Below are 280,908 nucleotides of genomic sequence, written 5' to 3'. Positions count from 1 at the left end.
TCACCATCTCAGAGGTGCCCACAGTCCCCAAGGCGTCCTTCCCCGGGGACACCGGGCTGAGTGTCCCCCAACCTGCCGGAAGGGACTGCTCTCCTTCCCATCCCTGACCTGCGGTGTCCCCGCGGACCTGCGACCCCACGAGGGGGCGCCACAGCCACACAGGATAGTGTTCCCAGAAGTCACCAAAGCGCACGTCAGACAGACCGATGTTTTTCTCGTGGAAACCTTTGAGTATTTCTCTTCCTAACATCGTCAGAGTTGTTTTCATCGGTAACACATCTCAGAAGCCATTGTTCTTGAAACTCTGAAGAGAAAATGAAATACTGAAAGAGCCAACATCACCTCCTCCAGGAAGCCTCTCTGGCCTGTCCCTCGAGTCCACCTGCCTCTTCATAATCCCCTCACAAACGCGGGTGCACAGATTCTCCTCATCTGGGACCCCATCTCCTTGGGCACAGGAAGCCCACGGGGCTTGTTTTCAGGGGCCTGCGCTTACGGATCGAGTGATTATCACAGGAAATTCCTGACTCCCAGCAACTCAAACCGGCACTCAAAAAAAAGGAAAAAAGGGGCGCTTGGGTGGCTCAGTTAAGCGTCTGACTTTGGCTCAGGTCATGATCTCGCGATTCATGAGTTCGAGACCCGCGTCGGGCTCTGTGCTGACAGCTCAGAGCCTGGCGCCTGTTTCGGATTCTGTGTCTCCCTCTCTCTGACCCTCCCCTGCTCATGCTCTGTCTCTCTCTGTCTCAAAAATAAATAAAAACATTAAAAAAATTTTTTTTGAAAAAAAAAGGGAAAAAAGTATGTTTTTTTTTTTCTCTTGTGGCGAGAATTTTAGCACCTCCTTCCTGCTATGTCCGCGGACGGGAGACACGTCCCGGAGCTGCCCTGGGGGGTATTTCGGACCAGAGAGCTGTCGCCTTGGAAGGCCGCAGAGGCTGGAGGGAGCAGCCAGCCCTCTGCCTGCGGGGTCGGACGACACAGTGTCCCTCCAGCCCCGCCTCACGGTGGGGCACGCGGGCGTGAATTCCTCAGGCCAGAGCAGGAGGGGGGACGATGGCCTCACCGAGACGCCGGCGTGTCCTCCGGTTAGAGAGCAGCCCGAGGTGAGCAGACAGTGAGCAGGCGACACCGTCCTCAAATGTGGCCCTGGTGTCCACACACACAGAAGCTGGAAAAGCTACTTTCTTAAGAGCACAGCGCACGACACTCTCCACAGGCTTGCGGACATCGGTCTTGCAGCCGGGCTCACTTCGGCGCAGGCCAGGCAGCCTTTTGTCCTCAGCGGCCCTCGATCTCTGGGAACCTGGCCGGATGGGCCCTCCGTGCGCTGATGGCCGGGCGGCGAGGGGGGCCCCAGAGCGCGGGGCGCACGGCGGGGAGCAGGGAGGCTCCATCCTCCAGAGAAGCACGTCCCCCGGCCCAGGCTAGAGGGAAGGGGTCAGATGCCACGGGGGCCTCGAGGCTGGCGTCCGTCACAGGGTCCCGGCGTCCCCAGTACGGTGGGAGGAAGGGGTTCCTTCCAGCACGAGCCAGGACGTCCTAAACTCCACCCGACGCCTGAGGAGAGACAGCAGGCGAGACGCGAGGGGCTCCGCGGTGACCGCGTGGGAAGTCCTGGTCCCGGGGCTTTTCCTCCGGTCCCTTGCCCACCCGCGCTCTCGTGGCCGTGCTGCAAGCCAGACCCCCCCCCCCCTCCAGGCTGGACGCCCATCTTGCCCCACCGCTGACCCCACCCACACCCGCGTGGAGCCGGCCCCACGTCCACAGCGCGTCCCCGCCTTCCCTGGCTCAGCATCAGCCACGCCTCAGCCGTGGGCCTCACGTCCAAAGCTACAGACATTTGGTATTGTCACAAAAACGGCTATTTCCTGGTGAAACGTGTCCCTTAAGCCACATCGGCTGCTAGCCCTGACCGCAGAAGCTGCAAGTCAGGAGCCAGGGCGGCGCCGTTCGCAGCCGGAAGGCAAAGGTTTCGGATGAACAAGAGGGTAGAACTGCCGGGCTGGGGACGGCTCGCCTGAGTGGCAGAAACAGGAAGAAGGGATTTGGGGGGATCTGGCATGTGCTCCGTGGGATCTGGGTCCCTTTACAGACCGTCGAGGGCCTGAATGGGCCGCTTCAACATCGGGGTGTGCATCACGCATCATGGAGGGCGCGGGTGGTGAGGGTCCGCCGTACCTCAGGACCCAGCTCTGTCCCGGGACGGGAGTCTCCTTCTGGAGAACCACGGGGTGGGGGGGCGTGGGGGGCAAGGAGCGGACGGGGAGGGACAAACAGGAAGCATCTGGTTATGGCACCGCAGCCGGCCTTTTGGGGGCGGACGGGGCGCTCACAGGGGCACGGGGTGCAGTGACCAGGCAGGATGGGCTCCATTCCCGGCCTAGAAATCTGCCTCAACGGGAGAACTTGGCATTTCATCCCTATCGGTCCCAAACCTCCGGAAGGTTCCGAGAAGGAAGGCAGCCAAGTCTGGCTGAGGTCCTGAAGGGAGCTTCCGCGGCTGTGAGGAGGTTCTGGAGCCAGGACGTGGGCGCACGCGGACCTGAGCTCATTCCAGAATGTGCTGGGAGGTGGGCACACAGAGAAGGTTCAGAGCCTGTGTGCCCCAGCTCCCCTGGGACCGCTGGCCGTTTTCAGAGGCACTTGGGGCCGTCCCGCAGGGGCCGCCTGTCACGTGCATGGTGGGGCCACAGTGCTCGCGAGCTTCCCTCCCCGTGCGGGGACTAGACACGAGGGAGGGCTCGTGCGGCTCCTCCCTCAAGAGCCTGAGACACTGAACACAGACCCCGTCGGGCCCCCGCCCCCTCCCCCACAGATGGGCTCCGTGCGGTAAGAGCCCCTCTGGAGAACACAGAGCTGCCTACAGACGCCACGAGAATCTGCACCTGCCACGAGAACTGATTTCTGTTGGCAGCATTGGAACCCTCTCTCCCCAACCCCAAACGGAAAAACAATTTTCACTGGAAACGCTCTGGACGACGTGGTTGGTGAGAGCTGTCTTTCTTACGGGCTGTGGTTTCACCAAGGGGAGGCCTTCCCCTTGGCCGTGGGCTGTGGCTGCTTTGCGTCTTTTCCAGTCAAACCCGTGCCCTTCCTGCTCCGACTCTGTGCATCCGAGCAGCCGAGGTGCAGGTCAGGTCAGCTCAGGGCGCTGTGTGGCTCGGGATCCCCGCTCACAGAGGCCTCGCCCACCTGTCTGCTGCCCTGGAGCCACTCGGACAGAGCGGCCTCGCTTCGTCTGGACCTGAGCGTCCCTGGGGCCGTCCCAGCTGCAGGTGGCCGGCCCCCACCCCGTGTGCCGAAGCGCTGGGCTGGCGGGGAGTCCGCGAGGGGGGAGCAGGGCTTCCTGAGGCCCGCAGACTGAGACCCCCAACCACACGGGAGGACAGGCACCGGGAAGCCGCACGTTCCCGCGTCTGAGAGGTCGGTCCCTCGCCTCGCCCAGAGCACGCGCCCCACGGCCGTCCCCGACGTCCCTCCTCCTGCTCGCTATCCGGGGTCCCCTTGTGACTTCGCCTGTTCGCGGAAGTGCGCTGCAGCCCCGCATCGGCACTGTCAGGCCGCTGGCGCCCCAGGAAGCGGGGGGGGGCCGCCCTGCCCACGGTCCTGCCGCGGGGACGAGGCCACGCCCCAACTTCCTGCTTCAGCTCCTCCCGCAATCGAAGCTCCTTCTCGCGGTCCACTCGGCGGCGCGGTCTGCGTGGGCGTTTTGGGGCAATTTTGTGCTTGGTGGCGGTTCCTCCGTTAAGATGGCCGCTCTGGGCAGCCTCACGGGGACCGCCCACGAGGCGGAGGTCACGTTCAAGCCAGGGGATCACAAGCTGGAGGAAGCGGGGGCACGACACCTGGATACGTGAATGAAGTGAATGTGTCGTCCTGCACGGGAGCTGCGTGCCCTGCGGTTACATGCGTGTGATTTAGAAACTCAGTGGCCCCCGAGACACACGGTGGCAGAGCCCCTGGCCCCTCTGCACGGCCGCTGGGGCCACATCTCGCTGCGAGGACCAGCCTCCACCCCGGCCGCCGCTTGTGCTGGAGAAACGCGCCTCCTCTGGGCATCGGTTCCCATCGAAGCTGCCGTATTCCCACCAACCCCCAAGGTGACTGACCCAGCCCGGCCAGCGGCCGCTTCTCCCTGGGTCTGTGAACAGCGTCTGGCCCCTGGGCCTCCTGGTCTCTTCTGGGGGCAGGGGGGGCAGGGAGAGCAGGGGACGCGCTGTGGACGCTCACCCAGCTTCACGTTCCCGCTGAGCAGAGGCTCTAAGACACCGAGCCGGAGGTGGGGACCAGCAGGGGCGGAGCCCTGACAGTAGAGGGTCCTGCGGTCGCCCTGGAGACCCCCCTGGAGGGCGGCAGCTGCGTTCCCTTGGCCTCTGCTGGTTCCAGCGACAAAGGCTCTGACATTCCAAGCTGTGGGTCTGGAGTCAACGCTTCCTGTTTTAGATTCCAGCCGGAGGGTGTGCTCGGCGTCCCCCAGAGTCTCCGAGGCACCAGCAAATCCCGCCGTCCCTTCCCAAGGAGGCAAGCGCAGGGGACGCCAACGCTGACGCTGCTCCAGGAGAGAGGAAGGTGCTACTCGCCCCGTCCTACCTGAAGAGAACGCGAACCTGAAAGGTGCCTGTGGAGTCGTGCTGTTCGGAAGCCGGTCTCACAAGAAAAACTCAAAGCAAACGTTGGTTTTCCACTGCAGCACGTTGGCCGTTACAGTGAACAAGAAGGCGGGAAAAGAGCAAATCTCTTGGTGCCTCAGAAATGCCCGGAGAAGGTGCTGGAAACACCTGTGGAGCCGAGGAGCCGGTTGCCGCGGGAACGAGGGGCCGCGAGGCCACACCAGAGGGCGAGGCCACGGCAGAAGGCACGTGTACTTTGTTCCACATGATCAGCTCTGAGCTTGAAAACAGTGACCCGTAAGTCACCTACTCACGTTACAAAAACCATGAATCAAAATTATTTTAATACAGAGAAAACAGTCAAAACTTACACAGAACGTAAGAACTGTGGCCACTTACGCATCTAGGAAGCAAATCCCACTTGTCACCATGTGTCTCCCTCTCTGAGACCCAAGCCAGCCTGCAGAGAGGAGAGTCCAGAAGCCCGAGCGACGTGCACGTAAACGCAGTGGGGTAGGCATTGTTTTGGTCTCCACTCGCCACAGAGAACTTCAGGGACAACCGGGGCCCCCAGCTGCTCCCTGGGAAGACACGTCTTCATCTTCTGCCACGGGAGGGACACCAGTGACGAAGGGGGGGGCTGGTGGAGCGCTCAGGGAAACCGAGGCACGAGGACAGCAGACACCGGAACAGGGCCGGGAGCCCAGGGTCTGCGTCTTCTTGGCTTTGATACATGAAATCACTTTCCTTTCCTTTGATAACCCGTGTTGTTTCCCAAATTATCACAAACCAGGCAGCTTTAAACCAAAGGAACTTGTCCTCTACTGTTCTGGAAGCTGGAGACCCAAAGTCAAGGTATGGGCAGGGCAGGGCCGCATCGCTGATTCCTGGGCTCGTGGCCACCGCGTCCCTGCTTCCTGGGCTGGTGGCCGCTGCGTCCCTGCTTCCTGGGCTCGTGGCCGCCGTGTGCTCTTCCCTGCGTCTCTGCGCGTCCTCTTGTGCCTCTCACAAGGGTGCCGTGGGATTTAGGGCCATCGCCTCACAGCACAATTGCTTCCTGCCCTTACCTTAATTACATCTGCAAAGACCCTTCCTCCAAATAGTCACTAATGAGGCCCGGGCGACTTGGATTTGGGGGACACTATTCGACCCCCCATACCCCCTCCAATAACTCCCTTTGCTCTGATGAGAGCCTCACATCCTTGGTCCAGCGCCCAAGGGTGTGCGTGCTCTGGTGGCCCCCAGCCCCGTCCTGGGCCCATCTCAGGTCAGACACAGGCGCCTGGCGGCCTCTCCTCCAATGTGCCACACGTGTCCCACTGCAGGACCCTCCTCCTGTCCTCACCACCCCGCCGTGTTATTACAGACACTTCCCTCTGATCCACTTACCCGTATTATGACGTTACTGTGGCCGTCTTCCCAGGCCCGTGTGCCCACCTCTGCCCGCAGTGTGTCACCGGGGCCAGGGGGAGCTCCCTGCGCGGTCCACACACAATTCAGGGGCAGACCAGACCTCCGGAAGATCCTGGTCTGCGGCTAACAACCCCTGGTGAGCTGTGCTCCGTCCTCAATAGCACGAACCTGACACGTTCTGTGGGGCGCACCGTTTGCCGCAGGAGATGCCGGGACACCTGCACGAACCCCCTCGCTGCCTCAGCAACGGGGCTCTCCCAGCCCGCGGACCCTCCAGACCTTCATCCCGGGACTGGTGCCCTACAGCGTGTCTCCTTCGCAAACCCCTGAGGCCAGCTTTATTTCATTTCAAGCCCGGGGGGCAGGAACTGAGGTGTCAGGCAGTGGGGGCAGGGCTTGCGTGGGGCCCGAGCCGCACACACACCAGAGAGGAGGCGGCCGCCACAGAAGGAGCTGGACGCCGTCCACAAACGCGCTGTTCCCAGGAAGGTGGAAAGTATGTGATGAGAACAGCAGATGGTTCCAAACTCCCAGCCCCGGGAAGGAGGCCCTGGCACAGCTGGGGACACTCGGGAGTCCACTAGGCGGGGTCCCTTGGTCGGGGGGCAGGGGTCCTGCACAGAAGCCGCCTGGGCTGTCCCAGGCTCCCCGTGCCGGCCAGCGTCCCATCCCCTCCTGTTGACGGGGGAGCAGGACCCGCAGGCAGAGCCCTGGGGGCCGACCCCGGCCCGGCGACCTCAGAGGGGTCACTGAGCCAAACGGACAATGAGGTTAACTCGGTCGCGACCCAAAGTCAGACGTCCCAATGCCTCAGACCCACCACTGGCCTTCCTCCCGCCTGCTGCCCAGCTCAGCGGTCTCCGGGGCTCCCTTCCTACCAGGAGGGCAACGGTGTAAGCCGATGGGCTCACGGCCCCCTTGGGTTTAGGGAACCCCAGAGAATGACACGGTGACGTTGTCACCTACGGAGAGAGCACTGCGCACACAGGCGACCATGTTGGGCACTGAACTAAGCAGGACAGAAACCAGGAGGGGCCGGTGGACTCCCCCAGACCTACTGTCTCTGTGAAGAGGTCACTGATTTCAACATTCAGATCGCTTTCGTGCGCAGAAAGTCCACAGCCTTTCCAATTAGCAGGGTGACTAAGGAAAAAGGGAAACTCCGTTTATAAGCCTGACGGAAGGATTTTATACAAACCCTCCCGCCTGCACACCCTAACCGGGGCACGCTCTTCCTTCCCACACTCTGGGAACCAACCCCACATCCACCTCAGTGCACGGACCGCGTCTTCTGCACCACCTGTGACCACGATCGAGATGCCAACGTCTACCGTTAGGGACAAAAATCACCTCAACCACACAGCAGGGGAACCTTCTCACCCACCTTTATCGGGGTGATTGGACCCTGAAAATCCGAGACGTGACCAGATACCAGTACGTCCGTTTCCTGGAAGCAGGCTGTGAGCGCGAGCCTGGGGCCACGAGGGCGGTGACCACGGAGAGGGTCCACCAGTGTCTGCAGGCAGACATGTCCTCCGTGACTTCTGCTCAGTCCCCAATGGCGTCACACTCGGTAGGACTGGACTCCTATTCACCTGCCTGCGGCGATGTCTGCCCGTGGGGACGCTGGGCTCTGTCCTTGGGGTGTGTGGCCTGGCACAGAGACCTCGCGGGCCAGGGCATATGACCAGGAAAGACCCCAGAGGAGGTGGGGACTGGGGCCGAGGGGCGGGGGTGTTGCAACAGGAGGCTCCCGGCCAGCAGCGGGGGTGGCCGGTGGGGGGAGGGGGGTCAGCGGGGGTGGCCAGTGGGGGCAGTCAGTGGGAGGGCCAGCGGGGGGCGGCCAGTGGGGGGTCAGCAGGGGATGGCCAGTGGGGGGGCGGCCAGTGGGGGAGGTCAGTGGGGGGGGCCAATGGGGGGTCAGTGGGGGGGCGGCCACTGGGGGGGCGGCCAGTGGGAGGGTCAGTGGGGGGCGGCCAGTGGGGGGTCAGCAGGGGATGGCCAGTGGGGGGGGGGTCAGTGGGGGAGGCCAGTGGGGGGTCCGCCAGTGGGGGGTCAGCGAGGGGGCGGCCAGTGGGGGGGTCAGCGGGGGGGGGGGCGGCCAGTGGGGGATCAGCAGGGGATGGCCAGTGGGGGGGTTAGTGGGGGAGTCAGTGGGGGGGCAGCCAGTGGGGGGTCAGCGAGGGGGCGGCCAGTGGGGGGGTCAGCGGGGGGGCGGCCAGTGGGGGGGGGTCAGTGGGGGACCAGCGGGGGGTGGCCAGTGGGGGGGGCAGTGGGGGGGGCGGCCACTGGGGGGTCAGCCACTGGGGGGGGCAGTGCGGGGGGGGGGGCAGTGGGGGGGTCAGCCACTGGGGGGTCAGTGGGGGGTCAGCCAGTGGGGGATCAGTGCGGGGGGGGGGGAACCAGTGGGGGGTCAGTGGGGGGCGGCCAGCAGGCGTGGCAGGATGCACCCAGTCAGCGGGGGGAGCTATCAGTAGGAATGGCCCCATCCCCCTCCCCCGCTGTGTCCCCCCACCAGCCACCTTCCTGCCGAAAGTCGCGGGGGGAAGTCTTGTCAGCCTCAGAGTGCACGAGAGCTGTGGGCCCTGGGACTCGCGCTCGGGATCTCCCGGGGGCCCCGGACCCCATCTGGGTCACCGGGGCGACACCGGGGTGGGCGCTCGGGGGAAGCTACAGGGCCCGTGATGCGGCCTGCAGCCCTGCTGGGGTCAGGCCGTGCCGCGCGGAAGCCGTGCGGGCCAAGTCTCCTCCTGGGGGTGGGGGTGGGGGGCTCCAGAGGAAGACGTGCCTCCAGCCCAGCCCCCGGCAGACGGCTAGACAGCGGGCCGGCCCGGCAGGCGTGCTCACCGGCCAGAGGACCAGATTCATTTGCAAAGCAAACGGTCAACCAAACCGGGATTTTTACTAACGCTCCGGGTCACCGACTGGCCTTCTCGAGGCCACAGATCACGTGGCTGCGAGGACAGCTCAGGACCCGGCAGGCTCGTGGCCCGCTGCCCCACGCAGGCCCGCCTGTGCTGTAAGACCTTGTGAGGAGAAGCCGGACTTCGGGGTTTCTGTGTGGGAGTGCCTAAGCTTTGTGACGGTCCGTGTGCCACGAAAAGCCACGTCACTAGAAGAATCCGGCGACTTCCGCCTTCAGCATCCCCCCCTCCCACCCCGAGATTGGGGAGCTCTGACGCTTACGGGTTATCTTTCCTGCACACGTGACACGGCGTCTCTACACACGAGTTACGAGACCGATCGTTTCCGTGTAACACAGCCGCTGATCTCCAACGTCCACACTCGTCGGTCACACCTGGCAAACACACCTGCTGATGCACTTGGCTAACACAACGGGCGGTGTCTGTGGGCAGGACCCAGGGGGGAAGCCCGTCGGCATGCGGATCAGATCGTTCCTGGATGTGTCACACTGCCCGCAGAGGAAACCAGTTCATCAGCCCGTGGACCACGAACGCACTGACCCCCGGGGACCGTGTCTGCGGGTGACATCACTCGGCTGTTTTCCAGAACCAGCTGCCGTCGGGCATGTCACTGGTGGCCCGGACCCTGCTCCACTGTTCTCAGGAAGAAACTGTTGGCCCCACATGAGGCCCGCAGGTCTGTTAATGGGGGGCCAAGCTTGGTGAGGGGAGAAGCCGGCCAGAAACACAAGCAAGATGCCCACCTCCCCACACACCAGAGCTCCCCCAGCTTTTCTGTGCCACCTCTGCTTGGGGCACGGCCCCCCTGCAGGCCGGGAGCCCCTCCTCATCAGGACACCCCCCCCTCGCACGCTGGGAGCCCCTCCTCGGCTCCAGGACATAGCCCCGCCCTCCTCATGGAAGGACCGCCCCCCCTTACAGAAGCGAGCACGCACACACGTGAATGTCTAGTGTAGTGAACACCTATCTACGAACAGCACGTGATGACCTATCTGCACGAACATACATTCATATGTACGCACGTACCTAAAACATCATGTCAGTACGGGTGCATCGCCTTCCAGCCCAAAGCACAGCAGACAGAAGCCCTCAGCACCTGCGTGCACTTCCTTGGGGAACACGGTTCCGGAACGACAGGGGCCAGCCCCGTGCCCTTACAAGGCAGGAAGGTTTGTGTCAGTGTAACAGCTGAAGAAGACTTCCCGGCCAAGGAGCTCCGAGTGGGTCCGGCTCAACCGGCAAGGCTCTGCAGGCTGGTCCGGGGCTGGTCGGGGCTGTGGAGGCGTCCCGCACGGGGAGTTAAGTGGAGAGGCCCCAGGGCCCCGGGCCGTGGAACAGACGTGCAGCCCAGCTCAGGCCACGGGGAGGGTTCCGGGCCGCAGGAGAGTCCAGGCATAATCTGTCGCCTCTGAAAGTGAGCACGTGGGGGGCAGAGAGGACTGGCCTGGGGCACAAGTGACGGTGGCTGCCCGGCAAGCAGCCATGTCCCACGGGGGTGGCGTGAACGGGAGAGGCGGTGTGGTGTGTGGCCGCAGGCTGGGAGCAGAGGCAGTTAGTCGTGTGGGAGAGGAGGCGTGGACCTGTGGGCGGGAGAGTCCGAGCCCTGCCGTCTGGTTTGCAGCAACGCCCTTTGCACGAGCTGGGACCCCCCCGCCTCCCCACATTCCGTCCAGTGGCCGGCTGGGCGCCCAGCGCCTCGTCCAGCAAGGAGACTCTGCCCGCCCGCCCCAGAGCCACCAGGCGCCAAAGGCAGGAAGCTCGAGGCCACCTCAGGCTCACGGTGCTTTGGCAGGGGCCTGGTTCTCTGCTGTCCAGACCCTGGACCCCTCTCTCTTCCACCCACAGGCTCAGATCTCCTTCTGCTCGGCGTCTTCATGCTAACACACTCTAAGCCTGCTCGAGCGTCTGGGGTTTGGTAAAATCAAAGGGGAAAACCCCCCACAAACTCCTCTGCCTTGAGCCTCATCACTTTCTCCCCTGTGGACACCACAGAACAGAATCCAGCCACAGCCCACGAGGTCGGTGACGAGAACCACTGTTCGATTTTCTCGGCGCTGCTCCAGCATTCAAGGCTGGCATCCCGTCCTGAAAGCCACCCAGGGCCTAGCAACTCTTCCACAAAAGCCACGAGCAAAGTTCAGAGAGGCTGAGCACTGCACCTGTATCACACAGCTGGAGAGAGCCCGGGTCTGTCCTCCCGGGCGGTGACCGCTGTTCTCGACCGTCAGCCCATCCGTCCAGAGGCGGGTTCCGGGAAAGCTGCGTGCTGGGGGCCACGCTGGGGTCCCTGCTCCTCCCCCACCCCCCGCATCCCGATGAGCTGGTGCCCCCAGGTGTCCTCACGACAAGCCCCCACCCCGTCCCCACCCGAGGGGTCACCTTGCTGATTCCAGCACAAGGGACGTGTTAACGAGAAGAACAAGATCTTGAGGAGGACGTGTGTTCCCCCAAAACAGCACCCGTTAGCCGGACTCGCAGGGCCCCGGCCCACCCTGCCGCGGGCTCTCCGCCCGAGCCACCGCCGAGTTTCGGGCCCTTCCAGAAAGCAGACGTGCCGCGCTTCTCCGGACGTTGCATCACGACGCCTCAAACGTGCAGACGAGAACGCGCATCGTCGGCAGGTCTGGGAGACACGCGGCTGTGGGCACAGCTGACAGGTGGTACCTGGTGGCGCAGATGAGGCTGCGGGCTCCAGACGGAGAACCTCGAGGCAGCTGCGGACCCGGCTCCTACCCGTGCCCCTTCCCGTCTGCCTGGGAGCCACCATGCCGGTGGGCGGGCGCCTGTGTTCACACCGCTGGCCCGGTCTCCCTACAGAACCTGCACCTGTCCTTTGCCTTCTGTCAGGTCAGGAGGATGACTTCCAGCCAGACCGGCCAACAGGACGGTGCAACACGCTCCGGTTATTTCCAGACGGCGCTCACGGCAGCCTCCCTTACACCCGGGACCTCGGGAAACAGACGCGTGAGGAAGACGATCCGACAACAGGACCAACGTCCTGAGCGAGTCAAGGGCCCAGGCGTCCCCTCCTGGACTCCCCTCGCGGACCAGGACCGTGCACCAAAGGCAAGGGATTCCCTGGGGCCGCGGGCGACACAGCGGAGGAACAGTGGGTGCCGGGCGAGTGCGTCCAGCCCCGTGCCGTGTCCGGCACTCAGGTCGCTAGACCCAGGCGGGACCCGGACAGACACACACACACCCAGACACGCACATGCGGCCTGAATCCGGGGCCAGCTCCCTCAGGCCTCATCCGGAAACTCTACTCCCGGAGAAAGCGATGGGGTCACTTGAATTCTCACACCATTCAGCCTGAGAGCCTCACACCCGGTGCGGCCGTCTGGGCGGCGGGGGCAGGAAGGAGGGCAGCGTGCCCTTGCTCTGCAGCGGGCGCTCCAGGAAGGCTTCCCGGCAGCAGGGGCCTGACCACGCGTCTCCCTCCAACGGCTGCTTGTGGGGAAAACGAGGAACGGGTCTGGATCCCCCTGGAGGCTCCACTTCAGCCTCCCCCGACACGTGCGGCCTCACGGCTCTGAGCCGTGTCTCCGTGGCCTCAGTGATGACCCACAGGAGGCGCTCTGCCAAGTGCAGAGAACCAGGCGCGCCACCGGAGGGCCACCGATCAAGCGAGCAATCCCGCCGGCTTGTGGCACAGGGCTGACACCACGTGCACCTGTGACGGCCACGAATGAGCCAACTGACTCGCGCCTTCTCCGCCACGAAGTCCCACTCCCTGAATTCTGGACCGAGCGGGGTGGTCGGGTATTCTGTCCCTTCTCCGCGGCCACCCACCACGTGTCCTCACGTCCCCAGCCCCACAGAGCGCGGGCCACGGCCTGGTGCTCGGTAACCAGCTGAACAAGCGGCGGACAGAGGCGGCCAGTTGGGTGGTCGGAACCTGGGGGGCACCTACGGCCCCGTCACCAGCCCGGGTCAGTGTGTGTCCACCGGCGGGCAGCTCCGAGCGGAGCCTGGCTGACCCCACCCGAAGACGAGCCGCAGACCAGAGGATCCGGGACGCAGCTGGCAGAGGTTCCCGGGGACAGTCGGCCCACAGGAAACGCGCTGCGTGGCCGTGGACCCGGGGGGCTCGGACCACGTTCTCCCTGCCAGACAGACGCCCACGACGCGGGCACCGCGGCTCCGCCCGACACGCCGTCCCCGGCAGCGTGCGCATTTCTGTCCTTTTCCGGCGACCTTACCGTAGTCACTTCAAAGCCACGCTCACCGGCGGCATCACTCCCAGCGCAAAGGGGCGGCAGGGTCCCGTGGGAGCAAGCAGCAAGCCACCGGCAGGGCAGCGGCCCACCCTCGCCTCGTGTCTTCACGCGCACTGCCTGCAAAGTGAAGACATTTCGCCCCCATCGCCTGCAGGCTGGGTCCCTCCCCTGAAGAGTCAGGGGGCCGCTGCCCACGAGGAGTGGGACCAGCAGTGACTCCTGAAGTAGAGGAGGGTGCACGGCGCGGAGGACGGGTGTGCGGGGGGAGCTGTGATCTGGCCGGGGACCCAGGGGCCGAGCTGCGGAGAAGATCCACGAGGCTGGCGGTGAGCAGAGCACAAGCCCCGCCCTCCGACACTGTCCCAGGCGCGGCCACGGCCACCACAGAGACAGGTGGTGCGGGGACACGAGGAGGAGGAGGAGGAGCAGGCAGACACAGAGGCCGCGGGAAGGAGGCTGGCGACGTGGAGGCCCCTCTGGGTGCAGGAGCTCGGTCTGTGCACTGACACTGGGCACGGCCGCTGGCCTCCAATGAAGCCATTCCAGGTCACGGCGGGAGAGGCTTCTCTACAAAACTTTGCTCTCTGTGGGTGCGGGCGGCAGACGAACCGAGGCCGGAGTTGTGCGTCCCCCCCCTTTCCAGGGCGCAGCAACGGGGCCGGACGGCTCCAGGAACCAGGCGGTGCCACCCCGGCCCGAGTCTGTGCCGGGCCGGCGACACCCGGGGCTCGTGCGGCGGGTGTGGAAGGGAGTCTGGCACGGGTCGCGGTCACAGAGGCGACGGATTCCAGTCCACGCTGCAGGTCAGCACCATGGAGGAAGGACTGAGCCCTGAGCCACCCGTCAGTCAGGGGCTCGGGCAGAGCAAAGGCTTCACGAGATGTCGGCGGCCGCCCGCTCGGGGTCGAGGAAAGCAGGCGGCACCGGCCTCCGTGTCAGAAGTGGGTCCGGCAGGTGCGGACCCCTGGGGGCGCCGAGCCCAGCCCGGCGGTCCACGCGCACCGGCCCGCGCCTCCTCACCGAGCCCCCTCGCTCCAAGTCGTGACGGGAAACGTGGATGGCGTCACCTCCCGGCGCGGTAGTTTTTAGGGAACAGACACGCGTGTTCTCAGCGAGTCGGCCGGCAAGGGCTCCGTCTGTCTGTCCGGACTTGCTCTGCTTTCTGGAGACAGAATAAGAGGATCAGTCTGTGTGCGGGAAGGACGAGGACGGTCGGGAAGGCGCGTGGAGCTTCTGTTGTCATGTTGTCACCGCACAGCTCCGGGCTTCTCGGCGAGGGTCGCCAACCACTCGAGCGGGATTCGGTCGCGGCAAACACTTGGCAAACGACCGTTTCCACGATGCTTCAGGCGATGATCAACGTCGGAAAGAGCAGAAAGCACAGTGAAAGCCAGACTCCTGTCTTCATGCCCCAAAGCTCTGAGAGAGAAAAGCCAGTCGGCAGCGGGCATGCACCTGAGCCCTCCCTGCAAGTGACACGGGGCGTGGGTGTGTCCCTCCCAGCTCAGTCACAAGACCGCGGAGGAAGCTGTTCCTGGCAGAACCGTAGGCGGCCAGCTGTCAGGAATCAAAGCGGGAAAATGGGACTTTGAGATTACCGTGCGAAGTCAGGGAGACGTTCAGGACACTGGCTAAGGCTGCTGGAGGCCTTCGGGAGCAGCTCCCCTTCCTCGGACGCCGGTCTCTGCACAAGGAAACCAGACAGACGCCCAAACAGCAGACAGAGACTGAGTTACTTTCAACAAATCCCACCAACATAGAAATGGGCACCACTGGAGTTTCTGGAACCTTCTAGATCCAAATGTGCTATCTCCCGCCAACGCGTCACAGTTTGGACTGTGACAATACTCATTACCCTGAACACAGATGGCTGAGAACCCACATCTGGAAGATTTCAAGCTTACTGCGTGCACTCAACAGCTGAAGAGCAGGGACGCCATCTGGTCAGGGCCTTGGTTACTCTCACTGGGACCCCAGAGGGAGCCTGGGAGGGACGAGCAGGAACCAGGGGGAAGGTGCAGAGCTGGGCCCTCTGCTCGTGGCTCCGAGGGCTGGCGGGGTCTGGACTCCCCCACCTGCTTTCCACCTGCAGGAGGCCCCAAGCACTGTCACCTGGCACGCCGTCACCCCAAACACAGTCACCCGACGTGCACGGTCACCACACGCACCGTCGCCCAGTGCCCTGTCACCCCCCACCCTGTCACCCGGCACCATCACCCCACGCACTGTCACCCCGCACAGTCACCTGGTGCAGTCACCGCGGGGGCCACCTGCCCTCTCTGCACCACAGGGTGACCCGACTCCCACCCAGGCACGCCATATGCTCTCTTGTCTCACGGCTTCAGCTGGGAAGTGATGATGTGGTAAAGCCACAGAAGGTGACAGAAGATCCCATCTGTGCAAATCAGATGATTTCCTGAAACTTTGTCCAAATGGCAAATACGTCTTTTGTAAATATCAAATACGTTTAAAATGTGTTTGTCGAGTTCCTGGAACACATCTGAGAATCTTTTTGGTGAATCACTTGGCAAATCAAACACAACTACTTAGGTCATTTGGCGTGCAAGTCTGTACACAGGAAACAGGTGTCAGGGGCTTTCTGAAAGGCAAGACTCTATACGTTCTCCACGGTTTTTAAAGCAAGCTCTAAATGACCCACTTTTGCCACTTTCACATTCTCCATTTCACTTAAAATAGGTAAACAGCACTCACTCCCTGCCCCCCCCAACCATGTTCCACACCGACTGGGAAAGTGTCCCCTGGCCTCCTGTTGGCCGGGCCGCGGGTGGTCCCGGTGAACCAAACACCTGTGTACCTTGGCCCCTGAGGGCTGCGCCCCCCCCACCCCAGACCCTCCCTCCGGGACTGCCATCCCAGGGGTGGCCGGCACACGGAACAGGTGTCGGTCTTGGGGGAGGGGGAGCAAGACGAGAGGCCCAGGGCCTGGTCTGCACCCCACCTCATCCAGCGCTTTTCCCCACCTTTGGCGACACGACACGCCCCCTGCGTCCTCGGCCTGGGCACGCGCTCCCCAAGCTCCGGCTCACGGCCACCTCGCGACGCTGGAGTTTAACGGAACGGGATTCTGTTCACGTCACACAAATACGTAGCATTACACACGTCTAAGGAGAGACGAGAATTCTTGCGTGGCTGGCGAAGAGCGGTTGCAAGCTCCCCACGACCCCGAGCGGGCGCGCCATCGAGGACGGAGAACGCGTCGCTAAAGCATCCGGGAACTGAGGGCCTCAGCTCCCCAGACTTGGGTGTCGCACAGCCACTCGCGTGTGTGGCTGGGAAGCAACTCGGCAGTTTGAGAAACGCGTGCGATCTTCCCTGCTGTTCACTCCCTGTTCTCCTTTCGATAACAGCGTAAAGAACCGACTCTTCCAGAGACGGGAAGGTGCCCCACCCCCTCCAGTGCCCCTCGGAGCAGCGTCCTCTCCTCTCGCACCCAGAGCCCGGACCAGGGCGGGTCCCCGGAGGAACAGCCCGCGTCTGTCACCTCCGTCTCTGGGACCCCTGCAGAGTCCGCGTGTCGGCCGGGGCCACACGGCGTCTCTGGCAGACACGTCTTGGTCCAGGTCCAGACCGCGACACGTCACGCTCCCGAGATCGAAACGGCAAAGCGCCTCGGCCCGTGACAGCGTCCTAGCTATTTGAGAGCAGAGTCCGTTTGTTTGTTTGTTTGTTTTGAGAGGGAGGAGGGGCAGAGAGAGAGAGAGAGAGAGAGAGAATCCCAAGTAGGCTGTGTGCTGTCAGCACAGAGCCCGAAACGGAGCTCGATCCCACAACTGCGGGATCATGGCCTGAGCTGAAATCGTGTTCGACGCTAAACTGACAGAGCCCCCACGGGCCCCAAAGCATCTGTTCTAACTCCGCTTCCGTTTCTCTGCTTTCTCTCACATTTTCGTGGGACACCGTGCACGGGCAGAGCAGCTTGGGCTCTCTCCAGGAGCTGCCTCGGGTCCCGACCTTGCTGTCGGCCTCCCAAGGGCCCCCAAGGTGCCGCCCCGACGACGGGCTGAGGGAAAAAAGAACGCCACTCTCCGTTTGAAAACGTGGCCCATTTATTTGAACTGAAGGCATCGTTACATAGTGCAAACGTTTCTTTGGTATGAACTGGTTACAATGAACGTAAAAAGGCACTTGTCTGTTGGCAACAGTCAGAAAGTAAATAAATATGTACACTCGCCTCACGTCACCGTGGCTGCCGAGAGGGCCCCGGGACCCCGCCCGCAGCTCGGACGCTGCGGAGATTAATCCGGTGGCCCCGCCACATTCCACGTTCCCGCTGTGGTTCCAGACAGGCACCGCGAGTCACAGGCAGCCGCGCCTCCGGGTAGAGGACACAGTCCCAGTCACCCGTTCTAGCCCACGTGCATGTGCCTCCAAGCAAAACCACAATCCGCCACCAAGGCGCCTGGAGACGCCGGCTGCTCGCGGAGGGTGGGGTCCGCTGCCGTTCTACACCTGAGCAACCTCCACAACTGTCACGCTGTGCACAGTCCTCCGCTCTCTACTCGACAGAAATCGGTTCTAGGGTTTGGGTGTTAAAAGTGACTTGATCCCTCAGGGGCAGTCCCACGCCCCACGGAACACCAGCTTGTATTTACCACTCAACGTGACGAGGATGAGAAGTCAAGTTGGCTGTGTTTAGAGCCGCTGTGAACACGCTCATGGCGGGGATGTGCACTCCCTCCCACGGTTGGGGCCGGCTGGTCACAGAGCCGGGGTCTCCTGCTTCCGGAAGGAAGGCCGTGCCGGGCCCAGGTCGGGCTTCGAAACTGCTCACGACGTGCCCGACGGCCTCCTGGCCACCCCAGGGATGGGTTGTGACCCCCCAGCCCGGGACGCGCCCCCCACATACGAAACCATCTGTGAACTCGGGGCACTTCCCACGGCGCCCGCACGTTCAGGGACACGTTTCTGAGAACACAGATCACTTCATATTGAAAACAAAGAAGAAGGTTTCTGGTCAATTGAAAAGAGAGACCACGAGGTATGATGGTTGCTCTTCACTGAATTCGGAGACGACTTTCGCACAGTGGAAGGCATTTCTCTGCCACCCGAACACCGCAAACATGGGCGCAATCTCGTCAAACATCCTGCACTTTGAAAATACACATGAGGTATAGGGACTGATTGTTTCCTTAAGGCACTTACACAACCTGAAGTCACAAAGTCGCCAACACCGACTCCTCCGTCGGGAGAGGCCTCCGTGCGGGCACCACACCCGGGGTTGAGCAGGAATGGGGGGGGAGGGGGTTCCACACTCGGTCCACCCCAGGCGGCGCCACGCAAGCCGTGGTTTCTGCACGTGGCTGATGTCCTCACGGGAGACGTGCTGGAGGTCGCCGGCGAGCGGGGGCTGAGCCGCGGGGCCGTGTGCTCCCTGCTGGTGTCGGGTCGGGCCCGGGGAGCCCGCACCCGCCGCCCGGACGTCAGCCGGCTCTCCCACCAGCCTGCCCGTCGGCCAAGTGCTGATCCCGCTCTCCCTGCGGTGCGCTTCCTTCTGGCGGCTCCGTGACGCGCCCTCACGGCGGGCGGCTGCCGAGCTCCAGGCGTCGGAGCCCAAGAGACGGACGTTTGGTTGGGGAGACGAGTAGCGTCCAGGGACACGAATCCAGCAGCCTAAATAACTGGACCGTGCAACTTACTAGTAGCACCAATTTGTCGTTAAGAAAACTTAAATAAAAACCTGAGAATCTAACGTGAAGTCAGGACGTGTGTCCGTGGTTTCTCCTCCGCCAACGCTCTGCTCTAAACACCTGTGCTCCTCCGGAGACAGAAGGGGTCCCGGGTGGCGATGGTCCCTCTCGTCCACACGCCCCGCGCGGGCGGCCGAAGGCTTCACGGAGCCTACGGCCTCTTCCCCGAGCCGTCTCTCGGGCAGGCCGGACAGCAGGCCCCGGGGGCTCTCACGGGCGCTGGGCAACCGGCAGGCCGGCAGGCTTCCACAAAGCACGTGACCTGCCCGTCCTGGAGGAGAGAGGCGCCAGCACCGGTCAGCTCCTGGGGTGCGCGTCCTGGGCGCCGCCCGCCCTCCCCCACCCGTCTGCGCCCGAGTTCTCTGGTGCACTCTGTAACACGGGGGCCGTTCTCCGGGTGATTCACGGCTTCGGACACTCTGTACTTCTTCCGCGAGGTCCCCGCCCTCGGCTCCCCACCCTGAGGACAGCCCGGGACCTGGGGCTCAGCACACCCTCCCGGCCCCACCCCTGAGACCCCGCGTCCGGGGATGTCAGCCAGAGGAGGACAAAGTCAGGAGGCGCGGTCCCTGCCCTGCCCAAACGCGACAACCGCCAGGGATCCCGGGGCGCCTGCCTGGCCCACTGCCCTGTGCTGTGCCCCCAGCCTCTGCCCCCAGCCTCTGGCCCGGGCACCACGGCGGCCCGTCCCCTTCCTCTGGAGGCCCAGGCCACCCGGCGGGACCAGCCTCCTCGCTGGTATAGGCACCTCAGCGGCTGCTCGGGCAGCCCCGTAACGGCGGCTCTCGGGGAAGAGCCACCCCCTCCCCAGACAAGCACTGGGGCCTCTGGCGGACCCTGCGGCCGCCCGCCCCGGAGCCCACGTGCCGGGGCCCCGCACTCACACGGCACTCGCAGGTGGTACACGCGTCTTGCTTCCACGTGGCGCCGTTGGCGTGAGGCTCCCCGTCTGCGTCCGTGCAGTCCGTGGCGCTGAGCCGGGCCTCCAGCCTCTTTATCTGCCGCAAAGCAAAGCGAGACGTGTGCGGGTCACAGGCGACCAAGAGCTTCTCTCTGCAAGGGCGGCTGTGCCGTCGCCGAGAGCGGCGCCTCCCAGAGCCGGCCCGTCACCGGGCAGGCGACAGCCGCGCCGGCCTACGCCGCACCCGGGCCTACGCTGCAAGGCACGGGAGGCGCAGCTGCGGGGGAGCAGGAGGAGCCCGGAGAATCGGAGGGCGGCTTCCCACAGGCCGGCGAGCGCCGGACCCAGCCGGACGGGAACACCCTGAGCTTGGACCCCGGCGGCCGACGGTCGTGACCGGGCTCCGCGGGCGTCCCTCCCTCCGACCCCGCGGCTGGGCCGGCACGTCCAGACTGTCCTCGCGTGGGGTTTCCGTCACAGGCAGCCGCATCTCCAGACCCCCCAGAACGGGCACAATTGGGCACAACTGCCTGACATGGCGCCCGCAGCTCTGACGGAGGGCGGGAGTGGGCCAAACAGTGAACTCGCAGACCCCCTACGAGCCCCCGTCAGTGAAACGCGTGACGTGCACGCGGTGTGACAGCACGTGGAAAACAGCACGGCCTCCCCGCTGTGTGAGGCCAGACCGCCGCCCAGAGCAGCGAAGTCACCTGCCCCGGGCACTCAGCACCCAGCTCACCCACGGCCTGGTGACCTGACATTTACGGGCCGACGGGCACTCGAGCCGGCAGGTCACAGGCAGGCTACGAGCGGAAGCCGGCCCTTGTCAGCACAACCGATCTCGACAGCCACCGGACCTTCCAAGAAGGGAGGGAAAGGAAGGTCCCTGAGGTGCAGCAGCGGGGGCCACGGGCCGGGCAGGGCTGCTGGGGATGGCGGGGGCTCCCTCGGTGGCTGCTGACCCCGTTTCAGCGTAAAGCCAGAGGCAGCAAGGCCAGGACTGGAGCCGCGTCCGCCTCGGGGAGACCGTGAGCACGTCTGCGGGACGCAGCGCGGCCGCACGGAGCAGGACAGGTGCCCCCACTCCCTCCTGGGCTGCAGTCACAGCAGACGTCCCCCCGCAAGGCACGAGCCCTGGCGCCCCTGACCAGCACCTGCCCTGAAACGCAGAGCTGCGCAGAGCAAAGGAGATAGGGGACGGCACAGTCACTCCATCCTGCAGGTGCGAGAAGTCACGGACCCACAGACGCTCGCCTCACGCTGCCTCGTCCTGCCTCCTGCCTCTGCTCACACTACCCCACCTGCAGAGCGTGACCCCCCCGCCCCCCACCCACCTGTGACGCTCCACGGGTCTCCGAGAGACTGTCTTCAGGCCTCCCAGCGCCCACCTGTGTCGGGCTGGGCCCCCAGGACACCCGGTGCTTGTCACAGCCTGGTTGTCTCTTCGGCTCCAAGTGACTTTTGGGGGCTGCTCTCCTGGTGCCTTAAACCCTGAACTCTGCACGGTGCCCGCTATCCCCTCCTAGCCTGTCTCCATTTGCCGTGTGACAGCAAATAAAGGCCGTCAAGTGAGATCACCTCACACTGCACGTGCACGTCAAGACAGGAGGGCAGACGCGGTCAGAGCCGGGACACCTCTCCGAGAGGCTGGGACAGAAGACCCCAGGGTCCCATCCCTGAGGACTGGGGGCCCCGTAAGTAGGAGTGGGGTCGTGCTCCAAGACCACCAGTCACAGGCACGTCTCCAGAAGTTTCCACAACATCAGGAATCCCTGCCAAAAGGACCGTCCGAGGTCTGCACGCTTATTACTAAGGCCTCAGTCTCCACTCGTGATACATAAAAGCCCACCACGGAGGCCCGGACACAGAGACGGGAGAGGAGGAAGCAAGTCCCCTGAGCCGGGGAGGACAGATGGTTTTCTGCAAACCCTACGGATGCCCAGAGAAGAGCCCAGTGTATAGACGGTGCCCTGCCCCCACCAGGGGGTCCTGACCACAAACCAGCTCCTGATCCGGCCCTGGGAACAAGGATCACATCGTCATGGCCTCAGGACGGGACCTGAAGTGTGGCTTCTCCCTCGTGGCCCTAATCCTGAGCCCCCTCCTGACCTACGGACTCTGGCCGCTCCGGGGACCCCCTCCCGCAAGGGCACCTGCGGGCAGCTCAAAGCATGAGCCCCCCAGCCGTGGGAATCCTGAGGGCAGCCCAAAGTGGCTGGGCCGGGGACAGGCCACAAAGCGGCCCCAGAAGGAAGTGGTGTCCCTGGAGGCTCCAAGTGAGGGCAGACCAGTGGCACACCCACGCAGTCACGGTGGCCACAGTGCCATCTGCAGCGTGGGACAGGACGTGCCAGGCAGTTACCTGCTCTCTGAGGTCCGTGATGGTCTTCTGCATTTCCACAACGAAGTCCTTGAAGTCGTTCGTCCCCGGAACCTGTGGACGCTCACGGGACGCGGCCGTGGCATTGCCGGGGCGCTTTCTGTGCTGCCCCACGCTGCGCGGGGGAGAAGGGGACGCTGTGACTCGAGCTGGAGGCCACCGGTGGCTGCACGTGCCCCCGCCCAGCACCGGGACCTCACCCCGGAGACGGCCGTACCTTGGTGTCCCCCCGGGGCCCGCTCCCCCGGCGGGGCCGTCCTCCTGGTAGCTGAACCCCAGGGACCGCCTGCCTCGGAGATGATACGAGAACGCGTTGAACTGTCCCCGGGTCCGGCAGTCTGAAACGCAAGCAGAAGGGGTGTGTCGGGTGGCGTTGGGTCCAATTCGGAAGACACAGGCTCATCCTGGGAGACGTCAGCTGGCCTTCCGGCACGTGTACAACTCGAGCCACCGCCTGGCGGCCGCAGCGGCCAAGGACCCAACTGTGCTTCCCTTCTCCCGCCACAGGCAAGATGGCCTCTGACTGTGTCCCCCCCCCCCCCCCCCCAGTTCCCGGGAGCCCCCAGCCTGCTCCGGCCTCCTGCAGGCACGAAGCATTGCGGCTGTCCTCTCAAACCCACGCCGGCCTCCCCCACCACAGGGACGGGGGCACGCGGTCCCAGCCTCACATCTGTCTGCTCGCGCCAGGACGTCAGCTTCCCCTGCGGTGGGGGGGGGGGGGGGGGGGCGCAATGTGGAGCACATTGCACACGCCGGTGCCCCGTCCGGCGGCCCGGCCCCAGACAGCAGGACGTGGAGCGTAAGCTGGGGCCAGAGCCAGGCTGCTCCGCCTGCCGGCCGCTGGGAAGGGAAGGCAGGGCCTGGAGCCCCTCTGCCCGCAGACCGCGCCTCCCGGAGGCCTCCACGCGCCTCCGATCGTCAGCAGCCACCACTCGGCTTCCCACCCGCTCCCGGACCCATGTCACGCCACTCCGCCCCGATGCAGGGTCACAGCGTAGGCCCGTGGGACCCGGAGGCCTGGGGCAACGCCGTGGGAGCAGAGGACGCGCAGCCCGTGGCGCTAAAGCACACACCCTCCCCAGCGGTGCTCACACCGTGCGGCCAGGTGCCCCTCGGGGCGGCAGCAGGAGCCCACGGCGACACTCCCGCTGCGCAAACACAGACACCACGATCCAGCCAGTAATCCTCGTGAAGGTCCCGCGCGGGGGGACAGGCCGGCATCACGCGCCTCCTGCGGCCGCACCGAGAGAACGCAGCCCCGCCCGCGGAGCGCCAGCGCCCCGAACGCAGAGCCGGCTCTGATCTGAACCCAGGGAGAGGCTGCGGCGGGCCCGGAGGAGGACAGAGGGGACCCGGGGGCGCGAGATTAAATCCCTGTCATGGGACGTGCATGTGTATCCACGCTAACTTCCCAATCTTGCCCACACACACACGTGAGTGAGTTATTCAGGAGCACAGGGGCACGCTCAGACTTCCTCCTCTAGTTCAGGAAAACGTGCCCTATTTCCCTACAAACACACACACACACCAGTACACACACGTATGTATACATACGTGCGTACCTATGCACACACATACACAAGTGTACAAACACGCAATGTGTGCATATGCATGCATTCGTACGCACACACGCACCCATGTGTGCATGTGTGCACACGTATGCACATACACACACGTGTGGACACACGCCCGTCTGTGCTTGCGTGCACGTACACACATACACAGTACACACGTGTGTGCACACGCACACAGATGCACATACACATGCGTGAGCGTACACACGCATGTGCGTACATACACGTGTGCGTGTATACACATATGCATACACACTCACATGCGTACTTAGGCACACGTGTACTCATACAGACACACGGGAGAGAGAACAGTGACTGATCCGTAACAAACGACCGATGCATCTATTCAGGTCCCGGAATCATCCGCGGTATTTTATAACCCACGCGATTACTTCAAGATACACCAACATGTGCAAGAGTGTGTGCGTGTGCCTATGTGCTCTTCCTTGCCCACAGAGGGGCAATTTGAAACTCCCCTCTGAAACCACCCGCCCAGGAACCCTCCCGTCCGGCCCCTCTGTGCACACGATGCGCGGCTGTGGCTCCGGAGGGAGCTCAGAGGGCTGCTTTCAGCGAGTATTTAAAAGCTGAACGGAAAGTAAACAGCGACCAACGTTTGGTCTGTCGAAACTTTTTCTTCCTACTGTATTTTAAACACGACTTTGGAGCTACGATAAAAGACAAAGCTCATAAAGCATCCTTTCGGGGCACCTGGGTGGCTCTGTCGGGTTGAGCATCCGACTTCGGCTCAGGTCACGATCTCGCGGTCCGTGAGTTCGAGCCCCACATCGGGCTCTGTGCTGACAGCTCGGAGCCTGGAGCCGGCTTCGGATTCTGGGTCTCCCTCTCTCTCTGCCCCTCCCCCACTCTCACTTTGTCTCAATCTCTCAAAAATAAATAAATGTAAAAAAAATTAAAAAAAAATACAAAGCATCCTTTAACTTGGTCAGCTCTGGACCGGGCCTGCTATTTCCGGAGGAAAAGCGTCGGGGACAAAGGATGTCAGAAATGCCTTTGGCAGCTGCGCGGACAGGAGAGCCGGCCCCAGCAGCTCCAGGAAAGGCCCGCCTGGCAAGACCCCGTCTCTCCCGGGACTCTGGGTTTTCAGAGCGGAACAGGAACCCCGGCTCAGCCCCTTCCTATGCAGCAAGGGGCCCCTGGTAAAGCTATTAGGAAGCCAGTTATCCGAGAACCGGCTTTTCCCAGGGGTCAGGACAGCTTCCTGCATCCTCTGCCAGATTTGCAGGAAAGCACGCGGAGTTGGACAAACAAGGACGATGTTTCTCAAAAAAACTAAAAACAAGAACATGGTTCCTTCGAGGTAATAGTGAGAATACAAATGTTTTGGAAGATGGGGCGTGCAGCAAACTCAGTCCTCATCTTCACGCGAACTCTCTTGTGAACCGCGTGTGCCACGCATCCCTGTTTAGCACCTATGTGTACGCACACCGTACATTCACACGCAGAGAACCAAGGGGGCAGACGCACAACCGGATCAGCGCAGGCACCCACACGCGCACGGACTCAAAGGGAGACACCGCAAACAGCTCTAGGCCACGGACCCAGGTTCCGATACCTCCTCATGCAAACAGCAGCCTCCTGAGAGTAATCACCAGTGAGGACAAGAGCCTGACCGAACTATTTCTTCCGGAAAGGAGAGGGAACAACTCTAGTCCGTGCCTCCTGTCCACCGGCATGCCGGGTGGAAGGGGCTGTGTCCGCGGGCGTGTGGGTCACGCAGGGCAGCTCCAAACGCACCCGGCTTCCACATTCCAGTCTCCGAATGCAGTTTCAATGAAGCCAAAATCACGTTCAAATGAAAAAGTCAAATTCGTGGTTCGCCACAGTGGGAGTGCAAGGGCTCTGCGGCAGGAGGACAGCGGCCCCGCGGCAGGGACCGGGCGCGGCCAGAGACCCGCCACCCCTCCCCACCCCTCCCCACCACTCCACAGGCCTCGGCCCTCCTCCTGATCTTACACAACGCGCCCCTCCGGGTACGGTGTTCTCACAGGGGTCTGGACGCACAGCACACACTTCTCTACTGAGCACACATCCTGGGGGCGTCCACGTGGCAGGGGCACCCGCGCGTGCGCATACACGACACTCAGGACAACACGCGAGTGCCCCCGTTTAGACACACGTTGGGTTTCAGAGACAGCACAGAAGCCTGTCTCCTCATGCACACTCTCGTCTCCTGTCTCCTCCGCTGGGCACGTCACTTACAGGAAACGCCACCACGTCACTAGCAGTCTTTCGTGACCGCGGCCTCTCAGACTGTGCAGCGACCCTGCATGGCTGCCCGCAGGGGCGGTACCTGGTTCTGTCCCCACTGCGGCCAAGCGTCCAGAGAGCACCACGCCAGACGCCCCGGGAGCACCTCGGCAGGAGCCCCAGGAGCACCACGGCAGGAGCCCCGGGAGCACCAAAGCAGGAGCCCCAGGAGCACCACGCCAGACGCCCCAAGAGCACCACGGCAGGAACCCCGGGAGCACCAACCCAGACGCCCCAGGAGCACCACACCAGACACCCCGGGAGTACCATGGCAGGAGCCCTGGGAGCACCACGCCAGACGCCCTGGGAGCACCACCGTAGGAGCCCCGGGAGCAGCGCGCCAGACGCCCTGGGAGCACCACGGCAGGAGCCCCCGGAGCACCACGCCGGACGCCCCGGGAGCACCACACCAGACACCCCGGGAGTACCATGGCAGGAGCCCCGGGAGCACTACCGCAGGAACCCCGGGAGCACCGCCCCAGACGCCCCGGGAGCACCACAGCAGGCGGTGAGCGCGGCAGGAGCGGGCAGGCAGTGGGGAAGACAAACCACAGAGGCGGGGGAGGGGCCGGGCGTCGGGGACGCGCACCTTCGCAGCAGTCCTGCCACACGCGCAGGTCCACGCGGGGGACGTCGTCGCAGCTGCTGTAGCCGTGGGGGAACTCGGCCACCCGGAACACGTCCCGCTGCACACGCGTGATGTTGTCTGCGTTGTCGCACAGAATCCTGGCCAGCGACGTCTGCTTGATCTGTGTCAGCTGCGCCGGGGAGAACACCCCCGGGTTCTCGTACCACAGCCTGTTTCCAGAGTGAGAGCAAGGTCAGACGCCCGGAGGCCCCGCGGAGGCGCGGGGAAACCGCCAGGAAGCTCTGCCGCCGGCACGGACGCCGCGGGGCTCAGTCCGCTGTCACTTGAGAGGGGCTCAAGCACGGATCACGCCTCCTACTCAAGACGCAACACACGGGGCCTGTACTGGACGCAGCAGAGAAGCTGGCGCAGGAGGGGGTGAGACCCCTGGCGTGGCGCGGCCCCTGCTGCACTGCCCCGCGGTAAACCCCACTCGTGACATCGTGTCAGTCTTGCCAGAAGCTCAAATCCCTCCGAACCGCCACGGCGGTTGGATCGTGTGCACCGTTCTTGGGAACAGAGATGCCCTCGGTACGTGGAAGGGCGCAAAAGCACCTGTGACCTGGGTCACGTGATCCTGGGGCCGCAGTCGGGGGCAGGTCCCCACACTAGGGAGCTAATCTCGGACGCGGCGAGGCGCGAAGACGCGCATCCACTTTCACCTGGACACATCTCCGCCACCTGCCCCGCGCATCCCCGAGTCCCCGGAAAGGCGCATTTCAGAGCAGAGGCTCTCCCCGGCCTCACCTGCCTTCACCTGTTGTCCCTACGGCACCTGCCTTTACCTGTCCCCATCTCTCAGGCGCTTGAACTGTGTACTCAGCAGGCACATCAGGGTCGGTCCCAGTCGGCTGCCAGGGACCAAATCCTCTACCATGAGGGCAGGAAATAAGTCGATGTTGAGTGGGGACCCGTATAACCTACAAAGGAAAACAACCCAGTGAAACCTCAAATTTGCTTAGGCGTGCGGCAGCTAGTACATAAAACCAACGTGAGAAAGTCCCCATCTTTACTACCATTTAGCATCATTCGGACCTGCTTTCCACAAAGAACATTCATCATTACTCAAACCGTCTACCCGTTACGTTTCAAAACTTTTCCCTACTTTCTGTGCATATACGTACACACATGTATAAAGCATACCGCACGTTTATTGTAAGTTTAGAAAAACCAAGAAATACAGGAAGAGTTCAAATCACACCTTTTCTGTTCAGAGATCATCACACTTGACAGGATAACGTACAACCTTCCAGGTTTTTTTCATAAATATAAATAAACAAACTTCACATAACTGAGGACAGAGTTTCCAAGGGGTAATTGTGACGCTGGAATTCTACCGTTTGTTGAAAATAGGTTTGCGGTAACTAAGCCATTTGCTCAGCAGAACAGCGCAGGAGGCCAAGACAGCGGGGTTGAAACGTTCAAGAGCAAACACTTTCATCGAGCTCTTCCAGCTCCCGCGAAGCACAAGCACGCGGGCAGAGAGCTGGCGGCAGGCTCTCCCCTGAGACACGCACGCGGCTCTCCCAGACGCGGGTGCTCGGTCTCAGTTGGGACTCAGAGCTCAGCTGGGTTTTCTATACGCACACTATCCGGCTCAGAGGCGCGGCCGGCTCCGTCGGCGGGGCTGTGGCCACAGACGAAAGAGGGGGTGCTGCTCAGGCACCCTCGAGAAGGGTGGCTGGGCGCTCCCGCCAAGCCCCACGCCATCGGCACTGACCTCGGCTGCAAACAGAGGAGCCTCGTGCCGTGGTTTCCCCGGGGAGCGGGGCTGAGGGCAGGCGGGGAAGTCGGGAGCCCCAGCCTGCACGGCTCCCGTGACCTCGCCGCCGCCGCGGCCTCCGCTTGAAGGAGCCGCTCCCCACGAGGGGACAGCGCCCACACCCGCTCGCTCGGGGGCCACAGCCAGCAGGGAGCACCCCACTCGGGCCAGGCCCCCCACCCCTCCCGCGGGGCTCGGGGGCTGACGGCTGAGGAACTCGCTGTTGTGGTGAAGACGGTGGAGTTTCTTTTCCAGGGTCTGCGGCGCACGAGGCGGGCGCCCCTCCCCCGGCCTGTGGCGCTGGGACGCTAGGGTCTCCCCACTGTCGTGAACGGAGTTTGGCAAAGCAGAGAAATGCGGGAGAGCGACCCGTGTTCATCCGGACGGGACCGGCACGTAAGAAACACAGATCCCGCAAATCCTGACCGAGCGGTTCTGTGCCCGGTGACGTCCCAGTGCCGCAGGATTCACACAAACCGGCAGCCTGATACCGTTACTTAAAGGACGCTGGAACGCGCCGGACTCAGGAGGGCTAGGTTCGTTCACGTCGTCGCACCTCGCGATAAGTTACGAGTAAAAAGTGATCGTCCCGGAGAAGCCACGGTCAGATCCTAACTGGGGAACGCCTCACCTTCGGTGGAAAGTGAGTAACTCAGAATAAGCGAACCGGGCGAACCGGAGAGTCCAGAAAGCACGCAGTGTGGCCTCAGACAGCTTTCCTTTTTCAAACAATTCTTTCCGACGTGAATGAACGCAACTTAAATACACGATGACTGGTAGACGTGCTTGACAAGTCCGAGGACGAGGAGGGATCGTTATGGAAAAACTCTAAAGAGGTACTATTTGCATTAAAGAAACGACAAGTCACACAGTAGGTAGTCAGCAAGCCAAGGGCAGCCGTGCCCGTGAGAAGGGCGGACGGCTGAGTGAGTGCAGAAATGCAGGTCTAACGCACCGCCCAGCCAGGGACCAAGGCCGCTAACCTCCCTGCTGCCCCTGTGGTCTTGGGGTGCCCAGAGCACCCTCACGGTTCCAGCGCCACAGGCCCCGGGCACCTGCTGCCCGGAGCCCGCACGATTGCCTGAGGCTGTGGGCAGTGGTCCCCGGACACAGAGGTGTCCCTGTCGTGCTGGCTGAGCTCTGGTGCTCTCTGCCTGCTGCGAGCAAGGGAGCTGCCCACAGAGCCCCACGCACGCACGCTGGGGCCCGAGGTTCCCCGCAGGTCCTTCCCCTCCCGTCGGGCTCCCCTGCACAAGCAGGCCGGGCACCCACGTGGCTGTGGCCACCGCTCCCTGCACCTGCACGGCCTCCGAAGGCGACCCCTCCACAGGCTCTGCCCTCCCGGCTGCACAAACACACACTAGAATCCCGAGAACAGCCATGCACACGTGGGGCCACCTTTCTCGGCACGCCTGACCCTGACAACGTTGAGAAACCCAAGACGCCACACGGTGGCTCCTCCTTCAACTCACCGTCTCAGCTTCTCCCGGATCTCGGGGTTCTTGATCTCATTTTTCAGGTCCTCAAAGGTGTGGGCGGACGACAGGTTGCAGTACACTCGGTATTCGTGGTAGGGCGGGATGCCGTGGTCCCGGCCCCGCTGGATGTTGATGGCAGCCAGGTCCAGGGCCACTGCGTGCGCCATGGAGAAGAGCCGCTCGGTGAGCTCCGTGTTCAGCAGCTGCGAGGGGACACGCATCTTCCCGGCCACGCCGAACAGGCCCCTGAGCAGCGGGTCGATGCCGCCCTCGTTCACTATGCGGAAGGGAGAGAAGAAGGCTTTGTGCAGGGGGATGTGTCCCTGCACGATGGGCTCGAAGTTCTCGTCCAGCCGGTAGAGCACGGGGTTGACCAGCGTGTGGCCGAACCTGAAGGCGGCCGTGGCGAAGGCGTTGAAGATGCCGGCGTTGACGCCCGGGTCGTAGCCGCGGTAGTCGCCCAGCGCCTTCATGCCCACCTCGCCCAGCACCTTGGGCAGCCAGTGCTGGTAGGTGATGTGCTGCACCTGCGCGCCCACGATCTTCCTCGCCTCATGGTAGATGGTGTCCCCGTCCCAGTGCGGGTTCAGGGAGAGCAGCTCGGCGGCCACGCGGTTGTGCTCCCGGAACCAGAGCGTGTGCATGCTGGTCAGGCCCAGCTGCTCGTTGGCGCGGTGGTCCCCGGCCAGGAAGCAGGGGATGGGGCTCTCGTTCTCGTCCCGCATGCACTCCGTGGGCGGCCCGGTGGCAAAGGGCAGCAGCGGCTTCCCCGACCGCTGCACGATGCCCTGCCGCAGGAGCCCCCGGTGGCTGGCCAGGTCCCGGATGGCGCGCGCCTCGTGCTCCGTGCTCCCGTACACGTTGGAGGCGTCGATGTAGGAGGTGAGCTGGTTGATCTGCTCCCGCGGGTACACGGAGTTCATGAGGAGGGACGTCATCCCGCTGCCGCACACGGGGCTGGAACGCACGAAGAACATGCAACGAGCCCCGTTCCTGACGCGGGGGTCGTTGGGGGGCACGGCAACCGAGAAGCAGGGCGGGTCGTTGCTGCACACAGAGCTGCAGTGCTGTCCGTCGGAGAAGCGAGCCTGGCTCAGGGCCACCACCGTGGAGTCCAGGTCGTGGTCCAGAAACTGGCCCCACTGCATGAGCATGTGCGTGAACTGCTCGTCGGGCGTGACGGTCTCGGTCCCGATCAGGGACGTGGACACCAAGCGAGGCACGGGCAGCGCGTGGCCGTGGTACAGCCGGCCGGGGTCGATGCCCCGCGGGGTGTTGAACCCGTTCTCGTACACGGCCTTCAGCAGGCGCTCGAAGGCGGTCAGCGAGGCGCCCCACATGGGGTGCTGCAGATTGTTGCAGGTGCCGTCGTGCGTGCGGTACTTCTGGTGGAAGCACATGTCCGAGCAGTTGTTCACGCGCCGGTGGGCCGTGCAGCCGGACAGGTTGGCGATGAGGCTCAGGTACTGGGGGGACACGAGGTCGTTGTAGTGGTAACCTGCGGCAGAGGGGGACGCGGCTCACCCTCCGGACGGCGGGCAGCACACGGGCACGCGGCCCTGGCCCCCACAGTCCTCCCCCACCCAGTCCTGCCTGCCGGGCCGGGAGCCAGGGGAGGGGACCTTCGTGGGATGGGCGCGCGCGGTGGGGGAGCGGGGGACAGCCCAGGGTCCACACAGTGCCGGGGAAGGGGTCCCGGCAGGAACAGCCAGGAAAGACCAGACGTGCGCCAGGGGCCTGTTCTGGGACTGCTGGAAGAGCTTCGCGCTCAGGGGGGCGTGCATGTGTGCACAGGGGCACCCTCACGCCCACGTGCACAGTACAGGCACACACGGGGGCACACGTGCACACACACAGGCACGCACACGCAGACGTACACGTGCAGAGGGGCGCACACACCCAGGGGCACACGTGCACACGCAGAGGCACGCGCACACAAGCAAGAGCACGCACACAAGGGCACATATGCACGTGTAGAGGTACACGTTCACACGCAGGGCACACAAGCACATGCACACGCAGGGGCACACGTGCACACACACAGGCACACACACGGGAGCACACAGGAGCACATGCAGACATACACGTGCACACAGATGGGCACACACACCCAGGGGCACACGTGCACACGCAGAGGCACTCACACACAAGCAAGAGCATGCACACAAGGGCACATATGCACGTGTAGGAGTACACGTTCACATGCAGGGCACACAAGCACATGCACACGCAGGGGCACACGTGCACACACACAGGAGCACATGCAGAGGTACACGTGCAGAGGGGCACACACACCCAGGGGCACACGTGCACACGCAGAGGCACGCGCACACAAGCAAGAGCACGCACGCAAGGGCACATATGCACGTGTAGGAATACACGTTCACACGCAGGGGCACACGTGTACACACGGCACATAGGCAGAGGGGCACACGCGCACACAGAAGGGCATGCATGCACGGGCACACAGGCTCACATGTCCGCCCACACTGCTAGACTCCTGGTCAGCACCATCTTGCACGGTACCTGCTTGAAGCCGGTCAAGATGGACTCTGCCTACATTTAAAGGAGCCGAGCCAGTCCCACCCATGGAGGGAATAGAGAGCTGGAGGTGGGAGGGGGCAGGCGTGCCGCATGAGAGGACAGGCACGCTGGGCTGCGAGCTGGCCCGACGCTCGGCTCCCTCAGACCTGAACACTCCGTCCGCGGGCACCTCGCAGACACGGCAAAGCAGGATTGGGGTGTCTACCTCGGGAAGCCCCAGAACCCCCAGGGGTCGGGGCTGGCGTCCCCCTGCACTGCCCCTCTCTCCTCTGGCCTGCTTTCCAGTCGGAGGGACGAGCACGGCCCGGGCAAGCATGGGTACCGGCCAGCAGGCAAGGCTGGACACAGACGGGCCACCTTTGTGAACCCAGACACGTGTGCTGTGCTTTGAACGCCCGAGTCTCCCCCAGCGCCCTGATAAACTGCCGCCAGGCCAAGCCTTCCTACTAACCCGGTGGGCTGACTACCGGCTGCATCAGCAAGTTCCGGGTAGTGAGCTGGTCGCCGGGGACTCTGCACACTGCCCTGACCATCCGCAGCCATGCTTGCTCCCTCTGCTTTGCTTTAGATATAAAAACCATCCCCGAAGGCAGACAAGCAACTACCAGGGAAAACACTGAAATTCGAGGAAAAGAAGGCACCTGAGGCTAATGGAACAGACTGGACTGTGTTGGGCACAGGTGCGGAAGGCTCCGAAGGCGAGTTAGGACACCGGGGTTTGCAGCTCGAGGACACAGGTACCCCTGGTGACCAGCGTCCCCTGAGCATGCCTGCGAGCTGCTGGAGGTGAGACAGTCCCTCCCACCACTAACCTGGCCTCCAGGTTCCCCACTTCACCCAGAGTCACCTCTGGGCTTCCTGCCCCTGGGCAGAGACCCAGTCACCTGACTGTCACCTCTGCCTTCAGCACAGCTGGAAGCCACCCCACTCGCTGGCCACCCTACTGCAATGCTTCACCTCCCCACGCAGCCACTCCACGGACACCCGTGACCTGGAACCCGCCCGGGTCACTCCACAGGTGCCCCTGGGTCGCTCCACGGACACCTGCCACCCAGGACCCCTTGGGCCACCCCACGGACGCCTGCCCCGCGTCCCACGCTGCCCCTCCCCCTTCACATCAAGGCCACCCAACGACCTGATCCACGTGATCAGGTCACTTTTCTACAAGAAGCCCCACGGCCCCCACATCACGGAGACCATGACAAAACCCTCCTCTCGCCTCAGGGGCCCTTTCCGGTTGGGCACCCGAGAGTTCCCTCATCCTGTCCCCTCCCCGGTCTCTCCACCTGCTCCAGCCCAGCCTGCCCAGCCTCAGACACCCCGACTGGGGCGGGCTGTGCACCCGTGCCGGGGTGCTGACTGATTCCTGTCTGTCCGGGTCTCCGTGTTCCTGTAAACAGCACGTGCTGATGGGAGACGACCCCGCGGTCCTGCACAAGGACCAACAGCAGACGGGCTCTGCCTCGTACAGAGGCCGCACAGTGTTTAGGACCCGCCTGCAGAAGCCGCCACGGCCACATTTAGCTCCTGAACGATGAGCCACACAAAGAAAGGGAGGAAGAAAACCAGGCAACCCCACGGGCCCCCACAGGGGGCAGAGCACGGTCCCTATCTCAGACGGCTGGGGACACCGTGAGGCACCACGATGACAAGGCCACGAGCCCCAGGCATCCCTGTCCATGGGGACAAGGCCACAGACCCCATGCGTCCCTGTCCACGGGGACAAGGCCACGAGCCCCACGCATCCCTGTCCACGGGGACAAAGCCACAGACCCCACATGTCCCTGTCCACAGGACAATGCTCTGAGCCTCACACATCCCAGTCCCCATCCTGGGCCCGAAGAGTGGAGAAGTGCCCAACACAGGTTCCCCAGGGAGCACCTCCAAGGTGAGGCTGGCCGTCCATGGAAGAGAGAAAACGTCCGGAGATGGCCCCCGACACTCAACCGAGGCCAGCGCCCTCCAGGACGAGGAAACAGGCCTATAGTCTGCACACCCGCGCCAGGAAGCTCAGCCCCAAACCAGTGCAAGGCAGAGGTCAGGCTTGAAGGACGCGTTCCACTCCCAAGGACAGGGGCCCATTCCCACATCTTCGAGCCACATGCACGTATCTAAGAATGTCAAATTCTCCAACATTTCTGTCCTGATGGAAAAGATCGGCTGGCTCACTGAAGACCAATCAAAAAACCCTGAAAACCCGGAGCCTGCCTCCCGGAGAGAGGGGACTGTGCGTGCTCCCGGAAAGCTGTGAAAGAATACGCGTGGTGGGAAGGCTGCTTTTCCAGAATAAAAGCCACGGCCACCCGGCACTTCTCACGGCGCTGCTCTGCTCCCAGCACGGCGGGGGCCGGAGAGAGGGCATCAGTCACCCACCGTGCACATGACACCCGGGAGGCCTCAGCAGCCGCTCTGCAAACAGCCGAGCGCCGCAGATGCCGTCCCGACGGCCCGCAGCGCTTCGTCCAGTGTGCACGGCCTCACGTGGCAGCCGCTGCCCTGCCACCTCTTCCCTCCATGCCATTTGTCACGGGGAACCATTTGTCTCGGCCGGGGGCCAGCAGCGTGTGGGCGTCCAAGATACCCGAGGCCGTCGCTGCAGGACCCGGCGTGGCCCGCACCCGGGCAGCCGAGCCTGCACTCAGACGGGGATGCGGGCATGGCCCCCAAGGAGGCCACACAGGTGGGGTGGACGCCTGGCACTCGGGAGAGAAAGACCCCAGGACTAACTTGTTCCGTTCAGGTCGACCATCAGCCCGTGCCGCACGTGCTCCTGAATCAGCTGCAACGTCCGCTCAAATATCTCTCCCGCGCGTGCCTGCTCCACGGTGTAGGGGTCCCTCGGGTACCGGAACAAGGCCAGCAGGTCATTGGGAGAACGGGGACGGCTAACGGGTTAGGAGCGGAGGGAAGAACAGAAAAAACCCTTGAGAACGAACATCACACCCCAAGGTACGATCACTGCCGCTGAGTGTTGGTGAAGCCGCTTCTCCAGACGTGGCAGACTGTGCCTTATTCATCCCGAATGGAAAGCGTCAAAACCAAAGACGCTAAAGGCAAATCATTAAATCAACAGAGAAAACACACAGTTCTGAGGCAGGAAAAAACACTTTGGAACTGCCAACACAAGCAAATACAACGCACCCGACAAATAATTTGTTTTTGCCCAATCATTCGGTCGTAAGCCAAGTGAGTAAGTGGAGGTTTTCTGAAAACGTCTTGTGAGTCACAGCTCAGCTGCCACTCAGAAACGGTGACTTTCGTCATCTGAACCCCACAAAACCCGGTGCCAATGGAGACTGTGACTTTTAAATTGAAAGGTTTTTCTTCAGACGTCATAGGTCACAGCTTCGTGTCCTGAACCGCATGCGCTTCACCCCGGAGCCTGACCAAACAGTGGTCTGAACCCATTTCCGCCCCCAGTACCTGTCAAACAGGTGCGTGCGGGTTGAGTTTATGGCTCTGTCCACGGTCGCAATTGCTTCAACAATCGATTTGGCCACAAACGGGTCCCCGTTTCGGCTGACGTCAGGAACTGGAAAACACAAGGTCGTTCATTACCCAAACACTGCCCCACAGGTTAGGAGATCACATGTGGACACGACATCATTTAGAATAAGGCACACCTCCCTCCAGTACTATTTTTCACACCAAAGTTAAATCACGCTAGAAGCTATTTTCAAGCCATATGTAAATTATAGACCTGAATTTCTGAAACCACGTGACCCTGGAGGAGGATGGGAAAAGTAGCTCGGACGTGAAGCAGCCAATTCTCCTAGCGAAGCCCGGCCGCGAGTGGAGGCTTGGCTCCGGCCAATTTTAATTCCTGGTGGATTCCGTCCTTCCGTCAGCGGCCAAACCCTCCACAGGTGCCTGGATCTCCAGCCATTCGCCCCTACAAAGACTCTGCCCCCTCCATTTTCCTGTCCACCATGGGCTGATCACGTCACCGCCACGAGCGCACCATTACCACACGCGCACACACGCGTGCATACACAGGTCCACACGGCTTAACCTGCAGGCCTCTGGGCCTTTCCACTTCCCTCTTCTCGTCTCTTCCCACTTAATACCAGAGTTTGCTAAATAAAATAACCCCGAACCAACCGATCTTCTACCCCTATCCACTGACGCGGCTGGAGCAAAGGTCACCGGGCACGAAGTGGTACTTTTTTCCCTAAACGTACTCAGCCTTTCCAGAGTCTGACACAAATTTAAACGATCTTATTGAAATGCTTCTTTCACTTGGCCGTGGGACACACTTCCTCCTTCCTGGGACACGCTTGCTCCCTCCTGGGACACAGTCCCTCCCGCTGCGACACACTTCCTCCTTCTTCCTGAGACACACTTCCTCCTTCCTAGGACACACTTCCTCCCTCCAGGGACACACTTCCTCCTTCCTGAGACACACTTCCTTTTTCCTCATTCCGGGAACACACTTCCTCCCTCCGGGGTCACACTTTCTCCTTCCTGGGACACACTTCCTCCTTCCTCCCTCCGGGGACACACTCCCTCCTTCCTCCTTTCTGACACACTTCCTCCTTCCTGGGACACACTTCCTCCTTCCTGGGACACACTTGCTCCCTCCTGGGACAGTTCCTCCTGCTGGGACACACTTGCTCCTTCTTCCTGGGACACGCTTCCTCCTTCCTCCTTCCGCGGACACACTCCCTTCCCGCTGGGACACACTCCCTCCTTCCTCCTTTCTGAGACACACTTCCTCCTTCCTGGGACACACTTCCTCCCTCTAGGGACACACTTCCTCCCTCTGGGGACACACTCCCTCCTGCTGGGACACACTCCCTCCTGATTCTTCACACCTCCCAAGGACCTACAGGAGCCAGGTCTACCTGACCCCCACTCCTGCCTCCTGATGCCTACCCCCACCTCTGTCCCTTCTGCAGCGGTGTGGCCGCTTCCTCCTTCCCACCAGACATCTCCCCGCTGCGCCGGGCCAGCCTCAGGCCCTCCCTGGGGGTCACAGGGGGCAGTGGTCTAAATACTCACAAATCCGCACCAGCCCATCTCTCCCCCTGAAGCTTACTCGTGCTTTTCACGCGTGGACACAGAACCTTCCGTGCGCCTCATCCCAGCCTCCACCCCGCTCTGTGACATCTCAGCGAACGGCGCTCGCCCGCCGGGCTCTGCGTGGGTCCACGGCCGGCAGGCCCATCACGCCTGCGCTGCGGCAGCACGCCGACTGGGACACTGGCAGACACCGTCCTCGCTCCCCCCCCACACTTCACCGTCCTTACTGCCTCGGAACTGCTCGGACCCTTCCGGTGGCTTCCCACACCCGTGCAATAAAAGCCAGACTACAGCCCGGCTGACGAGGCCCCGACCCCGCCTGGCCTCTGGCATTCGGCCCGTCCCAACCTCAGGCCTCACGCCCGCCACTCGCGCCAGGCCACGCGGCCCCGCTCCTCAGAATGTGCGTGCCCAGGGCGGGTCCTCCCCGACCACCTGCCCCGAGCCCCAGCCTCCCGGTCGGATCACGACCGGAGCCTGCTGTTCGCTCTGTTACTCGTCCGCGTCCGCTGCCTGCACGTGAGCCGCAGCCCCTCGGGCCCCCGACACCCCTGCGCCCGCCCTCAGCCGTGTACAGAGTGGCTGCCCGGGACGCTCTCCTCCCCGCCGACACGGGCACACAGCGGGCGAGCCACGGTGCGTGGGACACGTTTACCCGCTCTCGACCCACGTGGCCCAACAGCATTTCCCAGGCAGACCCCCCGCGCAGTGGGTCTCGCATAGAGCCAAACTTACTAACTTTTGGAACCGAATGTTTTTATGCCAAGTGCTAGACGAGAGGGTCCGATAATTGTATAGAATGTTATGACTCCAATGTTTCATTATTATGAATCACTTCAATTTGTTTTCCTCTGTAAACGACAATCACGAAAACTAACACGAAAACATTTACCTACCTTTTGAAAAAATAAAGGAAATTCACCAAAACGTTAATAGTGCTTATTTCTTAGAAGTGGGATTGTGGGGAGATTATTTTTAAATCTCATATATAACCAATTCACATTTAAGTAACATTACTTCAGGTATAAAAAACTGTAATTAAAAAAACAGTCATAAAATTCACCAATCTAATTTTACATCCATTTCACATACCATGTATGATGGGAAAATAATATTTTTCCCTAAAAAAACCCTCCAAAATCAGGCTTCCAGTTATTCCTTTATGGTTCACGTTTATTTTTTTTTTCATTTTTTTTTTAAAAGGCTGCCCTTTTAAAATATTTTTGTATTTATTTTGAGAGAGAGACTCAGAGAGCACAAGTTGGGGAGAGGCAGAGCAGGGGGAGGGCAGAGAGAATCCCAAGCAGACTCCACACTGTCAGCGCAGAGCCCGACTCGGGGCTCGATCACACAACTCTGGAGTCAACCTGAGCTGAAATCAAGAGTCAGACACCTCACCGACTGAGCCACCCGGGAGCCCCCGTGGTTCCTATTTAAGAAGTGGCTTTAGGCTTAAGGCGTGGGGGGTGGCGGGTGTACAAACCAACCCAACCCCATTGCTTCCTGTGGACACTCACAAGCCTGTGGAGAAGGCAGGAAGGCAAAAACACAGACCCAAGCGAAGGTGGTGGCCGCTCGGGATGGCGGAGGGGAAGCTTGACGGGACGTACAGGAGATGCAGGTTTGGGTCCAACCTAACATTGTGGGTTTGTCCTGGAGCCACAGGGCACAGGGCAGCGACAGCGACAGCGACACGTTGGGGATCTGAGCCTTCAGGAAGATGGCGGCAGCATACGGACAGAACAGGTGAAGGAGACAGGCAAGGGGCAGATGCAGAGGTGGGCTCAGTGTGGCTCAGGGTCCGGGGTGGGACCGGTCAGTGATGACAGACACTCATCCCGGGAGGACACGTGGCCCCTTCCAGAACCGGCGCGAGGACAGTGAAGGGGCACCAGCCGCGTCCGCTCCTGCCAGATGGGGACTGCAAATTACATGCTCCCAGACCCGAATGGGTTTGGATGACAACTCCACCAACCACCAAACCCCTCATCAAGAAAAGCCGCACAGGGCACGTGACCACAGCGGCCTGAGGTCTCGGGGTGGCCGCCAGAGCGTGTGAGTCTGGGCAGGCAGCTCTCCTCTCAGGATCCCGGCAACGCCCCTGCAAACTGGGGGTGCCCTGCCTTCCCGTAACCCTGAAAACCCTCACGTCAGTCTGCAAGTGCGCTGGGCCAGGTGCCCTCCTGCTATGTGAGTCCACGCGGGAGAATGTCTGCCAACCTCAGGACACACGCGCCGAGGGGACTCACCGCTCACGCTGAGCACCATGCTGACGGAGGCCTGCCCGATGGTGTTCCTGGCCACACACTCGTAGCGGCCTGCGTCCGCGGTCCCGACGTCGTGGATGGTCAAGAACCCCTCGGGGCTGATATGAAACTTCCCACTTTCCGTCACCTGAACCCCATCCTGGAACAAAGCAGAACAGAAATGATACTAAGAATAAGATCAAGAAGCAGGCGTTGTCTTTCTGGGGTGGGGACACCGCCTGTCAGGACCTCATGAGTGGACGGGTCACACGGACTGTGGTCACATCTACCCAAAACTAGAAAGAGAACATTTAATCCAATTCGGTGAGAGTTTTCTTAAACTCCTGCAAAAGATCCAGAGAAGACACAGATAAGTTCCTTGGAGTCTCCAGGATTGGGGATCGGGGGCTCATGAAAGGACACCCCTATGCGGTGTGCACAACGGTAGGGAAGGTACAGAGCTTGGGCAAGGGCCAGCGGGATGGCCCCGTGTGGTCATGGCAGGCGAAGTCTGGCAGACAGTGGGGGGAACTCAAGCCTCCCTCCGAGGGACCCCTGCCCATGGCCACCCCATCCTCCGGGGACACGTCCCATCAAACTCTTGTTTACAATGGCTAAACGTGGAAATGCACTTTTGCATTGGGCTTCAGAAAAACAACACGGAAGAATGAAATAACACCAAAAACCTCCCGTATGGATTATGGGCCCACGGATCTAGCCAGAAGGTTTTCTTGGCTTTTGTCATGGGGAAGGTCACGAAGAGCATGATGCTGTGTTGTGCATTTGCCTCGTTTTGGTTTTGTCAGTAAGGGGCCCGCAGCATCTGCTGACTCCGAGAGGAAGCGCGCGGCCGGCAGCCACCCCCCTCTCCCCCGCCCGTGGCAGGTGCTACCTTGTTCCACGTGATGACGGGCTCAGGCTCCCCCTGGGCACTGCAGGGGAGCTGCACGTTGGTGCCCACCTCCACCGTCCTGTCGCTCGGAATGCTGGCAAACACCGGGGTGACTGCAAAGAAGGGGCAGCCAGCTGACCACGGTGGAAATCCCAAAACATTTGTGATTTACACCATAAGGCTTCAAAAGAGCACAGCCCCTTGCCCGCAGCCAGGCCAGACCCAGGGCACTCTTGCCAGTCTCAGCCTGTCACTCTGCCTCCTAGCCTTGTCTGCAGAGAGCCGAAGGGCCGGAGGAAAGGGGAGATGGTCTGCCCGCGGCCCACGATGGACCTGAGGAGCACGTCTGAAGAGCAGACGCAGCCCTAACCAGCTCCTGTCTACGTGGGGCGGGGGGACTGGGACGTCACGGGCCCCGGAGAGAGCCTGATGGTTAGGACAGGAAACGCACACTTAGGAAAAGAGCTTTCCTCACCAGGAAAGTGAGGATCCTGGCCCACGCCCACGTGGGAAGTCCTGGTGCCCTTTAGGGACCACCCACAGGATCTCATGCAACAGGCCATCCCACATGCTGCCCGTCGGGAATGGGAAGGTCAGCCCCAGCCGAGAGCAGTCCAGCCCGCCTGAGTAACAGGAAGACAGCCCAGGCCCCAAACCATCAGGGAAGGACCCCCCAGGGGCTGGGGACCCTGCAGCACCAGCCACACTCTGGCTTGGGCGCCTCTCGCGGAGAGAATGGTCAGACCACACACCCACAAAGGACAAAAGGAAGACGTGTGTGAAGGCTCATGGGACAATGGGGCAAGAGACAGAATCCCTGGGACATTCTCAGGATTCGTCCACGGGTCAGGAGCTATCAGACCCCTGGCCACAGTGACCATCCTGGAAAGGATATGAGAGCCGTTCTGTGAAGCGGGAAGAATCGGCCCCAGAGCACGGACAGGCCGGCCTCGTCGGGTTCCCCACGAGGAGCTCCACGCGCGGGACGCACACCTTGTACCTCGAGCAGGTACGAGGGACGGGTGTTCAGAAGAAGAGGACACGCTCTGTCGCGAGCAGTGACGGGAACCTTGGCCGCAGAAGGCCCGCGTCTCCGGACGGTGCCTCCGCACAGAGCGGCGGGTCCGCCAGGAGGGAGCCGCACGTACCTCTGGGCTGCACGGTCAGGTGGGCCACAGCCCTCTGGGAGCCGATGATGTTGACAGCCTGGCACTCGTACTGGCCCTGGTCGTGGAGCGCCACACCCGAGATCCTGAGCGTTCCCGAGGAGAGGACGAGGTGTCGCCGGTCCACGGACAGCTGGCTCCCTGAAAGGCACGGGGGCGCCGGTCAGTGGGACACGCAGTGAGTGGTGGGTTAGAGGCAGGACTCGGGTACGTCGGTCAGCAGAACGTTCTCGGAGCAAATGAGAAGCAGGGCCCCTGGGTCACCACCTCCTGAGCGACGGTCCAGCCTACGGGGCGTGCGGCAGGTCAGGGACAAGAGACACGCTCCCGCCTCTGAGAAACTGCCCAGAAGCAGGGAGGAGCGGGTGGCAGGGACGCAGGCTAAACAAGCAGGAGGCAGGACACAGGGGGCGTGTGTGACGTCGGCCCGAGGACGGGCCACGGGGCAGGGGTCAGGGCGGGAGCTACTCAGAAGCGAAGGACACCCCAGGTGAGGGGGCAAGTGCCCTGGCGGAGCCCCTCCTGCCCAGAATAGAGGTGCAGGTGTTAACTCCTGCCCGGGTGCTCCTCTGGTTTAAGGGCCCCTTCGGGGAGCTGCCCTCCGGTTCAAGGCAGGTTCTCAAGGTCACTCCCAGAGCGGAGCCCGGAGGCCACCTCTCCTCCCCCCACCTTCCCAGCCGGGCTGCCAACGTCCCGGGAGAAGTCTGTGTCTTTGCGTCATCTGCCCTGTGGTTCACCAGCTGCAGCAGGAGAGGTGGCCCCGGGGAATCAGCGTGATCGACAGGTGGAGATCAACAGTGTGACCTCACCGCAGGTGGAGACACAGCACGACGGGCCCAGGAAATGAGCTTCCAACAGACATGTGCTACAATCGGTTTCCAGAAACTTCTATCCCACATGCTGCTAAATCCCATCGAGATGCTAATTCAGTGTAGATCAGAAGCAAAACACAGACTACATGGGAGGAGCAAGAAAGCAGAAGGCCACCCCAGCGCCCTCGTGGACAGTCTCCTCCCCGTGTCCTTTTCGGCAGCAGTGGGCGAAGGCGAGGCTGGGACACACACACGCCGACGGTCCCCACGGCCGGGACACGCCTTGGCTCGGCCACCACTCGGGCCTGGGCAGGGGCTCCGGGGCTGCCTGGAAAGGGCAGACAGACTTCCCGAGGCGGCTCTTACCTCCTTTGGTCCACGCTATGACCGGCTGTGGGTAGCCCTTGGCCTCACACTGGAAATCGACCGTCTGGCCCTCGATAACAGCTCTGTCCGCAGGGGTCACGGTGAACTGGGGAAGAGCTTCCGGAAGGAAAAACATGGGAAAGATCATTTCAGAGGTGGATCTGGGTAAAACCGCTGGAAGGAGCATCAGGGTCCTCCCTCCGGGCAGGCGCCACGGCCCCGAGCGGCCAGCTGTGCCACAGGGGGACGCCAGAGAGGGAATAGCATGACGGCAGAAGGGCATCGGACGCTGGGAGACGGTCAGAGACCTCTGCTGACTCAGCAGACGGCTGCTGACGGCGGTGAGGCTAACGAGGGGGTCCCGCTCCTCTCGCCGTGCAACGTCCGCTCGTCCTTGTGTGGCTAAGTGTCACCTGGCCCAGCTGTACGTGGGGACAGGAGCTGGTTTGCTGCTGGGGGTGTGAATCACACAGCCCTAAGCCCAGAACAGATCCGTGCGTGCAACAGTAACGACCAGACGACAGCACCACGCGGTTACGTGCCCAAAGAGGCAGCAGGACAGACTCACAGCAGACGGCAAGGGAGGGGGCTTCCATGGAGGAGGGAGGCTAGGGAAGACAGACAAATCGAGAGAGGGCTGATCTCTCGGGATTTGGCACTCTCCTGGCTCAGAGCTTCTCCTCAAATGCCTCACTGTGTAATCTATTAACAAGGCAACAAACTCACCAAGAGTCAGTCGGACGTTAGGAAACACACAGCTGAGCTCTTAACACTACAGGTACTGTCTGTCTGCAGCTGGAGCCAAAGCTACTCCTGGGAAGTTCCGAGCTGAATGCAAGGCTTACTGATGGGTTCAACACGCCCGTGCACACCGCCCACACTCGTGTGTTCGCCTTACACACGCCAGGTGCCCTACGTGCCACAGATAACACGGCCAGAGATAAAGCCCCAGGAGAAATCAACTGTCCTAAAGTCTCCATTCGGAAACCAAACGAATCCCCAAGTCGCGGAAGTCGGATGTGGGAAGTGCGCTGGGGGCGGGGAGAGGGTCTGCACGCGAGCGACGAGGGGCGCCCCGACCCACCCTGGACGATGATCAGAGCCGCAGCGTGGATGCTGTCCAGGCTGTTGGATGCGAAGCACGTGTACTCCCCACTGTCCTCCTGCTGGACGTTCTGAATGTACAGGCCGCCAGAGGGGGTGATGCTCACGCGAGGGTCCTCAGGCAGGGGCGTGCGGTCCCCTTTGGTCCAGGTGATCCGCGGCACAGGGTGGCCTGTGGCGCTGCACTCCAGGGTGACACTCTCGCCGACCAGCACCTCCGTGTTCTGTGGCTGGATTACAAAAGCGGGTCGAGCTGTCACAAGGAAACACAAGTTCTGGATTAGTTTCCTCTGGCCAAGCAACAGGGCTCTGCGCGGGATTCTCTCCAGGCCACTCGTTCCATCTATTGGCCTTAAAATAAAGCAAACAGTTTAATCAACACTCTCTCGTCTTCTTTCTCTTTTAAAGAACGTGCAGCCGGCAGGGATGTGCTGCCTCGGATGAGGGCCGTCAGTGCCCGACAGATGGCCGGGTGGCTCCCTCTTTCAGCGTGGACAGAGCAGCCCCAGGCAGGATCCTAACTTCTGTTCGTTCTAAGTACACTGGGCCAGTCCAGTCAAACCTTGCCAGAGCCTCTAACTAGCACGAAACACTATTTTTAAACTGTATTTAGAACAAATAAAAATAACCCATTTCCTATGCAAAAAGAAAGCACAAGCTAGCTGAGCTAGTATGTTCCAGCTCTGAATCCAGAAGAAAGTCTGTGCCGCCCCGAGCGACACGTTTTGTGAGGGCGTCCACGAAGCACGGAGCTCATACACCAGCGGCATAAACCGCCACGGCCCACCTGCGGTGACGTGGCCACACACGTCAGAACTGAGAAGTCATACACCCCGTTACCCAGAGATCACTCTCCTAGGAGTTTACGAGCATGTAAAACAACGTTTGTACCCCAAAAGGGTGCTTTTTAAATTCCTGTGATGTATATTCAGGCCGACACCCTTCTCCCCAATTCTGAAATCCAAAAACGCTCCAAACACAAAACATCTTTCATAATTTATTTGTAAAACTTAATCTGACGAGAAGCGTCTGGAGTCTTAACTTACTCCTCGCCACGTGACTGCACACAGCTCGCTGTGGGACGCGGATACGGTGGCTACAGGGCGGTGCCCGGGACCCTGCGAGCCACTTAAACAGATTACGTACCAGGTGGCCCTGCTGAAATTCCCCCAATTTCTGATTTCCAAATGATATCAGACCCAAGAGGTTTTGGAAAAAGGGATGATGTGGACTGATAATGGCAAAAGGTTTGAGGAAAAACCTCAGAAACTCCAAAGAACCAGTTAAATAGATCACATTGCCACAGATCATGAATTCCACGCAGCTGTGGAAAGGAAAGAGTAAGAGAACCAGTCACGTTCTGAGATGAAAAACAAGCAAGGCGGGGGCGAAGAAGGCAGCCCTAGCCATAATCTGGGAGAGTGGGGTTGGAGGCGTCAATTTAGGGGATGAAGAAAGACACACAGAAGAACATTTCTGCGCCTTTCGTATTCGGTTAATGTTTAAACTGTACTAAACACGTATCTAAAGAACAGATAAATAGAAGGTGCAGAAATGATCCTAATATTAGCATTTCTGGAGGATGGCAAGCTAGAGACCACAAAGCCATCTGCAGGGGCAAGAACCCCAAAGTCAAAGCCCACCCGGAGGGCACTTGCAACTGTGGCTTGAGAAGTGGCTGTTCAGAGCCCATGGAGAAACAGAGGCAAAGGCGAGGACAGCTCTGGGTGCAACTGCGCACCCAATGTGGACAGAGAGTTGGCATCAGTCGAATGTGGAAATAAATCTCCTTCAAGTTTTATTAACCAAAAGCTGGTCCTCATGAGGGGCTGCCGCCTGACTCCAGCTCCAAGTGAGAAAGAAAGGGCGAGATTCAGAAGTGCTAACTATGCTATGACCACACAACACACGAAGCACAAAATGTTTCATACACCGAAAAATCAGAACACAGCCTACTTTGGAGACAACAGTAGGCGGTGATTATCGACTCTGGTAACTTAAGGTCACGTTTAAATTATCCTAGGGAATCACTGACATCAAGGAACCACGCTGTGGCTTCCAAAGTGAAAGCAGGAAACAGAAGATGGGCAATTATTCCAAAATTAGGCACAGAATACAAAAAAGACTGGATAAATAGTCCCAGGATGCAAAACTTATAAATCTAAATATGTTGCTCATGACAATAAACACAAATGGACTCATTTTAAGAAAACATCAGTCTGAATTTCTTCTTAAAAAACAGAGCAAAGGTCGAGGATTACCTAGGACCACGTGCTCCAGCATCTCCGGGTGAAGGAATTTCGCTGCAGACTAGCGCACCCGCGCTTTGCCCACTTCCGGCCAGCATCCTGCCCACTTCCGGTCCCGCGCCCTGCCCACTTCCTGCCCACTTCTGGTCCCGCGCCCTGCCCACACCCTGCCCTGGCCCTCCCCATGCCCAGCCCGTGCCCTGCCCACTTTCTGCTCTCATCCTGCCCCCATCCTACCCATGCCCTGCCCATGCCCGCCCTCACCCTACCCATGCCCTGCCCACTTCCTGCTCTCATCCTGCCCACTTCCTGCCCATATCCTGCCCATGCCCTGCCCACTTCCTGCTCTCATCCTGCCCACTTCCTGCTCTCATCCTGCCCACTTCCTGCTCTCATCCTACCCACTTCCTGCCCGTGCCCTGCCCACTTCCTGCTCTCATCCTGCCCACTTCCTGCCCATATCCTGCCCGTGCCCTGCCCATTTTCTGCCCTCATCCTGCCCCCATCCTACCCATGCCCTGCCCACTTCCTGCTCTCATCCTGCCCACTTCCTGCCCGTGCCCTGCCCACTTCCTGCTCTCATCCTACCCACTTCCTGCCCGTGCCCTGCCCACTTCCTGCTCTCATCCTACCCACTTCCTGCCCATGCCCACCCTCACCCTACCCACTTCCTGCTCTCATCATACCCACTTCCTGCCTATTTCCTGCTCTCATCCTGCCCACTTCCTTCCCATGCCCTGCCCACGTCCTACCCGTGCCCTGCCCAGCTGGGTGCAGGGAGGGAGCCTGTGCGCCACGAGCAAGGGCAGCTCTGGAAGGAACCCTCATGTGGCGTCCTCTCCACGTACCTGGAGACCCAAAGTACCTGAGGGTGACTTCTTGTGTTTTCACCTGCCCGGCGGCATTTTTCGCCATGCACTGGTAAATCCCCTGGTCTGTCTCCTGTGTGTTTTGGATCATCAGGGTTCCGTCGTCCAGCAAGTTGAGGCGGGAATCTGTGTTCATGCTCAGCTCGTTGCTGCAAAGACACAAACCCGGCACGCTCAGACTCGGAAAGCTCCAGGAGGCCCAGTCCACACCGGAAGACACCTGAGCACGTGGGGAGGCAGAGACGCCATGCCTGGGCTTTCCAGGACACTTTCCCACCCCCAACAGTGTCCCACATCATTACCATGTCTGGGACAGGGGCCGGCCTAGTGCATCACTAATTCCTGGTTACTTTTACTATTCAGTTTCAGTTTACAAAGATTTTAAAGTTTGAGCAACTGGGTGGCGTGGTTGTACAGGGGTCCCACTCTGTCCCGATTTTGGTTCAGGTCATGATCTCAGTCCGTGGGACTGAGCCTCTAGTCAGGCTCTGTGCTGACAGCATGGAGCCTGCCTGGGATTCTCTCTCCTTCTCTCTGCTCCTCCCCAACACTCCCTCCCTGTCTCTCTCTCTCTCTCTCTCAAATAAAAATAAATAAAATAAAACAAAAAATATTTTTAAGTTTCAAAGCGGTCCTCTTTCCAAAGGAAAATAATGAAAATAGTGGGAAAAATTCAAAAGAAACATTTTCCTTGGTTTCTGGCAAACTGACTCAAGAAAATGGGACAGAAACATTTGCTATTATTAAAGCAAATGATTACATACACTGACCGACAAAACCATCATTGTTGTGAGCATTTCCCTATGGACGCCACTCAGAAACCTACAGGCTCTCGGCTGAAGACCCGGCCAGGTGTGAGAACCCCCTTCCCCTCCCGGCTCACACACCTCTCTACCTGCACCAACCCACCGAAAGTGACATCCGTCCTCATCCACGGGGTTTTCTGGATGGAAGCAACAGTCTCCCCAGGTTCCAAACGTAAGAGACTCACTGATCTGGCCCAGCTCCCTTCCATAAACACGGTGAGCCAGCAAGTCGGGAAGGCAGGCCCACCGGCGAGGTGGACTAACAGGGGAGGCAGGTCAGCAGGGGAGGCGGACCCACAGGAGAGGCTGGCGGGTGGAGGCAGAGCCCAGCACCAGATGACAGGCCTGGGGTTAATGGAAAAGGCTCAGCCGAATTCATGCCTTTCTACTTTTCAAATACACGCGTACTCCTCCTGTATTAACTCAGGATTTTAAATCTTGACGACTCCAGAGACATCCAAGAGAACATCCTCTCTGAGGACCAGGCTGGCACTGCTCACATCCTGCACGGCGCTGGGCCCGGGTCATAAGGACAAACCCAGGTGTAGACGAGGCTCCCAAACTTCACAGGCAGTAAAGTGCTGCCCTTCCTGCACCTGACGGCTCTCTGATGCCAAGCTCCCCAGCTTCCTACGCATCTTCTCTGTGAACACGGCCCAGCACTGGGAGGGATGACGGCTGGGTGGGCGTCTGGGCTCGGTCACCAGAGGGTCCTCTGTGCCCTGTTACGACCGAACGGCCAGCGAGCTCAGCTCAGAGTATAAATGCCCACAGCCAAGATCCGCAGAAAAGCCTGTCCGTGTCCTCGTGAGAATGAACACAGAAGCAATGACAGGGGGTCTCACGCTAACAATCCGTTTTCAAGGAGTCGGTTCAGAACGCACGCTGGAAAGCGTTCCGTGTTAACACGAGGCCCCGGGAGCCACGTCCTCCGACACCTGTGCCCCCACACACCCCGAAATGCTTGTGGACGGAAGGGAGGACGCTCGTTTCCTGAGGCCGATCAGACGTGCAAGGAACTAACTACAAAAGTGCCCACTTGATGGGCGTCCCTGAAGACGCTGTCCCAGCAGGAAGGAGCCCTCCTCACCCAGGAGGACGGTTCCAGCTTCGAAGCCCCAGTGACCACCCTCCCCCCAGATCTGGCGGAGAACCAAGCCTCCCTCACGCCCCTCACCCCAGGCAGGGGGAGTAACGGACGGCCCCTTACAGCAGAAACGATGCAGAAACGTTCTCCTTTAGACCCTTCCCTCCACCGGAGAGGCCAAGAGTGTCGAGAGGCCCACAGGGTGGCGGCGTGGGCACATGCCCAGTGGTGCAGACGGGCCATCTGGGCGGACAGTGAGAATCACTTACTTGTTTCGCAGCCAGATGATCTCAGGTTTGGGGTTGCCTTCTGCTCTGCATGTGAAAAACACAGTGTTCCCCGAGGTGACATCTGCGTCCTGGGGCTCTGATGTGATCCGGGGCCTTTCTGTGCCAAGAAGGAAACGCATTTCTTCTTGGTTTTAAACACTCCCGTTAGAGTCAGCAAGAACCCAAACCAGATCTCAGGTTTAAGAGAAAATCCCAAGTGTTCAAACATCCATCCCAACCACAATGTTCCCACGAAGATGACAGACGGGCATCTCCTGGGAGACAGGCTGAGTTTTACCCAGCGTTTCTGACCCTCAGATAAACCCGGCGAGACCCCTGTGCACACAGCAAACTCCAGGAACAGCTGCTTTGGGTGAATAAAGCAATAGAAAACAAAGCCTTTTAGCTAACGCACTCCTGAGAGCAGAAAGCTCTACTGTGCAAGGCAGGACAGTAGCGCGTCCTCGTCCTCTGTCCTCCCATGTGCGCATCCCACTCCTATGGCCCTGGGACCAACGAGCTGCCTCCTCCAATCTGCTAAGGGGGGGGCTGCCCCATGTCCTCCTTCTCCACGAATACGGTGGCAGGAGGCAGACAAAACCCATGGCCCTCGAGCCGGGGTCCTGTTGGTTAAGTCAGAGGCGGCTGGGGAGCAGGGCCACCCAGGGCAGCTCTGGGACATCAACCGTGTGGTGCATGGTGGTCACACACACACACACACACACACACACACACGCGTGTAGATGTCAGGGGTCAGCCTGGCACTCTCAGCTGCGGCCTCTGGCCTCTGTCCCAGGAAAGAGCCTCGTCTGTGAGGCACACACAGCCCAGCAGTGCTGCCTGCGTGTGGCATGGCTCCTGCCGGAGGACAGTCGCACAGGACGCACACATGTGAACAGGGCCTCTGACGCCGCACACTATTGAGGCCGGGCAGGTGCTCAGACGGGTGCACACGTGTAAGGACAGTTAACAAATGAGTGCAGACGCTGGCTGGTTACTCACAAAAGCTGCTGATTTCTAGTTTCGTTACATGTATTTTCAACACTAAAAAAACGATGATGCTTTAGAGAAATGGACTTCAGCACCCCAAAACAGTGCTGCAATTAAAAGGCTCAGCCGCACCAGTCCTTGGGCACTGCAGGACTCTGCCCCGCCGTCGGAGTTTGGCCCTTCTGGCGGTCTGTGTCTCGGGGCCGTGGCCGGAGGCCCAGCCCAGTGCGCAGAGGCAGCCGGCAGCTGCAGCCTGTGTGCACGGGGGCGGGAGGGACGGGGAGGCAGGGACAGTGTGACCCAGTTTGCTGATTTTGCAGGGGAACCTGAAAACAAAAGCCAAGAAACCCCACAGGCACCGAGAGATGCTGTGTGCAGACCAGGGCTTTGCCAAGGAGCGTCCCTGTCAGTCCTACAAGGATCTGATGCAGGGACGCCGTCCCTGCAGGTGGGCAGGGCCGTGCGTACCACACCCCCTGGGTGCCAGCACGGGGCTCTGGGTCTCCCTCGGCCCCAGGCCGCACTCACCACAGTCCAGCTCTTCAGGGGTGATCGTGGCCACCGAGCGCCCCTGGATACGTCGCGGGTATTCACAGGTGGCGGCCGCCTGTGCGTTGCCAGACTTGGCGTAGGTTTTCAGCAAATCCGCCAGCCACAGGATTTCACAGTCGCAGTGCAGCGCGTTGGAGTCCAGTCTCCTGGGACAGGGAAGACGGTGAGACGTGGGGACGAGCCCACCCCGGACGACCTGGACGCGTGAGCCTGTGCGGGGCCTGCCGGACACAGGCCGGCGAGGAGCGTCCAGGCCGCTGGCCAGGTCCCCACTCCGGGGACCCCGCCTGCCTGCCCGGCCCTAAGCTTGCTCTTCTGGAGACCTCCCTGCTCCCTCAACACCAAGTGCCCCTCCACCTTCGCCAGAACGCCGTCTGACTTTGGCTCGTTTCTTTGTCCAGAAGGAATCCTAACTAGCGAGGGAGGCTGTCTTATTTCACCTTATTTCGCTCTGGACCTGGGCTCATTAGCATGATCTTCCCCTTTTCCTGATGTCTAGCTCCTTACGCTCAGTGGCTCCTTACGCTCGGTGACGGCCAACCGCAGAGCGGCGGCCCTCCTGACCGCGGAGGAAAACAGAAGGGCGTCAAGCAACGTTCTCGGCCAGCACTAACATCCCTTCCTTCTATTAAAATACACCACCCGGTACAAGAAGTGCGTTTAGAGGCCTTAGAAACCGGGGGACCAGTTTACTTAATGCCCAGCTCTGTGAACACCCAAGGGCTGGGGACAGGACACAGAGTCCTACACGGACGTGGCTCCACCACCAAAATCTGCAACATGGAATTAAAAATTAATCTGAAGAATGTGAAACTGATTTTAAAACATGTCTTGCTTGCCTCTGAAGGGGTCAACCTGCTGGCACATCCCCGGAGTCCCGGGGGCTCTCGGCTGTGCCCTCCGGGTGTCCCTGTGCTTTTCTGCATGTGACATACCCCGCAGCCCCTGCCACAGGACCCAGCTCAGGACCGGGCCAATGGCAGGGAATCGGCTTCTGTAAAGACACACTTACAGTCTCTTCATAGATTCCAAGTGACTGAATGTTCCTGGAACCAAATGTGTGATTCGGTTGTTATGTAAAAATCTGTTGAAAGAGAGAAAACCACAACCAACTTTTAAAAACGCTTCTTACACGTGTAGAAAAGAGTACAAGCAGTCAAGTAAGTGAGTTGTAAACAATACCTCAGCGACTGCGTTTATGTGATGCAAATGAACTTGAGAACAATATTTAGTTCAGAAAATAATTCGATTTTTTTTCTATTTTATCACCATCTCCAAATAAAGAGAAAATTGTAAGTCCCGCTTCTGAACTGTTAGACAAGGAACAGAGATTTGCTCAGGTGTCTGGACAGGCAGTGTTCCCTTTTCCATCACAGAACCTGACGGCACGCCGGCCCCCGGGGACCAATGGGAAGACGGGAGGGCAAGACGAAATCAACTTACAGCCTTTCCAGCTTCGGCAAATGTTGGAATGACTCTGGGTCCAAAGTTTCTATCTGATTAAAGTGCAGGTATCTAGACAAGTTTTTAAACAAAAGGAAAAAGAGAAAGGAAACATTTTAAACAATTTTACTTTTGCTGATCTAGATTTTCTGCTCAAAAAAATGGTTCCTAAGTCATTTCAAATTCGTATGTCAATAGGTAACTCTCTAGATTTCCTACATTGTGCAGAAAACACATGAAGTAATCACATAGTAAGATTAAATACAATTAAAAACTGGGCACAGACTGTAAGAAGGACAGCAGGGACTCTGACCAAGTCCCCTTCAGGCCTGGGGCCTGGCTGCTTAGCCCGGGGACCTGCTTGCAAAGCACACGGACCTTCGCAGGAAAAAAGCCAAAATATTCTCAATTGCAGCACATATGTAAGTAGGTGCACGCCGTCATTCAAACCTTCTAGTCTATATGTGAATTTAGAGGAGGACACGCGTATACGTTAATGTGGGGGGTGAGCATACCGTCAGCTCTGGAAAGAACTACAGGAAAAATAACACAGCCCCAGGCTTAGTAAGATAATGTGCTAATTACACAGAATATCCAGCATTTATATTTCATTCACTATGTCCCCTTAACTTTCCATAATTTACACATTTTTTACCACAACTAATTTCTCCCCATTTTCCTGAATTACTGCTTTTCTCACTTTGGAAATTGGTGGTTTTCCCCTTAAGAAAAACACCAGAAGAGGTCTTAGGACAGGGTGCTCCTGCCGCAAGCCCCCCACCCACACGAGGAGGAGGGGGGTCCCCGCCTTCACACAGGCTGACTCTGGGAGGGGACGCTGGGCCCAGCAGCTACAGGCTTCACCCCAAACCCAAACGCCAGAAAGCACTCTAGAAACGCACCCAGATCACTCGGAGACCTCCACTAACTCTGAAATTACCGTAACTTGGGTCACCAGAGTTCAGTTGTCCTCCCTTGCCCTCTGTTCCTGTCCTTGGCTCCCTGGGAGGGTGCACGGTGTCCCCCACCCCCCACCAAGTCTCAGGTCATTGCCAGATCCACCTCCCGTGCCTCCGTGACACCCGCGGACAGGTCCCTGCCCATCGCCCCGCACACCAGGGTGGGAAGCCCACAAGCAGGGAACAGAGGGGACACAGGGAGAAAATCCACAGTCAGCGGCCATCACAGGAGGCTCCTGGAGGGGACCCCCATCGGCAGGGAGGGGGAGTCCTGGGGGAGGTGCCCAGGGAGGAGGTGGAGGAGGCAGGAGAGACTCCCCGGGGCTCTGGGCGGCCTGGGGCCACCCCCCTCCCACGGCCCCAAGACGGCCGTGAGCCCCAACTCCATCTACGCTCTCTGTGTCTGGCCACACACGTTCACCACACACGATGCGGGCCTCCCAGAAACCCGCTGGGCAGAAGCTCGGCAGACTCCAGCGGCCCCGGGCTTATCCCAGGGGTGTGGAGGGGCTCCTGGCATGGGGACGGGACCCCAGACCGCAGCCCGGGCACACCCACCAGAACAGCCCCGTCTCCTCGCACAGAGTCCTCCCCGTGGCGGGGGGCCTGGTCCCACGTGTCTCTGGGTCTGTCACACTCTCGCCGACCTTCAGGGCATGAAGTCCCGGTGGCAGGGACTCTAACTCCCTAACTGGGGGTTTCGAAGGCATCCGGACCCAGGATCCGCTGTCTCCAGCCGGTTGGTTAGAGACCCTGCTTGGGGCTCCTGGTCCAGTAAGCCTCACTTTCCCCAGACTTTGCCCCTTTCTTCCTGGAAAGTAGCTGGCCTCCCCGCCTCCTCCCCCCCCCCCCCCCCCCCCCCCCCCGTCAGGGTGAGCTCCACGTGCTTTAACTTTCCAGCACGTTTAAATCAGACGCGATTTTCTAGGTGTCGGCTACGATGATCTCACTGCCCCGTCCCGGGGGGAAGTGTGTCCCTTCGTAAACTCTCCTCCACCTGGACGTTTTCCAGACACTTCCGTGTGTTTCTGCACAGCTCTGAACTTTTTGTCCCTTTCTCTCTGAAGCGAAGATTACACAAACACTTCCGTACGACCCCTTCCCTCCCTGACATCACAAGCCACACGCAGTGAGCTGAGGAATGCAGGTCCCTCCCGAATCAAAAGGGCCTCGACACACGAGCACTGTGTGTGCCCTGAGGCACTGTTTTCGGGGTGCCCACACCCCAGTCCTGCCGGGGGTCCCCGCGCAGGCTCTGCGCCCGGCCGGCCGAGGAAACACGCACACGCGCGGGCGGCCGTGGGCAAACCCCCCGTTACAGCAACCGGCCCCGTCCGGCTGTGCGACTAAACTGCGGGCAGTTCTGGAACCCTCCAAGTTGTTCCAGCTCCACAGCTGAAAAGTCAAACAAACAAACCAGAAAGAGACTCCCGTTGCCGGGAATTCTACTTAGAAATGAACGTGCTGACTTCACAGCAACGGAGGACTTCTCGTGCGGCCACGGAAACGACATCCACACACGCTAACTAGAACCACGTGAAAAAGTTTATTTTCTCCGAAATCATGACGTCATAAACGAAGGAAGCTGCACGTGCGCAGAGTCACAAAAGGAACCGGCGGGCGATAAAAACCACCTGCTGGCCCCGCGGCGCCCCGGGTGCCTCTCCCCGAAGGCCCTTCACTTGTGTGCGAGCCTGTCCCTTAACTCGGGAGCACCATGAAGACAGGGGCCACTGGCTCTCACTGATCTCTGTATCACGGGGGCTCAGCACCGGGCTGCTCTTGGGCAGAAACCAGTGCCGTCCGGGACCGGGTGGGTGGGGGTCAGACAGACAGAGGAGTAACGAGTCAACCACTGCTTTTCCGATCGGCATGCACACACGCCCTACGCCCCGTTAGTACAGACATGCATCGTGCAGACAGCAAACTTAGTTCATCTTCCCTACGAGAGGCAAGAGGGCAGGTGACATCCAAGGCAGTCAGGCGCAGGAGAGGGACACTTACAGTTGTTCTAGAGAGGCAAGTCCCTTAAACGCTTGCCTGTCAATTGACTGGATCTCATTCTTGTACAAATAGCTGAAACAAGAAACGAGGGGAGGATTAGCACACACACGAGACACCGTAACTCCGGGTGGAAAGAAGACTTACGTTGACACAGGGAGAGGGTTTTAAAATTAACGACTGTATTAGAATACGGACAACACATTTACACGGCAGCGTGGTTACCCTCCTGGAGGGCCCCCTGCCCGTCCCCAGAGGAAAGTGTCCACACACGGGACGCCGTTGACCACTGCTCTGTCTTCAGACCAGTCCCTGGTTCTGGGAGCATGGCTTGCGACTCGTTCCCAGTACACTCGCTTCAAAGCTCGAAGGGAATAAAACCATTTCCCCACAAACATGTAGTATGCGTTGATCATAAGACGCTGTAACTGCGCCATTTTGAGAGACCCGGAAACGATTTGGGGAGCGGACAGTTCGCACCCTGCATGTGCCCTGCAGACCTCCCCCACCAGGGTCCCCTGCTGGCATGTCAGAAGAGTCACAGAATTGGCTCACTGCCTGTTTTGAGATGGTCTGCAAGCTAAGAATGGGTTTTACATTTTTAACTGATTGAAAATTTCAGAAGAACATTAACACCTCACGACACAGGAAAAGTATATAAAGTGTGAATTTCAGAGTCCGTAAGGACACGGGACACACCCCGGTTTTGTTAGCCTACGGCTGGTGGGGGGCCACACGGCAGAGGCGGGGAGCCACCACAGACGCGGGATGGCCCTTCGCAGAGTCCGCCACATCCTGAACGGACCTGCCAGGGGTGAGGACCGTCCCCAAAGGGCCCCGGTTCTGAGGACATGACTGGCCCCCGGTACCGTCCTCATGAGCCCTGAAGCGCCATGGCGAATACGAGGTGATCTCAGCATCAGACGAAGAGGCTGGCGCCCTGGGTGCCTCTGCCTGCTGTGGACGCCCAGCGACCGGTCAGCACACACAGGCGCCAGCCTGGGACCGCGGTAAGGCCCTCCCTGCACATTGGTTACCTGGGGGCTAGGCTTTCGCCCTTTCGTCCCCCCAAGAACATGTTTGTCCTAACGCCTGTGACACTGTGTACTTCATCTGCAAAGGACCGTGCGTCTTACTGCACTGGGTTTCGTGGTTTTTGGTGCAGGGCTACCTCGAACCATCCAGCTAAGCGGCTCCCACTTCTCCGTCTGGGCAAATGTGCCGAGGCGACCCCAGAGACCAGGCAGAGCTCGCCCACCCGTGCAGAGCCCAGCGCCCGCCACAGAGGCCTGGCCAGCGGCCACTCTGTCAACCTCCACTCACTAGCTGTGTGGTCATGAACGAGCTGGTAACCTTCCTCCCCCTCAGTTTCTTCCGATGTAAATGGACACCACAGCACTTCAGGATCACTGGGAGTGAACAGATACACGGGAAGCCGACAGAAGACGGCCTCACCCGCGGCCACTACGGTCCTGGCAGGCGCTACTCCCCCTTCTACTTCCGGACGGGGGTTTCTGGGCTCATTTCTTCAAAAGAAGGCGAAAACAAGCCCCCGGTGCTGGGTCACTTTGCAAGGACTGAACCGAACTACTGTGGACGAGTGTGCGTCTGTGAGGACACGTGGGCTCCACGGGAGTAAGTGGGTGCTGGTCGCCTCCAGTAACGGGCCGCATACAGATGAGCCCACACAGAGTCAGAGTCGCCTGGAGCAGGAGTTCTTGCCCAGCTTCATCCGGAAATACCAGTGAGGGGAGGTTTAGGCCTTACACAGGCAACTAATACTCAACGTCTGAAACCACTGCCTACGTGTAAAGGCGGAAATAACCAGTTAACTTCAGAACAGCTCCCGGGTACTGAAATTGCACAGTGTCCTCAGCGGTGCCTGTGGGAGCGCACTCTCCTGCCCAGGAGGGGATCAGATGGGCAGGTGGGGTCCCTCCTCACCAGGGACCCTGCCCCTAGCCCTCCCCAGTGACTGGGGCGCCTTCCGCCAGGCCAGCCACAGAGGGGGGCGAGGCTGGAGAGCAGGTGCCTTGATGGGGAGTGAGCCAGCAGACGGGGCTCCTGAAGTGTTACTTTAAAATATCCTTGTAAGTGAGAACCAAAGTGTCCCCCAAACTGTAACACTAAATACGTCTGCAGAGTGAATGATAACTTGCTCCTAATTAATTCAATCCCAAAGCACAATATTACAAAATAAAAAATAAAAGTAACACATACGCACACACACACTACGGATGCTGGCCATCAGCTAACTGAACCTACTTTTGTCAGAAACCAAAACCTTCCTTCTGGAACTTGCATAGCACTTAAAATAAATAAATACATAACAGAAGGCCTTTCCCTCATTTTTAAAATGAGCGACAAGGCTTAATAATGTTCATACATTATTCTAGTCTATTCTGTCCTGTCCTGTTCTAAAAAGCAACACACTATGCCAACTGTGATGGAAAATATTTATACCTAACACTTTCGTTTACCTTCACTGAGGAATATGTAGTTCTGTAAGCAGAGTTAATGTGATCGCTGCAGTGACGTTATCCAAAATCAAACAGGCTTCCAAATACACATCAACACCAATAATGTGACTTTGTTTTAAAAAATCAACATAACTTCTAGATGTTTAGGTTCAGTTATGATATAAATTTCCAAAAAAAGTCAGTGATACAAATCCCTCATTAAAATAGTTCTACCTTGGGGCTCCTGGGGGGCTCAGTTGGTTAAACGTCTGACTTTGGCTCAGGTCATAATATGGCAGACAGGGAGTTTGAGCCCTGCGTCGGGCTCTGTGCTGACAGCTCAGAGCCTGGAGCCTGCTTTGGATTCTGTGTCTCCCTCGCTCTCTGCCCCTCCCCCACTCACTCACTGTCTCTCAAAAGTGAATAAACATTGAAAAAAAGAAAAAAAAAACAAAGACAGAAAGAGGGACGCCTGGGTGGCTCAGTCAGTTGAGCGTCCGACTTCAGCTCAGGTCACGATCTCGAGGTCCGTGGGTTCAAGCCCTGCGTCGGGCTCTGTGCTGACAGCTCGGAGCCTGGAGCCTGCTTCGGATTCTGTGTCCCCCTCTCTCTCTCTGCTCCTCCCTCCCTTGCACTCTGTCTCTGTCTCTCAAAAATGAATAAACGTTAAAAAACATTTTTTTAATGCTTCTATCTGGAAATGCCATCTAAGTCTTAAAAGTAAGAATAACACGTACACGACACGTACTTTTCTCTACAACCAGGAATTCGACTGGAATGTGTCTTTAATGCCTTCCGGTCTTAAATTGAGTGCCTGCAACGTAGCAGGCCTGCACCTGACAGTGAGGCCACTTTCTAACCTGCAAAACTGGCTTCAACAGGCAAATGTTTTAAATTCTAATAAATAAGTTACCGAAAGTCAACTCTGAAAAGTAAACTACAATTTTACTGCAGAAAACTAAGAGGTGCAATCACTTGAAGGAAGCTGGGGAAAATTAGCCAAAAGTAGTGACATTCCAGTGGGATTTGTCATCTGCTTCCCACACTTGCCCACAGCTGGACAGGCAGCTTGAGACTGCCCTCCAAGCTTCTCTCTCACAGACCACCTGTCAGCCATTCACGCTGGCGAGGGACCATGAGTCACGGACAAGCAGAGTTACTGTTCCCACGGACTCTGCAGGGCTGTGACTTTTAACCTCACTCGCGGACTTTACTCACCGAGCCTCATGCAACACAGCACTTCATACTGACAAGAACTCATTTTAAAAATCCCAGCCGAAAATTCACTACCTTCTGAAAATACAGCCTAAGAGATGGGTGTATCTGCAATAATTCGCAAGCAGCATAACATTTCGCTCAAGATTAGTCTGTATACCGACAACGTAAGCTTTCCGAAGGGTAAAGAACGGATGGTGAACTTACAGATATTTTAAATTCTCCAAGTCTTCAAATGATCCGCTGGGTATGCTCTTGATCTGATTGTTGTTGAGAAGCCTATGAAACCAAAGTTCAGGAAGAAGTAAAACACCACCACTGCACTGTGCTGTGGGAAACGTTCCTTCCGCTTGCAAAGGGTCATAGCAGGACTCCGCTGCGGAGCTCAGCGCCTACACTGGCTTGACTGCTTGTGTCCATGACAAACAGCATTTCAGTTTTGCCCTCTGATCACGAGTTTCCTCAGTGCATGGGCGTCCCTGTCACGGCACGCCATTCCCGCCCCCCGGGCACACAGACCAAGTTCCCCTCTGATGGAAAGGGTATCTGTCTGTCCTACTGACTGTCACATTGTCCACCTCAGCCGACTGGAAGGCCAGTGTGGACGTGCAGGGTGGTCCCACCAGAGGGAGGGGTTGGCCGCCCCCCCAGGCTCCCATCCTGGGCCCAGCTAGCTCAGGAGAAGCACCTTCCCCTCCACCTTTGAGGGGGGCATGTGAATAGGGCAGGTGAAGGGGTCTGGCCCAGCCAGGGGCTGAGTCATTCATAGGAAGAGAAGGTGCCCGTGGCCGAGGGCTGGGTCACACCCATTTATGAGGGACCCACACAGGTCACGGATGTCAGACAAGACGGCATGGCCGCCGAGCACGGACCCACAGGCCTGGCGTCTCAATGCACATGTTCTCCTCTGGGGCCCCGTGTCCACTCTCCCGATCCACACCCCCGACCACGGATCATTGGGGCTGACCGCTGTGGTTGAGCTCCACCCGCAGGTGAAAGCTGAGATGATTTCTACACTTTTTCCCATGGGGTCCCAACAGAGCGTTTGGACTTACAACGTATTCAAGTTTCTCAGCCTCCTGAATGCCCCGGGCTGGATCTCCCGGATTCTGTTAAAGCGCAGATCCCTGAAAACAAACAAGAGATGTGTTTAGACACAGAAGTGCACAGTCACCGCTAGTGATGAGCCATCATCTCACCCAGACTCAACACCGCGACGAGGCACCTCAGGAATTAAACCTTGCAGCCCAGCTCCTTCCTTGGGCCAAGTGCCTCCTCTCTGAGGCTCAACGAATCAGTGAGTATTTATTTGAACGAGAGTGGCGCTTTCCCAGGACACAAGTTGGTTTAAACAACGATCCTGGAGAGACAAACACTTTTCTAACTAACCAGACGCCCACCTCCTGCCACCCGCTGGAAAACCTAACGTCACCAGGTCCTCCCAAACCAGAGCGGGACTGCCCTGCACGGACTCAACAGGAGTCGCTGGCCATGGGAGGGTCCAGAGCTGCAGCACCGCCTTCCGACAATTTCCGGAGCTGGAGTGCGGTGGTTTATCCGCCAAGCGCCTTCAGTGTTCTCTCGGTGAGAAGTAGAGAGTGAAACTGAGGAGCTCATCGTGAGCTGGGAGATCCATCCACCCTGCGCGTGGATCCGAACTCAGTACGCCCCCTACGTCTTCTCAGCACTCAGACAGTGGATCCGAACTCAGTACTCCCCCTGCATCCTCTCAGCAGACAATGGATCCGAACTCAGTACTCCCCTACGTCTTCTCGGCACTCAGATAGTGGATCCGAACTCAGTACTCCCCTACGTCTTCTCAGCACTCAGACAGTGGATCCGAACTCAGTACTCCCCCTGCATCCTCTCAGCAGACAATGGATCCGAACTCAGTACTCCCCTACGTCTTCTCGGCACTCAGATAGTGGATCCGAACTCAGTACTCCCCTACGTCTTCTCAGCACTCAGACAGTGGATCCGAACTCAGTACTCCCCCTAAGTCTTCTCAACAGTCAGACAGTGGATCCGAACTCAGTACTTCCCTACGTCTTCTCGGCACTCAGATAGTGGATCCGAACTCAGTACTCCCCTACGTCTTCTCAGCACTCAGACAGTGGATCCGAACTCAGTACTCCCCCTACGTCTTCTCAACAGTCAGACAGTGGATCCGAACTCAGTACTCCCCCTACGTCTTCTCAACAGTCAGACAGTGGATCCGAACTCAGTACTCCCCTACGTCTTCTCGGCACTCAGATAGTGGATCCGAACTCAGTACTCCCCTACGTCTTCTCGGCACTCAGATAGTGGATCTGAACTCAGTACTTCCCCTACGTCTTCTCAGCACTCAGACAGTGGATCCGAACTCAGTACTCCCCCTACGTCTTCTCAGCACTCAGACAGTGGATCCGAACTCAGTACTCCCCCTACGTCTTCTCAGCACTCAGACAGTGGATCCGAACTCAGTACTCCCCCTACGTCTTCTCAACAGTCAGACAGTGGATCCGAACTCAGTACTCCCCCTACGTCTTCTCAACAGTCAGACAGTGGATCCGAACTCAGTACTCCCCTACGTCTTCTCAACAGTCAGACAGTGGATCCGAACTCAGTACTCCCCTACGTCTTCTCGGCACTCAGATAGTGGATCCGAACTCAGTACTCCCCTACGTCTTCTCAACAGTCAGACAGTGGATCCGAACTCAGTACTCCCCTACGTCTTCTCGGCACTCAGATAGTGGATCCGAACTCAGTACTCCCCTATGTCTTCTCAGCACTCAGACAGTGGATCAGAACTCAGTAAGCCCCCTACGTCTTCTCGGCACTCAGATAGTGGATCCGAACTCAGTACTCCCCCTATGTCTTCTCAACAGACAGTGGATCCGAACTCAGTACTCCCCTACGTCTTCTCAGCACTCAGACAGTGGATCCGAACTCAGTACTCCCCCTACGTCTTCTCAACACTCAGACAGTGGATCCGAACTCAGTACTCCCCCTACGTCTTCTCAACAGTCAGACAGTGGATCCGAACTCAGTACTCCCCCTACGTCTTCTCAACAGTCAGACAATGGATCCGAACTCAGTACTCCCCTACGTCTTCTCGGCACTCAGATAGTGGATCCGAACTCAGTACTCCCCTATGTCTTCTCAGCACTCAGACAGTGGATCCGAACTCAGTACTCCCCCTGCATCCTCTCAGCAGACAATGGATCCGAACTCAGTACTCCCCTACGTCTTCTCGGCACTCAGACAGTGGATCCGAACTCAGTACTCCCCTACGTCTTCTCGGCACTCAGATAGTGGATCCGAACTCAGTACTCCCCTACGTCTTCTCGGCACTCAGATAGTGGATCCGAACTCAGTACTCCCCCTACGTCTTCTCGGCACTCAGACAGTGGATCCGAACTCAGTACTCCCCTATGTCTTCTCAACAGTCAGACAGTGGATCCGAACTCAGTACGCCCCCTACGTCTTCTCAACAGTCAGACAGTGGATCCGAACTCAGTACGCCCCCTACGTCTTCTCAACAGTCAGACAGTGGATCCGAACTCAGTACGCCCCCTACGTCTTCTCAACAGTTCAGACAGTGGATCCGAGCTAAGTACTCCCCCTACGTCTTCTCGGCTCTCAGATAGTGGATCCGAACTCAGTACTCCCCCTGCATCCTCTCAGCAGACAATGGATCCGAACTCAGTACTCCCCTACATCTTCTCAACAGTCAGTGGATCTGAACTCAGTACTCCCCTTACGTCTTCTCAGCACTCAGACAGTGGATCCGAACTCAGTACTCCCCCTACGTCTTCTCAGCACTCAGACAGTGGATCCGAACTCAGTACTCCCCCTACGTCTTCTCAACAGTCAGACAGTGGATCCGAACTCAGTACTCCCCCTACGTCTTCTCGGCACTCAGATAGTGGATCCGAACTCAGTACTCCCCTACGTCTTCTCAACAGTCAGACAGTGGATCCGAACTCAGTACTCCCCTACGTCTTCTCGGCACTCAGATAGTGGATCCGAACTCAGTACTCCCCTACGTCTTCTCAACAGTCAGACAGTGGATCCGAACTCAGTACTCCCCTACGTCTTCTCGGCACTCAGATAGTGGATCCGAACTCAGTACTCCCCTATGTCTTCTCAGCACTCAGACAGTGGATCAGAACTCAGTAAGCCCCCTACGTCTTCTCGGCACTCAGATAGTGGATCCGAACTCAGTACTCCCCCTACGTCTTCTCAACAGACAGTGGATCCGAACTCAGTACTCCCCTATGTCTTCTCAACAGTCAGACAATGGATCCGAACTCAGTACTCCCCTACGTCTTCTCGGCACTCAGATAGTGGATCCGAACTCAGTACTCCCCCTACGTCTTCTCAGCACTCAGACAGTGGATCCGAACTCAGTACTCCCCTATGTCTTCTCAACAGTCAGACAGTGGATCCGAACTCAGTACGCCCCCTACGTCTTCTCAACAGTCAGACAGTGGATCCGAACTCAGTACGCCCCCTACGTCTTCTCAACAGTCAGACAGTGGATCCGAACTCAGTACGCCCCCTACGTCTTCTCAACAGTTCAGACAGTGGATCCGAGCTAAGTACTCCCCCTACGTCTTCTCGGCTCTCAGATAGTGGATCCGAACTCAGTACTCCCCCTGCATCCTCTCAGCAGACAATGGATCCGAACTCAGTACTCCCCTACATCTTCTCAACAGTCAGTGGATCTGAACTCAGTACTCCCCTTACGTCTTCTCAGCACTCAGACAGTGGATCCGAACTCAGTACTCCCCCTACGTCTTCTCAACACTCAGATGTGTGTTGGGAGAGCAGTTACTGACTTTTCAGGGACAGAGGGATGACCTGGGCAGCCCAGGTGAGACCAGAGGGCAGGACCGTGGCGCCCAGGGCTGGAGCTGCCTGTTGCCGGTGGCCCAGCGGGGGAGGCGCCGGGCAGCTGGTGGCGTGTGTGCTCCGTGGACCCGGGGAGGCGCTCGGCCCGGGGCCATGAGCTCGGGGGCAAAAGGCAAGCGGCCGGGTCCGTTTTTACCTGCTCCCGCCCCAATTAAAACCTATAAATTTAACGTGAATGAAAGGCACTGAGAAGCAAATGCAACACGACTTTCCTCCTCGAAGAGTCAGAAAAACCGAGATTCCTTGGGCACAGGCCCAACCCCTTGTGACTCAGTGCTGCCGGATTGTCACGGGATGAGTCGGGGCCCTGCCATTAGCACCCTGAGGTCTGACTCCAGGGCCGCGGAACCGACCTTATTGGGAAACAGGGTCTTTACAGAGGCGACGAGGGTGGCCCCACTCCAGTATGACTCACGTCCTCAAAGAGGGAAATCTGGACAACGGGGACAGAGCCGCGTGAAGACGGCCGTCATCCCGCCACATGTCAACCATCACCCAGGTCCACCGCGAGCCGGCAGCTGGGACACAGAGCGGACCGCCCTGGAAGGAGCGTGACCCTTGGTCGTGGAAAGGCGCCTCCAGCTGGAAGCGTGTGGATTCCCGTCTGAGCTCCGTCTGTCTGTGCAGGCCGCCCCAGGAAACAGACACGGGGCTCCTGGGCAGCATGTGGTCCAACTCCGGAACGATGCTCCTCTCCTGACGTGTACGGAGTTCTCACGTTCATGGACTTTTCAGGAATCGGATATTTGGGGCCAATTTAATAGTTGTAATGACTTACGGAATGGGTTCTGGTTTATGCTGCGATAAAAAACTTCTCAGGAAGCATGTAAGTGGCTAAAATGAAATCCGAGCAGTTAGCAGTGAACAGTGGGGCACCTGCTTCCTCGCTCTGGGCGGGTTCTCGAGAAGGGTCGACGGCCCCGGGTGCCGGTCGCCACGGCCCTGACCGCCAGCCCGACCACCACCCCGCGTGCTCTCCGGGGAACGCGGCTGGCCCGAGCTGACCTGTTGCTTTGAAATACGGCAAGAATTCATCTACATCCACATTCAGAACACTGCACGTGGTTCCGGCACAAGGACACTGAGGCCAGGCCCTGCGGGGAGGGCAGGGAGGGAACGGGGGCCGGGGGCGTCTCTGGGGCCGACTTCCCTGACTCCCCTCCACATCCCGGTGAAATGTGGGGCCGCGGTTAATGAGGACACCTGGCTGGTTACTGTTCAGTGTAAACACAGGTGATCTGGAAGATCCCTCCTCGCACAGAGCAAAGGCAGGGTTTCACAGGGTTCGGACAGATGACCCTGGACCAACACGGAGAACAGGTTCCCCCCGGAATGGGGACTGCCGTGGGCAAACACTCCGGCAAACTGGTGGGGACGGCCGCAGACCACGAAGCCGGCCCTCAGGTTGGCAGAAGGACAGGGGCCAGAGCCATGCAGCTTTTGAGGCGGGCTCCCCTACGACGGCAGAGCAGGGCGGACAGTCACGAAAATGCCCAGGCACTGGGGGCAAACCGCTCAGGGACCCAGGACTGGACACCCTCACGACACGGTGACGCCCGCCCGCTCAGGTCGGGGGGAGGGAGCCCCACATGACACCCGCCGGCAGGTGAGAGGCCGGTACCAGGAGCCTTGGCCGGATGGACGGACAGAGGGGCCCCCACACAGCGGCCGCCGCGCACCCGGCTCTGAGTGCCTGAGCATGGCCGGTCCTAACAGAGGCCTAGGTCCGGGGAAGACCCGAACCAGATCTAGAGGACTCTGGGGGAAGTGGAGATCAGTGCACACCGATTACGTGTTGAAACATGAACATGTTTGTTATAGTTAATAAACTCAGTAAAATTACCCGGTTTCTAATTTTTTTTTAATTTTTTTCAACATTTCTTTATTTTTGAGAGACAGAGCATGAGCAGGGGAGGGGCAGAGAGGGAGACACAGAATCTGAAGCAGGCTCCAGGCTCCGAGTTGTCAGCACAGAGCCCGACGCGGGGCTTGAACTCACGGACTGTGAGGCCATGGCCTGAGCCAAAGTCGGACGCTCAACCGACTGAGCCCCCCAGGTGCCCGTTTCTCTGTAATTTTTAAGGAAACTGCTAGAACATTTAAGCTTACACATGTGACCACATCTTATTGCACAGCCTATTTTCCGGCAGTCAGGCCAGCCACCCGTGCTCCCAGCAGACAGCTGGAGAAAAACCACATGCCCGTGCAGCCAGGGAGAGGGCACAGAGAGGCCCCCCCAACAGGAGCAGAGGCGTAAAAACAATAAAAGGAACTAAACTGAGATTCTGGAACTGGAAGTCGTAACTGCTAAAATGGGAAGTCCTTGCACAGACTTAATGACATCCTGAATACGGCAGAAAACGGGGCGAGCTTGCGGGCAGGACACCAGAAAGTGCACAGTGTGACGGAGAGAGGACCGTGTCTGTACCCTCGCACATGACGCACAGAGACTCTCGGTCAGCCTCCGAGCGGCACGGCAGGAGGAGCGACGGTCAGAGGCCGTGCAGCCCAGCCCGGAGAGACAGGTGCAGGGAACCAAGATGCCATGGGCTGCAAATACAAACCCCAAATCCAAAGTCATAACTGCAAATCAGAGGCTGTGTTTCACCTGAATCGATTCCCGCTCTGTAGGAAGTCTCAGGAGGGACTTATTAATTAGGAACGGTGAGGATTCTCTTAAGCAATGTTCTCGGGGGGGGAGGGGGGGGTCCCCTGATCAGCAGCATCTCCTGGGAACTTGCCGGAACAGCAAATTCTGGGCCCCACCCCAAATCTACAGAATCAGAAAGTCTGGGGTGGAGCCTGGTAATTCAGAGTTTTTATAATCCCCCCAGGAGACGCACGGTGAAGTTTGAGAACACTGCTCTTTGGTAATGTTGGGGAGGCAGCTGTGTGTGCATGTGTGAGTGTGTGCACGTTTGCGAGTGTGTGCGGACACACAAGCGGCATCTGTACATGCACGCGTCTGTGCACACACATGTGCACACACACGCATACGTACACACATGCACACACGTACACATGCACACATATACATGCACCCCATGCATGTGCATGCGCACATACACGCATGTGCACATGTGTGTATCCACATGCACACACGTGTGCACGCACACATGCACAGTGGGTCTCTGCTCGTCCCCTCTGCTCGTCCTCCACGTCTGATCCTTTAACCCATTTGTGGTTGCTGACATAAAACTTATGTTAAATGTAAGCCAATTAAAAAGTAGTTAGAGCCAAGTGTATACTAAATGCCCCCCCATTTTTTAACTTGAAATAATGTCTACACATGCCCAAGGAGACAAAATGTCTAACCCCACAGAATAGGACCATGGAAGGTCACTCCTGCCCTACACTGCACACTTAGCTATAGCTCAGTTATTTTACAAGTAGAATTTCTATTTTTACAATCATTGTTAAGTACTTCCACAAATAATCCTAACAGGAAGCAAAAGTCCTAAACCTTAAAAATTAAACGCCACTCGGCACACGATCACAGGACGGCAGGAGACCATGTCTGTGGAAAGTGCTCCCGAGACCATAAAGCCCTTTGTAGACGTCCACGGAGACCATCACTCATGGTTCTGACAGATTTCCCAGACTCATCCGCTGAACGCACTAAGTACTCATTAGGCGCCAGTCTCTGAATTAAGCAGTCCCCACGGTAGAGAGTCTCAGGGTGATGCAAGGGAGCCTCTCACGGGCTCCTAGAAACTAGGAGTTCGGGGCAAGATCATGGACAGCACCACGGTCCACGTCCACCGTGTCTGCCACGGACAAGTTAGGGCCTGGGAATGGTGAGTGGTTTTAGGAAGGAGGAGAATTCGCGACAGGTTAGAAGAAATCCCTGCATTTGGCAAACAAAGATTCAGAGGCAGGAAGGTCTGGCAAGGTGCCCCAAGTCGCTCAGTCGCAAGCAGCAGGGCTAGAGGTGAACTCCGAATCCGCTCAGGGTTCCGATCTGTGCCGCCAACGCTCCCGCCCCCCTCTGAGAAGGTGGAGGGGTTCACAGGATGCCCCCGCCCCACGGCACCCGCGTTCAGGAGCTCCTCAAAAGTAATGCAAAGTGCTGCCCCCTCCGGCCTCCTCGGGGAAGTGCAGGGCCGCAGAAGCCCCCTCGGTGGCAGAAGGGCCTGGAACAGCCCTGGAAATCAGTGCAATTTTGTAAGCCAGACCCTCAAAACCAGAAGTCCATTTACACTTTATAGGAAAAAGGCTAACCAAGTCTAAGCTCACAAGTGCCAAGGGCTAGGTGATTTGTTTTAATGTTTCCATTACTGCAAACTACTGATGAAGCAAAGCCCAGCAGAAAAAAACAGAAATCAGAAACTGAGCACCTAGAGGGCACGGCACACGGAGCCTACCCCAGAGCCTACACCCAGCCCACCCCAACCCGCTCAGATGCTCCGTGAACCTACAGTTGAGCAAAACCACCTCACACACAGCACAGAACAGAGTGCTGAACAGCTCCTGTGATCTACTGAGCACCGTCCTGCAAGTGATACACAGGTGGCTGTGTGGGGGCAGGGTTATCCGCTGCGGACCCCTGTCCCGCATCAGAGGGGATCCCACCCAGTACCGCCAGCCTGGGGAAAGGCCAAAATCCAAATCCCAAGTACAGTTAATCCTGAGTGCGTACAGCTTTGGCACGATCATGAGTCGGAAAACTGTGTCGAGCCATCGTGAGTCTAGCTGCACCCCCAATTCTACTCAGAACTCTAAGTGCTGGACTCCCTGAGATGGACAGTGTGGCCCCGGGAAGCCGGCCCCGCTGCTGCAAGGAGCTGTGGGACCCACCCACTGCCGCCTCCTGCGTCCCCAGGGAGGGGAGGGGCCGGCATCTGGATTGAGTGGACCGTGACCCCGACCAACCCGACACAGCTATTGTTTTCGGAATCTAGCACTGCTTTTCTTTTCTTTTAAGTTTATTTATTTAGAGAACGGGAAGACATACAGAGAGAGGGAGCGAGAGCGGGAGAGAGAGAGCAGGCTCCGTGTGTCGGCATACAGCCAGATGCAGGGTTCCATCCCATGAACCACAAGATCATGACCTAGGCCGAGATCAAGAGTCAGGAGCTTAACGGACTGGGCCACCCAGGCGCCCCAGAAATCTAACATCTTACTTTAAAGATATCAGAGCACCTCACAGCCTACTCTGTCTTCCCAAGACTGCTTTAAAAAAGAACGTCTGTAAATGACCTGGTGATAAGACACTTACTTACGGCCCCGCCTTGGTGCGAACGTCCCTGCCTGCGGGCACACGGAATTGTGGGTCTCCCACGCACTCCCCAAGGCACCGTGGACTTCACTTGTCCTCAAGAAAAGCACGTTTTCTTCCCCCACAAATCGCGGTTCCTCTCCAATTCCAGCAGTCTGACTGACACTCCACCCCCTGGACAGGTGAGCCAGAAGCTGACCGCCACATCTCCTTCACTTCCTGCCTCCGATGCACCACCAGGCCGTCGTCTGTCCTTCCTGACGCCTCCGGCCCACGTGCCTGCCCCCATCCCTGCTGCAGAACCCCGGGCACACAGCGCGCCCTCTCCTGCGTGGGCATCCCACTAGCTCAGGAAAGCGGACCTGGCCTCCGGGACCAGACAGCACCCACAGGAGCGCACGCCCCGTTAGTGGCTCCTGCAGCACCGTGAGGACAGGCGTTCTGAGCGTGCAGACGTGCACACAGAGCTGAGAACTTGCCCCGGGCTTTGTGCCGGCAAAGCAAAGACCACCTGCCCAGGGATGCTCGCGCTGCGTAACTACAAAGGGCAGCTCGGAAAGGCACCTTTACTAACGAGGTCCTGAACGACAAATGTGCTGAAACAGCTTTGAAATGCCCACCACGCAGGCACCACACAGCTCGGGGCCAATCAGGGCTGCAGATGAGGATCCACTGTGCCCTTCTGAGAGCACAAGCGTCCTCTGGGCCGTCCTCCTGGAGGACACCACCCTCCCCCAGCCCGCTCCAGCCTCCGGTCCCCGTTGGCCTCCACGAGCCGCACACTCTAGTCCCCAAGGCCGTCCCTCATGATGACAGCTCAGCGTGCCCGGGATGTGCCTGGCTGTCAGGGTCAGGAGCCTGACACCCGCCCCATCAGGCCTACGGGGTCACGCCCACAGGCGCCCCTCCACTGACTGTCCCTGTATTATTGTTGTCTGCTCCGGTGACCAGCTCTCTGGGGTTCCCACAGTGTTTGTGGGATGCATGGACGGCTGCTGTCCGAATCACAGCCGGTCCTTCCTGACACCAAGTTAGGAGGCACGGCCCAGAGTGTCCCATACTGCCCGGGCCCCACTTGGCCAGAATCTCCTCTCCAGGCCACCATGTTTCCCAATATGCTTCATTAGGGTCCCCAGGTCATTAGCGAGTGCACCCTGCTCTCTGACCGGGAGCGAGCTGGCCCTTGGCTAGCGTTTGCCCATCAGAACTGACCGCCTATAAATTCCCCTGGTGATGCCAACACTGGGGCGTTGAGGCCACACTGACAATCACCCTGCCGAGGGAGGCAGGCCTGAGAGGCCGCGAGCTAGGACGCTTGCACCATACACGGTGCACGGGGTCTACGGGACAGGGGCCGCACACGTGGAGCAGCGGGTCAGAGCTCCAGCAAGGCTGGGGAGTCGGGCTCACCCTGGGAGGGCTTGGTCTTGGGAGGGGGTCGGGCACACTCCGTGGTTTGCTGACCGAGAGGGCAGATTCAGGGGGACGTCCGAGCTGGCCCCACGCATGCACGCGGTAAGCGTGCCTTTGCAAGGATCGTCCCGGATTCTTGCAAAGGTGTTTGTGAACCAGACTCCCACAGGCGGTTCTGCTGGGACGTGGGCTAACAGCTGATGTCCCTGCGCACCTGCCAAGGGCTGGTCACTTCCACCACAGCTGCCTGGCGTCATGGCCTAGCCTGTGACCTGCTGAGAGAGAGACCTGGGCACGGACTGTGCTCCCAACGTGACGCCGTGGTGCCTCGGGCCGGGCTCCAGGAGGCCAGGAGTGGAGCTCTGGCTTCTCCTGAAGTGGAGACTAGGGAGGTTTGGAGTGGAGACTAGGGAGGTTTGGAGGCAGGATCACATGGACGTCTGAGAACGTCTGAGAACACCTTGGGCATGGTGTGGAGAGAGGGCTGAACGGCATTAGCCTGGAGACAGAACTGCCGAGGGCAACTGCATGTCCCGAACAGGAGGGGACACCAGGGGACAGGAGGGGACACCAGGGGACAGGAGGGCAAGCAGTTGGCACTGCTTCTGCAGCTGACTTTAAAAAAAAAAAATTAACTCAATTCGGTATTTACAGAGTAGATTTGAAAAAACAGGAGTCATGGCTGGAAGTCACGGAACGTTTACACACAATGACAAATTCGTTTTTGTTTGTTCCCATCCTAATATTCCTTTCTCACAGCATGAAAGTACACAAAACACAAGCCACGAACGTGCCTGAGGTCGCAGGGAAGAGGGGAGAAAGGCAGAGAAAGAGCCAGGCTCAGGAGCAGAGGCCGGAGGTCAGAGGCGGGCTTGGCTCTAAGCACCCCGAAGGCAAGCAAAGCCAAGGTCAGATCTGGCACAGCATTCCCGAGCCCCCAAAAGTTCCTTAGCCAACCGTCCGGGAGAAATGAGACTTTACTGATACGAGACGAAGGCAAAATTTCTCACACAGATCCTCTCACGTGTCAGGCTCCTAAGTGTAAGTGAACAGCATCCCAAAAGGAGGCTCAGGGACAGACTCCGTGTGTCTGTCCCCTCTCCCTCACTGGGAGCCACCGGCAGGATTCTGAAGCATGACTCACAGCCAGAAGTTACACAAACTTCATCCTGTTTATTTTGGCTCGTGCTTCCCGCCTCCAGAGGTCTCTCTGACCCTGGTGTGCGTTCAAGGATTTGCTAAGCCCGTGAGCACGCGCTGTCTGCATGTGTGATAGGCGCCTACTCCCTCCTTCAGCCAAGTTACTGAAGTTAAAAACGGGAAAATCGCGGGTCAGCAAAGAAACACCGGTGCCGGGAGAGGAAAAGCCAAGGAGCCTGGGTCCAAGGCCTGGCCACCCAGCCACGGGCATGGCCCCACGTGGGGACCCAGCATCTCTGCCCGAGGGACAGCTAGGACCGGCACCCGCACCCGACAGGCAGGACCGGCTGCGGCCAGCTGCCACGAGGGGTCCCGGACACGATGCCTCCACCTACACAGGGCTCGTGGACACAGGACAGGGCAGGCTGTGCTGACGCAGGCACATCCTTCCGGAACGCCAGCGTGGCTGGACGCGTTTGCCCACGACAGCCTGGGACACAGCTCTCAGCCGTGTCAGTGTTGACAACCATGTTGCTTTCAAGACAGGAGCCATCACAGGAGACCTGTGAGCCGTGGCTGATGGGCTCTGCTCCTCCACGGCCTGCATGAGGTGGCCCACGGCCAGCCACGCCCAGAGGAGCGTGCTCACGGGCTCAGCCACCCTCGGGAGGGGCCAGCTGGCTGGCTCTGCCCTTTCCTCCCACCCTACCGTGGACTGACGGTTCCGTAAAACAGTAAAAGACGGTCTTGCACGTTGTTACTATGACATTGTGTTAACACTGCTGCTGACCTGTGACACGGCGGCCTGCGGGCTGGCACCCGTCACAGGCGGCACCCAGGGCACCATGTCCTCAGGTGACGCCCCAGGCCACTTCTCGGCCCAGGAGCCTGCAGGTACAACATGAAAGGACCGTGCCCGCACCCCTGCCAGGTGGGCAGTCCCAGAGGGATGGGGATGGGCAGACAGCGAGCTCCTTGCTCACATGACCTGGCTCACCTCTCCCACGAGCCCACAGGAGAAATGGGTGATTTGACAAGGAGCCAACGCCAGGCGGCTCTGTGGCCCCGAGGGCTCTGTTTCCCACGGAGCCGCCTGTGAGCTCGGCGGCCACACATCCAGGATCGCACATTCCCCAGAGAAGGCCGTTCAGACGGCGGAGGCACATGGGCGCTGGGGTGCAATTTGTCAAACGTTCTGTTCTTTGCCGTCTCTGCCTCCTGATATGGCACCAAGCAGCCAGGACCGCCTCTCCTGGCTCACAGGTGCAGGGTAGGCAGGGGCTCTACCCAGCAGGCGGGACAGAGGGACAGACAGCAGGCAGGACAGAGGGGCAGTCGGGACTCTACCCAGCAGGCGGGACAGAGGGACAGACAGCAGGCAGGACAGAGGGGCAGCCACAGGAAGAACTCGCAAGGGCCCTGCCCGGGGTGGGCAGCCTCCAGACTGAGGAACCTTCCTTTTTGCAGGGCTGGGTCCCACTACGGGGAGGTAGAGAACCGGGGTCTCACAAGGCTGCATCCCCTTCCTTGGGGGCCTCGACGTGTCAGCGTCCCGCGGAGCCCAGTGTCGAGGAGGGGCGGCCGGGGCAGGGCCAGAAGGCTGCCCCAACCCCTCAGGACCTCCCGGAGGCAGGACGCCCACCCAGGCCAACTCTTGGGTGACCTTCCGGCCCATTCCTTAAAAGTCTGGTTGGCAAAAATACATAATAACGTATATGATAACAGAGAGGAAAGCAAAATACGTTTTTCTCCAACATACAATTCAAAACAAAAACTGAGTAGTTCAAAGCACAATACAGAAAACTTTAAATGAAAACCGACTTTCTGAAAATGAATCAGGGTATCGACCCATTCCAAAGACAAACATACATACTTTCCAAGCTGGTTTTAGGAGTCAGGAGGTTATTTCATTAGTAACATATACAGGCAGCGATGACGCTTAAATATTAGATTTCTCTGGGATTTAGTGACATTATTTCCTTTGCAGAGAAGGAGGCCCTATGGCTTGGATTTGTACCATGAGATATTGAAATAATCATGACGTTGTAAGCCTCATTTGCCGGGTCTAAGTCTTTACAGGCAAACCGCAGGCAAGGCAGGGAGACACTGTCCAGGATCAGGTCAGAATGTTCCATGAACCCCACTAAACAGCACAACACGAGACCCGGAAGGAGGGACAGTGGGGGGAAGGAAGGGGTCCAGGGCCAGCCCCTCCTTCCCATCACAGGTCCTCAGGCACAAGCCAGGGCGGTGACCCCAGCTGCACCCAGAGCTGCTGCCCCCAGGAAAACAGGCAGATAGGTCGGAAGGAAGGAGTGCTGGCAGGAAAGATTTTCTCTTTTCCTTTCAGGTGCACAGAAACCTGCGGGAAGGGGCACAGGACAGAGCCATGTTCTGGGCACCGACGGCCCATGCTGCCGCTTCCAGTCTTCCAGTCATGTCCTCAGACTGAGACCCTGCGTTCGTGTTAGGCTCAGGAAGGCAGGCGTTGGCTCAGCCTGCCCAGGGGAAAGTGGACACCCGTGTGCTGACCTGTGTGGGTGGCCAGCGAGAGCAAAGGATCCATCACCCTGAAACTGTCATCCATTCTCGACAAGCCCTGGGGATTCTGGACTGAGCTTTGCCAATAGCCCGCAGACAGCGTCCGCGACTTCCCGGCCCCAGCTGTCTGCGGCAAGGACGCCGAGAACCTTCGCACACATGCTTGACAGCCTCGTGCTGCCCCAGCTCCTCATGTACTGTGACCTACACATCCCCTCTGCTGGCCCTCCAGTGAGCCCTGTGCCAGGACCCCCGGGAAGGCCCTGTAGGAACCCCCACCTGGGCCCACAGCCCCCCACGCAGAGCGGGGATACCCTGCCCGGGGCACCGCAGCACGCAGCCACAGACGGTACGGGGGCCCCGGGCATGTCTGCTAGAGATCCCCAGCTCCTGGCACAGGGTTCGGAACCCTGCAACTGTGGCGTCAGAAAACACTCTCGTTCAGATTTTTCTCAACCACTTAAAAGTGTAAAACACTGAGCTCGCGGGCCAGACAGAAGCAGGCAGGGGCTCCTTCCGGCCCTGGGCCCTGGGCCCAGGGTCCACACCCGGTGCGGCGAGGGGAGCCTGGCGCAGCCCCGGCACCCTTTGTTTCCGGCTCTGCCCTAGGTAACTCCTCCCCAGGCTTTGTGGCCGGACTGCTGTTTCGCAGGCCACACGCAGAGGCAGCCGATCCGGCAAAGCCTTCCCTCTGCCCTACAAATGAACGAAACAAATGTACGAGTTCACACACTGTTCCTCTGGGAAAAATCCCAAACTTCTTCCACGGGTGTTTAAAAAATGAAATCAGTGTTTTCCCTACTTTCCAGACCAAAAAAAACCCCAGAATTGTGCACTATGGACTTCTCCCAAGACCGTTTTGTTCTGACCCAGAAAGCCCAGCACTGGGGGGTTAAACCGAGGACGGTTGCGTAACGACAGGGGCAGAGGACCCACACTCACCTCTTGAGCAAACCAGGAGGTCCGCCCCGCGTGGGCGGGCGGGAGGTCTGCCCCGCGTGGGCGGGCGGGAGGTCCGCCGCTGTCCAACTAACCCAGGGTGTCCCTGCAAACACAGCGGGCGGACGTCGTTCTCGTTAGGGGCCGCCAAGGAAACCGCAACTGAACGGGGCATGTTCCCAGCAGGATGATGCCAACTCGATCTCGAGCCCTGGGAAGTGGGAGCCACGCGGCTTCTACTGAAAACTCGCATGCGTGGCCTTCCTGCTGTGAAAACAGGACGCGGTGGTGCGGATAAGCGAGGCTCCTCCAAGGGGAAGAGCGCCTGAGTACATGGCGGGGCGTCCTCTGCGACGTCACAGACCCTGGGGAAAACAGGAGCAGACGACACACCCGACAGGGCGCTGGGACACCTCTGACCTGGGTGTCCCCACAGCAGCCTTCGGTGGTGCTCACAGGGCCCACCCCCTGCCTCTCGGGACTCATCCATGGGAAACAAAAGTAACCAGTGCACGCGTGCGCGCACGTATACACATGTGCACACAGATACACACTCGTGTGTGCACAATATACACACGCGCACATGCATACACCCGTATACACATGTGCACATATAAACACATATTCGCGCGTGCGCACACGCATGCACACACGCATACACATGGACGCATATACACATATACACACGTGCACACACGCTGTCTCCAGGCCACTGCTCTGAGTAGATGTCAGTGTTCTGGTGTGACAGCAAGGAGGTGGACTGCGGCCCAGGGAGCACCAGACACACCTGAGTTCCCATCCCTTCTCTGCATTTTGCTGCTGTGCCATCCTGGACAAATGTCTTAACCTCCCTGATCCTCAGTCTACAACTCTGCAGAATGAAGCAGTAACATTACCGGCTCGTCCTGGGAGGACACGAAATGAGGTAAGCAGAGCAGGAAACCAGCTGGGAAAAGAGGATCAGAGGAGGGGCCCAGGCCACCTTCTGGAAAGGGGGTTGTGTGGGGTCACCCCGCGAAAGAGAGCCCACCTCCGTCCCGCTCCGCACGGCACTTCTCCAGTTTACAGTCAGTGGAAAGGTTCAAAGAGGTGAGCCGACTGGCTTAAAATCACGCGGCCCAGCAGGGGCCTGGGCCCCCGCACGCCGTCCCCGCGCCCGAGACCCTGGTCCTCCCTGGGCACACTCCGAAGAGCCCCGTGACCAGGCGCGATGGGAACAGGCTCAGACAGCCCTCACTCACCCTCTCCCGACCTTAACTTGGGGAGGGCGCACTCTTCCAGGGACACACTGATGTCCCTTTAACATAAATGCTAAAACCGGCCCGAGTCACGTCCAGAAACATGGCCACGTGGGCAGGCCTTCACGCGTCCCGACAGCTGAGGCGCGGACGGGACCGAAGAGGGTGCACGCCGGCCGGGAATTCTCACCCTGCACCCAACGGCGCTTAATCCCCAGCGGCCACGGAAAGTCTGACGGGCGCAGATTCCACAGCAGCCGCCGCTGTTCAAGGCCTCTTTGTTCTCCCCTCGGGCGCCTGTGGACCTGGGCAAACGCTTTCGGCCCCGGGCGATCGCATGCAGGGGCCTCAGCAGCTCTTGCCGACTGGTGACCGGTAACTATTACGGCAACAGTGGAGCCCGTGCGTGAGCACACACACACACACAGGCTCACACACTCACACTCACACCAGGGACAATGGAGCCCGTGCACACACAGACACACACACACACACACACACACAGGCACCAGGGACAATGGAGCGCACACACACACACACACGCTCACACGCTGACACCAGGGACAATGGAGCCCGCGCACACACAGACACACACACACACACACACACACACACACACACAGGTACACCAGGGACAATGGAGCTTGTGCACACACAGACACACACACACGATCACACACTCACACCAGGGACAATGGAGCCCGCGCACACACAGACACACACACACACACACACAGGCACCAGGGACAATGGAGCGCACACACACACACACGCTCACACGCTGACACCAGGGACAATGGAGCCCGCGCACACACAGACATATATACCAGGGACACTGAAGCCCCCCCACCACACACACACCAGGGACAATGGGGCCCAAACACACACCGACAGACACACACACACACACACACACACACACACACACACTCACACCAGGGACAATGGAGCCTACGCACACAGACACACACACACAGATACACCAGGGACAATGGAGCTTGTGCACACACAGACACACACACACGATCACACACTCACACCAGGGACAATGGAGCCCGCGCACACACAGACACACACACACACACACACATATATATATACCAGGGACACTGGAGCATACACACACACACACACACATACACCAGGGACAATGGAGCCCAAACACACACAGACACACACGCTCACACCAGGGACACTGGAGCCCGCGCACACACACACGCACACACACATATATACCAGGGACACTGGAGCCCCCCCCACACACACACCAGGGACAATGGGGCCCAAACACACACCGACAGACACACACACACACACACACACACAGGTACACCAGGGACAATGGAGCCCGCGCACACACAGACACACACACACACACAGGCACCAGGGACAATGGAGCGCACACACACACACGCTCACACGCTGACACCAGGGACAATGGAGCCCGCGCACACACCGACAGACACACACACACACACACACACACACACACACACACACCAGGGACAATGGAGCCTACGCACACAGACACACACACACAGATACACCAGGGACAATGGAGCTTGTGCACACACAGACACACACACACGATCACACACTCACACCAGGGACAATGGAGCCCGCGCACACACAGATACACACACACACAGGCACCAGGGACAATGGAGCCCACACACAGAGACACACACACACACACGCTCACACACTCACACTCACACCAGGGACAATGGAGCCCGCGCACACACAGACATATATACCAGGGACACTGAAGCACCCCCCCACACACACACACACCAGGGACAATGGAGCCCAAACACACACAGACACACACACACACACACACACACACACACACCAGGGACAATGGAGCCTATGCACACAGACACACACACACAGATACACCAGGGACAATGGAGCTTGTGCACACACAGACACACACACACGATCACACACTCACACCGGGACAATGGAGCCCACGCACACACAGACACACACACACACAGGCACCAGGGACAATGGAGCCCACACACACAGAGACACACACACACACACACACACACGCTCACACACTCACACTCACACCAGGGACAATGGAGCCCGCGCACACACAGACACACACACACAGGCACCAGGGACAATGGAGCCCACACACACACAGACACAGACACACACACACACACGCTCACACGCTGACACCAGGGACAATGGAGCCCGCGCACACACAGACATATATACCAGGGACACTGAAGCACCCCACCCCCCACACACACACCAGGGACAATGGAGCCCAAACACACACCGACAGACAGACACATACACTCACATCAGGGACAATGGAGCCTACGCACACAGACACACACACACAGACACACAGATACACCAGGGACAATGGAGCTTGTACACACACACACACACACACGATCACACACTCACACCAGGGACAATGGAGCCCACGCACACACAGACACACACACACACACACACACAGGCACCAGGGACAATGGAGCCCACACACACACACACACACACACACACACACACACACGCTCACACACTCACAACTCACACCAGGGACAATGGAGCCCGCGCACACACAGACACACACACACACACACACACACACAGGCATCAGGGACAATGGAGCCCACACACACACAGACAAACACACACACACAGACACACACACACACATATGCTCACACACACACACTCACACCAGGGACAATGGAGCCCGCGCACACACAGACACACACACACAGGCACCAGGGACAATGGAGCCCACACACACACAAACACACACACACACACAGACACACACACACACACATACACTCACACGCTGACACCAGGGACAATGGAGCCCGCGCACACACAGACATATATACCAGGGACACTGAAGCACCCCCCCACACACACACCAGGGACAATGGAGCCCAAACACACACAGACAGACAGACACACACACACACACACACACACACACACACACACCAGGGACAATGAAGCCCATGTGTGCACACACACACATACACACAGACTGGGGAAGGGGAAACATTGGCAGGATATCAGATGATGTTAAGAAATCTTTGCTAATTTTTAGATGCTTTATTGTGGTTATTTTTGAAGGTGCCTTTATATATGGATGAAATGAAAATAAAACTATGAAACGAAAAACAAGTATTTTGTTAAAAGTACTATATTTCTCCTTTGTGAAAAAAATCCAGGTTACCAGCTCGATATACACTATCAGCACTAAAGGCGAGTGCTGTGTTTGTTCATGTGTCCAGTGTCCATTTATTTTAAATGTGGAGGCTGACATCAGACGACTTTCTCCCGAACTAACCTTCCCCTCCCACCGTCCAGGCCTCTCCTCGGTCAGCTCCTTCCCTGCAGGTTCTAGCAGCACTGCGTCCTCACGGCCTCTCCCACCGAAAACCTTCACTGGGACCCCCCACAGTCAACGGCAACCACCCCCCCAACTTGGCTCCCTGCCAATCTAGACCTACATCTCTCTGCCCCGCCGATCGGAGGCTTCCCACGCACGCTCCCCGGCCTCCGGCCTGCACGTTCTTGGGGGACTGCCCTGCTCCCCAAACACGCTGCAGCGCCGACATCCGCGGAGAGACCTGCTCCCGGGTCCCACAGCTGGCGGAAGTCCTTCCCACACCTGACGCGTCAAAACCCAGTCCTCACTAAGGTTCCAGTTGAAGAACCAGGTCCCCGTCCAGTGAGGGCGTCTCGAACTGCCCGGAACAGAAGGAATTCTGTGATGTCCTCACGCGGCGTCTGGCCTCGGAGGGTCCAGTTACTGGGGAACACATCCGTCATGGCCCCCGTGAGAGGCTGTGCCCTCCAAAGCCACAGCCCACCTGCGGACCCCACCTGTGACACCCACGGTCAGGTCCAGGGTCCTGCTAATGACCAGTGGTCACCCCAATGTGTGCTGAATTAAACAGTGGTAGACACCTATTCTCGGCCCCCAAACAGGCCATGTCCTCGTCCTCAAATAAAACAAAATGTGATTAAAAAAATAATAATAACCTTTAAATACATGGTCAGTTCAGTTGTGTTGCTCTCGTTTCCTGTGGGGAGAGGAGCCCTCAGACACGGTCGGTCCCAGAGCTGCACCTGCAGACACTCCCCTGACCCCCCACCGTGCCTGCGGGGACCGTCCCGGCCGGCGCTCAGGTGACCCGTGAGCCCGAGATCGGGCGAACGTCTCGTCAGTGTCCCGACCAGCAAGGCTCTCAAAACACAACTGACTGATAAGAAAAATAAGACCTTCTGGATGCGGGATCTGGGATGTGTGATTTCTGCGCGCAGGAGAAGCTTCCTAAGACCACAGCCCGTGTCCAGCGCAGGCGCGCGGTAACCAGGACGCCCCTCCCGCTCTGTGGGGTCGGTGACAGCAGCAAACCGCCCGTGAGCACAGGGCTACCCCCGTGTTCTCAGCAGGACCACCACATGGTGGACACACAAACCCACGCGATGAGACACCCAACACTAGAGAAAATCGCTCCACAATACGAGGAAAGACGTGAGAAAAGACCACGATCACCTGAATACAAACGTCAGGTCCCACGAGCTGTCCCCGCCTCTGAGCGACAGAAAGCAGCCCATGACTCTCAGAGCCTGCGTTGGGGACAGAGCCAAAGGGCACCTACGGGGGCCGGTCCGGACTGTGCCGACACCCGCCCGGGGGGTGTACGCGTCAGAACCGACGAAGCCGGTCACCCCCGAGGGCCACACCTCTCAGGCCACTCACGCCTCGGCGCAGCCGCGGAGCCCCGGGCCCAGCACAGCGGCCAGCCTCCGGCGAGAGGCGCAGAGCCCAGCCCTGGCTCATCCGAGCTCCGGAACCCTGGTCCGGTCGACTCATCTACGGTGTCGATCTGTGCTGTTAATCCACCGCACATGGACCGTGCCCCGGACTGGACTGGCGCACCGACCTGGTATCAGTCCACAACAATAACACTGCACTGACCTGCTATCCCAACTGCCCACATAATCGTTACTGACCTACCGTTCTACCACAATAATCAGTTACAATGACCTTCGGTTCTGATCTGCTGTGTTAACTGACTCTAATCTGCTGCGCTGACCCACTGTCCTAACCCACCGTACCCGAGTACGACACCATCGACAAAATTTAACCCACTACACCAATCTCTGTACTAACCTCCCAGGGCCGCCCAGGCCTGCTCCCTCCCTGAGCCCCCATGGCTTTGTCCCTCACTCTGACGGTGGGGAGAGGTGGGGACAGGCAGGACCGTGGAGGGTGGGGCCGGGCAGGCCACCAGAAGGCACCTAAGCGGGGGGAGGAGCCGGTGTGAAAAGGGCAAAGGGGGCTCAGGAGGGGCCCCGCACCCCGGCCCCCGCGGCCCCCAAGTGGCAAGAACCCCACACGAGGGGCCCATTCGGGCATGCTCCGTGCCCGGTCAGAACACACACACCCAAACCAGTCCCTGGCACACAATCTCACCCAGACCCTTCGCAGCTCCGTGGCCGGCCAGGGGCAACCACGCACGGACACGGACGCACACACTCAAGGCACGTATGCGTTGGCGTGACCCTGACCTGCCACCGGAGGGGGCACTGTCCTCCCTGCAACCACAGTGAGCTTCTTTACCTGAAAAGTGGGGCCACCAGCAGGTGCTTTGGGGGCCTGACCACGATCCTGCCACTGAAAATGGCCACCTTGAGGGCGGGCAGGCGAGGTCAACACACGGGGGCTGCAGTCGAGCTCCTCACGGAAAGTAAGTAAACCGGTAACACAAAACACACAGACGTGCCAGAGGGAAAGCGGCCTCCACACCCAGGAGTGTGGGAGCAAGGCCACCAGTGTCTTCTCTGCGTCTTCCTCAATGAGCAGTTTGCTTCCGTGATAATAAGTAACTGAAAGATGGGGCTCTTTCCTTTCTAGAGAAATGTTTTAGAGGCGCCTGGGGGGCTCAGTCAGTTAAGCGTCCGACCTCGGCTCAGGCCACGATCTCATGGTCTGTGGGTTCGAGCCCCGCGTCGGGCTCTGTGCCGACAGCTCCGAGCCTGGAACTGCTTTGGATTCTCTGTCTCTTTCTCTCTCTGCCCCTCCCCCACTCATACTCTGTCTCTCAAAAATAAATAAACATTAAAAAAATGTTAATACAACACTAAAAATAAAAAAATAAAGTAATCAGGTTCCTACTATTTTGAGCTCAAGGGATTAAAAACTCATTTCACAGCTCGGGCTCCTGCACAGGAGCGGACGCTGGGTCCCCTCTCTTCCCTCCCCTCCTCCCCTCCACCCTGTGTGCAGGGGTGTGTGCCCCGGCGCCTGTCTCTGCTTCATCAGGGCTCTGGGCGTGCAAGGGGCTTTCACGGCAGCCCTGCACCCTCTCTACGGCCACAGCCTGCCAGTGTCGGTCCCCACTGCCAGCTGTTTATTTTCTAGCTCCCGTTCCCCAGAGAGCAGTCTGTCCTTGGTCAGGGCAGGGCCGGAACATCAGCAAGTGGCCAGCATACAGACTCACTGTCCTTGGTCAGGTGCCCACCAGACCCACCCAGCTGTGGCCGGGACAACCAGGGTCATGTGACACTCGGCAGGGACAGTGCGTTGGTCAGGCTTGTCTGGAGAAAGAGACCCAACAGGCGTGTGTGTGTGTGTGTGTGTGTACATATATACGAGGGGGAGTTTATTTTAAGGAGGGATTATGGAAGCTCAAGTCCAACATCTGCAGGGTGGGCCAGCAGGCTGGACACCCAGGAAACAGGTGCCGTCTGAGTCCAAAGGCCTTCTGCTGGCAGAATTCCTTTTTGCTCAGGGCACCCCAGCCTTTTTCTCCTAAGCCCTTCAACTGATTGGATGAGGCCCACCCACACCACGGAAGGCAATCCGCTTTACTCAAAGGTTACTAACTCAAGAAAGTCTAGAGTAACGTTCAACCAAACGTATGTCTACTGTGGCCCAGTCTGAAATACACAATTAGCCATCGCAGGCACCCAGGCATGCTGGTGAAGCCAACTTATTGCAACAAATATTATAATTTAAACCGTTGAACGAGTTACTTGAGGTTGTTCCTGCAGAGAGGGAGAGACAGAGCTCGCCCTTTGAGTTCAGCGAAATAACAGATCAACCATGTCATCCTACTGGGCACTCGCCCAACCTTCACCGACTGCTGAGCAGTCACATACTCTCAGCACAAACCAAGCCCAAGAAGCAACCGGTTTCAGGCCTTACCAAACAGATGTGTTTTTGCTTGCTGCTTTTCTAAAAGCCTCAAATCAGGCTGTGTTTCAATTACCTACACGGAGCAAATGGATCATAAAACAGAATAAAAAAATACGGAAATCAAATAGTTACTCTCCACCCAAAAGGCTCTGAGGGCACCTCACCTACGGGGCTCCTTACATACAGAAAGAAGTTCCCGGAAGACAAGAAATGCGACCCGGTTAATTCTGAACAAGAAAACATTCTGGAGAGCTAAGTAAGAGTTTCATCAATGAGGAAATATCAGAGGACAAAAGAGGCGTGGGACAGATAATTAACCCCAAAAGGAACTCACAACAGATGGCTTTGGGGTCAATCACCAGCTTCTGAGGGAAGGACACACAAGGCAGAGAGAATAAAAAGTAACCCTGAGCCAAGGAAGGCCCTCTCCAAAGTCTCCTAGGTGGACCTCTTCACTTCAGTCAAGGCTGTTCCATGTGAACAGCCCGCCCTGCCTCGCCCACGGTGGCGGTGGGACGGTCTTCTTTCTTTGTCCTGATTTTCAGAGTCTGCAGCCCTGGAGTCCTTCCCCAGTGAGAAAACGTAAAGCCCTGATGCAGCACAAACCAGGTCCTCTGCACCTCCAGATGCTGCTAGCTGCATGGGATCCTCGAGGGAACAGAGAAACAACCAATAACAGTAGTTATCACGAAACAGTAGTTAAAGGCTGTTTGACACAGAGCTCTAAGAAAGCTCAAAAGAATAAGAAGGCTTCTCTGTGGCTAAAGAAAATGATAAGGGAGTGGGATTTTAAAGCTGGTGTTTTCTGAGCTCCAAGAGGCCTGGATCTACAGAAACAGTTCTTTCCACAGCCATTTCCTTTTCTGTGTCCCTCCAGCTAAGCTTCTAATCCCATTCCTGACCAATGAGAGGGAAGGAAGGAGCAGGGACTGGGCTGTGTCAGGATAGAGGCACACAGCTATCACTCGTGGCGGGCACTTCCGGATGTAGTGGTTCCGGTCTGCTGGTACAAGGAGGCCCCTGCAACAGGACGTAATGTGTCTCAGCACCAATCCTTGACACTAGCAGGGATGCCAGGAAGGAGAGAGGGAAGGAGGGATGAACAGGAGGGCAGATGGATGGAGGGGTAGGTGATTAGGTGGATGGATAGACGGATGATAATCTGAATGGGTGGGTGGGTGGGTGGATGGATGGATGGAAAGACAGGTAGATGGATGGAAAGACAGGTGGATGGATGGATGGATGGATGGATGGATGGATGGAAAGACAGGTGGATGGATGGATGGATGGATGGATGGATGGATGGATGGATGGATGGAAAGACAAGCGGATGGATGGATGGATGGATGGATGGATGGATGGATGGAAAGACAGGTGGGTGGATGGATGGATGGATGGATGGATGGAAAGACAGGTAGATGGATGGAAAGACAGGCGGATGGATGGATGGATGGAAAGACAGGTGGGTGGATGGATGGATGGATGGATGGACAGACAGGTGGGTGGGTGGATAGATGGATGGATGAATAGATGGATGGATGGATGTACAGGTGGGTGGATGTGTGGATGAGAGATACGTAAGTGGACAGGTGGAGGGCTAGATGGAGGAGTGTGACGATAGAAGAAAGGACGGATGGATGGATGGAGTGACACACACAACGATGTAAGACAGTTACACAACAAACAAATCCACAAGAAAACACAAGCTCAAGACTAATATTAGCCACTGTTGCCATGCCAACGCAAACATCCCACATGTCTGAGTAAATAACAAAGATGACTAACTGTATCCACTTTAATCGCTATTTTTAAAAGTTAAAGTGCTGTGCAGCTGAGTACAGAACATCAGAAATATTGTTCCACTCCAGGAAGTGACGAGCCTAATCTGGGTCCCCTTCCCTAACGGGAGCCATGAAGGGAAGTGAAGCCGTATCCTCTGGTGACACACACTCCCACAGGTCTGGGAAGTCAGGTTTCTTGGCACAACACTTCTGAGTAAAGAAATCTTCCCGCCCAAGAGCAGTAAACGCTTTCTTCTCCCCCCACAAAGAGAGAAAATAACAATTCAAGAGCTCCAATCACTGCAAAGGCAAAATGTAGTAATGTGAGCCTTACATTTGCCAGGAGTAACTCTGAACTTCTTCTGTCCCTGTCCTCAGGCCTTAGCCAATAAGTAACACCAGTTCGCCGCCAGAGTGGCATGTTACAAAAGTTGGGAAGGACGGGAACTGGCCGTCACCGAGCACTTCCTGGATCCTCGCAAGTGCTGTCCGCGTGGGGTGAGTTTCATGTTGGTAGTTTGGTCCGTTAGAGAAAACGGCACCTGAGATGCATGGAAAATGCATTATGCTTAGTGGTAGTTCCTGTCTGAATCACAAGTATGTGATTCAGTCAAAGTCAGGGCACAGAGCGACAGCGCATCGGTGGCCCCGCAGCCACCAGGAAGAACACGAGGCTGTCACAACATCACACCCCTCCCCCCTGGGCCTGGGGGGCCTGCCTGCCTGCCTCTGCTGGCACAGCCCCACAGTTCAATTCAGCACACTCAAACCATAAGACAAGTCTCCACGGCAGAAGCGTCTCCTGGCCAGGCCGTGTCAGCAGATGCACACGTGTGTTCTTCCTCACTCCTCGAAACGCCCCTACAGATGGGGAAACCGAGGCCCCAGGGTGAATGAGCTCCCCTGGCAGGCGCGGGGCCGGGATCTCAGCACAGTATCACCCTGCCCTCAGACCACGGCACCTAACCTGGGGTGCCCCACACACTGGGTTCCTTGGGACGTGTTCAAATAGTAACTAAATGTAATGACTTTGGACGCTAAAGTCGGTCGAAGTCGCTCAAAGTCGTTCAGGGCACTTTGTCCTGTGAGACGCTGGGCAGACCCAGCAGGTGTTTGCAGGGGCCTGCCTTGTTCGTACCTCCCGGAACCCATGGGCTCAGACGCCGAGAAGGTCGCACAGGGGCGCGTGGGGTGTGGTGGCTACACTGGGGGACACCTCCCTTGTCCCTCAGGTCACAGCGTCTCCACCCAGAATACCGACAGCACACTCGATCCTCATGATGCGGGGATTCCATGTCTGCACACTTGACCCTAAAATCAATCCTCACGGAGCTTTTGCCATCACTCGAGGACCGGAAGGAGTGGCAGAGAGCCTGAGGGGCCGGACGCCCGTGTTCCTAGCGCAGAGGACAGCCAGGTGACCCTCTGCCGTCTGGCTCCTGCTCAGGCCGTGACAGGTGTCCTTCTTGCTGCCCACTGAGTGCTAGGCTGCCTGCGTTCCTGTGCTCTCTTCGGGTGACTTCGCAGCTTAAAACTGACCCCGAGCATGGCGCTGGAGTCCTGTCCAGTTCTGAGTTCGAGAGCCCTGACGGGCCTCAGGAGAAAACAGGTGTGTGGGATGAGCTTTACTCCGGCTGGAGCTGCCGCTGTTGGCTGGGACTTCATGGCGGGTCAGTCCAGAGTCTGCATTAAATACAGTGTCTTTAAACAGAAACACACACAAAAGAAGGTCATCCACTGTTGGGTTGATGACAGTGTTGTGACGAGACTCCCGGGAACGGGCCTGCATGTCCCCAGGACGGACGGTTCAGGGTCGCTGACCCGTGTCTGCAGTGACCTTAGGGAACAGGACCACTGCGAACGAGGAGGACCCACCGCAAACACGGCCTTCAGGAGCAGGATGCCAGGGGCCCAGGTGCCGATTGTGGAGCTCCTCCCAGGGCAGGTTCCGGGGTGTCAGTGCGACTGCCGCTCCAAGGCAGACAGCCAACCACGAACACAGACCAAGCCAGCAACATGTGGCCTCCAGCGGAAGCCCTAAGGATCCGAAATAAGACAGACCCAGCCGACACACGGATCAGGTGATTGCCTGGGTTCTCAGGACAAACGCAGATGAAAGTCTCCAGAGAGAAGGCAAATCATAAGGACGAGGGTGTCCTTACCGAGTGAGGAAACAGGTACACACACCACGTTTCCAGGGTCCAGGCATCCGAGGGATGCCCCGTGTGCCGTCCTGCCCGAGAACAACGAGAAACGGCCCCGAAGGGACTAGTTCTGTCAGCGGGAAGGGACCGACGCTCAGGCATCGGAGGAGCCTGTCCCGAGACTCCCCTTGGCCTGACGGGACTAGTTCTGTCACCGGGACGGACGCTCAGCCAACAGAGGACGCCTGTCCTCAGGAAAACACCGACTGTGTCCAGGAAGGAAACAGACCTGGAAAAGCCCAAATGTGTTGACCAGAATTCTCGGTGCAGAACAAGATGTTGCAGATTACAAAAACGTGCCCGGAAGTCCCCAAAATACACACACAATGGCATTGAGAGGGTACTGTTTAAAATAGCAGAAGCGTGGACACAAAGAAATGACCCATAAAAATGGAGTTCAAAAAATTTGGTGATTCTGAGCAAAGAAATGCTACATGGCCATTAGGAAAGATCACACAGACACAGGGCACAATGTGCTGCGATGTGCACTACAGAGAAGGGCACAAATTGTGCCTCAGTTTTTACAGATGATGGAAGGGTGGATGGATGATGGATGGATGGATGGATGGATGGATGGATGGATAGATGAATGGGCAGATGGGTGGGTGGGTGGACACTCAGACAGGCAGACAGACAGGCGGACAGACGGATGGACGGATGATGGGGAAGCAGATGATACAGATAGGTGTGTGGAAGTCTGGCCAAAGATACGAATGGAATACTGCAGGTGCACAGATGACAGAGACAGAGACAGAGAAGAGGATATAGGAAAACAGACGTACCAGCATCTCCGTGCCCGTACGTACACACACGTGAATGGGCACACGTGCATCTGACGGGCAAGCCCAATCCCGTAAGAGTTTCCTCCGACGACAGGAATGCAAGTTATTTGTTTTGTTCGGTCCCTCTGTATTTTCCCATTTTTGTTATGAACACGTACAGCTTGCACGAAATACTTTCAAAACACCGTAAGAAAGATAAACTGGACACTGTGATGCGTGGGTGAGAGGGCAGTTTTGCAGCTTCCTCCCCGAAGGCTCAGCCTTCCTTCAGCAGGAAGGCCCCTGTGCACACGTGCAACTGGCCGAGTGCGGAAGAGAGGTGAGCCCTGACGAGCAGCTGAGGGCCCGAGACAGAAGGCCTCGGGGCAAATGTCCAAGGACCGTACAGACTTGTGCACAACGTCAGAATCTCGGGAAGCAAACAGGAAGAGCCAGTGCCCCGCAGACAGGCGCAGGCCAAGTGTGCCCCACACGCGGGCAGCTGGACAGGCACGGTTTCCATCCCGAACCTCAAAAACAGCAGACTCTGGTTCCAGAAGCTGACGATCCAAGCTGAGCACTGTTTCCTCCTGGTTTTTCTCCCTCTGCCTCCCATCACCTCCACGTTATCTCTGATCACCTAGAAGGGACACCAGCCCAAATCCGTCAGCCCTCCGAGAAGTCTTTGGTTAAGCAACTGGCTTAAGAGAAATGTGGCTTTGATCCAGGAGTTACAATCCCTGAACTATCCTCCACCTACTGAAGATAACCGCACCCAGAGACTCTCTACGGGGGATAAATACACTGCCTTTAACCCCAGACAACAAAATTCTTTTGCTGGAAGGAGAGGGAGCAAGTTGTTAGCCTCCGTTTACCTGTGATGGTATTTTCTAAGCCCACAGCTGGAGCAAAGTGAACAGGGCTGGGGGTGAGGCCCCCGTTAAGTCACACCACACTGAGAAACATGGCCAGCAGCGTCCTGCCATCCAGCTGACCTGTGTCACAAGGGGCCCGGAGCTCAGAGCTGCTCTGTGCCCTGAATGGCAGTGCCTGTGGCGGAGGGGACAGGAAGAGGGGCCTGACTCGGGGCACGGTCATCAGGCACCACAGTGTCCCCCACAACGGTGCAGAAACTCAAGATGCCTGAAATGCATGGCACTCCCTGGGGGCGCACTAAGTGACGTTCCGTGGGCGGGGTGGGAGACAGCACGTGAGCGCAAGCAGTGTGTCACTTGCGGCGGCCCAGGGCATAGAACCTCCCGGGCATTCGCTCACCTTCTCTGTGCCTCCAGGACAGCGTGGAGGGCAGGGTCTAAGGGCAGCAGTGCATGGCCAGAGCCCGGGTCCCCGAGTCGCTCTGACAGCAAACATTTGGTAAAGGGCCAGATTGTAACTATTTTGGCTTCTCACAGCTACGCAACTCTGCCTTTGGAGCTGGAAAGCCACCGTTGATAAAACAGCCGAGGGGGCCCGGCACACACTCGTACAGATCAGTCTACAAGGCGGGCAGCGATCGCGCTGGCCGTGGTCACGGTGTGCCGGCCCCTGGCTCAGAGCAGAACCCCGAGGACGGCTGCCCAACCAGGGCCATCGCCACCGCGCCCCTGTGGGTCAGGTAAAAACTCACGTCGTTTCAATCCACCTAGACTTTGCGACCAAGCTGATACAACAGCATTCCAAAGGCAAAGGGGGAACAGCAGGGTGGCATAGTTTTTAATTCTTTTTCAATCTAGACTTGGGCATGTGAAGCCAGTGGCTGATTGCTTCTTCTAATTGTTACTTTTTTTCTTTAATTTTGTTTTATGTTTACGCATTTTTGAGAGACAGCACGAGCGGCAGAGAGAGGGAGACACAGAATCCGAAGCAGGCTCCAGGCTCCGAGCTGTCAGCACCGAGGCCGACGCGGGGCCCGAACTCACGTTCCGTGAGATCACGACCTGAGCTGAAGTCGGACGCTTCACCAACTGAGCCACCCAGGAACCCCAACTGTTACTTACTTTTTTAATACACTTTGTTGCAGAATAATTTAAATTTTTTTCAAATTAGAAACAAAAGCGAGTGGGGAAATTACACTTTTGAGGGACTGGACTTGCTCTCCTGTCTGAAGCGAACTAAAAGCCCACAAAAGACACAAAGCAAGTATTGTGAGGACCGTACATGTGGGTCAACAAAGGACATGATCCCTGAGACCATACAAGCACCCCAGAGGTCACGCCCTACAGGAGGGGATGATGCTGTGCCTCTGGGGAGACCGAGGCAGCTGACTCAGGGCAGTGTGCGGAGAAGAATGCACCGGGGGAGCAGGAAAACCCCAGGGATCCACTCGGCATCGAGCACTCGGCTGGGTGTGCAAGGGCCAGTGGAATCTGAAGTAGAAGAAAGGAAATTAACAAAACAAAAACCCGAAAAAGGAGAAAACCCAATGAAGCCAAAAGGTAGGTTTTTGCGAAGGTCAGGAAAACGGATGAGTCTCCTGCAGACTAGTCAGGTAACAGCATTTGTCACCAGAAGCCAGAGGAGTGGCATCGCGAATGGCCCCGCAGATGTTAAGGGGCGGAAAGGAACAACTTTAGGAGGGCAAGCGCCTTGGGGACACTGTCTACCCGTGCTCATTCGGGAAGAAAACGCTGCCTTGACGGATCAGGACTCACTGTAAGCTCACCTTCCCGCGAAGAAGGGAAGCTTCCGCAGGAAGTCCTGCCAAACAAACATTTAAGAAAAGACTGTAATATAAGCAGTTCTGCCCACGCTCACCCAAAACGTGGAAAGGGCAGGAATGCTCTGAACTCATCCCGGGGGCAGGGCTGACCCTGAAGTGTCCAAATCAGACCAAGACATTCCAGGAACCGGGACAGAGACCAACATCCCGCGTGCGAACACAGACCCGGTCACCTCAGTGGGGCAGGACGGGGCGAGAGGGGTCTCGCGGGTGAGGAGAGGGAGGGCCCTTACCCTGACCGTGGTGAGGGCTTCACAGGCAGGGACAGATGTCAAACTTACCACCTTCAACATGAGCACCTTTCAAAATGTCAATTGTGTTTCAATAAGGCTTTTTTTTTCTTACGTGAAAATTCGCCCAAAAGTCAAAAAAGGAACATTATCGGTGGTTCAGCAAGTGCTTCAGGCCCTACTATAGAGCAGACCCGGGATGATCCCGGCGAGCTCTGTGGTCTGGGGAGACCCGAGCCCGTTCCCGCCCAGGGGTGGACTCGGAAGCAGCCTTCTCCCCGTGAACCTCGTCCACCGCCCTGGTGGATCGTCGCCGGGTGAAGCTCTGTTCCCCCGGGCGATGTTGAGAAACAGTTTCCAGAACAAAGAAACGAGCCAAGAAATTAGCGAAGTGGGCACCAGGAAAAGGGGACGCCCAGATGAACCCATGAAGCAGCGAACACATTCCTTCCTGACTTTCTTGCCAGGTTCCAGTTACACGGCGTGAGTTATCTTGTTGCTTTATAATGGATCCCGCGTCATCATTTCGTTGCCACGTCTGAGGATTTACCCATGAGGTTCTTGGTGGACATGTGCAACCGGAGAGAAGCCAAGGGACTGGGGAGGAGAAAGCACAACTTCTGCTCTTCAAAATTAACTTCAAGACAATGTGTAAGTCATTGAAACGATCGACTTAGATTTTAAATCTATCGACGAGATTATCCCTCACGCCAACAGAGCACCCACTTACCCGCGGCAGGGACGCCCGGTCTGCACAAATCGTGTATGCAGCACAAAGGGGCCCAGCACACAGGAGCCCATGACCATTCAGGGCCCAGCACACAGAGGCCCAGCATGCAGGAACCCATGAGCACACGGGCCCAGCACGCAGGGGCCCATGACCATTCAGGGCCCAGCACACAGGAGCCCATGACCATTCAGGGCCCAGCACGCAGGAGCCCATGACCATTCAGGGGCCCAGCACACAGGAGCCCATAACCATTCAGGGCCCAGCACGCAGGAGCCCATGACCATTCAGGGACCAGCACACAGAGGCCCAGCACGCAGGAATCCATGAGCACACGGGCCCAGCACACAGGGGCCCATGACCATTCAGGGGCCCAGCACACAAGAGCCCAGCACGCAGGAGCCCATGACCATTCAGGGCCCAGCACGCAGGAGCCCATGAGCACACGCGGGCCCACCTGCTGCAGGAACCACTGCCCCGCACAGGGAGAGGAGCCACCAGCAGTGTCCCAGCGGGCTGCTGAGGCATCAAATTCGGGAAGGTTTAACTGCTTTTAAATTGCATTCACCAAAAAACGCATTTTTAAATCAACTGCATCGTCTCCTACTTTCTCACGTGCCCCTAACACTATGGAAACGGTCACGATTAAAATGCCGAGTGCACTTGGAGGCCGCGCTTCAGGAGACCTTCCTCGCTAGACGCTGGCATTCAGGGAGCACAGGGCTTCTCCAAGTGCACACAGCACGCAGAGACAGGGTGGGGGGACCAGGCCCCTGCCTCCCAGCCCTGGGTTCTGACTGCAGAGCTCAGAGCTCAGCCACAGCCCTGCTGGGATCTACTCCAGTTTCCGCCCTGCTGTGGTGTCTCCAGTCAGAGAGAAAAAACTCCTGAGCCGACGGGCATCAGCCCAGTGAATGCAGGCCAGACTTCTACTGGTTTTCCAACTGATGGGGAGAAAGTTCCGGAGACTGGAACCGTCTCCGTTTCTGCTGACCTTTGCAACGTTGAACCTTTCATCACTGCAGGGGACACCTGTCTGTCTGCCCGGCACTCGCTTCTTCCCTCCAGGCCACGCGCCCTCGCCCGCTTCCAGCCCACGGCTCAGGCAGAACAGACTCCTCTGGGCTCCAGAAGCTGGTCTGGCCAGTGCGGAGCTCCAGAAGAATTCCCAGAGCTCGAACAAGGGGCTGCTCGTGCTGTGCCCAGGCCGTCACGAGGGAAGCCTACAGTCGCCAGTCGCCTCTACAGAGAGAAACCGAGTCACGGGACGGGCAGAGAAGGAAGCCAGGCCGAGTCAGAACCGCCTTCTGGATTCAGAGGTGCAGGGACTGACGAGCTCAAAATACACGGGAGGAAGCTAGTTCTCCAAACTCCTGAAGCCCAGCTAAGCTGCTGTGAGTTTCCAAGAGGGCCACCTGGTCACACGGCCTCCAAACACAAGCTTTCAAGGGTGGAGCTGGGGCTGTGGCCACACACACACAGAGCCCCACTACCCGGTGACAAATGTCTCAGTCACAGCTCTCCCAGGGAAGGTCCCTCCCGGAGCCTGTTCTGAGCGCTGAAGAGCGTCCTCTCCCGACCAGGGCACGCCGGCCGCTCTCCAGGCTGACCGCCAGCAGCCGCCCGTCGGCGCGGACCCGAGGAGCAGCGAGCATGGGAGGACACTGGCCCATCACCCTCGTGGGAAGAAAAATTTCCACTACCTGAATATTTTAGAAATATTCTTGTGGTGCTTTTCAAGTACCTTTGAGCTAAAGACTCTGACTTCATCGTAACTGGGAACTTCAAAGGAAAATCAGAAATTGTAAGTAAGCCAAAGGCTCCAACACCCCCCAGCGTCCTGCAAAGCCCAGCGGAGCCACTTGGCCGCCTCCACCTGGATGGACCCGGTAACCTTTAGGTCAGCCTCCCCAGGAGCCCAGGGTGTCCCCAGAGGGCACGGTCAGGACTGAGGGGCTTCCCGTGAGCCAGAGGGACAGCACAGAAGTGCTGAGAGGAGAGCCCAGCTGGAGGGCGGTGCACTGCCCACCCCCACCTCGGACACGTTTCTACGCAGCCCCCGTGAGCGAGACCCCCTCACTGTGCCAGGGGGACTTGGCGGGAAATATAATCTCCCGACAGCCAGGCCTGGGAAGCCGCAAGGGAGGCTGGTGACCCAGGGGCAGAGACAACGTGAGACATGACAGACCGCCAGTGGGCACCACCATCCCCAGAGGGGCCTGCAGATGGCTGGGGACCCCACCCATGAGGCGGGAACCCCAGGGCCGGTGCAGGGGCACACTGGCTGCACCCCAGGTCCACAGCGCTGCCCGCACTGAGCAGCGCCCCCTCCAGCGCGCCACAGGACCAGGTGTTCCCCGAGGTGGGACTGCACGCGGGCACAGCAGACCGCAAAACACAGTCCGATCGGGAAACAGAGGCGGCAGAACAGCAGCCTGGCGGGCAGAGTCCCTACCTACTCTGGGACCGGGCTGCGTCCCTGGGCTTCCTGTCACATGGACAGCTGTCTGGAGTGGCCTGGGCTGTCTGATGGCCATCAGTTTGGGAGTAGATTCCCATGAGCTCACAATGGAGGCCACAGGGAAAGAAAGAGGTTGGGGGAGGGTGCGGAGGGTGGAGGGCCCGTCTGCCCGAGGCCAGAAGCCCAGTGCGGACAAAGAGGCCGTGTTGAGAGGAGGGCCAGAAGGGCAGAAATGTCACACTGTTTTAGTCCTCGCTTTTTAATTACCGTGGGGACAAGCTTCTCCTGTGGTGAACAGACTAGAACATTCAAAACTGGAGCAGGAACTTCTACAAACACTCCCAGGCTGAACTGCACAACAGCACCAGTAGACCAGTAGAGAGGGGGCTTGTTGAGGCTGCCCGGGAGCACGTCTGGAGAAGCACAGCGACATAGCAGAGCAGGGAAACCGGAGCGGGAAACTGGAACCCCAGACTGGAGCCCCAGACCGGAGCCCCAGACCAGAGCCTCAAACCAGAGCCCCAAGACTGGAGCCTCAAACCAGAGCCCCAGACATGAGCCCCAGACCAGAGCCACAAACCACAGACCGGGGCCCGCAGACCGGAGCTGGAGGCTCCAGACCACAGGGGGCCAGTGCGGCTCACTCTAGAACACACCAGATACTTCCAGTGGGCATGAGCTGGGCTCAACCCAAACCTGAATCACAGGGTGGTCACAGACCGTTATTTTTGAAGCCCTGACCACGAATCTAAACAACCCAATCTCTGCCGGGTTTGAACACACTCCGGGAGCACTTCAGGAGATGTCAGAGTTCGGGGATTCTGAGTCAATCCTTCTTTTTGAGGGGGTGCGGGGAGTCTTAAAAGTAAAGGGCCGATGTGGGGTCACGTGGTCCAACTAACCTTGAAGCCAGGTTCTATCTTTATCTTCATATTTTTAGTACCCAATTTCTACGAAATATTTTTAAAATAGGGGAAAAAAAAATAGTGATGCATGAGAGCAGAGAGCTGGGAGAAAAGCCACAAAGGAAAATTAAATATTTCTGCATGAGCGGAGCTTGTCATGTGATGGCACCTACCAGAGCCCGAGCGAGCCTGGCACCTCAGACCTGGCCTTCCTCCTCCTCCACAGGGTGCACGCCTTCTGGACCGTATCCTGTCTCCCAAAGCCTCCTCCCTCACCATTTGTTGCCCTGCTCCCACGACCTCGGTCCGGGGCCCAGTGACCCACACAGGGTCCCCTGCTGGAATGTGTCACCGCAGGAGTCAGCTCGGCCCTCCTCCCAGCGTCTCCAGCCCAGGCAAGTGCCCTCTTCCCGGGCCTGGGTCTGCAGAGCTGTGAAATGGGTTTGTGTCCATTTCAGCAAAAATCTGTGAAAGTCTGCTTCCTTCTGGAAGGGATTTGGTCAGCAGAGTGTCCGTTCTGCCTGCCTCACAGAATCCAGCAGACCAAGCACGGGCATTTCAAAACATTTTCGAAACTACAAAGAGCCATGAAAATATATGGTAAAGTTTACGCAAAAGAACGCTTTCTGGAAATCTTTCAAGTGTTAACTATTATGTCACATTCCAGGCCTACCATCGGCTATTTGTCAAACACTCTTAAACCTCTGTGGAGAATCTTGCCATGAACAGTAAGCCGGAAGACTGCATTTCTGTTCCACAACGCTCATATTCTAAGATACTGTTCTTTTTGGGGGCGCCTGGGTGGCTCAGTCGGTTGAGCGTCCAACTTCGGCTCAGGTCATGATCTCTCGGTCTGTGAGTTCGAGCCCCGCGTCCGGCTCTGGGCTGACCGCTCCGAGCCTGAAGCCTGCTTCAGATTCTGTGTCTCCCCCCTCTCTGCCCCTCCCCAGCTAGTGCTCTGTCTCTCTCTCTCAAAGTTAAATAAACATTTTCTAAAAAAATGTTTAATGCTGTTCTTTTTAAAAAGCAATTAAGAGTTGGAGACAAAGCACAGTACTGGCCAGATGTGAAAAGTGGTTTTGGGTCCAAGTTTCTTCCAGTGACTCAGTAAAGAAATTATCCGTATCCAGAAAGCCTTCACTGTGCCCGCCATCGAGTCTGTTAGTTTACAGTGTGGTGCCCTCTCGGGCGTCCTCTGGAAGGAAGGCCGATCTCTCTGAGAGGGACAGCTCGCGCAGGGTGACTCCCGCCAAAGACCCCGAGCAAGCTGCGTCGCAGAGTCAGCGGCCGGGAGAGGTGGTCTGCCACGGACTCGGGTTAGAAGTCCCAAGGCTGAGCGCCCACTTCCTAGAGCTCACTTGAGATTTTACAACTTCTGCAGGCCCTTGGGCGGTGCCAAAGGAGTTGGGCTCAGCCAAGAAAAGTGGAAACTATTTTTGGCATCCAGAAGGGCAGCTGTAGGCCGCGGACACAGTCGGCGCCTAAAACGCATGCCTGCCTTTACAGATTTGGAGAGCTTCTAATCCGGGACGCATCCGGAAACCTCGAGGCCCGAGGCCAACTCGGAGCGCGCCAGGCCGGGGCCGCGGGCGCAGGTCGCCTCCGCACGGCCTCCGCGGAGGGGGCACTCCAGGGAGGGCGAGGCCGGCCCGGGGGTCTGCGCGCGCAGAGGCCAAGTGCGGGGCGCCCTGTACCCACTGGAGCGCCGAGCGGCGGCGAGTGTGGCTCCCCCGCGAGCGGCGCGCCCGGGCGGAAATGCGCTCGGCCCCCTCCGTCTACACCCGAGCTGGCCACGGGGCTCGCTGAGCACAGGGAAAGCCAGAGGGAACGGACGCCCCCGCGAGCCGGGGGTACCCGGGCGGGAGGTTCTAGGCGCCCGGCGTATGCGGGGACCAGGAGGCGGTGCTGCGGAACTCTGAGGACCCAAAGAGGGGACGAGGGGACCGCGGTCCTGCAGGAGGGGGAGGCGCGCGGGGGCGCACCGCGCTTGGGCAGGCGGGGTCCGACCTCCGCCACAGAGGAGAAGGGGGCGCGGAGGAGGAACACCGACAGGAGAGGGAACCGGGGAGGGGGCGGCGTGGAAAAGACGACGGGGAGGAGGGCGGGGGGATACGGTGCGCCCGGGCAGGGTGGGGACCGGGAGCGGCGGGAGCTGCGAGAAGGGGGCACCGAGGGGGGACGCGAGCGGGCAGGGAGGGGCCTGCGGGGGCGGCGAGCGGGACTCTCCCGGGGCTGCCCCCACAGCCCGCCACCCCCCCGCCCCCGACCAGCCGGGGATTCCAAGCCGCCGGCTAACAAAGGAGGCTCCGGAGGCCGCGCGCCCCGGCCCAGGCGGACAAAGGCCCGCGCCCGCCCGCGCCCTCGGGCTTCCCGCCGCCCGCCCGCACCCTCGGGCTCCCCGCCGCCCCCCGCCCTCCCGCCCGTCCGCGCCTTCGGGCTCCCCGCCGCCCCCGCGGCACTCACAGGATGGAGGTCTGCGGCGCCACGGCGGGCACGGCCTCCAGCAGCAGATGCATGCAGCGCACGGTGCTGCGGAAGCACAGGCAGCGGCTCGGGCAGCCGGCGCCCGGCTTCGGGGTCCCCGTGGCCAGCGCCCCCCAGCCGCAGCACAGCACGAGCGCCAGCAGGCAGCGGCGCGCGGGGCCCGCGGGGCCCGCGGGGCGCACGGCCATCGCCCTGGGCGCGCGGCGCTCGGGGACGCGAGACGACCGGGAGGGCCCGGCGCGACCCTGCGGGCTCCGGACTGCGCCCGCCCGCGCGGCCCACGTCCCAGCGGTGCGCGGGGGGCGGGGGGGGGGCGCCAGCTGTGCACATGCGCGCGGCTCCTCCCACCGCACCCGCCCCGAGGGCCGGGGCGGGGCCGGGCGTGCGGCCGCGGCGCCCCGCTCTCCGCCCGGGGGCCCCCCGGGGCCAAGTCCGGGTCTGCGCGCGGGAGCTGCGGCCTGGGCCACCGCCCCGAGCCGCGTTTGCCGCTCGTGTTGTGTGAGAGCGGTGTGAGCGTGCTCGCTCTGCTCCGGACCCAGTTCCACGAGGCCTCTTCCTCTCTCTCTCTCTCTCTCTCTCTCTCTCTCTCTCTCTCTCTCTCTTCTCTTTCTGTCTCTCTCTCTTTCTCCCCCTCCCTTTCTATCTCTTCTCCTCCCACCCTCCCAGCCTCTCTCTCTCTCAATCTGCACCCCCTTCTCTAAACACACACACGCTGCAGCAGGATTGGAGCCAGGCAGACGGGCACCTGCCTGTGACCCCGCGGCCCTCTTTCTGCCGCTGCTGCCCCCAGGGCATTGTTCCGAGCACAGAGGACATTCGTGTAGGGGCCTGGGTTCAGTGCTGGGCCAGGATGTCGCTCAGTGCCCTTGCAGGTCCCTCCCTGGTGGACACACCCCCAGGAAACCCTCGGGCCCACCCCAGTGGGACATGGGTGGAACCACCAGGAGACACAGGGGGAGCTGTGGGAAGGAGGAGAGACTGAGTCACACACACACGCATCCGCACTTTTGTTCTAGCACTGCACATGTGATCCACTGATTCTCACAAAAACCCTGCATTTTCCTGCACTTTACAGGTAAGGACCATGCCCAAGTGCCAGTGTCAGAGCGCAGCCCAGGTCTGGGATGTGTCCACTGTGTGACCTGGTGGCAGTCTACCCCAGGTGTGCCTGAGGGCACGTGGGGTGAGGCTGCTTAGTGGCCGGGCACTTTCCTGGTGACGGGTTAGCACACACCTCCCAGGGCCCCCACCTGGTGGCAGCTTGGCTGGGGTCTGGCTCAGGTCCTTCTGGAGGCTTGCACGCCGGTCACTGAGGTCACTGTCGCCACTGCCACGTGAAACAGCCTTCCTGGCTGCCTCGGGACCCAGCACAAGCCACCCCAGGGGCCTGCGCACTAGCCAGGCACAAAGCTTCCCCACTGCGTGCTCCTGGACTCCACACGCTTCTCCACATGCCGTCCGAGTGTCCCCGCTTGAATGCCCCACGAGAATTTCAGCACGATCATGTCAGAAACACGAAACAGTCCTCTCCCTGGAAAACGCACTTTTTCTCCTGAATCACTGGTCTGCTGCTCCAAACCACCTTCTCATAACTTCAACCTGGAGCTGCCCCTACCCTGGTCCTCACCCTGCACGATGGAGTCGTGAACCGCACTGCGCGTCACTGCCAGAGACCCCGTGCTCTCCCCGACCTGGCTTTCCGTGACCACCCCCAGCCCCTGGCTCAGCACGGAGGCCCCCTCCCGGGCACCCTCCTGCTGAGTCTGCCTGGCCTTCTTCCCCGCAGTGGACAGAGAAGAGGTCACAGCTCTGACCCCGCCACTTCCTGTCCAAACATCTGATTTAAGTGGGCAAAGGCCACATTTCACAAGACACCTTTCACCCACTGCCACATCCAGGAGGCGGGGGCATCTCTGAGCAAAACACAGTGTTGCCTCCTCTTCTCAGCTCGACAGCAATGTCTACACCAGCCGCGGGGGCCCTGTCCCGTGTCCATCTGGCCCGGCTACTGGCACACAGAGCTTGGGCCCAGCTCTGACCCAGGTGTTGTGCTGCAGGGGTTTGCAGATGAGACGAGCACGGGTGGATGTGTGCAGTCTGCTGACTTTAGGTAACAATGGCCTCCACAGTGTGGGTGGGCCTCACCCAATCAGTTTACGGTCTTAAGCATAAAAATTGGGGTTTCCCAGAGAATAACTTCTGCCTCAAAACCGCAGCATCAACCCCTGCCTGAGTTTCCAGTCTGTTGGGCTGCCCTGCACACAAAGGGATTGCTGGTCCCCACAGTCACATGGGCCAGTTCCTTAAAACCCATCTATCCATCCCTCCATCCTTCCTCCCTCCTCCCTTCCTTCATTCCTTCCATCATTCTCTTGTGCTGCTTCTCTGGAGACCCCTAACACACGGCCATTTGCAGGATGCTGAACGAGGAGGTGTAGGGGGGAAGCCGGTGCGATTATTTGTCCAGGAAGAATTCACATTTTTGCAATGAAGCTCCTTCTATCCAGCTCAATTCACCTCACTTGTCTGTTGTTCGTGCTTCCCTGCTCCTGCCCTCTAGAGGCCCAGGGAAGCCTCACACCTCCAGGTTCCTGGCCTTCCCCCGGAGGGCTGCAAAGCCGCTGAAGGTCTCCGTTGCTAAGGACCCAGATGAAATACTCCCATTTCCCTTCGACGACCACTTTGCAGATCTTATCATCTGCCCCGAATCCTGTCATCTCTCTGCTAATTGACAATCTTTAGTTGCTTTGATAGCCACACAAAGAAGCAAAGATTAAGGAGTGAAGAAATTCTGTCTTAACCTCAACCCTGTTTTCTGCGGACTAAGTCTTTTTCCGGAGCCTCAGGGTGGCCCCAGGGGGCACAGGATACAAGCCCCACCCACCCCCACCTCCACCCCGCTCCCTGAGGCAGGCCTTGTCAAGCCCCGTAGCCAGTGCCTGGAGAATTTAGGTTACTGGTCGAGGACCACTGCTCAATGGAAAGATGGAGAAAGGAGCACCGTGCTGGTCCAGGTCCACCAGGCTGTGCCAGGCACCGACGCGAGCTGCCCGTCTTGCAATGGACACTGCTGGGGACCCGCTGAGACCTTCGCTGGGCTGCGGTGCCCCACCCCAGCTCCCACCTATTCTCTGGGGCGCTGCTCGGGGCCCGGAAGTTGGGGTAAACTGTGCCCCCACACACACAGCCACAGGCCCAGAGCTCCCTGGGCCGCAGGCCAGCCTCTCCCCTGCTCAGCCGGCTGCCCCCACTCCTGAGAGCCCCGCCTCGTCCACGGGCTCTGGTGAGAGGCCCCACCCTGGGGGTGCACCTCACCCCTCTTGCCCGCAGGGTCCCCCCAAGGTGGGCAGTTTGCACTTCACGCTGCCTCGTCGCCTCCCTGCCCACCTCCCTGCCACGCGGAAACTCTCCACGGATTTACACAGGAAAGAAGACGGGCTTTGGAGCCAGAACCGGGAGGCAGCCTCACGCTCCTGGTGACTTTCTTCCCCTCTCTGGGCTTCAGTTTCCACACCTGTGACCTGAGACCAGGTAGGGGTGAGGACCAAGGGACAAGCCATAGGAGACGCCCACACGCAGGAGTCTTCCACAAACACAGTGGGCCGCCCGCCCGGGAAGCTGCCTGGGGTCTGCGTGGGCCCCGGAGTCTGGAAGGCTAGGAGGCCAGCCGTGGGGCCATTCCCAGACGATGAGTCAGCCCCTCGCAGAACCTGGCTGTGCCCGAGGGGAAGGCCTCCCTCTCCAAGGCTCTCAGCTCCTCCTGCAAATTCCTCTGTGAGCCTGTCTGCTGCAGGTGCCTGTGCGCCCAGCCCCCGTCGGCCCCCCACAGGCAGGGGACTCCACCCAGCAAGCAGTGCTGTGCAGGGTGGGGGGGTGCCGCACCACAGACGGGCGCCCTGAGTCCTGGAGGGCAGACGTCAGCCACCAGGGTGTCAGCAGCTGGGGTCTTCGCCGAGGCTCCCGGACACAATCTGCCCCAGGCCTCTCTCCAGTTTCTGGGCACAGCCGTTGGCCTGGCGCTCCTTGCCATGTAGACACCTCCCTCCGACCTCTGCCATATGGTCCTCACATGGTGCTCCCCAGTGTCTGCTCACTCGTGGTCCTTTCCTCTTCCAAGGCCCAAACTGGCTTGGAGCCCTCCCCACCATCTCCTCCTAATGTGGCCATTTACATCCACAAGGGCCCTTCTTCCAGACAAGGTCACATTCTGAGCTCCCAGGAAAGACGTGGGTTCTGAGGTCACGTCAAAGGGCCCGTGGTCACGTCAAAGGGCCTGTGGTCATGTCAAAGGGCTTGTATTCCTCATGAGCCGTGGGTGAGGGGCTCGGGTGCAAGGACGAGGGGTGGCCTCCACCAGGGAGGCCAGGGGAGGCTCAGGAAGGGGCTTGCTGTCCGGAGTTTAGCCACAGAACTTGGTACAATCTTGTGCGGCCTGGGGAGGACCCCTCTTCTGTGTCTCCCTGGCTCCATCCTTCTGGCATGGCTCCAGGCACCCCAGACCTTGCCAACGTGGGGAAGAAAAGAGAAACCTTAAAAAGCCTTTCTTGGGGGCGTCTGGGTGGCTCAGTCCATTAAGCATCCAAGTCTTGGTTTCGGCTCAGGTCATGATCTCATGGTCATGGGACCAAGCCCTGTGTCGGGCTCTGTGCTGACAACTCGGAGCCTGCTTGGGATTCTCTCTCTCTCTCTCTCTCTCTCTCTCTCTCTCTCTCTGACTGCCCCCCCCCCCCCCCCCGCTCATTCTCTCTCTCTCCCTCTCTCTCAAAGTAAATAAATAAATAGGTTTTTAAAGAGCTTTTCTTTGGTGGTTCATATTCCCATCACTTCTCTACCTGAGGAATGTTTACATACACTCCACACGGCTCTTTGGGTAAGTTGAACGATCATGGGGCCTTTCCTGTGCTGGCGGGAAGGGCTCTGGTGGCAGAGGACGTGCCCCGGAGAGGCGTCCCCGCTGAGTAGTGCTCCTCCTGACCAGGACCATGACCGTGGGCACAAGCAGCGGGCACCCACCCAGCCCGCCTGTGTACACACGGTGTCTGGTGCGTCTGCCTCGGGCTCCCAGGAGGACACATGTGCACACGCGGAGGGCTGAGCCAGGAGAGGGGACCTGAAAAAGCCAGGGGACACGAGGGCCCGCCCCCTGCACATCTCCACCCCTCGCAGGCCTGGGAAGGCAGGGGAGGGATGGGGTGACCCACGGCAGACCTGTCACCCACCCAGCAGGAGCAGGGATCCCCGTGACCCTCGGCTTAGAAGACCAGGCCTACAGAAGAACGGAGGGCACCCGGTTCACGCAGTGAGTGCTGAAGCCCGTGGGCGGGTGCCGTGTGCTGAGAACCCCACAATCTGGGGGAAACATAGACCTGTACTCGAGCACTGGAGGAGGGGGGGCGCTCTGTGGCTTGTCCGCACAACAGGGAGCCGTCAGCAACTCAGAACCACAGTCCTCCTCTCTGGAGACGTCCTGTGTCACCTCCACAGCTGGGACTTTACCCCATCCTCCCTCCTGAGCCCACTGCCCTCTGTGGGGACCCGCCAGTGCCCCTCCGCCACCTGACGCCCGGCTGACCTGCCCGCCAAGCAAGAACAGGCAGTGTCAGTTTGTGGTCTGAGGTTCTAACTCTGCTGGTCTGGCTGCTTCCCGCCCCCCTCCCCCCCAGAGGCGGGGGCCTGGATGGAGGCGTCTTCCCAGATGAGGTGACCCTTCCTCATTTCTTCCCTCACAGGCCTGCAGCCCTCTCCCTCTGGGGCCACCTCACATGCCCGCAGGTCCCCACGCGGCTCTGTGCTCCTTCCTGTCGTGCTGGCTGGGCTTCATGTCCATGCTGGGCAAGTCCCTGCCCCTTGGGCTCTGACCTGTGTGCACACTCAGCACCCGGCACAGGCAGAGGCCGTGCCAGGCACGGAGGGACCCTGAGCGCGTGTCCCCACCGGCAGGACAGACAGGCAGGGGTGGGGTGAGAAGGTGTGGCCGACGCCCCTACTAAGCCCCTGGGAAATATCTCTGCAGCAAATGAATAACCAAGGCACCTCTGGGCGGGGAGGGGGACAAGGATCCTGCCCGGGGTCCTTCAGGCAGGCATCTTCATTCTTGCTTTGTGTTTGGGGGTTTAGTAAACACGTGTTCAGACTCTACCCAAGATACTTAATACTCACCCCTCAACACGGAGAGTTTCTGATGAGGGAGCAGAAGGCAGGCTGCCAGGCCGAACCGCCCCCCCCTCCCCAGGTGGGATGTACGATGTCCCTGGACTCTCCTCGATGCCCAAGAACAGAGGGAAGGGGGAAAACAAAGGGTTAGCTATTGGGATCACGGTCCTGCAGGACCCGAGTCTCCATCTATTTACAGATATCTTAGTAAATCTCAAGAAAAGGCAATCTTATCAACAGCCTCATCTCCAGAGACCCATTGGAGCCCCAACATCACCGTCCGCAGCGGCAGCGACTGGGAACAAAGGCAGAAGGAAGTGGCAGGTGGAACTCAATGTCCGTATACCCTGCAGCCCATTGGCAAACACCGGAGGGGGCAGAGTGAAGGGTTTCTCCACAAATCCCCACCGTCTCAATCCTGATGCTTCACTAGAGGGAAAACCACCTTAGCCTGACAATAGCCAGGCCTCCAGGATCCTGGGAGTCCTCTTCAGCATTTGAAAACCTCACTGGAAACTTCCCTGGGGGAGGGGAGCTCACCTCTCCCAACTCCCAAGTATGTAAACCAGTCTCTCCTCTTGGTGCCCTGGGCGGCTCTTCCTGCCCACGGTCCTGTCCCTGTGCTTTAAGAAAACCACCTTTTTGCACCAAAGACGTCTTCAAGAACTCTTTTCTGGCCATTGGCTCTGGACCGCACAAACCCCACCATCACCCCAAACTCCTCACCATTTTGACGACACAGAAAGTCACTTAGTCTGAAGTTCACAGAGCCCTTCCCTCCATGACTAGGTCGTGAGGTTGCTTGTAGAGGTGACCCTTGACTTGTCAAGGGCAAAGTGGAAAGCTTTGGGAAATTGAGGCCTCGGAAAGCACGGCAGAGTGCAAGTCTCCAGGAGGAGGAGCAGGTTTGGGGTGGCTCTTGCAGCCCTCACGTGGGAGTGACTGAGAGCATCTGGTGGGTGTCCCCCTCCCATTTTGGCAAAAACACTGCCTCCCCGACCAGAAGCGTTCTGTGCAATGCCGAGCTGAGCAAGCAGTTAGCCAACAGAGGTGAAATCATTATTCGGCCTTGCCAGAAATGCCCCGTAATCCTTTAGGATAAATTAATCACTTCGGGAACAATAGTGTGGGCAGGGGCCGGCCGTTGACTAATGCACACAATCACTGCCCACGATCACTGTAAACAGCCTCGTCAGCCTGCTGTGGAGTGAAGGAGGCTATTTTATGAGAAAATTCGAGCGCCCTCCTTTGTAAAATCAACATGACTTCAGAAGAGTCCCTCTGTCCAAGTAGCACAGTTGCTGACTGTGTCTGAACTGTGTCTGAGCTCCCGCCTGGAGTCAGAACGGGGAGGTTCTTGCCTCCTTTCTGCCTGAAGGGCCCCCTTCCTTCCGACCCGCTGGGACCGGGGCTGCCCTGAGGCACAGGCCCAGGGCCAGGTCGAAGTGTCTTCCTATGGGAAGCCCTCCAGCCAGCCAGACAGGCAGGGCGCCTGGTGCCAGACAGACCTGCTTCCGAATCCACCTCTGGAGGCTACCAACTGCCCGACTTTGGACACGCGGGGCCTTCAGAACCCGGAGCCCCATTCGGGGGCAGGAGTTGCGTGCCCAGGAAGAAAGGATCCAGGTCTGAGCGTGTCATGGGGTGGGTGTCCTAACAGGAGGGGTCACCGGGGCCCGTGCTCAGCTCTGCCAGCCTGGACTTTTCTCAGGAGTTACTCCTTCCTTCCCGGCTAAGGGAAGAGACACCTGATGGTTTTGGAGGGGAGTCTAGGTCCCCTGTGTGTGGGCTGAGCTCAACATTCGTGAACTCCCAGTCTATGAGTCACTGGTCCAGACTGGTTGGCCGGGGGCCCCCTAGAGCTCCAGAGGACATGGCCTTCTATGGTCACAGTGGTTATCGTGACACGGAAACTTCGTGATTTCATCCCCAAACCACACTCCACTCCACAAGGCAAGAAAACCACGGTGGGAGAGAAACATAAACACTGTTACAGGCACTTAATACTTAAGTCCCTGTGTCTGGCAGGAGCAGCGAGAGAGCAGGGTGATGCTGTCCATCTGGCCTTACCTCCGTGGCAGGACCCCAGGCTCGCCCCCTGGTCACACAGAGCCGTGGTCACATTTGGGAACCAGAATGGCTGGTCCGCGGGCAGACCCTGCAAACACGGGTTGTGAGCGTAAAGCTCTCTGTGCGTTAACCAGATGGCTCAGCCTCGTCCTGTTTTCCTTCCTGATAATTGTGTCTCTGGAGCTACGTGGATTGGAGCCTGAGCGTATTTTGAGAGTATACCATCTGAACTACTGGGGAACAAAGACATTAATACAAAGAGATTTTTGCCAAGAGTTAGCTTTTCTCCACGGCCTGGCCTCCAAACCTCAGACGTAATGTCCACCTTGTAAGTCAGAGGTTCAAGCTTTTCTGTTGTTTTTTCTTGTCACTCTGATCCGAGAAACAAGATGTCAGAGTGATGGTCAGTGTCATTTCAATTTCCCAGGCAGTTATTGTGGATTTCCACAGTGGCTTATTTAAGAGTGTCTCTGCAGCCAGAGCAGTAAGGACATAACATTGGTGATTTCGGACCCAACAAACGCTGGGGCTACACGTCGCACCTTCAATGAATTCATGGAGTTTCATTGGGCAGGTGCTGTCCTGGGACGGAGACCCTGGCAGGCTGGTGGGGGTTGCACTGTGTCCCCAAGAGAGGCGTGTTCAAGTCCTAGGATGGCTGCCTGAGGATGTGACCTTATTTGGGAATAGAGTCCTGCAGACGCGGTTGGGGTGAGGCTGGAGGCCAGCAGGGCAAAGCCTCCTGCTCTTATAAAAAGAGGAAAGTGTCGGGAACAAAGACACCCAGAAGCGCCCTGCGGCCGGGGAAGGGGGGCCCAGCGCAGCTACTGCCCGCAGGAGCCCAGTGACCTCAGTAACACCTCAGCCGGAAGAGGCAGGAAGGGTCCACCTCTGGACCCTTCAGAGGGAGCGGGACCCTGCCCACACCTTGATCTTGGACTCCTGTCCTCCAGAACGGAGAGAAGATTCATTTCTGTTGTTCGAAGTCACCCAGCAGCCGTGGGAGGTCATCCTTGGCCCAGAGGGCTGTTCCAGGTCTGAGAACAGCCGCGCCCTGGCTGTGCGTGGGGGATGGGCTGGCGTGAGCGGGCTCTTCTGCTGGTCTTCCCTGGACTCTGCCTCCCGCACCTTTACGTGCTGCTGATTTCAGTGTGTCTTTTCTGGGGCGCCTGTCCTTTCCGGGGCGCCTGGGTGGCTCAGTCGGTTGAGTGTCCGACTTTGGCTCAGATCACAATCTCATAGATCATGAGTTCCAGTCCCGCGTCGGGCTCTGTGCTGACAGCTCGGAGCCTGGAGCCTGCTTCGGATTCTGTGTCTCCCTCTCTCTCTCTCTGTTCCTCCCCTGCTCACACGCTGTCTCTCTCTCAAAAATAAATAAACATTAAAAAAATTTTTTTAAATCAGTGTGTCTTTTCCCTGAAGCGAACCTTAGCTGTGTGTGACAGCTTCTCTAAGTTTCGAGTCCTAGGAAATGGCTGACCGCGAGCATGGTCTTGTGGACCCCCACCTGCAGTGCAAGGGTCTGGGACAGCCCTGGGGGAGGCCTGCCCCTCGCTCTGTGTGGCCCAGAGCAAGCACACAAATGGAGACTCGGGTGGGGCCTGGTTTACGTGTCCCCTCCCAGCCCATCATTGAGCCCCAGCACACCGGTCCCACCTGCAACAGCCACCAGGTAGCCTAGGACTGCTTGCTCGGCCCTTCCTTTGGGAGAGGGTCAAGAATTTTTAGAACATGGGGCTGGGCTTAGTCTCCTGCTGGCATGTTCCTTGATCTGTGTGTGGCCCCTTTTTATGGAAGTGCACCCTAGAGAGGGCAGGAGTCTCGGGGGCCCAGGCTGCAGCAATACTGACGGGAGGCATAACTGTTCATAAAATGGTCCACGGGGATAGACCGCATGGGCACACGGCTTCACAAGGGCAAGCCAATACAAGGTCACTGCCACCCCACCAGCGGGCCCGGGTATGTTGGGGCTCAGCCAGAGTCTAGCCTGTTCTTGTTTTGTTTTTGTTTTTTAATGTTTATTTATTTTTGAGAGACAGAGACAGACAGACAGACAAGCATGAACAAGGAAGGGGCAGAGGGAGGAGACACAGAATCCGAAGCAGGGTCCAGGCTCTGAGCTGTCGGCACAGAGCCAGATGCAGGGCTCAAGCCCACGAACCATGAGATCATGACCTGAGCCAAAGTTGATGCTTAACCGACTGAGCCACCCAAGGCAATTCTGGCCCATTCTTTTTTTAAAGGTCAATCTTTATTTAAGCTAGCTCTAGATCCTTCCGATTGTTAGGCATTCCTTCAAAACCACCAGCCAGTTTTTCACTTAATAAACTGTAGGATTGATAAATTTAGGCTCTTCTCCCCAGTCTACAGATTGACCCCATACATATTAGGGATGGGCATTCCTTTTCATCATGTTGAGTCATGTCCCCCCAAAAGAGAGGTTGAAGTCCTAACCCTGGGAGCTGTGAGTCGACCTTGCAGGGAAATAGGATCTTTGCAGATGATCAAGGCAAGACAAGGTCACTGGGGTGGCCCTGACACCCGGAGACTGTACGCCTAATAAGAAGAGACACACAGGACTAAGGGGACCTGGGATGATGAACGTGGAGGGGTGGAAGCGGAGGGGCAGAGATGGGCAGGCGGGTCTGCGAGCACCTGGGGGCCCCAGAAGCAGGGAGAGTCAGGAAGCACCCGCCCTCGGGGTGTGGAGGGCGCACTGCCCTGCCTGCCGTCCTGGGTCTCAGACTTCCCGCCTCCAGAACTGGGAGAGAAGACGCTTTTGCTGTTTTAAGCCCACCAGTTGTGTCACTTTGTCCCGACAGCCTCAGAAAAGTCATAGTACCACCGGTCGTAACTCTGTGCTCTGTTGGAACGATTATTTAGGAACCACAGCCCCGGGCCCTGTTTTATCTCTGGATAAACGTGCTCCCCTTCTTCCAAGGCCCGTCGGCACACCCCCACTGTGGGCAAAACGACACCACTGTGACCACGTGGTGTCATTTTATTGAGAAAACCAGGTCACTCCATGGACAAATGGGTCCAGGGTGGGTTTTTCCAAAGTCAAGGTCACTCCTTTTGACAAAGAGACCCCCCCGCCCCCCGCACCCTGCCCTTACCCCAGCCAAGCTGCCTCCACATTCAGATCAGCACGATGCCATGCTTCACACCAGATCATCCAAAGGCTCTTTTTAATCTGAATTTCGAAAATGAGGCGGATGACGGAATATGCTGGCTTAGACTCAGGTCAGGGCAGCCGGGCGTGTGGCCGAGCGACGCGCTCTGCCGGCGGGTTTCCTGCTTGTCGTCTGAGCGCGTGCGGCTTGGCCGGGCGGCTCCTCACGTGGGCTGCGTGGCACTCGGCCCACGTCCCCGCGGGCTCCTCCGTTCGTGAGGTCCCTGGTCTGGACTCGCTCCGCCGTCCACACCGGGGAGGCCTTGTAGCCCACGGTGACAGCACTTGGCCGCTGCCTGGCGGGCGGTGTGGGGGGCGCCTGGGCCCATGCATTCAGCACCGGGCGTCCTGAGTCGGTCGAGTCTTGGTCGTCTTTAGCTCAAAACAGCCTACAGGCCGAGGTGGCCCGTGTTGGGGTGCTGTGCCCTGCTCCCCTTCATGGGCCCGAAGACAGATCCTTTGGAAGGAACCCAACGTCATTACTCTCTCCCCGCCATCCCCCCCACCCCGCCTCAGGAAGACAGCCTGTCCTCACAGAAGGTGGAGAGAGGCCTGGAGGTCCACGCCCCCCCCCCCCCCCCACAGCCTGCCACAGGGCCACGGATGAGAGAACTGGCTTCCTACATGCACGTGGTGTTTGGAGTCGGCGAGGAGGGAAGTGTCCCCACGGGAGCCTGGAAGGCGATGCTGGTGCCCTGACCCCACTTCCAAGGGTGGCTCTCGGGCCCCCAAGCTGCTGGGTCTGAGGCCTGCGTGGCCCTGACAAGGGTTTTCACCCCGACGTGCAAACAAGGACGAACGCAGGAGTGCCGGGGCAGAGGGAGATGGGAATCAGGCCTCGTGCTTTCACTCGCCCGTGCCCCACACCGGGAGCTGGTGGGCTGGCTGGCGTGGACCTCCTGCGTTTGGGTGGAATGCTCTGCACCCCTCCCTGCCCGGTCACCGGAGGAATGTTCCAGAAGGAATGACAGGAGCCGGAAGCACCGTGGGCTGTGGATGCGGGAGCACCTGGTGGGCGTGGACGCCAGGCCCCACGCGTGGAGAGGTCAGAGCCAGCGTCTCCCTGGGGTCGGCTGCCCGCCTCACTATCTGATGACATCTCAGTGGCTCTGGGCACCAGGGCCACCGTCTGCGACAAGGATCCAGCGGCCCAGCAGAATTTACCCCGCGTCTCCTTAAGTAGTGCTTTCCTGGACTCGCCGTTGGAGTGGCCACTCACCCTGATTGTTCTGGGGTTCGAGCACGTAGCCTGTTTCCGTAATAGGGGAGAAAGAATGACGTTCCCTCAGCCCTTCATGTTCTCGGCTGGGGCCGCGGCAACAAGACAGACCAACAAGAGAAAAACAAGTTACAAGTATACCTTAAACAACAGGAGCCACGCAGGGAATTCTGCACTGATAAGAATCTCTGGTAAATTTGGGGGCGCCTGGGCGGCTCCGTAGGCTGAGTGTCTGACTTCGGCTCAGGTCGTGATCTTTCGGTTGGAGGACTTGAGCCCCGCGTCGGGCTCTGTGCTGACGGCTCGGAGCCTGGAGCCTGCTTCGGAGTCTGTGTCTCCCTCCCTCTCTCTAACCCTCCTCGGCTTGTGCTTTGTCTCTCGTTCAAAAATAAATAAACATTAGACAAAAAAAAAAAAGAATCTCTGATAATTTAGAATCATCCTTCTCACCCAGCATGGAGACGGAGACAAACGGAGATTTCCCCGATCATCGTTAAGTTCGCTGCAAAAGGGAAATGCAGCTCTGTGGGTAGAGCTTCTCCTGGGTCTGATGTTTCTCAAAATATTCGGATCGAAACGATCCTTGTGATGAGGGAGCATAGGGCAGGCTGAGGGCCCAGCACAGGCTAGCAGCCCCCTTGCAGGTGGGATGTGTGTGACATTCCTCAGGCACTCCTGGTGACCAAGGACAAAGCAGAGGATGGAAAACAAGTGGCCAACTGACAGAGATCACAGTCCTGCAGGGCCTGGGTCTCTATCAGTTTACAAATGTCTTGGTAAATTACAAGGAACAGGCAATCTTATCAACAGCCCAATCTCCAGGAACCTATAGACTCGGTTTCCAGGAGCCCCAACATCACCCTCCATGGTGGGAACAAAGGCAGAAGGAAATGGCAGAAGGAACTCAATTTCCTTATACCCTGCAGCCCACCGACAAACACTAAAGGCGACAGAGTAGAAGGTTCCTCCAGAACTCCCTGCTTCTTAAGGCTGATGCTTTGCTAGAGGGAAAACCACCTTAGCATGACAATAGCTACGCCTCCAGGATCCTGGGCGTCTTCTTTAGCATACGAAAATCTCACTGGAAACTTCCCCTGGATTTGACCCTCCCTGACTCCATAGTATATAACCAGTCTCTCCTCAGGGTCTCCTTATGATAAGAGAAGATAAGATAAGATAAAGTAAACAGAGAGGGAAAAGTTAGGACCTGAGGTCCCCGGGTGGAAAAAAACACACACTTTGGAACAATGCTGGGAGTGTCTGACCACAGCAAACCCCCTCAGGCGTAAGGCTTCTCTTAAGAATGTAACAGACCCACCTGCTCCCCTTCTGGTTTCCCTCAGGCATTTGAGGAAAGACCTAGGTGTGGCCACAGACCACCTCTCACAGGATGCAGTCACGCCCATCAGGAATGGACATGCCCTGGAGCTATCAAGCCATAAGGGTAGGACCTGAGAAGGGACACGCGGTGGGGGTGGGGGGATGGCCAGAACCTGGTAAAACAAGGACCCTCCCCTACAGCCGGGCATTCACTTGCAAACGTCCCCTCTCGGTAAAGAGAGCTTCCCTTGATTCTTCTGGTCTGATACTCTAATAAACTTCTCTGCTGCTCCTTGTGTCCCCTCTTCCCTCGGAGCTGCGAGACAATGAACCCCGGGTATTGAGGTAAAGAATCCTGCAAACTCAGTGCAGTTCATGCCCACGGGTCCTGTGCCTGTGCTTTAATAAAATCACTTCTTTTGCACCAAAGACGTCTCAAGAATCGTTTAGTGGCCATTGGCTCCAAACCCCAGCATCACCCCAAAAAAGTCTCATCAGGACTTCAGTACACTTTCCCATCGGTCCTGTTTCCCACATGGTGTCACTTAGGCCAAGTCACCGAACGGGGCCTCCAAACCTGACCTGACTGTAGTTTCAGCCTTGCCTGAAAACACAAGTCTTGATGGGCAGACAGAAATTTTCCGATCAGCACCAATGAGGCCGTCCCTCTGTCCATCACACAGGATGGGTTCTCCATCCCCACCCACCCACCAAGGAAGTCAAGGTCACACGGGCCTTCTCCATCCCCCCTGAAGGAAGACAAGGTCACACGGGCCTTCTCCATCCCCGCCGAAGGAAGACCAGGTAGCCCAGCTAATGGGGCCCCTGCCCTTCCCCCTCAGGGAAGGTGACCTAATAACTTCCTTGCCCACCCTCCTCCCCATAAGACCTTCCATTTTGTGCAAGTGCTCCCAGCCCCCTGGACCCGCCTGACGGGATGAATCCCTTGACCAAGCCAAGCGGATGTGCACATTTGCGAGGCTGAGTTTTGTTTCTTCCCGGTCTGTACCCTTCTGCCCTGAATTTGCACAGGCACCCCCCGACCCACAGAAGCCAGGCTTGCAAGCTCATTCTACAAGCAGCCAGGTCTTGGGAAAGGCTTACTAAGGCCCGTGAACCTAGTTTTGTACCAGGAAGGATGAGGCGCAGGAGGGAGAGGGGGACAGAGGACACCCATCTGGTGGCCAACCGAAGGTTAGAGGCGGTGCAGCCTCAGGTGGGGCTAAGAAATGAAACCATCTCGTTTTCAGCGAAAGACACAGATCAAGGTTCAAATCCAGACTTCAGGACAGCCTTTTCCATCTGGAAAGTGAAGGGGGACTCTCCCTTTATTCTGCAGGAATAAAAGAATTTAAGAATGTGGCCATGGGCTAATCTTCTGTGCTGTGCATCTGAGAAGCCTAAAGCATGTGAGAATATTTTGGAATCCACACTTAACTGGATTATCCTTGGGAAATATTTGTGGCAGCATAGCGACTGACGACATGTAGTTCAGGAGCAATGGCATGTCTGTCCCTGAAGGGATTGTGGGACCTCCAGCTCTGGGGGGGGGGGTGGGCTGTGGGACCTCCAGCTCTTGGAGGAGGGCGGGCTGTGGGATCTCCAGCTCTGGGGTGGGGGGGTGGGCTGTGGGACCTCTAGCACTGTGGGGGGCAGGCTGTGGGACCTCCAGCTCTGTGGGAGGCAGTCTGTGGGACCTCCAGCTCTGGGGTGGGAGGGGCGGGCTGTGGGACCTCTAGCACTGTTGGGGGGGCGGGCTGTGGGACCTCCAGCTCTGTGGGGGGCGGGCTGTGGGACCTCCAGCTCTGTGGGGGGCGGGCTGTGGGACCTCCAGCTCTGGGGTGGGGGGGCGGGCTGTGGGACCTCTAGCCTGTGGGGGGTGGGCTGTGGGACCTCCAGCTCTGGAGTTGGGGGGGCGGGCTATGGGACCTCCAGCTCTGGGGGGTGGGCTGTGGAACCTCCAGCTCTGTGGGGGGCGGGCTGTGGGACCTCCAGCTCTGGGGGGCGGGAGCCATGTTGGAGGCTGGGTCCCGGCCATCGAGGCACATCACATTGGTGCTGGAAAAGGTGGCACCACATGGTCTAGGCTGAGATGCTCGGGGGAGGAGGTCACAGCAGCTGTGGGAGTTGGGCTCCAGACGATTTAGCTCTAAGGGAGCAGGTAACATCAATGAAAACCAGCCTCTTGTTTTCTAGATCCTTCTGTTGCTAATCTAGCACCTTCTTCAGTGTCTTTGGTGTCTCTGTGATCAGGAATATACTTTGGTTTAATGGAAAAAATGTTCAGCCGGTCCATTACTTTTCCCAAATCTCTCTGCCTGCCCCAACTCAAACCAAAAATGAGTTACAAATCGTGTCATCTGAGCCTTTTTGCACAGAGGGACGTTGTGTGCCGTCCATACTCAGATCAAAAAGGAAAATTCCTCATTTTTGCAAAATGCCTGTGGTTATTTTAAGACTGGTCTTCCGAGAACTTGGAGAGCTTTCCTTACGGTCATTCTGTGTGTGGAATCACTACCAACTCATCTTACAGAGAAGAAGGAAGTCCGCAATTTTTGTTCCGACAAGTGTCTGTCGTAGTCAGTTTGGGCCGCAGCTATAGACTTGGGGCTCAAACAACAGAAGTGGATTCCTCACGGTTCTGGTGGCTGGGAGTCTGAGACCAGCGCCTGACTGGTCCAGGGTTGGGGAGAACCCGCTTCCTGGCTGGCAGGTGGCCATCTGGAGGGAGCCTCATGTGTTGGAGGGAAAGGGAGGGAGAGAGAGAAGGAATCACGAGAGGGCTAATCCCATCACAGGGTCTGCATCCTCGTGACCCAACCGCCTCCCCGAGTCCCCCTCCTCCCACCATCACACCGGGAGCTAGATTTTCAGTGTCAGAATTTGGGGCACACCCATTTATTCCATGGTAATCCCCAGCAGACAGTGCGACCCACTAACTCCAGAAAGTGGGAGAATGAAGCGTCTTCTGAAGGCCCCAGCCCGTGCCGGGGAGCAGACTCCCTAGACTCCCCAGCCTCCGTCCACTCTCGCTCTCAAACTTGGGTTTTGATGGTGGCGGCATCGGATAGATCCTTTTATCGATTTGTCCTATGCCTGGAACAAGTTGCTGACCCACCTTAACGTAACCTAATGAATTTGAAGAATATTGTATGGAAACTAGGACAGGAAATGCCAGAGACCTTCACCAGCCTCCAGAGGGGAAGAGACAAAGCGCCGGGGGAGACGGTGTCGTGGCATCAGCACATCTCTGACCAGTAGCAACACCTTCACCACCTCCTTTTCGTGTGTGGTGTTCTAGCCAAGGGTTTAATCTCTGCTCCCGCCCTGGTCCTGCCATGGGCCCCTGTCCCCGTGCCCCTCCAGAGACAAGCGTACCTCCCAAGTGGAGAGGAGAAAGCCCATATCCGCCTTCATCTGACCTTTTTGACCCTTCTGTAATCTTCCCTCCCATTCCCTTGTTTGAAGTTATGTCTAAAAGGGGGACATATATTTACCAGGAATGAATGTTTCCAGAAAAGTAAACTTGCCCACATTAGAATTTAATAGAGGGTAAAATAGAGGCCTGCTTTCTCAAAATTTGGAAATAATAATTTTTAAAAAAATTTTTAAAATCTTTATTTATTTTTGAGAGAAAGAGAGAGAGAGAGAGCATGAGCGGAGGAGGGGCAGAGAGAGAGGGACACACAGAATGTGAAGCAGGTTCCAGGCTCAGAGCTGGCAGCACAGAGCCCGATGCGGGGCTCAAACTCATGAACCATGAGATCATGACCTGAGCCAAAGTCAGAAGCTTAGCTGACTGAACCATCCAGGCGCCCCTCGAAATGGTAACTATGTCTTTAAATACGATCCAAATAAATTGTATAAGCCCATATATTTTTCTCCTCTGTCAGCCAAGTCCTTCCATAGGTATGAATCTCAAATGTCGCACTAAAAATACACATTTGTGGGGGTTCGTCTATTTTTAAGAGACACAAAGCCATGCACTGTCACTAGTAGAGTGATTTATGCTCATTTTCATCGGGGACGGATTTATTCTTTCAGCAGCCAGAGCTCCAGCTATGTGTCCTGTGCTCAAGAACTTTCCTGGTTGACTGAGAAAACCCGGGCACTCTCTGCCCTTTAGACAGTTTAGCAACAAAAGGGAAGAGTCACGGCAACAGCTGACTTTAGACAGACGAAGGCGGAGCGCGTGGGCCTCTGACCCGAACCTGAGCTAGTTACCGCGAGTCACCACAGGAGCCGCTGACCACCCAGGCCCGGGCGGCGAGATGCACCTCCTCGCCGAGTGACCGGGTGACCGTGCTTTGTGGACGACACGTCCTCCCAAGGCCGTTTTCCATCCACCTGCTTCCAGGTCCAACCCTCGAGGCGGCCCCCCCGGCCCGAAGTGTGGGGTGATTGCCGAGACACCCGCCTGGTCCCTCCCGGCCCCGTCTGGTTTGGGTTTAGCCGCAGGGCTGCTGAGCCCCGGTCTCCGGGCACCTGTTGCCAAACCGCTTTCCCTGGCGTCTCCCAGGCGGACGTGAGATACGCCTGTTCATCAACCTCAGCTTCTTTTCCTGTGGCTCCTCTGTCATTTGTTACAGGGCCCCCCAGCCCAGAACCCAGAGGGCAGAGTGACAATTACGTCCCCCTGCCCTGCGTCAGCCGCCCCCTCCTGGTCCGTGTGGTGCCTCCAGGAACCTCCGCGGGAAGCTGTGTTCTCGTCCTCAGACCTTGACCGGCGCTCGTGTCACGAGGGACCTCGCCCGGGAGGGAGCCACACTCCCCTTGGCCCTCCGTTCTTGACCGGCCATGTCTCATCAGCGACCGAGATACGTCCGCCAGAGCTGTAAGGCTTTGGGGCCGCACCTCGTCCGTCCCACCGCTCGGAAAGGGGGGCCGGCCGGGCCAGGGCGGGCCTCCAGGGTGGGGGTCTGGGGGGGGGGCAGGTCCCCCCATGAGGCTCCTCAGGGTGCTTCCCGAGATCTGCTCCCACCTCAGCCAAGCTGGTCCTGGGGTGGATGCTGCCGGGCCTTTGTGGGGACACACGCGAGCGTGGGGGGGGACGCGTGCTAGGTGCCAGTGGCCCTTCCCCCCCTGCTCCCCAAAGGTCTCTGGCATGTTTCTCCTCCACGTGTCAAATGAACGCCTCCTGTTACAAAAAGAAGCTAGTCCCAACCCTGAGAACACGCACGCTGTGACTGCTGGCGGTTTTATTAGATGCTCAGCGTCTTGAGTTCGCTGCCTGTGTTGCAGGAGCGCTGCTGGGCTGGGGGCTTGTGGGGGGTTGGCAGCTGCCTGGGCTCACAGACCTGTTGTCTCTTATTTCAGATCTAGGGGCAGAGGGGTGAGCAGGTGTGAGGCGGGCGAGGGGTTGCTGGCTAGGGCTGACTGCGCCCTTGGAAACAGCCCTGAACCCGGCCCGCTGTTGCAGTGCTGGGACCTAGGACAGTGCAGTGAACACTGTCGTGTCCCAAGCCCTGGGGACAGTTCCTGCACATTTACCAAATCCTAGCTGGTCCCCACCAGCTGACACCAGTTCCCTCTTGACGCCCTAAGGTGTAATTCTTATTTCCTGACTCATCTGTACTCTTCTCTCTTCCCTTTAATGTTAAATTAACCTTCTGTCTTTATCATGCTCCTCCCCACTCCTATGTTTGTGCATAATGATGAGGTCCAGAGCATGCTTTCCCAGAACATGGCACTTGGGCACATTGAGTATTTTTTAAAGTCTTTTTATTAAATTTTTAAATGTGTATTTATTTTTGAGAAAGAGAGAGAGAGAGAGAGAGAGAGAGCGCAGGGGAGGGGCAGAGAGAGAGGGAGACACAGAATCCAAAGCAGGCTCCAGGCTCTGAGCTGTCAGCACAGAGCCCGACGCGGGGCTCGAACCCACGAACCACGAGATCATGACCTGAGCCGAAGTTAGACACTTAACGGACTCAGCCACCCAGGTGTCCCTTTTTAAAGTCTATTTTTATTTGTTTTGAGAGAAAGAGAGCGAATGCATGCAAGTGGGGGAGGGACAGAGAGAGAGAGGGAGAGAGAGAGAGAGAGAGAGAGGGAGAGAGAGAGAGAGAATGAGTGAGGGAAGGGCAGAGAGAGGGAGACACAGAATCCGAAGTGGGTTCCAGGCTCTGAGCTGTCAGCACGGAGCCCCACACGGGGCTTGAACTCACAGTGAGATCATGATCTGAGCCGAAGTTGGACGCTTAACCCACTGAGTCCCCCAGGCGCCCTGGAGTATTGAGTATTTTAAAGTGGAGAAATTTGGGGACAGCCGTCTCAGGAAGGACTCGACCCCCCGCCCCCAGCGGGTCGGCCCCTCGGTGAGGTGCTCACCACGTCCCAGCGAAGACGCACCCTCATCTCCAGGCAGAGGGGCTCAGCGCAGTGCCCCCTGCCGGTGACTCAGCCTGTAACAATACTCTTCTCTGGTCTTCATTTCCTTACTCAGGCTCCCGGGTCTTATCAAACTTCCATTAAATGGATTTGTATGTGTTTCTCTTTTCAATGTCTTTTCTTGCAGAGGCAGCTAACTTAGCCGGGAATTTAGGGGGGTAGGAGGGAAGCTACCCACTCCCCCCCATGTTTAGCTTTGTTTATTTTCTTATGTTGTCTTGTTCAAAAATTATTTTGAGACAACGTAAGGCATGTGCACAATCACACAGGAAGAAAGCGGGTGCAGGTTAAAGAAAGAGTGGAAAGCGGAGGATTCCGAAGGGCACACGGGGCCAGAGACCAGAGAGGACCCTGATGTGCCGGGATGGGGTCCCAGCATGCTCCCCGAGGCCGGCCGGCACAGGCCAGGTCCTCTGGGGCCGCCTCGTCCCGGGCTCGGGCCCTGGATGGGGGACAGGTGTGTGTGTGTGGGGGGGGTGGGGACACGTCTGCTCTGTCCGTTTGCAACGAGGTAGCTCCAGGGTGTGGTGGGCTTTCTGCTTAAGTTCACGTTGTTTTTCCACTTTTGTTCAGAGTCTGTGCAGTGACCCATAACTTTTTGGGGTGTCATGTGATGGAAATATAAAGACAAAGTACAGAAGCTAGAGTTTTCCCTTAACGTGTATTTTATTTTATTTTATTTTTTTTAATTATTATTATTTTTTTAACGTTTATTTATTTTTGAGACAAAGAGAGACAGAGCATGAACGGGGGAGGGTCAGAGAGAGGGAGACACAGAATCTGAAACAGGCTCCAGGCTCTGAGCTGTCAGCACAGAGCCCGACGCGGGGCTCGAACTCACGGACCGCGAGATCATGACCTGAGCCGAAGTCAGCTGCTTAACCGACTGAGCCACCCAGGCGCCCCTTAACGTGTATTTTAAATCTTACCCCTGAGACCCTGGCTCCCCGCCTTGCTCTGCTGTGCTGAATGTCTGTGGCCAGGGACCCTGGAGGTGGGGCGGGGGGTGGGGAGGAGGTAGGTGCGGAGAGCCGGGAAAGCCGGGCATCCTCTCTGCTTTGGGCTGGGGGTTCCTTTTGTCCTGGAGGGTGGGGAATGGACAGTAGGTGTCCAGGAGGGGACTGAGGAGTCTGGGCTCCGTCTGGGGTCTGGGGAGGGGTCCCCAGGGGCCCGGCCCTAGAGCGGCCTCCTCTCCAACCGGCTCTCCTGCTCCTCCCCCTCGGCCTCCTCTCCAACCGGCTCTCCTGCTCCTCCCCCTCTGCCCGTGTTCTGTGTCCTCCTGCTTTTAACACCCTCAGGGCAGCTCAAGACCTTCTAGAAACCTCACTACACTCAGGGTTTTTATTTATTTACTCAAAAAATTTTGAAGTAGGCCAGGTTCAGACAAAGGAGCCAGAGAACAAAGGGTCCCCGACACCTCTGCCCACTCTCTTGCTTTGCCTCCAGGCCCCCAGGCTTTCCCGTCATTCCCCCAACCTCTCCCTCTGCCTCCAGTGTCCCCCTCCTCCCTCTCCATGAGGCCGGCCCCCCCGCTGCCCATGCAGGGGTGCGGCTCACCAGGTCACCTCGACGGACCCCAGCCTCACTGCCACCCAGGTGGTTACACTTCTGTTCCCTGCGCTATTCACTCGTAGCATCACAAGCGTCTCACTCGTGAGCCTTTGTCACCAATGTTTAACGGCTCCGTAGCATCCTAAAAAGTGCACTTACCATGAATTGTTCAATCGTTCCTCCAAAATAGGACTTATAAGTTATTTTCATTTGCCTCGGTGCATGTATAATTGCAATTGTTTTGGTATTTTAGGATAGACCTCTGGAATTATTGGGCCAAAAATGTGAATCTCATAAGGTCTTTGACATGACTGCTAAAGTGCTTCCCAAAGTGTTGACAACAGTCCCAGCCTCGTTGCTCCTCAGGGGGAGTGGCTTTCTGGTGACAAGGTGCCAGACTTAAGGCACGACAGTGGCTCACGGACATGCCACCTCCTGCGTCAACCTCGTTTGGTCCTTGGGCAGGGCCTTTGACCGAGCTGCACCTGCTGTCTGAGGGAGACCATCCCTCCTGTCCTGGTCACTCCACGAAGCTGGCCCAGATGTTACCCGTGAGATCTCAGACAGCGCCAGCCGGCCGGGCGGGTGCTCAGGTGGCCCTGATGCTTGAGGACGTGGAGGACCCCCCACCCCCTCCCCGGGATACAGTTTGGATTTAACAAAGATCACCCGGCCTCTTCCTCAAACGTTGTATTTTGGGGGATTGTGTCTATATAGGAGGGCGTTTCTGGAATTTTAAAGGGTGACTTTTACCAGCATAAGTGAAGGAAAGGGGGTGATGCAGCGACATGTCATGTCTGAAGGGCAACTTGTCTTATGGGTGGTCCCTGCCAGTAGCCTGAAGTTAAGAGTGGGTGACTGAGCAGCAGGGCCGATCATGGGGGGTGACACAGTGCCCCGGGAAGGGAGCTGCAGGGGCGCACGGGGCATCGCTCAGAGCACCTGAGCCGCTGGGCCGCGGCTGTGAGGCTAAGCCAACCTCGGCAGGGTCTGCAAACCCACTGCCCTGGACGCACTGCCCTGCCCTGCCTCCCGGGAGGCAGAGGGCGGCCCAGGACTGCGCAGGAACACGGCCGTCAGGCCCCAGAGCCGGCTGTGTCCCTCAGGGCGTGGGACAAGGGGGAACCGTAAAGGAGGCTGTCGGCTCGGCCGGAGCGCGTGGAAACGGTGCGAGGAGGACGTCGTATCGCGTGTGGTAATCGCGCTGTGGTTGTGCGGGACAACGAGCCTGTCCCGGGGGACACCTGCGTGCAGACATGACGTGTCCTCACAAGAGCGAGGACACGAGCGGAGGCAAACGTGGCCGAGCGGCCTCGCGCGGCAGCAAGGGGCAGGGAGCGTCCTCAGCCGCGCGGACGGCTTCGAGAAACCATCTACGGGGAGCCGTCGCGGAGGGAGGCGCCCCCCTAGACAGGCCGACCCTGAAGCCACCGGCTCTGGGGCCACTCGCTCCTCGTGGGCCCAGACGCCGTTTCCAGACTCAAGTGAAGACGCGGACCCTGGGTAGAGATCCATCGTGCTACAAATGTGGCAACACCGTTTTTATTTAGAGTAAGATGTGTTAACATCCAGCATGACAAAATTTGTACAAAGTTCACAATTTAAAAATGAAGTATCACTGCAACTTGTGATTCCACACATTTATAGCAAAATGAAAGTGTCAACAAACCCATGCCGTGTAGTACAAAAATAAATCAAACTTCAGTTCCACAGAGAGCACAATAAATATTTATACAAAATTCTGTCTTCATAAATGGTTACTTAAATTAACTCAGAAATGAATACGAACAATAAGTTATAATAAATAAACTCTGATGACTCACAATAATTCTGTATGAAAGGTCAGCATTCTAATATGTGACACTTTGTGATCCCTATATAATAGTCACAGATAACTCTTGATTGGATATTATGTACCAACGTTAGATGAGCAGCAGATTTGTGCTTAAAACCCCTTTCCATTGTACATAGGTGATAACGAGAAGAATCCGGAACTGATACTAGCTATTACTCTACTAAAAGCATTACTATATTGGCAAAGAAGCTGCGGACACATCGCGGCAGGGAAACGCATTCGCCCACACGAACGGCAGGGCCCCCCCGGGAGCCCAGGGCCCCGACGGCGTACACGGCATCGGGTGACCGAGAAGCACCTCGCTTCAGCTCTCGAAAAGGCAATTCTGAGCACGGCAGCTGCAACTAATCGCACAACAGAAAGAGGGCGCTCTCCAGGGCGGGCGCTGCAGGGCCCCGGGAGGTCCGTCATCTTTCCCAGCTCGTTATTAACGTCCTCGCGGAAAACTGTGAGCGTTTGTACAGTGGACAGTATAAAGTGCCGCTGGGGGTGTACATATATTTATACACATATATATACCGAGGTTGAGTATTGTATCAGTATTTGCTGTGAGATCCCTGTAATCTCCCTTAGCAACATCGTCGGGTCAGCCGTGAGGGCTCCTGTCATCTTTCCAGGGCCGGCCTCGCGAGGCTGCTGACCCCGGGAATTGCACACCTCCGTACGGATATATAGGACAAGGTAAGTGCAAATAGTCGACTGGCACGTTGTGGGGACAATGACCCTGTAAGTCCTGTTCTGCTAAAAATATTTTTTTTTTATTTTTACAAAACCCATCTTTTTTTTTTTTTTTTCATAACAAAATTTTAAAGTACTTCTGTACTTCCTGCATAACATCAAGACATGGAGGGAAGAGATGCCGTTACATGTAACTCAAGTCAACACCAGAAGACACAACACGCCGTCCTAGGGACTACTCGGAAGGGGAGGGCGCAGCAATGAAAAGTGGTCTTATGCATACATATAGTGCAGTCATTGGAAGAAAACAATCAAATCTCCAAGTATAAGCAAGTCTAGGATGATCTAGTGTAAAGCAAAAAAGTGCTGAAGTATAGGTAATTACTCTTAAAATCTGATTGCATTCGTTCTTAGAATAGGTCGTGACAAATCAAAGAGCAAGGCTCTGCAAAGGCCCTGTGGTCGCCGGGTCTCCAAGGGAAGGTGGAACAGAAAGGCCCGTGTGCGGGCACTCAGCGTCGGGCGTCCCCGCTGAGCTGCGCTCCGCCGCCCAGCAGAAAGCGCCCCGCGGTAGGACTCCCGCCTCATCTGCCTTATTCCCCGAATGTGAAGTCATAGTAACAGCAACAACGACAGTAATAATTTCTAAAGGTGGAAAGAGGGGAAATAAATACTCTGAAATTATCTCTGAACTTAAATTAGAGCACACAGGTTCTGTGAGACAGACGCCATCGCAAGGACAGACGCTTCAGAGGGGCACACAGCTCTTGGGGAGATAAGGGGAGGTTGCTCCAAAGTCTACCGACACTGGAAAGGGAAATCTTCGCGCTGTCCACCTCTCATAAGCCCCTGTCTTAACTGCAGTTCCCAGAGGCACACCATGTAATGCTCAGGAGTTAATTTAAAAGTGCTGTTTAAGCTGCTTTGAATCTTCTGCCAAGTTTCCATGGCTTGATGTTGTCTTACAATAAATTACTTATCTCATTTCTTACAGTTAATCCATATGCCATTTCCTTGGAATGCAAAAAACCTCATTTATTGCCCCCACCATACACCATCCTCCTAAAACAAACAAACAAAAAAATCACATAATATTTCCAAGCATTGTTCAAAAATAAAGCATTTTTTTGCAACCAATTCTTGCTATGAAACAATATGCACACAAAATGTTATTTCTTAAATTCCATAAAATCCTCCAACATGAGGCAAAATGATAATGTCTAAAAAGTGGCTGCGGGGTCACCACATGATCATTCAAAGCTGGGTTTTTGTTTTTTTTTTTTGTTTTTTGTTTTTTGTTTTTTTTTTTGTCCATTTCAGTTCAAAATACTAAAACATTTAATCACTAAAGCATTAAAAAGAATTTACACTCTATTTATTTTGATCCGCTTACCTCTTCAGAAATATATATACCCCCAAATGTGCATACATTAGCAGCTATAAACATTACATGGCATATCACACTATGTCAGCTTATATGAAAACGTACAAAATGTGAATGTATTGAAAACTATTCTGCAGGTACTATCTTTAAAGCAAGACATAAAATCATTATGAAGTCTTGTAAGCGTCACACTGTTTCAAACAGAAATAAATATAGAACACTTTCTGGTGAATCACAGCAGCAAAGAACAACAGGTCTCCTTTTAAACAACATCCCGTCACCTACAGCAGCTGCTCAGACCTGAATTCCTCTTACAGCTTGCTTTATATTTTCCAGTAGGGCTTTATTTTCTGGGCTCTGATAACGATCTTGATTTGTATACATGTCCGTCAAAGTAGTCACGTATGCATCAAAATTTTGTTCATTGATTGGATCCTACGAGATATTAAATAGTAGTTCATACACAACTTTTACTTTCTTAATAGGATATTCACATCAGCATAAAATAGTATCATAGCATAGTGCCGCCGTCTTTACGCTACGTAAAAGGCCTACTCAGAGCGTAAGTACTTAATCTTACGGGGAGCGCAGGATCTGCCCCACCGGTGCTTCTAGCCGCTAGCGCTACGGTTTTGGGGGCGGTGAGCGCAGACATCCAAAGTGTGGAGAACCATGAGCTTAGGCACAGAAGCAGACAGCGACTGCCTGTACGCCCGCCCTCAGTCACTTACCATGTGCGGCAGCTGGATGTTGGCTAGGCTGTGGATCAGGGACTGGCTCAGGTTGGCCAGCTCGTGCAGGAGAGACTCATTCTGCTGCTCGATTACTTTGTTCTCCTCTTCAATGGTCTTCAGGCTGCTCTCCATCGTGGTGATCTAGAAGGCACAAATTTGTGTGCCATGTAACAGGAGGGCGGGCCGTGGGGTGCGTGTGCCCCCACAGCGGCAGGCCTCGGCAGCCCGCCACCCAGAGGCCTGCTTCCCCCAGAAAGGTTTCGACGGTAAGAAGCGGTCGTTTTAAGGGTCCCGTTCTTACGCTTTTGATGCATTACCCTCGAAAATTTGCTAACTCGGCTACCGCTGCTTGTCTTTCCGGGGAGGGGCCGATGGGCTGGGCCGGCTTTTATTCTACGTTTTCACAGCTCTGTCCTCAGGCAGGACTATCACCGAGGACCTCTCCCACGAGGTCGTCTCCAGCGACTACTCTGACCCCAACAACGCTGGGGCCAGCTCGTCCTGTTCAGCCTGAATCTAATTCTGCCCCCGGTTAAGTCCTAAACTGTAAAGTTACTCGTGAGGCAGGTGGCTGTCTGGTCCACAGGTGGCAGTGGGCCCTCGTCCACCTCCACGGGCGATCGCTGCCCCCTCCCCCCGGGTGGTACGCAGTAGGCGTTCTCCGCATCTGCAGGTGGAGACATGACCGCCTTCCTGGACTACCTGAGGCCTACCGGGCTTCTCTTAAATGAGAGGCTCAGGGGCCTTAGCGCCCCCCGGCCCCGCCTCCAGTCCACAGCCAGCGCTCACTGACCCAGCCCGAGCCGCCCCCACCAGCCTGGGCTGCTGGGCGTGCACGCAGCCCGGGCGAGGCAGGCAGGGCGCGCGGGCGACCCAGGGCACAGTTAGGGCCCAGGAAAACGGGCACCTGAACCCGGTTCTTCACGGGGAAGCCGCCTTCGCCCCTGAGTTACTTGCACCGCCCCTCAAACTCTGCCCCCCCCCCCCCCCCCCGTTCCTCACGGAGCCCTTCCCTGCTCCCGTTAGCCTGCCTGCTGCTTCCTCGGAGAGCCAAGACCCGGGGCCTAAGGGGGGCCGCGGGCCGCAGCGGCGCGGGGGTACACGGGAGGGCTCTGGAAAACACCCACCCACGAGGATCTCCTGCAGGGATGCGCACCGTGTTCCCACAAGACCTCGGTTACTCCTGCACCGCTCATCAGCTCGGCCCAAACTAAAGTGACCCGCCCCGGAAACACGTGGAGTTGGCCGCAGGGCAGGCTGCTGAGCAAAAGCAGGGCCAGCCCCGCCCACCTGCCCCAGCCCCGCCCCCTGTCCCAGCCCAACTTCCTGTCCAGCCCCGCCCTCCTGCCCCAGCCCCGCCCTCCTGCCCCAGCCCCAACTTCCGGTTCAGCCCCGCCCCCTGTCCCCGCCCCGGCCACCTGCCCCAGCCCCAACTTACTGCCCCAGCCCCAACTTACTGCCCCCGCCCCACTCTTCTGCCCCAGCCCCGCCCCCTGTCCAGCCCCGCCCCCCTGCCCCAGCCCCGCCCTCCTGCCCCAGCTGTCTGAGGGTGGGGCTCTCCCCTGCTCTGGGAGGAGCTGTGGAAGAGAAGGAGGCGGGAGCGGAGACCTCTCCAGTCCGTCCTGGAGCCAGTAGGGAAGCGGCTGTTGTGGCAAAGCCCAGCGGAAGAAAGGCCAGAGGTAACTCTGGTAGAAGGGGCCTACAAACCAAGAGGCCTGCACTGGTGGGGGTTCCAGGACTGGGGGTTTGGGCAGCCGGCCAGCAGCCTGGTTCTGCTGCCCATGAGCCATGTGGTCTCGGTCCCCTCCCTGTCCTCAGCTTGGGGACAAGGACACAGGTGTCCCTATCTGACAAGCACATCCTCTCTAAATGCTTGGGGAGCATCTAATCACTGTGGCAGAGCTGGGAGGCGCCGGGAAGGCCTGTGTGTGTGCATTCAAAATCTAGACAAGACTTGAGTGAAAAATGAGATTTATAAGCAAAATAGATGTAGCTAAGAATCACTGATTTGAGAATATTAGAAACATATGTAAGTCTTCATACTGTTCTGACCGTTTCAAATGGAGAGACCGCCACTTTCGGTCTCCAGTTCTGGACCTGGGACCCGGGGAGAGGCTGGGGCCAGAGCCGCCACCCAGAAGATGATCGGAAGCAGCAGAATCTCTTTCCACACTGAAGACTTGCACGCAGCCCCAGCGTATGAACAGGCGAGGCAGCACTGGGCCCAGAGCCGCGGGCTCGGTCCCTGTCTCTCCGAGTCACCTGGGCAGGGCCTCAGGCCTGGATTTGCTGGGTCGGGGAGAACAGCAGGGAACGGACCATCTCAGTGGTTCGTCCGCCCAGACTGCTGGGCTGCGTCCCCTGTGGTGTCTCTGTGCGGCCTGGTGGCCCCGGGAATGCTTGCCTTTACCTCTGGTCACTGATAGGGAGTGAGGGTGCCAGGGGTCATGGGAAACCCAGTGGCAGGACTACCAACCTTCTGGCACTTTCCGAGACAAGGTTGGGAGGCTAACTGTGCCCTGGCCAAAGTTTAGAAGGCAAAGGCACTCAGGGGCTGCTGGGTAGCGGGGCTCTTGTGGCCACAGCCTCATTTGTCCCTGAGCGCCGACTGGGGGTGGGAGGCTGCCAGGAATGAGCACGTATGCCTTCCTCCTGAGGGACACCAGGTCCGGGCTGCTCCTGGGCTGCTGAGTGCTGTCTCCGTGGCCGACTGACCGTGTCATCATTCAGCTGACCTGCCCTGCACCCTCCAGCCCCGGAAACTGTGGGCTCATGGACCCTGGCTCAGCGTGCTGCCGTCCCTTGAAGACACCGGGCTTGTATTCCAGAGACGAGGAGCCACCGAGGGACAGCAGCCAGGTCAGTGGGATACATGTCAACCCTTAAATTCATTTTCGACGCTGGAGGCGCATGGACGCCTCCAGGAGCACACGTTCCCATGGGATGTCGGAAAGCGCCAGGTGGGCAGTGGCAATCCACACGGGGACAAAAGGACCAGCGAGGGGTGAGACGAGTGTGTGCACAGGGGCCTGTCTCTGCTCCGGATGTGCGGGGCTGCTGGGAAGCTCGGGTCTGGGGGCGCCCAGCGCCTGGCCCTCGTCCCTGCCCTGGCTCCCGCTGCTGGGCCCCATTTCCAGCGTGTGAGGGCTCGGCCCCGTGAGCAGACACACGGGAAAGCTGCGTTTCCACTGCAGGGCCGGCCGGGCACGGAGGTGGGCAGGAAGGAGGCCTTCCAGTGGGACACGAGTGCGTTTTGTCAGAATGTGGCCCGGCCGGCTGCGGCTCACCGCCCAGGACGGGTGGGGGGTTCTGAGTCCTCAGGATTACGAGCGCGAGCTGGGTCGATCAGTGTTCAGGCTTCCACCCGTGGGAGCAGAATACAAGTCCGGGAAGGTGCTTTCAGTGGACCCAGTGAAACAAGTCACTGCAGGTGTGCGGGCTCACGGGGGCCCCTGTGGCCCTAGAGTCCTCCCGGGGCAGTCACCTGCTGCGGGCCTCTGACCTGGGGCCGGGCACGGCCCTGCATGTGGATTAGTGCTATGGACAATGCCCAACTGGTAACCAGAGTGAGCCCTGGCGAGGCTGCCGTGGGCCAGCAGGCTGGCGTGGAAACGGCTCAACAGAACAGTCGCACCGGAGAGAGGACGCCCCCGCTTTGCGCTCCCTTCCCACTCAGGGGCACCCGTGGGGTCCCTCTGGGCGCTCCGGTGGGGACACAGCCTCCCTGGAGGTGCGATGCCGCCACGGACGGAGCCAGCCCCCTGCACGGCAGAGCTGTGACCCCTACCCGATGTGCCACAGGCCCACTCTGTGGGCGGCCAGGAGGGGTCTGCGGGGGGAGGGTGTGCAGCCCTGGCTTCCTCCAGGATGAACGTGCCTCACTGCAGCTGTGAAGGCAGCACCCACGTGCACTCCCAGAGAGGAGGCAGGGCGCCTGGGGTGCTGCGTGGGTGCTGCGTGGACTCGGGGACGGGGCTCGGAGCTGCCACGGACGGGCCATTGGCCTCGGCTCAGCCAGTCATGTGTAACGGGACAGTGATGACACTTACCCCGTGGACCACTGTGCGTGCAGTGGGACTACACACCACGGCCCCTGCGGCCAGGTATCCAGTAGGTGCTCAATAATGGCTGCTCCTTCCTTCCTTCCTGACACTGGGCACCTGGGCCTAGGACCCCGTGAACGGGCAGTCTCCCTCCCTCCCTCCCTCCCTCCCTCCCTCCCTCCTTGTACTGGGTACCTGGGCCTGGGACCCCACGAACGGGCGGCCTTCCATAAGACCCTGGGGCCAGGCTGCTCCTCTCCGGGAATTATGCTGTCTCCCTAGGTAACACAGTGACCACAGGACATTAGGGCCTGCCGTATCTCAGGAGGAAAGCAGCTCATGTGCAGGAACGGGAGACCCTCCGGGCAGGACTGCTCGCCAAGGGCATTTCACTCAAGTGTGTGTTGGGGCAGGAAGCAGGGGGCTGGCGGTCACTGTGCACCAAGGGTTCAGCCACCAAAACAGCCCACGTCAGCAATCAGGACATGGGATGAAAACGGGGTGGCAGATAGGGGAAGGGGAGCACGTGACCCCGGCCCGAGCACTGGAGCATCCCCGGAGCCCCAAGGCTGAGCGCTGGCCTGTCCCTAGGCCCAAGAGCTGGCATGTCCCCAGGTCCCCGGGTCCCCGGCCCGAGCGCACACGGTGGCTAAAATTGAGGGCTTCAAAAACTGTTACCTGAGTCCTGAGTTTGATCATATCGGCTTCCATCTGGGAGTTGGACTCGTTGAGCTCCTTGATCTCTTCATCCAACTGCTTGATTTCTTCATCGTTCTCTATGCCTGTAAGGACAGAACTGCGTTCAAGCATCGTGCGTGTAGACACAGCCACCGTTTTGAGTTTTCTGTGCTCTTTTTATGTTTGGGACTGGGTTTTCTGGAAGAAGAGACTCTTGGGTTTATAGAATAGCCCAGATTGCATGTTCTTCCAGCCCTACAACCGAGGCACACAGACCCCTCTCCACCGTGAGGGGGCCCCTCGGGGACAACCGCCCAGGGCCCCGCTGCCCCGTCTCTGTCCTGGAAGTGGGCTCACCCCCCTTAGCCCGTTTTCAGTCTCTCCCTTGTCACACCATGGACACATCCGAAAATGAGACCAACAGCGTCCCTGCCCTCGCCAGGCCCCGCAGAGCCGCTGACATGTGACCACACCTGCGGCCCGAGCGCCCGGGGCCCCCTCCCGCCAAGACTCGTGGCGGCTGAGGGGGACTGCGGGGGTCGTCCCCAAAGGGCTCTCTGCACACGGGCCACGTGACTGACACAAACAGGAAAATGCTAGAAAACAAGCATCTGCTGCTGGGACCGCTGCGGCTGTGGGGCGATGGGGAGTATAGGCTGCACCAGCCCCCCGCCCCGCCCTGGGTGCCCTGGGACCGACCGCCAGCTCTGGCCTCATGGGGCGCCGGGGCCAAGTTTCTAGCTCAGTTGGCTGCTTGCTGGCAGTGGAAGGCGCCAGGGCGGAACGATCCAGACCCTTTTTTGTTCTGGCCTGTGGGTCTTTTAAGGCTGAATGTAGTCAAGGGAAGAATGGTAGGAGTCCCACAGAGACCCTCACCCTTGACAGCCCAGGACTCGGGATTGCCATCCGTGGTCACATAGCTCAGCAGCGGAGGCTGACTTAACGCTCGGACAAGGCGCGCAGCCCCGGCCTCGGGGCCAGAACAGACGCCCTTCTCCAGTCTGCAGACAGAAGGGGGGCGGCCACCCTGGGAGGGAAGGCCCGGGACACCTGGGGCCCTGGCCCACCCGGCCTCCCCACCAACGCGTCCGAAAGACAAAGACGGAGCGGTGGGATCCACGGTGTTGGGTCTCAGTTGTTGATTTTGGTGAAATGGAAAAGAAAATGGACATCGGAACAGTAGGCGATCTTCCTGAGGTGAACCACACGCGCACGTCTTGGGGGAGACACGGGCTTTCCTCTGTACAGCAGAGAGAACACGCGTGTTCGGCTTGATTTCTGGGTCCACCACCCTTCCTTTCCAGTCTCCTCCACCGACCCACCCTGGGGGCTAAATTGCAAACAAGCAGATGTTGAACCTGTGGAGCTCCCCCTGCCCCCCCCCCCCCCCCGAGGGACCAGCTGTGGCCCGCTGACCCCAAGGCTGGGTCTCGTGGCCCTGGCTCCACCATAGAGGCCTCAGCATGTGTCCCCAGCCATGTCTTACAGGGTCCGGAACGTCACCAGCAAAGCCTCCCTGCTCGCCATCCCACGTATCTCCCAAAGCTGTTCACGGGTCCAAGAGGAAATCCTTCCAGCGATTTGAGCTGTTACCTTTCCCCCCTTTTTTATCTGTGACCAGACTTCCTTGGCAACTCTCTCAGTCAGGGCTAGGCTGATTGAGTCTCTGCATGTGATCCTGAGCACACAGGAGGGCTCAGCCCAGGGGTGGCTGATGACATTATTGTTTCTGGGGACGTTCGGATGCGCCTGGAGATAAGAACACGGGTGCGTAAGAATCCTGATTTGTAAAGCAGCTAGACTGTGAAGCAGTCTATCCGCTAACACGGATTGGCCACGCCAGCAGCCCAGGCGCACGGAGAACATCTCTCACACAAACGGACCTGGGGACCTGTGTACCGACGGCCCTTCCAGCCTGTGTCTGAGCTGGTGGATTTTCAAAATGAATTTCGGTTAAGGTTTCTAAACAAGTGCTTCATGTGATACCTTCTGCGGTTTTTTAGGTCTGAACAAACTTAAAATTTCGCTTTTTCAGGCTGTATGTCATGTTTCTGTGGATCCAAAAACTGCATCAGCGTGAGTGTGGTCTCGTTTCTAAGAGGCACGGGGAACCTTCCTGTTTTGTGCCGACCCCTGAGGGACCCCTGAGGTCTGTCTCATACAGATTCAGGTGACTTCTGAAAGACACCATTATTCACGGCAAAGCCTTCTCTCTGGTGCTCGCAGGGAAGGGGGCGTCTCCCCGAGTCCCTCTGGTAATAGCCTCTCCGTCCTGTGTGCACCGTGCAAAGGAAGAGCCATCAGTGAACCAAAGAACTGGTTTCTCTTATACGTCAAATGAAAGGTCTAGATTTTTATTTGTGTGTGGTGGCTAAAAGTGTGGAAGGCTAGACCTGACCATGTTTTGCGGTGGAGCCTGTGCGGGAAGGCTGGTGTAGCTCTTCTTGGGGACCCGTCCTGCGTGGACCCTCAGAACTGTTTGGTCACGACGTCTGACTCTGGATCATTCCTGATAAGAAAAGGATGCTCTGTGCACCTGCCTATTCCCAGCGTCAGGGTGGCACGTTTCCACTGATGGTGTCGGAGTGGAATTGTGACCGAAACAACTCATCTGAGGTCAGGCGGGTTGAAGATGACCGCGCTGTCACAACGCCCAGAGGACTGTGGGGAAAATCGCACTGGCTTGTTGGAGGCGATGTCAGCGGTAGCCAAAATAAGCTTAAGTTCGTAAAACCCCCCGACGTGTCAACATCTTTCTCGTGGGGCTGCCTTCTAGCAAACGAAAGCTTGGAACAGTTTTGAGAAAGCTCTGAGAAGAGAATGTGGTCTCTGGAAAACGGGTGACATCTTGGGGGCCCTTTTACTGGTTTGAGTTTTTACGAAAGAGTGTCCAGCAGTTCCTACTTTCTACTTAACTTTCCTGGGACACCAGCTTTCCTGGGACAGCCGCAGAGACCACGCGACCTGAGATATTTTCCGGACACTGGACGCATTTCTGACCCGCCCCGCTGAGGGGTTTGAGAAGCCACGGCTGTAGAGCCTGGATTTTGAAATGTGACAAAGATCCGGGACCTAAATCTGTACCTTCCCACGGAAGAGTTTGGCGATGAGTGATTTTCGTAGTCCTAAACTTCAAACTCCTCCATTGCAAAAATGGTCCCTCTCTGGGGACCAGATAAAGATAAGAGATAAATTAATCTATAAAAGACACGGGAGTCAGACTCGAGCAGCGGGGGCTAAAGGAAGCGGCTGGATAGCAAGTGTTCCTTGAGAAGCCAGTGTGGTCTCCGTGGTCACCTGTCTTCAGTGAAAAGTGACAGAGACTGGTTTTTCCCGCTGACCTTGCTGCAGGCTGACAAATAATTGAAGGGAAAAGGAAGAGTGAAAATACTGTATGTGGCCTAGCACGGTGGGCTTCCAGTTCTGCTGAACTGAAGAATTAAAGACAAAAATTCCTTTTTGTAAGTCTTAACTTGGTCCTCTAAATGTTTTATTGTAAGTTCAGCTTCCAAAGATACGTATTTTCAAAATTGTATGCTGTGGAGCGCTTTAAATAATGTCCATCAGAGCCTTGGACCAAAGAGTTTAGTCCCTACGATTTACGAGCGACTTGCACTGCACGGACCAAGCGGCAACTCAGGCGTCATCACCAGAGCGGCCTGCGGGTCAGATCCACTTTCTGACGGAAGTCGTATCATTGCACGTCCAGTAAAAATACAGCAGGCGGCCCTGTGCTGACCTTCCCATCTCTGAGTTTTCTTCTAGGAGCGCGGGATTCACGGACGGACGACCGTTAGTGCGTCTGTGAAACAGGACAGGGTGCCTGCCGCGTCTGTCCTGTGCGCTTGGGCGGCCCCCCGCGTGCCCGGGCGGTTCCCCCGCAGCCCAGCATCCCGGCCACCCCTACAGCGGACATTCTCCTGTGAGGGTGGCAGGGACAGAGTGGGGGGAAGGTGGACGGGATCTCAGTCCCTTGGGCTCAGGAGAGAGTCCAGAGAATTCCAGCGTCTGGAAACAAATTTCCTCAAGCTCTCCGCATGCGCCTGCCCCTAGGACACCCCCGAGGCCCCAGGTCATGGTGCGGTGCCCGCTTCTGGAGACGGGAGAGAGCGACCGGGGCGCAGCGCGCTTGTCCGTATCTCAGGGCAGTGGCACCTCTGCTGGGTCCTCGCCTGCAGGGAGGCTGAGCTTAAGTGTGTCAGCGCCTGCAGCGGGCAGCGAGCAGCGGGGACAGAGGCCCGCCCGTGGCCTCCGTGTTCGATAGATGTCACAGCCCCTTCCCGCAGCCTGACTTCTGTGACAATCCAGGGAGGAAGAAGGAGGGCTGCCTCATTTCCTTCTGTCCTTGGCAAGACGGGGACAAAGATCCAACAACAACAACAAAAGAGCAAAAACAAAGGCGAGGACAGCTGGGCTGGCGGCGGGGCGGGGTGGGGGGGTGGGGAGCTGCCTGCTGAGGGGGCAGGAGGGGCTCTGCAGAGGGGTCTGAGCAGAGGCCACACCTCCTGCTGCTTTGAGAGCTGTTCTGGGGGATAAAGAAATCTTGGCGACCTTTAAGTTTGAAGAATAAGGAGAAGGGGGGAGGGGGAGGAAGAAGAGGAAGGAAGGAAGGAAGGCGGGGCAGGGTCCCGGATTTCAGCGCCAGAAGGGAGCTTCAAGGACACTTAGAAGAGCTCCTTTTTACTCAGGTGAACACTTGACGGAAGGTGCTGGAATGCCAACACAGGAGTAGCTCAGCCAACTGAACAGTGGTCTCCTTGAGGCCTGCGCACTCACGGAAGAGCCGGGCGTGGAGGGAGGGAAGCTTCTGGCCACGTTACCCGCGAAGGTGTTAGAGCATTGTCAGGCCAGGTTGCACTCAAGATATTCGAGAAAAGAGACAGAGACAGACTGTTTTCCACATCTCAGCGGGGGCAACGCCGCGACCAGATCTCTGCACGTGGCAGGACGGGGGCGATCCTTGTGGAAAACGGCGTGTTCTGGCCCGTCCCCGGGAGCGGCAGCGCGTTTCCCCCGTGCTTGCCCGCGGGTCAGCGGCTCAGGATGATGCCCGACCATCCTCGCCTCACGACACAGCCTCTGGACCGAGAGGAGTGTCCCCAGGGGTCACTAAGAGGTGACTCTGGTCCTGGCACGAAGAATGTCCAGACAGATGAGAAACTCGGGCTCAGGAGGACCCAGGTCGGTCCAGCTCCCACCTCTCATGGCTGCGTGACCCGAGCTGCCTCACCCTGGCGAGAGCGCGACAGAACGCGTCCCTGCACCCGGATCCCGCCTGCCTCCCTCCGCATGGCCCCTCCTCGGGTCTGTTTTCTGTCCTTTCCTTCTCTGCACTGACCCCCAGCCCGCTGCCGCTTCTGTTGCCGAAGAGTGTGGACCGTCACAGGCCCGACCCACCAGCGGGGGGCGGCTGCTTGACCACCAGGGCGTCTGGTGAAAGGTCACGCTGAGTGTTTCTGGAAGGGTGGCGGTGGTGGTTTCTTCCCGGCGGCCGGCACTGCTGCTCACGGCCGAGAGGTGTGACGGCAGCGGGCCTGGCACCTCCCGGCGGCTTCCCCACGCGGCCTCGGGCTTGCGGGTGACGGTGCGTTTCCTGAAGCTCCGGGAGGCGGCGCTCCATGCGCTCGAGCTCCGTGCCTGTGGCCCCGAGTATGTGTCCCACAGAAGCGGGGAGGCCAGAGCCCGAGTCTTCCAGACGCACGCATCGTGACCCTGGCCGTCTTCCCGGCAGTGACGGCCGCGTGTTAAGGACCGTGTGGTGCAGGAGGCCCGAGGACGCCCCGGAGCTGCTGTCGGGACCTGGAATGAGTGGTCGGGTGGCCGTGACCGGTGGAGGCCTCGGGGCCCTGGCCCGGCCGGCCTTCCTGCGGGGGAGGCGGCCTCAGGTAGACCCCAGCAGAGGGGGCCAGGTTCCCGGGGCCGCAGCTCCAGGGACGGGCCCAGGGACTGGGCTAATCTGGGCCCACATCTTGCACTGCTGGCCTCTGCTCCCAGGGGCCCAACCTGATGGCGGTGCCTGCCCGGGACCCCTCCTTTGCCAGCCTCGGGGTCGGCCCTGCCCCGGCGCCCTCCTCGCAGCGTCCTCTGAGGAGGGGCCCTGCCCCTGCTCTCCGAAGTGGCAGTTTGCCGAGTGGTTGCAAATCCCGGGCGCCGTAATCCCTCGAGTCCTGTTCTACCAAGTCCCGCCAACACTGAGTCAGCCGCCCCAGGGCAGGCGCAGGTCGGAGGCTGCGAGCCCTGCTTACGTCCCAGCAACCACCGGGCTGGAGGCTCGTTCTATGCGTGTTTCTGCTGAAAGACACCTGGATGCTCGTTGTTGGTTCGTTAGCGCTGACCTCACGGCCACCGGCTCACGACAGGCGTGGGCGGGGCTCACCTAACACACGCGTCACTCGCCCCCATCGCGCCTTCCCAACAGAACTCCCCCCCCCCCGCAAAGTCTCAACAACCCCGAAAATGCCCCCCTAAAAAGACTGTGAAACGGAGCCCGTTTGCAGGATGAGCGCGGTCTTGTCCCCTCAGCCTGCAGAGCCACACTTCTCCCGCCACGTCCCCAGGGGCCACACACGCACCGCGATTTGCAACTCTGCATGAACTCGTGAATGAAGGAGGAAGCTGTGAATACTGGAGAGGCTGGGCTGCTTCCTCGCCCTCCCTCCCGTGGCACCCCTGTACTCCCGGCTCTGGCACCCACAGGTCCTTGCAGGTGGACGGTGGGCCAGCTGGGAAGCTCAGCGTGGAGGGGGCAGGAGGGCGGCTGTCCCCAACCCGGCCGCTCCAGGAGGGCCTGGGGCAGAGGCACAACGGGGGCAAACCGCTGGGACTGCTGGGGACGCTCCCCCCGACCCCAGACGGATGGACTGGCCTCTTAGATGCGGCCAGAACTATCCCGCACCGGCAGAGACGCTGCGACTGTCTCCGGCTGTGGTTACGCCAGAGGACAGAGCGGGGCCTCAGCTCCTGCCCCCTGGGCAGCCTGTGGGGTGGTTACCGTTGCTGGCCCGCTGTCGGATGGTCAGCATCTGCTCTCCTGACAGCTTCGCCTTCTTCATGGCTGACGTGGCTCGCGGGCATCCCGACAAGCTGGGGACAAGACACGGGTGGCATTAGTCATGGGCCTCCGAGACCCCCAAAGCCCCGCAGAGAGAACAGTCGTGAGCCACGAGCGAGGCGTGTCGCCGAGTCATTTCGTCAGACTGGTTGCCGGCCACAGGCTTTTTGCGAATGGGAAACAAGCCAGAGCAATGGATTCCGCGTGGCCCAGTCCCCGTGCACGAGGGGGGCTGTGTCTGCCTGTGGATTCGGGGACGGTTCTGCACGGGGCCCCGGGCCAGGTCGCCACTTGTCCCCTTCACCGTGTGCCTTCTGGGGCCGCGTGGCTGTCTATGGAGCGACTGGCTTTGGAAAACTTCCTTCTTACAGAAGGTGTCAAACTTACAGGAGGCCTGAATTAAGATCTGATTTTAAACGTACGAAAGTGGAAAGATCCGATAACGAGCTCACCCCCACATTCACCGTTCCGTCTCACGGCACAGCGGGTCCTCCTGCACCCGTCCTGCCTCCAGTAGAGTACTGGGGGCGATCGCAGTTGTGAAAATGGAGCCCCAATATCATGATCTCACTGGAATGTTTAAAACCCCTTTGCCATTGACATCAAATGTGTGGCCTCTTGGCAAACTTCCCATCTGCCCCCTGACGTTGCTAACACTCTGTCCCCTCCGGGTGCATGTGCAGAACCGGGAATCTGTCCCCTGTGTCTGTCTGACGACCGTCTTCCCAGGCGGCTCCCCTCCCTCCTTCTCTTTCTCACTAGGTAAGCGTTGAGGACAATTGCATCCTGACACGTTCTGTGGTCCCGAGCCTGGGCCTCCCCACCCCTGCCCCTCGGGGGCTCACTCTTACCCGCCACCATCCGGAGGGACCGACACTGGGGGCCCCCGCACTCGTGGTTCCCCTGGCACTTTGTGTGTGGATGAAATGAAAACTGTACGTGTGTATACAACTGTACGTCCAACATCACATATATATTGCATCACGTATGTATAATGTATTTCACCCATAATTCAGGGCCAGACGGACCCTGTTCACAGCCTAGCGATGCTGTGAGGGCTTTACCTGTATCCGTGTCCATCCAACACCCGGTGACAGCGTGGCTTACGTGGTTATTAGCAATACCGTGTAATGTCAGTGTTCATGGCGGAGGCTTCCTAAGTGTCTTCACAGACTTCTCTCACACGTTTTCTGATGGGGATTAGCACTGTTTGGGGGAAGACGTATCCTTGTACGTCACGTATTTTCACGGTCCTGCGTGGTTCACGCCGACGTCCAAGCGGTCTTTGGTCCGCTGTCTGTGAGACGTTGGTGTTCGGCGCCGTGCAGAGTATTCGTGAGGAATCACCACACCTGCTGCTCTTCCTGGGACCTTCCCTCCGTGAGCCGTGTTTGCTGATGGTGTTTCCAGATTTTTAGGGCGTGAGCTCCCAGGGAAAATGCCTCTGGGCCCCCGATGGCATGGCGGGTGGGGGACAGGAGGGCACTGGAGGGTCCCCGGGTTTAGTCATCTGGGGGGGGGGGGGCTCCGTGCTCCTGCCGGGGACGAGCCTCACGTGTGTTTGCTCCCCACTGTCTGTCACCACGGTGGCCCGCGACCGTCCCTTCACGGAGCCAGGCCCTCAGCTTGGGTCCTGCCTGTTGAGCTCACTGTGGACGGACCACCGCCCTCCGGCTTCTCCAGAGCAGTGTCCCAGCGGCCGCCTCCACTGTCCTTTCGGGGCTCCGCGTCCGATGTCGGCAAGTGCGGTTCGTCCTGCCCGTGTCCGCGTCTGCCCCGCTGCTAGAAAGCGGGCCCGGCCGGTCACCAGCCCCCGGCTCTCGCATCCCGGTGTCCTCTCCTGTCGCCGCTCAGCGGGGCTGCTCAGAGGCCAGCTTGTTGCCGGCCGAGTCTGGCGGCTCCTGGAAGCTGCTAGCACCAGTGTGGTGCCCGCTGGGTATCTCCCCACCCGAGTCCCCCTGCCCTGACGATAGGGTGGTGGGAACTAAGCCACGTGGCAGTGCGCAGGCGCAAAGCAGCGAAGGGCAAGCGTCAGCAGAGTAGACCCACTGGGCATCTCCGGGGGTGCCTAGGACGCTGCTCCCAGACCCGAACGTGCAGCGGAAGGAACACGTCCAAATTCGGACTCCTCGCCCACACTGCTTTCATGTTCCGAGGCTTCTCCTGGTTTTCAGTGACGCGAAGGGCCAGCCGGGGATGGCAGGCCACTGCCCTCAAGCCGGGAAACTGAACCGGGACTCAGACAGCACCGCAGAGTCATCTGTTTTGCTCAGGCCCACCCACCCGCGCACGGGGACCGCATGACCTCGTGGGTCAAATTTGGAAGTGTCCCGTGGCACTGAGCCGGGTGCGGGGCGGGTCCGTGGATCTGGTGGCAGCTCACGCTGGCCTCACTTTGTGGCGTGTTGACTCCTGGGGGCCCAGATGGCTGAGGATTCAGGGGAATGTCCCACGCCCGCTGCCTGCAGGGAGCGGACCTGGGGGTCTCGGTGTGGCTCCCACGGGGGCCCAGTGGGCCATCATGGGAACGCTTCTAATTACAACTGCATCACTCTGAGTGGGGGTTTGGAAAGTCACAGAGTCTTAGTTCTGGCCGCTGTGGGCATCACTTAATTTGTTGCCCACCCAGCTTGCCGCCTCCCCCCCTCCCCCAGCTCCCCCAGATGTCAGGCACAGGGACAGCACCAGGAAGCCCAGGGTGGGTCCAGGCAAGCGCTTCAGAGGGAGGCGGGACATTCGGTCAGAACATCGGCCCCAAACGGACTTCCTTCAGGAGAATCTTACAGCTGAAAATAGCTAAATTAAGGGAAAGGCTCCGGAAGATACGGCTGAAAAGACATGGGGGCAGTGAGGGTGGTTCGTGGGAGGAGGAGAATAAGAGCCTTGTGGGCAGGTGGGGTGTACTGCCCAGAGGCCCAGAGAGTGGGGGCGGGGGGCCGAGCATTTAGGGACAGAGGACTCTCGGGGACCCGCACGAGGGGGTGTCTGTGGCTCAGAACTCGGCCTGGAGGCACACACCCAGATGCAACTGGCCTCTTTCCAGCCAAGTTTTACCACCTGGACACTTGATTTACTATTTGCTGTTTCACCTTGCTGAACGGCCCCCTTCCTGTGTGACTGTCACCTGAGAGAGAGGAGACACACTCAGTAACGGGGCCTGCAGTGTGGACGGTCAATGGTCACAGCCATCCCCCCCCCCCCCCCCCCCCCCCCCCCCCCCCCGCTTCTGCTGACTCACGAGCAGGAGGCATCGTGTGGGGGGAGGGGCACCAATGTCCCCGCTGAACTGCCTACTGGGCTTCCTGGCTCTCTAGGGTTTCTAGACCACCTGCCCCCAACGTGTAGGGAGGGGGTAGGAGGCTGGTACACTGCCCACGGGAAGACTGGCCGTCCCGGGGCAGGATGGTCACCCTGACAGGAGGGTCAACCTGGCTGGATGGTCACCCCAACAGGACAGTCACCCTGGTAGGAGGGTCACCCCAGCAGGAGGGTCACCCTGACAGGACAGTCACCCCGGCGGGAGGGCCTGGGTCTGGGTGCTGGGTGGCCACAGAGCATCGGGGGCCCCGAGGCGGGTCTCTGGTCCTGGCTCTGCTGCTCTGGGGGACCCTGTGGGGCACGGTGCCCCCTCCACGGCTGCTCTGGTTCCTTCAGGACGCCGTCTGTAAACTCAGCAAGCGCAGATCTGAGCCGAACCCCCTCCGGGCTCGGGGACCTTCCCCTGGGTGTGTGTCCCGCTCTTTCCTCGGTGATTTTCTTTCTCCTCTTTTCTCTCTTTTCCTACCTTCGCAGATCCCTGTGAGCTCCGTAGGAAGCGTCTCGAATTCTTTCTCTGTTTTTTTAAATTATCTTCTTTTTTCATGTTTATAATTTAAGAGAGGTTTCCTCAACTTTATATTCTGACCTTGTAACTGAACTTTTTATTTCACTTGTCTTTGTTTTAAAAAGATCTTTCTTGTTCTCTTAATTTTTCTTGGATTAGGAATATAATAATTTGTTACATTCTGTTTATTCTCCTTTTCTGATGACAAAATTAAAAAAAAATTCTCCTCTTTCCAGAAATGCCTGTTTTCTCTGAGCTTTTCTTTCTCTTTTTGCAGTTTCTCTTGCTTTCTGTTACGTTGCTTAGCGCTTTCCTTAACCAGTTGGTCGTCCTTGGCTGTTCATTCCCATGGCCCCAGTATTGCCAGTTGAGGCCTGTCTTTGGGGCCTGCGGATGTCCGTCTGGAGGTCGCAGGGGTTGCACACGGGCTGACGCGGTGGCCACAGTAGGTTGGGAGCAAGAGGTGGAGGGCCCCACGCCCCCCCTCCATTCCTGCTTCCCATGCACCTGGGACCCCGTCCCTTCTGCTGGGGCGAGGGGCGCACGAGGCCGGGCTCCTGGAGCCCCTCTCCTTACAGAGATTTCCACCTGGTGCGATTTGGGAGCCCGCCCCGAATCCCGCCGCGGGGTCCGTGGGGCCCGCGGGCCGCATGCTCACTTCTGGTTCCCACCTTCCTGGGTCTGTGCACCTGCGTCCGCCGCCCCCACGGCTCCCGCTACTTGGTGCGAGTGAAGCCCTCTTCGCTTTCTGCGTTTCCGCTGTTTTTGTTTCCTGGGTTTGTAAAATGAGAGCAGGTCGTTTCAGCAGAGTTTTGAGATGGTGGAGTGACCGGGATTTTCTCTGGAGGCGGTTGCTGAAATCGAGTGCAGGGAGGACATCTGTCCGTCCGTCTGTACGGAGTGTGCTCTTCTCTTCTCTTCCTTTCTGTGGGTCACAATGGCAGGGAGCCCGGCCACTCTTCCTCCTCAGCGAGGAATCTGGTGTGATGAGACCCCAGGCGAGGCCACGGGTGAGGAGGCCACAGGAGGACACCCGGCCCAGGGGACGGAGGCAAACGCTGAGTGGGTGCCCAAGAGACCGCGGCCCCCAGCCCCTCACGGGACAGAAGGAGCCCCCGAGAGGAGGCTCGGAGTGTCCCGATGGTGCAGCAGCAAGACGGGAGCCGGGATCTGACGGCCACAAGCTGCCACTCGGAGAGACACAGCCCCTGTCCCCTTGTCACCTTGTCACCTTGTCCCCTTGCTGAGCCCATTGGGTTTTGTGCTGCGGAAGCTCATCCGAACAGGCAGTGACGACGCCGTTGTCTTTCTGTCTGTCCTTCTGCCCACTCTCAGGAAGCTCAGAGCGAAATCCAGCAGAGTTATTACCGTGGGTCAGCGGTCACCTCAGAAAGATATGTTGATGTCCCAGCTTCCAGAACCTGTGAGCAGGACCCTATCCGGACCTTCGCCGATGTGATCAGGCTGAGACAACGGTATGCCGGCCAGTGACAGGTGTGCCCTAGAAGAGGGACATGCCCTGTGCCCGTGGTGCTGGAGCGGCCGGGAGGACACCCCGGAGCCTTTGGAGGAAGCCCTGCCTGCATCTTGGTGTTGGACCCCTGGCCTCCAGGGCACGAGAGAACACACGCGTGCGGCCTCGGGAGCGTGTCAGGGCGGCCGTGTGCGCGAGCTTCTTCTGTGTTCCCACCCCTTTCTGTTCCGTGGATGGGAGCTTTCCCGAGTGGGACACTGCAGGGGGCAGGCCGGCGCTCCGGCGACATGGGGACGCACCTCGGGAAGGGCCGGTGGCCTCAGTCCAGGGAGGGGGCTGTGCGCGTCCCACCCCTGCTGAGCCCGCACTGGCTCGGCCTGTGCTCTGCTCGCAGCACCGGAGGAGGGACGGCGGGAAGGTACCGCTGCAGCAACTGTAGACGAGAACCCCAGGCGGCTCCAGGGCGTCCCCACAAGGGGCTGCACGTGGGTCCCCGCATGTAAACTCAAATCGTCCGAACCAGTCACACAACCAACAGAGGCAGGGACCCTGCCGGGAACCGCACTGACGGCTCCCAGCCCCACAGGTCGGTGGCCACAGGCCCGGGTGCCTGTCCCCAGGGTCCTGGAGGGCTGGTCCTCCTCCTGGGCAGCTGCCAGGCGGCTGTGGGGGGGACACAAGGGGTGTCAGTGGCTCCCGGGAGGGAGCAGGACCCCCCCCCCCCCCTGCCGGCTGGGAGCCCCGAGTGCTGGGTGTCCATGGGGCTAGCCCAAGCCGGGCAGGGAGGGCTGAGGCCAGGGGTGGTGGGTCCCAGAGACCCCAGGACACAGGAATTTCAAGGGACACAGAGGACAGATGTCTTTGAGCACTGGTGGCCACTGTCAGGTGGTCCCAGTGCCTCTGCCGAGGACGGAGCGTGCGGGCCGCTGGAGGCAGCTGGTGGGGCGCAGGGGCCACGAGCAAGGACACCTCGCCCCCAGGCGCAAGAAGTGTGCCCTCGGAGAAAGCAGGGGGTGGAGGCAGGACCCCAGGTTACGTGCTTGCCTCGCGGGAAGGAAGCACAGACACGAGCACAGTCCTAGAAGACACACAGGCTTGTAGAACTGTGCAACACAATCACATTCACAAAACTGCTGTATCCCCAAAACCTGCGATTTGCTTACGGGTCGAGGGTCGTGTCGCGCTGGTCAGAAGTGGCTGCACGTCCGCGGGGCCGGCTGAGCGGCGACCTCTGACCTAGAGCTCCCAGGTCTTTGTGCCGTTTGGTTTTGTGCTGTTCTGTGTTGGTGTTTTAATTCAGATTCACTCCCATCCTGGGACTTTAAAGCTTTTAAGAGTTCCGTTTCTTCATCTGTTTATTGGAGATAAAAGCGAGCTCGTTTGCATTATCGGGTTTTGGCTTGCACGTTGGCTTTCCCTACTCAATCCTAACAGGCTGCGTTTCTTGAGGCAGAGACGGTAGAAGAGATTTGTTTCTCTAAAGACCCTGGCACCGTGGCCCCGACGATATGCTGGTGGGGGCCGAGCTCTCAGGGGGACCCTGGAGTCCCTGCCCCCGTGCCTGGGCCCCTGTCGACCCCTCCCTGGGTGAGCGGTGCTTGCAGCAGGTGGCTGCTCCTGTGACCATCAGTCTGGACACGGGGGTGGGGGAGGTGGGGGGGGGGGGGAAGGTGGGGGAGGGGCCTCAGTCCCGGAGCCTCAAGGAACGGGATTCTGCCAAGACCCCAAGTGAGTCCGAGGCGGACAGTGAGCTCCAGGTGGGGGCGCAGACCTCGATACCTTGATTTCAGCTCGGTGAGGGCCCAGCAGGGGCTCCCGCGGCCGGGCAGGTGTCCCGCGGGCAGGAGCAGAGCCGGGAGCTGGCTTTACGGCCCGGGCTGCGGTATCTGTGGAACCGGCTGCTGGTCAGGCCGCCTGGAAGGGAAGTGAGCCTCCAGCAGCCGTCGAGTGCGGACTGGGCCCGGGGGCAGAAAGATGTGGTGCGGGTGTGACGTGGGTCCAGGAGGGAGGGCCGAGCACCCCCCCCCCCAACCCCCAGCAAACACTGCACGTCTCCCATCCTCTTCAGGCCGAGGAGGCCACAGGCGTGACCTCTCCCTTCTGGCTCTTCACGGGGCCTGTGGGGCTCGTGGTTCCGGGTAGGTGCTGGGCCCACGTTTCTCCCTCTCAACCGCTTCCCGTCAGACACAAAATGTGGAGATTAAAATACAGGAGTGAGACGACAGGGTGCTTTCAGGGGACAGGGGTCAGCACGGGGTCGTGCAGAGGGGACCAGTCCCACAGGGTGCGTCCGGACCCAGGCCCTGGCGTCCGACTGCTCAGGGCCCTGAACTCAGATCTCCCGTGCGGTTAGGGGACCGGCCGGGCCACCTGTGCGGGGGGTTCGTCGTGCGCCCCAGTTGGGTCCTGCCCGCTGCTTCGGGGTATGTGCAGGAGGAGGCTGTGTGGGCGGCTCTTGCCAAGGGCACGGGGCCCACGGCCCCGCGTGTGTCTCTGCAGGGGAGAGCTGTTTCCTCAGCGCGGCCTCACGGTACCCCTCTTGCCGGGGAGCGCCGGCCCCGCGAAGGACAGGTGCCCTGCAGGGTGGACGCTGCCTCCCGGCCTCCTCGGCCAACAGAGCAAATCCAAGGCCTCGAGCAGAACAGAGCGTGGAGGCATCTTTCCGCAGATGACGCCACCGGGTGAGACGGCCCCATGGTGGCCAGGGGGGCGTGGGGGCACGGCTGCCTTCCTGGACGCGGGCGGGGGTCCGGCAGATCCCCGTCCCGCCTGGCAGGGCACCTCCTCCTTCCAGAGAGCGGCCACCTCAGCCCCTCCTCCCCTCCTCCCCTGGGACAGAAACCTGCAAGTTAGGGGACCTCTCTTCTCGTGCTGTAAAGAAAAGCCTTCAGTAAGCTTTTGTGACCCCGAAAACCCCGGCCACGGCCTCCCCGTTTCCTCCTGCGGCAGCAGCGGGGGGAGGGAACTCAGACAAGTGTCCTTGTGACAAGGGTGAGGGCCAGGGGGCCGGGCAGAGTCCAGAGGGAGCATTCCAGAAGCGACGGGGCCCCCGGCTTCCTCCACACCTTGGATCACAGTTACTAGACCCGTGAGTTTTCATTCCTCCAAGCGGTGGAAAGCGGTGGAAGTTGGATTTGTCATCGAGGAACCTCCTTGCGGGTCCTCTGTGCACACATGTGGTCTTGGAGGCAGGGGCGAGCTCTCAGCCGTGAGATGACTCACCGCACAGGCTGCCACCTCCGGGTTGGGCACGGGCAGGGCCGTGCCAGCTGCTGACTCCCCCGAGGCGGGAGAGGTCTGCCCCGCTCTGCCTCCCCCGCGCCTCACGAGGAGCAGGTGTCTCGCCTATGAGGCGCAAAGGAAGCTGAGCTGGCCAGGTGGCCGCAGTGCTGTTCCCAACGCCTGCCAGGGTTCCCGCACTACAGGTGTCCCGGGCCTGTCCTGCAGGTATACACGACGGTCCCCCCTGCGTGATGCCCCGGGCAGGACCTTCTCCTTCCCGGCAGCGTGCCCGCCGGAGAGTGCCTTCCCTCCTCGGTGTTGGTTGTCTGACCTCTGAATCCCAGGGTGCTGTGGCTCAGTGATACGTACGTTTGTAAAAAATTTAGGGCTTCTCAATACCCCATGGAAGCCGGATAAGGATAGAGCTTTCCTCCTCTTGGGCTCCTAGACTCCATCCCCCAGCGTCCCTTGGGGAGACTCCATCTCCCAGCGTCCCTTGCATCTAGTGATGCTATGGCCTGGGTCTCCCTATGGGATGGATGTGGGGGAGGAGCTGGGTCCTCCTCCAGATCGTTGCGGGAGGTGGCTGAGTACAAGGTAACTCCGGTAGGAAGCACTCAGCAGGGGGACTGATTTTTAATGCAATTCTCTCGGGAAGTGCCAAGCAAAGTGAAATTCTGAGGAAAGCCAGCTCCCTGTGTGGGATGGACTAGGAGGAAGCTGAAAATAAAATAAATCAGGTTGTCGGATCCAAGTGGGAAAGTTTAAGAGGGTCTAGGGTGTGATCTTTTTGAAAGAAAGTTCATTTTGGTCAAGCCCAGTGAAAGATACGACTTAGTTCCAAGGTTGCGTATTTTGTTTCCAGGGTTTGAATTAGTGACTTTGATTCTGTAGACTCTTCCACTGTTCCTTGAACTGCAGTAAGGTGGAGGGGATACACACAGAGAAGCAGGTTCAACAGCTAGGGACACCCACCTTGCCCCCCACCCCGCCCCCGGCCTCCTGCACCTGTGCCCCAGGATGCACAGTGGCCTCCCCAGGCAGCGGGGCCCCCGGCAGAGCTCTCTCCCTGTGGCCTGCTTTTCCACCTCATGCCCCTCACCCCCAGACCGTGCTGGGACCTCTTGCCTCGGGACCCGTCACACCTGGAAAGCGTTCCTGTCTCAGAGGAGGCCAGGCTGCTCGGTGCACCCAGTGAGCCCCCCGCTGCCTCCTATTTTCAGCAGAGCTCTGACCACCTCAGAAAACGTATTCCGTCGCTCACGGAGGCGGGAGACCGTTTCCTGAATGCTGGTATGCGGGGACAAGTGAGGTGCCCTGGATACGTGGAAGGGGGAAGAAGCCGTTGCAACGGAGCAGGGCAGACCCTGCAGTTACCGGGGAACGGGACACACAGGGCACCCTGCGTGGACAGGGGAGTCCGGCCTGTTTCACCACCTGGATACAGATGCTCAGGGTGAAGGCGAGCCGCACAGCTCCGAGGAGGGGCCCCGGAATGCAGGAGGCAGGCTGCCTGGGTTCGAGTCCTGCCCCGTCACTTAGACACACAAGTACTTAACTCCTGTGGCCTGAGTTCTTGGTCTACAGACCAGGAATGTTTACAAACCGGGCACGTTATGGGGCCTGATTCCATGGGTTCTTATGAAGATGACGAGGGTTAACATCGCAAGGTATTTCGAACTCTGCTTGGCGCACGACGAGCCCGACATCATGTTGAAGGACGAGGAGGCCTTCGTAGGGCAGGTGGGGAAGTGGAGGAAAGAGCGCTGTGGGCAACGGGAAGGCGCTCAGATGCGGAGGGAATGGCACTCAGCAAGGCTGGCAGGGAGGGAGCGAGGTCCCCGGGGGGGAAGCCCAGGTGCCAGGTCGGGGGGACGGCGGGTGCCGGCTGGGAATTGTGTCGCTACCGCTGGGTCAGCCGGCTCCTCCCGGCCTCCCCGCCCTTCCCTGCCCGCCGGCACCCCGCTCCCAGTCACCCCCGGGGCCCATGCCCGGGCTGCGCCAGGCTGCTGCCTGCTTTCCCCTCCCGCACCCTGCTGGCTGCCGGGACAGGGCGTGCCGCCCCTTCGGGGCCCCCCTGGGCCGCCGTCCGCTGCCCACCCACCCCTCCTCCTCCTGCCCCACTTGCCCCGTCGTCGTCCTGGCCGGGCTCCCACCTCCCGCAGCCGGCCTGGGTCCTCAGTGTCTTACTGTCTCCCCCATTTTCCCCTTCTGGTAACACGTGGATTCTCTCTTCCCGAGGCCGTGCCTCGATCCTGGGCCCTCGGGAGATACGTGTCTCCCTCCTGAATGTCTTCTACCAGTGGCCACATCCTCACTCCCCACCCTGACACCTGCCCTCTGCCCTCTTCCCTCTCTCAGGCTGGCTTTGGTCCCAGCTGTCCCCATCCGGGTTTTCTGGAACCCTCTCCACAGCCCCCTGGGAGGTGCGTGTGGCCACTGCCTCAGGTGACAGTGCTCGTTTGGCTCACGGCTGGCCTTTGAAGTGACGACGGGGAGAGCCGTCCGTCCCGGATGCTCCAGAAGCATCTACAGATCACGAGGGCCTGTGCCGCATGGTCAGAAGACAGCGACTTCGGCTTCCCGTACTGCTGGAGGGTTCGCAGTATGTCCCGATAGAAATGTGTCTGATTTACATGGGAAAGTATCTGGGTTTTCATTCTAAACACTGCTGTTTTAGGAAGACTCGGCCAATCCTGAAGAAAATAAGACATTTCCTATGCCCTTTACAAGAGCTCTGCTGGGGACACGGGCTGGAGCCCCCCACCCTCCCTCACAGGGTGGAGAGTTTGCCTCCCAGACTTGAATGAACGAAACGGTTTCGCGGCAAGCGGGGACTGTGACGTGCAGAGCCCCTGGGGCTCTGACCGTCCCTGTCCCGGAGTGTCCGCGGGCTGTGACCTCCCAGAGGAGGAAACTGGGGAGAGCGGCTCGGAGGGCCTGGAGGCCACAGACGCGTGTTCCCGCTCGCCCGGTGCTTATGTCCCGGCACCGTTAGACGTGATCTCTTGTCACCTACAAAGGCTGCCACACTTTGGAGGAGAAGAGGGATAATGGGAACTTTGTGTTTTCCCGGCACAGGGGGTGTATCAGGAACCCCACATCTCAATGCGCCAAGGCCGTCTTTCTGGAGACTCCTCCTCGCTAAGGCCTTAAAGGTTTGGGGTGACGGCTGGCCTGTCACCCCATGAGGCCGGGGCCACAGCCTCCAAAGGCTGAGCCTTCAGACACTCTGCTCAGCTAACGTCCGCACGCTTTTCCAATTCTCACCCGGGAACTGTCCAATTCTCGCACCTTCTGGGAATCGCATTTTGCCTACTCGATAAAATAAATGAGCACTTGTTCAGCAGATAAAAACTGCAGGTCAACAGACAATAGGGTGTGATTCAGCCTTAAAAAGGAAGGACATCATGACAGCTGCTACACACGGTGAATCTTGAGGACGCTGTGCTCAGTGAAATCGGCCAGACCTAGAAGGACAAATACCGGCTGATTCCACTCATCATACGTCCCTGGAGTCGTCTGATCGTGGAGGCGGAGGGTGGACGGTGGGCGCTGGGGCTGGGGGAGGGGGTCAGCGTCGGTGTTACTGGGGACAGAGCTGCGGTTTGGGAACACGAGAAGCTTCTGGAGACGGTGGGACGGTTGCACAAGAACCTGAGTGGCCTTTCTGCCACTGAGCTGTGCACCTGAAGGTAGTTACGATGGTGAGACGTGCGTTTTACCACAACGTACACACAGCAGTTCAGCTCTGCGCTCGGTTCTGTTCGTCCCCTTTACCCGCGTGCCGCCACCCTGTTCCTGCACAGACGCCGAGGGCCTGCAAAGGCATCTTAAGCGCCCGGCACCTGTGGGGGCGGAGCGGCGCCGACAGGCACGCCGACACCCCCTTCCTCCTCGGGGACGACTGAGACGCCAGCTCACGGCGCGAGGATTCGGCCGCTGTGGGAGCGCGAAAGGCAGGGCCCCTGACTCAGCGCCCTGACACGTCCCCCCTCCCAGGTCCTCTGGAGGCAGGGTCATGGTGGCCAGCGCCATAGTCTCAGCCTCGTGCAGCAGGGCTGGTGGCCCTCAGGCTGGGTGGGCGTCATGGGTCACATCCGGGACCCTCTGGCTCCTGCGGGCACCTGGGCAAATGGGCAAAAGGGGGCGCCTTGGGGTCACTGTCTGCCCTGGGTCCCAGCGGACCTCGGCGAAGACCCCGGTCCCAGTAGTGGGAGTGGGGTCTGTCTGTGCACGGAGGCAGAACGGACGCCGTGTGGGCCCCGAGCGTGTGAATGCCTGCGGGCTGCGGGGGCCCCTCCGATCGAGGCCAGCCTCTCCCAGGAGACACCAGGCCGCTGGCCTCGGGCCGTAGGCTGAGAGATTCGGTCAGGGAGAGCCATTCGTGTTTCCTCTCTGTCCCCTGACCCTGTGTGAGTTCCTATCACGGCAGGATTCTCTTTCACAGTGAAAACGTAACCTTCCCTTCAAGGGGCATCGAAAGGCTCCCATCCACACATTCCTGCACATGCCGTGACCCCTTCCTGTTTGCATGGAGGCCTCTGTTCATTCTGGCCTGGACACGGCTTACCGCGTTTCCCCTGGCGTCCTCCAGCCTGCTTTGCAAGAAGCCGGGGACACGTGGCCCGACCGATTCCACCGCCTCTGCGATCTGTCTACACCACCCACCCCGACTCGTCCCCGCAGGGCCCACCGAGTGCCATTCGACTCAACAGAATAGGCCTCTTCTGCTAAGACAACCTAACTGCACATATTTCTTTTAAAATGAAGCGAGTAAAACTTAACGGGCTGATTGGCTGTTCTGGAAATGTCCTGATCCCCTTTTGGCCCGGGCATGCAACATGAGGTCCCTGTGCTAACAACCATCCCCCTTCCCGGAGGGAAGGGCCTGCCTGCAGTCTCTAGGCCAAACGAACAAACCTACAGATGCGCGTGTGTGTGCAGTTACAGCGTGCGTCTTACGGTGGATCCCGATCCAGGACTTTGGTAAACGCCTGTCCTGATACAGAGATGGGAATGAGGCGAACGTCTCAAAACACACTCCAGGGTTTTCCTCTTTCTGCCTCAGGAGATCATGAGTTGGTGGCACCTTTGCACCTTTCCTTTCTAAACGAGCCTCGCATCGTGCCGGCCGTGACCCGGGACAGGCGGCCACTCACCTCCGGTGTGTGAGGAAGCTGCCGCTGACGTGGCCCGACCCGTCACATCCTGGCGTGGGACACGACATGCCCTCCGTCTTGACCGACTTCCAGGAGAACTGGGAGCCATTGAGGTATCCGTCCTTCTGTCTCTTGGCGGCCAAGGGACATCCTGACGCACTGCGGTGGGAGGCGTACTTCCCGGTTATGTGGCCCTGGCCGTCACACCCAGGAACGGGACATCTGGGGAGCAGAAGACACGCACGTGATGGCCTTGCCACCATATGCCTGGTGGCCTCCACAACGAGGTCGGAAGAACCTGGCTTGAGGAAAAACCCATCAGGCTCTGCTCCCGCAAAGGAAAAGGACAGAGAAAAAGGCCCTGAAAGTGCCACCTAGTGGAGAGCCGAGGTAATTCCTCGCGTGGAAACGCCTGGTCAGCCGCTGACCCCAGGAAGGCGGTTTTGGGGAGAATGTCTGCGTTGGGGAGGAATGTTGGATGTCGCAAGTGAGATGCAGGCATCTGTTGAAAAGACCCCCTTTTGGACAGAATCACAGCTCTTTCGGTGGAGGAATGCAAGGCCACCGGTGGAGAAATTGCAGGATTGGTTTTTAAAGGCGATTGTATAAACCCGTGGTTTTTCTCAAGAGCTAGAAAGCGCGTTCTGTTTGGCTGTGTTCTCCCGGGGCCATAAAATAGCCTCCAGCCAGAGAGGGTGTTAAGCAGGAGGCAGAGATTTTAATTAAGTCTCCTGGAACGGTGTCCCTGCAACGGTGTCGGCACGTGGTACCCCGTCAGTACCTTTTGGGGAATAGGGAGGAAAATCATTGGCTGCAGCTGGAGGTCAAGGGCAGGCTAACCCCGCTCCTGAACCTCCCCAGGGCAGTGACGGCCGTGGGGCCGAGGACGCAGGCAGACCACCAGCGGTTACCGCATGGAGGTGCGGCTCAGCGCGCCTCACGGGCCCCAGGCCGGCGGGTTTCGCATGCGTTTTTTTAACGGCAACGTTTACATTCTACAAAATTAGTGTAACCTGATTACTTTGATACGTTTTATGTAATTTTTACGATAATTTTCTTTTTTTTTTTTTTTTAATCAATTTCTTTTTTCTCCAAAGGCCCTGAGATGAACATCGCAGGAAGACAGGGCCAGGTTTATCTTACGCAGTTTGGGACCGGGCTCCGGGCGTCCGTGTGTGGCAAACACCCGGAGCATGTGCTGGAAGCCCGGGGTGCCTGCCCGCCGCTCTCAGGTCCTGCCGGAGGACCGGACAGAGGGCGGCTACGTGGTTTCCAGCGGACATTCGCCGTCGGTGTTACCGCTAACACCTGCCTCTCCCCGCCAGCGCCACCGCGTCTCCCACCGAGGGGCAGAGGGACGTTTCCTGGCTCCGCTTCCCCCAAGCATCAGGTGGCCGGAGATTCCCTATTTACATGGTGCTCCTGACCGGCAGGTGTGCTCTGGGATTGGTGCCCACAGGTGGCCTTGCAGGTGCCTGGCGTCCCCTCCGCCTGCCCCCACCGCCCCCCTGGGCTCCCCCAAGGGCTCGCTGCCCTCTGCCCGCCCTCTGCCCGCCCCACACGCGCACCTGATGGGCTCCTGGTCTTCCTTGTCTTCCTTGCTCTGTGCCACCCTGATGCCACTTTTCTTTGCTCTCGGGCAACCTGAAAGACTAAAGAAGGGACACAGCCTCAGGACGCGTCCGCCCTGGCGTGGGCAGGTCCCTCCCTGCTGTCGCTGCTCAGATTCTGTTTCTCCAGAAGCTGGAGCTGCTCCCCGTGAGCACAAAATTATTCCGGGAGGAGGGACGTTCCGGGAACGGCCCCGCGTGTGCTCTCCAAGTCTTTAGACCCCGTCAGTCCCCTGGCGAGGGGGAGCACTGGGTGGCCGGGAACACCAGAGAGAGGCTGGGTGGCGGGCCCAGAAAAGGGGTAACGCTGAGGAGAAAACACACGCTCCCTCCGTCTCTTCCTCGGCGACCTGTTGTCTGCAGCCCGCTGCCCGGGCCCTGCCATATGGGGACAGTGACACCCGGTGGTCTGATTCCTCTCAAGTACAGACTTACTGTGAGTCTGTAGAAGGTGCAGAGGAAGTTGAACATGATTATTTTATTCAGTCGTCAAAGTTTTGGAAACAGAAGCTCACGCTTATCTAAAGGAAGACTTCCGGCTGGAACAGAAAACTACCCATACATGTCTGATCATGCACGTGGGCCAACGTGTATGAACTGCACACGTGCTAACTTGCATGAGCGTGTACACGGGCTAACGATAGGCTGTGATACGAGATTGTGCACGAGAACGTACAGGATAAATGCGACTCTTGTGCAACGACTGAAACACCAGAAAGTAGGCCATTTACAGAGACGCGGGGACACACGGGTGCAGACTCGTCCAGTGCCGACGTGCGGCCGTGGCCCAGGTGGGTACCCGTCACTCCTCCTCCGTTCCTGAGCTTGTGCCCTGCTTCCCGGTCGGTCCTGGCTGACCACGCTGAGTGTCAGGGTCCCCTCACCCATCGCTGCGCTCTGCCCCCCCCCCAGCATCTTCCCTCCTTTCCTCTCGGAAAGGCAGAGGGCGGGTGCTGGGGTTGGGGCTTCGGGCCCCGGCGCTGCCCCCTCCCGTCTCCGTTGACAGGTGTCCCAACCCCTCTGGAACGTGGCCCGTCTGCTACGTCACCGTCTCCTTTAGTAGGAATGTGGGAAAGACGAGATGTGCCCGGATCCTCTCCCTCCTGCTGCCTCTGGTCCTCCGTTTCAAGGTAAACACTTGGAGAGTGGGTGTGCCGCCCCGTGGCTGTCCCCGCTGCCGTCCAGCTCTGATCTCTTGCCAGGAAGAGCGCTCTTTCCGGTCACCATGATCCGGAGCCGGAGGGCGCCCCCGGCCTCTTGCAGGCGAAGCCCCTCCGAGCCTGTCGGCAGCCTCGGCGTCTGCAGGGCCTGTGTCCCGGGAGGTCGGCGTTGTGTGCTGCCCGCGCTTGAGGCCTGAGCTCACACGTCCCTCGTGCCCCTGAGCCCCCGGCAGGTCCTCTCCCCGCGCGTCCTTCCCTTCCGGCAGAGCTCGCCTGAGTCCCCTGTGCAATCCACGACAAAACTCAAGCCGTGCGTCCTACGACTCCTGGTCACGTCTCTTTGGGCGACGCCCTCCATTCCCGCTGAAGGGGAAAGTCCTCGCCCTCAGTTCCCTCCACGTCTCGTGTGCTCCTCTCCGTGGCTGGGATTGGCGTCTGCTCCCTGGCCCGAGACGGAACTGAGCTCATCCTTGGCCTCACTTGCCCGGGGTCCTGCTGGTTTTACGTCCCCCGTATCTTCGGAACCATCCCCCTTCTGCCTCCACGACGCCGTGTTGGGACGCGCTGGCGTCAGCTCCGAGCTGTCTTAAGCCGCTCCATTTAGGACCTTCCGGTGGCCCACCACCAAACGCCTCGCCGTGGGCACTGTGGGCCGGCCCCGCCCCCACTGACTGCCGGCTCTCCCGCCTGGCACACGCCTGCGCCCTCGCACGCTCTTCCGGCGGCCACTGTCCCCGCCGTCTGCTGGCGGGCGCATCCCTCAAGGTGTGTTCCTGGGTGTGGGTGCCCTTCTGACAACCGGCCCTGGGAGCCCGCGGGGCCCCGTCCCCTGCGGGTGTCACTCGCGCTGTGCTGGAAGCCGTCCGCCCACCCACCACAGGCTGCAGAGCCGCGAGTTCCAGGGGCGCGAGAGCCACGTGCTCGGTCACCCGCGTCCAGTCCCACACCGTGTGTCCAGCCGGGGGCCTGCGTGCGCCCGCGGCCCTTCCTGGCTCGGATCCGGGGCCCTGCGGCCCGCGTTGCTTCCGCCCGCCGGCGGCCATCCCCTCCTGGATGTTCCCGTTACTTGCGAACGCCGCTTTCGGGTCCTCCCTGCGCGGTTTCCTCACGTGCAGTCAGGACACAAATACTAGTCCCGTAGGACAGCGAGACCACACAGGCAACGTGTACAGCCACGCTCGTGGTACATAGTACGTGCTCGACACATGCTACCTTTGCCATCAGAGAACATTCTGGAACCCTAAGCGAGCAGCTGCTCTCTGAGCCTGCGAGGCCGTCCTGGGGAGCCAGAGTCACGTGGTGGCTTGTGACAGCTCGAGGCTTTGGCGCTCTTGCTGCATGTGAGCCATGGCAGGTCACAGGGATCAGGAGCTCCTCGGGACCGTGTGCTGGGACCACGCTGGGTGGGGGTGGGGGGGGCCGCTGCGCTGTCAGGAAACAGCCGGCCTGGGAAGGGCCAGCTCAAGAAACGGATCCTTGTTGTCCTTGTGGACAGGGCCGTGGTCTCTGTGGACCCCTCCAGCCTCACCTGGCAGACGCGGTCCCTCTTGTCACTGAGGACCGAGGGAGGCAGAACATGTGACGGTGGGCTGGGTTGGTTTTTTTTCTTTTTTTAAGTTTATTTATTTTGAGAGAGAGGGAGAGACAGAGAATACCAAGCAGGGGCTCGAACTCGAACTCAAAAACCGCGAGAGCAGAACCTGAGCTCAAATCAAGAGTCAGACGCTTAACCGACCGAGCCTTCCAGGCGTCCGGTTTGTTTTGTTTGTTTTGTTGTTGATGGAACCCTAGAGACCGCCAGCAAATATGGATGGTACTGAATTCAGGGAAGCGTCAGAGCTGGTGCAGAGATGAGAAAATCGCACCATGAAAACGGAAATGGAGCGTGCACAGGCCAGAACCTCTCCCACCCAGAGCCGGGACTGGGCGACCTTCGGGGCCCTTCTGGGCGGGGAGGTGGCCAACTCTGAACCTGTTTCCTCCGTGCGAGAGGACACGACCTCACCTAATACCGGTGTGGCCCTGAGAGCCGTGGAGGACAGCGCACTGTCCCCGGCTCCCGGCTGAGAGGGGCACCTGGCCTCTGTGCCCCAGTCAGGAGGGCAGCTGGCCCGTAGCAACGCCCCAGGCAGGGCCTGACCGCGTGCTTTCCCTGGAGAGGGAGGGGGGCTCGGCGTCCACGGCCCCCGTTCTGGGCCCCTGCTTCCTGGGAGACCCGGGACGGCAGGAGGGCTGCGTGGGCTCACGGCTGCCTGAGTTGTGGCACCGTTTTAAAGACGTTTTCTCTGGTGTTTGCTCATCGGTAACATTCCTTGCGTCCCTGGGAAGCAACAGTGGACGGTTAACCCTGAAAGCAGGTTCTCTACTTGCGTTTGGGCCTCGTGAGCGGCAGGCCTGGGGGCTCCGCGCCAGCCTCTCCTTCCTCAGTAGCCGCCCGAGGGAGCTGCCAGCCGTGTCTGCGCTTCCCCGGGTGGTGGCCTCACCCAGTGGGACAGACGGCCTGGCCCCGTGCGCCTCTTGGACTTTCGGGGCGCTCCTGCGGGGGGCGCTGGCTGTGCTCAGCTTTGCCAGGAACCGGGTCAGATTCACGTGCCCGGGCTTGGCTTTTCAGGAAACCTGGGCTTTATGACATTTTATTCATAGGTCTGTGCTCTATCAATACCCACCTCTCTAACCTAGAAGCTCAGGGAATAAAAATGGGGAAACTGAATTAACACATTATGTGTCACCAAGCCCAAAGAGAAATTAGCAGAACATGCAATTGGACGTGGAGTGACCACCAAATGTCCACTGTCAGCTGTGCAGACACCGTTTCGTGCTGGGAGTCGTGGTCACGTGAGGACGCAGACATTTCTCTTCAAGATAAATTAAAATAAAGGGTAGCGAAGAATGTGCTTGGCGTTTCCCACTTAACTGGAGGGTTTACTTTCACCGAATTCACTCTGGACCGGTGACTTCACACTGGCGGTGTGTCTGCGGGTGTTTTTTCCTGCTCTGCACTCCCCTGACCGCGGCGGGCTCCGAGCTGCCCCCCAGCCTGCTCCCCACCCTGTGGTCCTCGGGGGTGGCTCCGGGAAACATTCGGTGACGTCCAGAGACTTTCTGCAGCCATCACGAGCCACGGCGGCGGTGGTGCTGGCGTCTGGTGGGCAGACGTCCCACCGTGCGCTGGGCAGGGCGCCGTCCGGCCCCCAGTGTCCGCAGGGCCCAGGCGGGTGCCCCTGGCGTAGAGGACGCATGTGAGGAATCCTCCCGTGACCCCACCGTTCAGTTCTGCATTCCTAAGCTGTGCTTTTCACGGATCCGAGCGGCTGAGGAGTGCTCCGGAGTGAGCCCGGGGAGCACGGGGCACGCGGTGGGGTCCCGATGAGGAGGCTGCATCTGCCCTCCTCCAAACCGGGCCGGCAGCCGCTCAGCATCCCCTGCTCTGACCACTGGCATCTGACCCCCCGGGCGGCCACGGGCAGCACACGATCCACCGGCAGGCACCCTCCCTGTGCTGGGTGGCCGGGGGCTAACACTCATTGTCAGGGGCCTCTGCACCCCCGTCCCCCTGTCCCCCTCTCTGCCCCTCTCCCCTCTCTCCCCCTTGTCTCCCCCCTCCCCCTCGCCCTCCCTTTCCCTCTCTCCCCCTCCTCTCCGTCCTGTCTTCTTTATTTCCTCGTGGGAGGTGCATCCGAAGCCCGGATGCTCATCCACTTGGGGACCGCCCACTTCATGCGGGGAAATGCAGACAGTGACCCAGCAGCAGTGTCAGCCTCTGTATTTGCAGCACTGCCTCCCACTGTTGGATGGGCCTTAGCTCCTGATTCCTTGTCCCGACCTTGGCCTTGCCTGTTCTTGCTCACTGAACAGGACAAGAAATTGGCGCGGTGACCCCAGGTCTAGATCCACTTTTGTGGACACAAGGTCTCCAGAGTTTCTTTCAGGTCACTTCCAACGCCTGGCCCGGCACCCAGGAGGGAGACTTCAGGCTGCCCTTTGGACAATCCCTTCCCCTCGGGAGCAGCAGGGCCTGTGACGAGTCGTGTCTTCAGCTCTGCTACTGGGGCTCAGATTTTCATATTTAGGAGGCTGGCTCCCAGCGGTGTTGGAACGCCTGCCTCTCAGTGGCCATCCCGGGGACCTTATTCTATGCCAGCGATGGTCCTTTGCCCTGTCCTCTTCTGCTTTAGAACGGCTGCTGCTGGGTGACCCGAGGAGTCTCTCACAGGCGGACGCAGGTGCAGGACGGGTGGGGCGTCAGGGGGGCGGGCGGTCTGGGGCCGGGAGCGTTTGCCTCCCGTGAAGACCCCACGGGGAAGGCGCCACGTGGTGGTCTGGCGTCTGGTGCATCGGCGGGTGGCACGGAGCGTGCACCAGAGCCCGCTGGAGGCCTGCGCCCGCGCGGCGGGACAAGGAGCGGGGCTGTGCAGGGGGACGGGCTCGTCACGTACCTTCGATGAGAAGCGTAGTTGCCGGTGATGTGCCCAGAGCCGTCGCAGCCGGGGGTCGGGCACCTGCAAACACAAATGCAGATCGGCCAGTTGACTTGAGAGAAATCGACCCCCTCAACACGTCACGTCCTTACTCATCCAGAAAGCAGACTCTCAATGCTTCACCTCCCTACCAGAGAGAGACGAGCAGAGCAGGAAGCCCCGCGGCGGGGAGCGGGCACCTGTGCCCACCTAGCGCACCACCAGATACCAACCTTGGCCACCTTCTTCCTTCCAAGCACAAGGACGCTTTCCGGAGCATCACGCCCTCGGTACCTGCCTCGCTCAGAACACCCCCTCGGGCTTGGGCTCGAGGCTGTTGAGTCCAGAGGCCCTGACCCCTGCAGACACGCCCCGCCTGCTTCCCTCCTGCTCACGTGAGCCTCGGGGGGGAGGGGTCAGTGGGACTCAGCCACAGCAGTCGTCCACGAAGCAAGCTTCGTACACGGCGGGACGTGCGCAGGGCTGCTCTTTGTCTACACTTGAAACACCGGGACTAAATCGGGCTCCCATTAAGGCTGGGCCACCTGGCTGACCCGAGTCCAGTGAGGGCGGCGCCTGGGCTGAGCCGTGGGGACTCCATCAGAGCGTCAGGCCACGTCGAGTTGCCTTAAAGCCCCGCGACCTTAACCGACCCGCACGGAGCCCAGACCTCTTGGTCCAGCAGTCCCCATCAGCCCAGACCCTAGAGTCCTTCTGGGACCTGCACCGGCTCTGTGGCCGCCTGCGCTACGGGACACGGCGTTCTTTAAGAACGGTTTCGCCATCACTGCCCTTCCTGTGACGTCCTAAGTGCACTGTCTCAAGGAAGGTCAGGCGCGCTGCAGACACCTTGCATCTCACGCCATTCTGGTTGCCATGTGGCCACCGGGACTGTGAAAAACGAGGACAAAAATTAAGAAAAAATTCTTCTTTCTTTCCAGATAGCTCGTAACTCTCAAAAACAACAAGGATGAAGGGACTTAGTAAGAACATCACGCCTGGGTCAGCCCTGTGCCCCACCCCCACTCCGTGAACACCCGAGTGCCTGGTAAGGACAAAAATCACAAATTTCAAGTATTTAACCAGTGTCTGCTGCTTCTGAGGGGTTTCTGCTCAGAGTCACCGGGGACACCGGATGCTGAGACGGGGCCAGCAAGTTACTTGTCTGGATCAGGACGTGGTGGCCCCGCTGCCCACCCCCCCTCCCAGCACCGCCGGATGCTGGGCGGAGACGGCGGTGGGTGTCACAAGCCAACACTTGGTGTCTGTCTACATCTCCTTCAGTCCTAAGAGAGGGGTCCGTCCCGGCTCTCACGGTGTGCTGACAGCTATTTGCCGTGTCATATTACAGGTTAAAGTTCCGTTTGCGGCCCCTGCTGTGAGAGCTTAAAAAGGCAAACGGATCACGTTTGCCACGTCGCTGGTGTGGACACTCGGAACCAGGAGTTTTAAAATATGCGCTTGTGGTAGAACAATGAAGTGTGTGCAGACTCTGTGTGTCGAGAACAACCACCGAAATCTGACTGTTGACCTGAGTTTTGTTAGAGCGACAGCTGTTTGTGTGCGATTAAAGTCTGATCGCAAGACTATTCTGCCAATGGGTAAGTATTTATTTTCTAAATAATAACTTAAGTGACCGAGCTGAACTGCCTGGTTCCTCGCATGGATGGTGCTTCGTGTGGACAGGCACCCCGCTCTCCGCACCCACCCACCCCCCGCCCTGCCCCCGCCCACAACATGCCCGGAGGGAGGGGAGTCTGAAGGCAATAAACCTCATTCTGTCTAAGAAAAGCTCATCTTCGTGCAAGTTTCTGTTTTGAAAATGTATCAAGAAACAGAAATGTTTCCTACTAGCCAATAATACACACTTGGCCTTGCTTTTTGCTTAAAAAAAATTCTTCAAACTCTTCCTAATTTAAGCACTCAGTGCAAATTTATTTAAAATTTATTCATTTTAACACGAGTAGAGAATTTTCAATGTGCCTTTTTTTGGTGAGGGCTGGAGGAGGTTGACATATTCTGTTCAAATTTAAAGTGAACCATTATAACCAAAATAATGCAAATGAAAATCAGATTTTACTAATTATAAAAAAAGAGAGAAAGACTTTCAGAGTAGATTTTGTGTGTTTAAGCCATTTACAAAGGCATCATCTGATAAAAAAAGAGGCGTTTAAAATGTCCTTTATCACCATGAAAACAACACACAAAATATTGATTTGGCCTGTTTCCGCTGTGTTGGGAAAGAAAAAACGTTTCCAGAAAGCCTCCTCTCGGCTTTCATCGTCAGCCGGGCAGAGGGGGTGGAGCCCCAGGCCTGCCTCAGGCCCTGTGACCCGAGTCTGCTCCCCGCCGGCCACACCTCTGCGCAGGGGCACCGAGGGCGGCCTCGTGGCCTCCACCTGTCACACGCCGGCTGCGGAGCGAGCCCGAGTGCAGCAGCCCAGGACCTTGGCCAGGCCAGGCGGGGGTGTGGGACGCCTTGCTCGCTGCCTTTCTTTGTTCGCTCCCCGTGACGCAGCCAAGGCTTTTGGGGGGTGGCGATTCAGCCTTTTCACCTTTAGGTGGTGCTTCCGGACCACGTAAGGCAGCCCAGAAAGGTTTCTTTCTTGTACCAGCTCTTCGTGTTCATTTTTCTGTTGCTGCTCAAGACTTTAAGGCTTTTTTAAACTCCTAGATTTACATGCCGATTTCCTAGCTTTAAGAAATCTCAGCACTCAAAAATACAATTTTCTGAAGTCGGTGAATGAGGGAGTGATGATTCACCTAACAAAAGGGGTCTTTGCTTCCCAAGCGAGCCAGCTCCAGGACCCCTGATAATGGGGCGGTGTAAAATCGATTTACCAAAACTCGATTTGCATCTACCCATCTAAGAGCACATCTTTTCCATGAAAGGAGGCCCGTGTGGGATAATCAAAGTCCCCTGTGGATAGAATCAGACAGGAGCATGTGCCGCACAGCTTGGGTTTTGAAATGGCAGGAGAGATTGACTGGGTTTCCATGGAAACTCCCCAGAAGGCAGGCACGGGTTCTCTGCGCTGGAGTAGTCGGCCGCCCTCCCTGCTCCCTGGCAGTTCCCGGGGACAATGGCACCGAGTCTATTTTAGGTTCCTGTACTTGGAGATGCAAAGTTCTGTGACATAAAACACTTGCTTCACACATCGCTTCTCTTTCAGTCCAAGGGACTTTTGGTGGCGATAGTCTGAGCAAGCACGGGTGCGGAGATAATCTTAGAGCTCTCCTTGCCGCCCGGGGTGGAGTGGGGGTGGGGGATGTTCGAGACAAAAACGTTTGTGCCTTATCTGGGATCTTGCATTTGCCTCGGGGTCTCAGTGATACCACGAGAAAATGATTTGGGGTTACTGCATGTTATCATCTGGCTGGAAAAATTGGTCTGAAAAAGACATTTAGAAATGGCAATGGGGTGGGGCCCCCGGGGTGGCTCAGTCGGTTAGGCCCGACTCTTGATTTTGGCTCAGGTCATGATCTCACGGTTTGTGAGTTTGAGCCCCGCGTCTGACAGTGCGGAGCCTGCTTGGGATTCTCTCTCTCCCTCTCTCTCTGCTCCTCCCCCCACTAGTGCTATTTCTCTCTCAAAATAAAGAAATAAACATTAAAAAAAAGAATGGCGATGGGAACATCATGCTAACATGTTTTAAAAGGTGTTTAGGTTTTGCAGAATCCAAGTAAAATCTGGAAAAACATCAGGACCACTCACAAACTCCTGGACTTCTGACTTCATGCATGGACCCACTCCTTCTCAGGTGGGAGCAGTGTGGGTTTCTGTTGCTTTTGCAGATCTAAGACGGCAAAGAGACCTGCGAGCCCGAACCTCCCAGAATGCCCTGTGCTCATGGCTGCACTGAGCTATGTACACCAAAACAAACATTCTGTTTGGATCTACACAGGAACTATCACTGATCACAGCCACAATGGGGGTCATAGGACGTATGCCCCAATGTCAAAGCACAACTTAATGTCTCTCCATTAAAACACATAATCCTGGACACCATAAGACTTTGCACTGGCACACGTCCCGGGAACGTGACAGCCTCGTGTCTGCCCTGATCTGTCCCTCTGCGAGACATGCACCTGTTACAGTGTCGTCTTCCCGCCCGTCTAAAACCCCTGTCCTGAGACCGGGTGGGAGCAATGGAACTCATCAAACCCACGACTGAAGTGTCATCGATTCGTTATTGGTAAGAACATCTTTAAAGTGCCTCCTCCAAGGCGCCATTGTGCCCCTCTCTTTTGAAAATAAATATGAGGATTTGGTAAAGAGTTCTATTAAGAAAGACATCTAAAATAGGGCGTTTTCTTGCAGTTAAACGGATGCCTGCATCAGAGTGCATGTTACTACACGTTGTGATCTGAGACTGGTGAACCGCTGTGGCTTCTGCCCCCCTGGCGACACGTCAGTGAGGTGCAGGGCGGATTCCACGCACACGAGCATTTCTTCCTGGGGACCCCAAGGTGCTGCCCAGGCGCCCTTGCCGGGTAGCGGGTGGCTAAGCCCCTGACCCCACAGGGCCAGCCCTTCGCCGTCTACCTGGGGGTGACGCCGCCCTGAGCGGTAACACACCCTGGGTGCGGCAGCCTCTGTGACCTTGTGCCCAGCGTCCCCCCTCGCTGTGCTGGCAGAAAGACCCAGCTTGTCTCCTGCGAATCAGCTTACAGCAAAAAATATCTGAAGGTGTCTCAGGCTCTCTCATCCTGGTAAAAGTCAATCACTTATTTTTAAAAACCTTCTACATAGAGGCAGAAAGAACCGTGGGTGTCTCCGGGCTGCACCGGGAGAGTCTGTGGTTGACCCGCCTCCGTGAACTGCCCTGCGAGGCCGAGGACAGTAGCTAGAAATCCACAGAAACAGACCCTGAGGATCCAGGGTGATCATACAAAATACAAGGGGTGCACTGGAGTTCTGGGAGGATTTCGTGGAAAGGCCCTCGGCCACGTTTCTTGCTCATTTCTTTCGTGGCAACTCTACCAAGGGAACGTAATTAAGTAAAATGCCAAGTATTAAAAAATATGTAATTTTTTTCTATTGCCCTCAACTTTAAAAGAACTCATAAAAATGTAAGATTAGGCCTCGTCCATAATAGCAAAATATGTTTGTAAATTGGAGCGATTCAGGCCACATGTACAAAAGTCTTTGCTTTATTTATATAAAAAGTTCAATTCAGAAACCGCTTTTTATTTTTTTTTTGCTTAAAGAGATATGGTTCTAAAAATATATTTATTTTGTTTTTTTCTGTCACACAGACGGGAAACAGTCAAGAAATTCCGAGGAATGCAAAATAAAGATACTTTCAATGGAAAAATGACATTCACTGATTCTTACGCTACATGTCTGTGATTTTTCTCCCCAAATGCAAAGAGAACAGGTCACTTAAAAGCAACATACATTACTTCTGCCCAATTTCTTGGATATATTACCTGAAACTCAAGGAAAGACAAAATCTTGCAAACCATTTTTTAACCTGTAAGATATTCATTAATTTTCCCTTTTTTTTTTTGAAATGCAATATTAAGTATGCATACTTGAGCTTTCTGCAGCCCAGACACAGAGGCCCCACGCTGTCGTGTGGCACTCACCCAGCGCCCCCCGGCCCCAGCCACCCGCCAGAAATAGCTCACGACACAGCCGAGCTACAGAGTCCGAGCTGTGGGCTGGAGCCCCGTGGACGCTGCAGGGCTTGGGGAGAGGCGGGTCGGACCCCTCAGCCGTCCCACCTGCGGAGAGGTCGGCTGGGGCGCCGGTCCCGCCTGCCAGAGCCCCTGAGCGCCTGTCCCCTCCGGGAGGCAGTTCTGGGGGAAGTCCCCGATTTGCTTCCCGCTTTGGTCCCCTGACACCTGGTTTCTCCCCGTCCCCCTTCCTCCTTGAGGGTCGGGCGAGGGGCTTTCACGTGGCCGTGTAGGACATTCTAGCTTTATGGAAACCTACGTGTTTCAAAGTGTGAAGCGGCCACACCGATATTAGAAGAATTTAGTTGGAAAACTTGCTTGCTCCCTGATTGTGTGTCACATTTTTGTCCGAGCACTTTTCTTTTTAAATTACACTCAAAAACAAACCAACAAAGGAAAAAGACTGTTAAAGGTACTCTTAGCATGGTTAAAAAAATTCATTTCGGTCATTCAGGTAACCTTTCTGAGTAGGTCAGGCCACAGGTACGAGTGCGGCCGTGCGGGGCGGGAACCCGGGGCCCCGGGTGGACAGAGCGCCCCGGGAGCTGTGCGGTCGGGAGAAGCAGGGGGACGTGGGTGGAGAGTTAGGGCCGCATCAGTTCCGCGGTGCCCAATAGTTGTGCGGGCCACAGCACGCGGTGCGTGCGGTCAGGTCCAGGGGGCTGGTTCTTAGCCTCAACCCATCCACAACCGGGATGCTTCTAGCAATTTTCATCCTGACTCAGAGGCCCACGCGCTGGCCGCCAGGCTCGGGTCCCCTCCACCCTGACGTGTGCTGTGTGAACCCCCGTCCGCCCTCCCCCGACCGGGGCCCCGGGGCACCTCCCTGGCTTTGGCCGGGCCTGCCGGACCACACGGGCCCCCGCGGAGCTGAGGCGGAGTCTGGGCCGTTCCGGGCCCGTTTTTCCGGGGGCCGCGGGAGCCGCTGGGGGGGAGGTGCAGCCTGTTGTTCATGCCGCATGCAACTCTTAGTCCTCTCCACGCATGCAGCCTCCGGGTCTTAAGCTCTAACTCCTCGGTCGGTCATGCTGCCTCCTCGTCCGGGGGGTGGGAGCCTGACTGGGGCCCTCGCCGCCACACCGCACTGCCGCCCGCGGGGTGGTCCCGGCAACGTCCGGGAGTAGGCTCCTGTCCGGTGCGGCCGAACGTACCTAGCACATCCTGGCGTCCCAGTCACTTAACGGGATGTGTCCATGGGGACTGCTGCCAGAGCACATGCACGTCCAGCAGCAGTGAAGCGGCTAAACAAGAGACTGGGGCAGCCGGAGCCACAATTGGAATTGGACTCGGAGGACCCATGCAAGAAAAAACACACAAAAGGTGACTGGTGCGGCTGAGCGAAGGCAACAGAAACCAGCATTCCAACGTCCTGTCCCACGCGGGCGTCCACGTGCACCGCGACCTCGGGATGCGGGCGGGCTCCACCCTGGGCATGCAGGGACCTCGCGCGGGGCCCTCGAGGAGGCACTCACCTGTGGCCGATCGCACTGAGCTCTTAGGCAGTCAGTGTCGTCTAGTGTAGGGAGGGCGGTTGGCAAGGACTGGGGCGCCTGCCGGCCGCGGGGCGGGGCCGAGATGCGCGACGGGGAGCGCCTCTACCCGCGAGGCCCGCACCAAGGTGCCTGGCCTCTGAGAAGGGGAGGGCGCTGGGGACCGTATTCCCCCCCCCCCCCCCACCCCCCGGCCTTGCTGGTGAGCAGCCAGACGTGGCACCACAAGGACCGGCCTGCCGTCGGGGGCCACTGGCTGGGGAGGGGCTCTCTGCAGAGGCTGGCGGCCCGGCCACGCCGCTCCGCCCGCGTCACGAGCCAGGCGGGCCGCGCCCGAGACAGACGGATGACCCGGTGTGACCACGATGGCCCCTCACGGCTACACTACCACTACCACCCGCGGTGGGCACGCGCCAGCCCACGCCCCGGCTCTGAGGACAGACGGGGAGACCCGGGGGCGGCTGCAAACCCGAGGCAGCGCAGACGCGGCGTTTGCACGTCTGGGGACACCGAGGCCCAGAGCGGTCTGCTGGGCCACGCGCAGGCTTCCGTGGCCAGCGGCTCGGGCTGTAAAAGCCACAGTGACTGGGGGACATCGGTTCCGTTTCTCTGTCCAGAGACGGTTTGAAACTGCTTTTGAGTTCAATGAGGAGAGGGGCTTGGGTGGTTTACAAGCAGCTGCGTTTCCTCAAGCTTCCAGGCGTTAGCGGGCACCGGGAGAGTCAGGTCTTCGGGACAGAGGAAAGGAAAGGCCCGGGGGCCACGGAGCCGGGAGCAGCACATGCGCTCCTGGTAGCTGAGGTCGTGTTCCTGTTGCTAGCCTTCTTTCTAGTTTTGTTTCCCCTGTTTCTCCCCTGTTTGTCATGTTTGGGGGTCTTTCATTTTTTGAATCTCTCTTTTGTCTGGAGGAAATGTTTTTGGTCCTAACCGGGAGACGAGAAAACGGCCTGCTGCCTCTGCATCCTGTGTTGGCCTGGGCCTCTCCGTCATCTCTCACACTGCCACGTTGTGTTCCTCTCCTGCCGTCCCCAAACCCTGTCTTCTGCCCAGCTGCTTGTTGCTAGCTACCTGGTTTTAAGTTATTTTTTTAGTTTATTTTCTGCTCTGTCATCCCTCACGTAACAAGATTGAGTTCCAGCCTTTTCTCCCTTCTTCCTGGGGGGTCTGCCTGTTTCGTACCTTGGTTTTTTTGGGTCCCGTTTCTAAGTGATTTCAGAGACTCTTAAGTTAGCATGAGTTTTGAGAACTAGGTTGATCAAATATGCTTATTTTACAGGCAAAGAGACAGATCCAAACAGGTGAAGTATACTGTTTAAATTTGCACAAAGAGCCGCCAGGTCAAGATGAGAACAGACATGTCTTCGGACCCAAAGCTCAGCTAGACTCGCCGTAAATGTCCCCTTGTGATCAGTGGCTCCTACCCTACAAAGCCGCCCCTCACGCCGGGCTCATTTTGTGCTGCAAGACAGAGATCACTTGTTCGTCTGTTTGCGATCCCCAGTGATCGATCTGCAAGGACCCTCGTGTCTCATAAAACAGGGAGAGTGGAGGGGATAGCAGGAAAGTAAAATGAAATTGCTCTAGACCTTTGTACCGAGGATGTAGCCAAAGCGGTTTCTAAGAGTCACACTGTCCGCCGACCGTGTGGTCCCCCTCCGGTCACGAGGGGCCGACCAGAGAGCAGGGGGCTCAGTGCCCACACCCCTGCGACCGGAAGGTCTGACCCCGGTGCTGGTTCTGGAGTCTGCACAGCACGTGCGTTCCACTGAGGACAAGACGGGAACCAGCGAGAGCTGAAGACGGGGACACCAAGTCCAGATGGAGAGACCAGGGCAGGCGCAGAGGAGGGTGGCAGGAAGGGGGCTGAGGGCAGCACAGGCGTCCACAAGACCCTGCAGCCCCTGCACACGGGCCACTGTCCCGGGCGGGTGTGGGGCCGGGAGGCCCGGGCACCCCCGTGGTGCCTCCGAGCTCGGCAGCCCGGCCAGACGCGTCCTGTGGCGGGGACCCGAGAGCGACGGGGCTGCCCTTGCCCCGACCCCTAGCCCCTGGGAGAGAGAACCAGGGACCCGTTCCTCCACAGGCGCCCACGCCTTGTTGGGGAAGCCTCAGCTGAGGATCGGGAGCTTGGGAGAAGCGAGGACCGTGTGCCGTGCGCCAGCCGGTCTGCGGAAGGGACGCGGTGGTGACGCGGCAGAGGGGACACAGAGGCTGCCTGCTCAGCCGTCGCCCAGGCCCCTGGGGGAGTTCGGGGTCTGTCCCACCCGGACCTGCCGACGAGTTAGAAGAGACGGAACAGAGAAAGATGCTGAGGAAACAAGACGAAAAGCCGTGATAAACCGAATGGACGCGAAAGACGCTGCTGGGCAGACGGCCTCCCTGGACACGTGCCCGCTGTGAGCCTGTGCCGTGCCCTGACTCTGCAGGGACAGGAGCTGCCTTCGGCAGGGACCGGCAGGCGACCAGGTCACCTGAGAGAAAAGTCAATACAGCATTCGGAGGCGTTAGCTTGGAGAAGACAAGACGGCAGGAACCGAAGTCACCGTCCTCACAACGGGAAGGGAGGAGGGACACTTGCCCGAATGTGCCTAAGAGCCCGGGGCCACGCTCCTGGGGGGTCCTGCCCCCAACACGCGGTGCTCAACAGCAGGGTGGGGCCCCCTGGGAGCGTGGCAGTCCCTAGGGCGGGATGGACTGGCGCCTGCTGTGACCACCCCAGAGGCCTCCCGGGGCTGAGGGCCCGGGCTCTGTGCACAGCCCGAGGCGTCCTCCCTCTGGGGGACAGGCCGTGCCTTCCTCTCTGCGGCCCCCACGTCTCTGCAGGTGACTGGACGCCTGGGCCTCCCTCCTGGAAAGCTCTGCCTCAGGGCCCCCACGTTGTCACGCGGCCTTCCTGCCCGCGAGGGGCTCCTCCCTCGAGCAGGCCCTCTGGCCTCCGGCTTTTCCTCCTGTGTGTCCAGCCTCCCCGAGCCTCACGTGAGCCGAGCACTGTGCCTGGCTGTGTGCCATCCCCTCTGACCTCCCAGAACCTTCCTCTCCTGCCTGCCCTGCCCAGGAGCTGGGGTGCCTTCCGGGTGGTTTGTCACTCTGAGCACAGGCTCTGGGGAAGGAGGGCGGAGCCCGAGTGCTGACACGGCCAGCCCAGGGCACACCCCACTGGGGCCCAGCGTCTGGTGGTTTCGTCCTCTCTGTCTGGTGTGGTTCTTGTGCCGTTTGGTCTTCCCGTTTGCAAACTAGGTCCTGAGGGTCACAGAGCAGGTGCAGATGCCTCAGAGCTCCGGCCTGTGGCCCTGAGTGTGGCCTGTCTTAAATGTCCTCCTCGTTCTCAGCAGGACGTTGGCAGTTAGGGTCACTGCATCCTAGGTATTGGGCGTGGCCCGCCGTCCCCAAGGTGTTGTCCCCAGCTGCTCTCAGGGGAGGCTGGCCTGAGGATCCCGAGGCCAGCAACCCGTCAGTGGGTTGCCCAGGGGGGACCGTGCTGTCTGGGTGTGGGGGGCCGGGGGGTGTCGAAGGGGACTCTGCCCAGAAGGTGAGTGCGTGCAGCCCCACCCCTGCCGGGAAGTCGACTTGGAGGTGGAGGGGCCTTGCCCATCACAGGCCCCCAAACCTGCCCGCGAGCGCTCGGGTCCCTGGGGGGCGTGAGAGCTGACGCCGGGAACTCGGAGCTCTATGACCCGCCGGGCTACAAAGATCCTCATGTCCTGGGGGCTGCTGACCGTCCGTCCCCCACTTGGTGGAGGACCAGGTGACCGCCCTGCGCCCATCTCAGTTCCCGGGGGCACAGTGTGTGCTCTGTGGCTCTCCAGGGAGGGTCGATGAGGACAGCCTCTCCTACTGACCGGTGATACTCCAGGCGCTCGGGCCCTCGGCAGTCACGCTGTGGGCCCACACTGTGGGGCCCGGAAGGTCGCCGTGGACATTCTGTGTGCCTGCTCTTCACGAACACCCTGTGCTCTGGGTCCTGCCCCATCAGTCCGTGTCACAGACGACACAGGCCCAGAGATGCTCATACTGTGCTCACAGCAGGAAGTGGCAAAGAGGCTTGATTCCCACCCACTGGCGGCCTGCTGTGTGCGTCAGAGACAGGGGCATGCTCGCGGGAACGTGGGGCAGGTGGGGGGTGTGCTCGCGGGAACGTGGGGCAGGTGTGGGAGCAAAGCCAATGCTTGTGGAGTGACTGGGGTCCCCAGAGGGGTGGTGGGAGGGGAGGGGCGGGTTGGGGGGCGACTGGGTCCCCAGAGGGGCGGTGGGAGGGGAGGGGCACAGAAGGAGGTCCTTGGTGATGTTTAGAGAAGAGGGCTCCTTCAGAGCGGGGAGGGAAAGCCGGACGACGTGCAGAGTGAGGGCCCACGACGGGAGGACAGTGCAGACACACGTGGCAGCGGGTGGCGGCGGGTCCGAGGGTACGGGAGGGGAGGGCCTTACAGTGCCGGGTCCCAGCGGGGGCAGAGGAAGGAGCCCTCGCACCCCAGCCGGGTGCCGTCCGAACAGGGAGGGGGCTCTCGTCCGGGCCGGGGGCTCTGGTCGGAAGGGATGGCCTGCAGTGACCCTGGCCGGCCACACACACGCCGCGTGTAAGGGCACCCTGCCTTGGCGATGGTGACGTGGGTGCCACCGTGGACACCGTGTGGTTTCCTCTGTCCCTGGAGCCGGTGTGAGCGGGTCGGGCCTTCCCGACTCCCAGCCACCACGTCCAGACAAGCATCCGGTCCTCGGGCCCATCTGGATCTGCCCGCGGAGAGGAAGCAGCAGGGACGTCGGGCGATGACAGGTGACAGTCGTGGTCCTGGGCGGTGTCGCTGCTGCACGAGGGCGCGGGCGGTCGAGTCTGGAGGTTCCGAGCTCATTGCAGGTGCAGCTATTTCTGCCAGGAACACATCCGCGCAGACCCGCGCCCAGTCAGAGCTACGGGGTCTGCTGCTTGTGGAAGCGGGAGCGTCAACGCCGCCCATCTCCGTGTGAGCGAAAGCAGCCTTGGGTCCAAGTTTGAAGGAAGTAATTTTAAAATATGGTCGTTCCACAGCGAACTTTGACGGAAACTTCAGTTGCCTAACACCAAAAGGGTGTTTCTTAGGAAAAGGTTCACATTTAAAAATGATCTCTGTTACGTAAGCTATAAAAAAGGAATAGGAGGGGCGCCTGGGGGGCTCGGTCGGGTATGCGTCCGGCCTGGGCTCAGGCCATGATCCCACAGTTCGTGGGCTCGAACCCCGCGTCAGGCTCCGTGTTGACAGCTCGGAGCCTGGAACTGCTTCAGATTCTGTGTCTCCCTCTCTCTCTGCCCTTTCCCTGCTCACATGCTGTCTCTCTCTGTCGCAAAAATAAATAAACGTTAAAAAAAACTTAAAAAAAGGACTAGAAAAGATTTTCTGGAAAAGGAAGGGAGGGAAAAGAGAAAGAAAAACAAAGACAACTTTTATAACTGGGAAATCTGCTAGGGGTCAAGGGGCTTTGGTGATTTCCAGTCTTCCTGTGTCAGCAGCCGTTGTGCGGGAAGGTCTCTGGGGGCCGTCCTTTGGCTCAGAAGACAGGGCCAGTGTCAGTGTCCCGCGAGGGGGCTCCTCAGAGGCCCGTGAGGGGTGGGGAGGACATTCCTCACCCCCACCCCCGGCAGACCTGTCATGGGGTGGGGGGGGGGCTGGGTGAGGAGTGAGTTGCCATGGCAACCCACCGTTTCCCCCACCCCCCTCCCGCCCCCCTGCCTTGCTGCAGGTTCTATAATGCGCAGGACATTCTGAGTATCAGGGCACGGAGGGCGGGGGTGGGGAGCAGGGCAGGCCTTTCGGCGGGCACTAAGGGTCTCTCACCCGGATGAAGAGCCCTGTGGATGCACACGCCAGCCTCAGTGCTGGGTGAACCATGGCCCTCGGGGCCTCAGGAGGCTCCCCTGCAGCCAGGATGCCCCCGGGGCCACCAGGGAGACTCGGGTCACGTGCATTCGAGGCTCAGTGGCGTTTCGCTGTCCTAAACCGTAGATCAGGGCCGCATGCTGCCACAGTCCCTGAGCACACGCTCCCAAACACGAGGCAGGAGCCTCGCTCGTTTTGTGTGTGAGCCCGTGTTCCGACTAAAACGTGTGATCCTAGAAGCAGGGTCCAGGGAAGGTGGCGCAGCCTGGTGGCAAGGGCATCGCGCTGGGCGTCACGAGCCCAGTGCGCAAGAGGCCAAACCTGAACGTGAACCAGTCTGTGAAAGCGGGGAGCCTGGGTTTGCCCATCACTGCACAAGGGTTTTCATTTCTTTTGTCAGGAAAGGAGCCATTGGCCTAATCAGCTCTTTACCTTTAAAGTCCGTTAAAAATAAAGAAACGTCATCCGTCGAACGTCCAATTGGCTTCTCGAAGGGTGATGAGCCCTCGCGTCACATTTTCTCAGGCCAAGTGGGGAAACACGGAGGGTTCTCGTTCTGCACGAGTAGGTCAGCCCCTGCGGCGCTCGTGGGGTTACCCAGTAGTGATCCGAGTATGTTCCGCGGGCGTCCGCCGACCGCGCTCCCTGCTCCACCCAATAGCCGCTACTTTGCCGGGAAGGTGTGCGACTCCCGGGGCTCATCAGGCTCTTTGCCCCTTCCCGCCAGGGGGAGGAAGCGTGACAGGGCTCTCGTGCTTGCTGGCGGGCACTGGTCCCTCTCTGGCCGCTCCCTGCTTTCGGGGGGTGTGGAGAGGTCACGACAACCCGCACCCGGAGGTCCGAGATGGCCCTCCCAGGGGCTCCAGGCGCGGGTGCGCGCGGAGACGCTGCGTCCTGCCGAAACCGTGCCTCGGTCTCTGGTCTCTGGTCGTCTCCTCAGTCGTCTCTGGACCAAAGCACACATTTCAGAAGAAGATGAAAGTGTGTTCCTTTCTCCTGGACCAGGGCACCAGCAGAGCTCAAACGCTAGACAAGGTCGGCGGGTCCTATCCACCGTGAGCGCCAAGGTTCTGGGCAGGATCTGGAAGGAGGGTTTTCCCTTATGGCTCAGCACAGTGGATGTGTTGGTCAGTACTGCCTTCTCCTCTAGTTAGAAGACAGGACCGAGTCTTGCCCGCGTGGGAAACAGCTCCGCAGCTGTGGTCCAAGTGCAGAACTCACGTTCAGAGGTCGCAGACGGTCAGGGTGTGGTCCCCGCGTGGGAGCAGAAACCCCCACCCATGGCGGGTTTCAGGCGGTCAGGCTTTCTCCACTGGCCAGCAGTCTCTCCCTGGCTTCAGCCCTTGGCCACTGGAAGGGGCACGTTGCGTATTTTGAAGGCATCACAAAGTCTCCTCTGGCAGACCATGAGAGGGGGTGGACATCAGAGAGGGCCACCGTGGGGGCCACCGCAGACGGGCTCTCCCAGCATCTCGGCCACCTCCAGGCCTGGCTCATTCCCCACAGTGTGTCACTGAACCTCGGCAGAAAGCCAGGATTTGGATGAACTGAGAATCAGCTGACTTCGGGGGAGGAACTGAGTCCTGCTCTGTGTTTACCCTTTAGCCCCTAGTGAGTTGGAAATCTGCAGGTGTCTGCGTGAGGGCGGCCGGGAGGGGCTGAGGCCAGGCCCCGGGCGACTTAGAGTGAAGCTGTGATTCCGGAAAGTCTCTGGGCACCTGATCCTGATTTTTCCAAATAAGAAACATGAAGTTCAGAACTCTGGTTGACTTGCTGGGGGCCACTCAGCGAGGACACGGAGTGGGTCTGAGACGATCCCGTCTGACCCAAGGTGGAGCCCCTCTTCCCGCGCCGCACGGGCCCAGCCACATGGCCGCCCGCCTGAGGGCGCACCTGTCTGTGTCAGGGTCGGGGTCAGGGTCGGAGTCAGGGTCAGGGGGAAGCCTGCTCAGCGGTGCCCGGCGGGACGCGGCTCGGCCAGAGGGAGGCTTTGGGCTCATGCCGAGACCGTCTTTCCCGGCTCTGCCTGGCGCAGAGGTAACTAGCGTGCGGCCAGGAAAGCGGAAATCTAACCTGCGGTGCAGTGGGCTCGGGGTCTGGCCTAGATCTACGAACGCAGGAAAGAGAAGCGTGTTTCTCTAGGTCGTCTGCGCCGCTCTGACCCGTAAGGCTGTGCACTGAAAGACAAACGCCTGCTTCTAAGCGGTTCTCATCTTAAAATGCATGTCATCCAAATAAGGCAAGAGAACTGAAGCAAGAATCCGAGATAGTTTGAAAAGTAAAGAAACGACGGAGAATGGGACGATCAAAATATGCCAGTTGCGAAAACGGTTTTGTGCGGGAGGCGGGAGCCGAGGGGGGGTCGCCGAGGGACCAGGGCTGCTGGGGAGTCTGATAGGCTGACGGACACCTCCAGTTGATGGTTTTAAGCCTGATTTGCAAGTCTGATAAAAGTGTTTAAAACTCTACCAGATCAGACAAGAACGAGAAAAGACATATTAGGAAAATGGGATCCTTTCATCTTTGAAATATTTTGATCTCGGTTGTTGGAGTTTGAAATGTAAGAAGTTTTCTTTCGCTCGCTCGTCGCTGGAATCGGGTCAGACTTCGGGCGTTGATTGCCTGTGTCTTTTTGTTCCAGGGCCCCCTCCCCCGCTCAGTCGGCCTCATTCCTGCCCGAGCCCGTGGCCCGACCCACCTGGCTGCCGCCGGGCTGGCTCCTGCCTCCGTCTTGCCTCAGACCTTGCTCTTTCATTAACAGGTATCATTATGTCGACTTTTCTGGGCACCAGGTGCTTTTGCGAGCACTTGACAAACACAAACTCCTCAGTCCCGGGAACGAACTGCCAGGGGGGTGCCGGAACCGCCCCACTTTGTGGATGGGATCAGAGAGGTGAGCAGCGTCTGCGGAAGGCGGCCCAGTGTGGGGGTGGAGTGCGTCGGGAGCCAGGAGGCCCGGGCGGAGGTCCACACCGCTAAGCCTGCTGGCCGCCCCCGCCCCCGCAGCGCTGGGCCTGACCAACCACCCCCCTCCGGACGTCCAGGACGCACAGCCCCCGATGCTCACGGTCTCCGGCGGCCTGTTCTTCGAGACCCGGGGACATTTCAACGTCTCTAGGCCTTTGAGGAGTCTCTGTGAATGCACTAAAATACCCTGATTTAAAAAATAATTTTCTAAGGAAAACAAATAGATCTAACTACCTGGAGTGAAACATTAACCCCAATTTAATTATTTCTACTTGGCCTAGAAACTCCCTCCAGTTGATATCCCTGGGGCTTAGAAGCCAGAGACGGGCGTTTTCAGTGGCAGAAATTGCTGTCATGACATGAAAAGGAGAAGTGCAGAAATACCTCAGGGAGAAGCCAGGCTTCCCGTCGCCGTGGGATTATTCTGACAGTGAGGGAGGTGTGACTGAGAAAAGCTGAGCGCCCCTTTGAAGAGCCAGAATTAATCACGGCGACTGAAAGGAACGGCTCAGGTGAGTGCACTCAGCGCTCGGTGTGGCGTGGGAGTGGGTGCCGGGCGTGGACAGGGCTGCCCACGTCCACACGCCCGTTCAGCGGGTTTCGAGGGGCCCTAAGTGCACACGTGGGGCCTTGCTGGGCCAGGAAAACTGAGCTGACACATCACACGTTTAACTGAAAACAAGCGAACACAGAAAATCCAACGTGTACATCAATATGCATACTTCCTCGGGAACGAATACACTTTGGAGAGGAGTGTGTACTCAATGTTATGTGGCCTAAAAACGCCCTACTGGAAACTGGGAAACTGTCTCCTACCCTCAATCTAAATCAGCGTCTCGGGCGTGGGAGAGGGTGGCCCGTGGCGGCCCAGGGGCTGGGGCCACAGGATGTGCTCTCGGGACCAGGAGGAGCGACAGGCTGTCAGGTCGGGAAGGAGGAAGCAGAGAGGGCGCTGGGCCACCCGTCAGGAGCCACACACGCGCCCCTCAGAGGCCCCAGCGGAGAGGCCCACGCCCCAGATAACCGGGCCTGTGCCTGTTTCCCTCCACGAACAGCCCAGGGCTTGACAACAGGTAAAATCGGTTTTGTTTGAAGATGAGATCTAAACGTGCGTAAGCGGGTGCACACGGAGACGTTCCATGTACTTGCTGCAATGAGTCCTGGGACCCTCAGCTGGCAAGTGGGGCCAAGAAGGGACGCCTCCTCTCCGTTCTCTGCTCTGTCTCCAGTCGGTCCTGCGTCGGGGGACGAGGCTGCAGCCATATCACCTGCGTGCACCTCCGCGAGGCTGGACAGCGCCGACGACGGACGCCACTCACCGCGACGGTGGCCTCGTCCGTGCTCCCCGCGCGCGAGGGGACGACCTCGCGAAGCTCACACGCCATTCCTGCCTTTCCACCTGGGGTGCAGAGTTTCCAGGCTCACTCTTCCCCGGTCAGCTCGCAAGAGGGCCTCCCTTCACAAGGGGGAGGTTGGAGCTCAGAGCGAGCCGCCTGCTGACCCCATCGACCAGCACTGACCCCACTCAGCAGCCTCCCTTCGGATTCCCGGGCTCCTTACACGGTCTGTTGTACAAGCAAATGATTCTGACTCCTTCACGAACTCATTTACTTGACGGCTTGGCTGCCCAGCAACGTGCAAAACGCCCGTGGATGCTGCGGGGGAGCGGTCACACGTTGGGGGCCCAGGTCACACCCTCCAGGAGCCTCCCTTCCCATGCACGACACAGGTGACCAAATACCCACAGCGTGAGGTAGGGCGTCATCGCCGTAGTAAGAGGCCGGTGCGTCGCCGGGTCCTGGGTGTGGAGCGGTCTGTCCGTGAGTTCAGGGACTCTGGGAAGGGCTGACCTCGTTCCGTGGCTGGGCTTCCGTGGGCACAAGGTCAGGGAAGGTCATTGCAAGGGAATGTGCCTGTGCCACAAGGGTCACGTATTCTTTGTGCCATGGCCTATGCATATGTTTGTAAATGCTTATTTCAAGAAGAAACATGCAGTGAAAGATCTCTTAAGCCTCAAGGTGCAATGGTCTGCAGATCTATGCGAATCTGTGGTGTTTCCTTCCCATCAAGGCGTTTCTCCCAAAGAGGCCCAGCTCCCCAGGGACAGCCGGCCTCACTGCTCTTCTGCCCCTGCCTGGAAGGCTGTGCTGGCGGGGTCTCGGGGAAGCCTGGGGGCAGGTCCCCTGAAGCGCGAGTGGAAGCCCGCTGCCCAGGAACAATCTTCACAGACGTTCATTTTAACTTTCTCGACCGACGCGTCCCCTGCGCCTCAGCGCCACCGGCCCAAGGATTCCCTCCGGCCAGAGGACGCCTGCCCTCACAGCTGTGTCCTGCCTCTTTGATCACGCGCTACGGAAAACTCGTCACTGGAGTCCTGTCTCAATGATCCCCACAAAGTCATACAGTCTTCACTAGTCAGCGGTACAGTTTTGAGTTTTGAAATCTCACCCTGCTAAGCACACGCTCGGTGAGGTCTGCAGGCGGCCACCACTGTCTGTAACCTGGAAACCTCTTATGCTCCCGCGTGCTCAGGGCCGTTTCCTACCGGTGGGACGGAGGGATGCTGTCCTCTGGGGTCAGCCGGACGTTTGGAGGGAGGTTATCTGTGACAGGACTTCCCAGCTTTGTAACCGTTTTCCCTTCCAGGACGCGATCAGCTCATCCGGGCCCCTCCTGCCAATGAGGGAGCAGGTAGCAGCCCAGGAGCCTGGCCGGCTGGGTTTCGGGTGGGTGAGAAGGACGGCCCTGCTCTCTTTGTCCACACTCGCTCCTGGAGCATCACCTAGCCCGCCGTGGAAGCGCCCGACCGTCCCCCCCACAGAGGCCCACGCTTGCTCTGGCCTCGCCCGGAGTCCTGCATGGACGTGCAGCCCTCAGCACGGGCACCCACACGACCTCCGCCTGGCCCCCCCGCGTGTCCCCTGCCCCTCCTGCAGCCACAGCCGCAGGAGAGGGCAGCCTCTGGGCGCCTCTGGGTGCATCTCACGCCTACGTCCTATCCCCCCTGCAAACCTGCCGTTCTGCCCACAAAACGCCCAGAACTGGCTGCTTCTCACCCCTGCTCTGCTCCTGACCACCTCTAGCCAGGACTGTCACCGAGACCTGTGCCCGCCCTCCCTGCGCCTCCTGCCACACTTCACGCTGTCCCCTATGTGGCACCTGGCGTGGCTGTGGGAACACGTCAGATCCTGTCACCAGTGCGCAGGTGGTGGGGGGCGGTGGGCTCATCCTACTCAGAAGGGAACTCAGAGCCCTGCCAGGCCTTATAAGCCCCTGTGGGACTTGACCCCTGCAGCCAAGCTTCACACTCCAGAACATTCCTCCGGCTGCTCCTCTTCTGAGTGTGCAGGCATTGTGCTCCTGCTGTTTCCCCTGCTATCAGGAGGCAGGGAAGGACAGGGACTGGGGTCGCTGGCTACCTGCCGGGGACCGGAGCAGTGGTCTCACGCAGCAGGCGTTTGTAAGCAAATCACCGTGAGCAACGTGAGACTTTGCCTGTTGTCCTTTTCTAGACAAGAATACTTGAGTTGTCATTTCTATGAAATAAACCACACACGTGCAGAATATACCGTCGCACTTTATAAAGCACTTTCACATCTGCAGTCCACCCCCGCTGACCTTGACCGTGTGAGGGGTCTGCCCTAGTCCCCAGAGGAAGAGCGCCCCGTGGGCGGTGCACGCTTCGGGCATCTGGACTCCCGGCGCCGGGGGTTTGCTCTTGCTTTGTGTGTTGGATGGAAGCCACAGAAACACCTCCCCACCCAGAGATTCGATGCGGCTGTTAAATAAGATTACCCAACCAACGTGTTGAGCAAAAAAGCAGGTTTCAGGATCACAGAGAGATTGAGGTTGAAGAAAGCCTCACCAGATGCAGTACAGAGATGAAGGTACAGGGTTTCTTTCCCTCCTTTTTCAATTTCCGGTGGCTTCTGTCTAAAACCTTCCTTGTCTTGTTTTTTTTTTGTTAAATTTTTTAATGTTTTTATTTATTTTTGAGAGAGAGAGAGAGAGAGAGTGAGCGAGCATGAGCGGGGGAGGGGCAGAGAGAGAGGGAGACACAGAATTTGAAGCAGGCTCCAGGCTCTGAGCCATCAGCACAGAGCCCGACGCGGGGCTCGAACCCACGAACCGCGAGATCATGACCTGAGCTGAAGTCGGGCCCTCCACCGACTGAACCCCCCAGGCGCCCCATAAAAGCCTTCCTTGTCTTGTTAAGAGCACATGCCCCCGTCTGACGTAAGAGGAGACCTCTGTCCCGGGAGAGGGTGATCTTACACGCGATGCACATTGTCAGCGGAACAGAATGGACGTACGCGGGAAGCACCGGCAGGACTTGAGCACAGAAGCAGAAAACAAGGAACACGGACCAAGGAGATGAGAAGTAGCCACTCCCACACCTGCCCTGGGAGCCAGAGCAGAAAGGGCACACGTCCGGGGCCCGTGGTCCCACGTCCTCGAGCGCGAGAGCAGAGAAGGAGGGCCCTCTGGGGGCCCTGAAAATGAAGTTTGGCTGAAACAAGTCACTTGTGTGAACCCGGGTTGTGGAAAGGGCATTGTAATGACGCGTTCAGGAAGCAGGTGCTAACGTAATTGGAACAAGGGAAGGACCGACGCTCCCCTCTGTGTGGCAAGCTCTCCAACAGCGGGCTGATGAATGGTCTAAGCAGGCTTGAAAGAGAAATATTTAAGATACTAATGGCAAACAGTCTTCTAACAACCTTAAAGCCCCAAGTGTTCATAATGTATCTGCTAATTATAAGCCAGGTTTATTTAGTCACTGAAGAAGGTGGCCTAAGGATCTCTCTTTGATAACATCTGCTTAATGAAATTTGAATTTCTGTACAAGTTTGAAAGTAATAAAGTGGAATATATTTTTAAATAACATAACAGACTTTCTCCTAACTTCTAATGAATGCTGCTCTCATGGTCCACAACAGTGAGGTCCAGGCAACATGCAGGTGTTCGAGTCTGAAAAGTTACACTGTGAAATTTATATCATATTTAATTCTAATCTGTCTACAAATGGCATTAAATTAAAAAAAGAGGCCAGTATGTAAAAATAAAAAGACCTTCCTCCATTTGTCTATGGCCTAGTACTAAAAAATGTTGAGTACCCAGATGCTAAAAAGAGTCCTAAGCTTTTCAGTTGTAGGAATAAAATATTCCTGAATGTTTATTAGAGTATGGTAAAAAATATCTTTAAAGAACAGTGCAAACCGAGTCTGGGGTTCTCAGTGGCACTGTCCTATATGGACATCCGCTTGATAGCTGTGACTTTTAAATCAGCTTTGACAAAATGGACACCCTGGAAAGTGCATTCCCCTGGCGGCCAGGGCGCGGTGCGGCGCCCAGGAGGCGCGTGTGGCTGCGGCTGCCGTACTGGACGGAGCAGATCTAGAACATTTCCAACTCCCCAAGACTTCTGTTGGACGGCCCTGAAAGACTCATCTCACAAAGCCGAATTACATTTTCGTTTTGGTTATTAGAAACTATTTGCACTGAAAGTTTTTTTCTTAAAAAGAAAATCAGGCGAGACTGGGGTTTCTCACGTCTTTACGCTATTACAATCTTCAAGGACTCTACTGGAAGGCCGACCACATACCGCTATTTCCTAACTGCGGGGAGAGGACACTGTTGAGCACCTGTGGAGCCTGGAGACTTTGGCCATGCGGAGAACCAAATGGCAGTCACCAGGGCCAGGGTTGTAGCTCTCTCTGTAAACATGCAGCGGCAGAACTGCACCCCCCGTAGGAAGGCGGGTGGGATTTCCCCTGAACGGTCACTCCCGGGAGATCACAGGTCGTGTTCTGGGATAAAGACCTGGGCAGGTGGGGTTGTGAGCCGTTCTGCTCCTGGGTCCACCTGCAGACCCTTCAGCCCTTCGGGGTCCGTCTTTCTAATCAAGAAAGAAACCACAGAGAATGGTTCTCTCTCCTGGAATTGTCAGGAAAAAGTGTCCTCCAAAATCCTTGTCAATAATTTCCCAGAAGGAACATCTACTGTGTTTCCAATTTTGTTCATTTTGCTCCAGGGAACTGTAAATTAGTGAAGTGTTTACTGAAATAAAACCTCAAATTTATAATTAAAGGCCGATGAACCCGGTCCTTACTGGCCAGACGTCTTTCCCAAGGAGGCTGGCCTCTCGCCCTACTCGGCGCCAATGTGGGGCTCCCGTGATGTTGAAGGGAGGTCCACGCTGAGAATCACCCCAGCGGGGCCAGGCATGACAGGAATATGAGACCAAACCCCCGGTAATTGCGAGAGGCCAGAGTCAACTAGACGTAGCATATGAAGCAGACCCAACGACAATTTGATGTGCTCTGTGACAGGAAGCGTGCCTACCTCTGAATCCTGGCCTGAAACCGCGGACGACAAAACCTATAGGTTCACACACACACACGTGTGTGAATACATTAATGACATATCTTCTATGTAAACGTGTACGCATATATAGAATACCTGTAAAACTGTAATATTTGAAATCGCAAGGAAAATAATGTTTCCTTTGTCTGGTGCACCAAGTATGCTGCGTATTTATAAAGAGAAGTGATTAATCCAGAAGCGAGGTCTGTCTACAACGTCTGACTGCGAGTTCCTTGAGGGCAGACACTGCGTCTGTCCTCCGACTACCGATTACAGGTGTTTAAATAAATAAGTGAATGAAGCAGTGTGGCTCCTGGCTCGTGGACATGCTGTGGTGTGTGCTCCCATCCAGAAGTCTCTGGAGGGTCCAGACTGCCCCCCTCCGCAGGGCTGCGGGCTGTGAGCCAGAGGCGAGCGCGGGGACAGCCTGGGCATGTGCTTTGAGTGATGCGCGCGTACCTACAGGCTCCAGAGGGGCTCCCCGGACCTCCTGCCCAGTGTCACCAGCAGGGGCTTTCCTGTTTGAATTTGAGGACACGTGATGTCCTCCACACCTAGAGGCTCACTGACTACGGGGTGACTTAAAGTTCTCATGATACAAAGTCATTCAGTAAATGTTCAATTAACTTGTACATTCTCCTCCTTTCAATTCTGGTTAATATTTTCACAAAATCCAAATTTTAAAAAGAGCTATGTGATTTTTGTGCATTGATAATAATGTTTACTGAGCGTCCTCTACGTGCCTGCTCCCAGCACGGTCCCATTTCACAGGGGAGGACACTGAGGCACCAAGTCCGAACGACAGTGAGGCCCACGCAAACACCCGAACTGCATCCCAGATGTTGCCGGAGAGCCCCGGGTGTGCTTCTGGAAAGCACAGGTCACTTCCTAAAGGGAATGGGACACTGAAGTTTGCTTCCGGTTTTGTTTTGGTTGGTGTGTGTGTGGATGACCTCCGGTGAGGTTAACGAGATGTACGCCCACGTCCAAACACCTGGGATGCCCACTGCACAGTCTGGGCGTAACGTTGACCACCAGGAGAAGGAAGTGGGGAGGGGGCTCCCTCGCAGAGACTGAGCCCAGGACGCGGGGCAGCGAGCCCCCTCCCGTGGTGCTGACCGTGGCAGCGTCCGTGCTCCCGGGAGAGTGGAGGCTACTCTGGTTGTCCTCCCCGTAATCGAGAATCTCCATGAGCCGTGAGCTGAGGAGCACACAGCTTTGCTTTACCTGTTATGTGTGTGTGCTCACCTGTGTGCGTTCATCTGTGTGTGTGCTCACCCGTGTGTGTTCACCTGTGTGCATATCAACGTGTACATCTGTGTGTTCATCATGTGTGTGCTCACCTGTGTGTGCTCATCCGTGTGCGTGCTCACCCGTGCAGGCTCAGTTATGTGTGTGCTCACCCGTGTGTGCTCACCCGTGTGTGTGCTCATCCATGTGTGTTCATCGGTGTGCATATCCGTGTGTACATCTGTGTGTTCATCATGTGTGTGTTCACCTGTCTGTGTGTTCATCCGTGCATGCATCGTGTGTACATCCATGTGTGTTCACCGTGTGCTCATCTGTGTCTGCTCATCTGTGTGTACATGCATGTGTACATCTGTGTGTTCATCCATGTATGTCCACCTGTCTGTGTGCTCATCTGTGTTCATCCGTGTGTACATCTGCATATACGTCTGTGTGTTCACCTATGTTCATCCATGTGTACATCTGAGTGTTCGCCCGTGTGTGTTGACCCGTCTATGTGTTCATCTGTGTACATCCGTGTGTACATCCATGTGTGTTTACCCACGTGTGCTCATCCGTGTGTGTTCATCTGTGTGCATATCTGCGTGTACATCTATGTGTTCATCATGTGTGTGTTCACCTGTCTGTGCTTATCTGTGTTCATCCATGTGTACATCCGCTTATACGTCCGTGTGTTCACCTATGTTCATCCATGTGTACACCTGTGTGTTCACTCATGTGTGTTCACCTGTGTGTTCATCTGTGTACATCTGTGTGTACATCCGTGTGTGCTCACCTGTCTGTGTATTCATCTGTGTGTGTGTGCTTGTGTATGCCTGGAGTCATCCTCAAACATTATCATTTTCGGTTTGCTATAATATGCTTACCTATAATTCTTAAATTTAACTTATTTTAAATCAGTCCTACTTAAGATAAAATAAAAAATCTACGTGCAGCCAAGCGTGTGTCTTAGGGTATTTTCAGAACCCTCTGGGGAGCGGACGTTCTAGACCTTGTACAGTTGTCGCACCCTGAGGCCTGAGGTATGTTCTGCAGGGGGAGCGGTGGGCACGTGCCCCAGACAGAACCCGAGCTAGGGGTGTGTGTGCCCGGGACACATCCCCAGCTGTGTGTGCTGCGTGTGTACAGGTCAGCAGTCCTGGCTGGTCTCCAGCGCAGCCCTGGGGGGCTGGGGGGAGTGGCTGCTGTGCGTGTGGGGCTGCCGGTGGGACTGAGCCGTGCACTCCCACTAAATTGCCCCTGATCTGAGGAGGGCCAGCGCCGTGTGCAAAACCCACTCGGTCTGAGCGCTGTCCCTGCCCCCTACAGCCCGTGGGTCCAGGCCTAGCCACCAAAACACCCATCCCTCAGTGTCCACGCCCGGAAAATGGGCCGAACCCCTCCAGCTCTTCTCTCCGGGGGCAGTGTGTGCAGAGGCCCTCTGTGAACTGTCAGGCACCCTGGGCGGGGGACACGCCAACCCATCAGCTGCGCTCTTGTAGGTGCGGTGGGGAGGGGGGGGCTCCCGAGCTCCTCTCAACCCCAGTGGGCAGAGCTCTGCTCTCGCACCAGGGGCCTGGTGGGGCTACAGCCCTGCCCGACCCTGCCGCCACCAAGAAGCTGGACTCACACAGCAGTGGCCGCCCCTCCGTGGGAGAAGCCAGGCCCGCGTGGAGGGCAGCTGTGATTCACCAAGCCCTGTGCATTCCCTTTTGTAAACCGTGAAGACAAACCATTACAGAACCGAGGATTACGTACGGGAACTGGTGCCCAGAGAAAGTGCATGCCGGACAACAGAAGCCTCAGGACGAGCCGCCTGCATCAGACCCCAGTAAATAATCCTCCTGCTGCCTAAAAAAACCAGCCCTAGAACATTCTAGAAACAAGCAGCTTGCAAAGCAAAATAGTATCGTGGCCAAAATTCAAACTTTTAATTCTTTGATTTAAATAAATTGTGGCCTATGTAGGGGTTACAATTCCTGTGTACCTAGGACAGATGCCCAGAGACGCCAGGAAATGCAGGAAAACGCAGGGCCCCCACCCCATGGTGCTGAACCAGAAGCTCCAGCATCAAGAAGGACGGGTGAGCGGCCCCCACAACCCTCTCTCCCACCACGCTCACGAGCGGCAGGGGTGGGGGCTGCTAAGAGAAAGATCCAAATAATGAAGAGGTATCTAAATTTGGCCAACCAAAGTATAAATGGAAGCCAATTTGGGGGCCCGTTTTTAGAGCTAATTGCCTCTGATTGAAATCGGTTTTGATTTGGCTCGAATTGGAGGCTCAGACGGCTACGGCACCTACATGCCGCCCGTGTCTACAGTGATCGCGCATCTGGAAGCGGACGGCTCCCGGCGGGAGGACGCGGCTTCGCAGGAAAGAGGCGGACAGCGATGTGAGGCGGCTTCCAAGCTCTTCCCCGTTGGTCCCTTCGGGTCCTCTTGGCCATGAAATCTTTAGAGAGGGGACTTCCCTTCAGAACGAGAACTCGCGTTAGGCAGAGTCCTCACCAAAAAGTCTCTTTGATTTGAACAATTCTATCTATCCTCCCCCCTGCTTTCAGCCTGGGGTCCCAGTGAGTGTCACGGCCGGTGAGGCAGGTTCGCAGGATGTGTATGTGACACACGGCACATCGGCCCAAAAGTGTGTGCACGTGGCACGCGGGCTTTCCTGGGCTCACCCCTGCTTCCCTCCCGAGCCCCTACACTGTGCTGTCTACACTGCACGGGCCGGGGACCAGGGCGAGCAGCCCTTGAAGAGTGCGAATGGTATTCACGTACAGGTTACATTTTAATACATTTTCAGTTTACATATTGCACATAATTAGACATAAAATTACCCACTTCTTTTAAAGAATATCCCCAATGTGTTGCCCTGGGTAAGAGCGGAGCAAAGTGTTGTCTCAGGAAGTTTAAGACGCTTGAAGATCCAAGACCAAGAGTTTATCTGGCACAACTCATCTTTCCATGATCAGAAACGTCCTGTTAATGGCCAACAACCAAAATTCAGTGTCAAGTGTGACAAGAGGAACATTTCCAGAAAGTTCCACACTAGAGAATCTTTGGGAGGGTACTGGCACCTCCCGTCTAAGGTCTTTATGAAGAAGTAGAATTGTGCGCCTACAATGAACGGTGTGATCTCACTCTGTCACGTAAGCAGCTGCCGCAGCACAGACTGACCAAACCTTTCGAAGATTTGAAGATGTATGTGATCTGTTGAGGGGGGCAGGTGCGTGAGTTGTTCTAGAGAAAGCTGCTGTAGATCTTTAAGGAATCAACCTACGCTCCTATGCAGGGAAAAGCCATCCCCAAGGCCCTCGTGACTCAGACTAAAGGTAACGAGTGGAGGGGTATCATCGAATAAGACGTTACAGGACAACAGATATTGTATTCTATAGTTTCCTCAGGTGGGAAAGACTTATCATCAAGTAAAACTCAGTCGCTGAAATATTGGAGTTTTTATAGCAGACGTTTAATTGGAACCCGTAGTTTTGAAGATCCACCAATAAAAACGGGCCATTTTAGAAAACTGGTCAAGTTTAGATTTCCCAGAAAGGATCGCTCAAAATGGCATTTAGTTGTTGCAAAGACACGCTGACAAACGAGCGTGGCTTTCAGATGAACCACAATTAGGAAAAGGCCATCACTCCCTGAAGATCAGTTCTCATCCAGGAACAGGCAGCATGGAGGGAACGGACCACTCCAACACTGCCCTGGAGGACGAGGAGGGCGGACCGCCTGCCTCTGAAGACGCGGATGGCGAGGACCCTCACCCACCTTCCGAGACGGAAGAGAAGAAGACAGTGCGGACGGAAGCCAGAGAAGTGGCGGCTATGCTCGGAGCTTCGGGGCAGCGTAAACCGAGCCCAAAGTCAAGGGACGAACACCCACAACACCTAGGTCCCTCAGAAAACTACTCTGGCCTCTGGGGGTGTTGAGACGCTAACCACTTAGAAGCAGTCCTAGATACAAGCTGTGCAAGGGCTATTTCTTGTTTACGGCTGGCCTGCTGGAACTGCGTGTACGTATGGCAGACTTTTGCAAAGCATTCCTCATCAAGAAATTCAAAGGAAAGGTGCCATGGTCTGATGTGTTGGCCACGTTCCATGTGCAGTTAGTCACGTTTTGATCATGAGGGAAATAAGGCTTTAAGCTGTGAGAAAGGATGTCTTAACAAAGTGGGTTGAGGTGTTCTTGCACCTGTCCGTTCTGAGGTTCTAAAAGCTATTTGTCCATTAGGCACTGCGTGGACGACACTAGACTTTAAAGCCGTTAAGTAAGAGGATGCCCTCCGGGTGTTTACATGCCATGAAGAAAACGCCAAGAGTCTCGTGACGGAAGGGCTAGTTCAGGAGGTCACTGAACATGAGCAGGTGATCTATGGCGCTAGGGCCTTGGACAGGGATCCTGCAAAAAATGACACGATGTGAAACAGAGCCCTACACTCTGAGACAGGCCTGGTGTAGCACAGTGGGACAGGTGTGGGGTGGGATCCTTGGAGAAGGAATCGTGTCTCCTCCGATCAGAGCGCCGGAGACTTCCACGCACTCTCTATGACTTGTACTGACTCCTTCCAAAACTTGTGTCGGAACTGAATGTGGTTCTGCATTTTCAAAGAAGAGAAACCTTAGTCTGGGGAAATAAATGTAAGCGATCAGATTTATGCTTAAAGTATAGAAAGAGTTACAGGCACAGGGAAGAGGGAGAGCGAGCGGCTGGAGGGGTGTGTGCCTGAGTGCTGGCGAGCTCCTGGCTGGACCCATCGGTGAGGTGACGCTGTCCTAGAGTCTTTGGAACTATGACCACAGCATGCCTAGGGAATTGGCTACTGTCGTGTGAGTCCTTGTCATCAGTGCTATTTAAATGCCCATATTTTAAATGATCGTATTAACTAGCGACTGCTAAAAAACCAGTTTTTCATCTTTTAGGTTATAATCATTTCCTAAAAGCTTGAGTACCTCTGTCAAACTTCCTTTCCGTGTGCGTGTGTATCAGGAGAGAAACTACTTATGCCTGAGAAAATTCAGGACAGAAAGGCTATGGCATGAGAGAGCTAGAGACAAATGAGAAGCAAGAGGCAGAGAGACTGTCCGGAAAGGTGACCGAAATCCCGAGGACCCGGTCGTGTGTGCTGTCCAGGCACTGCGGGCGCAGGTGATTTTCTTAAAGACACTTTCCTTTACATGTGACACACCCATTTCGTTACTACTAGGTGCAGAGATTTTTAAAAGAATGATTTTCGTTAAATCTTACTTGAGTTCTTGTGAGCTGGTAGCCAGCATGCTTCGAATGCTTTTGTCAGCGAGGGGGCAGCCGGACAGACTGTAAGACAGGCCAGAGAGTCAGGTGAGTAGCGGCTCCCGCCAGCTTACGCTCCCGGACAAACACAACATAAAGTTGAAACTAAAAAGTTTAATGCAGAAAAGCGATGGGGCAAGTGCTGTATATTGAATTTTTTTTTTTTTTGGTATAATTAACTTGGCATGTTTACGTCTTCATTGAAGCAAACAGGTCTGTTAATAAACGATTTTTGAAAAAGAATACGAAATGTTTGCGCTCTTTGGTTTAAATGTTTGTAAAGAATTTTCCAAATCGAGGCGGTTTATCCGAATGTAAAAGACACTATACAACACATAAATCAAGCACGATTTTATAGGTCAACATAGAGCACTTAGAGGGTTGACACGTAATTCGACGTTTTTACTTTGACAGCATTGTTGAGGTAAGCTGAAAACAATAAATTGAAAAGACAGAATCCACCATGAGAAAAAATGAAGTCACACCTTCTATGTGAGGCGTAATTACCAGTCACATGACCACTCCCATCACACCTTGGTGTTGGACATCTGCCACCAAACAAAAACAAAAACAGCCAAAATAGTAAGTAGGTTTAAAAAAAAAAAAAAACTTTAAGAAAGTTTCATTGTTTCCAGTTTAGCTGCAATGTCTGTGAGGGGGTTAAGCGCCCTGAGGGAAGCTGCAAAAACGGCACGGACCAAATGGTAGAAGGCGTCTCCATCACACAGAGCGTCCTGGGAACAAGCAAGCCACGCGGCTTCTCGCTCCCCTGAACTGGCAGTTTGAGACATTTATATGCTGCGAACGTCGCATGCTCAAACGGCAAGGCATGTACAGATCGGTTTTTAAAAATAAGCCAAAGAAAGGGACAGTCGAGAAGAGCAGGCATCTCGCCTGGAGTTATGCTTACGTTATTAAGTCCTTTTTGCTCTCCTTGCACTGGGGGTACTTGGGCTTGGGGCTGGGGATGGTCACCTCTCCCGGGTACCTTCTCTCCTCCAGAGCCTCCTGGAATGGGTCCAAGTCTTCCGGCTGCGGGCAAAACACAGCTTCAGGGCCGCACAGACCACAGTGTGACAGACCGACCGCAGACGCGTCCCGCCGGGGCGCCGGCCGCCTCTGCGTTTTCCTCCCCTCCCACCGCTGTCCCTTTAAAGGTATTCCACGCCTTTGTCCGGATGAGGCCCCTGCCGCAAGCGCGGAGCGGGGCTCTGTTCAAAGACTATCGCTTTCGGAGCGGACCGTAGCCGCTCACCTACCGCTCTGAACTTCTAAATTCACGGTCACCTGTCGGGGGGCAGGGCCTCACTCGATATTTCTGTTGGGGTACTAATAAGAGGGACAGACACATGGTTCGGAAACCAGAGACCCTGTTTCTTCGTTGGCCTTTCTCACTCGATGCCCAGCAAGCACCTGTTGCTGTCCGGCACCCGCGTCCGACACTGACCTGCTAAGCTTAAACACTGACCCTACACGTGTTCTAGAACGAGAGTTATTCCGACCATCGGTGAGCATTCTGCGCGTGTGCGTTAAGTCCCAAGGCGAGGGAAGACCAACTGAGATTAAGGTTGTAGTTCTCAGTTACTCTTATGCAACATTTTCTTTTTCAACAGAAAGCGTCTCCTCCTGGGTAAGCGGGTCCCCTTGCGCTAACTAAGAAATGCCTATAGATGGCAGTACTCAGCAAACGTGTCTTGTGAATGCTCGCGAGTACTTTTTCCTTCTGGGACGGTCTGTATGATGAAAACACTTCTGTCGGTTTAGGAGGGCTTAATTTTAATTAAAATAAATTCGGAGACTCAACCATCACGCCTTATTTGGTGGTGATGATTTAACACCGTAGGAGAGAAAAGAATACTTTGGAATTTAGCTTTTGCCACTCAGACTCTATTCTTTGGCAATGCGTGGCTTCAATTTAATCAAATTTAGTCATTTTTGAAGAATAAAGACGATAGGCTTTGAGATGAAATGGCCTTATAGCCGGGTGCCTTTTCTGCCAATTCTTACAAATAGCTAATGTTCCCTTTTTTTCTGCACTTCCTTGTTTCCCTAAGAAGCTATTGCTTTGATGGTGGTCTCCCTCTTGTATTCAAAAAGGATTTTCATTTTCCAGTGGCTAAAGAAGACGCCACAATTTTCAGGACTGAACCCTGGAGAAAAAGCCGGGACAATAAAGAACAACCTCTTCTTCGCTTCTTTTCTCAGCTTCAAGGCTATGTTCACGACTTGGGGAACTTGAGTGTGCACGTTGTGACTACAGGTCTCCCCCACTTGGCGAAAGCGCGCGTCACACCACTTTGCTCTCATGAAAGACCCGCATTAGTACCTGCTTCTGCTAACAGAAAGAAACCAAAGAGGATTCGTGCTTCTAGGAAAAGAGGCGAGAAACGCAATAGCGCTCGGTGTTGGTTTTGCGGAGAGCCGTCGAGCGGCGGCTCGCACCCGGGCACGCTCCCGCCCCCGAGGGCCCACTCAGCAGCGTCTCGGCGCCCGGCTCCAGGGCCCCGACCTGTGCCTGTGCGGTGAGCACCTGGGCTTCGTTTCAGGCCATTTCCCTTTCGCAAAGTGTGTCCTCGGGTTGAGAAAAGCCTGAGAGGTTATTTTTGGGGTCTGGGGATGCTGAAAATACATTCCATATAAATTACTGGTACCTGCTTCTGCACTTTGTGCCATTTGGCTTAGGAAAGTCTCCACAGGAAAGCTACAATTTCCGGTCACCGTACTTCAAAAGTATGTTCCTGACATAGCTGTCTTAGCAATACTGCAGTCAGGGAAGATTCAGGCGATTATACTAAAGCGACTTCTCAGGGCTGGAATATACTCTTCTGAATATTTTAGGTTTCTCTGGGAATAGGCACGAGCCTTCGCGTCAAAGAGCTAGCTAATTAACAGCACACAATTAACCATTTAGGTACTTAACACTCTCCTTAGGATTCTCTATCTGCAGGGAAAACCATGCATCATAGCAACATGTCACCCAGAAAAAGGGACGGGCTGGCTGTTGACGTCTTTTCTTAGAGAAATCGTTTGTAACTAAATGCACTTGTTGGAAAATAAAATTCACGCTCAAGAAGACCCCGGGGTTTGTTTCACCGAATCGGTGTCAGTGACAAATCTCTCCCTGGTCCACGAAGCGCGTGGTCAGCCCTAGTCAGCTGAGGTCATCCCGCGGGTGCCCGCCGACGCCCGACCCCGCGCCCCGAGCCGGCCGGCAGGTGGGGGGGACGTACAGGGGCCTCGCTGGTGTCGCCCCCGTCCGCCCTGCGGGGCTTCATCTTGGTGTAGTCCACGGGCAGCTCCCAGCAGTCGTCCTCGCCCAGCTGGAAACACCGGCCACCCATCACCGCCTGCTGCTGGGGGGACATGGGCTCCAGGGGCGTCAGGACCGGGCAGCAGCTCTCCCGCGGCCGTGGCTTGTTCATGCTGAGGTCCAGAGTCCCGTTCTCATCCACCTCCATGTCGGGGTTCTGCCGGACAGAGAGACATGGTGACCGTGCGGCTCCACTGCCAGCCACAGCCCTGCCTTCGGCCAGTGCAGAATCCAGACGCGGATTCCTCCTGGGGTCTCCCGCGCATGGGCTCCCGAGGTGAGCGAAGCGGTGCCCTGGGGACATGTCTGCTGTCCCGCACTTAGCCGCGACATTGGATGGCAGGTGCGTGCATCTATTCACCTGTTGGTGACCTGCGACCTGTCCATCTAGCTCTTATTTATTTGTCTACCACTCACCGCTTCTCTTTATCTTCTCTTTTCTGCAGTTCCCCTCTGCTTTTAGAAATAAGCCTGGTCGGAAGACAATCATGCCTAATCTCCACTCTATTCCAGCTCAAATACCGTTTAAGAGATCAGGGATAGATGTGTGTTTACGCTTAAAAATTCTCCTTCAGTTTCACTGATGCAAATACTTCAAGACCGGGAGAGGAGGAGACCAGACCAGTCAGGGGCATGGAGGGCGAGGGAGAAGGAGCCAGAATTTACTTTCCAATAAGAAATGCTGCGATGAACAGCCTTTCCACCTTAAGGGAGGGAGGTGTGCAATCACAGCTCAAATGACCTCTAGTCTAGTGATTCCAGTCTGACCTACTCTGCGTTTCAGCAAGCCCGAAATTTAGACAACTGTCTTAAAAAAATAAAGAAGTACAGGGTGAAGGTTTTTTTTTTTTTTTTTTTTTTTTTTTTTTAAATGATGCTTTGAAACAGACGAAGAAGTCTTCAGACCTTGCCTCTCCGGAGGAGGGAGGCAAGGAAGGACACATGAAGGGCAGAGCGAGAAATACCGCCAACCACCCTCCGCTTCTGTTCCCGGAGAGTTACACTCTCTTGAGCAAAATTCGGGTTTCAGGCTGGCGTGAAAGCTGCTGCCTACCCCAGCGTCTGGCAGCTCTTTCCTCTGGACGTCACAGCGGAGGGAAGCTGCCCGGACGTCGGCCCATCCAGGCTGCTACCTTGATAAATTACAGAGCCGGATTCTGTCTGTGCTCTTCCTGTCCGTGAGCACTCCAGCTTTCAAGCTCTCCTACTAATTTAGCCTTCATAATGTTGGAGTTAATTCTCTCAGTCTTAGGTTTAATAAAGTGAAACAAAATCCGAAGGGGTTACTGTCTTTTTTTTTTTTTCCTCCTTGCCAGGGAAGCCCGTCCATGCTAGCCTTGAATTTTAGCAGCCCTGATCACCACAGAAATCGCACGCCCCTGACACTTCTCCATAATCGTGGAATAAAAATATTAAGAGTAAAGAAAGCGGGGCGCCTGGGTGGCTCAGTCGGTTAAGCGTCCGACTTCGGCTCAGGTCATGATCTCACGGTCCGTGAGTTCAAGCCCCGAGTCGGGCTCTGTGCTGACAGCTCAGAGCCTGGAGCCTGTTTCAGATTCTGTGTCTCCCTCTCTCTCTGACCCTCCCCGGTTCATGCTCTGTCTCTCTCTGTCTCAAAAATAAATAAACATTAAAAAAAAAAAGTAAAGAAAGCATTTGCAAAACATGAAGTTACTGGCCTGTCTCCATTCATACGCATCACAAGCACTCGTAAGGAGTCCCCTTAGGTCTGAGTGCTCAGGGTGCATGGCCGGCTGCGCTAGTACAGGAGAAGGGGTGACGGAGTGGCCCCCGCCAGGTGGCACCCTCCGCTCTGCGGCAGCCTGAGGGACTGTCCTGCCCCCACGTCAGCAAGGTGACAAACCCTGCGAACAGACGTCTCCGCACTAATGAAAGCCAGCAGGGATGCGTGGCAGTCCCAGCGGAGACTGGATTTCTACTTTCTTTCTTCCCTGATACTAGTGACCCACTGGGAGCCAAGGGACAGTCCTGTGCTTGATTTGACAGCGGGGCCACCCGACCCTCCTGGTGTTCAGGGTTCCGGGCACGTGGCCGCTTCAGTTTCCTACTGTCCCTGTGGCCACTGAACCGACGTGAGGGCACTGGCTGTCCTGTTTCCAGAAACGCCCCTGGGTCCTAAGGGCAGGGTCCACGCACACGTTACTCTACCAGGCCTGCGCGTGCCCCCCTCCCCGCCCCCCGCGTCAGAGAGCGGGTCGTCCTGGGACGCGTGCGATTGAAGCCGCTCCCAGCAAAGCCACGCTTGGGGCTCCGCTAGGTCGCGCGCTTTGTGGGGGAGGTAGCACCGGGGGCGCGGGCTCCAGGGGGCGCGGCGCCGGGACGCGCGCTTTGTGGCGGGATCTGCTGGGGTAGGAGCGCCGGGGGCGCGGGCTCCAGGGGGCGCGCACGGCCCGGCAGCGGGCACCCGGCGGGGCGGGGGGGAGGGGGTCGCGTACCCGCGCGGCGCACAGGTCCTGCGGCTTGGTGGACAGGTTCTGCGGCATCTCTCGGCAGCGCGTGGACAGGTTGAGGATGGCCGTGGCGGCCATGTGCGCCGCCTCCATGTCGTGCGCGTAGTCGAAGCTGCTCTTGCTGCACGTGCTGCTGGCGCTGCTTCCGCCCCCGCAGCTCAGGTTGCTGCTGCTGCTGGGCGCGTAGCTGCTGGTGGTGCTGCTGCTGGGGCTGGCGTTCTTGCAGTACCGCTTCGCTGGGGAGACACGGGGACAGGGGTGACTCGGGTCCCCGCCGACGGGGCGACGGCAGAGCGGGGCCCCGCGCCCCGCCACCCGCACCGCTGCCCTCCCGCCGGCCCGGGGCACACCCGCGCCAGCGGCGGGGGAGGGGGCTGATCGGTGGAGAAAAGCCCATCTGGCCTTTCCCCCGTGACCCTGGGAAGTTGGCGGGGACAGAGCCGGGTGTGGGGGTTGGGGGGCGGCAGGGGAGACGCAGGCGTCTCTCTGGCAGGCCACACGTGGCTGCGGTGGCCACCACCCAATCCATTTAGAGGCGCACACCTGTTTAGGATTGGGTCCCCTGATGTCAGGGCATGACCAGCGTGCCGGCCTGCTCCAGCCTGGGGGAGGGGTGTCCCGGTCATGACTGCCCATGGGCTCAGGGGGGCCACGGGGACCCCACAGACCTCATGGCTCCAGAGACTGGCCGCTCCTTCCGGCCGGGAGGGGCCTCAGTGGCCACCTGGGGCTCGCTGTCTTGTGTGCAACCACACAGCCTGGTGGGGGCCTGTGTGCTTTGGGGGGTGGCCCAAACACCCCTTTCCTCAGGGGACCAAACACCCCTTTCCTCAGGAAAAGCCTGGTCCTGTGATTCTAATAAAGAGCCACACGGAGGAACCAGCAATGTCAAGGGACAGACGATGGCACAGGCTGTGGGCTGAGCCCAAGGTGAGCAGGGCAGGGCGGCCACGTGCACGCCCCACACCGGCCCTCCTCCTCGTCGCGACGGCCTCCTGTCACCCGCGGGGAGCCTGGCTCCCAGGATGCCCTGGTGAACAACCCGCGCCACCCACGGCTCAGCCACTTGGGAGCAAGTGTTGCTTTTGTTCGTTCGGAATCTCTGGCACGCGGGTGGGAAAACGTTTGTGGGTTATTCGTCCGGGCCCTGTGGCCATTGCCAGGGGCGGCAGGCCACAGGCTGTCTGTCCACCTGCAGGCTGCCAGATCTCCCCTGGGGTCCTGGGCGGTGAGGGGTCACCCAGGGCGAAGCTGGGGGCGCGGGAGATGCCCACGGTCCTCTCCCTCACGGGGTCCCTCGCTCCGTCCTCGAGCGGCTCTTTCCCGACCCACCCGCACGTTTTCGCGTCCTTTCCAAAGCGACTTGCGACTCGGCCGGCTCTCCCGGCGTGTCCAGGGCTGGCAGCAGCGGTCCGTACCTGGAGCCGCTCTCCGCGGAGGACACGCGCAGCGCTTTCCTCCCGGAGGGAGGGGCACACCCGGCGATGTGACCAACGGACCCCCCCTCCCTCACCGACGCGGTCGGTCATCGTGAGCAATGGCACGAGGGTGCCCAGAACACCTCATTCGGATACAAGTGGCAGAATAAAGAAGGCCTCACGGTTGAGAACTTGCAACTTTGGACCGAAGGCCTCTTTCATCTCGGCCCCGGGTCGCACAGCGATGCTGGCAGAGAGCACGCGGGCCCTGGGGTGCGGAGGGCCACCAGGCCCCTCCACGGCCCCCACTGCGAGTCACAGAGCCGCTGCACGGGCAGGTGGCCGTTTGAAGTCCCCTTGCGTGGACCAGAGGGTGACTGCACACACTCGGACCCGGCACGAGAGCGGGCCAGCTCTCTCTCCTCGAGGACTCGTCACACACCCGTTGGCGTGTCTGCGATGTGACCTTCCTTCCTCTTTCTTCTGCGAAGGCAGCTTGTCTAAGCAGAAGATGACACCGTGGGTGCCAGTGGCCTGGGGGGCTGAGGCAGCAATGCAGGGGCAGCCGACAGAGACCCTCCCTGGAGAGACAGCCCCCCGTGCCAGACCTGAGCCTCGGGCACAGGGAACCACGTGACACAGCAGCTTGGGGTGCGCTCTGCCTGGGCTGAAGTCGTGGCTTTACACCATTTACAATTTTGACACAAAAACAGGCCTATCAGGGCGCCTGGGGGCTCGGTCGGTTGAGCAGCCGACTTCGGCTCAGGTCATGATCTCACGGCACCTGAGTCGGAGCCCCGGTCGGGCTTGCTGTTTTCAGGGTGGAGCCTGCTTGGGACTCCCTCTCTCTCTGCCCCTCTGCTCACGCTGTCTCAAAAATAAATAAAAATAAGGATATAAAAATTGTAGGAAAAATGAAATAGTATTTATCAGGGTTCCTGTCCCTAGCGAGGGTTAACCGCTGGCTCAGGAAAGAAATGTGGTGCACGTACGTGAGAGAAAAGGCCACTTCGTGGTGAAAGGAGCAAATTTCAATTTCTAAAAGAAAGTAAGCAGGACACGTGTTCATACGGCAAATGGCAGCAAACTTTTGGGAAAGTGCGTGTACCGCAGCAAACGTTGGAATCTTGAATTCTGGGGTCGGGGCAGAATCCTAGCCGTGACTGACCTGGGGGCCACCTGCCGATGGGCCTGACGCAGGAGAAGTCCTGGGACAGGCATCCACGTCATGTGCGGCCTCCTACTAAGCGTGACCCCTCCTTCCTCCTTTCATTCAAAACGAAAACAAGAGTGTGGACTTCAAGTCTTCCGGGTAACGTGGCTCCTACTCGTAGGATGCTCGCAAAGCCGGCGACACTGACCGCTGACCACGACCAAATGCGCTCCCCTTCCCAGTCAGTCAGCAGACAGAATCTGTCAGTGTCCCTCCGCGTGTCGGCCTGTCACTGGAGGTTATGGGGTGCACACTTTCCCACGAGACTGCCATCACCACGCGCGGCAACCGCGGCAGCCAGCCAGGCCCCACCCCGCGTTGAGACCCCTCTTCAAGGATTCTGCCCTCTCTGGCGGGACAAAGAAAGACTCCGTGGGATTTCTACTGACTAAATGTGACAAGTTGGAAAGTAAAAGCAACCAGCTTCCAACCAGAGCCTTCTGGTGACCCTGTGCTAAGTGCGTGCCTCCTTCCTCCAGGAATGCCCACCTTCTGATGTATTGACGTAAAGGAACAGACCGATGCATCCTTACGAAAACCAGACATAAAGAGCATAGTCCAGACGTTCGCCTCCTGAGGCTTCACCCGCGGCTGAGAGCCGGCAGCCGGCAGCCTGGTTGCGTTCAGGCATCCGCACACCCTGATTCACGGCGCTGACTCTCACAGTGTCGACGTAAGTCAGCATCGTCTTGAGCACATGGAGACAGACGCAGAGGATACGTGGGAAAGGAGCTTTTTGGCGAGAACCCGCTAGAGGAGGTCTGCCCGTCGTTCGCTCACGTTACTTAAAGCATCGGATCCCCGTTGGGACTCTCCATTTTCCCGCTCACCCATGCAGTCAGGTGGTGTTCTCTGCATGGCCCCGGTCTGCCTGGCCGGCCCCGGCACTGTGAGGTTTGAATCGGCACGGGCGCTTCCGGTCCAGTGGGAAGATCAGCTGTTTACCCCGAACTGCCACGTGTGGGGCCCAGAGCTGCATGTGGGCCGAGGACAGTTGTCCGGTTCTGCGCAAGTGACCTCGTGAAGTTAGGAGGAGGGCTGATTAGTGCCGGCCGGGTCGAGTCAGAGCGCTGAGAGCAGGAGAGGCCCTGGGAGCGACTGGCCCTGGGGGAGCCCGCGGCCAGGCGCGGGCAGGACGGGGGCCTTCCGGGGAGAGCTGGCTGGGGGCAGCAGCGAGGAGGCCTGGAGGGTCTGGCTCCTGAGGATTCACCCCAGACGGCCATCCAAGCAGCTCCGCCAGCCGGGGGGCCCAGGCAGGGTGGAAGGCGGGAGGTTGAGCACATTGGGGTGGTACTGAGTCTGAGGAGCAAAGAGAAAGTCCAGTTGATCGCTAAGCGCTTAGCTTGGAGGACTTGGGAGTTGGCAGCAATACAAAGGGAGGCTCGTGGTGGGAGCCCACGGGGGCTCTGGCGACTATGGGTTTGGACAGAGCTTGGGGCCGTGATAAGTTGCCCAGAGACAAGAGTGGAGATGTCTTAGCCTGGGGTTGGCAGCTGTTCCTGTAAAACACCGGACAGTAGTCTAGGTGTCGTGGGCCCCGTGGTCTCCGGCAGAAGCACTCAGCTCTGCCGTTGTGCGAAAGTGGTCACGGGCCAAACAGATGAGGGTGGCCGGGGGGCCGTACAGCTTTACCTATGAACGCCGAAATTTGAATGTCACATGATTTTTAGATGTCACAAATTCTTCCTTTCCCTCCAACAATGTAAACATATTAGAGCCATTCTCAGCTCATGGTAACAAACACTTAAGGGGAGATGCCAGCCTGGTGCCCATGGGAGAGGGCAGGGCCGACACACATGTGCAGGAGCCCCACGTTCTTTCCCACTTTCCCTCCTTGAATGCCCTGCACATAGACTTTCAAGCCTTATGAGAGAGAACCCCAAGCTCCTTGGCACAGTGGGTGATACACAGCCATCTCGTCGCCCTGTCCACAGTTGCCTGTTCCTACTTTCAGGCACCTTGCCAGGCCACTGGCCATTCCTACCAGCCCATGGGGCTTCTGTCTTTGTATAACTTGTACTCAAGCTCATGATCAAGTGTAAGGTTTGCCACTTCAATAAAGCTCATGCTAATTCCTCCAGAATGGATTCCTTCCTTCATTGTCTGCATGAGTGTGTGTTTCACTGCCTTCCATTTGTTCTCAAGCTCTTCCTTGAAACTTGACATCCAGAGGGAAAGAAGAGATAGATAGATGATACATGATAGACAGATGAGTGGATGAATGTGGATGGATGGATGGATGGATAGACGAATGGATGGATGGATGGATGGATGAACAGACGGATGGATGGATGGATGGATGAACAAACGGATGGATGGGTGGATGGGTGGATAGACAGATAGACAGAAAGACAGATAACAACTAGCCAGTGTCTGGAAGAATGCAGGCAACTAAATCAATGTGTGTTGAGTGTTTTTGATCACAGGTGGTGGGACCTAAGTCATGATATCCAAACACTGGAGAGAAAGGTCCTACTCTTTTTTCCTGTTTGGCATTTCCATGGTCCTGCCCCTTCCTCCCACACGTTATGCTTCTCCTCACAATAGGCTCGTTTCATGGTTATTCTTCAAGAGCAATGACTCAATTCTCTGCACCTGCAGCAAGTCCCAGGGAGGACGCTCTTGTAGGGACCACAGACTACAGTTGCTCTGTGGTGCAGAGGTCCAGGGAAGGCTCTTCTCAGCTCTATCCCATCAAGAAAACTGACCTGCCTCATCCTTAATGGGCACTTTCTTTGATGTTTTAAAAGTCTGTCAGATGAATCTAGTGTAAGGAAAACATGGAGTCACCGATGCTTTTCTTGGTAAATTGTGGTGAAAGACTGCCTTTCTTTTGCTTTTTTCTCCCTTCTTAAAGACGTAATATTGAAGTTTTTCTTCTGTATTCTTGCTTCCTTGTGGGCCAGCTGAAGAGCATGGCTCAGCCCTGGTTTCTGACAACAGGTGTTTTCAGGCTCGGTGAGAATGAATGCCAACGATCAAATGTCTGTCCAACTCTCTAGAGCTGTCAGCCAATTCTCACAACAGCTCTGTGAGGTCCCTGGGGTGGGCCACTAACTCACGGACTAACCACTAACTAACACCCAGGAAGATTATCTGCCCCACACCACGCAGCTCCTAAACGGAACAGCCGAGAATACGCCCGAGTAGGTTTGACGTCTGGCGCAGGAAAATGTGCTCTACTGGTCGTGACCTCACCCAAAGTGCAACCGTAACTATGAGGTTAAGGAAATCAGGCCACACATAACAACAGGTGTGGCAGGCAAGCAGGTGCGGGAAGACAGGCTTCCAGAGGAACTCCTTCTCCAGTCACCGTGAGATGTCACTGAATCGGAAATCGTGTAAGCGGAACCCTGATGACATGGGTTCAGTTTTTTTGCTCCTTCCTTTGCAATCACATGGATAAAATTCTCACAAACCAGAAACTGGCAAATCATTAGGATAAAATAAACAGAACAAAAATAACTATTTTCTGTTATACCCTAAGACACTCCCTTTTCTCCACCTACATTTTTCTTCCTCTACGTTGAGAATCGATACGCACAAGGATAATCAATATGCAACACATCTAGGAAATACTAAATTTCATTCACTATGCATATTAATTGTTACTAAGGCAAAGAATGACTACCATAACTTAGACACACGCGCAGCAACTCACACTGAATTGGAAAGAGGTTTTGGAACTCCCCAAGCGTTCAATCGAAATGAACTTTTTTGTGTGCTGTGATTTTAATTAAAGATCTTTTTCAGAGAGGAGTTAAAAGATCTTTAAAGGCCCATCTCCTTGCCTCCGCTACAGAACACCAAGATAAGACTTATAAGTCATCAGAACTCCTATAACCCACATCTTAGTCGGAAACGCTTGCCAACTCGGTCCATATATATCCTAGAATTCCAAGCAGAGTTGCGGTCGGATAAATACATGGTGTCAGAGAAACGCAGTGGTCCCTCTCTGGTTCAACGACTTACCATGTTAGCAGTGGGAACCGAAGGCAACTAGTTCACGCCCCTGGCAGAGGGCCCAGAACCCGCGAGAGGAAGGAAGCTGCCCCCTCCTGAGGAGGTGGCATCTCATCTGTTCTACCTGCTCTTTGTTTCTGGCGGATGCATGGTCGCTAGGTCACAGGGGGCGGCCCTGCCTGGCCCCACTCGCGGTGGAGGAACAGGCCAGGGCCGGTGCCTGCTGGAAAGAGGCTGGGTGACACCGGTAGAAATCGTGTGCCCTTGGATGCACCTTGGAATCACTGGCTACTTAGAAAATGTCACCGCACAGGCAATGCCCCCGGGGATTCCGGTCTAATTGGTCTGGGGTGCATCCCGGACAATAGAAGTCTTAAAATCTCCCTAGATGAATCTAATGTGCATCCAAGGTTGAGATGACTGCAGAGTGCTGGTGCTGGGGGCTACTTCCGGCTCTCCCAGGCTTCTCTGCGTTGGGGCCATCGACTAGAGGAAGTTCATGAACCTAAGGACGCGGCAGCAGCACAGCCGAATGCAGACCGGCCAAAGGCTCGCTCTGTCCGCATCTGAAAGCGGCCAGAATGCATTGCCTTGGAAACCCCGAGGGAAGGGCGGCTTTCTCCCTCCCGCAGGGCTCCCGCTCACCCACACCCGTGAGCACACAGGTGCGCCCAGGTGGGCATGCTTTTCTTTGGTACCCAAGGGACCACATGCTCGACCAGTGTGCAGGGAACGGATAGACACAACAACAACATTATTAACGGCAAGCGTGACTCTCGTGTATAAGAGTGTGCACCTCCTACCATCATATCCTTTGGGGGATATATCCCTGGTTTGCACCTTGGGGGCTATGGCCCGCTTGCCGTAAGTATGGCTGTCGTAACTGTTGTACTCAAACGAGGTCTTGGAATATTTCTCTAGCTCTTTGGCCAGGTTGGAGCGAGGCGTGGTCGTGGGGACGTTGTTTCTGTAGCCGTAGTGAGGGATCTCGAGCTGCTTGACAAAGCACATTGGCCTACGAGCAAACAAGAGATAACCGGTAGTTTACTTTCTCGCGGCTGCAGGGAAGACACGGTTCACATCAAAACGAGGGCACGTTGCTCAAATCCCACCTTCCCGAGCACAGACCACGTGTGCCGGGATTTTATAGCACCACATAAGCCATCCGCCTGACTTTCAACACACCAATAAAGAGAACGAAAGCAAGACCTTTAACTTTTCCCCTTATTTCTTTTTTGGAGTCCTAGCCGGCTTGATGAACATGGGAAAGACCTCACAGCCGGGCCTTCCTTTCCCAGTGGCTTCAGAGACGAAGAGTCACAGCAAAGGAGGTGGGCTAGTAAGACCTTTTCCTCAAAGGAATAAGCGGAAGGGCACCTGGGGGGCTCATTTGGGCATCCGACTTCGGCCAGGTCGTGATCTCACAGCCCGTGAGTTTGAGCCCCACATTGGGCTCGCTGCTGTCAGTGCAGAGCCTGCTTCGGACCCTCTGTCTCCCTCTTTCTCTTCCCCTTCCCCGCTTGTGCTCTCTCTCTCTCTCCTCTCTCCCCCCCCCCCCCACCGCCCCGTCTCTCAAAAATAAAAACAAGCATTTTTAAAAAAGAAGAAATCAGGGAAATATGAGGTGAAAGGGTAGTATTTGCTCAAAGACTAAGCTATTACAAGTTTTTTGATAAGCTTCATCTTTATCTTTTAAAATATTGGGCACAGGGGCACCTGGGTGGCTCAGTCAGTTAAGCGTCCGACTTCGGCTCAGGTCGTGATCTCGCGGTGCATGAGTTCGAGCCCCACATCGGGCTCTGTGCTGACGGCTCGGAGCCTGGAGCCTGCTTCGGATTCTGTGTCTCCCTCGCTCTCTGCCCCTCCCCCGCTCATGCTCTGTCTCTGTCTCTCAAAAAATAAATAAACATTTAAGAAAAAGAATAAGCGGAAATTAGAGACATACCCTTAGGGACACGGGCTGACGCAAAACTGGATATTAAAACAGAACATGTGATGTGTTTTGACGAACACCAGCCTGTGCCTCCCGCACTTGTATTGGGTAGTCGTTCAGCTTTCCAGACTCTCGAATGAAGTATTTAAATGGAGGAGCATTGAGTTCCATACGCTCATTACTATTCTGCCTTGTGCTGTGCGTGCGCGTGCGTGCGTGTGCTCACCTATTTCCTGATCTCATGGGTGGGATTTTAAAACTGTTTTGGGAAATCACTTCAGATTTACAGGCAAGTTGTGCAGAGGACTCCTTGCATTCTTCACTCAGCCCCCCATCATGCTAGTATTTTACCAGATCATCAACACATTTATTTTGGTTTCATTAATTCTGCGTCTTCTCGTCAAATTAACGAAATAATGTGGTCATTCGTTGCACGCCTGTTATTGGAGGCCCTTTTCCAGGTAACACGTGGAGGTGCAGAAGTGAATACAACTCGTGGCCTTGTCTTCCAAGAGCAGGCAGAGTGTGACATTAGTTTATGAGTCGAGGTGTGAGGTCAGCGGTCCAGGTGGATAAGTGGTCCAGAGGCACAAGTGCAGGGGTGAGAGGGGAGAGGCAGGTGCGGCGACAGCATCACTGGGGGCTCTCGGGAGGCGGGTAGCATGGGGCCAGGGGGAGTCTGCTCTGCCTAGGGGGCAAGGCGGGGAAGCGTGGTCCCCAAACCTTCAAAAGTCTAGGCCCAGCTCAGAAGCAGCGGTGCCTGGAGCAGAGGCATTGGAGACAAGGTGGCACTTGGTGATGGACAGAGGCTGTGACGGAGGCCAGCCCCCACGGCCGGGGAGTGGAAAACTGGGACAGAACTGGAAACTCTAAGCCCTCCTGTTGGACACTCTGCTTGAAGACTTTTCAACTCTTAGCTACATAAGTGTAGGTTTAAGCGATCTCTTTCCTCCCTTCCTGTCTCTTCCCTCGCCCACCGAGTGAGCATCCCTGCATGGAGACACCACGGGGAACGCAAAGGTGGCCCACCCGGAGACCAGGTCCCCCAGATCGTGCTCCTAACTGGGACGTCAGTGCCTGTGGTGAGCCGTCGGGAGCTGGGGAGCACGGGGAGCCCCGGAGGCCTGGCCAATTCGCCACCCTGGAGTTAACTCCTCCGGAGAGAGCCCCCAGTCCCCACGGCCCGGGCTGGCTCCCCGGTGCCTCCCGCTATGGTGGCTGAGGGTCCTTCCCTCTGTGGCCCCTCCTCGCCAGGCCCAGCCTGGGCATGTAAAGAAAGCCTACAGGTGCACCATTTGTGGCCCACAGTCGTCTCCTCAGGAGGACGGGGCCCGAGGGGGCAGCCATTCGCCCCCTGTCTGCTTTACCTTCCGGGAAGAGGGGGTCTCAGGCACACGGAGAGGTCTAGAAGGATGCACACCAACATTTATGGAGGGCTTGTCTCTAAATAGTGGGATTATAAATGATTTTTATTTTTCTTATTTTTGCTTATTTCAGTATTTTTCATTTTCCATAAAGACTTTAACTTTTCTATTGAGGGACAAAGTGTGTTTAACGACTGTGGTAAAATCCTTTCAGAACGCTTCAAAATAATACACAACAAAACCAAGCAGGTGTTCAGGCCATTTGAACAGTGATTTTTTTTCCAGGTGATTTATCCCAAAGAAAGAATTGGTAATTGAGCAGAATCAAAACTGTGTGTGTGTGTGTGTGTGTGTGTGTGCGCGCGCACACACACATGCGCACGAACGTACTGCTTCCTCTTTAACAGCAAGACTTGGAACCAACCTAAATGCCTCCGAGGGAGCGCCTGTTTTCTGTGCCAGTGACCTCCCACTGGAGAAGGTCTGAAGCCACCACGGCCACCAGGGCCGCCTTTGTAAGGACACGGGGCGTGTTCCCACTACCACGTCCAATGAAGAGTCAGAATCCCCGACGATGGCCACGCAGCCCAGGGAATGAGCTGGTGGGTGGGTCCTGTCTGGGATGAAGTTTTCTCTCTCCACCGCCTCCCGAGAATCCTTCTTTTCTAAACTTAAGAAAACAGTGGGTGGGGGCGCCTGGGGGGTGGGGCTCAGTCGGTTGAACGTCAGACTTTGGCTCCAGTCATGGTCTCACGGTCTGTGAGTTCGAGCCCCACGTCGGGCTCTGTGCTGACGGCACGGAGCCTGCTTGGGATTCTCTCTCTCCCCCTCTCTCTGCACCTCCCCCGCTTCTGCTCTCTCTCTCTCTCAAAATACATAAACATTAAAAAATCAAAAAAGAAAACAGTGGGCTGGACCAGGTGATCTCTGAGGTCTTCCTGCTTGGACCGTCAGGGACTGAGCGGGTTCACGTGAGTCGCTTGGCCGCTCTCGGGTTCTCAGTCGGGTGGCTGAGGGTGGAAGGCCCCCCGAGGGCTCCCGTGTGGAGAACGGCTTCCGCACCCACCGGGAGGGGCGCCGGGCTGCGGGCTGGCCTCCCGCCCTCTCCTCCACGTTAAGATAAAACCACTTCGGGTGACTGTTGCATTCACGTGTAGAGCTCCCCTCCCTCCCCCCACATTCAGAGAATCACCGAATACGTTCAAGGCCGGAAAGAAAACCAGAACCACCGACGGCAGGCGGACGGAGGCCCCGACCACCGAAGCGACCCCCTGCCCTCACACAGCCCTGCGGGCGAGGGGTGGGCCGGGGGCTCGGCTCTTTTACCCGCACCGGTGACCGCGTGCCCGCCTGCTGCGGCGTGAGCCCTCCCGCCCGGCCCGGACCCCCACATGCCCTGGCGTGCTGGGCACGCGCGGCTCTCACGAGGCGACGCGCTCGGCATCTGGTACCTTAGCACGCGGTCTGAGGCCTGGTTGGACTTGGACACATCGCAGCTCTGGTGCTTCTCCTGGGCCTTTGCCAGTTTCTCCGCGGCAGCAATAGGACATCCAGAGAGGCTGCAAGGACAGAGAGGGGGCTGAGCTGTCTCCTCCAGCGGCTTCACGGCACACTGACCCCGTGACCACCTCCCCCTCTCTCCCCTGGTCGGCGCGAGAAGGCTCCGGCGCGGGTTCCCACACCTGCCGTGGGATTTCCTGATGGGACGGGTTAGAGGGCAACAACCGCGGCTGCACCTTGCACGGGTTCCTCTGGGTCTCCGGTGGACGGTGCTGAGGGCCAGGCCGTGCACCAAGGGCACGCAATCCTTTCCAGTGACAGCAAGCCAAGTTCCGTGTCATTCAAGAGTACAGGAGCGAGTTGAAATTTCAGACACAGATTCCATTCCGGGATGTTTCTGGAGACGAGGATCTAGCCGTCTGGGCCGGATGAGCCCAAGAACGGCAGGTCTCTGACCGGCACCAGAAGGTGAGCTCTCGGCTGACCCCGTGAGCGCCACCGACCACAGCGCTCTGGCTTGTCACTGACCAGCTCGTTCACGCCCTCCCCGGGGGACGAATGGCATTGGGGAGGAAGCAGGATAGTCTCCAGGACCACCGTTAAGTGGTTTTTGGAACTAAATGCTCATGGAAGAGACGGCAGGTTGGCTCTCTTGTGTTTGGGCTTATTCCTCATGAACTCACAGTGTCTGTTCTTTGTGTGTCTGTATATATATCTACACACATGTGCGGACGCTCACCCCACGTGTGCGTCACGTCTCAAAAATACACGACCCCGCCAAGGTTTGAGGAGGGGGCCGATATTGTAAAGACCATACGGAACAGTGCTCGGCGTGAACTGAACCGACCTATTGATCATCCCTTTCTTGGCAGATTAAGTCCCGGAGGATCGCTGAGGGGCACAGGGTCGTGATTTGTTTCATGGTAAACTTCACACAAGTGACAACATTTACCAGTCAGGCAAGCAGAGATTGAGACGAAACTCATAACTGTTTCCTCCACTTAGGCATAATTTTACGTGCGCTTTTGAAGCTGAAAGTATAGGCCATGAGGCGGACCGTAACAGAATCACTCCGCTGTTGATAAAGAAGTATTTGATATGATCTGAATATCATGAGCAACTTGGTAAAAGTCAGAACAGGGGAGGAAAGAGAATTGGAATTTGTCAGAGCAAAAGTGCGATTCTGGGTACGCCTACGTACCTGGCTTACGGTCGTGCCAAACGCCCCCCAACTAGCGCTTTTGGACACTTGCTAGTGTTTTGTGTCCACACCGTGTCTACACTGATGACTGGGGTTTCGGCAGAGTTCTAGGGGCAACTCGGTTGGGTCGCGGACCCCCCAGTCTCGCGCTGGAACCCTTCCCTGCACGGTGCGCACAGGAGAGCTTCTCCCCACCCGCGAGGGTAGCTGAGCGTTCCCCACAGAGGGCTGTGGATCCGTTCCTCACACCAAGGAGGGCGCCTTCTAGAGGACGCAGGACGAATGAGTGGAACAAGTAACAAAGTCCACGCTTCGAAAACGGTTCTCCGGATTTGCTTCCCCATGCACCATGCACCAGTACCCTCCGCTCCCAGAGAGCGACCCAGGAGGGGGAGGGGTGCAGGGGCGCACTCCCTCCCGAGGGACGGGGATGGGGCTGTCGGGGAGCCGCCTTCCCCGCAGCGTGGGGTGCAGGACGCTTTGCTTACCTTCTGTGCGAGTTTCTGTTGCTATTTACATGCCCTCGCCCTGTGCAGCCCGGAGTAGGACACTTGAGAACATTCTCATGCATGGCAAGAACTTGACAAGGAAGAGGCAGAGAAGACAGCCCAGCGTTAAAACACAGAAATGGTCCGGATACGAGTACGCGATCATTTTAACAAAGGCTGGGTTAGTTCACAATGGACAGTCCTACACACACTTGTGATGGGCATGGTCGGGAACACACATGTGGAAAGAAGAAGGTTCTCTCAACCTTAGTGTAGTGGGCATGCAGAGCAGGGAGCGCTGGGCCGGGGCCGTGGGGGTGGGGAACGTTCCAGATGGGGCAGGGAAGCGGGGCCTCCCTACATCTCCTGCGCGTCAGCCCTGAACATCGGTTGGCCATGGAACAGCACATACACTGGTGATTTGTAAGACACGCCTATACTCTCTGGAATCACATGGTATTAACAAGGAATTAAGAAGGTGGTCACCGGTGAATAGAGAAACCCAAGCCTGATTTTTAAATAAAATGAATTAAAAAATGACTTTTCATCTGAGAATCAAGTATTTTGTTACTCTTCCAATGGAATGAGCTAGAATAGTAAGTGAAGTCAGCACGGAGACACGGCAGGATGTGGTTCGGCAGCACCAGGAGTCAAGCGGCCCGTTGCTGGGAGACAGCGTTTGCGTTTACACGTGTCGGGAACTGGCCCTGACAGTTTGCATATGTCATCCTCTGTCTGGTCCTCCGTGAGCGGCCGCTACTCTGGGGAAGCGGGAGGGGCTGACAGGTGCCGGTGGGAAGCCAGGAGGACTGAGCCACAGCACCTGCCCCCACACAACCGTCCGCTTCGAGGCAGCAAGACCGGGGGGCGCTTTCCCGGCCAGCGAGGTTCACCCACGATCGAACCATGGAAAGCAAAGTCTGCCCGAACTACTTCTCTATTTTCTACAACTTTCCTCTTTCTCTAGAACAATCTCTCTCTTCCCTGACGTTTGCATGCTATTCCCATAAGACACTGTTCTACTGGAGCCTACGAGAGCCTCCTCACTCCTGGCCAGTTTCTTGAAAAGGGAGTATATTTTGGTTTCATCTTTACGGTTTCACGGCTCCCGCATCATCTGGACGTCCGCTCAGCGCTCGGTAAGCACCGACCTGACAAAGGTGAGTCAGCCTTAGGCTCCTTGTGTGCTGGGGAGCTGGCCAGAGTGGGGTGTCGGGAGGCCTTCTCCCCGGGCGCCCCTGTACCCCCACCCCGCCTATAACCCCCCACCGTGTCCTCTGAGCACAAGGAGGCTCCTCCTGCCCCTTCTCTCCCCCACTTGGCACAGGGCATCCCCACCCCCGTCTACGAGGACTCCGCCCCCTCACCCCCCCCCCCCCCCCCAGTCTCCCAGCTTGGGTGCCCCCCTCCCAACCCAAGTCTTCCTTCTGTGCTCCTCCCTGGCCCCAGGCCTCCACTCCCCGCCAGGGCCTGGGTTCACCTACATCAGTCTTTATTCAGTAGGGTTCTCCCGTCTTCCTGTTACAACATCACGCGCACTCTTCCCAATGTCCTCTTTCCTGTCTGTTTATCCACACTTGCCACAGCTGGGTCCTCACGGCAGATAGCAGACCCCTCCGTGCTGGTCTGCAGCTGGGTCTTGCCTGCTGCGTGCGGCCTGCACCCAGCCGGCGGTCGGGGGGACGGCCGCCCTCTGCTGCCCCCCCTTCTGCCCTAAATCCTGTTCCCGTCCCAGGATCCTGTGCTTCTGCCACCCCCAACCCCCCCCACCCCCACCCCGCTCTGCCCCTGCTCCTGTCCCCACTCCTGTCCCGCTCCTGTCCCCTCCTGTGCTCCTTTGGTCACGGCGAGTGCCCTCCAGGTCGTCAGGGCCCACCGCTCCCTTATTGTATCCCCAGGACTGAGGCTGAAGGTCAGGTGCCTTCCATCATCCCTCATTCGCTCTCACTTCATTTATAAAAAGGAGCCTGGTTGTTACAAGGTGTGTGTGAGCTCTTAAGCTTGACTTAAGAGCTCCCCTTTGCCTCCCCTGCTCCTGCCCTCCCCTGCTCTTGTCCCCACTCCTGTCGCCCTCCTGTCCCCACTCCTGTCCCCACCCTGAGCCCCTCCTCTGCTCCTGCTGCCCCCTCCCCCGCTGCGCCCCCCATGTTCCTCGGACTTGTGTTGCATCCACGGTTCCCGCTCTTCCCCACCGCCCTCTGCCCTCCCTTAAATGTCAGCGACAGGTTTTGCTTAAGCCTGGTGACCCCGGGGTCTGGCCCCCCGACACGTGCGGATCTTTCCAGAACAACCATGCTCTCCTGGCTGCTTGTATCCCCTCTTCCTCGGCCCCACGTTCTACACACTCATGTCCCAAACTCCTGTTTTTGGCTCCTGTCCGTTTCCGCTTTATGTCTCCTCTCCAGGCAATTTCATTCCCGGTTTCTGGCAGCATGGCTGGGAAAAGAGGTTGGGGAGCCGCCTGTGTACCTGACCCTGGACCCTCCTCCAGGCAGCCTGTGGCAGTGCCACCCAGCACTTCCAGGGAAGATGGCAAATCCGAGCCTCTGTTCCTTCTGTTACACGGGGCCCTGTTTCCCCATCACATCTACTCCTGGAGTCCACGTTCTTACGTGCCAGGTGGGAGCTCTCGGCGTCACCCCCACCCCCTCCCTCTCCCCTCCTGCACGCCAGCCTGTGTCCGGAACGCGTCTTGAACTTGTCCCAGATCCTCCCTCCCTGGCCACTGCCTCCGTCACGCCTGGTCTCCCGCGTGGACTACCGCAACAGCCTTCAGACAAGCCGTGGACCCCTTCTCTCTCCCTCAGGACCGGCTCAAGTGCGACCCCGGTGAAGCCTGCGGGCCCTTGGGAAGTCTGATGTCTCAGGTGTGAGTCACCCACTGTCTTGAGCACGCGGCTGTCCTTGGCTGGGCTGGGGCTCTTGGAGGGCCAGAACTGAGTCCCATAAGTGGGATGTCCTCGTGTTTCTAGCACAGCGTGCTGCAAACTGGGGTGTGCGACACTCTAATGCCTTCGGCTTGACGGAAAGGGTGATTAGGGGAGCCTAGCCAAGGAAAAACCGGAAAAAACACCTAAAAACTAAAAAATAAGACATGCCCTTTGAGGAGTCTCATGTTTTCCTTTTAAAGTTTTTATGATTCTACAAAGAACTATACACAAGTATTTAGAAACAGCTTCCTACAGACGCTCTGGAAGGCGTTTGGGAGACGGGTGTCGAGCGGACCTCCGGCCTCCTCCCGGCAGAGGTGAGCCCAGGTGCGGGCTGACCCGTGGTCTGTGGGAGCACGTACACCACGCAGCCGGTCGGGGCGCATCCCCCTTCTCTACTACATGTAGGCTCTTCCTGTGAAAATGAGTAGCGTGGAGAATTTCTCAGCCACGGAAGGGAACTGATTTTCCACTTCGGAGGCGAAAACGTGTGCCTTTGGGAAAAGTCCTGTCAGGAGCCTCTCTGTACCTAAGACACCAGTGATGTCCTCGTGCCCCAAGCTGGGGATAAGGAAAGTGGGGTGTGGAGGGCCCGTGGCTGGCCCGGTGTCTCAGCTCGTGGGGACCCGGGCAGGAGCAGCAAAGCCAGGCCTCGGCAGAAACACAAGCTTGGGGTTCCGACAGGTGGAGTCTCCAACTCAGCCCTGCTCCCTGCTCAGGCGGGTTAGTACCTGTGCAGATCGGGGTCGGCCAGACACCGCGCTAATCCCCCAGGAAGAGAGGGTGAGGGCATCGGCTCCCCACTTTCCTCATCTGGGAAACAGGGGCTCGCCAGGGAGTGAGGGAGGCAGGGAGGCTGGAGTGCGCGGAGAGGCCGGCACGGACGGTGCTCAGACAGGAAGCCGCTGCGGTCAGACCATGCTGTCTCCCTGCTCATGTAACACACGGGCACGGCCATGCACTCGAATTCGTTTCTTTCCATACCCTTCAGGTTTGCTCACAAGGCCGTTACAAGAAACACGGGCTGCTTACTTTCAGTAGCCGTTTGAAAACCTGGAGGCACAGTAGTTTCTAAAAAGATTTCATCGGAAAATGTTCAGCCAAACCCGTTTTCTAAGCCTCAGCGACTACCCTGAATTTCTCTTTGTTCTGACAGATTTGCGTCTCAAGAATTCCAAAGTTAGCCATTTTAATGGGACAACCCTCAAAAACTCCTCTGAACCGTCACCTGGTCATCCTGACGAATGTCGGCCAAGCGATTTCATTTTCCCTGCTAGAAACTGTGTCTCAGCTAATGAGGAAAATCCTTCACATACCTTAGGCTCAAAATCGGGATCTTAAACTCATGTTGTCATTTCTGAAAATGTGCCTTTTCCCCTGAGCAATCAATTCTAATTGTATTTAAATAGCTGGCATACTTTATGTGCTGAGAGGAAGATAAACAGAGAAGGTGTACACCGTTTCGGTCCCGAATTAAATTTAGTTGTGTTTGTAGATAAATTGCACACTCTCACAACCTAACTCATTAAAAGGAATGCGTAAGATCTAGACCCACCCGATTTTAGCCTCCATAGCTAAGCTTTTGTTGTGTGGAAAAGTTGGGGTAGCTGTGACACGAGACAGACTCTGGACAAGCAAAATGCAGTAAGATACAAAAACAAATATGGGTTCATATATACAGAAGTCTACATAACTGGGCGAGAGGAGGCTCCGGGACCTTTCTCTCGGGGACTCATAGGAGGTTAGCCCTGCAGGGGGCGGTGGTCTTAGAGACCATCTCGGTCCACTGCTATGATTTCTGAGAGATGAGGGGACAAGTCACTTGCCCGAGGGCCCGAGCGAGTCAGAAATGGAAGCGGAGTGGAGTCCCGGCTGGCGAGCTGCCGTCCTGGGCCACCACGGAGCAGGAGTGACTGGGCCTCAAAGGGGCCGCCAGTCCTGGCCGAGCGGCCCGTCAACACAGGAAGGGCCGGGGAGACAAGGTTGGGCTGCACTGAGATGGAAATGACAGAGGCACGTGGGGTGACACAAACAGATCCCCGGGGCTGTGCTCCCACGGGTGTTGGCGAAACACGGACTTACTTTCCGGAGGGACCCTATCTTTGTGCGGGCATCCAGACAAACTGCGGTGATGTGGGTAAAGCCCGGTTACGTGGCCAGTTCCGTCACACCCCGGGGTGGGACACTTGCTCTCTTTCTTTTCTGCTCTCGAGGGATCTAAAAGCGACAACAGGTGTCAAGAGAATGAATTTCTTTACCCATTGAAGACAAATGTGATAAATTAACAACCTGAAGAGACCTTGACAAATAAAGAAAAAAAGCAGGTGTCAGGGGACAGGCTGTGACATAGACTTTTGCGTAGGTAGTTCCGTGGTTTTGGGTGATTTTTTTTGACCTGAAACACTGCAATCATGAATCATAAAATAATTTACTTTCTATGAGATAAAAAAAAGACTAGCCCTACCGTAGCTCCTGATTAATTGCTTTCCCGTGTGTTACATGATAAGCTGTGTTGCTCAAAGAAATCAACGTAAATACTGATGAGACAGTGACCTTCTCAGAGAGCAAAACCGCACAGCGACCCTCAACAATCGCTCTGTGAAATCCAACCAGGGGGCACAATGCCGTTAAAACACTGCTCAGTGCAGTGTCTGTCTCTTCTGGTGCTCTAATCGGATACACTACTAGGTGCAAAATTTTACTGGCGGTGGAATTTTTAAATTTTTATTTCTTTTATCTTGCAACGATGTTCCATAGCACACCAATTCAGAGACTTTTCTGAAAAGGAGCTGAACTCTTAGAAGGCACTGTAAGCAAATGACCAGAATGGTGGAAATCCCACCTGATGGGGGTGATGGGCAATAAAAAATGTTTCAGAAGCTGCTGGAGCAACCATTTCTTTTGATTTCTTCATCTGTCCTTGGAACCAGAGGAAGGATCTTACGATGCTGTGCATGCGTACACAAAATTAAGAGGGAATGGTCTTATACAGCCCTGTTGGCTCTCTGCAGGGAGGCGCAGAGCAGACCTTTGGTCAAAACTTGAACGCCAGATGCCAGAAATGCAATGCTATCGTTAATAAAATTATTTCTCTATCCAGAATTGACCACAGCTCATCAATGTGCAGAAATATTTCTAAGGTAAAGCTCAGACCAAATAGTAATATAAGTGTGCAAAAAAATTATTTTTGAGTCAGTTTTTGAAAACCGGTTGCACAGATCATCAACAGAGAGTGACTACGGTGGTTCAGCCCAGGGAGTGTGTGCTTAACGTTTCTTTAGGGGTGTAACACTTTTCTATCCGTGGCTGGTTAACCGGGCCAATCGTGACAGCTAGAAAATACATGCTTGGTTCAAGTTTTTTGAATTCGGATGGACTTTCTTCTTAAGTCATTCATGTGAACTTGAAACGGACACAGGAGTCACAGGAATATGTAAACGCTTTTACGTTTGTATAAAAAGCTCACCTCCCCCCCCTTCCTTTTTTAAGCTAGCATTTTAACCTAGGTAATACATCTTTCAGGTCCTGGATCGCTAAACTGGGGCTGCTGTTGACGGGCCTGTATCCTGGATGCAACTGTCAGCTACTTCCTACAGGTGTCGAAGATCACGGTTTCCTGAAACAACTGAAATTATGTTGTAGCTTCAGTTTCTCAGTATCTTACTGGAGCTTCCCTTACACATATAATCAAAAAGCCTGGCGTTTTATTGCCTTTTGGGTAGTGTTGTAATAATATCAGCATCATTTAATTAACGTAAATATAAAATAGTAAGTGCACAGTAACAGTTTCAGAGCAAAATACTCATTATTTAAGATCATAAGCTAAATATAAATAGCATTTTAAAGGTAAAAACCTAAATTTTAACTATTATTCATCATTAAGTGATGCTTTCATCAGTACACTTGCAGCTTCCTAACAAGTGCTATCATTTCATACATTTCCAAAGTGTTCTGAAGTTAAGTGCAGATCTGTATAAAAACAAGTGGCTCAAACAATTTCAGTTTTGGAGGACACAAGGGTATACTCTCCTCTCGATGCCGCTCGCCTCCGCCATCGCCTCCCCGCGCATGCTGATTTCCGGGAATCTCAATTCATCTTGAAGGTAAACATTCAGACAAACCCAAAACAACCAACCAAGCAAACAGGCCAGTAACTCAACCGAAAACCCGGCAAGGATGTCTAGAAAAAAAAAAAAATTGCACGCTGAGTTTAGCTTTGCTCCCCTTCCTCCCTTTCGAGTGGATGCTTGAGGAGGAGAAAGGTAGAGGAGTTTCATGATGAACGTGTTTTGTTTTAGCTCAAGATTTTGGAAGAGTCACTCATGTATAATTCAAACCATTTTGAGAAGATCGTGTTTAAGTGAGAACTGTTGCAATAAAATAACAAAGAAGCTGGAAATGAAGATTGTTGACGTGCTGTGCGGTTGTAGGAATTGTCCATTGGCTATGTTGGTAAAATGTCACATAATTAATCGTTTTAGTAAGGAGGGCATTAATCTCCCGGCCCCACCGGGGGTCCTTGCCTGGCTTTACTGATTTGGTCCTGAACATGCCCACAGACATCTTGAGAAGGGACCCGGGAATGAAGCAGGACACACATGAAAATGGACAAGCCTTGCTCGGAGGAGGAAATCTAGAGAAACTGGTCAAGTCAGGAATCAATGATTTCTGACTCTTCTGGAAGGTCCCAACCCCAACCCTTCCCCCATTTCAAGGAAAAGCACATCTCGGCTTTTACTGTTCCCACCCCTGCCCCATTTGTTGAAGGGAAGCCAGCGGTTTGAATTCCATTTCTTGCCCGAATCAAAATAAGACCAAATAGCAATAACAAAGCAAAATGAGTAAGAATCTACAGAAAGCTGCCAGGCTTAAGGGAACCACAGAAGCCAAAGGAGCCAGGGGCACACATTGCGTGCGCTGCCCCGGGAGCCCACGTGTTCCCACAGTGCTCTGCCGCGTGCCTCGCTGCCCGTTCCGCGTGAAACCCGGTCTGCAGATGTCTAACACGTAAGCCCAATGTGTATTCGCCCCACCGAGCCGCCCTGTGAGAAAGGACACCCTTCCTTCCTAAAAGCGTTTAGCTCCTCTCCGCCTCTCAAACGTCCAACTAAAAGGTCCTGATAGATCGCACTACGGTTATGAACGCATGTGCTGTTTCCCAGTCTTCACAGCACCAACGCAAGCCTGATGCTGCACTGAGCTAGAGCCTGTCGCCTTTAAGAAACAGCCCCTTCCTCATATGCCGCCCCTCCGGAGGGTCTCCCTGCGTCACCCGAGACGGCGGTCAGCGCTCAAGCACCTGCCAAAGCAAGAACCCGACGGGCCTCTGGCTACGGTTCGTCCCCTGTTGGGCTGTGGTTACAGCGATGCCACAGAGTTCTGTGCACACATTGAGAGGAGAATACACACCTATGTCACAGCGGGAGAAAGAGGCTTTCTGATTGTTTGGTTTTCAAACCAGATTCCTGAACCTCACCATCAGATCCACGGTGGGGAAACTCAGTCTTTATAAGGAATACAATCGAATACAAGACAAAAGTTCTGTTTTTGGTCCTAATATGGAAGGATTTAAGGAATTACCAATTTCATTCTTGAAATTGCTCCTTATTTAGTTCTGAGAGAATCTTGTAACCGAAATAGCCACAGCGTCAAGGTTCTGCACGAGGTTAAGTCATGACCCACCTCATATCACAAGTGGACACGGTTGTTACTGCAAACATGAAGTCAGTCATTCATTCAGTGTGTATTCATACTCTTAGTGGATATGGTGACTACACATGGGAACGATTAAACATACAGATACATGCAGATACGTGTCAATATATTTTATAAGTGAAAATCTGTTAAAACTATCATGTTGGATGGTTTTTTGAGTGTTTTATAATAAAGTAAGCACCATAACTGTTTCCACCATGGGATGGAATCAGAGAGCGGGAATGAATATACTAAAGAAATTACTATTGATCTCAGCTTGGGATACACCACGCCTTGCATAGCAAATGGCTCCCATTACTTACTATCTTAGGATAATTAATGTGCAGTCACTGCCCTTGTCTTATGTTATCGGTCATTCTGTTACTGTTCAATTTCTATCAGGGATGTTTTTTATGGGGGGGGGGGTTCATCAATAACCGCCATTTGATGATAATTTTATAAATCATGATGCCACCTACCCAATCCAGTATATAAAAAATGTGCTTCCTCCCTGATTGGCTAATTGTTGTGTAAACCCTCGCCACTCCACATAGATCGTGGCTCCTTTGTAAGAACACAGGCTCATGCTAGTGGTTTCTATCACGCGATGCGTGTGTGCGCTAGCCCTGTCTTTCCGAGGCAGGCGTCTCCCGCTGAAATACCATATTACTCGTCTGCTCTGATCATAGGGCATTGAGCTGCTTTGTGTATTTCCCAGACAAATATTTTATTCGCTGTCCAGCAACATAGTCACAAAACATAATCGTGTAACCGACTCTGAGAAATCTGCATTAGTGACATGACTTAGTGTGATGCGCACTTCGCTTGTGGACTATCCTCGCATCTTTCACCCTAGCTCCTGCTTGCGTGAGGCAACTTACGTTAGGTAGAAATATTACCTTTACCATAGTATGGCTTTTTGACATGGCTGTCACTGGACTTAGGCTTTCTCTCCTCCCCGGGAAGCTGTCTTGGCGACTGCTCTTCATAGGACCGCGCATTGTCCCGCCTTCCGGCCTCCATCGCCATCTTCTCCCTCATGGCCTTCGCCCTTTCTGTCTCCAGAGCGATGGCTTTCTCCAGGAGGGTCAGGTTCCCCTTGGTCATGTCAAACACCTCCTCAGACCTGTCCGAGTTCACGGAGGTGGTGTCGTCATCTCGTTCGTGATACCCGTCCTCCTTTGCACAGCTGGAGAAAGTTCTAGACCTGGGACTCAGCTGCTCCTCGAGCCGCATGAGGTTCATCATGTCGGAGTAGCTCCTGTCCGGCGTCCTCCCCGCGAAGTCGTCCTCCTGACGGGCGTGCTGGCGGATGTTCATGTTCGGGGGCTGGCTCCGGTCCTGCGGGTTCGTCTCGCTCAGTTTCCGGGCCAGATCGAAGCACTGATTCCTCAGGCACTCCAGGCTGCTCAGACACACCTCCTCGTCGCTCTCCTCCACCATCTTGTCCACGAGCCCGTTGTTCATGGGCTTGCCCAACATCACGTAGTTCATGTTCCTGCTGTCCTGCTGCGACAGAGAGTCTGCGTACGCCCTGTCGCCGAGGTTGTCTGCGAGCACCACACCGTGTCCCTGCGCCAGCAGCTTCAGGGAGTCCACCGTCTCTCTTACCACGTCGCTGTCCAGATCCAGGCTCAGCTCGCTCTTCCGGCCCAGCGTCTCGTTCCTGTCGCTGCCGTCGTCCAGGCTGGTGGACGTGTTGCTGTTCATCTCCGACTCAGTCCTGGCCCGGTAGGCTGCGTCCTCGGCAATCTTGCCGAGGTTCAACAAGGACTTGGCCACCAGCTCATCGTAATTATCGTACTCATCATTATTGTTATCATCCTTTTCTGCGTCTTGCATTATTCGAGTATTGTGACAGTTCATTTGATGGTCTTCTGCAAAGAAAATAAAAAAAAAGGACAAAAAAGAAAAGAAAAGAAAAAAATGGCTAGAACTTGAAGTTTAGTTGCAACAGCATGGAAAGCAAGTCAATGGCATGTCAAACCCTGTTCACCACGCACTGGAGACTTAGGTCCCGCGTGCGGCTCGGCGGGCGGTGTGGCTCAAATCGAGCGGACTGCTCTAAAACCAGGAGGCCACAGGAAGCACTTGCTAGCAACTATCAATTTCCTTAATTCTTCTGAAAATAAACCAGCATATGCGGTAAATGTAATTTTAAAATATTAATTTTTCATTCTAAATTTTACGAGTGACTTTTATTTTTTATCCGCTTTATTTATTTACAGCCCAAACAGATGCATGATAATTACACTCATCATATTACCAGGCTTTCTAAGAGTTCATGAACTTTGCTTGTTACCAACTCTTAAACAGATGTTCGCAGCAATTGCTTTTAAATGGTTTGTTTTCGCAGTGACGCTCAGGCAGCACAGTGCAAGGCCTCGGGCTCACGCAGCGACGCCACCTATGCTGGGCGTTCAGCATCAGAAGCACATGTTTGGACTGAATTAAGCTATTTTGAATTTTCTACCTTGCAGACAATTCATTATGATATGCAGCGAGGCAACAGAATGCACGTAGAAGTTTAGAAGCTAAATCTAATTCGCTGTGGTTCCCGCATGCGTGTCTCAGCAGGATTGAGAGAGAGGGGGAGGAGTGTGCAGGGACCAAACGCCCATGAAATGCAGGACTGAGGTCAGTTGGTGCCACCGTGGCCCGTACGATGTGTCATTTAATGTGACCAGTGCACCCCTGCGTTGGCCTGCCTCCAAGCCTCAGGAGAATTTTGGTGAGCTGCTAGAAATAACACCCGAATGAGCATTATGTTCAATCGCAAAAAAGCATTTAGGAAGATCCGCTGAAAGAAGGCCATGTTAAAAATTACATAAAAGCCCTATGTTTCACCCGAAATGTATCCTGTTTAATGCTCAAGGAATGTTTGGGACGCGCATCTGTCTCCACCGGGCTGGATAATTGCTGCCAGGTATATTGCGAATACAGGTAACGGTATGTGTGGATTCTAAAGAGCCCCTCCCCCCCCCCCCCCCCCACCCAGCCCTCAGACTGGACTTTGTTACCTCCATGCCACTTTCACACCTGCTTTTTGTTTCTTTGATTAAAAAAACAAAGAAGGATTGTTCAAGTTTATCGATGCACTGAGGAAATGAGGTGTATTGATTAGGAGAAAATACCTGTTTGCTAACAGCTGAGTCAGGGTGTCCCCGGGGGCCTCCTTTATGGATTTCATGCTGTTCCCTCAGAAAAGACTTTTGTTGGTAAAAGAGGTCTGGGCACCAACATATCAATAGCAAATCAACACATTTTTAAAAATCTAACACATCTTTCTAAACATCAGCAAGTCAGACTTGCCGTACCTTAGTCATAGAGCGTCACTAATTGTATAAAACAAATATCGTCTCTTTTCTGGATAGTTCCTACAAATACTTTTCTTTAGTAGAGATACATGTATTCCCAAAGAGCGGCAAGAGGACAGAAACCTGACCCAGTGAGTACAGTCGGGAAGACTGTGGAAGGACTCGACGAGCATGCACCGTGCCCTTGGCCCAGGGTTCAAGGTGATACGAGTTGAAGGCGACCCTGTTCTACAGAATTCTTGCAAATATAAAAGTTATATTCACCTCTCAATTTACACACTGCGTGTTAGGCTCCCGGGCCGTGATTGGAGAAGCAGGCCTCCAGGCGGCCGCTGTGTCTCCGTGGCACGGTGACTGGCCACCTGGAGCCCAGCACTGCTGTGCCCGCGAGGGACTGACCGTGACACGAATCTATACGTACGTTTGAAAACACGGAAGCACAGGCAACATCTTGGGGCATTTTCCAAGCTGAGTCCGAGGAGAGACCGCATCAGGCGAGACTTATTATTTTTGTGATTTTCTCTGAACTTCTTGTGAAACACATCCCATCACCCTCAAGAGCTTGGGGAGGAGGAAACGATGGAGGGAGCAACCACGGAAACAGAATGCCCCTGTCACCGCCTGGCTCTTTCTACACCCACGAGAGAGGCTGCCCAGAACATGCCAGCGGTCCACGGGTATGACCTCTGCACCTTCCTATCACGCTGTAGTTGTAGGGAACTTCAGTTAATTCTTCACGCTGTAAATCTTAGGATTATCTTCAATTCATTTGTCCCGAGAAGGAAATGGTTTTCGCTGCATTTCTGAGCTTGCGGCTGCCCCTCTGCCCCCCACCCGGGGAAGGAGCCCAGGCAGGTGCCTGGCTGGAAACAGGCAAGGGAACCCGCGTCAGCGCCTGGCTACCCGGCCAACGGCAGAGCGCAGCTCTTCCTCCAGGCCACCGTGCTCAGCGTCGTCTGAGATTGCGCGACCGCCATCAGTAAAGGTGGCGATGGCTGGTGCAATGGTGCCAGTGGCCACAGATCCTTGCAGGTTAATGGAATTTCTCAAGTTACTGGCATTTAACTATTTGGAAGCATATGTGCAATAAAGTCTGCTCTTCATTATGTGGACTAGTGGAGGGGGACAGTCAGTGCAGCCATCAACAAGCAGGCTCTAAATATCCTGCACGCACCAGCCTCCTCCAGGATTCAAAGTCATTTACAGAATTCTATCTCTGGCTTTGTGTTTTCAGGCAATTTGCTCTACTTACGTTGTGCTGAGGCGAATAATGAAATGGGTCACAGGTGAAAGCAGGTATGAAGAAAGGGCGAGTGTTTTCGGTGCCGATCCGGGGTTAACCGCGTGGCACCGACAACAGTCCACAAACCGAACGTCCCCTTGCAGGGACTTCAGGAGTCCGCTGGACTAGTTCTTCACGCAACCCACGTTCTGTCAGACAGGGACAATGTGTGCTGAAGAAAAGGGTTTTACCTGAAAATCATATTAAAGTATGGGTTCACATGCTAAGTAGAAGACCAGAACTATATAGATGGGGGTTTCAGGAGGAGACCCGAGGACCTCAGTTTCCTTTTTGTGGTTTTCTGCTGCGATCGTGGGCCCAGCAGAGCTGTGAAGTAAGGGACACGAGTCGGAGCCACAGCAGGTGGGTGTCAGCGCTGGCGTCCTCCCCTGGGGTGGGGTCGGACTTGTCACACTGGGGCGTAGGTGAGGGAGGCCTGGCCCAGCCGCTTCCAGGGTGGAGTCTGGGCCCAGAACGCAGAGGCCGCTCTGGCTGGGCCCAAGGGCCCTTTCGGTTTCTACGTGAGTGTTCTGAAATGTTGTGGGTGTGAATTTTATCTCCTTTGAGTCAGATTGTTATAAACAATTTATACTCAATAGTTACAATTTGAAAACACAACAAAAAAACCCACCCAAATTCTTAAACAAAACCATAGGGCATTTCTTTTCCACCTTCATGACTATAATTTGATGTGGTTAGAACCCTGGGGATTACAACTTTATAATTACAAGTGCTATTTGTTTTTTTAGTGCTTTGTTGCTAAAAAATCCGATTGAGACACAATCTAGATTGAGACCCAATTCAAGATCTAGTCCTGATTGTGTTACTATTGTTGTTTCCAGAATTCAAATAAACTATGGGCAAGCAAGTACACAACTGATGTAAAAAAAAAAAAAAAAAAAGAAAGAACCCAGAAGAACAACGAGAAATGAGAGATACTACTTCAAAGCAAGAATTGCTCTAGACTTTTCCAGGTCATAGGAGATGTGGTCTGGGAGCGCCCCCCAAAGGGTCTCAGGTAACGAAGTGCATTGTTGCAGCATTAGATGGGTGTTTCTTTTTGATTACAGAAACGAATCGTCAGCTTCCTCAACCTGCCATGTCCTGGGGCCTGGCCAACGAGTTACACCCTTTCAGACAGGCAGAGGAGGCTGGGAAATTAGGGGAATCCTGGACTGATGCTCAGGAGGCCGCCGGAGTCATGAGGTCGTGTTCCTACAGAGCGCGAGGGGACTGGAGCCGGTGGGAAGGTAGCGGACGCCCTGGCGAGGCCATGTGGGGGGCTGGGCAGGGCCGCGGGCAGACGGAGACCGCCTGGTTGCTCTGACGGTGACGACCCTCTCCTTCCCTGTGACCTCTGCAGCCCCTCCCCGAGCCCAGGTACAGTGACCTGAGTTCACATCCCTCTGTCTTCATCCTTGTCAAATACTCCGGATCTGCTCTGGGACAAGTGTGGCGTCTTTCCCTCTGAGGTAGAGAAGTCTCCCACCTGTCTAGGAGCTGGTCCCGGCCCCCGGCCCCCTCCCCAAGGCGTCACGTTCTGTCGTGACAAAGAGGGGCCCCCGGAGCCCCTTGTTCCACAGGGATGAGAGGGGAATCTCTGAGTTGAGAGCCGGGAGACCCCCGTTCGTCACCCTTAGACTCAGCTGTTGCGTTTTCTAATCACAGTTACTCAGCGATGTTGTTTGTCTTATTTATGGGGAACTTTTAGGCTAGGTCTGCTCATATTCACAGTGACGGCAATTATTAGAGGCTAAAATTATCCAAGCGGAGATGCGCTGTCATGACCCTTGTCAGCGTGAGTATGGCGAGGGATGCCCAGTCTTCTGGAGCCCGAGGCTGCATTCTTAGGATCGCAGAACGTTCGTGTGGGAGAGCGTTCCAGGTACAACTCCATCAAGACTCTCCTGTGTGAAGACGCGTGGGTGAGTCCAGGGAGTTGAGGCCGCCTGTTTGCAGCCACGTGTCTTTGGGCAGCGAGTCCTTCGTCCAAGGTCACCAGGGCTTCCTGCCCCGCCCATGACACTTCCTTAACTCTCCAGAACTTGCAGAGATTCTGGGGGTTAACTAATGGGCTAATCTCAAAGATCAGTTCCCAGGAGATAAGAAGATCCAAGAGAAGACTTGTCGCTGCTTCCAGTGGGAAAGGTGACTCCTGGCCCCCACGAGTCTGCGTGGGTAGGTGAGCAGGCTGGTGAAGGCACAGCGGGCCCCCCAGCTGGACGGCGCAATGACTCACGAGGAGCCCCCAGCTCCTGGGCTTGAACCAGTGGTCGGAAGGGTCACAGACTCTAGGCTGGGGGGGAGGGGGTGGGCACTGAATTCACGGCTCCTAAGGGAAGCTCTGACTCCTGAGCGTCCTCCATTCTTCCCAGGGGCTGGGAGGGTGTAGGGCCATCTCAGGACAGAGCTGCACGCTGGCTCTCCAGTCCCCCCCCCCCCCCCCTCCAGGTCGCGGAAAGAGCCCTCTATGTTTCCGTAATTAATTCGTTTCTCATTTTGCTCAGCAGATGCAGATATGGTCTGATTCTACTTTGCCTTGTTTTTTCCTTTCTCTTCCAAACGACGAGACGTTTGTCTACCATAACCAGCTGTCTGCGGTCCTGAAACTTCAAGCACCAGATACGCACGTGAACGTGACACGGGCACAGGACCCGTCCCCGGGCGGCTAACGCTGCCGCGGGTGGCATGAGGCGCCGGCCACGGCCACGTACCCACCAACTCTGTGGCCACGATGAGGATGAAGATGTGTTTGAATTTGTTCATACGGACTAATGAAATACTCAAAGTCTCTTTCAATTAAACGTTTCAAGTGAGTGACTGAAATCTGACGTTCGATTTCCCAGTTGATTGTGAAAAAATATTTAGAAGTAGTTGGATTTTGCTTTTAACTAAGGAAAGTAGATACGGCATGCCCCAAGTGATCTTCCCGCACTGTGTAAACGAAGCAGGGTGGCCCCAGGCCCATGTGGGAATCGGGAGTTCTCGCTGAGTTTTTGGGTTGGGTTTTGGTTGTTTCCACTGTGGGAGGCTGGTGCTGGCCAGTGCGGTCTCGGGCTCTGGTGCTCTGTGTGGCCTGTCTGGGGGACCTGCTCTCGTGCGCCCCCAGCGGGGAGCTGCTCACGGGTCCCAGAGGGGACCTGCTCTCGTGCGCCCCCAGCGGGGGGCTGCTCACGGCTCCCAGAGGGGACCTGCTCTCGTGCGCCCCCAGCGGGGGGCTGCTCACGGGTCCCAGAGGGGAGCTGCTCTCGTGCGCCCCCAGCGGGGGGCTGCTCACGGGTCCCAGAGGGGAGCTGCTCATGAGTCCCAGAGCTCAGGGGGCGGGGGCACCCCCGAGATGGCCTCGTCCTCGCTGGCCTGGCGCGCTTCCTCACCTGTGAGCTGCAGGGGGAGAAGTGGACTGACGCTTCTGGGCTGGGTCACGGATGGAGCCTCCTCGGAATCTTGGGCACTTTCGAGGGGCCCCGTCCGACTGGGCTTCACTCTGGGTTCCTCCAGACAGCGGTTTCTCTGTTCCAGTTGGTGCTAATCACCGGTGAGATGATTTCGGTGAACTACCTGCCATCAACCAAAATGTGTATTTCCAGCCCTTTTTTTCCCGAACTGCGTGTTTTCCTTCCGGGGCTGTTTCTGGGCCGTGGCCTCATCCCCATGAACGTCTGTACATTGGCTCTGCGCCTTGGTGTTTGCCGCCGTCCGTTGCTTTTGTCTTCGCGGTCGGTCCGCTCTGCGCAGCGGGAGCGGATGCCTCCTGCACCCGGTTAGGTCGCGCCTGCCGCCTGCCGGCTGGGGTGCCACGCGCTCCTGGCTCCTCCCCTTCGTGAACACGTGCAGGCTCCCCGTCAGGTTATGAGTATCTAGGTTTACTGACCTTGGCCCCTGTCACTGCCCTCAAGCTTTCCTTGGAACTGAATGACAAGCATTTCCTGTGCCCCCGCAGATGTCCGCGGCACAACCTAAGGGTGACCGGGTGGTGCCGACTCTGGTGGGGATTTGGAAGTACTGGTACTCGGGGCCTGGGGGACACAGACCCGGTGTTGCTTAGTTACTCATTCAGCAGCTACTTATCGAGCACTTTGTAGCGCGGAACAAGGGACCAGAGCCTAGTCCTGGCGGCCTGGAAGTGACACCGCGGGTGGAGGTAGGTGTGCGCCATGGTGTCGGGTCGGGGTCTGTGGGATGAAGAGGAACGGGGCCTCCCAGGGGCAGATGGGGCCAGGGCGCGGCGGGCCTTAGGTGCACGGTCAGCAGAGCCCCCGTGAAGCTGAGTTTGCGCCAAGATCGGAGGAGAGGAGACAGGTCACGGGATGGGCCCCAAGGACGAGCGGCCGGCGCGCAGGCTGCTGAGACCCAGGAAGCACGTTTTTAACATTTTGCCATTTAATTAATTTAAATTGATTTCATACTTGGTCAATTTGACTGATGCACACATAAATAACCGTGTTTGGCTACGGGCTACCATGCTGGCAGCACAGGGTCCGAACACGGAGAGTCAGCGGGAGCTGAGCTCTGATTTCCATCTTCGCAGCATGCGCACGGGCACACCTCATTTTCTCGGGCTTCCCTTTATCGCAGATACTGCGGGTTTTACAGACCCGCGGCCAGCGTGTGTCGGGTACCTCCGTCTGCACCACTGTCCCAACAGCATTCGCTCACTTCCTGTCTCTGTCACATGTGGGTAATTCTCGCAATATTCCAACCTTTTTTGGGTCATTATTATGTTTGTTATGGTGATTTAGAAGCAGAGATGACGGCCAGCGAGTTTTAGCAACAAGGTATTTCTTAACTGAGGTGTGTCCTTTGTTTGTTTAGAGATGCTGCTCTTGGACACTTAGCAGACTACCGTGCGGTGTAAACACAACTTGTACCTGTACCGGGAAGCCACACAGGTCCCTGGGCTCGCTTTATTTTAGTGGTCTGGAATAGAACCCCCAATATCTCGGAGGTGTGCCTGTGCATACGTGTGTATCTAATTCATACACATACTTGCATAACACAAATTTTACACGAACCATCTACTGGCCGATCACTGTGTGTGCGCGGACCAGTTCTGATGGGTCTGCAGGCCACACGGCTCCGTGAGCCCTGGACCCTGGATCGTGATGGATACTCTGGTCCTGGGCACGAAGCCCGAGAAGCGTTCACTGCTTGTCGCCCTGACTCCTGGGGGCGAGTGCTAAGCTTGTGTTTTTTTGTGAGCAAACCTCCAGTGCGTGCAATGGGTCCTGGAATATAGACGGGGCTCCGAGAATGTTTGTCACCCAGTGAATGAAGTCAGTGAGGAAAAGCAGAGCTGGTGGGCAGACACCTCTCCCGATCATCACAGGGCCGGCCCCGGAGCCCTCCCTCAACCTGTCTGCTGTGGGCTCTGCCCCTCATCCCGCCTGTCAGAGAATTTGGAAGTCCCGGGTCGCACCTGAGGTCTCGTGTCGGATCTTGCGTTAGACGGCGAAGCCGCCCCACGTGCTGGCGGGCGGGGGGGGTGGGAGCACAGGTCAAAGCACCCATTAAAAATCATTACAAATTGTCTGAGGACTATGGCTGTCTCATTAATTCTGAATGCTGTCCATTCTTTTTTGTTAAATTTTTTTATTTGAGAGAGAGGAGAAAACAAGTATGAGCGGTGGTGGGGGGGGGGGGTGGAGAGAGAGAGTTTTAAGCAGGCTCCACACTCAGTGCAGAGCCTGATGCAGGACTCGATCCCACAACCCTGGGATCATGACCTGAGCCAAAAATAAGAGTTGGACATTCAACCAACTGGTGCCCCTAAATCTTGTCTATACTGCAAGTGAAACCATGATTGGAAAATTCCCATTAAGCTAAGTGAGATAAACTGAAGGAAAAATAAGTTTTCACGAGGGACCCAACTCACATAATAACTTGTAGAAATCGTGAATTATGTTTCTTTTTTAGAGTGATTGTTCCTGAGGATCTGAGCGAGTGGAAAATGGAAGAATGACGCTTTGAGGGCCTTTCTACTTGATGACATTTTGGGTATCTGGCTTATCTAAATTTCGGCTTAAAAATAAGGTAGTCCTATCGGCCCCTCCCCACCAGAGAAGGAACTATAAGAAGTCAGTATCTCCCAGACTGAGACAGACTGACACATATTAACCACACTCTCTCCCTTCTCTCCCTCTCTGTTTCTGCCTCTCTCACACTCATAGACACACACACACACACACACACACAGAGCTCACAGAGTTTCTAAATTTTACAGAATGGGCTGGAAAATTAAAGGTACTGCTCCAATTGGAAGGTTTGATTGGGACGGAACCTGAGAGTCCCTGTTCTCTGTTCCTACTCGACCATGGTTAATCCCCACTGGATGGAAATAATCTGGTCTGTTTGTAAACGCCCTTGGCAAACAGCACGACAGCTTTCCAGGGACCTAAGTTCAACAATCTTCAGCATCTGGAAGTTTTGTTGTTTTGGGCCAAATCTTTAAGGCTCTACCTCAGCACGCGACTTCTAATTCTGCCATTTGTAAAGAATCGTAATTTATATTTTTTCACGGACGCACTCAGGGGACCCCATGCACGTCTGGATGTAGGGAAAGCACATACGATTTTTTGTAAGAGGTGTCACCGTGCTGGGAGTCCCTCACGTTAACGCAGTCCTGATAGACACAGTAGGCTTGCTACCCACAGCCGGGACCTGGGGCGCAGAATCACGGACGAGCCCGAGAGCGTCCCTGAGGCCCAGCTGCTGCGTGTAGCTCTGAGCTGCTTGCCCTCTCGGGACCGCACCTTCTCTCTGCTTCCAGACGAGACAGCAAGGTGAATGATGGGCCAGCGTCAGCCCCCGAATCCTCGGAGGGCCCACTGACAGCCAGTGGGGGCAGTGACCTGCCTGGTGCGATAGGGCCACCGGGGCTAGAAAACACCCCTCACCCGCTGGGCTCTTTTCTACGCTTTGAAAAACTGGCGTTTGGAATAAAAATTATGTTAATAAGACAAAACAAATATGCTGGCGATTTCTTCAAGTGGACCTTAAAACAAACCGAATGAAAACATATTAAGTCTGTTGGCTCGTGTCTTTTATTCCTCCTTACTATGTAAAGACAGGTTTTTCCCCAGTACGTCATGCATGTTGCTGGCATCTTAAACATACATGACGTTACAACCTCAGCAAGATTTGCGGTTGGGATTTACTTGTCTGCAAATTCATGAAATATAAGCCCTAGTTATATTTTATACTTGTGCAAAATTAGCTTGCATGAGGGAAGTTTAATTTTTGTCACTGACTTCTACCTGCAAATGTCTAACTCTGTGCTCACTCATTTCCAAGTTACAGAGCCACACCCTCCCGTATACCTGCGTGGGAAGCCTCCTAAAATAAGGCTTTCAAGGATGGAGGGAAAGATTAATTTTTAAGATGATATAAAATCACCATATTCTTTCTCCCAGCTCTGTCCACAGCCGTTCTCAAGTTGAAGCCTTGCATACTAAACACATCATCTTTGTTTCTATGTTGGTCTCAGAACTCATTGCTTTTTCTGCTGACTGCAGTGGAAAACTGGTTTGCTAATTCCGATTTTCACAGTCTGTCTGTATTTCAACTTGCTTCCTCATCAGGGACATTTCCCCGAGAACGATGTAAGAGGATAATTGGCTAATCAATATGAGAACAGCCTCCTGAAGGGAGTTTGGGGAACTCAGCGGCCACAATACAGACCCCTCATCACCTTCCTTCTGCCTTTGTCTTAGAGAAATTCAAGCCCGTCTATTGCAAATTGTCACGATGTTCTAACAACGTGGGGCCAAGTGCATCATCCTGTTTGAAAGAGAAAATACCTTGGAAACTTTGCAATTAAAAAACAATGTTTCTTCGAGGAGGAATTTATACAGGGTGGGTTTTGCTTTGGGTTCCCTTCGAAGAAAGTGGAGTTATTGCATAGAATGCTCTGTTAACAGCTCAACTGTTTCACGTGAGGGTGGTGGGAACAGTCCAGAGCCAGACGTGAAAGGCTCTGACCACCAGCGCGGCGTGGCGATCCGAGCAGAGGCCGGAGGAGAACCACGTGCAAGCACCCTGGTCAGCTGTGCACCTGACACGGTCATTCTGCACGTGGTCCGCTCGCTTCCCCTTGCCTGCAGCGATCAATCACACACCCGGGAGGTTCTCACCACCATGACTCACACTCCCTCCAAACCACCCAGTTCCTCCCTGGCTGTGAGCTCTCGGGACCGGCACGACACATCTGTAACCAATCCACGTGCAGAAGAGGGGCTTTGGGAGCCAGACCACCCTCACGGCAGGAAGGCATTTGCGGTCCGTACCATCCGATCCAATGGCCAAGTGAATCGTCCCTCAGAGGTGAATCGTCCCAGGCAATCCCAAGATTCAACCAAGAGTAGTACAGAAAGGACTCTATTTACTTACAAATGTATTTAAGAAACAGAATGTTATGAGACGGTTGTGTTGGAGATGGCCGTGAATGTGAAAGTTCTCTCTAGTCTTGGAAGCAAATCGCTACGTTCTTCCCCATGGGCAGATCCATATGAACTCCTAAGGATACGCATATGCACGCATTGACTGTACACACGCATATGTGTGTGTTTATTCTTTAAAGCTGTGTTCTTTTTAGTGGGGTGACCTATGAAAAAAAAACGTTAACTTGTTGGGCATTAAATGACCATTTAATCTAAATTTCTCAAATCATAAGAGTCTGAAAAGATATTTACCCCACGATCTGCAAAATCTGCTATGAGAAAAATCTCTGACCCTTGAACAATAACTTTCTTACTTCTAGTATAACAAGGGAGCGTTCATTTAATGAATGCAGATTAGACCATTACAGTGTATTGTGAAAATAAAATTCTCCAGGCCACCTGGACAAAATATAATTTTGATTAATCAAATCTGAATTTAATGTAGTCTGAAATGAATGACTCAGATATTCTTTCCTGTTGTTCAAACAAGCAACAAGTGATAGAAAGAACATGAGCCCCTGGTAAGAAAACACCTCAGGAGAATCGGACTGCGTATCCACCACTTACTGGAAATCGTCGAATCTTTCTGAGCCTCACTTTCCAGGGAGGATGACAGTGAAATGGTATCTACCTGTCTCACGTAATCACTGAAGATCCAACACAACCCTGTATGTTGACACACCCGCCGGAGGTGTACGTTAGAGGCAAGATTTTGTTCATACGTAACTACAGTGCCAGAGGCTCCTTGGAATTAAAACAGATATCTAATTTCCAAGTTATAAATAATGGTCCTTTATGGACAATGGGCTCCTCTGTAATAATGTGGGGGTTGATATGCGTTTATTTTAGCTAAAACAAAATCTCTCAAAGCGCACAATGCAGCTTATAATAGAGATGGGATTGCCACACTGGCTGAATGCATAGTGGCATCCCACTGGGAGAAATGGAGACTTTGCACCTGCTCACATGGTTAACATCAGCCTGTTTGGTCCATGTGGCCCCATCATGGTGCCCTGCTTTCTTCACGTTAGATGGTGGTCTGCTACTTGTGGACGTGCTCGTGTGTGAACCAGCCTCCTGGCACCGTCTGGAATGTTCTCCTCTCACTATGGCATGAGTGCTTTGCTTCTCTGTTAACTTAAGTCACTGTCTGTGCTTCTGTTTGCTGAGATAAAGGCACAATCCGCCTTGGAGGGAATATGCTGACCGCTCGGGGATATAACGGTCACCGAGTAAAGCATGGGACATGAAAGGTTGACTTCAAGATGGTGACCCAGAACTCTGGTCACCAGACAAAAAAGGTACACCCTGTTCCTAGCTTTTCACAAATGTATGATTTCTGCCAAATCCATTCAAGGAGTGGACAAAGGCTTGCAATGTGGGATGCCCTGTGCTCGGATTGTGTTTCTCATGGTAGAGATGTTGTTATCATGGCGGGAGCTCACACATGTTGACAGCGATTTTGGCATTAAATTTACCAGTAAGGTGAAATAGAATGTATTTGGTAAGTGAGGACATGAAAGCAGGAAGTTGACAGACGTATGCCTTTCAGAGTCCTGTTTCACTGAATTAAACATAGCTCAGAGTTTGATCATGTAAAATGAGTGCTTGCTCAGCAAAGCACCTGGCTAACCGGAGTCTCGGACCATGTATTATGGGGGTGCGTCCTCCAACGGAGACTTCCTGTATAATAGAGAATCTCGGTGAAGCCGTCTCTAGATATCAGGCATCTAAAGGGATTTCTCAGGAAAGATACTCTGGCTTGGCTCAGAAATCGAGCAAAGCGTTTGGTGCTTTCCTGCAGAGAACCAGCAGTGGTCAGAACCACAGCGGAAGGTCCTTCATGTGGACCGTCACGGTTTGGTCGGAGCGACTCCTCGGGACCGAGGATTTGCGGGAGAGCCCATCTGAAAGGGGGTGGGTTGTTACACTTTACTGCCGAGAACACTCAGTTCATCGGAAGTATTTGTCTTCCAACGAAGCAGATAGTCTAACGATCTCGTAACGCTTCACTGTGGCCAAACCCTTCTTTAGTGGTTCCAGGGGATTCCTTTACAGTTTACACAATAGATGATTCTAGAAGGTGCTTAGCTGGGGAGCTGGATGCCGAATATGAATTCTGAATCTATGAATCCAAAAATTGATTATTTATTCTCTTAACGGGCATTTGCTTTCCAGAAACCAATTCCTTGTATGCTTCAGATTCGGACTTGATGTTTGCTGAACATGAGGGTGCCAGTCACCGTGCTAGGTGGGTTGTGCAGTTAACCACTCTGGGGCTGCGATATACTCACGCAGCTGTTCATTTCGTGGCTCCATCACACATCCATTTATTATGCCCACTTACTTGACTTTTTCTAGAACAATGTCACTAGTTTTGACCTACTATCTCACTTTTTAAAAAACAGTTTTGTTCTAGGCATTCAAGTTAGAATAGTAATTCAAAAAAAAGTCCATCTAGTCACATTCTAAAGCTATTCCAGTAGGGCTCTACTCTTTCAGAATATGTCACTTTGTACTTTTAAAAGTAGATTATTTGAAAAATGACCCTGAGTAAGCTAGAATTGAGAGTTTCATTGTAGCAAACGAAGACAGGACCTAAGATCTGGTTCAGACCCTTGGCTGACCGCACATGTACGAACCTCTCCTGCCCGACTCTGTCACACACAACAGCCGTACCTCGGACGCTGACGCCTGGCGCCGGCCGGCGCAACCTGGGCACGAGGAAGAGCGGGGCTGTGCACCATCTTTATGAGAAGCCACAGTCAAGTCACAGACCATTCGCCAGCTTCAGCAGATAACGATTTCGCCCCAAACTGCGCACATTCCGTACAGAGTCCATTAGCAAGTTGCCAAATTCGTCTATTTTCCAACGTCCCACACACTGTGTTACATGGAGCCCCTGTCTGTCATCCTCCGCGCGCAGCCCTGGTCATCAGGTCGGTGACACTGGGGCGCGGGCACGGCGGGGCTGCTGCCGCCGGCACGTGTGTGTGTCCCGATGCGCCTGCTTGGACTGTCTCCACGCCTGCTCTGTGATGCCACAACAGGAGCAACAGTCTGGGAGCCCACGCTGCAGTGTGTGTGTGCGTGTGTGTGCACACGTATGCACGCAGGCATACATGGACATGTTCGCATGTCTGTGTACATGGAACAATTGAGGATTACTTCCTAAAATCCAGGTTTCCTGGAACAGACTGTTCCTTCCGAAGGGGGAACGTGAATTTCTGTCCGCCACGTGGGATTAACAGCAACCGGCTCACACCCGCCCGGCCCGAGACAGCTCCCCACACTGGCTGTCCAGCGGTCCACTATACCGAGAAATTTGCTCCCCCCGAATTCAGAGTTTTGAGGAGCTTTGATCCCAAGGAAGAAGCGTAAGAGAAGACACCCCCTTTACTTTTAAACACGTTTGGCATTTCTCTGAGTCAAACTCTAAGCCAGTGAAGACTGTATGTATCTACATTCTTCAGAAACTTACTTTTTTCTAGAAAAGGAATGAGTTTTATAAAATGATTATCTTTGATGTCATAGTTTGAGTCTGACACCGACAGAAAATTGGATATAAAAGCAAAACCACTTAAATGCCTCGCCCGAAACACGTTCAGCGCCCCGTGCGCTGTGCCTTTTCAGGCACATCTCACGGGAGCCGGACACCTCAGGTCAGAGACACGGGTCTCAGATGCGAAGCAGATGACGGATCGATCAACTATTTCAGCTCAGCGGTTTCTATTCCCGCCCTGGCCCGTGACGAAAGGTAAAGCCTCGGTGATCAGCAGACAAGCCTGACTCCGGCAGCCGGCGCCCTAGAGGGTCTTGCAAAGCTCCCAGCTGCTGGGAAGGCGAGCGGGTGAGCCTTCCCGGCAATGGTGGGGCTACTGTCACTATGTGCTGGGAAGAGCATCCAAGAAGATGCCGGACGGAGACCGGGTGCGCCGCCCTAGGTTCCCGGACGAGGGAGCCGAGACAAGTTAATCAAGCGCGCGCACCGTAAAGGCCACGGCACACTTCCGTCACGAGCTCTCTGAACCGTAGCTCGGGGGAGTCGGCAGCTACCCTCTAGCAGGAAACGGAAAGGGATTCTTTAGAACCAGGGTAACGACACGGGAGTGGTTGTTTGTCTCAGCCTTGACCAGGCAGACGCAGCAGGCGAGCAATCGGGAGTGAGTCCTGAGCACTTGCTCCTGTGCCTGTATCTGCAGCTTCACCTGTGCCTGCACCTGTGCCTGGAACTGTATCTCTGTCTGTGCCTGTGCCGGGGCCTGACCCTCCACCTGCACCTGCACCTGCGCCTGCACCTGCGCCTCCACCTGCACCTGTCCCTCCACCTGCTCTACCTGCGCCTACACCTGCACCTACACCTCCACCTGCACCTGTGCCTCCACCTGCACCTGCACCTGTGCCTCCACCTGCACCTGCGCCTCCACCTGCACCTGTGCCTCCGCCTGCACTTGTCCCTCCACCTGTGCCTCCACCTGCACCTGTCCCTCCACCTGCTCTACCTGCGCCTACACCTGCACCTACACCTCCACCTGCACCTGTGCCTCCACCTGCACCTGCACCTGTGCCTCCACCTGCACCTGCGCCTCCACCTGCACCTGCACCTGCGCCTGCACCTGCACCTGCGCCTGCACCTGTGCCTCCACCTGCACCTGTCCCTCCACCTGCTCTACCTGCGCCTACACCTGCACCTACACCTCCACCTGCACCTGTGCCTCCACCTGCACCTGCACCTGTGCCTCCACCTGCACCTGTGCCTCCACCTGCACCTGCACCTCCATGTGCACCTGCGCCTCCACCTGTGCCTGCACCTCCACCTGCGCCTCCACCTACACCTGCACCTGTGCCTCCACATGCACCCGTGCCTCCACCTGCACCCGTGCCTCCACCTGCACTTGTCCCTCCACCTGCGCCTCCACCTGCACCTGCGACTCTACCTGCACCTGCGCCTCCACCTGCGTCTCCGCCTGCACCTGCTCCTCCACCTCCACCTGCGCCTCCACCTGCACCTGCGACTCTACCTGCACCTGCACCTCCACCTGCACCTGCACCTGTGCCTCCACCTGCACCTGTCCCTCCACCTGCACCTGTGCCTCCACCTGCACCTGCACCTCCACCTCCACCTGCGCCTCCACCTGCACCTGCGACGCTACCTGCACCTGCACCTCCACCTGCACCTGCACCTGTGCCTCCACCTGCACCTGTCCCTCCACCTGCACCTGTGCCTCCACCTGCACCTGCACCTCCACCTCCACCTGCGCCTCCACCTGCACCTGCGACGCTACCTGCACCTGCACCTCCACCTGCACCTGCACCTGTGCCTCCACCTGCACCTGTCCCTCCACCTGCACCTGTGCCTCCACCTGCACCTGCACCTCCACCTGCACCTGCGACTCCACCTGCACCTGTGCCTCCACCTGCACTTGTCCCTCCACCTGCGCCTCCACCTGCACCTGCGACTCTACCTGCACCTGCGCCTCCACCTGCGTCTCCGCCTGCACCTGCTCCTCCACCTCCACCTGCGCCTCCACCTGCACCTGCGACGCTACCTGCACCTGCACCTCCACCTGCACCTGCACCTGTGCCTCCACCTGCACCTGTCCCTCCACCTGCACCTGTGCCTCCACCTGCACCTGCACCTCCACCTGCACCTGCGACTCCACCTGCACCTGTGCCTCCACCTGCACTTGTCCCTCCACCTGCGCCTCCACCTGCACCTGCGACTCTACCTGCACCTGCGCCTCCACCTGCGTCTCCGCCTGCACCTGCTCCTCCACCTCCACCTGCGCCTCCACCTGCACCTGCGACGCTACCTGCACCTGCACCTCCACCTGCACCTGCACCTGTGCCTCCACCTGCACCTGTCCCTCCACCTGCACCTGTGCCTCCACCTGCACCTGCACCTCCACCTGCACCTGCGACTCCACCTGCACCTGTGCCTCCACCTGCACTTGTCCCTCCACCTGCGCCTCCACCTGCACCTGCGACTCTACCTGCACCTGCGCCTCCACCTGCGTCTCCGCCTGCACCTGCTCCTCCACCTCCACCTGCGCCTCCACCTGCACCTGCGCCTCCCCAATGACACACTGGCCCCCATCACCACCGGACGCGTCACTACTATTTTAAAGATTACCATTCTCGTCCTCCTCCTCGTCGTCCTCCTCCTCCTCCTCGTCATCCTCCTCCTCGTCTTCCACGTCCTCCCCATCCTCGTCGTCATCGTCCTCCTCCTCCTCTAGCTCCTCCTCCTCCTCCTCTCGGTCGCCTTCCTCATCCTCCTCGTCCTCCTCCCTGCGCTCGTCCTCGTCCTCCGAGTACTCCTCCTCGTCCTCCTCCTTGTCATCCACGTCCTCCGAGCCCTCGCTCTCATAACACTCGTCCACCGAGGAGCTGTCGGCTTTCACGGCGAATGGTTTCCGCTTGGGAGCAGGCTCTTGGGGCTGCTTATCCTGCGTTTTTCTTTTTTTAGCCAAGGGGCAGCCATACACGCTGTGTAGAGACAGAGAGAGAAGACCTGTGTCACTATCTTTGGAGGTTAGAGCACGGGCGCCCTGCAAGAGAGCCAGGGCTTAGTGTGAGTGCCACCCACACAGGCGCGGGCAGGGTCTCGCACACGCTCCTGCGTGTGCACAGCCTCGGTGCCAATGCTGCAACGGCGACGGAGCTCCAGGCACCTAGTCACCACACACACATGCCACCTCCCAGCCCCTTGTCCCGGCCATCGCGTAGGGACGCACACCCCATGGCGCTCAGGAGGACGGTTTGTGACACCCCTCACAATCGACAGTCGACCACACAAATCCTCTTTCTTAAACATCTTGCCAGATACACATTATGTATGATGTGTTTCACGAGAAGAATTAGTTCATGCACAGTATATTCACATATCCCCTCTTCTGTGAAATATGACAATATATGTGTTGTGAGAAAGCTTTGGATGTGTTTGTATCTGTAGATGCTGCCGACAAAATGGTATCTGTAAACTAACGAGCTACTCATAGAAGATGAGCCACAAATGCCTGCTGGTGAGAACAGCCGCACAGTTTAAATTGATGAAGAACACTGTCAGTCCCAACGTTACGGAAAAAAGTCAGTGTTGTCGGCAGCCATCCCTAAACCCTGCTGAAATCAGTCCAAACCTGGGCAAGACCCCCGGAGCAGGACCTGTCTTCCATAGAGGGCAACTTTCCAAAGTGACTTTGCTATTACGGTTCTTGTCTTCCTGGAAACCCCACGATACACTGCAGGAATAAGGGGGAGAGACACAGGGCACGGATGCTGTGGGAGCCTATTCCATTGTCGAAAATAAGACGTGTGGTCTCCGGTGCTGACTGAATGCTTTGGGAGCACTGTGATAGGCTTACGTTTAGACCTGAGATGAGAAGTATCCAGTCTCACGTGGACCATCCAGTACATGCTTATTTGGGGAGGATCCTTGGGGCTGGGTGCTGGGCCCTGGCAGATTCAGAGGGGAGAGGCATAGATATGGACCGGTGAGGAAGACTGTGTTGGAGCCACTCAGCACAGGTGACATGTGTGCCAAACACGTGGCATGTCACGGGCACACAGTAAAGGGCTGTGGAATGGATAGGTGACGTGTGATAAATGCTATGATAAATGCATGTTGAGGGCGTCCCGTCGAGAGGGTCAGGGGGTCAAGGGAGCTCGGCCATGCTCCAGACAAATGAGGCTGGGGCTGGGCTTGAAGAGGTTGCACGAAGCTATGGAAACATATTTCAGGCAAAACAGAGACTTTGTGGGGCACTTGGGGGGCTCAGTCGGTTGGGCGTCCAACGTCGGCTTAAGTCATGATCTCACCGTCCGTGGGTTTGAGCCCTGCGTCGGGCTCTGTGCTGACAGCTCAGAGCCCGGATCCTGCTTCACATTCTGTGTCTCCCTCTCTCTCTGCCCCTCTCCCACTCATTCTATGTCTCTCTCTCTCTCAAAAATAAATAAACATTAAAAAAACCCAGAGACTTCGCAAAGACGTGAACACAACGAAGAGCATGATCCGTGCAGAAAATGGAAACAAAAACCAAACACAGAGTTTAGAGTGTGCAACGGTGGGGCCAGTAGGATTGTGTCTGGCAAGGTTTAGGAAGGGGCAGACCGGCCTGGGGACCCATCCAGGAGGGGCCTGGAAGGAAGGGGAAGGCGAGGCAGTCACTGTGCTGACCTGATGTCCGATGAGGGTCCCCAGAGCCTCTGCTGGATGCACAAGTCTCTGATAGGCACTGTCCCTCCCCACAGCGAGACTTAGGTCCATGGTTGAGGGGTGGGACGGGCAGACAGGATGCACTGTGTCTGGAAGATTATGTGCGTGAACGGCTTGTGGGAGGTGTCACAGAGTGAGGGGCTGGGGAGACATTTGACGTTGTACTTCAGGGTCCCAAGCTGTAAGTGCACATCTCACACACTTGCTTCGGGGATGGAAGGGTCACTTCTGTAGAGAGGTCAGTGCTGGGCACACACGCAGTACTCATACTTGGTGCCTGCTGTTGATTATCATGGCGATTTTTATTCTTACTCAGGAATTGGGTGCTCAGCAGGCATGTCCCTCTGTGTTTTGGACACTTACTGTTGTGCTGTTTGTCACTACCGTCAACAGTCCCCAGACCATCTGGATGAACGGCATGAGCGAAGGGGTGGCCCTGACACTGTTTCCTGGAGAATTATTTCTTCTGGTTGCTTGGGTGCATCTCACGCTCTGGTAAAGACAACGCCATTCATCGGGGGCCCTGGAGGTCGCTGGCATGCACTGGCTCTCAGAACGGAAGGACTTCATTCCTATCCAAGTGTGTGACCGCAGTCAGTCCCCTTTCCAGCGTGGATGTCCCCTTCTTCATCTGTAAAGCGAGGGCCACTGGGTGATCGCCAAGGCTCCACCAACCCCAGAATCCCAGCACGATTGGTCATCTGCCTTTTGAAACTAAGCATCTCTTGGAACATAATAATCAAAGCAAGAATAATACTTATAACCCGAAAAACACCTGAAGAGAACATATATTGGTCTCTGTAGCATTTCTAAGATGAAACAGAGTTCTGAGCTTTCTTTCGTGCGACTCTTTCCACGGACCGGGAGACCGGGTCCGTGGCCTCAGACACACAGGCCCAGCCGCCCCCACCTTGCTGTCCACCCCCTCGTGCCCAACGACCACCTGACAGTGCGTCCAGCCTGAGCTCCACACCAGCCAGGCTTCTCGGAGATGGCGGTCGGGGGACTCACTCATGGGTCCAGTCTGTTTGTCCAGATAAAGGATCAGCGGTAGGTGCTCGTGCCAGGTCGGCCCACGACGTTCCGGGGCGTAACGACTGTTGTCACCTGCCCGTGAGGGAGCTCTGTTCTGCACCAGTGCTACCCGCACAGGGCACCAGGCCTCTCTCTGACCGTCTCTGACCGTCTCAGGTTCATCCGGATTGCTAGGAAGTGACGTAAAAACGGCTGTCTGTGCTGTTCAGCGATGCCACCCACAATGTTCCGCTCCAGCTGGCAGTGGGGACTCCTTCAGGCAGGGTGAGCCAGCACTGCGGCCGGGCTTCGTGCCCTGTCCCCCGCCCGTCCACACACACCTACCTGCCTCAGATCTCCTGGGGGCCTGCCTGCTGCTCAGACCTTAAATGGTAGGGCAGCAACGTTCAGAGCGGGCAAGTGGATGTTATCCTTAAAACGGATGTTGCAGTCAGAAGCGGACACAACTGGCCTTGGCTCTGCCCAGACGGGCCCCTGGGGTTGTGGGAGGTGGCGAGTCTGGCCAAGAGGACACCTGAAAGTGTGGGGTCTGAGCTGGAGGTCGGGGGCTCCACCCCGAGGGGGGCATCTGGCCCTCAGGACAGCTCCTCCTCAGACGTCTGCCCCGTTACCCCCGCAGGTGCAGTGGTGACGATGGAACCACGGCCAGGCACCCATCTGCCAGTGCCCACCGTGGCCCCCTCTCCTTTAGAGCCCTGCGGGGTGGCCAGCGGGGCAGTGGAGGAGAGAAAAGGAGGAAGAGTAGAAAAATCGCAGAGTATAGAGAGTGGGAAGCGTGGGGGTGGGGGCGTCAGGGCAGAATGAGAAGGAGGAGGGAGTCGGCCACGTTTGTGCCCCATCACACCTGCGCCTCACGCAGCGGGTTCTGGTGTCAGCGTGTGACACGTTGCGCAGACAGCCTCGGTGCCGTCAGGGAGGCGACGTGGAGGGAACAGCACGTCCGGAGCCCCGTGTTCCTGTCTCGGCTTTGTTAACACCTGGATGGGCTCCTGGACTCTGGCTGGGCCTCTGTTTACCTATCTGTGCAATGAGGGCGTTGCCCGTCCCTTTGCTGTTCTATAGTTTTTATTGCTCAAACTTCCTGAAGGATTTCCTCCTCATTGTGGTCTGCTCATCTACTTCCATTTAGTTCCCTGTGATACATTTTGGAAACCATTTCAACTAAATTCCTGACTGTTGGAATTAGCTGGCCTCAAACGTCCGGTGCCTTCTGCTAATTCACATGGCTCGATGCTCAAAGCCTTTTCCTCCGTCCATTAGCGTGAACCGTAGGTCAAAATCACGCTTACCGCAAACACATTCCGTTGCCCCGTTCCCTAAGTGCCCACTTTCAAGGTGAGAGCAAAGTCCCAGCCCATAAGACAGATTTCACTCACGCATCAGGCAGCAGGTGGCCCGGATGCCCGGTCTACGGGACCCAGTGGCTTGGAACATCCCTCCACCGAAAGAGAGAGTCTGCACGCACAGGAAGGGCGGGTGCTGCCCTCCTCTACCCGGCAGGTGCTGTGGAAGTGAGCGTGTTCCACAGCCGTGTTGTGCTCCATTCACCCGGGCTCATGCCTATCAGCCACGCGAGTCTTTCTAAGAAGACAGCAGAAACCCACGGTCCTGGAATGTCTCCAGATTGTGGACGCCAAATGGAATCAACGGTGGAGTCCTGGGGGTAACTGAGAAGCTGGCGCCGAGGTGAAGCGCCAGTTACACGAACGCAGCAGGTGCACGGCCGGCCCTCCTCCACATCCCCGCACGCGGGAGGGCCCGAGCTCAGCCGACTGTGTGGGGTTCACGCTGTTGCTTTGGTCCCCGATTCTGTTCCTCAATAGGACAGGTGGGCCTCCACCAGCTGTGTATTTCCCATGCTGGCCAGCGGAGGCTTGCTGCTGATGGTGGTCACGGAATATTGCTTGAATGAACAAACCATGGTCTCCTCCATTTATTAAAAATTAAAGCACCTACTGGGGCCCCTGGTTGGCTCAGTTGATTAAATGTCTGACTCTTGATTTTAGCTCAGGTCATGATCTCATGGTTGGTGAGATCGAACCCCAAGTCGGGCTCTGCGCTGGGTGTTGAACCTGCTTGGGCTTCTCTGTCTCTCTCTGTCTGCCCCTCCCCTGCTTGTGGTCTCTTCCTCTCTCTCTTCCTCTCTCTCTCTCTCTCTTCCTCTCTCTCTGCCTTTCTCTCTCTCTCTCTCTCTCTGCCTTTCTCTCTCTCTCTCTGCCTTTCTCTCTCTCTCTCTCTCTCTGCCTTTCTCTCTCTCTCTCTCTCTCTCTGCCTTTCTCTCTCTCTCTCTCTTCCTCTCTTCCTCTCTCTCAAAAGAAAAAATGAAAGCACTTATCACGTACTGGTGTGATTATGGGTTCTCCTTCATGACACTGAGAAAATGGCCTGTGTTTAATTGATTGTTATATTCAGGGCTGCAGTATCCAATATAGTAGCCCATAGTCATCTATGGGCTATTTAATTAGCATTAAGGAAAATTAAAAAAATGGACTCCCCGGCCACACTGCTCACATTTTAAGGGTCCAGTAGCCGCAGGTGGGTAGTGGCTGCCATATTGGTGGTTTCCATCACCACAAAAAAAATTCAGTGGACAGATCCGTGACGGCCATCTGGGACACAGTAGGTGTTCATCAGGTATTTGTTGAGTGAATAGTGGCCACTGGCTACTGCAGGGAAGCAGGGCAGGACGGGGCAGGAAGGGCTGAGCTTTGGGAGGTAGCTCAAGATCCCAGAACTCCGACGTCAAGAAAGCTCATTCTTCTCCAGTCGCTCAAGGGAATGTGTTCTGTGTCACTGTAGCAAAATCAGATGGATCCGTCTATGAGGGGCAAGGCCGATCCCGGGTGGAGATCCCAGCGATGCCTGCAGACGCCCCAAAGCAGAGCTCCCCGCACGCTCTGGCAGGCTCACCTAACGGCGACCCTGGACGCCAGATCCCCGTCTGCGAGGTGTCGACAGGCTCTTTATGTCCTGCGTCCGCTCCTACTTTACAGAATCACAACCTTTGGAGATGGCGACGGATGCTCTTCTGGTTTTCTCCCCACAGTCGAACCCTCAAAGCACTAGTAATGTGGTGACTCAGGGTGACGGTAGCTCATGTGTTTGAGCCCCGCCGAAGGCCTTGAAGTTGCAGAGGGAAGAACTGTGTGCCGTTAGCGGGGAGTTTCCCGGGGCCCCCACGTCCTGCGAGCCTCGCTGTGCCGCTCACGTATGCCCGGAGTGTCTCCGCCAGTGCAGCTCTTACGATCCTTTGCTGTTAGCTTGGCTTAAGCCATCTTGAGTCTTTTCTGTCACGTTATTCTAGCAAATTGGTTACCTGGCCGCAGTGAACACTTACATTTAAAATGTTGTGTATTACAAGCTCTCAGGGCTGGTTTCTGTGGGGTTTTCAGTGGCCTCTTGCTTGGTGTTTTCATTTATCTGATTTTAATATAAACAGAAGGTCAGGTCTCAGTAACTGGAAAATGGGCTTGGCGGCATGTTCCTGGTCCAGCCCTGTCGCATGGCCTCTGATGAGAGAGGAAGGACTCGGGCAGGCAGGTCACGTCTCCCAACATCGAGGGGAGGCTCGCGAAGCCACAGCCACTTCACAGACGCACGGTCGCTGTGTATGATCGCTGTTTCACGGGTGACACCTTTCTTGTATTGCCTGAATGGCCTCGGTTGTGTCAGGGCTAAAATACTTATTTTGGAATCAGGTAAGTCATATTTGCACATGATTCTGGAGCCCTGAGTTCAAATCCCAGCTTGGCGAATACGGCACGACTCACAGAGCCCTTACCTGCTGTTTTTTAACATCTTCACAAAAATGAGCCCACTAAGCCCTCACGGCGACGGTACACGATGATGGGATAGAAATGATTATAATTCTCTTTTTGTGGGACGGAGATCGTGAGGGATCTTCTGAAGGTCACACGGCTGAATAACATTGAACAAAGTACTTGAGAGTCCCTTGTCCCCACATCTTGCCTTTCTGGTCTCTAAGGACCAAGAAACCCTGTCCCACTTTCTTATGGGGCTGTGGTCAGGATCCATTAAAACAATCACACACCTGTTCCTCTAATGTCTATCACACGGTGAGCAAAAAATACGTTTTGCTGAATGAATTAGACAGAGTGGCTCCTTTGTGCATTTGTTCAGAAAATGTTTCACTGAGCAGCACGGACACAGTCCCCAACTTCACAGGACATGAGCAGAGAGTTGCCTGATGGACCGGACGGGCTGTGGGGCAGGAGACAGACAGACAGACACTTGGGAAGGATGGGCCACACCCACACGGATGGAAGAGTTCAGGCCATGTACATGGAGAGGCGTGTGGACAGCCGCAGATGCACAAAAACGCAGACAGTACTGGTCACACCTGTCTCTACTTCTCACTCTCAATGCCCAAACTCTCCTTTGGGGGGTCAACTCTGCACACATTCCACTCCGTTAGGAACCCCCCACCTCACCCTGGAGGAACCTGTCCTGGACTTGTCTAGCCTGCTCTAAGTGTCTGTCCCTAGACCTCTGTCCCCCTGGGAGCCCCAGCAGCCTCCTCCCAAGGACGCCCTTCCCTCCACCAGTGCTGGGGACGCCCTTCCCTCACCTGTGCTGGGTCCCCTGCTTCTGGACCCAACATCTCTGTCCTCCACTGTCTCGCGTGGGTGCAGCACATGGTCCAGGAGCTCACGGAGGAGGCATGAGAAAGGGACACATGTGAGACCCTTGCACGTGTGCAGGTGTCTGTGTGCTGCCCACAACCGATGGTCTGCTCAGGAATGCAATTCTAGGTCATATGGCATTTTCCTCGGTACGTCTGCCGCTTTCTTCCTTGCGACCTAGTTCCTTGAGAGCCGGTCAAGAAGTCCAGTTCTGTTATGAGTTTTGATCCTCTGTATGAAGCTGGGCTTCTGAGAGTCTTTGCCAGTTTCTCTGGCGGGGGATACATTCCCACGTTCTGGGCCACGCGCTGCTGTGGAGTCAGTTCAGGGAAATTTTTTACTTACTTCCAGCGCCATTTTATCCTTACTGTTTTCTCTGGTTCTGGATTGCTATTATTTGGCTGTTGTGCTTCCGGAGCCATCTCTTGTGTTGTCTTATCTTTTCTCTGTTTTCCCCCAGGGTTTTGTCCTTCTAACTGGACAGTTCCTTCAACTTTACCTCCAGTCCTTCTCTTGAGTTCTATTTCTTGCTATCTTTCATTTTCCTGAATTTCTTTGAGGTCCTAATTGTTTTCTCATCTTCCTGTTTGAGAATATTACACCTTTGCAGGGAAGATTTTCTCTATTTTCTCCGGGTTGTTTTTTCTGTTGCGCTGTTTCATTTTAGAGGCTTTCCCCCGTGCCTGGTCCTTGGACGTCCCCCACACGTGGGGCAGGACTGCGCTGACTGCGGGTCTCGGGTGCGGCTGGACCAGGCTGCTTCGTCAGGTGGTCCGGCAGGAAGTGGCCGTTCCTCCCGGCAGGCGACGTGCTGGGAATCCAGTGTGGAGACTCCAGGGTCTCGGCATTCCTTGCACAGATGCCCACGCAGCCCTCCCCTCAGCAGACAGTGACCCCGTGGCAGTGACCGGTGACCTCGGTGACAAACTCTGTGCTTCATTCTCTCCAGAGAACATTTTTTTAAGCTGATCCGGTCTCGGGGGTGAAGAGTTGGCTCATCGGCTCCGGGCCCGGAGCGGCACATTGGGGTGGCTGCTTCTACCCACGCGTAAGACCAGTTTCCCCGCTGTCAGGTCCATCGTCAACATGTCCAGCCGTGCCTGGTGCCATCGATTCGGGAGTTCTAGAGGATTCCAGGGTTCAGGTTTCGTCAGGGCCACCCGAGGTTCGCCTGTTGTTAGGGGCCGGGCGTCTGCTAGAGCTCACAGTACTCAACTCTCTGCTCCTTCGCCTCCAAAATTCTGGTGCTGTTTCTCCTTTCCCATTATTTTTCCCAGTGTCCTTTTGCCTTTAAGAACCAGACTCTTGGCCGCTGTTTTAGTGAGGTCTGCAAGGCGGCCCGAGCTAACAAGTGTGTTCAACTCTTTCTGGAACTTGGACATTGTCTACTCAATTTTCTTTAAGTTTATTTATTTTGAGAGAGAGAGAGACAGAGACAGGGAGTGAGTGAATGGGGGAGAGGCAGAGAGAGACAGAGAGAGAGAATCACAAGCAGGCTCCACACTGTCAGCACAGAGCCCGACAAAGTGCCTGTTCCCACAAACCACGAGATCACGACCTGAGCTGAAATCAAGAGTCAGACGCTTAATCGACTGAGCCATCCTGGCGCCCCGACTTAATTTTAAAGAACTTAAAGAATATGGCTCTGTCCTACCTATGTAATTTTATTTTGTTTTTATTTTTTATCATTGGCTGCCTTTTCTTTTCTTTTCTTTTCTTTGTTAAAGTTCACTCATTTGTTTTTGAGAGGGAGAAGGTGTGCACGCGCACACGAGCGGGGGAGGGACAGAGAGAAACGGAAGAGAGGGTCCCAGGCAGGGTCTATGCTGTCAAGCGGAGTCTGTGAACCGTGAGCTGAAACCAAGAGCCAGACGCTCAGCCGACTGAGCCACCCAGGCGCCCTTCCCGTGTATTTTAGATCCCGCCACATGGCCCTGGAGCTCTGGTGGTGGCTGCCTGTTTCCCCCCACTCTCCGCCCGCAATCCCATGCCCACCCATGACCGTTCCCTCTTGCTGACCCTTTGAAGTCCGTCTTGAGGTCCACCCTCCCGTAAAGTCACTCCTGACCAGTCCAGAATTCAGGACTCTCTACTTTTAGGAACCATCTGATACCTTGCACCAATCTTGTAAACCACCTTATTGTGGTCTTGACTTTTTGAGATGCATTTCCCTTATCATCTCGATTCAACTGTTTTCTCCTTGGCTTAGGGACTGTGCCGTATAGTTAATTGTTCTCAATCCTCGCTGTGCCAAATGAAGGAGTGGGTCTTTGATACGTCTGTTTCTATCGATCAATATTATTGGCACTTTCAGAACGGGCCCACCAGTCTTAGACTTGATTTTACCAGCATCTGGCTTTCAACAAAATGTGTGCTCTCTCCTCTCCCTGTACAAAAACAACATTTACTATCTTTGTCATTGACGAGACTAGAATGTTGAGAATGTTAGGATAAAATTACCCCAAGAACCAGGCTACCTCTTGGCAGTGAGATTAGAAAATTAAACCGCTTTGTAAATACACATAGACTTTTTCTATTTTAGTTAAAAATGTCAAGCGGTTGATAAGGTTTCCGGAAGGGGCTGGTCCATCATGAGCTAGTGAACTGCGTGCGAGGAGATGCTGCTGACTACGGTAACACCCTCAGGGCGGTAGGGTCTGGAGGAGGTAGAAGCCTTAGAAATCGCCAAATCCATCTTTCAACCTAGAAAATGAAGAAACCGAGGCCACAGGGATTCAGTGGTGTGCACGGGCCGACGCGTGGGGTGGCATCAGACCAGACTTTGTGAGCAGCTCTTCCGTCGGGCACCACGCGGTAGAGGCTGACGCCAGCCAGAAGCAGCACCTCCGTGGGGGGCCCTTCCGCACCCCGCAGGCATCCCGCCCGCACCGGCCAGAGGAGGGCGTCCCCGGAGAGAGCCGCGCACGCAGATACCAGCGTCGGCTTCTCTCGACAACGCGGCAACTTCAACTTTGTCTTTCTGAACATTTACAGGCTGACGCCGGCCCTCTTGGTCTGAAGGGCGCCAGGTCACACGGAACATTAGCAACGGAGGCCACCCGGTCCGCATTTAGTCCAGATGAGGAATTTAACGCTTGAGGCGGCAAGTGTGACAATTCCGTTAGTGAGTGGCTGTTCCGCGTGGTACCGCCACGGGCACTCAGTGCCGTGGTAACGCTTAATGCGGCAGGAAGACTTGGCACTTGGCACCACCCACACCAGAGACGTGAAATACGTCACACTGATGCGGCCGTCCCAGCTTCCGTGAGCCGCGGTCAGTAGGATACGCAGGAAGAACTGAGAAGCGTGCCACTTGCATGGTGGCACCGGGGACAAGCGTGTAAGACAAGGCATAAAACAAAGGGCTAAAGATGTCCTTCCGTCTCTTCCCCAAATACATGCTAGATTATTCTCCTTCAGGCGCAGTAGGACACGATACTTTGTCTTCACGTGGTTGCTCAGTTGCGAAGTATTTAAAATTCTGGTAGTTGAGGGATTGAGTTGTTTACAGATTTAGTGTGGGAATGCAGGTGATGCATATGAATGTCCGTGGCTTGTGTCTATCATAGATGTACATTTTATGTACACACACGTGCACACACATGTGCTCGCACACACATACATATGCACACACATGCACACACACATGGATACACATGCACGCATACAAACATGCACACACATGTGCTCACACACATGCACACATACCCACACACACCCACATGCATACACACACAAGCACGTGCACACACATGTACAATGCTTGCCTGAGATGCACATATGCACACATGCACATACACACATGAACACATAATGCACACACGTGCACAGACATGTGCACACACATGCAACACACGCCTGCCTGCATATGCACACACACAAGCATGCACACACAGTACACACGAGTGCACACATGTACACACATGCACACATGTGCACAGTGCACATATGCACGCACACCCACATGTACACAAGCCTGCATGAGACGCACGCATGCACACAAACACATAATATGCACACACGTGCACACATGCATGTGTACACACGTGCACACACATGTACAACGAGCACACACACGAACACATAATGTGTACGTGCACACATGTGTGCACACATGTACACACAAGCACACACATGTGCACACACACACACGCACACACATGCACACTCCAGGCAAGATACGCCCTTGATAGAAATTTGAAGCTTCTTAAATATGCATTTTCTAATAAGCAAAATATATAAGCTTTTACTCCACATAGGTTTTCAAAAGCTGCTCTACAGTTTTGTCGACAGCAGGCTACAAATAATGAGCCTGGAAATCTGGTCGTTATAAAGATTTAAGAATGTTTTCTTCATAACGTAGCCTCGATTTTAGTGTCTGTGGCAACGGCTAGTTACAAGCTGTCGCCGCTGCACATTTTTGCCGAAGAGCAACCTTATCCCCAAATCCATCTGCGTTTGGGGCTCCGCCCCCGGAGCCGGATGATATCTCAGCTGAACGCAGCTATGTTCATTCCCGTTATTTCCGTCTCCGAGTCCAGGAGGCGTGCTGGGCCTGAGGAAGCACACGGCAGCTTCTTTATTGCGTGACTGCCCTGCTCACGACCCGGCCCAGGGTGTGTATGTGGCGCAGCCACGTCCCCGTGCGGGTGACTCTTCGTCACAGAACACCACATGCGCGGCCGTGGGTCCGCCACTCATCCTACCACCTGCTCTCCTCCCTGAACTCAGACGACGAGATGCTACGTTCTCTGTGGCAGGCTGCTGTCTGCTTGGACAGGCAGCCTGCTTGCACACGGTAGCCGAGTGAGAAGCGCTGGGGGGCACCCTGTTGGTTTCACACGAGCCGGAGTGAAATCTCACGGGAAAGGTGCTCTGAGGACAAATTCGGGGCCTCCGCCGTGCCCCTCCTCTCAGGATCTCTCCTGGATCCTCTGAATGTGGCGTCTCTGTCCCGTCTACCTCCAGCTTGCTTGTCTCTGTGAGCAGGGAGGTGCCCTCAGGGGACACGGGGGTGCCCTGTGTGGCTGCGCTGGTGGCTGTGGTCTTTCAGAGTCCCCAGCCAGAAAGGAGGTGCAGAAGTGGCTGGCGGGGGAGGCGTGCTGCACGGTGCAATCACACTGCTTTATTTAGGTGTGGTGTCCCTGGGAGTCTTGCTTGGGTGTGAGGTCCTGGGGTGTGTGTGTATGTGTGTGTGTGTGAGGCAGTTCTGTCTCTAACTTCCTACACGGCGGTCCTCACTTCTCTCCTCTTGCTTTGAAGCTGCTCATGTGTTTAGGCAACAAGGAGGACTATCTTCCTGGGCACACCTGCCAGGGACCTGGGCACACCTGGCTGGGGTAAGTCCTCGGTGTGGTTTGTCTACTTATGTTTGTTTTATTGAGCACTTGGCTCATTTGCAGAAAGACACGGGATGTTTTGGTAGCAAGGCTCTAACCCTCCCCGCGGGTCCCCCACGAGCGCTAACAAGGGTAGGAGGCTTCCTCATCGGCCCCAGCACTTTGCCCCTCCAAAGGGGACAGGCTTCCGAAGCCGTCTTCAGATGCGGCTGGACCCGCCGAGTTCACTGCATTCCGGGTCTCATCCGGGTTGTAGAACTTCTTTCTTTTTTAAAGAAACTCAGCACTGCTGCTTTTACATGGTGCAGACACCCTGCTGGGGCCTGGGGAGGAGGGAGCCGCGCGTGGGGAACGCAGGAGAGGCGCGCGCACTGGCCTTCGACTCCGTACTGGGTTAATGGAAACGGTTCTGCCGCGAGGCACTTAAATCTGTCTCCATTTTTAACAGTAAGGAGACAGGAAGTTTTTCCAAACTGCCAACCTCTCCTCCCTGTGAGCAGAAAAGTAAATCTTAGTCGTACAAATGCAAAGGTTCTGAGACTGTTTGTTCCAGAAATGGATGCCGGTCTGGGACCAGAAAGCTCTTTACTGACGAGTGGGTCTGTCCTTAACTAGGGTCTGCGAAAAGAAGGCACCGATCAGATCCTCAGCACTTTCAAAGGCGTCGTCTGCAGCCGGGGGCCACAGACCAGGTGTGTCTGGGGGTCTGGAAGCACCGAGAGGGCTGTGTCGGGGATGCCCTTGTTCCCTGTGAGACTCTCGTCGGGCCAGGGGGTCGGGAGGTTGCCGAGGCCCCTTCCTTGTAGGATCCCGTGTGTTTCCTTGAACAGTTCCCACGTCAACGCGGTTCCTCACATGTTTTATTGAGATAACAGTCTCAAAAATGTAAAACTCCCCGGCGCTAAAAAGAAACGAGTGAGGGCCGGTGTGTATAGCACGGGTCTGCTTGGGGATGAGTTTCCCAGAAGTTGAGACATGGCAAGAGAGGTCAACAGTGTCACATCAACTTATTGCAAGAAAAACAAACAACAGAAAAACCAGAACCCGAAGCAAAAAGGCCGGATCCTACAGGCCGTTCAGAGGTGCGGCTCCAATGTGATGTGCCCGTGGGCTTCCTGGGCCGCACACAGCACGACGTGGCCCTGACCCAGTGGCAGCCCCGAGGGAGAAGCCTGAAGCCAGACGACCCCGCCTCTGCCCGTATCCGGCCCTTCCCGGGTCAAGGGCTTTGCCGTCTGAAGGCTGGCTTGGAGAGGGCAGAGGGGGCTGGCTGACAGTCCTGGCCGTCCACTGCACGGTCTCAGAACGGTCCCTGCAGAGGCCGGGCCCAGGACTCCCCGAGCGGGGACGTCAGATTCCGGGACCACAGCAGGCAGGTCAGCCTTTGGCTGGAGGCTGAGAACCCAGAGTAATTCCGTTTCTCCGGAAATGACTCTCGTATAAAAACAATTTCTCGCCGCTGGCTGAGAACAATGCACGGGCTTCGCTACTTCTGGTCCTTCCGCCGCATCGTGACAAGAAAATGTAGGCCGCCAGCAGATGAGCCGGTGAGCTCTGTGCTGGGCAGGCCGGCGGGGTGCGCACGCGATTACCCGGCGGTGCGGCCCCGCTGGCTTCCTGCCCCCGGCGAGGGCAGTGACCCTGCCGCACGTGGGAGTGCCGAGGGGCCCACCTGGATGTGCTCGCTTACCTTCTGAAAGATGCCCGCGTGCCCCAGACGCGAGTCAGTGTCAGACGTGGGACAGGCCCGCCATTGCAAGGGGCGTCTGCCCTCAGGTACCTCCACACAGGCCGGAATCGCTAAACTGGGAACGGCAGTTGGGCGAGCGAGTGGCCGCCTGCGAGTCCCCGTGCTCTGAGCATCACCGGTTCTGTTCCCTGCGCCTCTGCGGCGAGTGGAAGGACCCTCATACGTATCTCCACTTCCTGGGCCGCGTGGGTTCTGTGAGCCACCCCTGAACCCCAGAACCTCAGGGCCGTCAGATTTCCTTTGAGCTGGAAACAGAAGGCACCAGAGAAGGGCACGGGGCGCAGGTGGGAAGGACTGAGCCCAGAGCCGGCGCACAATTCTGGTCCCCGGGCCCCGAGCTCAGTGTCTCCAGCTCCCTGGGGGCGAGAGAGCCTTCTGGCCAGCGTGCGAGGACGCCAGGCCGCAGGTGCGTCCAGAGTCCCCTCGCTCCACAAGGCTTTGACGTCACGGCAGAAATGCTCCCAGCGGCACAGACACTTGCACTGACCCTGGCGCCTCCTCCGGTCCCCCTGCCGGTCCTGGGCCGCGCACCTGGGAACCGCTGCCCCGAGGCCACGCTGGGCCCTTCCCCGCCTCCCCCCCACCCTCGTCTGCAGGCTGTCCTCACTCTCCACCCTGCTCCTGACCGCAGTCTCGGCTCACGATGTCTGCTCCTGTCCCGCACGCCATCCTGAAGCTGGGGCTCCGACCTCTTCCCGCCGGCACACGGGAGGCCCCTCACCTGCTGTCCTCCGCACCCCTGCCCTGGGGGACGGCCTCGGTCCCCGCGGGGAACTTGCTTTTCTGTCCTCACTGGGCTCCCGGCCCCCTGCCCCACCTGCCCCTTTGAGGGCTGACTCCCCCTTGCGCTGCCCCGTCCTGGGCCTCGGCTACCTGGTGGGCGGCCGCCCCTGCGTTCCGAGTCCACACCTGGGCACTGGAAGAGACGCCCACTCTGGTGGCCGGGGGCCTCGGCGCTCGGCACACGGCTACCTCGTCGCAGGGGCGCAAACGCTAGCCTCGCCGCCCGGCCGACGGGCTGAACGAGTGAACGAAAATGTGGAGTTTCCCCACGGGCCAGGCCTCATCCCGCATTGCCTCCCTCTGCCCGAGCAGCGCAGTCCCCCTCGCTCGCCGGTGGGAGGCTCTCCCCTTGGGAGCACCCACCAGCCCAGGAGCGTGCGTCCACGTTCCTCTGCCCCGCTGTCCCTCGACGTGACTCCATTACGGCACCGGGGACGCTGTGTCCTACGTGTGTTTCCACAGGGAGGTGCAGGTGCTGTGGGGAGAGGTGCTTTCCTCCCCGGGATGTGCTCCAACACGCACAGCAAGTTCCTGACGCTCGGTGCAGAGGCAGTTAGCATCCGGGTGGCGCCCCCGGGCCTTCCTCCGGGAAAGGGCACAGTGTCTTACTATGGACGGTAAACTGAGGCAGTGTCATCTGCTCACGTGTAGAAGTCGCTCTGTGTTTCGCCCGTTTCCCTTATTCAGGGTCTTGCATTTCGCCGGTAGCTTCCCTTCTGCAGGCGTGTAGTGAGGGCCCACGGGGAGCCCGCGCTGTAAGGGGGCCCGTGGCGAGGCAGACGGAGAGGCTCTGTCCCAGGGGTCGAGGGCCATCCGTCTGGGAAGCAAAGTTTCCACACGGGCAGACGCGGCAATAATGGAGGGGCGTGTGCAAGCATGTGCTTGGCGAGGTTGGCCTTGGTGACACGTGTTTGACGTGTAGAAGGGAACCCGGTCTTCAGAGGGTCGTGACCACTCCTTGCACAAAGTGAGAGCCGTCGGGCAGTGGCTGAGGCGGAATGTGGGCTGAACCGGGGGCTTGGTGTCCACCCGTGTCTCCCACCTGCCGGGAGATGAAGTGAATTGTTCCAGACCCTTCTGGTAGCTGGAGCCAGAGCTGGGACAAAAAAAAAAAAAAAAAAAAAGTCTTCCAACTTCCAATTCCAAAATGTCACATTTGGAGATCTGTGTCCACGTCATTTCTTAGGTGAAGGTCACCATGAACAGCGCCTGGTGCGTTTATAAGTGAACGAAAGAGATCGAAAGTGACGTGGCCTCCTGTTCAGGCATTTTGGGGTGCACGGCAGAGCTCGTGTGGAAAACCAGGCCCGCGGCTGGAGACGGGTCTCCGTGGGCACGCCTGTCTCGTCCCAGCCTCCTCCTCCGGCAGCCCCGGGCCACGGCCCCACGATCCGCACCTCTGGACGCATGCCTCCCTGAGTGCTGCACACCACAGGTCACGGCTGCTCCCAGGGCGGGAGGCGTCCCCCCAACTCCCCTCCAGGTATCCTTTCTGCTGGACAGCGAGCCCTCGGCCGTCAGCATCGTGGGGCGTCCCTCCAGCAGTCCGTGACGTCACATGGTCTCGCCACTGCCTCTAGGCCGCTCCCTACGAGCCCTGTGATTTCTGGAGGAAGCGACTGGCAGAGTCCCCGTGTCGGGCTGGAAATGCAGCCCGTCCATCTGCTTGCCCCTGCTGGGTCCCTGCTCCCGGGATGACATTCGCGGCGCTGTGCTGATGTCTGTCTGTCCGCCCGGTTCCTCGGTGCGTGTGTCCTGGGGCCGCGGCCAAGGGCAGCTGCCGCAGAAAAGGTTCGCTGGACCCTCAGCAGCTCGCCCCAGCGACACCGTCGGGGTGGGGTGGGTTCCCAGCAGCGGCACAAAGACGCGCAACGTGCGGGAGCCTCTCATAACCTGCAGAGGCCCCGGGGTGACGGCAGGAGCGGGAGAAGGACTCACCCGGGTGGAATCTCTACGCCTGTCGCCCGCCTGAATTCTGATCGTTTTAAAATCTAAAGACATTTTTGTGCAGTGTTCACACCCGGAACGGCAGCAGTGGAAAAAGGTAATCTACGAAAATGCTCTCCAAGTACTCCACAGTGTTTCTTGTTTTCAGGAGAAAACAGATGACAATTTATAATTTAAGTAGATCTCTTCTGTAGAGTTATACATTTGTGAGTGATATAAAGATAAAAACAGCCCGCACGAAGGGATTAAAACTGCTGGTGGTTTCAGGCGTCAGGGCTGAAGGCCGAGCGCCAGCCTGCAGGGCGCACGGCATCCAGGGAGCGGGTGCCGTGCGTGCGAAAGGCTTACGTGAGGCTGGTCGCGGGTGTCCGAGGCAAGAACCCTGTTGCCATGGAGGCTGGGGCCCGAGGCCACGGGGGTCGGGGGCAGGCCTGGGCGTGCTAACTCGCCATCAGTCCCTGTGCCCGGAACACTGCCGGCTTACACGATTTACTCCAGTAACTCGATGGAGACAACTGTGGGATCTCACGTACCGTCAGTTTCCAGAAGACTAAGTTAACCAGCCTTCTGGTCACTGGTAGCCCTGTCTGTGCAAAGGGACAGAGGCCATCCCGGAGCCTGCAGCGACCGGCCGGAAGCAGGAGCAGTCCAGGGTCGGCCTCCCACGCACCAGATCAGCTCTCACCATCGGGAAGGGATACGTTTGGCCAGAGTCTATCCAAGTGCATGGAATGATGGAATGACAGGGTCACGGTGAACGGGGCTGTCCCCAAACGCCGAGTGTTTGGCGGGTATAGATCGCTATCAGTCCCGAGCATGGAGACGCAGGGCAGGGAGGGGACCAAGCTCACACCCTGTCCTCCCTTCTCTGTACAAATGAAGCCAGGACAATTTAAGTGGTTGCCTTGCTGTCCTTTGGCATTGCAACTGGTGACAAGAAGAAGATGCTCTAATCTTCCCGAAGTTAAATCATGAAGACACGTGACAGACCGAAAGGAACGTGTCTGGGCACGCTCACCAGCTCAAAGTTAAAATGCAGCGGCATTGGTGGGGGGGTCCTGCTCACTCATCGGCTGATGGGAGCACAGAGACGCCGGGGCCTGGTGCTGTGTCCAGGGTGGCAGGAAAAGGACTCGGGGGGAAGACGCCTCCAAGAAACCCAGGCGACGACAGGTGTGCCCGTGGATGTGCCTTGAGGAGGTCAAGGTGACTTTCCACTTTCTCGTGTGCCCTGTCCCTGCACAGACACACTTGTGCTTCAGGCTTTGTTGTCTGGTCACCCGGCTCCTCTTCTGAATCCCGTGCTTGCCGTTCAAGGCTGGGCTGGTGGCAGGGAGGGGTGAGCCGGGTGACCATGACAGAGAGGAGAAGGTGAGTGTCCTTTTGTGCCTGGCGCAAAGCATCGGCCCCTCTGCTTTTGTCCGGCTGTGGAAAACACTGTCCTAGGCTGTGGGAGGGAGGAGCGGTCTGGGGGGCCAGCTCGCCCAAACACTAAGGGGGATCATTCTCAGGCAAGAAGAAAGCATGGCTTTCATGGCTAAGCATGCCATTGTCCGGAATTGTCCGGAAAAGGCACTGTTGAAAATAATGATCAATCTTTTAAAAATGGATCCTTTCACAAATACTATAACTCTTTTTCCAAGAAGAAGGAAGTATTTTAGAAACAATTACATCCCCTATTGTGTGCAATGGGGTAACATCGCATCCTTCTGCTGGTGGGAACGTACGAAGATTCCTTTTGCTGGAAAGAAACTTAAAAGAACAGTTCCTGTTTTCCTGCTCTCCAGCCCCACGCTTCTCCTTATGACAACATGCACCAAAGAATCAAAGCCGTAAAAAGGTATCTGTAAAGATACTTATCACACATTTTTCATAACACGAGAAAGTTTCAAAAAACTAAATTATTTCTAACAATAAGAGTGGAGTTGGAAGTCAGCCATGAAAGTCAAAATAAAAGTCTTTACTGATATAGGAAAAGGCTCATGTTATAATGTTCAGTGAAAATAAAAAAAGAAATACAAATTTAAATCCTGAGACTGATTTGAATAAACAGCAAAAACGCATTAAAATCAAAGGAAAAACCCAGCAGCAGTGGTGGCTGACGTCCGGGGCAGATGTCACGCAGTGACCATAACGCAATCAATACTCAGAGAAGGCTGTCCCCATTTCCGTCCTTTACTCTAAGTCACTCTGACTCCCTTCAGCCTCTCTGGTGAACAGAGGCCCCTGGAGAGTCAGTTAAGAGCATCTGAAAAGCTAACCCCTTATCTTTCCAAGTTCAGAAGCGTTTCAAAGACTGAGGAGCCCTGCGTGTGCACGGTCCCTCCCCGCAGACCTGGTGCCAGGCGCCATGCCGCGTGCCCCATGTCCCCCCAGTGCCCCGATGGCCCCGGGTGGGGGCGAGAGCCACCGGACGCGCCTCCTGGCTGGGGAAGGGCTGTGAAAGCCCCCCCCAAATTCTCCTCTTCTCAGCCTGCACCACACCCCCTTCTTTTCGTGTATTAGAAGTCAATCTAGGATAATTTAAGAAGTGTCCCCGATAACGGCCATGCCCGCCTCGCAGGGGGGACTGGCGCTGGAGGGGACAGAAGTCCACCAGGGTGTGGACAGCAGCCCAGGACCACGGAGCTGTGCTGGTGGCCAGTGCCAACACCCAAGGGACCAGGACTTGTAAACTATAAAGTGCTTCTCGCATCGTCCTGCCGCTGTTGTTACTGTTACAGGCATTACGGGGGCTTCCCATAGGGAAGGGGGGAGGGGCTACAGCGGCGTTCCCGATGTCTGCTGGCCAGGACCCTTCTTGGCGGCCACCGTCCCACCACGCTGCGTCCCACCTGTGAGGCCTGTGCCTCCTTTAGCCACCTGTCCTTGGAGAGAACTCTGTCGGCACCCACCCCGCCTGTCCCCACCCCTGGGCCCCCGCCGGGAGGGGGTGAATCGAGAAGACACGAGGAGGGGCCTGTGCCCATATGTGGCCCCACCAGGACGGAGTCTCTGTTCCTGACCCCATGCCGAGTAGCTGCTCTCCACGTGACGTGACGGGCCAGGTCTGTATGAACAGGGACCGGAAGCATCCATGAGACCGAGTGCGCACGACCCGCGGTTGAGGCCTCTACTCCAGGACTGCCGTCTGGCGGACCCTTCCCCGGATGGCGCCTCTGCCTCCCGCCCTCTTAGCTTAGCTGCTCTCTGGAGAAGCACACGGCACCGCTGGGCCCGCCCCCCTCCAGCCTGTCCTCCCTACCTGCTCTCGGGGGAGCACAGACTCTCCACTCACAAGCCATTGCGCTGGCCGAGGGGCTCACAAAGCGGTTCGGGCACATCCCTGAATTGTTATGCATTATTTACGAATGGAATTTCTTCCAAGATGCTCATTTCCCTGCTCTCGCTCCCTGGAGTTTTAGGAAATGCATCCACTTGTACGTGAAGCGTATCCCTGGCGATGTTAAATATAGCATTAGGTAATATTCACAGCCCGGAGAGTGGCTACTAAATTACAATGAGTGGATCTTTCAAAGTCTGTTGAATCATACAAATGGAGTGCAGCACTCTCCCTTAGCGGGAAAGGGAAGGCGCGTTTATCTTGAGGATCCATTCTAAGCCCACAAGGGCTCGACGGAGACTGCCGGGGCCCAGGCACGCCTGTCCGAGTCAGGCTCCACACAGTCTCCAGGGCGCGTCCGGCTCTCCCCCCAGCCCGCCCGCCCGGGCCCTGCATCCCTGCGTGCTCCTGGCTACCGCGCTCTGTTCGGGCCAAGGCCGTGGGGCAGAAACGGCCAGGCGGCCACAGCGCCTGGCTCTCAGACGACACGCTGGCCCAGGGCCTGGAGGGGGCTCCGAGCAGCCCTGAGTCCCTGGACCCCACCCGTGAGTGCAACACGATGCCCGGAGATGGCTCTGGGGGGTCCCAATCTGGGGCGGGGCTGAGCCTGGCGAGGCCGCCTGGTCTGCCCTGACCCCTTCCCAACCAGGCCCGCTTCCTTGATTCCGCCGTGGGAGGAGAGCCAGATGCAGGACGGCACTGTCCCCGGTTGGGAGTCGTCCTCTGCGGCCACAGGGAGGCCTCGGGAGCGAAGGTCATGGCGGCACCACGGGGGCATGGCTGGGGCTGCTGGGGGGACAGCCCTCCTCCCCAGCTCCTGGGAAATGCTGGGGCCACGTCACGGTCACAGGCAGGGCTGAAGTCTGTGAGGTGGAACGCCAGGCTCTGGCCTCGCGTCCGCCGAAGTCTGTCCGGCCGGGACCGAGACGTTCCCAGGCCGCCCCCCACCCGGGAGAGGGGAGAAGGACAGATTTGTGAGGCAGCTTCTGGCACTTGGGGTCTTCGGGGCACGGGTTTGTCACCACCCAAGATTTTTCAGATTCGTACCCGCTCCTGCTAGATGCTTCTACCCAGAAGAAGTCTCCTTCCTCTGTTACCTGCAGACTCCCTCTGACTAGGTGCCTGCCTTCTGTATACACACACCTGTTCCTTGGGCAGCTTGTCCAACTCAGGGAGCATCGGAATCCCAGACCGCAGGGCCCCCTCCGCAGCGTCTCACCCAGCAGGTCTGGAGTGGGGCCCAAGCACGTGCTGGCTTCCCAGAAGGTTTCCAGGTGGCACTGATGTTCCAGGTCACGGAACCCTACTTTGAGAACCCTTGCCTTAGGGGCACTGACCCCGCCTCCAGCTCCAGGGGTGGGCCCGACAGTCAGGAGGGCGATCAGGGAGGGCTCGCAGGTGGCTGGAGACCCAGCTGGAGCACTGGAACAGAGGATGGTGTTGGCAGCTTCTCGGAAAGTTCCCCCTTGTGTTTCCGCGAGGTCCTAGAAGTGACCCCTCCGGTGTCTTCTGTCCCGTGACTCGGGAGAGCTTTGCAGCAGAGGGGCCGGTGATGGGGCAGAAGCCCCTGAGGGAGGGAGGCTCTTTGTTTCCAGTTTACGTGAGACAGTTAATTCTGCATTTTGTAAGCCCGTCGGACGAGGGTTTTCCATTTACTGCAGCTGGCGACATACTTAGTCACACAGAAACTTTTCAGACAAAAGCACTAAAATCTCACTGAACGAAAGCAGCGTTACCGCCAAGTGAGCACTTCCTCCCTCCGTCTCTCGCTAATTCAGGCAGGAAGAGGGTACGGTTTCAATCGGGTCTTGGGGTCTAATGTTTGACACACCGTTTTCTCTTCGGGACACAAGATCAGAGAACGAGGAGAAGGGAGTCCTCACGAGGGTCCTCAAGGTGTGGGTACAGGTGAGCGCAGTGTGACCGCTCTCCAACACGGATTTAAGGAACGGGCTCACAGTGGGGCTCACCAGGCGGTTCCCCCAAAACCGTTCATTGTGAAACAGATTCCGGGCGCTGGGAGCCCTTCCTGGAATCCTCACCCGTGTGCACGCTGAAATCTGGTGGGGGGTTCCCCACCCGGAGATCCCCTCTCCCCCCCGCCTGCAAGCTCTCGTGTGGGGACGTGCACCTCACAGCGGGAGGAGCCTGGCCCTTCCCGTCCCAGGGGGAAGAGTTGTCAGCACGCACTGTGGGTCCCACAGCGGCTCAGCCCCCCCGACCTCAGGAACCCTCCTGTCCGCGCTTCCCATGGAGAAAGCGGCTGCCGTAATCCCAGTGCACGTGGTGGCGGTCAGAACTGAACTTGGGGAGAACCCGAGATGATGCCTGTTGTTCCCACCAATTTCTGAGGAGTAAACACTCTGTTGATGTTTCAAAGCCATGTTTATATATTCTCATCATTAGTCAAGAAATGAGAGCCAGGTTATAAATGCTATGTCTAGACTCGACCAATCCAGACTGTGAATGCCACCGAGTGTCCACGGGTATGCTTACGGACGTTAGTAACTGCCCGAAAATGCCCAAGTTCCTTCTCTGTGAATGTGGAATTATTTGAAACATATATAGAATTTCGTCAACATCAAAAGTGTGCCCCAAATGCGTTACGTGTCTTGTTTTTCAGATTTAAATGCACCGAATCAGTCACGCTGAGCTCTAAAATACATAATGAAACAGGCAACGGCCAGAGACCTGGCCATCTGGGCAGATGTACTACGGGCAGCAGGCAGACTGCTTTTCCAGGATAATGGCCAGGGAGCTTTGTATTTATTTATTTATTTTTTCAAATAAAGGATGTATTGTGACAATAAAGGTTAAGTGTCGTCTCGGTCTGAAAGGACTGTGGCTGAATCTCGTCTGTCTGCACACATGTGACTAATAATAAGCTGTGAGCGGCGAGTCCGGAACCCTCTTGCTTTGATTCTACCCCATACAGATAAGTCCCCAGATCTCCAAATTTCTGCCCCCTGCACCGTCGTGCAAGCTACCAAATTGATATTAAAACATATATGCCCTGACTTCTGGTTTATAATGCCAGTGACGAACGGTAAAAAGGAGAGGCGTGCCATAGGGTTCACGGATGGGGTGATGGCGTGCACAATGACGGCTCATAAACAAAGAGGGGGGAGTTCTTGATTCTTGCGGGTTCGTGAAGTAAAACACCGATAGCCTGGCTGAGTGGCTTCGTGCACAGAATTTTTCATGAGCGTCCCACGGCGTGCCCTGCTGTATGGCATCCATACATTAATTAGAGCATTCAGCAAACACTGCAGTGTGCTCCATGCACCCGAGTGAATCTTCATTTTTCACATGCAGGCCCTTACTAATTAAAATCAGCTTTGCAATTAAACGCGGAAAATTGTGTTAAACTTTCAAGCGTAGTTAGAAAAAAATGCAATTATGCTGGGGTGTTTTATTTTAATGCAAATGAAATTTCTATCAGTGTGAAATGGGTAAAAGGGAAGTGCAGGGATCCCTGTTTCTGCTTCCTCTTCTCTTTCTTTCTTTCTTTCTTTCTTTCTTTCTTTCTTTTTCTTTCTTTCTTCTTCTTTTTTTTTTTTTTTTGGATTATAGATGCTCTTCTCTGTTGCACATCGCAAGGCTCCACTCCACTATTTCTCGCCAGTACCTGGCTCTGTTCCAAGGCTTTTAGTGAGTGCTCTCTGCCAAGGCATGAATAATACAGCCCCCAGGCTGTTGGCAGAATCCAAATGAGGCATGCGTACATCAGGAAGCAAGCCCTCGACTTCAGCTCCAGAACAAGCTCCAGTGAAGACAGGCAATTATTCACCCGCGGCTGCCGCCATGGCAATCACACTGGCGGGTGCAGAGGTATACGAGATGGGAAAAAAAATCTGAATATGGAATGTGCACAACAAGCCAGAGAGAATCCAATAATTTTCTAATGAAAAAGGAAAGCTACCATTTGGAGCTTTTAATTTTAAAGTTTCAAGATCAATTGACTTGACTCAGAATTTTCTAAATTGGGGAGGATTGAAATATGATACTGATACCCATCACCTAGCTTTTGGGTGCTTGTTGAGTGGGCAAGACTCTGAAGGTAGATTTCAGGTCAAATATTCCATCAGAACCTTATGCCCAACAAACACATACTTTTAGAAACTGAAGTGAGGGGTAAATATAAATGAAATCCACTAAATTTCAGAAAGAAATCTGGAGAGGTCACACAACAGATGAGTGAGGAATGAATCCAAGTTAGGGGTTTCCTCTGTCTCTCTGTCTCTTTCACTAGAGGCTCATACAACAATCGCTATTCAGAAAGAAGTAAATCCAACAATTACAAATGTTCCAGGATGTACATAACTATTACAGAAAAGGCTACGATTCAAATGCCTCTACACTGGTTAGTATTAATCTGTAATAGATATTGATATATTTTTTATCATTCCTATTTCTAATTGGCATTGGTGAAATTTCTAAAAACTTTAAGAATAGTGAATTGACCATAATTTTGGCAATAAATTTAGCTTACAGAGATATAGCCCTTTCTAAACATTATTTTGCTTTAACACAAACAATATTTCATCTCAACAGGGGGAGAAAAAACATGCATTGTGAATATAAGGCAGTAGAGTTTTCAATCTTCGTTAAATGTTCATGAGTAGATTTTTTGCAGAAATGCTTTGACATTTGGCATTTTGCTCCTATCTTAGTATCCGTTCTTGCAAAGCTCTGGATTAATAACCACATCTCTCCGTCGTGTGGCTGAGCGGCCACAATGATTTTACATAAGAAGTCTTATGTGAGGCTTCTTGTCACCATGTCCCCACCCTTCCTTGAGATGTCCGTCTTTGGCCGGGGGGACGTCCAGCCTGAGGTGCCCCCGCCAGCTCCGGGGTCAGGCTCAGCAGCCACGGACACCCTGCGCCGTGGTGTTGCTCACTCCAAAGACGTTGCCTTGGCGACGTCCACACACTTCCCACCTGGCCTGGCCCCTGCTCCGCCAACACATTCACGGGCCGGCAACTTCCTGAATTCCAAGGGTGTGGCTTCCACACATTCCATTTTCTCTGCCACCTTCCCACCGCAGAGATAGCTGTGGACACGTGGGAAACCAGTGGTTTTTCACCCATGGGCGTCTGACATGCTTACACTCTGGGAAAGGAGGTGATGCGGAGGAGAGCAGAGGGGGCTCAGGAAGCTCCTGTCCCTGAACTTGGGCATCTAAGACTTTGGAAAACCCACTTAAGATAGATAGTTTTGGGGCACTTGGGTGGCTCAGTCGGTTGAGCGTCCGACTTCGGCTCAGGGAATGATCTCACAGCTTGTGAGTTCAAACCCTGCGTCGGGCTCTGTGCGGACAGCTCGGAGCCTGGAGCCTGCTTCGGATTCTGTGTCTCCCTCTCTCTCTACCCCTCCCCTGCTCATGCTCTGTCTCTCTCAAAGATGAATAAACATTGAAAAAGAAGTGAGTTTTCCCATCTACAAAGAAGCCCCGTAGTTGGACCCATGTTTGAGATACACGAGGGTCTCTAGCTGCCTGTAAGTATCGCTGAGAAAAGTCGTATGCACTCAGGGAGGCAGAATTCACTGAGCCACGTGTGAGGCTGTGTGACAGTGAGTCCAAAGGAAGAGGTCAGCTCACTGCATACAGAAGAGGCTATGTTAGTGCCCTGGTTCATAACAGGAGAATTATTTCTGCCCCGATCGCCAAGTCCGTAGTGTTTTTGTCATACGTGTATGGTGGTAACACGAAACCTCAGGTGGGAAAAACAGAAGTCAGACTCACGTGTCCAGATACTAACGACGCTTCTGAAGAGAAACGTTTCTGATGTTGATTAGCTTCATGAGGGGCCTAGTCCTTATTCTGTCTTCCAGGGCACAGAGTGTTGACTGAGCCTGGATCCCTGCTTGTCAGTGGATGGCAATTCAGATGTGTTTACCTTCGGCACTAAGGGACTGATGTACCACTTGCACCAGGTAGTGGAACTGTTTCTTTTTTCCCATTTTTGCTTCGGCTGCCCAAAGACTTGGAACAAAATGCAATGCTCTGTTCAAACCCCTGATACGTCCTGGGTTTCTGGTAAAAGTATGTTCCTGCTTCCCTCACATTCTTCCTAATTTACATCTTTGATCCAACTTTTAATTGTGCAGAGTTGTACGCATGTTTACCAGCTACTTCAGACTGTTTATGACCCGTGAACATAAACAAATGCCCGTGGGGGCACCTGGGGGCTCAGGTGGTTGAGTGTCTGACTGAAGCTCAGGTCATGATCTCACAATTCATGAGATCAAGCCCCATGTCAGGCTGTGCACTGACAGCACAGAGCCGGCTTGGGACTCTCTCTCTCCCTCTCTCTCGCTCTTTGCCCTCCTTTTCCCCTCAAAATAAAGAAATACACTTAAAAGAAAATAAAAACATACCCATGAACAGACTGTCTTTTGTTCAAGCACAGTATAGATTTCCCACACCTGCCTCAAATTACTTTCCGCGTGTTCAAATAAATAGATGTGTCCACATACTAAAGTACCTTTTTACTTGACTACGAACTGATGTGATATATGAATAAAATGAAATTATGTCCCTAATAAAATGAAAATACATTCCCTGAATATCATGTTGCTAAAATACCAAAAGGGTGGGTAATTTCATCAAAACCAAGACCCGGGCTGCCACTCTTGTCACACTGGAAGAGGCTGGGTCTCGTTGGGGATGGAACAGCAGAGAAGTCAAGGCCACACCTGTGCTGTGGGTATGGAGGTCAGGGCCACACCTGGGCTGTGGGTATGGAGGTCAGGGCCACACCCGGGCTGTGGGGTGCGTGCAGACACTTATGTACATAAATAGCTGTCAGAGGGGAGAGACTTCGGTAGCAGGGAATCTTTTAAAGCCAGAAATAATTGAAATGTTACAGATTTGAAATAGCGCCAGTCACAAGATATTAATATATACATGAGTCTCATCTACCACGAGAAGCACCTTTTCGGTTTAAGTAGTTCAAATGTCATCCCTTAGTTAAAAATTACCGGTAATATATAATCACTAGGGAAATGAAAATCAAAAACTACAATGAGATATCACCTCACACCTGTCGGAAATGGCTAAAATCAACCACGCAAGAAACAAGTGCTGGCGAGGAGGTGGGGAAAGAACCCTCGTGCACTGTTGGCGGGAATGCAAACTGGTGCAGCAGCCAGAGACCAGGGTGGAGGCTCCTCAGAAAACTGAAAACAGAGCTACTCTATGATCCAGTGGTTTCACTACTAGGCATTTACCCAGAGGGAACGAAAACACTAATTTGAGAAGCTCTATGCACCTCTATGTTTATTGCAACATTAGCTATAATCACCAAGATATGGAAGCAGCCCGAGTGTCTCTTGGTAGGTGAGTGGAGAAAAACCACGTGGTATGTGTATATATATGCAGGAATATTATTCAGCCATAAAAAGAAGGTATTATGCTAAGTAAAATAAGTCGGAGAAAGGCAAATATCATATGGGGAATCTAAAAAAAAGCCAAAGAAACACACAAAAAGCAGAATCGGACCTCTACGTACACAGGACGAACTGGTGGCTGCCAGAGGGATGGGGGTGAGGAAGGAGGAAGACAGGTGAAGGGAAGGAGGAGACACAGCTTCTGGTCACGGAATGAGTGAGTCACGGGGATGAGAGGCAGAGCACAGGGGATACGGTCGGCGATACTGTAACGGTGTCGCACGGGGACAGATGATGACTACACTTGTGATGGTCACAGTCCAATGTATAGAGCTGTCAGATTATTGTGCTGCACGCCTGATGCTAATGTAACATTGTGTGTCCACCATCGTAGAAAATTATCGACAACATATAGACATCAAAAATAAAATGGACAGCCCTGACAGTCTTGTCGAGAAGCGGCTTATGTGGTCACATGAGTTCTCAATGGTGATTAGTTCTACATAACAAAGTCTGTAAGTATCTCATTCAAAAACTGAGGAAATCGAAGTCCTAAATGTTCAGTAATCTGTCCAACGTCCCTCGCTGACTCGTGGCGCCGTGGTGCTGGAGGAAAGTCCTTCGTCCGCCGCCACCACATTAACTGTTTCTACCAAAATGTTAGAAATTTTAACAATTACGTAGACTATGACTTGTGATAAAAATTATGACATTATTTTAAATTCAATTAGAAATGGGTTGAAAAATTGTCTAAAACTGGATGTGTCCGTGACCCTTCTCTAAAGTGCCGGCCCCATCACTCCTGGAAGATTCGCACGCTCTGTGCTCACACCCGCATCGTGTCCCAGAGGAAAATGCAGGCTGGCGGTCTTGAGGCCACCCCAAGCTAAGCGCCGAAGTTCTGTGCACGCAGGGAAAGAGACCTCGCAGGCAGGTGTGCACGCCCATGTCACGTGGGGACGCGGACGCACCGCTTGATGCGCCTTGGGTAAGAATGTGTTTCAGAGGGTTCTTTGGAAACGTCATGGGTTTTCCTGAAAAACCGTGGTGATGAATTGTCTAGCTAACACCTAATTCAAACTTTCTAGCCAAATGTGATCACTCCTTCCGGTAACAGTATGATAAATTTTAACCATTGACTAATCAAGAGAGGAATAAGGGAAAACCTTGATTTCATTCATGGCTTGCTAACTTGTTTTTCATTGAAAACATAATCAATGTGGTTTTAAAAACCTTTAGATTAAGAATTTACAAAATAAATTCTTATAAAATAAAATAACATACTTTAAGTAAACTAATTATTTAACTTACATACTCAGGATTTTACTATAATATACAATAACAATAATAATATGATAAATTGAATTTAGGTTTTAAATAGCCAGATTCCCTTAGAAACGACCTGTTGTTCCTTTGGTAGGTAGAGAAGTCTGATAACCATTTCATCATGGATGCTTGTTAAAAATTCCCCATCTCCTTAGATGCTAGCATGGGGGTTTGGGGAGTAATTTGTAATTTTCCCCTTGATTTTACTGAAGGACAATCAAAATAATTGCTTGATTTCACCCGTAAATTAATGTTCAGCTGAAGAGGAAATGAAACGTAGGGCAGCGCAGGCAGGGTCACCCTGAGGTGTTTCAGGCACACCTGGTCGAGGGTCTGAGCTTTCATTACGTGGGCTTCCTTCTTGATGGTTTGTTAGGATGAACGACCTTAGTCCTCGCAACCTAATTTGTGAAAAATTAGCTAAAAATTTATTCTAGCCTGTAAACATCTCCAACTCCTCACGACCGAAACCTTCCCTTGAAAGGTAAAGCTGCATTAATAGCACAGGGAAGAAATTCCTTATGGAAAAGTAAATCTAAAGATTGATCTCTTCATGACTCTCAGCCCTAGATGTGCAATACAATTCTGCTGTGATGCGTTTTTAGCAATAATTATCTAGCCACCTGATCTCCTGGATGTTCACACCCAGTGCCGTTACGGACCTAAACTCCAGTGTTTGCAAGAATAATATAATCGTTTAAGCCCCAAAGTCTCATTAGTGTGATCTGTCCTGGGTGTTAATCTCCTGCCGGGACCTCCCCCAGCAGCTGCCCAGGTGCCCACCTGGGCTTCCTTTTCCAGGACAGATAAATTATGGAAGCTGAGTTCCTCCAGAAGGATCAGGAAGGTCACACTTTAATTTACCATCCATGACTTGCCACCCTGCCGCTACCAGAATGAGCACGTGGGCACGGACAAATAAGCCGTCCCAGTGAGGCAGAGGGAGGCTCTTAGCAGGTGCCCTGTGTGTGTGGGAAAATGAGTTTAAGGCTGTTCTTAATTTGTGTCATCTTATGTATTATCGTGAATTCTGCCCACCCTCTGAGACTTTGCCCGGGAAACCAAAGGCTGAATTCACAGCAGAGGAGAGGAGGAAAAGACAGCACTCGCTCTTTTCCAGGAATACCCCCCACTCATTTTCGTCCTTGGGTTTGGGTGTCTCAACAAGCCACTGTAGACCATATATAGTGAAAAAGGCGGCCGTTACCTTCTGTGTCTTGCATATTTGCCACTGACGTGACCGCTGCCGTCACAGCCTGGCGTGGGACAGCTGCAACGGGAAAGAGGTAATTACATGGGGGCTTCGCTGCAGGCGGGTGGGACCGAGCGCTTGGTGGCATCGGGGGAGGGGCACACAGAGGGACGGAGAGGAGGCAAATCTGGAAGGAGGGAACAATTAGGGCTGCTTTTTCTTAGCAGGTCTCAGGGAGTTGCCTCCAACAGTGCAGCAGGGTAGGACCAAGCCGCCGACAGACCGGGGGCGGGAGGGGAGCGGTGTGCCCATTAAAAGGCATGGGTTCTCTACACGGCTTCTGGGGATACATCGTGCCCACGGAGTACTAACCTGAAGGGCTCCTGTATGGCTGGTTCCACGGGAACTGCAGAGAGATGGGAAACAGAGATTTATCATCGATCACACTCGCCCTCTCCCACAGAAAGCTATCGAGAGGGTGGTGTCAGAGCAGGTCCGAGTGGCCCTCACACCCAGCTCCACAGGACGAAGGGGACCCTGAACGGGGCCTCCGGGGGCTTGGAGAAGCGCGGACCTACCTCGAACCCCTTTGGACCGTGTCCGATGGCGCTTCTCCTCGGCGTCCACCTCCATCTGTGGATAGACGAGCAGGCGGTCAGTTCGGTCAGCAGCGCATGCGGCCAAACACGGGCGTCTTAGTGGCTATGGGGCAACCCTCTGGGAGAGCAACGTGGGGGGAAAGCACCAGGCAATCTAACTGTGTCACTTAACGAAGCAAAGCGGACCTTGACCTTACAGGGGCCGCTTCAGCGGGAGGCCCCACCCTCTGTAACGGGGTGGGGGGGGGCTTTGATGAAGCTTAGGCACAGCCTCTTTGCCCTTTTCAAAGACCGATTGGGAGACCTCGGCGTGAGTTACGAGTCGCACTTTGTAGCCAGCACCTGAGAGGTAGCCCTTATGTTTGCAGGAAGGTTCATACGTGTAGGCTGGAATCTCCTCGGAACCCAAAGTTGAATCCGATCACACAGTTAAGGGGGGCGGGCAGGTGTGGCAGGACATGTCTGAGCCGGGGGCTGATGCCGTGTCATCTAGTTCCGGGTATAATCACCGTCCACACTGCTCCAAATCATTAGGATGCTTTCCAGGGACGACGAGGCCCTTTGCTCATGGTAACCAGCCCGTTTCACAGGTCACAGACTACCAAACATTTTTGTGTGTTACTGTGTCTGATCCTCACAATTTTCTAAGAAAGGTATCTTTACATCTGTTTTGTAGATAGGACTTGCCCAAGACCGTCTAACTAGGAGTTTTGGTTCAGGGGCCTGAATCCAAGCCACTTGTCTCTACACAATGTCTTTTTTTTTTTTTTTTTTTTTTTTAATGTTTACTCATTTATTTTTGAGAGGGAGGGAGAGAGAGAGAGAGAGAAAGAGAGAGAGAGAACACGAGCCAGGGAGGAGCAGAGAGAGAGGGAGACACAGACTCCTAAGCAGCTCCAGACTCTGAGCTGTCAGCACAGAGCCTGACACGGGCTTGAACACACAGACCATGAGATCATGACCCGAGCTGAAGTCAGACGCTTAACCGACTGAGCCACCCAGGTGCCCCTACACATCATTTTTATTTTTTTAATTTTAATTTAATTTAATTTAATTTAATTTAATTTAATTTAATTTAATTTTATTTTTTTATAAATTTTTTTTAACGTTTATTTTATTTTTGAGACAGGGAGAGACAGCATGAACGGGGGAGGGTCAGAGAGAGAGGGAGACACAGAATCCGAAACAGGCTCCAGGCTCTGAGCTGTCAGCACAGAGCCCGACGCGGGGCTCGAACTCACGGACTGCGAGATCGTGACCTGAGCCGAAGTCAGACGCTTAACCAACTGAGCCACCCAGGCGCCCCTACACATCATTTTTAAGCCAAGGGACCACTGCTGGAGGGACGGACGTGTGCTGGTGTATTGGTACACCCAGTATTTCCACATGTCTGGATAATTTATACACGCAAAGTTGCATAGTAGGAGAATTTCACTCAACAGAACAGGGGGGCTGATGGGAGGAGAGCGGTAAGAACGGTCCGTCTGATCGTGAGGACAGGACATTTCAGCCCCATCTGTGATGTCCTTGTCCACCGAAGCTACCAGGAGGCAGAAGACAGGGGCACGAAGTGTCCTCTCCTCCATGCATGGTTCGCCTGCCCCGCAATTTAGGACGAGAAGGTCGCAGCGGGGCACAGAAGGGTCGTAAGGGCATGTGGTCGGTCAGACTCCCACGAAGGAGAGAGCAGGGCAGGTCTGCTGTCACAAGCAGCTGCCGGCGAGGGGTGGCTCTCCGCGGACGCAACGCTCAGGCAGTGCGACACCAGGCTCCTGAGTTAGTGTTCCTGTCGACTGACCGCCGGACCCTCATTCATTAACACTGTGTGCTGAGTATGGCAGCAAATGAACCACACACACAATAAAAAACATAGCTCATTTAATGAGTGTCGTGCCTTTTAATGGAAGACGTGTGTGCAGATGTAGGGCTGTAGATTCAATCAGATACGGATCCGAGAAATCGAGCAGCCAGAGTGAGGTGGGTCACGGAGAAAGGGCTTCATAGGGGAATCTTCGCGGCTGAAGCACTATCTGAACGAAACAAGAAACAGGTCGTGTTTTAAGCCTGTATGGAGACACGAGAGACCCAGTCGTGGGCGAGAGAAAGGGAGTGGGAGTGGGTGGGTGTGTTTCCTGGGAAGCTGGCCGTCACGGAGCTGGTGCCAGCAAGGTCGGTCCTGACGAGCGGGTGGGGGCTGGGGGCCGCGGCCTCGGGGAGAGCGGGGGGCACGTCGAGGGCCTGGCACACCCAGAGGGGTCCCTGCTGCCCCGGTGTGTGTATAGCTGCAGCCGACCCTTGGGCACGGGGCTGGGGATGTCTCAAGTGTATTGTGGAAACAAACTGATTCAGCGGGGGTTGAGAGCCTGTGGTGGGAGCAAGGGGGTGTCCGCAGAGACGGACAGCGCTGGGAGAAGGAGCCCTGTCGGGGTGGTGGCTCCCTCCTGGAGTGCGGTTGTCCAGAACAGAGACGCAAGAAGACAAAGATGGCCGTGAGGGACGTTTCAAGAACAGTCAGCGTGATGCAGGCTCCGCTGTGCGCCCGCCTTCCCGCCCTTGCTCTGGCGTCGCGGCCAGGGCACAGGGTGCGAGATCCCCGAGGGCAGGCACGCTGTGCGGGTTCGCGGTGTGAGTCAACAGCACCGCGGGGTAACGCATCGATGCTCCAAAATTGCTTCCCTACGTGGCGACATTTTCCAAACACTGTAGAATGCTGGCAAGGCAGGTGGGGCCCGTGGGGCCCAGAGCAAGAGTGGGCTAACCCTCAGGAAGTGATGGAGAACGTACCAGGCCACGTTCTGTGGAAATGCTGTGTTTCCTGCCACGTGGCCCGCCATGCCGTAGGACTGCGGATGCAGCGATTGTGGGGTGAAATCCTACTCTTTAAGGAATTCAACGCCGAGCACTAGCTTTCCGCTAGGGTAGATAACCTGAAAGCCGTTCTCACTGGGGCACAAGGACGTTTGGACGCGCTGCAGCCAACCCATTCTGGGAGGGCCAGGGGGGCTTTCTGGGGAGGGGTGGAATCTGATCTGAGTTTTAAAGGTTAATTGCTGGGTTTAGATTAAAAGTGGGTGGGGTGCTCATGTTCCAGGCAGAGGGAATGGGATGTGCAAAGAGGTCTGAGGGCTTGGGGGTGCGCTCAGGGCACCCGAGGAGGGGAGGGCGGGCTCAGCCCGCTCCCTCCCCCCCCCCCCCCCCCCAGGAGCACATGGGCCACTCACCCTCCGTTCCTGACACTCAGGCTCTGCAGTCTCTGATGGGAAAACCCGCCTGTTGCTTAGGACAGACCTTGTGGCCAAAGGGTGTGAGGCTGGCATCCCTCTGTGGGTATTAAATGGAAAAACTCAGCCTCATTTGCTAACTGCTCATATAGTTGTGTGAGGATTATTTTATTTTTTTACGTTTAAATTTTTAATCCATGCTTTACATATAGAAGGACGATCTTATTTCCTTCCAGGAGAAGTGAGCTCTGCCGCTAATCCCTCGTTACACGAACCGCGCTTTCCCGCTACGCCACAGTACCCCTCTCGCTGATGTTACCCCTCACCCAACCTGGGTCTAGCTTGGGGCCATCGCACGCCACTCTTGTACGTGTTTGTCGCAGCGCTGATCCCGCTTGAAGTTCAGGGCTCCGTGACACGTTCCGCTCGCTGTCAGGGCGACTCGGGGTAATTTGGCAAACATACGGGAGGCACCAAGCACACGGGGGCTCCCTTTTCTTTCTCCTTCAACCAACGACCCCGAACGAAGAGCTCGAAATGGTTTTGCATTTTACTTGCGCTCAGATGTGTCAGTGTGCAAAGCAAAAGCACCGGTGAAGTTCGTGTTAAGCAGAAAGCGTGCGATTTGTCACCCAGAGTTTGAGGAGCGTGTTCGTGTCCTGACGTTTATGCCTACAAGCGTGTGGTCGAAGGCGAGCTGACAGCACGAGCTCATTCACACACCGGCTCCTGTGGGACCCTGGTCTCACCCGCCTTCTCACCTCCTCGTCTCCTCCTGTGGCTCCCCTGTGGCTGGCGGCTGCCCTCTGTGCCCGGTGGACCGTGGTGCCCACTTCGTTCCTCTAGTGCCTCTGAGGCGTCAGTGGGTGATGCCACGTCGGGGTCATCTCAGGTCTGCCCCTCCCCGGAGCCCGCAAGGGGTAACCCTGCCGTCATCGCCTCACCGCGTTCCCATCCCTCTCCAGCAATGCACATCTGGAAAGCGGAGCCTCAAAGCCGCACTTAGCAGGAACGCTTTTGTTTCTAAGTCGGGCGCTCAGTTTTAAAATAAGGAGAGGTTTTTCTTAGGAATTTTAAACGGTTTTATTCTTAAAGAAAAGGCTCAAACGTAAGACATTTACTTTGGAGCCAACGAACGCGATCACACTGATTTGCTGAAGAGAGAGTGAACTGGTTTGTAATACGGGACGTCACCCTTGGAGTCAGGACGCTTTTATGCTTTTCCCTCTGTCGTCGCCCCCACCCCACAAAGTGCACACTTCCTTCAGGTTGAGGCTCCGTGGAGATCGTAGAACATTAATGATATTGAAGCCTCACACACTGCTCTCTGGTCCCTCCAGTCCTTAGAGGTTGCTTTCTGCGGGAAGGTGCTCATCGGGCCACAGCAGTGAACCCCAGGGAGGGGCGTGGGGGTCCCCACTGCCGGCCACCCCGCGCTCCGGCGACCTGCGCCTTCCGGCGGGACAAGGACGGGAAGGATGGGGTCACAGCCTCCCTGGTGCACAGCTCGGACACAAGCTGAGCCCGAGCTCCCTCCCCCAGAGACGCCCCTCAATTATTCAGGAAGCAATTACCTATGTTGTCAATTAGCCAGACCCTGTCTTTCACCTCCCGCTGCTCGGCACCGGGTCCTTTCACTGCTCATTAGCACCGGCAGGAGGAGTGGGCTACACGCGCCCAGAGGCGGGTTCATTTACCGAGCGAGCGGTGTGGCAGGTGAGAAGGTCTGCGGACTCTACTAATGGAGAGAAACCAGAGCGGCCGGCAACCTCAAGTGTGCGGATCAAACCGCGCCCACGTTTTCTGTGCACTTTTGTTCCCGTGAACCCTTGCCCCCCCAGGCAACCTTGGCCCTCATGGCCTCCGTATCCCCCCTCGGACGCATGGAAGTCTTGGCTCATAAAAACCCATCGGTACAGATCAGCAAGGGTCAGAAATTATATGTTGTTGGCATCCTTGAATTGTGTTTAGAATAAATACGACTGCAGTTAAAAGTCGTTTCCCGGGAGGGCTGGGTGGCTCAGTCGGTTAAGCGTCCGACTTGGGCTCAGGTCATGATCTCACGGTTCAGGGGTTCGAGCCCCGTGTCGGGCTCTGTGCTGACGGCTCGGAGCCTGGAGCCTGTTTCAGATTCTGTTCTCCCTCTCTCTCTGCTCCTCCCCTGCACGCACTCTGTCTCTCTGTGTCTCTCTCAAAAATAAATAAACATTAAAAAAAGTTGTTTTCCACACTATGACAAAATGTTCTGCTTTTTAGTGAATTTAATGTGGTGCAAATACATTACATTTTGGGAGTTCTGTTCGATGTTTACATTAAGTGACAGGACGGCATGCTGTTAAGAAGTTGCAAAGTTAGGAGAGACAGAAGTGTCTCCAGCTCAGGCCTCATGGTTTGCAATGGTTTCAGTTTTAGGTCTCCAACCTCACAGGCTGGAAATGAAAAGTTAGGCAAATACAACAGGTGCGAGAGCCTTGTTTCATCTGCTCCTACTTTCCTCTCCCTTCCCAACCTTTCTCAGCAAGGACTGGTAGCCACTGAAACCAACCTCCAGGGAAGGCGGCCCATATCCTGGGGATTCTTCACCCTGACTGATCCCGTGACGTGTGCTTGGGGCCAACAGGGGCAAAGAGAGAGGAAAAGAAAAGTAGGAATTATCTGGGCAGAGAAGAAAGTGAGGGTGTGGCTATGCCCCCCCCCCCCCCCCCCCCCCGCCACCTGGGACCACGGTGCAGAGTGCGGTATGGTGACCCAGGGGAGCCACGTCAAACACTTATCAGTGACAGAGTGTAGGACGATATAGAAATGAGCATATTTTTATTAAATGTTTATTTGTTTTTGTGAGAGAGAGAGAGAGAGAAAGAGTGAGCAGGGGAGGGGCAGAGAGAGCGGGACACAGAATCGGAAGCAGGCTCCAGGCTCCTAGCTGTCAGCACAGAGCCCGACGCGGGGCTCGAACCCACGGACCGTGAGATCATGATGACCTGAGCCGAAGTCGGACGCCCAACCGACTGAGCCCCCAGGTGCTTCAGAAATGAGCGTATTTGAGGATCATTTAAATGAGGAGATTTGGAGGCTAATTATGTTGCAAACTTGTGAACAAGTTCAAGCAGGTGGCATACACAAAAATTTAGAAATTCGTTACAAAAGCGTGGCGTGCCAGGGCCTGACCATGATGGGAACGGAGGAGGGAGGCTGCACCCTTGCTTTGCTTGTGGATTCCTCGTCATCACGCCCTAAGGAGGCAGAAGCATTTATGCGTCCAGTTAAATGTTGACCTTGAAGTGTCATACTCTTCTCGGACTCCTGTCACCGACGATGGTTTTCTGCTAGCTGTTCCCCAGACGGAAGCCCTGAACGGTGGGCACAGACGCCCAGCTGTGCGGCAGGAAAACGTGGAACACAGAGAGCAAGCAAGAGGCGAGTCTGTGACCCCCTGGGTTTCTCGTGGTCTTGAGAGAACTCTGGAAACTCCTCGTCGCTGCAATGTTCCAGGCGTGCCCCGTCCACGGTGGTGGTGGTGGTGGTGATGGGAGCGGTTTGAGTGCCGTGAGGGGAGTGGCCACGTTTTCAAAAGAAGCCGTATGGACTGGTGGTCTGACCAACATTTACGCTGTGTCCTGGGGCAAAAGCAGGCTCCAAAGCCAAGTTACTGGAACTCGGGGACAGGGAGGGAATCTCTGGCACGCCTAGACAGGACAGCTGAAATCACCCGGGAAGCATGCTTGCCCTCAGGGCTCGGGACTGTCACGCGGGCTGATGCGCCAGTATCATCGGGGAACCCCGGGAGGTCACCCTTCCAGGCAACACCGGGGAGCCCTTAGTAAACCCCTGCATGTGGTTTGGGACTTAAGGCTTTAAGAATAACGCGACGCATCCTAAGAAGAACCCTAAGGAAACAGCAGTCAATGCGACGGCGGTCGGCCATGCAGATGCCCTGTAACAGGGCCCTCGAAGGGAAATCCGTCCTCTTGACGCAGTCACTTGGAGAGCCAGGTGCTGGGGGTGCTGCTAGTTCAGGCGCCTGCACAAGGGGGCCCCACGCTGACCCCCGATCCCCGTGCACGGACCTTGTCTCGTTACCCCAAGGCCTGTGTGTGTTGGGGGGACGGGGCTCGGTCCAGCGGAGGCAAGAGCACGGCCACGAGGAAGTTCAGTCCACTCCAGCCTCTGAACGTAGGAAAAGGAAATTGTGGGGAAAGAGAAAATGATCTTATTCTTGAGGCACGCGGACAGGTGACCGCGGGCGTTGTGGGTTCGTGAGCGAAGGAATGAATGAAGGGAAGAGTTACAGGCACTGATGCTTCGCTGGCTCAGCTCCGCTGGTCAATGACTACTGATTAGTAATTGTATTAGCGCTTTAGAACTTTCGTGATCAAACGTAAGGCTGCAAGGGAAATGCGCCCCCCTCCGCCAGGCCGGCAGGCGCTGCCTCTGCTTCTCTGCAAGCACGCGGGCGGCCACGTCCACGGAGGTCTGCACGCGCCCACTGACTTCACGTTGGGGGTGGGGGCTGCGAGCTCTGAGGAGCCTTTCACAGCCCGGAGGATGGGGGTCGGCCCGTCAGGAGCCCCAGACGGCTTCCTCACGGGCGAGCATGTGGGGGCCGGGGACCTAGTGGAGCGTTGGGGACCAAACCCAAGTTTCAAAGGTGACTCCAGGGTGATGAAGGCAGTGGCTTTTAACGAAATGACTCCCATTCGGTTTCGCTCCTATTTGGGTGACCTGGCGATTTTACATCCGCAAACAACCCACTTCCCAATTTATATCGTCCATCACGGCCGTGGTGACACCGACATCCCAGAGGTGGTTCTGGGGGGCAGAGGGTGGGCAGAGTCCATATTTCACTACTGTTTATGGTCACGGCGGGGTCTTTACTTTCAAGTGTGGGACAGCCGAGCAGGGACGGGATGGGCACCTGCTTCCAGAGCTTTGGGTGAAATGCCAAGTCAGGAGCCTTAGTTTTTGTAAGATCACTATTGCGATTTTGGCCCCGAGTGAAAGCGTAAGAAAAGACGCCCGCACCTGCACTGATCGGGTTCTCTGACTTCAGGTGTGCCCCTATCACCGCACCCCTTTATCCCGCCAGCAAGTTCTGGCAGAAAATGCCAAGAGTCAGAATGCAGGACCCGGGCCCAGAATGGTTCTGCTGGGCTCTCGGTGCTTGCCCCGTGGAGCTAACACCCACAAATCCGGGGGCTTTATATGCGATTCTGCACTTCCGATTTCTCTGGAAAAACAGGAGGATCTGGAAACACCGCGCTCGGTTTCTGTCAGCCACAGCCGGCGAGACAGGCAGGTTTCCCCCGTGGCCGCCGTCGCCTGAGTCCTCGTCCATCCCGTGCCTGGTGGTGACAGCAGCCCGCTGCGGGGCATGTGACGATTCTCTCTGTCCACTGCAGCAGCTTCTCCTGTCCCTGCCCTGGGGGGGACCCGAGTCCGAGGGAACATCTAAGTTCCGGGGCCCAGAGAGTCACACACGTCGTAGGATCTCAGGGAGTTTCATAGCGTGTGCTGTTCCCATCCTGGCTCTCAAGACCCGGGTTGTTGGCCGAGGCCTCCGTGGACAGTGCAGCCAGGGTGTGCTGGGAGGGCACAAGTGGCCGCGAGGGCCTTCTGGACAACTCTGGGTTTGCCTCGCAGGCCGCAGCCAGGGAGCGCGGTCCCCGGCCAGCCGGCCGCCCAGATGGAAGGGCTGGCCGCGTCCGGGCCTTCTGTGTCAGCGGTGCCCCTGGCTCGTCTCCATGGACGCAGTCTGGCCCGCGGTGTGACGGCAGGCTCCACGTTTGCTAACTGCGCGAGACCCGGCAGGGTCCGGTCTGTGGATCACGGTTCTCTCGTCTGTGAAATTCCTGCTTATCTCCCTGGGCGGCCGAGAGGCTCGAACAGAACGACTCCATGGGAGAATCCAGCATGGCGCCTGGTGCCCCAGAAACACTTCCCTCCTTCCCCCATTTTCCAGGTGTGGTGCGCGTCCCCAGGGGTGCTGGCAGCAGAGAAGCTCACGGCCTCCGAGTTATGGGCACATGCGTCATGGTGATGCACGTAGGATGTTGTGCTCTTTGTATTTTTAATCACCTTTGCTAACACCAGCATTTTATTGGCCTCTGAGTATCTGAACCAGTTCAATGGTGCACAGCTTGGGAGGACAGTCTCCATAATGACCCCGGGCCAGAAGTTCAGTGTGTGTGTGTGTGTGTGTGTGTGTGTGTGAGAGAGAGAGAGAGAGAGAGAGAGACTCTTGATCACCTCCCTCAGTCCAGCTAACAGTTCAACGGGGCTGGAGACTCATCGCTCCCAAAGCCAGGCAGTAGGCACATCTTCTGAGAAGCTCCCGTCCTGGGAGCCTGGAAACAGGGCATCACACCCAGGGTGGCTCTCCGTGGCTCCCAGGGCTGCGGGAGAAGCTGGCAGGGGAAGCCCCGCTTGGTGCCTGGCCCAGAACGGTTGCTTGATAAACACTGGCCGAGTTGTGCTAAAAATAAAAATATCACAATCCCCTTAAAGGTCACGCGGATGTTGGGCAAACTTTCTTGGAAATATGGAAAGAAGTTCTACAGAGTAGAGAGGAGGACAACAAACGTGAACTACTTTCTAGAAAGGAACATTCCTACCTAGGAAGGGGCCGTTCACAAGTATTAAGAAGGAATATTCAAAACAGGATCAGTTGGTGGCTGGTCATTGGTGTTTTCCTAGACAAGTATGGTCTGAAGTAAAAACCGTCAATATCAGCCCACGGGGCTCCAATGACGCCAGTGTCCTGCCGGGTCGTGGCGTGGTCGAGGGGAACCGGCAGGGCCCCTCCTGTCCCGTCCCCTCGGGGCGCGGAGAAGGGGAGCCCGTGTTGCAGGGGCTCCGGGCACACACTGTGGCAGCCGCCCCCGCACCTTCTCCTGAGTGATGCAGGTTACAATTTGCAAACTACTGACAGACCAGCCAGTCGCTTTTGAGAGCGGGACCTTTATTCTCTCAGAGGGTCCTCTGTGTTCGTGCCATTTCTTGTAAATAAAAGACCCTTAAATAGCTGCCAGATCAAGCAGAGGACAGACATGCAAACATAACACTGTAAGACAAGGTCAAGTGCCGACATACGAGACCGCCGTGTGGCGTCACTGGAGGCAGTGCAGAGCGGGGGGCAGCTGCCGGGGTCCTGGAGCTGAACCCCCGGGCCCGTTTCTTCGTCCCCCGCAGCTGCACGAGCTTGGACAAGGAGCTAGCCCGGTGCGTCCCCGGTCTCTGCTCCCACGCGGAGGCTGGGGTGTTGGGAGATCAGAGGAGGACACAGCTTTGTGAGCTCTCGGGGAAGAACTAGTCCCAAGTAACCCAAGGGCGCTGGGGTGACGGGCCAGGTGTCGCCCGGTCTGCTGAGCGGCCGTGCGTGGTACGGACCCCAGTCCCGGGCTCAGGCCGCATCACGCACAGCAGTGCGGTCGGCACAGACCTTCCACGGGCCGCACAGGTGGAAGCCGGCTGGCGAGGGGGAGCGGCACGTCCGGCACCCCTGGTCTTCCCGTCAGGAGGGCCACCTGGCCGCCACCGTCCTGAGGAGCGTCCCCGCTCGTCCCTCACAGCAAGCCGGGTCACCCACGCACACCTGCCCGGTGTCTGCTTTGACCCCCATCCAGCCCTCCCCGCATAGAGAAGTCTGCCTTCCGGACGCTTCTGGCCGCCCCCACGTCCTGACTGCGGGCGAGTGCTGTACCACGTGCTCCTTGCATCCCTACATCTCTGTGTCCTCTGTGTCCCTGCGTCCCGGCATCCCTGCATTCTCTGCGTTCCTGTGTCCCGTGGGTCCCCTCTGGTAGCAGCCCTTGAGGGTGGCAGGTGGCAGCACCAGGACTGACGGAAGCTGGGAGTGCCGGGCCCACGCTAGCCATGCAGGACACACAGCAGGGCTGGAGCTCACGTCCGATTCCTGTCCCAGGCCCCACCGGGGATCGCGATCTTGGAGATCACTTTCCTGCGAGGTGGGGGATCCCTTCTTTCTAGAATGTCCCATCTGCTCCTCTCACCTGGCCCTTGTGCTTTCCGTTGGGCTCAGGTCCCCTCCACCCTTTGCCTTTGTTGACCTTTAGCAGGTGCCACGCCCCTCCTTCCTCTGTGGCCAGGCTGCTCCCACAGAGGCCTCCAGGCGGTTTGCACCTGTCGGGTGTCACTTCAGGGGCCACCAGCGGCCACGTCCTACAGCCACAAAGTCTCACGGAAGCTCATGCCTCAGGAAAGCATGTGACGCCCAACTCCCCTGCTCCCTCGGGGCTCTGTCCCCAGGCCACACCCACTGGGGACATGGCTGTGCCACCCTGGCCGCACATGGGGCCCCTGAAGTTGGGTCAGCCTCGACCCCATGCCTAGCGGCCCCCAGAGCACGCCGGTCACTGTGAATCCACCCCGAAGCCACATTCAGTGTTCCCTTGCCGCCCGGGGTCTCCTGAGCCGCGTCTCTGCTTCCTGTCCCCATGTCCATCGCTGTCACCGCTCTCCTCCCTGCCACGCGTGGACTCTCAGTTGTGGGCTTTTCTGCCTAACGGTGGAAGGTTTTCCTCCCTGTGTCGCTGGGTCTCCGGAGGAGGGACCTTGTCACAGCCCAGGGTCGGCCTTCCTGTGATTGACTGAATAAAGGAAGTGCTCTGAAACCTTATCACATTTGACTTCTGTCCACCATCCGTCTGTCCCCTCCCTCCGTGCCTGGTGGCTGTCACGGCCACCCCTCCCACCGCTGGGGGAGGCGCTACCTCACGCCCTGACTGTTCCGATGCCGGACCCTCCGAGGGGCTGTGGGCTGAGACACTGCTGGCCCGCGTCCCTCACCGAGTCCCCAGAGCCCTCCGTGCCTGTTGCCCCCCTCCCTCATGTCTAAGCAGCGACCCCCTCTCTTTCCCGGGGCAGAAATGGTCACAACCAGGAGCGTAGGAGCCTGCCCGCTGGGCAGTGGGGCATGGCTGTCTCCTCCCTCCAGCACCTTCCACGTGCAGAGTAGCGCTCTCTACTCCTAAAGCATCATCGTGAACACACACTGCACTGTCCCTCGATGTGTGGACTATTGACAACAGCAGACTCCATGCTACACGGACTTTTCTGTGAGTTGCTATTTTCACTTACTAGGAGTCACAGCTGCCTCTCCAGGCCAACACCGTGGACTCGACTCCTTTGAACGGGTGCATAGTATTCCCCAGAACGTGTGTCCTGTGATTTATCCAAGCATCCCTGTAAGCTCCCCCACTAACGGACATTTAGGTTGTTTTACTTCAGTTGTCTCATTCCGCTATAAAAAGAAGTGCAATAAATATCACACATCTTTGTGCATACCTCTGTAATCTAGTCCTCTAGGGCGATAGTTTCGGTACTTCTGGAACACGTACAAAGCTGCGCGCTTTTTGGTAACGTGTGATGGCTCTTCTAAGAGCTTTCCCACAGTGCACCACACAAGTGTCACTTTTCCAGAGGGAAATAGCTTCGCTCACTAGAGCTCCCACCTCTCTTCCCCTGTCCAGGGGTGAGCGTCAGCGCCTTCTCACGTGCTGGCCTCTTGCATTCTGGCCGCTGAGAAGCCCTTATTCTCACTCTTGGCCTGTTTTTGAAATGTTCACAGTGATTTGCAGTAGCTCTTTGTACATTTAAGGCATTAATCCATTTACCCATCTTATCCGTTGGGAGTATGTTCTTGTGGCCTTTTCCCCCTTGGCTGGTGGTGCTTCCCCCAGGATATGTGAAAGGTGTCGGCGACCCAGCCAGGACCTTGGGAAGAGCCGCAGGCTCTCCGGCTCGGCTGCAGTTTCCGAGTGGCTCCCCGCCCTCCTGACAGTGCCCCGTCTCCCGGGGCTGGGCGTGTGCGGCCTCACGAGGGTCTGCTCCACACCCCCGAGACGTGTCCACGAGCCCGCCCAGCCCTCCTCTAATGAACACCTGCTCCGCTACATGTACCCTCAGGTGGCAGGGCCACGAGAGGCCACACCTCTCCTTTTGAAGCTACGAAAACCCACAAATGTGACCAAAGAACAGCTTTTAATAAGTAGTAGATAATGTGCTATATTCATAAGCTCAGCTATGTGCTCTCCGAGATTATGTTCGGTCTGTATTCAGCATTTTCTGCCTTCACTTTTCCCAACCCAAATTTTGATAAAGTGGCACCAAAAATAAAATTCAAAGATTCAAGGGGCGCCTGGCGGGCTCATTTGGAACAGCATGTGACTCTTGATCTTGGGGTTGTGAGTTCAAGCCCCATGTTGCGTGTAGAGACTACTTACAAGTAAAATCTGTAAAAAAATTTCAAAGATTCAAACATGTTTTGACCCGGAAAAGTACTGATAGAGTTGTCTATTTACTTAAGTATTTCAAGTTATCCGACTGATTTTCTAGTTTGGAATTTTTGAATTCACTTTTTCATTTTAAATTAAAGTATCCTCACCACACTCCATATCAGCTTTGGTGCACAACACAGTGATTCAACATTTGTATACGTTATGAAAGGCTCGCCATGGTCACCATACAATTGTTGTAACACTTTTGACTATATTCCCTTTCCTGTACTTTTTATCCCTGTGAGTTATTTACTTTATAATTGGAACTTTGTACTTTTAAAATCCAGTTAAAAAAATGTTTTGCTTGTTTTTTAAGGGGAGAACAAAGTTAAAAGAAAAAACAGAAGAATTAGAAAAGCTTATGTCTACATGTAAAGCATGTTTGTATTCAGGGGAGAGGAAGACGTTCAGAAATTATGACATTTCAGAGATCAGTAAATGGGAGATATTCATGAGTTTTGGCGAGAAGGGGCTGGGCTTGGAGTCTTAAACGTGAAGTTGAGTTTTTTCTACTTACTATGTCTTTGCCCCTTGAGCCCCGTACAAACGGTACCGAGAGGACGGTGTCCCCGGGCGCTTCATGGGGTGGCCAGGCGGGTGTGCAAGCACATAGTAGGTCCAGAGGAAATCCGTAAACTGTGTGGCACCCGCTCTGCCCGTGTGGCGGGCGGCACTATCCCCGGGTGTCCCTGCTCTGGTGGCTGTGTGGCTGCTGTCACGGTGCTGCCTGCCCTCACCAGGCCGTCACTGTGGGACGCCCATTTGTGTGTCAGCATTCCTTCTCAAGGGGAGACTCACCGCCCCCCACCTCAAGGGGCTCTCAAAGGGCAGGCAGTGGGGTATGGCACATTGACGGAAGATGACGGGACTATTCAAGTAATGGGAAGGACACCTAAAGAAACAGCACTGAACAGAAAGCAAGACAGGAGAAAGTTCTAGAAGGGGTGTGGGGGAGGAGAGGAAGGCGCATTCAGTTGTGACCACAGGATTTTGAGGGGGGAGTGTTGCGTGCAGTTCATTGGTCCCACCTTGACCCCCACTGGGAAGTGGTCCAGTGTGGGTGGCGTTGCCTCACTGGGGTCCGTCCTGGATTCATCCACTGGATTTTGGCATGTGGGTCTGCCTGGTGCTTAGAACCCCTTCTACCCTGACATTGTTTGGAACAGGTGCTCATGAGATCCAGGTGGGATTTGAGAGAGCAGTTTCAGTGGGAGGGGGGCGGTTTCCACGAACCTCACAGCGGACGGGCAGCGAGGGAGGCCAGGTGGAAGGTCGAGAGACTGCCCCGGAAGGACCAAGATAAGACAAGAGCTTATGGGGGCTGAAGAAAGTGTCTCTCGAACTCTTTTGAACTCCCAGCATGGAGTGTGTCTGCCCTCGGAGGGGGAGAGGTGGTGGACAGAACGAGAGACGGGGTGGATAGAGAAGGCAGGGACACTCTGATGCGGGAGGAGGGGAGGGCGGGGCGAGGGCCCAGGAGGGGTGAGAGCTGCTCTCACAGAGGGAGGATGTGTTCCTGACACCGGTGGTCCAGGCGACGTCACCCCAGGGCGGGCCGCACGCACCCTGGGGCGCAGGGGCCCACTGTACCTTGCGGGGCGTCTTCTCTCCTAGGAAGGGAGGCAGCGTGGCTCCGTGGGCAGGACGCGGGCCCAGAGTCAGGGTCCCTCTACGTTCTCTTCCTGGTCCTCCCCAGCTTGGGACTGTGGCAAAGTCACTTAATTTCCCTGTGCCTCCATTTCTCCATCTGCAAAATACGAACCACAGTGTGAAGCGCCTCTGATTTCGCTAGCACGTGCGAAGGGGACATACATACATGGAGAACACCCTGTGGCAGCAGCAGACGTGGACCCTGTGTCATCTGTCCTGCCCGTGGACGAGGGTTCCCCTGGGAAGCACTCTCCCGGACCTGGGACTCTGGGAAAGGGTCTCCCCAGACACTTGCAAAGTCGGCTCTGCAGTCTGAGACCTTGTGCTGGACCCGAGAAGGTTCTAGAACTCCCATCCCTGTGGTCCAGGATCCCTCCAGGCACCCTCGCAGAGATTACAAGATGACACCGACAATTCAGTTAACCAGCTTCACATAGATGTCACATAACCCTTCCAGCAATAAACTATCATATCAAATTGCTTTGTTTGAACAACAGGCAACTAGGTTCTGGGGTTAAATAAAAATCAAAGGTCATCAGGCCATTTTCCTCCGAACTCAGCAATTCCTTCCTGTCGTCTGGGACCCGGCATCCCTGTCTGCTGCTGTTGACCCTTGGGGACGGAGCTGTAAATCCTTTCCGGGAATACTTCTTCTCAAGGAGTGACTTCACCCACACAGGCAGTGAATAAGTGTTTGAGCATGCGATCTTGCCAAAAACACAAGGATGTAGACCACAGGAGATTTAAATCATAAATTCCCAGAAAGAGAAAGCATTTGTCTTTTTATTTTCAACGTTGCCACTTAAAACAAGAGAACTTCTGCCCACTTCCTCCTGAGGGTTTGATAATCTCCGTGAAACCTTACTATGAGCTCGCCATCTGTCTTGCGTGCCGAGCCCCTGGACGGTGCATCACTCGGGGCAGGGACAATTCTACCTGTTTCTGTATATTGGCTGCCTACACCCCGTGGTGGGCAGTGTGGGTTTGTTGATCCAAATGACAAGAGGAAAGAAGGAAGGGAGGGAGGGAAAGAAAAGGAGAAGGAAAAACAGAAAAAAGAAAAAGACAGCACTCCCACTGACAGGGGCAGGACGAATTCTAAGTGATTGGATTAGGATATACAAGTAAAATGTGTTATTTTATTTTAATTTTTAATGTTAATTTATTTTTGAGGGAGAGAGAGAGAGAGGGAGAGAGAGAGAGAGCACAGGTGGGAGAGGGGCAGAGAGAGAGGGAGACACAGAATCCAAAGCAGGCTCCAGGCTCACGAGCTGTAGATCATGATCTGAGCGGAAATCAAGAGTCAGACACTCAACCGACTGAGCCCCCCAGGCTCCCCATGAAATGTTCAATGGTTAAAGGATCTAAAATCAGGCTGACTTGGGTTGCTAAATCATTACCAGTTATCACCTCATGACCTGAGCTTGCTGTTTTATAAGCATTACATTTTCCGGAATTTTTCAGTCTCTAGAGAAGACTGGATACAGAAGGGATCTAGCATACTGTACGTAAAGGCTCAGGATGGTATGGTATGTTTACATATGACCATCGCTACACTTATCATCACCGGTTTGCTTATACACCTGCATAACGTCTCTGAGTTTCAGTGTCTCACGTATGATCACGATATTGTGAACAGCAACAAAGCCAGATGCAAAGAATTCTGGCCAAGAATGAACGCCTTCAATGAATTCAGCCATATTTACTGAGGGCTCGCTCTTCGGAGCTCTGCTGGACTCTGACTCGTTATAAAGCAAGGTGAATAAGATATTCCTACACACATACGGGGAGGAGTGAAAGAAACGATACAGGGAAGT

At 56.6% G+C, this 280,908-nt stretch overlaps 2 protein-coding genes and 1 long non-coding RNA gene across 7 annotated transcripts; 1 reads left to right on the top strand and 2 right to left on the bottom strand.

Annotated features, from left to right (window-relative positions):
* Positions 1 to 17,236: 17,236 nt before the first annotated feature.
* Positions 17,237 to 97,972, bottom strand: PXDN (peroxidasin). Its single transcript, XM_042930348.1, has 23 exons — positions 97,764 to 97,972; positions 59,976 to 60,047; positions 59,128 to 59,199; positions 55,250 to 55,321; positions 52,287 to 52,358; positions 51,856 to 51,927; positions 50,820 to 50,989; positions 49,302 to 49,419; positions 47,119 to 47,288; positions 44,002 to 44,274; positions 42,918 to 43,034; positions 41,722 to 41,880; positions 40,574 to 40,686; positions 39,685 to 39,841; positions 35,837 to 35,945; positions 35,141 to 35,298; positions 29,864 to 31,367; positions 27,415 to 27,549; positions 26,591 to 26,799; positions 22,374 to 22,494; positions 22,139 to 22,271; positions 19,760 to 19,873; positions 17,237 to 19,146 (listed from the first exon to the last, which is right to left on the bottom strand). The coding sequence occupies exons 1-23, from the start codon at positions 97,970 to 97,972 to the stop codon at positions 19,027 to 19,029; spliced, it is 4,449 nt and encodes a 1,482-aa protein (XP_042786282.1). The 3' UTR covers positions 17,237 to 19,026.
* A 23,194-nt stretch (positions 97,973 to 121,166) lies between these two features.
* Positions 121,167 to 263,959, bottom strand: MYT1L (myelin transcription factor 1 like). 5 transcript variants are annotated; one of them, XM_042933785.1, is made up of 20 exons: positions 263,905 to 263,959; positions 263,699 to 263,732; positions 263,342 to 263,404; positions 232,513 to 232,868; positions 214,245 to 215,222; positions 209,734 to 209,868; positions 204,722 to 204,812; positions 202,984 to 203,091; positions 199,039 to 199,250; positions 191,627 to 191,877; positions 189,091 to 189,327; positions 186,771 to 186,892; positions 185,816 to 185,884; positions 156,967 to 157,029; positions 151,329 to 151,412; positions 149,761 to 149,982; positions 136,020 to 136,111; positions 129,029 to 129,132; positions 124,305 to 124,448; positions 121,167 to 124,008 (listed from the first exon to the last, which is right to left on the bottom strand). In XM_042933785.1, exons 1-20 carry the CDS (start codon positions 263,957 to 263,959, stop codon positions 123,868 to 123,870), a joined length of 3,561 nt encoding a protein of 1,186 aa, XP_042789719.1. In that variant the 3' UTR covers positions 121,167 to 123,867. The 5 variants fall into 5 exon arrangements, 4 of the variants coding, with proteins under 4 accessions (XP_042789719.1, XP_042789721.1, XP_042789720.1 ...); XM_042933787.1 differs by having other exon boundaries at positions 121,167 to 123,251; positions 129,023 to 129,132; positions 214,251 to 215,222; XM_042933786.1 differs by having other exon boundaries at positions 214,251 to 215,222.
* LOC122216668 lies at positions 156,986 to 162,188 on the top strand. Its single transcript, XR_006201030.1, has 4 exons — positions 156,986 to 157,816; positions 157,929 to 158,035; positions 158,339 to 158,588; positions 160,783 to 162,188. It is a non-coding gene; the product is annotated as an uncharacterized LOC122216668 (long non-coding RNA).
* Positions 263,960 to 280,908: the final 16,949 nt, after the last annotated feature.

This window comes from Panthera leo, chromosome A3, assembly GCF_018350215.1.
Source record: "Panthera leo isolate Ple1 chromosome A3, P.leo_Ple1_pat1.1, whole genome shotgun sequence".
Taxonomy (NCBI): Eukaryota; Metazoa; Chordata; class Mammalia; order Carnivora; family Felidae; genus Panthera; species Panthera leo.
Note: the sequence above shows the minus strand (reverse complement) of the source record. Positions and strands in the feature narration are given on the sequence as shown.

Coding starts and splice junctions, on each gene's coding strand:
- PXDN (XM_042930348.1), bottom strand. CDS start 97,972: ATGGCCGTGCGCCCCGCGGGCCCCGCGGGCCCCGCGCGCCGCTGCCTG. Junction 49,420..50,819: donor CCCTGAAGAGCTGGACTGTG/GTGAGTGCGGCC, acceptor TTCTTGGCACAG/AAAGGCCCCGGATCACATCA. Junction 41,881..42,917: donor CATAGCGTGGACCAAAGGAG/GTAAGAGCCGCC, acceptor CGTGCCTTTCAG/GGAGCCAGCTGTCCGTGGAC.
- MYT1L (XM_042933785.1), bottom strand. CDS start 263,959: ATGGAGGTGGACGCCGAGGAGAAGCGCCATCGGACACGGTCCAAAGGG. Junction 189,328..191,626: donor AGGACCTGTGCGCCGCGCGG/GTACGCGACCCC, acceptor TCTGTCCGGCAG/AACCCCGACATGGAGGTGGA. Junction 185,885..186,770: donor AGCAAAAAGGACTTAATAAC/GTAAGCATAACT, acceptor CCTGTCTTACAG/TCTGTCCGGCTGCCCCCTCG.